The 288,358-nt window shown below is 41.4% G+C and overlaps 1 protein-coding gene across 7 annotated transcripts; it reads right to left on the bottom strand.

Moving 5' to 3' along the window:
- Positions 1-57,596: 57,596 nt before the first annotated feature.
- On the bottom strand, positions 57,597-271,947 carry FSTL4 (follistatin like 4). 7 transcript variants are annotated; one of them, XM_021549484.3, is made up of 16 exons: positions 271,843-271,941; positions 267,431-267,566; positions 257,068-257,101; positions 207,512-207,760; positions 161,381-161,571; positions 157,977-158,097; positions 101,401-101,567; positions 91,359-91,479; positions 85,222-85,383; positions 84,088-84,222; positions 82,551-82,577; positions 77,335-77,453; positions 74,391-74,540; positions 73,688-73,795; positions 70,661-70,770; positions 57,597-67,593 (listed from the first exon to the last, which is right to left on the bottom strand). In XM_021549484.3, the coding sequence occupies exons 2-16, from the start codon at positions 267,557-267,559 to the stop codon at positions 66,891-66,893; spliced, it is 2,526 nt and encodes an 841-aa protein (XP_021405159.2). In that variant the 5' UTR covers positions 267,560-267,566; positions 271,843-271,941; the 3' UTR covers positions 57,597-66,890. The 7 variants fall into 7 exon arrangements, with proteins under 7 accessions (XP_021405159.2, XP_077642820.1, XP_021405161.2 ...); XM_077786694.1 differs by lacking the exon at positions 271,843-271,941 and adding an exon at positions 271,664-271,750; XM_021549486.3 differs by lacking the exon at positions 271,843-271,941 and adding an exon at positions 271,188-271,218.
- Positions 271,948-288,358: the final 16,411 nt, after the last annotated feature.

The raw sequence follows: 288,358 nt of genomic DNA, 5'->3' as shown, positions 1-288,358 counted from the left end.
CAAAGCTCACAACATAATTTTATATCCTCAAACATCTGTTTTAGGATCAGAGCAGAGTGCTACATAACTGGCTCATTTTTATATCTATCAGTTAGGCACCATCAAGTTTATTATAAATTCAAACTTATTTATGTAAACACGAACTTGGGTTGAACAACTCCACAGAGTGATGCTCCTGAGGACAGTGTGTTTGGAGCAGCAGATCTGCAGCTGGCTGTTCAGCAGGATGCTACTACATGGCAAAACTCATGGCTCCAGAGGGAGATGGCCCTTGCAGGAAGCTGACAGTGTTTTACTTAGGAAAAAATCTTCCAGCATGTCAGGGGTTGATGGAGGCTTTCATGACCTGCTCGCCCAGGATTGTGAGCACATCTTGTCTTCACCTCAGTGTACTGTATTTTTGGGTAAATACAGCACTAATGCTTGGCTGCAATGTGATAGATCCTCTCCTTTCTCTCATTTTATTTCCAGTGTTGGTAGTGAAGCTTGTAGAGGGGAAGGTTTTGGGGTAGGCTTCTGCTTGGAGGACCAAAGGAGTGATGAAGGACCTGCTATCAGGAAGGAATTCTTGCCTGCAAGGCTGGTGTGGCACAGGTCTCCCAGAGAAGCTGTGGCTGCTCCATCTCTGGAAGTGTCCAAAGCCAGGCTGGACAGGGCTTGGAGCAACCTGGGATAGTGGAAGGTGTCCCTGCCCATGGCGAGGGGTAGAATAAGATGAATTTTATGAGCTTTATATGGGAGGTGCTGTGCAGGTGCCATCCAGTGTGGGTTTCCCAGGCTGCTCCTGCAGGCAAAAAAGGTTCCAGAGGTTTTGGGGAGCAGCAGCACCCCCAGCTTCTCATGGGTGCTGTTCAGGTGGATTTGCTGTTGGTTTCCCAGCTATTTCATGGTGGGATGCTGTGAGCTCTTCTTGCCTCTGCAGCTTTGTGCTGGGCTGTGGTGCCTGGGCAGGCTTTGTGCTCCCGGCACAGGTTGGCATCTCCTATGGGTTCCTTTCCCTCACCCATATCATCATGTGGCTGCCCTGACTGTGCCTCTTATCAACTAGCCTGGCAGATACCTTGGCCATTGGCCCTCACTGTCTGCAGAGGGAAGTAATTAAATTTAGTAGAAGTCACCATCCATTTTACAGCAAGAGTAATTAAATGTAATTAGAGGTGTGATTTCTAAACAAGGCCGTATGGTTTTTTTTGCAATGAGATGTTTCACATTAAGAAAAACAAATAAGTAACCAAGGACATGCAAATGTGGTGTGTGATGTGAACCTGTGTCCCTACCTGGGCTCCCTTGGTGGTGTCCATTACCAGGGGCACACCTCTGCCCTGGCTTAATTGAACAATGCTGCCACTAAGAGGTGGGAGAAATCTGCTGTTGTTTGAGTACCTTGTTTCGTCAGCAAAGGAAGGTTTTAAAAACTGAAGCAGCAGCAGAAGATAGGGAAGATTCTGGATTCCTGCTGCCTTTTCTCTGGAGGAGTCTGTTCCATTGCAGATCTCCTCACAGTGGGATGAGGAGGATGGTGTTTCATCTCCTGACTTTGCTGTAAAACCTTTGCTATGCTGCAGAGACCTTCCTGACTAAAGCAGTTATTAAAAGTAACTTAATTGTCAGGAAATTATACAGTTTAAAAACCAGGCCTTCGGTGGGGTTCTCAGAAGTGCAGAAACATCGTCAGTTGAAAATTGCCAATTAAAAAGACTCAGTTTGGTCATGGCTCATCTCCTCCAGCCTAGGGAAAATATGAACAGAGATTCAGTAGCTTATGTTTCTGCTACCTGTGCCCTTTCATGCCATGTGGAAACGTCACCTGTGGCCAGAGGGAGTTGCCCTGTGCTGATGAGAGCCCTGGGAAGAGGGATGGCAGCATTGGCACCTGCTCTTGGGTGCCTTGGGTTGTTTGAATTCATGAACGTCACCCTGGAAGGTGTGAGCTGGGCCCTCATGGGGCACTGGGCATGGGCACAGCCCTGGAGCTGTGGGAGATCAGACAGCTACAGAAACTGAGCTCTGAGCTGGGCAGGGCTGCCAACATTTTGGCCCTGGTGCAGTGAAAGTTGAGGGAGAGACTAACTCAAGGCAAGAACAGAAGTGAAGACATCATGTCTGGTGATGCTGACTGCTCTGATGAGAGAAAAGGACATTGCTGGGGAAAGAGTTTAACAAGGACATGATTAGCATAAGAGGGATTATCAAGAAGATTGTGTTTCTAAAGGGGACCGGGACAAGGGGGTCTGAGTGGAAAATTTTTGCACAAATGTAGTTACCTATAAATATTGGTGAACTGATGTTATGAACCAGCTTTGCTTGGCTGGCATAAGCAGAGTTGGTGTGTGTCAATCCCCACAGGGTGTTTTATTTGCGGGATTTTTTACTCCGTGGGAAGGGAATGCTGTGTGGCACCTTGCCAATCCACAAGGGGCAGTGATGCTGCTGGGGAGCCCACTGCTGACCAGCAAAGGACTAGAAATGTGCTGAGTTAAGTTTTAAAAATCTGAATTATTATTTCACAGATGGCTGAACTGGCAGATCAAGTTCAGTGCTGTGGTTTGTGTGCCAGTGGTTTGGCACCAGGTGTTTACAGAAGTTATGTGAACTGGAATGACTTGGAGGCGTCATTATATGTTTCATCTAATCCTGTCAAACAAACAAAGTGACTGCAGGGGACACCCCACGGTGCCTGTTAACCCAGATCTGCCTGTGGTGCTGTCACTGATTCTGGTTTTGGGTTGGTTCTGCCCTGTGAGCAGCCGTGTGCCAGGCAGGGGTTCCACTCTCTCACTGCTGGCTGCTGGGACTGCGTGTGGGGAGTGTCAATAGCCAGCCAGGCTTTTCACTGGGCAAATGATGTGTGGCCAGCTTGAATTCTTCAGATCAATAACTCAGTGACAGGCAGCTTGAGTGCTTGGAAATAGCATTAAGCCCGACACTGCTGTTTTGTGTATTGCAAGGGATCGAAGAACACCAGGGCCTGAATTGCAGAGCTCCATCACTGTGTCAGGCCATAAGTGTGAATATAAAGTGCTGTGGAAGAATGTGGCCTCTCTAAAAGGTGAAAAGGAAATGTTATCTCTTGGACTTGCCAGCTGCTGGGGAATGGACATGGGAGTTGGACGAGTTTCCACCAAAGTGCCATACCTGGTCACATTGCCCATCCACCAGCTGTAGGAAGGACTGGAAGATAGAATGGTTTGGGTTGGAAGGGACCTTACAGATCACCAAGTTCCAACAGCCTGCCATAGGCAGGGACACTCCCAGTCCAATAGGAACTGAGGTTCCTAAACTCCCAGAGGAAGAAACCCTGAATAGAGGATGCAATCCTTGAACATTGCAGTATCTGTTGGGGAATTTGCTTGCCCTTATGGCCAGGATCCACAGGAAACTCCTTTTCCACTTAGGCTATTATTGCTAATATTTGCTATGCAATGGAATACTGTTTAATCTCTATCTGGGTTTTTTTCATGCACTGGAAGAAACACCTTTTTTTGCTCATGTTCCTGAAATCCATATGTGTGGTGAGTCAAGCACAAAGATCCTGTGGCACAAAGCTGATGTAGAGCTTACAGGGGTGTTCTTCATGATTTTATTCCAGGTCTTGCATTTAATCCAGTATAACTGGCTCGTAAACCCTGCCTCTTCTGAAAGATATCTAAAGAAATGAAAATTTTGAACATATTCTCTTCAAAGAACAAATAAAATTGGTGTTCCTGGAATGGTTAAAGTATTGTTGCAGCCTAGGGTTCCTCTCCCTCCTTTTGCATTTTAATTACTCTGATTGCTGTTCTTTTAAAAGCTACCAGTGGTTTTAAAACATCAAATTTTTGGCTTTGGGAAGCAAATGCCTAGGGAGGAATTTTAATATTGTGTCTGCTAATTGCTGGGAAGTGAAAGTTAAGCAAGATAATCAGGCATTGAGTAGAGCTGGCAGATGACAGTCATTACAGACAGAAAACTCTGGTGTCACTTGTGAGAAGGTTTAGTGTACCAGTAGTAAAACCAGCACAATGTCATTAGAGTCTTTATAGGAAAAACATTTCAGAAGCTGACTCTGAATCCCAGTGAAGTCTGTGCAAACACTCCTGCTCACTTTTAAAGCCTGAATAAAATCCGAGATGATTGCTAAGCAACTCATAATGTCTCCAAGGTCAGAGGAAACTCCCTGTATGGGCTTATCTGTGTAAAAGGAAAAAGAAAACACTCAACCAAAAAGCCAAACTAACCCTGATGCCTGAAGAAACAGCATAATAAAAGCCTGCATAAAAAGGGAAGTTTGGGTAGTGAAATGGTGATGGAATGTGTCTATTTTCCCCATGGAATGTGTCTACCAAGCTCAGCAGTTGAAATGACTCTATTGTTGACTTTACACATTGACTTGTGTCCTTGTTGTTTTGTCTTCGAGCTCTATCTAAATGTATACCTCTATAATTCAATACATATGTATTTGTTTGACATGTTGCAGCATTTTAATGGATGTCATTTGCCTCTGTGCAAAGGTTTTCCCCATCCCTACCATCAGCAGCCTTTGCTGAATAATCAAGTTGTAGCTTTGTCCCGCTCTGGTAGCCTGAGGGGGTTTGAGCAGCTCGGTGGGGTTTTGTCATTCATTTGGATGCTTTGCCAGTGTGTTGTGCACCTGTACAATGTCAAATACATATTGCCCACAGCAGCATTTAATAGACTTCCTGATGTCAATGGAAAGTCAATAACTCGAGATCTTAATTGCAGGACATGTCTGGGTCCTGGCTCATGGATGGTATTTTCTGTGTCAAATAACTTCAGATATTTGGTACAAATCTAGAATATTGTTTTCTCTATGGCCCAAGGAAAGAAAAATAACATTTTGAGATGCAGTGGTATAATGTTCATTTTTTTCTGGAGAAAGAGCTGCAAGGTGGGTCCTTTTCTCAGCACAATGAAACATTTACCAAATTGTTCCAGTAACTTAGTTTTGTAGAATAGAAGGAGAAGCATTAGAGAATTCCCATTTGTGAGATCAGAAAGGAAAAGGTGATGTATACACAAAAATACTGATTAAAAGCTACATTCATCCTTATGAGAGGAATGCAAAATATGCTGGTGTGGCACGTTGTGTGGGAAGTGTAACCCTTTTATGTAGTTGATTATTGAGCTAATACTATCCTTAATCAGTCTACAACTAAATGTAAAACTAGCCAAGACTCAAATTCTCTCCCCTGATTTTCAGAGCCCTGCACTAGAATTAATCCTGGCAATTTGTCAAACCAGGGCTGGAAATCAGCAGTTTTAAATCCCCCAAAGCTGTTTCTTTGCATGGAGGAAGGAGGGGCAGGAGTGCTGATGGCATCTGCCTTTTTGGTTTACAGCTGGAATCTCAGGTAAGTGAGACCCCAGGGCAAAACTGTGAGTATAAGGTGTAAGTATGGATGCAGCTGGGCATAGCAGGGACAACAAATAGGAGCCCTGACCTCCAGGGTAAATATTCTTTCCTTTGCATGTATACTAAATCCAGAATTTATTGTGGTTTTAAGAAAAAATAATAATTTCAGAGACAGTAATAACCAGAGGTAACTCCAGCTGTTGATGTGGCCAGTGGTTTTGAGCTCTTGACCCTCAGCCATGATGCTGGCAGAGCTGCTCAGACCAAAAGATGGCACCATTTTTCTATTTCACTGTAAAGGACATTCCTCTCTAAATCAGATTCATTCACTGTTGAACTTCTCTCAAAACCACTATTTTTCTGAGGCTTTACATGCAGCAAAGTCCATTATTTTGAAGGCCAAATTTCTGCCAAAAAAAATCTTCAGCTAAAAAATATATATCCATAAACTAATAACACATCATCCTGATGAATGATAACTCACAGGAAGACTTTTTCTCTATTATTAATGGCCAATGTTTGTTTTATTGTTGTGTTTAGTCCAAGAGGCCTTGATAGAGGCAGCTTTTCAACACGAATGGTACTTCAGCATTTTATAGATTTTACAAAAAAAAAAAAAAAAAAGCTAAAAAGATCCCTGGAATATTTAAGCTCCCATTAAAGAATGGAAGCTGCAGGCTGTGGGAGAGGGATCAGATGTGGGGTCAGATGGCAGTGCTGCCATCCCCAAGGACAGCAGAGCAAAGCTCAGGGTGCATTCAGGGGCTGAGAATCCTCAGCTAAAGCAATTCAGGTATTAGCTGAAACAGACTCTAGGTCTTGCTGCAGGTGAAGGTTCCTGATCCTCAGGTCACTGTGAAAGGTTCCTTCCTCTCAGTGAAAGGCAGGAGTCTGCCAGAGCTGAGCATGAGTCCCAGAGCACCTCACCTCTGGCTACCAGCTGGATGAATTATTTAGGGTCAGGATAGGAGTTAGACACTCGGTCATGGTGTGTTACTTGTCTTTGATGCTGCACTTTGGCTGCCCTTCTTCTTCCCAGGGAAAGCATCAGGACATGGTGTCTGTCTGGAGCTCCTCTGAGTGTCTGGGGGGCACTGGGATACTCTGGTTGCTGCATTTCCTGGAGAAGCAGCTGGGACATGGCATGGCTTTCCTCAGCGTGGCTGGGGTAACCAGTGGCAGTATTTTAGTCTCATATAAAGTGCCTATAACTGCCTGATACAGCCCAAGAAATGAAAATTTAAAGCAGAAGGGAGTTGTAACACTGGGTTGAGTGATCAGAAGAGACTTTTGTTCCCTGGTGGGGTCACTTAGCCCAGCTGCTTAATTGGAGGTGATAATGCAGCATACATTTCATCTGGCAGTGTCTATATTGCAGCTTATCAAATAGGCTGAAAAGCTCAGGAATAGCAGAGCAGCAGACCCCAGCAAAGACAAAGGGATGAGAACAAAGTTCATTTCATTAAGAAAATGCAGGAATAAATGGATAGAGCTTTTCAGAGCAGCCTCATTAAAAGCCTAGACAAATTAGTGACATTATGGTTTATTAAATATTATTAAGCCAAGGACAAAACCCCTCCTACAGAATGCTCGCTACAATAGCAAAAAAAAAAAAAAAAAAAAAAAGGGCACTAGGAAAAACTGTGTTTTCACTTAAATGCTGCCTTGTGATGTAATCCTGAGATCTCTTGGTTTTAGCTTTTAAAACACCAGAACATTTACTAAACATAAATCTGGAATTGAACTGTCCGTGCTGAACCAGAACATTTCAGCCAAACATCTTGGGAGGTCTCATAAGTTCAGAGAAACACCAGCCAGTGAAAATATTTTCCAAGAGTCCATTTGTGGGGAAGAGTGTCACAGATTTTTCTTTTTCCTTTTTTTTTTCTTGAAAGCTAATTTGCAGTGGCACTGTGCGAGTGCATGCATATTGATTTTATTAATTAAAATTAAGAATGTACAAATCTGCCTCTGTGGAGGCTGTGGGGTAGGGAGAGGGAAGGTTAATCACACTTAGCATTTCCAGCTTCCCATGCTCAGGATTCCCTGCACACAGGCGCTGTGTGCCAGCCCTGATTGGGATGCAGAGCTCCTTCTGCCCGCCTCCTGTCTCTAGACTGTGGCACACATTGCGAGGAAGATAAAACAGAAATAAAGATCCCTTGACCAGCTGATTGCAATGCAAACTTGGAGCTCTTTGGCACAGACCTGGACTGGGCACAGACCCACTGTCAGCAATTACAAAAGGGAGAAGGGCTTTGAGTTGCAGATAGACATCTCCTAAGCACAAACCAGGTTTTGTGAGGTTGGTTTTGGGCACAGAGGGCAGGGAACAGATCTGGCATGAAATAAATGAGATTAATACCTGTGAAATATATCTTATTAATACATGTGAAATACATCTCATTGTTTTTAGCTGATTGTGATTGACAATGCTCACTGAAGTGCTGGAGTGGAAGTGCAGTGGAGGATTTATGCTTTGCTGCTACACAGACTGATAAAGGGACCATGAGTAAGTAGTGATTGTTATGTTTGCCACACAAGGACATAACTTCTGCTGCAGATTTGGACAGGCTTTTCTTAGAGCTGACTCACACATGAAGCTGCAGTGGGATTTTCAGGTCTTGCACCCCACTGGAGTCACCTTCTGTATGGCTCAGTTCAAGTGAAGTCTGTGCTGGCTGGCAGCAGTGTGAAGTAGCAGGTCCAGGATGATGGAAAGGAAAGCCAATGTTCTGCTCCATCTTGACGGGCTAAAATCTGTCTGCATGCCTGCAGATGAAGTGAAAGGAGTCCCAGTATTTGGTCAGAGATTAATGTGTCAGCAAACCACAGACATCTGAGCAGCCTGGTCTAGTGGAAGGTGGGTTGGAATGAGGTGGTCTTTAAGGCCCCTTCCAACCAAAACCATCCTGTGATTCTGTGATTCTGTGAGTGAAGCACCTTGTGTAGCTGATGATCTGTGTGTGCAATGTGCATCTTCAAGGGTTTCTATTTTACAGGGGTAGTGGCCTCTCTGGTCACCTCCTGTAGAGCAGGTAAAGCTGGGTGACTCTGCTGGGTATGGGCTCATGTTTTCCCACTGTGTCCCCAAGCCATGTGGTCAGAGGCCCAGCTGGACACACAGACACGAGCACACAGCCAAGGGTAGGGGCTGGAATGTGGCAGAGATGTCACTTGTGCCACTGGCTGTTGCAAAGCCCAAATGAATTCTTACAGAGGTTGACAAAAATAACCTCATTCACATTCATTTCAAATCCCATGAGGTGCCTGTCTTCATTTTTAGGCACCTAAATACTTCTGCAAATCTCCCTCTTAATGCTGCGTGAGCTGGGGCCTGATCTGGCACATCAAACTTCAGCTAAAACAGGAGCTCCTAGATCTGAGCAGTTCCTAAAATGAGAAGCAGAGCTTCTCAAACATATGCTGAGGTCAAAATTGCTCATGTTAGTGAGAAAGTAATTTATGGAGATATGCAGATTTTTTATTTTTTAATGTATTTTTAAGGGTTTTTGTTGCAGTTGTTTTTTCATTTATGCAAAGTCAAGAGGCCTTAGCATAAATGAAAAACAAGACATTTCTATCAGCAGTAACACATTGGGAATTGTTTGGGTCAAATAATTTCACCCTTTTGTTAAACATTGCTTTTGGAATATTATCACATCCATTGGTTATATTAGCAATCTGTTTATCCAGACAACTGAGAGGCAAATACAGCCTGGGAGCTTCTCAGGAAGACAAATACAGAGTGGAGAGCGTTTATATGATCCTGCACAGAAATGACATATTTATTTTGATAAGATATTACAGAAATCCAAAAGAGAGATTGGACATATAGCTGTAAAATACTTGTCACCCTGAAGTAATGCCCACTGTCTGTGCCTGATGGGCTGCTGTTGGTGATGCCAATCCAGATGGGTGCCTTGGCTAGATGGATCACTGTATCCAAGTGGCACCATGCCCAAATGCTGGTACCCTTCTATGCTGGCCCTGGGGTTGTGAGGATGCTTGAGTGGGTGCAAGGGCAGCTCTTCAGGGCCTTGCTACCTCCTTATTCTTGGGGGTGAAAGGGGAGGCTGTTTTTGTCTTGTCTTGACCAGCATTGCAGTGGCTTTGCTCAGAGGTCTGAGCAAGTTGAGTTCTGCTGGACTGGTTGTCCTTGGCCCAGCTCATTCCCACCTTGGCATCTCCACTTTGGTGAATGGAGCAGCAGTGCTGAGAGTGCTTTACTTGTTTCTGGATATTTTGAATGTTGCTGGAAGCAATCTAAAATAAGTTTGTACCCCACCCCCCAAAAAAATCTAAGAATGAAAAATTGCTTAGAATCTCCTGTCAAAACAGCAATGTTACAATGCCAATTATGTAATAACAGGGATCGTGCATGCATGAATGATGAGACTTTTATATACATGAGAAATAAGAGGAAGGTATTTTAAAATACAATTTAGTTTTACTTCATGATTACGTGGAACCAGGATGATGCATCACAGAGATATCCCTATGCTTAAATATGAAATTGTTTGAACATTTATTTTTTTCCAGAAGCAGTACCTCGAGCAATTCTTCAGAATTTTCAGAATTGACTAGAATTATATTGGTCACATTTTTATTACAAAGACAGTAATTTATGCAGGTGATTTAGAAGGTTTTGATTTTCATCTCTGAAGATCCAAAGGGTCAAAACATAAATCAGAGTAGCACATGGCAGTGCCTAACATCCAGGCTATATAAGTACTAATAATTACATTTTAGTAAATCCTTAAACAGTGTTGTGTGGAGTGGAGAGTCTGTAGCCCTGGCAAAAGAGGTCACTGATAGTATGGAAGAATTAATGAATATTAATTAATAAATAATGAAATATTAATTATTTTTAAAATTGTCCTGGAAGCATGTGTCACAATATGACCTCACAAAAGCAGAGTCATATCATAAAAGCAGAGACATCATCACTTTTTGCAGCTTTGTCTGCAGGAGTCAAACCAGCTTTTTACCCCTTGGAAGGTAAAATGTCCCACACATTTTAAGAGTTACTGTTTGCAAAGAACTTAAAATATTGGTTTTTTTTTTTCTGCAAAGAACTTCATATGAAAGGTAGTGAATATGGTAAACAAGATCATTATTCTGCAAACCACTGTGTCAAAGATGCAAACTGCCTTTTGTCTGGAGTGAAACAGGCTGTACTTGCCAGTCACACCTGCTGACTCCTGATACTGAACCTGGAGATCCCTGCCCATAATAAAAATAATAATCCCAGACAAGAGCTGTTACAGGTAAGCCTGCATTTTTTGCACTGTGTGGAATGCCATAAAGATTTGATAGCCTTAAACATTACTTTTTTGGTTTTTCTCCAAGGCACAGGCTTGAAAATAACAGTTTCATAGAATAATGGAATCATAGAATGGTTTGGTGGGGAAGGAACCTTAAAGAGCATCTCATTCCAGCCCCCTGCCAGGGGCAGCAACACCTTCCACTAGCCCAGGTTGCTCCAAGCTGCATCCCAGGAGCCCTTATATTCGTTTGGGTGTCCTCTTCTGGACACCACAGACACAAACATGTGAAGACAAGGACATCTCAAAAGCACAAATTGCTCACTGGCAGTATTGGATTGCTGGGTAACCATTTGCTTAGGGCAATTACCACTAATTATTTAACAGAATTGGGAAAGCAGAAAAATAATCCATAAAAGGTACTAGGGACACATTACTGTGTGATAATGGGATTTTACAAAGATAGACAAAAAGTACTCTGATGTAAATGTCTGTAGATGTACAAAAACAGATACAGATTTTTGTTACTTGTGATATTTAATGAAAAAAACCCTAAATACTGCCTTGTATTGAGCATAAAATTAGGTTTTGGCTGATATTTATTTATGGAGGAAGATCTCGATAATTTAGAAAGTATGTAAAGTGCATCTAATTTTATTCCCCCAGATACACACATGAGATTCTGTCTAAGCTAAAATTAGCTGAGTGTTTTTTTGTCTAGACCATCTGTAGATGAAATTTTATCTTGCAGAGTACATGCACACCCAATTGTAGCATATAATGACTTGAGCCTCTTGTTGCCTCTGAGGGGCAGGAAGGAGAAAATGCTCCACCTCAGATCTATGGGTTGGATTTTTCCTTTCTCTTGGTCAGGGTTTCTGCTTTCTACCCAGCTGCCTTCCTTGCCAAATGACCTGAAGTCAGGCTTATGGGAGTTGTGACTTTCTTTTATTGTCCCTGCCCTTTTCATCTGTAAAAGGAGTCTAACCAAACCCATTTAGATTACACAGCTGCTGGGAGGATTATTGAACTGAAAGTGGTTTTGGACTGTCAGTTGAGAGAATGTCCAAATATCAACAGGTATTAGTTCTGGTCTTTACTCAATTTTTGTAATTAATTAAGATGACAACGGTATCTGGGGCAGTTTGATCATATGGAGCTGCAGGAGCAGGAGTGGCTGAGCTGGCCCAGCAGAGCCCCCCCAGTCAGTGGCTGTGCCCCAGCCCTGAGAGCCCCCAGGAGTGGCTGGGTTGTGACCCCACCCCACACCTCCAGCCCTGCTTGTGCTTTGCCTGGGGGTTCTCCAGGGGGCTGCTGGAGCTGGGGGTCACTCTGGGCTCTGCTGCTCCCCACTTCTCCTCCCAGGGAGGGCTGTGATCTCCTGCTGCCCCACTTCCTCACCCATGGACATCACGAGTCTCACTCTGTAGTTTTTGACAGCTCCTTGCTGCACAGCTGGTGGCATTGCAGAGCCAAGCAAAGTGAGAATGGGATGTTTTGCTATTAGAGCAAGCCATGGGTTACAGATTGCTTTCTTTTATGCCATTCCAGCTACCCTAGAGTCATGGAATGGTTTGGTATTGGAAGGTGCCTTCAAGATCATGCAGCTCCAACCCCTCTGCCATGGGCACTGGCACTTTCCACTAGACCAGACTGCTCAGAGCTCTATCCCCAGAGAAGCAGGAGGCTGTACTAATTATAATATAGTAGTAGTAGTAGTAATAATAATAATAATAATAATGGCGATGACAATGTAATGTTTTCTGCTAAACAGTATCCTAATTGCTTTCAAAAGTTACTTAACAAGCCTTAATTGCGGCTTTTTAAAAGCATGTTTTTATAATTTGAATTGTCATTCCAGCCATTCACTTTGTTGGAGTCTATTAGGAGAGCAAGAAAAATCTCCTGATTTAGTCCTGTTGGTAGTGAATGGAATGAAGCCAGTGGATTGCAGTGTGTGAGGGAAACTGAGGCCTGGAGAATGTTTGTTTTTTTTGCCAGGACAGAACATACTGCTGGTTGAGGTGTCTGCAGCTGCTCCCATATGTACAGGCATTTTGCATGGAGCTGGCCAAATTCTGTTTACTGAGCACCACTATTAAAGCAGTTATAGATCTCAACTGCTGTGCATCAGTGCTGGACAAAACCCTCTAGTAATGATGATGATCTTTTATTTATTACCTGCAAGTCTGCCATTCCTATAGAACCTCATTGTGTTGATTGAAATTTTTTAATCTACAGAATTGCAGCTAACAAGACCTTGTATTGCATTGAAATAATATAATCTGTGAATCATCCTTGCACCTTGTGCTCTGGACAGCTTGAGTTGCAGTGAGGGCACCTGGATTATCTGGAGTGAGACAGTGACACCACCTCAAGGTGGAAACAAAGGAAAAAGGAGCAATGCAATGAGCTGGCCTAAACAAGGGGTATCTCTTCTGTGATTATTAACTAAGTAAGATTGCTGGCTTGATTGAGAAATCCTTGATAGAGGGATTTAACCACATAGATTTGATTTCTTTGTTTGAAAATTGGGGGGTTAAAAATAATGTAATTAGAGATTTAATTCAATCACTTGATATCAGGTGTTTCCTAGGTAGCACAATCAGATGCTATTGCTGCATGTTGTCAGAATGCTGCTATTTCCTTCAGAAGGTTATGCAAAACAGCTATGTTACCAGAATTAAGAAAACTGAAATGTTAAAATGTGGGGATTGGACTCAGCTCCCTGAGAACAAGACTCCGAAATGCTTTTTATAACATCCTGCTTCACTCTCTTCATATTGACTCACATCATTATGCAAATGCCATAAATTGCAATAAAATCAATTAAAGGGCTATTGAGACTCATAAATATATGTACCCATTAGTTTTCTGCTGAGACTGTATTTCTGCTCAGCCTGCTTTTAGCCAAGGCAGAGAGGAGTGCCCAGCACTGGTGCCACCTTCCCACAGTGCCAGAGCCCAGGTGACCAAAGTCATGTTCACATCTTCTGGGATGAGTATGCACAGCTGGGGAGGGGGCTTGTGCTGGGTGCCAGGGAGGCTGGAGAGGGATGTTTAATAAAGACATGGAGTGGCAGGACTAAGGGGAATGGCAGCAAACGGAGAGGTTTATGTTTAGGTTGGATATTAGAAAGAAATTCTTCCCTGTAAGAGTGGTGAGGCCCTGGCACAGGTTGCCCAGAGAAGCTGTGTTTGCCCCATCCCTGGAAAGGTTCAAAGCCATGCTGCAGGGGACTTGGAGAAACCTGGTTTAGTGAAAGTTGCCCCTGTCCATGGCAGGGGGTTGGAACTGGATGAGCTTTAATGTGCCTTCCAACCCCAATCAGTCTGTGACTCTGATTTCCAGCCCTGCTCCAAAATCTGACCATGCAATCTCTTCTAGCCATGAAACTGCACCCCAAAGAAAGGACCTGAAAACTCCTGCCTGCAGGCTGCAAGACAAGCTGTTAGGAGCCATAATTGGATAGAAAATGTGGATTAAGAATTAAGTCTTTAATATTTGCGTTTCCTGGAGAGTTGTATCCTGACTGTGCTTGGGGGTTTGTTCTGTTCCCTTCTCTGTAGTACCTTTGTTGCATAGAGCCTTGATTAATTTCTTAGTTTTTCAGGTTTTGGTTTTTCTTTCATCTTGCTAGGGCAAACTCTACCCAGAAAAAAAGAAGGCTCTGCAGGATACTGTGCAGTGTCTGGATCTTACATTGCTTTGGGGAGAATTCCTGTAGCTAAAAACTTCACTGCCAGGCTGGGAAGGCTAATGCCTTTTCCTGCAGACCACAAGGACTACGTCACAACAACATAAAAGTGATGCAGCAAATCACTGCAGTGCTCTGCAGTGCAGAACTGGTGCCATTTTTCTGTGCAAATAAGGTTTGCATGGATCTAGTTGGTACCTGAGCTCAACAATATCCTCAGGCAAACTCTTCTATTCAGTCTTACTGAAGAAAGAAGAAGAAAGGAAGTCTGCTTTGTCTCATCATTTTGAAAATGTAGAGGTCATGATACACTAGGAAATACCACTCAAAAAAGGCAATAAAAATTAGATGAGGGGAGGTTTATGTAAAAGATTTTTGTGCCTCTAACCCAAGAACCAAATAACCAACCATTCAGAGTGCTACTGTGGAGGAATTTTACTTGAGCATGATTTAATGTAAAACTGGTGTATCTGCATTGTTGTATACACATCATCTTATTTGAATTTAACAAAACAATGTGAGTGTCCAAGGCCTGACCCATCTGAAGGGTAGCTTAGGAGAAAGTGCAATTGCACTATAAATAATTCACTTTGGTGCCTTGGCTACCATCCACTATAGCCCTTTTGATACCCCATAAACTCAAATGTACCATGCTATTTCTCTCCATTTTAAACTGCTCTCCCAGGGAAAGCAAATGGAATAGCACCATCAGACCATATGCTGTGGAAACCAGAGAGGGCAGGAAATTACAGAGGTACTGACACGTGCTGGATTTTTCTGGCTGTTAAGTTCATGTGATAAAACACAGCTCATTCCTCTACCTCTGTGTGACATGCATTGAGAAAGTTTTAATATCACAGCTTCTTTGTGGGATGCAATACCATCTGGAGTGAGGATGGAGGGTTCTCCCTGGGTGTTTTGGTGAGTGTGCTGGTGCTTGTCTTTCCTCATCTGCTGCTGAAACAGGGAGAAAAGGAGCCAGTCCCACCTGATGGGCAGCTGTCCTTGGCTCAGTAACTAAGGCATGATTTTTTCTGAAGTCCTAGGGTTGCAGATCTGGCAGAAGTTTATGAGAATAGTGAGTGCTTCAGACAAAAGATGCAGCTCTCTTTAAAGCATTGTCCCCCATGGTCCTACTCTGATATTCTGGAGATGTTAGACCCAGCTCAGTTACTGTTATGGAAAGAGAAGGGAGAGTTCAAGTCCTGGGCAGGTGTTTGCATCAGAGTCCTTTATCCATCTACATTTGGATTTAGTTAAAAAAAGTGTGTGGGGGGGGTTCATCACAGCCCATCTGCAGAGTCCCAGAGTTATTACCCTGACCTGGTTTCTCCTTGCTCTTTCCCTCCTTCCCTCTCTCCCTCCCCAAAGGTCAGTGATGGATTTTGGGCTTATGCTGGAGTGAGAGGGCTCTGGCTTGTGGGCACCTTGAATTTACTGATAAGGAATCTCAAATCAATTTTCCCCACGTTATGAAGTGCATGGCACCTCTAAGGCTATTGTCCCATCTGGCAGGAGACCTGGAATCCCCACTCTGCCTTGTACAAGCCTCCATTAAGCAGTGTAAAATCGCTCTATTTATAACTCATTTTAGGGTCTAAATCTCAGGATGAAGTTGAAATGACTAGAGCTTCCTGGAAGGCAGCCAGGGTTTGTCTTGCCCTTTTCTTTTTCCTCTGGAAGAATAAAATCCTCAATTAGGACAGAAAAAGTAAGGGTGGGGTGAGGGGGAAGAAACAAGCTAGTGCTGGAGGGGAAGAAAACCTGCTCCTGGACCACAACTACTTTTTGAGGGTTTTACAGATAAGAGGTTGCCCTGGGGCCTGGCGTGGAAGGGACATCTTGAAGGATGATTTTGGAAATTGGTAATCCAAACCCTGGATCAAGCCTGGTGTTCCTACTCCCAACTGTACCTTGGTCTCCCTTCTCTTAGTGTTAAGCTGGTTCTTTTTTCCCCAGTTTCTCAAATTATTAATTATTGCTAAAATGAGTTGTGAGAGTAGAGCTCCATGTGTGTTGTTTGATGGCAAATTCCAGGTTAAGCTGAAAACAATTTCCAGACTCAAGGAGCTTCCAAATACAGCAGTGACTCAATTTCTTGGGTTTGCAGTAATTTCAATTTTGTTTTTCACTGTAGACTGTTTTCCTCAGGTGATTTTCTAAACCAGGTTCTGCCTCCAAACCTTGAAAATCACATATTACACCACAAGACCCCTCCTCTCTCCACTGCAGCACTTACATTTGATAAAATTGTCTCTGGAATTACTAATTTGCCTTGGTTATTACTGAATAAAACCTCTCACCACCAGCTTCTTCTGCTTCATTCTGCCAGCAGTGGCAATGCAATGTTTGTAAGGTAATTGCAGCTTCTGTGACCTGTGATGTGAAAAAGGCAATGGCAGCATTGTGGAATGAAACTGAGAGGATGAACTGGGCACTGAGAAGGGAAAATGTACCTGTTTGCAGACAGTCAAGTAACCAAGAAAAGAGAAAAATGAAAAAAAAAATGGAGGTTTAATAGTCTGGTAGTGTGAGCAGTGTGGGGGTGAGTCTGTCTCCTCTGCTGCAGGTTCAGGCTGGGCTCCACCAGGTCCCTGGCAGCCCCTGGCTGGTGGCATGTCAAAGGCCACCATGGGCATGTCCCCTCTGGGTGGTTGACTCTGTTGATGTCTACACCAGTTAGCTCATCTTTGGAGACTGATGCTGATGATTCTAAAGGAAAGCAGACCTGGGATCACTGGCATCTCTATAAGGGACTTGTGAATTTTGCAAAACACTCCATCTTGCTTGTGACAACAGGATCACTTTTTATTACTTTGCTTGCTTTACTATTGCTTTCCTATAAGTTTTGGGGTCAAATGGGCCCCAAATGTCCCCTGACCCAGAGTGCTTTTCCTCCACTTTGTGTCACGAGCTGCAAATGTCACATCCTCCTGTTGCAAAGTGATAAATCACTGCTGCCTTCAGACCATGGAGATGGTGGAAGGCATGATTAATATCCTGCTGTTCCTGGCTGGCAGCAGCTCTTTGGTATGTTGAAGGAAGCAAGCTTTGTAATGGGTTAATGCCCCCTTGTTCATAAGCTTAACATTAAACACATGCTTAATAACTTTGTTTTCTCAAAGTGGGGCCTGCAGCAAGTGACTGAGAGCTGGACTTTTCTAGGCTCTCTGCTTTCACTGGCTCTTTCTATAATGCTGTGGAAAGTAATTTAAATGTCTCCAGTATGTAAGTTTACCCAACTGTAAAATTTGGTATAATAAGGCTTGCTTACTTTACAGCTGAGGTTTAATTCAACAATGTTTGTTGTGAGTGTCAGATCTCATCTAGGAGGTATAATGGGAAAGGTGTTATAAATGGACAGCACAGAGGGATGTCCATTAGCAAAGTCATTGTTATAAGAAAAATCTCACTGGAACAGAACACAGAAATCAAACAGCAGCTGACAAAATCAGATAATGATCTTGTCTGTAAAACATAACCTTCCAGATAATGAGATGAAGGTGTTAGGATGGGAGTTGGTGTGACAGAATGACAAGTGTCACTAACTGCCTGGAACCAGTCTGTGTGTCAAACACAAACCCATCCCACCACCGTGGCTGTTGGGGTGTTCCTGCATGGCACCTGCCCAGCCCTTTGCTCTCTGCACTTCTCCTGGTCAATGTGGCACAAAGCCTTTCCAGGGTAAAGCAGAAACCCCATGGTGGGTTGGAAAATCTGCCTGCTGCACACTCATCTAGACCCCAGAAACACCAATAAGAGCAATACACTTATTTTAGCTCAGCTGCCCTCTGGCAGCTTTGTTATGCTGAGCAGCCCTGTTGAACAGTGTATGTAGTTTGTTTCAAGTGCACATTTATCACCTTCATGGGTGATTTATAATACGAAGCACATTCAAAGAATAAGGAATGTGGTTTGTCCTGCCATAAAGGTTTTTGTTTGTGTTTGTGCTCTCAGTGCCTGTTCTCTGCAGAGAGAATCACTGGGGGTTTGTGGGAGGTGATGTTTTGCTGAAAGCTGTTGGCTTTTATTAAACTCCTCTGTGTTACGTTGAAGGTTGGAGGACAGCCAAGCTGGGCACTGTCTTGGTTGGCACATGATAAAATTCATTGCATCAAGGTGCCAAAAGTCCAATAAGTGTTAGTAATAGGGTGATGAGGGATAAATTTTTCTGAATATAGGTGACAATAGAAAAAAATCAGCTGGAGGAAGCATGGACTGGGTGAAATCCAGCTGTGCCACACCAAGAATCTGGTTCCATCATGGACAGGCAAATCTTTTGGGAATGGCTGGGGTAGCCACCCTTGCTTTTCTTCATCACTCATGATATTCATTAATCTAAATAATCTAACTAAGGATATGAGAATCCTGTTTTGATTGTACCAGGGATGGTGTGCAAATAATACTGTGCAAGCCAATGTGTCTCCCCAGGCCTGCTTCCTGCAGAAGCAAAAGCTCTTTCCAATGCTTTAACCAAAGAGGTTCCAATTTGGCTATAATTTGGCCAACAATTACTTTGTAACATGGAAACCCTGAGGCCAGATAGGTCTTTCTTATTCTCCAACACTCTGCGGCTTTCCTGCCTTAAGTGTTTTTGTTGTGTATTATTCACAAACAAAATTGTAGTAGTCAAGGTGAGTATTTTAGATTTATTTGTGAACCATGTGGTGTTCAAATCACTTGGTGTGACTTGTAGTAATGTCCAGAAGCTGTAGCTATTTAAATTATAATTATCAGATCAATCAGGCAATCTGGAAAAGGTGCTCCCTGAGAAAAACATCCTTCTGGTTCTGCTTTTCCAATGAACTCCACAGCTACTTGCACTCACTATATATTACAGTCCTTTTTTTTACTTTTGTATTTTATGCTTCCACTCCATAGCTCTTTGTTTTCAGTGTTAGGAATATGTGGCCCACTTCTCAAAAATTAAGGGCTTCCAAGGGCTTCAATTAAATCTGACTTTCTAAAGAATTTCCTCTACTAAGGAACACATCGTCTGCTTCTCTTTCCCAGCCTCTCCTCAGTGCAGACTTCTGCTGGGAAAGAACTGTACCACTGACTTTGATAGTTTCCATGTTCCCCTTACAAGTGTCTCCTCTGTATATTAATGTTCCCCTTGCATGTTGACACAAGCCAGGGACTCAGTGCCTGGGATGGAGGGGGAGTTCCCCTGTGCCTGGCTCTGCACAGGGCTGTGATGGGGACATTGCAGAGACCCCTGAAAGCTCCTGGCCAAGGACATACTGAGGGGCTGGGCTCAAATATGCCTGGCAGATGCTGTAGAAATGCCCTTCAGCCAAGCCTGCCTCTCACACACACGGTGGGTAGGATAAAAGAAAGTCAGTGGATAAGAGAATGACAGGCTAAATAAGCAGACAAAAATAACAAGTTTAAATTCAGCCAGGGCTCAGATTTCAATCTGAGAGCACAATGCATTTCATTGCATTAAGGGGCAAAGGATAAAGCAGATCTCATCTCTTTCACAAGTGTAGCACACTGGACATGGAGATCAGCCAGCAGCTCCTCTGTGTGTGTCAGGAAAGGGCTGGGCCAGCAGGGCCCTCTCGTGACACAGAGCAAGACCCAGAACAAGACCCAGAACTGGACTGTGGCTACAGGGACCTGGCACACGTGAAGCCTGTTCTCCTGGGGTGATGCTGATGGTACCATGAACAAGGAGCTTCAGCTGTGTCTGCAGGCAGAAAGCAAACAGGAATGCCTGGCTGTGCCAGAGGCATGCTGCCCAGCCAGAGTGATTCCCAAGAGATGGCTTAAAACTGCAGATAAATCAATGGTCTTGGACCTCAGGAATGGGCTGAATAATATTGCTGATAAAGGGAACACCACAGAGCTCTGACCAACAATTCCTTACACTGTTTCTCCCTAAACATTGCTTCTACCATGGCAATCTGTTTAAAGGTGCTGCTGCTTCTTGTGCTTTTTCCCTCCTTATTTATTTTGAATGTTGCCTAATGTTTATCTCACTATCCAACTGACCTTTCACTTTTTCTCTAGGTCATAAGACAATCTCTGGATTCACTTTGTCCTTCAAGTGGTGCTGGAGAGCCCATGTGTCCATCCCAGTCTGTCTGTGCTGTTCTTCTTGTTTCATGGGAGCACTGAGGAGCCTCCAGCTGCCAGCCCAGCTCTTTCCTCCTCCCAGCCTGGCAGGGACCAGCAATGCCCATGAGCAGGTTGTCAGAGGTGAAACACAAACTTTTATGCACTCTCTGTAAGTGTTAATGAACCTTGTAAAGCAAAAGCTCAGTGAAGTCTATCAAGCCCCAGCTGTTCTCCCAGGGGAAGATAACCTTGCAGAAATAGCTATTTGCTAAAAGATTCTTCCATTTCTAAGGCTGGTGTGATATATAGGAGGTGCTTGCAGAGGGAGATTCTTGCAAAGGGATTGCTACCCTTGGAGCACGAGGTTCCTTCCAACATGATGATGTTTCCTTTTAAAAATCCCTTCTTTTCTCCCTTTCTCATATTTTTCTTTTAAACTCCTGGTCACTGCCCTCAGTCCCCCTCCAGTATTCTTTCTGATGCCCAGGAGGGGAGCCCAGTTGTATCCACCCCACAGAGGGGTACTGCCAGAAGCAGGCTGGGGGTTGGAGGGGCAGCACAGTGGCTCAGCCTCGCTGCTCAGCAGGGACACACTGCACAGGACTGCAGCCAGGTGTTCTGCAGGAGCTCCAGGGAGGGAGACTCCACCACTGCTCCTCCCACAGCCAGACTTTGGAACCAGTTTGTGAGTCTTTTCTGGGCAGAATCAGGTTTCCAAAAAAGTGCATCTCAGCGTGCTTCTGGAGAAACTCAGAATTTTGTTCCCTCCCTTGGTTGTCTAGAGCTGACATAAACACCACAGCTGACATTTCTGAAGTGATCATAGAGAGCACTTGGAGCTGAGCTGAGCTGAAGGGCAAGGATGAGATAATATCCACTGCAGCAGAGGATGCTGCCAGGTGCACATGGCAAGTCCTAGGACAAAGGCAAAATGAAAGCTAGAGGAATGGAGTGACACTAAAAGGGAAAATCTCTCTATTTTGAAGTCAGTAGCAGGAATGTTAAGGCTAAGCAGCCTCTCTGAGTTAGTTATTAATAACCTACAAATGACAATGAGTTAATACTGCTAGCCTGGCTGCTTGCAGCTCTCTTGGTGAGTATCTGTTGTGTCAGTTAAGATGAACATCTTTATTTGGGTTAAATTACAGGAAAAAGACAGGGGTATGCTCTTACAAGCTACCCACTAATTCAACAGTTCAAACAAAAAATTTTCTTGATTCACTCTAATACTTAAGACAAAAGGAAGCCCTGTAGTTCTTAGAGGAAAAATTGTTCCAGTTTTATATAAAATATATTTAGCATCACAAAAGATCTACAATCATCAGTTATTTCTTTATAGTTATGAATTGTCACTGTTGCAATTTTTACATTGGATATTTCTAGAGAAATAGAAGATATTTCTTTCTGGCTCTGTTTTGTTTTAGTAAATTGCAAGTTATGATTTAAGTTTCTGCATTCATGTTTATTTCTGCCTCCCACTGGGATAATTTAATCAACAATAATTACTATTGCTTTCATTTTTAAGAGAGGATTGATGAACCAGCTCACCTACATATCCTGAATGAAGTTAAATACATATTTTAAATACATATTTTGATAGTTTCTGTTTTTTTTTCTTTAGCAGCAAAAGGATATTATTTAGTACAAGAACCAAAGATGAGAAATCCCAAAGGTGAAATTTCTTGTTGTACAAATTCCCAGGCACTAAATGAATGAATACCTTTTAAGTGAGGATGAGTTATATCTTTCTTTTGCAGATGAAGTGCCCATAGACTAGTCATGAGACTGAAAAAGGCATCCATGTCCTTCATCTTTTGAAATTTTATGTAATATCTGACTGGGGATCACTAGATGGGCTTCAACACATCTTGAATGCGTTTGATGGCCCATATGTTTAAAATTTGTTCATGTAGCCATATGTTGAAAACTTCCCCAAATGCTGCTACTTCTTATTCTGTTTTTAAATTTTAAGAAAATGACAGTCTAATGTTGTGACCCCTGTTGCTTCAGACTGTGCCAAACATATTGTAGTCAGCTACTCCACAGTGACCCCAAAGACATGGAAAGTGTAGGAGTGGATATTAGGCAAGCAGAGAGAAAAGCCTGGCAAGTGACTGCAGCAAGGAAAATGAAGACAAGTGTTTGGAATGTGCTGTGATTATTATCTTTCTCTTTTCTTGGTAATAATAGTGCAAAAATTTTAATTCAGAAAGGGAGGTTATTATAATTGATAACCAAACTGTAATCTCTCTGTATAAAATGTTGCAGATCGTCAGTGTATAACTCTCTCCATATGCACACCACTATAATTTTATATTCTAGTTTTTAGGGCTTGTTCATGCTCATGCATGAATTAAGTCTTTTTCTGTATAAATTATTAGATTATGGACCTCTTTTAAAGCTATCACCTTTCTTTTGAACAAAGCAGATTTGAGTTTAAAACCAGAAATTATCAGTTGTCACTTCCAAGGTGGCACCCACTGGTGAGCCATGCTGGACCAACTGCAAGACAAACAAATAAACAGGTGGTAGGAGCTCCCTCCCACACCTGCATGTGCAATGGCCCCTGAAGCTGAATGAATGCAAAAAATTGTGTCTTTTCTTCTCCATTTCCTGCTCAAGAACACAGTATATGCTCACGTTGGGTAGGAAATGCCATTTTCCCCATCTCTTTGTGCAAGTACTGAGCAGCTGATACTGAAACTGAAAGGCAGCAGCACAAAAGTGTGCAAAGGAAATCACTTTCTGAGCTCAAATATATCAGAATATTAACTATGGCAATATAAAATGTCTAATCCCTCTATCAATGCTGAGTCTTTAGTCTAAATGCTAAGTGGAAATGCCGTGTGCAGAATTAAGACCGAGGACTTGAACCTGATAGGGGATTACTTATCTGATATGACAAAGATAAATAACCAGTGTTACTAGGGTTAACTTTTAGAAAAACTTTCTGGAGGGAGATTTAAAAGCACATGCTTCTGAATATAAATCTGTATTTGTCCTTGTCTGGGGTAAACAAACAGAGTCAGAGAGTGGTTTGGGTTGGAAAGGACTTAAAACGTGTCTAATTCCAACGCCCTGCTGTGGGCAGAGACACCTTCCACTATCCCAGGGTGCTCCAAGCCCCATCCAGCCTGGCCTTGGGTCTTGGACACTTCCAGGGATGGGGCAACCACAGCTTCTCTGGGCAGCCTGTGCCAGGGCCTCACCACCCTTGCAGGGAAGAATTTCTTCCTAATCTCTAATGTAACCCTGCCCCCTGTCACTTTGAAGCCATTCCCCCTTGCCCTGTCACCCCAGGCCCTTGCCAAACAACACAGCACAGGCACAGCCCCTGGCTAATGGTTCAGGTGGGACGTGGCTGCAGGGCTGACTAAAGGAGGGCTAATACTGCAGTTAACAGGCAAGTGAGCTGTGCCCCCTGTGCCCTCTGCATGGCACCAGGGAACCAGCACTCTGCTCTTCTGCTGTCTGACTAAAGCAGTCTGAAGGTAACTTTTCAGGAGTCACCACAGCACAATTAGCACACTGCCCCAACATAGCAAGGCCTCCAATGTGTTAAATATTCTGTAGTTTATCTGCCAGTAACAAAGTTAATGCCAAAATAAATTTTTTTGATGCTTAGGCGTGTTTCAAACACTCGCCATCAGACTGAACAAACAGAGAAAATTAATTTATACAGCTGTTAGCAGAAATAGTTGGAAAACATAAAATGTGATTTATCTGGTACTTCCTATAGCAGAGTGAAGCTCTACATGTTCTCTGCTGTGCTGCTTTGTTCTGGCCATCCCTCATGGCTCCCTGGGGCTTGGCCAGCCCGGGATCTCACTGCCCAGTTCTGACAAAATTGGGAAGAAATTTATTTTTAAATTCAAGTCATAATTTAAAATATCCTTGGGCAATCCTATGAGGCTCTGGGGTTAGCAGCTTTAAAAAACCCAGAATCAAATTCTATTCCATTTAACTCCATTAATATCAGTCAAACTATTTAAAGAACAGGTTTTGTTGTTGGTTTAGATTTTTATGCTGTAAAAACACTGTTCAGACATCTCTAACAAAGAAAGAAAATGGTTTCAACTCCTGCTGCAGGTGAATATCTGTCATTTGAAGATCCATCCTGTGATGAAACTCTGCCCAGTGATGGAGCAGGTCAGTCCAAGAATCACCACTCAACATGTCCAACAACCTAAAATCAGTGCTCTCCCTCAAAGAGCTGGCTAAAGGTCTGTAGGTCTGCAGGTACCTTTGAAAATGAGGGCTCTGACCATAAAGGCAGAGCAAAAGAAAGAAGGGGCTGGGAATTGGAGGTGAGACAGGAACCTGCTTCCTCCTCGCTCTTGTGATGCATGGACCAGCTGGGTGCATTCTATTTTGGGTGAGAATTTTTTGAGACTTGTTCTGTTGACCTGAAGGCAATTTCTCCTCAGTCTCAGACCTGAGGGAAAACCCAGTGAGAGAAGTTGTGCTGAGAATTGTATGTTGGAATAAAGGTGTGTATATGTGTATATATATATACGTATGTATGTATATGCAGCTCCTGAAAATCCTTCTGGCGTCATGCAGAGTTTGAGTTGAGAACAGCCCCCCCAGACAGTAGCTTTGATTTATGCCTTGGAGAGGCACCAGAGTGCAGCAGGAGCTCAGCTGAACCCAGAGGATATTTTGCAGCAACTGCTTGCCATAGGGGCACCTCACATGGGGGTGCTCTGCAGGTCCCCCCTGCTCATGTGCCTGAGGTTTGTCTGGGCTCTGGGAGCTCTGGCCACCATGTGCTTCCCTGCTTGGTTCCTGGAAAGTCTTTTCATGTCTCTGGCTCAGTTTACTCAGCCACAGGACTGTATAGTACCTCTTTGATAAGGTTAATGCAGCATCAGGAGGAGCTTCCCAGTGCCCTGGGATGAGTGGTGCCGCACAAGTGCCAAGCACTTTTATATAATAAAGCACTTAATAGCCAAGTGTGCCTCTCAGAGAAGAAAATCCATGAGGAACTCTGCAGTGGAGAGGGCACTTGGTTTTCTATTGCTGTTAGTGCTCAATGAATACCCTGGAGAACTGTTTGAAATGAGTGTGGTATTTCCAGGGAGATCGGGGTACTTCCAGAGGGGTTTTGCTCAGAAACCTGTGAAGCTTCTGTTCCTGTAGCTTCTGACAGCTTATAGCTTTCTCTATTTCTGTCATAATATTTCATTAGGTTTTGTCAAACTGTTCCAATTGCTATAGCAACTCTAATGAAATCTTGCTCTCTAAATAGCCACGGCAATTTTATCAGGTCAGAATCTGCCCTTTCCAACTAATTCACTACCCTTTGAATGTACTTTTTCCTCAGTAGAGAGTTTGCAGCCAGAAGGAGCAAAAAATTGTTAACCCAAATATTTTTTTCCTCTTTTCAGCTTAAACAAAATGTAGGGATTTTTTTTTTTTTTAAATTCATGTGTGTAGTTCACTAATATTTATGGAAACACAAACCCTCTGGAGAAGTCAGCCTGTCTCTTGTTCCTGTGATGTTCCTGCTGGCTGACCTGAGGATTTGGAGCAAGGCAAAGAAAATTCACCATCATTACAATCCAGCACATGTAAGATTTCTTTGAAATGCCCTGTAAATCCAGGGAGAAGATGTAGTGTGTATTTTATGATAAAATCTCTACTATTTTACTGTAGTAAGCCCTGATCTGGCTTGAATTCAAGGCCCCAACAAGGCAGTATTATATTTGCTGCACCCTGAGGCATTTAGTCACCCCTTTCCCATTGAAATCCAGGACAGAATTTTGCAGTACCTTTGTTGGCATGTGAGCTGGTCTATAATTGAATAGTAAAGGTCTCTTTTTACTACTTTCCTTCTGGAATAATGTCTCCTGTGCAAAAGCAAGATTTTCTTCCAGTTTCTGCCAATGAATGAGCTCTTTAGGGTGTTTAATTTAAAATAATTTGTTTCAGTTTATGGGTTGGAAGGAATAAGATGAAAGTAAAAGATGAGTGGCATGTTCTGCCCTGAGTTTCATCTGCAGCCAAACAGCATCAATAGATATTACCCAGCTGGACAGAGATTAAATTATTCTCTTTGGCTGGACAAAGAGTTTTTTTGCTAAACGAATGACTGAAGCCATACCTATAAATGACAGCACCTTAATAATAAAACCACCATATTTCACAAGTTTTGAACAGAAAGCAGGGAAATGTGGAATGAATTCGGCAGCTGAAATAGTCTGCCTGATGTGTATTAAGGTACTTTGAAAGGGTATTGTGAAACTTCCATTATATCTTCCTACATTTTACATGAGCAGACACCTTCCTCTTGCCTAGCTTGTATATGTTTCTCCACAAAAGGAAATGAAAAAACTTTTTCCTTGCTATTGGAGAAAAATGGTCAAACACCCTCTGAGGCAGCTGCTATGTTCCCAAATCAGAAAACTGCCTAATAAGCACAATGCTCTGAAGTCTGGGTTAAAGTACTGTTTTCATTTTGCTTGCAGATCCTCATCACTTTCAGCACTGGAATTTCATTAGGAATGGAATTTTTGAAGGTATTTAAGGAATGGAGTGGAGGCAGAGACCCAAGTTTTGCTAAGTTTCATGCTTTGCATTTCCCCTGCTGCTCATGTGCTGTGCTGCCCTGTCTGCCTTGCTCCCACAGCTTTGGTGGCACATTGTGTTGACGGTGTCCTCTGACCCCTGTGCTGGCAGAAGACTCAGCACAATCACTTGGGACTGGCAGTTCTGGCTGGATATTAGGAAAAATTTCTATACTGGAAGACTGATCAAGCATTGGAACAAGCTTCCTGGGAAGAAAGCAGAGTCACTATTCCTACAAGTGTCCAAAAAAGGACTAGAGATGACAATTTGTGATATGGTTTAGTGGTAAAAGTGTTATTTCATCAAAGGTTGAACTTGATGTCTTGGAGATCCTTTCCAACCATAATGATTCTATTATTCACCTACCCAGAGGATGACATAACTCAAATGCCATTGCCATCCTCTGCAGAATCTTGCCTTGTGCTCTCAAACAGGTGTGAGGAGTTTGGGAGGCAGGAGCAACACTCACTTTACATTGGTAAAGCATGATCAGAATGCAGCAGGACTCAGTAACAGAAGTAAAGTTGGGCAGGAGAAGCAAGGGGTTGTTGGTAACCTGCTGGAAATGAGGAGTCTCTTGACTGACAGCAAGAACCCCTCCAGCTGATAACCTTGATGAAGCTGCCCTTGGTACAGCACTCACTTGGCTGCAGCTATTTTTAATTGATTTCCACTCTCTGCTGAGATTTCCATCACCCACCCACATCCTGTATTTAAGCAGCACACAGAGCTTTCTGGAGATCAGCAGATCAGAGATCTGCTCTGGGGACACACCATGTAAATACCATCCAGCCAGAGTCTGACTCTACTGGAAGTGGTGCATTTGTAGGAAGATGGTGCAGGTGAACATATGTGTTTTGTAGAAGTCCACAGCTTAAGAACTGCCAGAACCATTATTATTTTACATTGCAGGCTGGTAGCAACCCATCTAATGAAAGGCAAAGGCTGCAGGCAGGAGGGCTCAGATTTCTCTGTGGGAGAAGATGCAGAGAGAAAGGTCTGCAGGGCAAAGTCAGGAGGATCATGTCTGAAATTGAAGCAGTGTCTGATTAAAATGGGAATATTTTGATGCTGGGGAGATTTAACTATAGGAGATAGCAACAAGCCAAAAAAGCTCTCCAGAAGCAATGTACAGATTCAAAGGATGATACTTTAGTGACTGGAAAACACGGCCTGCAGTGAAAGACAGGAATCTGATTCCAGCACCTGCAGGTTGGCAGTGCCACAATGGTTGGAGTGGTTAAGCCAGACTTGAAATTCTTCTCAGAAAACCACACTGCACTAAATTCTTTTTTCTCTACTCATGTGTTCAATCAGAAATTTGTTCACTAAATATTTTATAATAATCTCATGTAATCTCAGAGTCTTAAAGGAATATGTTGGTGCTTGGGAACTTTGCTTGCCTGTGTTACGGAATTTTGATTCCTTTTGTAAATTTCCTGAGCTTATTATACATTTAATAAGCTGCTCTCACTGACTACATAATCTGCAATTTCTGCAGTTAGCAAATGCTTCTCTGCTTTAGCTTCTGCTGATCTTGACAACCAACCTGCTCACATCACTTAAATCACTAATCCCATGAAATAATTCAGTGACAGTCTCTAGAGTACATAAAAAACCCTAAACAAAACCCTCATCTCAAACATAATGTCAATCACAGAGAACAGTTATACATTAAATTTTAGCTATAGGGAAAGAAAAAGCTCAAACCTCTCAATTTCACTCATAAAAATCTTTTTAGTTGTGAGTTTTCAGAAAATGCTGTCTAATTCAATGCATTTATGATGTTAAATTACCATTTACCTGTAACTTTTCTGTTACCCACAGACATTAAATCTTCCTCAGCCTATGACTGCCTCCTCTGGGAAGAAGGTGATAGCATTTCTTCCTTTCCAAGCCAGAAAGCAATAACTTCTTCCCAGCATTTTTTTTTTTTTTCTGAGAAAGGCACTACAGAGGAATCGAGACATCTCCAGTATTGAAGATTACTTGAAAATAAATGCTTTGCTGGCTAAAATAATTCCCTTGGCATTTTCCCTTTGCCAAACCACATTTACATTTCTAGACCTATTTAACTAGATTTTTTTCCCACATCTGTTGCAAGAAATTAAGGGTTCATATTCTGTAAACCGTGTTTCTGGAGATAACTTTTGAAACTAGGAACACCTTCCCAGAAAGGAGGGCGCCCTCCTCTACACCCTCTGTCTCTCCAGGAATATTTTGGGATGTAAAAGCTATCTGGAGGTAAGTTTCTCATCATCAAAGTTTCAAGGAACTTGTGTTTGGCTTCTTTTTTCTTCCTAAGTGTCAGCAGCTGAGCACAGATGTCTGGATTGGCAACAACTCTGAACCCAATTAACCCAGCTAATGGCACGAGAGCCCTTCATGAATTGAGGGATTATTGCAAGCAGATATGGCACCACCACTCACCCCCATCGTGTGCCCTCGTGTCACTGAGAAAGTATGTGGAGGTAGGAGCCACCAAGTGATTAACTCTTATAATATTGTTAATTAAGCACCAGTAGGAACTTTGCCAGGAAAATAGAAGTAATCTCCATCTATTTCTGTATCCCATGTTTGGCAATATGTTACTATATCACATGAAGCAGTCTCACTCCCGTATCTGGGCAGCAAGTGCAGAAGGAGAAGTGACCATGAAGCAAGATGAGAGATTCAAGAGGTGTAACTGTACCATGGGGCATTCACTGAAGTGAATGTGTGGCAAATTCAAATCAAACAGCTCCAAAATTTCACTGGGTCACCCATTTCTTCATCCCTGTGGTGGTGGGTCTTGTGGATTTTAGACCGTGACAGCAAACTAGAGCAGGAGGGAGTTGTAACCTGTCTGGGCCAGACAACTTGAGGTGTGCTGATTTGCAATTTTAAACTTACATCTGCTGTTGCAAATCAGTGAATGGTTTATCAGCTTCACAAGGACTGCACAAAGCAGGTGAAAGCAAATAGCTGAATTTTTAGGTAGGTCTTCCTGCAATCCCCTGTCTCTTCTCTCTGGTTAACAACGGCTGCAGCTTATGTGTGTTACTGATGAATCCCTGCAGTTTTACACAAGTGGTTCATATAATTTTCCCCAAATTAACCAGCTCAGGACTCCTGCCACCCTATTCACTAGTTCAATTCCTCCCTGGAATTAAACTACTTTTTTTTTTTCTCTGTGCTGTACCATGAAGCCCATTTTCCTGAGGGTTAACCTGAGCAGTGGAGTGCTGTGGGAAATGGCACAGGCAGGGAGCAAACTGCTGTTGCAGAAAGAAGTGTTAAAGCCATATTTCAGAGGAGATTTTAAGAAAACTGCAGATAATATCCTGGCCTGGTTTATCCATTCAGATAAAATTGAGTGTAATCCTACCACTATCACTACACCTCTAAACGTATTTAAAGGAAGAGATTTATTTCCCCTCCTATTATCCTTCTCTTCTCTTTTCCTCTTGCACTCCATGCTACTTAGAAGTTCAGAAATGAATATTTTAGCAAGAAACTTTTGGTCTCCCCCTGATCTCTGGGAAATTTCTGGGGTAATATTCATGCATTTCAATGCTTCCTTTCCTCTACTATTATGATTCAGGACTTCAGGGATCTGTTTTGTAGGCAGGCTTTAAAGGTTACTCCCTTTAGTATCTGAATACCTCTTAGTCTAAGGTTATTTTGCCATTTTTTCTCTTAGAAGTCTTCAATTTTTGTTTTAAATGACAAATATATCTTCTAGCCCTTTTGATGAAATCTTGTCATTTCGCCCTGCTTTTCCAGCTCTTTGTGTCACCACATCCCATTTTGATCACAACTAACTGTAATAATTATTACAAATTCTTTAGATGTTCTGGAAATTTACAATCAGCAATGAGTGTCAGCCATGGTCAAGTAGGTCTTTCTGCATCTTCATCAAAATTCAGGCTGGACCCTATTCTTGGTATTTTGAATAAATCTTTTTTTTTGAATAAGTGAGAAATTGAACCTTGCTAGGACAATAATGCTCATTATGTAAATTCTAATCCAGAACAAGCAGCATCATTTGGATTTCGAGTTGACAATTTTCTCTGATTCTCTGCCTTCAGGACAGCATGACCCACGACTTCCTGCTGAATTGAGATCTCTGCAACCCTTATTTCTGTGAAAAGGACAGAATGCAATAATTTTAATGTTTGAATTCATGATTTGTTGCTTAGTTACATATATCATGAAGGAAAAGAAGTAATATTGCATGATTTATGTAACTAATTGACAGTCCAAATATTAAGGCTTGAACATTGACTATTCATGTCATATTTACATGTGCTATTATCTATGGGGGAATATCAAGAATAAATTCAACATCTCTTGAGCATTTCTAAGCACATAAATCATTAGTTAGTCTGAATACTTGTCTGTGTTTTACGATTAAATCTTTAAGTGTTGTTGTACATGGGGTAACTTGGCTTGAAATTTTCTCACCATGGTGATGGACAGATTCTGCTCTCTAAATTCTTCATATTAGAGTGAGAGTCTGTACAGGGACAAAGTGTGCTTGAGGAAGGGAAATGATTAGCTATTGAAATAAAATACCTTCAGTTCCTTAGGGAAGAGTGGAAATGCATTTTTCCTTGCACCCAGTACAAAATATCCCCAGGACAATAGGAGAAAGAAGAGCATATACTTGGGAAGATGAAAAAGAAATACCTTCACCATGACAAATGTACAGCAGCACTTAAAAAGTACTGCCTCCTGAAATAAGGAGATTTGCAGAATAAAGAGCAAATGCATTTTCTCATTTCTTCAGATGAAAAGGTACTAAGATTTTAATTTTCAATTGAATGTGATAAATTCTTCTTTTTAGGAACTAATCTACAAATTGAAAAGATTTATCAATTCCCCTAAAATGTACATTTTCCCATAATAAGCCAGGCAGTCTGTTCTGAGCAGTCATCAGAGACGGCTGAGCTGCTCTTTTGTATCCATTTTTGCACAGTCTTGCTGTAGTCCAAGAGTTTGATGCAACATCTAATGAAGTTATTAAGAACATTTCAATAGAGACTGTATCAGGCCTTTAAACATTAAATATATTTTCTAAGTGCAGCTTTGTACAACCTCCCATTTGTTTTTATTAATTTTAAGCTTGTTCTGTCCTGCATGTTAGGAAAAAGATTTACACTAATTTGACAAGTACTGAATGATTTCGTTTAAATTTCTGGCTACTGCTTTAATGTCTGGAAACAAGACAAATCATGTCAGCTTTGTTATGTGATAGAATTAAAAGACTGGAATTTTAAGTCCCAGCATTTTTCTTGTGATTTTAGTTACTTTACAAAAGCAACTACCCTTCTGTGTCTTCATATATATGTGAGAGAAGTGCAAAAGCCTTCCTTCCTCAGCAATGCCATTCTGACCTGTGTCATTGAAGAGAATCTTTCTCCTTTCTTTCTTTCTTTCTTTCTTTCTTTCTTTCTTTCTTTCTTTCTTTCTTTCTTTCTTTCTTTCTTTCTTTCTTTCTTTCTTTCTTTCTTTCTTTCTTTCTTTCTTTCTTTCTTTCTTTCTTTCTTTCTTTCTTTCTTTCTTTCTTTCTTTCTTTCTTTCTTTCTTTCTTTCTTTCTTTCTTTCTTTCTTTCTTTCTTTCTTTCTTTCTTTCTTTCTTTCTTTCTTTCTTTCTTTCTTTCTTTCTTTCTTTCTTTCTTTCTTTCTTTCTTTCTTTCTTTCTTTCTTTCTTTCTTTCTTTCTTTCTTTCTTTCTTTCTTTCTTTCTTTCTTTCTTTCTTTCTTTCTTTCTTTCTTTCTTTCTTTCTTTCTTTCTTTCTTTCTTTCTCTCTTTCTTTCTTTCTTTTTCTTTCTTTCTTCTTTCTTTCTTTCTTTCTTTCTTTCTTTCTTTCTTTCTTTCTTTCTTTCTTTCTTTCTTTCTCTTTCTTTCTTTCTTTCTTTTTCTTTCTTTCTTTCAACAAGTAAATGGGATACTTGACAGTATGGTTTAGTGGACATGGGAGTGTTAGGTCAAAGGTTGGACTTCATGATCATGGAGGTATTTTCCAACCTTAGTGATTCTGCAGTTTACCTTATTACAAGATGCCACCTTAAGCATTTGTGCATGATCTGGAATATGTTTTTTCAGCCAAATGTAATTTGAACGAAGAGTCATGCAACAAAACTGAGAATAGGGGTGGATAAAGCAATGGTATTTAAGGAATTATACATGGCCTTGAACCAGTGCAGCCTGGAAGCCCCATGAGAGCAGCTCTGCTCATTCATCTGGAATTCGCTTGGAGGCCTGAAGTAACATCAGTGTTTTCCAATGACCGACTCTTGCCTAAAGAGCTGAGTCATTTGACCATGATAATCAGACCTGATACTGACTTCATGATGAACAGAACTCTGTCACATGGATATAAACAATCTGGGAGCTGATTTGAGCAGATGAGCTCCACCATTATTCAGCAACAAGGAGATATACTTCACCTGCCAAAATACACATTCAGACAGTTTCTGAGCTGGCCTCATTCAGTATGATGAAAGATAAACCTGTTAGGGGAGCAGGCTGCCCTCAAAGAGCCGAGGAGGCTGGGGCTGCTCTGCACAGCAGACCTTGAGCATGACCCAGAGTTGGGTTGGAAGGGAACTGGAGGCAGCAGATGGACTCCCCCACCTGGCCTTGTGGAGCAGGGAGTGAAGGAAAGGATGGGTTGCCCTTTGACAGCAGGAGGTAAGAAGGATAAACACATTTTGGACACTATAGCCTAGGGTGGAGAGATATGTTTGGCAAAGAGAATCTGTTCCAAGATACCTATTCTCTCCCTGTCCATCTCAGGGATGTTACTTAAGGTTTGAATCAATGAGGTTTCACTACATGGGACAGATTTCAGCCTCAAGTGTAAAGACATGGAGAAAATTCAAGGTTACTGGACAGTGTGAATTTTTTTATTGGCCCATGTGTTTTTCCTTGGCAATAGGAATACAGTACAGTATTAGGTGTTTTGGAGAAGTTATGGACCAGTTTGGGAGTATAGCATATAGAACTCCTCTGTGAGTGACTTAGGCCGTAGCTTCAGTGCCCTCAACAGCTGTGAATTATGACTTTTTAGTGTACTTCAAGGGCCAGTACTCTGTCCTGGTCTTTATTTCCTTCTTAAGAAAAAAAATGGTCTCTTACCTATCACCAGTGAGGTTTTCCATTCCTGATGCCATATTGCTTCATTCTCTTTGGTCTTCTAATGGATGTCTGTCTGTTCCTTTGTCTCATTTCCCCCCCTTGCTGTTCTCCCTCTTCCAGTGCTTGATTACTAGGGACTAAATTCGTGAAGTGTATTTAAATGCTTGAACCTTTTTTAAGCACCTGACTGACTTTTTTTTCCCCTACTGTGATGAGGATTTAGGCCTAAGTGATTAATCTGTCTTCTGGAATAATGACAAAAACGTTACACCAGCATGAGAGGATCTAACCTTTGAAAAATTCCCCCAGGAGCATCCACTTCTGCTGGGGATTTCACTGCCAGTCAGAGCAGTTAATCAAAAAGGCAAAGCCAATAACGCTGCCAGAAGTTTTTGCCCCGTGGAAGTCAGAGGATCAGTTAGAGACTGTCAAATGTAACATATGGCATTATTAATATGAAGAATTTCAAATCAAAGTGGGGCTTACTGTCCCAGCGACTGGGTCATGTGGAAGTGGCTGAGGAACAGGGGAGTCTTCAAGTGTAATTTTTAGGGGAGAGTGCTTGGGCAGGCTTTGCAAAGTCTTTAATCTAAGTATATCAGGAGAAAGAGAAAGTGAAAGATAGGAGAGGGGATATTCTAGCTGTAATGCTGGGTGTATTTCAGCATTTGGCCTCTGAGTTCCTCAGGATTATGGGAAGCCTTTCCCTTCTGGTGAGCAGTGTGAGCTGCTGGTGCCTGGACAATGCTGAGGAGCAGGGTAGGAGCCCACCCAAGTACCCATCAAGTCATCTCAGCTGCTTGCAGTGCCAAGGCACCAACATCAAGAAAGGCAATCTTCTCAGCTTTGCCCCAGTACTTTTTCTCCTCTTTTTAAAAATGTCACACTCTGAAAACACGGGCTCAAATCATGCAGGAATTTGCAGTGCCTGCTAAGAATTCATTATGCAGTCATCATCTTTTCATAAAGCCACAGAGTGTTTATTTGTTTAAATATTTGTCTTGTTTGTTTCATATAAATGATCCCAATCCTTATTATCTAAACACACTGTGTAATTTAATCTCTCATCTAGTGGGACAATGCTCTAGTACAGCTGCTTGGAAAGCTGGCATCTTAGAGAAATATTCATAAAGCATCCTTAGGAGCCTAAAAATGGCTTGGTAACCTGTGGAGCTTCAGCAGCTTCTGTTGAGTGCACAATTTGTTTGACAAATCCCATCTTACTTATTGCATGTGAATTATCTACCAAGAAAAGTTGCTTTTAAAAGCATTGGTTAGCTTTAAGTAATTTCTCAAATCTGTATAGATTTTCTTGTGGCTGTTTAATGTAAAGATATTTCTTTGAGTGCAGAAGGGACGTGCTGGGCTCCTGGTAGCCCCTTATTCCTTGATTGACCATAACTCTTGGAAGAAAAATTTGCTGCATGTGTTTGGTTTCAGAAATGTCTTTTCATGAATGCTTCCAAGTTTCCTGGGCAGTGCCTGTCCCTGGTACTCTGGGCACCCTAGGCACCCCAGACCTGGATCCATCACCCTGGCGCAACTATGGCACTGTCAGTGGGTGAGGAGGCACAGATCCTCACATGGGTAGGGCTGAGAAGGAAAAGTGCAGAACTTGGTAATAGTTTTGCTTATATAAGCTCAGTACCAGATCTGTATAATCATTTTAAAGCAAAATTGATTCTTATCCTGCTGTGTTAGATGTTTGTATTTAACTTAATTTAATTTTCTTATATTAAAGGCAGCTAACACACAGAAAATGATGATTCAGGTAAGGTTAGCTGCTTCCATGTGACTTTTGCAAGGAACAGTATTGCTGCCCCACTGTAGAGGAGTGAAGGGCAGTTAGCGAAAGTGATTAACATCATAAATCTCCATTCCTTTTTAGCTCTAATAGCTGTTTTTGACAGCAATACCAGTAGGTATTAGGTATTAGCTGGCCATCAGGTTGGTGGGGGGTTTTTTTTTTGTTTGTTTTTTATTGTTTGTTTGATTTTTTTTTATATGGACCAGATTTTATTTCTGTAATAATATCCCTGCCCAAGCAGTATTAACTGGTCAGCCACAACTTTATTTTCTCTCATTATGAGCAGGAAGGAAGGTCTTTGGCAAAATACCCATCTGGAAGAACTGTTTAGTACCAAGACAAGGATTCATCCCATGAGCACTGTGACCTTTCCCTTCCTTTCCCTCTGTTCTTCTTACAATGGTGTCTCTGACCTCTCTCTATAATTGAACTATGACATAAGAGGAGATTTCTCTTTCCAAGTAAAGTGGGATGAAATGTTCCTCCCTAGACTCCAGGGAATTCTTACTTTAATATTTTTTGCTTGATATAGATAATCTCTCAGCAACAGAAGGGCACTGCTACAAGCTGCATGTGTGTCCTGGGCCATCTTCTTTAACTCCCTCATTGTGAGGGATCATTTGTAAGATAACAGGAAAAGACCATTTTCCCACCGGAAGGTTTTCCAGCTCTCAAATTGGTGATTTTTTTTCCTCATTACATGTCATGGGCTGTTCATCAGCTCCTGCCTGAATTGCAAAGTAATTTTGAAACATCTCAGTAGTTCGCAGGCAGTGTGCCCTTGTACCAGGGGAAATCAGAGAGTATTTACTTCTTCAGATACTTTCCCCCATAATGTAATTGTGCAGCTTTTCAACAAGGATTTAAAATACTTGTTGACACAGCAAGAAGATCTGTTCTGCTCTTTGTCCTGGTGATGCATAGTGTCTTTAGGGGCTGCTGTATTCCTCAAGAGTTTAAACTTTCAAGATTTTAAAGCTCTTTGTGCTAATAATATTTGTCTTATAATGCTATATTTAAAAAGGTAAGAGTGAAGTGCAGCTGGGGAAGGTTGTAACTGGAAGATTGCTTCTGCCATGCAGAGCAAAATACCAACTGTTCTTTATGATGTAAGACCACTTAACTAAAATTTGAAGTGGCATGCTGCATTAGATTTTCTCAAGATAAAAATTGTACAGTGTGCTTTTTGTGATGTCTTTATTTTAGTAGCATCAGAGCATCAAAATATTACTGACTGCTGATCATCTGAAAAAAATTATCTAGCATGCCTTGAGTGAGACAAAACTGAGTGCATAGAAATGTTCCTATTTCCAGTGATAGAGGCACTAATTTGGTTACTTTAAACCTTGTTTGATTACAGAAAGACTTTGGCAGCAGACCTGCAAGAACTAATTCAGTATGATGCAGAAGACCCACTCACAGTATTTTTAGTTAAAACCAGTGGGGATCAAGATTTTAACCTTCAAAATGTGATGCACCATATATTATGTGTGGCTCTGGTGTGGGACTGAGCTCACCTTGGGTTTGGTGTCAAAATTATCTGGATGATACATGAACACACTGGGCCAGCTCAGGGCTGTGTGCTGGCACCAGGAGGGGGAAATGAGACCCCACCAGGATCTCAGCACCACCAGGGAACCATGACAGCTTTTTTTTTTTTTTTTTTTTTTTACAAGAACATGTAGTGACAGGACAAGGGGGAATGGCTTTAAAGTGACAGAGGAGAGATTTAAGTTAGATATGGGGAAGAAATACTTCCCTGTGAGGGTGCTGAGGCCCTGGCACAGATTATCCACAGAAGCTGTGGCTGCCCAATCCCTGGAAGTGTCCAAAGCCAAGATGGGCAGGGCTTGGAGCAACCTGGGATAGTGGAAGATGTCCCCGCCCATGGCAGGAGGGGTTGAAACTGGATGAGCTTTAAGGACTCTTCCAATCCAAACTGTTCAATGATTCTAACATTTCCAGGGAAAAAGATATTTCCTGAAGCACGTGGTCTGGGATCAGTTTAAAATACGTCTATTTTCTCACCTCACATTCTGCTAAGAGTGGCTGAAGAGATGTGGAGATCCCTGTCTGAAAGCTGCTCTCCCCTCGTTGCTGTGGACGATTTGTAACAAAGTTTTGCCCAGAAATGACTAACCAGCAATGGTCCAACCATCTGCCTCAAGAATCCCAGATGGAGGGAACTTGTCCCATCTGTTTTGCTATAGTGATGCAAGTGTGAGATGTCAGACTGCACACTGGCCTAGTGACTGCTAAGATCAGTGTTTAAAAAGGGGGATTTAAAACAGGGATTCCTTGAACCCTCAGTTAATATTGGATTCATGGATGGAGCCATGACTGGAAAAATCTGTAGTGTATCTTCATGTATGTGGAGGATAATGCTCAGAAAGTACAGGAGTGGTTTTTTTTTAAAGGCTTCCTGGAAATTATCACCAACATGACCAATATGGAACAATTAAGGTTTCTGAAGCTGATTGTGGTCTACAACCAGAAATAGAATCTGTTTTCACTCTGAAGGTGCAATACCACACTGGGGTAACTGTCTCTCTGCACATGGTGCTGAGGTCTGGATCCATAGGCATGGCACTACCCACAGCTGCAACTGATGGTGAGCATTCTGTTTGTCAGAAGAAGAGACAAATTGTGGGATTTTTTCAAATCCTTCCAATATATCTGTGAGCATGAATGACACTATTGTTATCTCACTGGGTGTTAGAAGAGCTACCTTTTTTATATCTTTTGGTTTTCAGCTGTATCTCTTCATTTGAGCAGAGAAATATTTCTCATGCACCATTGCACAGAGATAAACCCACTGTTTCTGTGTGTGTGTAGGGCTGAGAGGTACCAGTGTTGCTAGGAGCCTTTGTAATACATGATTTCTGTCTTTATGTGAAGAGGTAGCTATTTAAAATACGAATTAAAATATGCCATGCAGGGAATGAACAGAGGAAATGATAGACTGGAAGCTCCTTCTTGGAGGCAACACTTCAAGCATTGGAAAGGGAGAAGAAATTGCATCTGTGGTGGTGGTGGCATCTGGTGTTGTTTGGGGCAGTGATGCCAGGGCTGGCACAGTGAGCAGGGCACAGGAGTGGGCAGCCATTCCCATGGGCAGCTCCAATGCACAGGTTTGTTTACTACTGGCCCTGTGGTCAACCCCAGTGACAAACCAGCAGGATGAAAAGAGGAAGCAGAATTAACACCAAATCAAAATATCAGGCGGAGAATTAATCATGGAAGGAAACTCTCTGGATTTATTACACTGAGAATAAATTTCACCTAGATGGCATTACTGAAACCAGATGAGGAAATGGGTATGACTGGAATGTTAAAGTCATTTTTCTAATGATTTATTTAGCAAGATTTAATTGGGTTGAAGGGGAGGGATAGTGACATGGCAAAGATACTGCTCTTTGTTGGAGCTAGTGACAGCTCGGAAGCAAGTGACATTTTGGCACTAGGGGTTAAAATATAAAAAGATAAAGTACAGTGTTGGGTACTTGTTATAGATGCTACTAATCCCAAATCACACCCTCAGAATAAGCTCAAGTGGCTCAGCTTCCCATCTCCTATAACACAGCCCCTGTCATGCTACAATCACATACAGGCCAGTAAAAATTTGAGTCTGCCAGATTTTAAGTGTTGAATACCAAGAAAACATAATATTTAGACATTTTTTTGACAAATCTGGAGAATATAATCACCAAACAGAAATGTAGCACTGGCTGAATGAACATCATTGTGCTTTTGCCATTTCCAAGCCAGGTCTTGTGTATTTATGAGTACAAATTCCATGGCACGTGTGTGTGCAGGTATCTGCAGAGCACACACACACACACACACACAGAGTGCATTGGCACAGCTAGGGTCAAGAAGCTAGTAAGGACTTAAAAAAAATCAATGTGAAGGAATTTAAACCATTCCAATTACCATTCATGTTTCAAATCTATTAGCAGACACCCGGGAATTAACAATTAAGTGTTCAGAGACTAAAGGATAGGTCAATTTAAGAATAAAGAGGTTGATTTTCCAGTGAAAGATATCAACAGAATCTCATTTAATTCAATTCAAACATTTCATTTTATTAGAGGTAGATTTGCTATGGTACATATCTCTGGTTATCCCCATAAAGGGACATTAAGGCTTTTTGCCATTAACTCTGCAAGGGAGGATGAAATAGAAAATACAGCACAAGAATATCCTCTTGAAATTCTTATATATCTGAAATGTTATATTTACAGATTCCAGGAAGATTAGCTATCCATATGGCAACAAATTATTTTGTGTATATAAAGTATATACATGTACAAAAATTTGAATATATTTGGTGGTGATGATATTCCTGTACTTTTCTGCCCTGTGCCACTTTCCCATGTCCTACTGGTCCCTGGGCAAGCTGGGGGTCAGTGCAGCCCTCACCTTCAGCTCAGCCCTCCCTGGTGCTCACAGTCCTCTGTGGCTGAGCACTGGGGAGTGTTCTCATTCACTAAAAAAATTGCATTTTTGTGTGAAATTTATTTCAGCTGTTTGCTCTTTTTGTCCTTATTTTCATCAATGAGCAGACAGACAGGGGCCTGTGCACCAATACATACTGTGCTGAATCAAAGGTGAAATGGTAACTTGGGAAGAAAAAAGGCTTTCTAATGCTTTATCAATTCTCAGAGTAGCTGTTCCTGGTTCTGTCTTAAGCTTTAAGTACTTGCATTAAGGTCCAGATTGCAAGTAACTGGTCTCAGAAAAACATGTGAAACAGGAATTTTAAATGGAAATGTGGAATGGAAAATGTGGCATTCTGGAGCTGGGCTTATCTGAGCATGCAGCAAAGATGCAGTTGTCTGCTAAAGCAATGACTCTGCTCTAAGGACATTCAGCAGGGCAAGCTGGATGCTTTTTTTCTGCCTGGAAATGCAGGCTGCCTTCCTGCCATCTTCCCTTCATAATGCATTTTAATCAAGTCACAGAATGTGAATTTGCAGTCAATCCAAGCCAGGAATCTATAATCTCATTGAAAATTGTTTTATAAATAGAAACAATTTAATACCTTTTTATAAATCTTCTAACCATAAAGCACTGGCACAATCTTGGAGCACGGGCGAGTTGGGAACTGGAGGTGAATGTGTTTGATAAACTCATTTAAATGATGGTGTGGACCTGTGGGTGTGCTTGCAGCAATCAGTGCTGCTGGAATTGTCTGTCTGAGCAGGGCCCCTTGCACCAGCTGAGACAGGATGCCCTGAGGGGCAGGACTGGACCAAGCCGAGTTCCCCAGCTTGCATTTGCCATTGTGAAGATTTGAATGTTGTCTCTATGACATTCATGTTCCTGAGGCAATGGCAGGAAGCTGGTCAGGGAAGGTTCAGGCTGGAGATTAGGAAAACCTTCTTCCCCCAGAGGGAAGCTGGGAAGCTGGAGCAGCTCCCCAGGGCAGTGGTCACAGCACGGAGCCTGGCAGAGCTCAAGGAGCACTTGGACAATGCTCCCAGGCACAGGGTGGGCTTCTTGTTCTGTGCTGGGCCAGGAGCTTGACTCAACCATCCTTGTGGAATCCTTCCAACTCAGGAGATTCCACGATTCTATGATTTTGTGCATGTCTGGATTTCCAATCTCTCCTTTACACCCTGGGGGTATTTTCCTGCAGTCCTGCAAGGATGACCAGCTGCTCCTATGGATCAGTACTTCTGGTGTATGCAGACATGCTAAAATCAGACTTGACCCAAAGCCCAGGAACTGGGGTGTGAGAGCAGAGGTTCCTGCTGTCACACAGCACCCATGCTGCACAGTAATGGGGATTTCTGGGGACGCTGGAAAGGATAGAATGGAACTGGTGAGTTAAAGGTCAATATTAAGGCTGGGAATAAAGCATATAAAAATCATGGTAAATAAAAGAACTGCTGACAGCAATGAGAAATGAATAATTTCATACAGCAGCTTTTGCTGAAAACTATTCCAAAGGACCAGTGGAATTACTCATTGTGCTAATTCAAAGTTACCATCCAAAGTCCTGGTGACTGCTGATAAGAGGAAGATCAGCACAACCCACTGCTACCTGAAAGCACTCAAAAGAACACGTGGAATAGCAAAGAGATGTAGAACATGTGCTGGGGCAATATCATCTCTGCAGCAGTGGCAGTGTTGGGCCAGGGGCAGTGGTTTGGTTTTAAGGTCCAGGCTGAGTGGGGGCAGGGTGCAGGAGCTCACAGCCTTCACTGCCAGCCAGGGACAGCTTCATAGAGGGATCTTCAGAAAACCAGCTAATGGCCAGTAGCTACAAAATTAACCTTTTTATTTCCCTCCACTAAGTCTTTAAAACTGTCATTAAAACAGCTGGTAATCGCTGCTGTAATTAGGTTATGCTCTATTACCCTTGGAGACATGTAAACCTAAAAGAAATAAAGGGAATTTGTTTTGGGAGACATTTATAATCATGTATTTAATAGAATCACAGAATGGTTTGGGTTGGAAGACTCTTCAAGCTTGCCTTGTTCCAGTCCCCTTGCCATGGATAAGGACACCTTCTGCTAGACCACGTTGCTGGATGAGGGATCTTTCCAGGGATGAGGCATCCTGTGAAATTCCAGCAAAACAACCTTAGTCATAATGATTTTTTTCATATCCCTTGGTTAGTTCTTCCCTGGATTAAGCATCCAAACTGGGAATATCTGTGTTGGTTTTGGTAGTGCAGTTCCCCAGGAGGAATTACCTGTGTCACTGCAAACAGCTCCAGATTGTCACAGAAGGTAATATCTCCAGGTTTTATGCAACTGATTCATTTGTTATGACTTGGAAAAGTTTTCCACTAAAGAGACTGTTGTTAGGATAAATTATTCTTTGTATATAGACAGGTAAACTTGTCATTTACACACACACACACATACACACACACACACACATATGTGTGTGTCTGTATTTGTGTGTGCTTAAACACACACATATACATATACACACATTCACGCATAAATGGCAGTTATTTGAAGGTAATGCCTAATGCATATTTAGTTTTAACATTTTCAATTTAACCATACAAGAATCCCAAGATAAAGAGACAGGACTATGTGTAGAGCAGTTCTTCCCCTTTTTTTTTTGTGTTTATGCACAAATTTATATAATGCAATTAAAGTATGAAAAAGATGCCATAGTATGCAGGTAAAGCAGTATTTTTTTAAAAAAGCACATGCAGTAAATAAAAAAGCAATATTCAGACTAAAAGGAAAACTAGAAGGAATGTTTTTTCTAATCTGAAATGCCATAAAAGTCTGAGGAAATTTTTTTGAGGTTATGTCACCCTCTCCACATATAATCAAGGATTTATGAAATGAAGCAGGATTTGGGGCAGAGCTTTTGTTTCATGTCTTTTTCTTGGCTCTCTTTATCCTTTTTCATGCCTCAGCAACCTATTTTTTATTTAATTTTCCCAGAGTAGTCAAAGACAAAACATGGATTAGAGCCCTGAGAGCAGCTGAAGCCTGCACTTGGGTAATGGCTTTGAGAGTAAAAGTGTCCAGATTGAGGAGATTGCTCAAAGTTTTACTAGACACATGTGAAAAATATGGCTCCAGAGATGATAAATCAACATTATTACTGCTGGTTATTATTAATTTAGGTCTTTGGCCTTTAAAGAGGATGCTGCTGCCTAACAATGGATGTTAGAGGTTGAGGTACAATGCAAAAATGGGATTTGGAATGGTGGTGTAGCACACAGGAATTATTATACATAAAAGTTTTAAAAGAATCCCTAAGGCACACCGATCTTTCCTTTTCTAACCAAAAGTCCTCATTCATGGCTAGACTCTTTCATTACTAGACTGATCTACATTTACCTCCCTTTGTTGTCACCTGCACTGATAATGGAATTGCAGATACTTTCAAAGACAACATTAATTCAAAGATAACTGTTTAATTATTGACAAATAAGCCCAGTGTAGCTCTCTGCAGTGTGGAGCAGCTCAGGTTGGGTAGCCTGGTTTTCCACTGAGAAGAGAATGTGGTGATCTCTCCTGAGTCTGCCCACACTGCCTGTACCCAGCACTGATACCAAGTTTTCTTGTTTAGAAAATAAGTACTGCAAGTTCCTAACCTTTGTATTTTTTTAAGTCGCTCTGTTTATTATGCTCATAACCATCAGACCAACTACATTTGCATTTTGGCCTAAGAGAAAAAATCTGTACATTTATTTTCATTAAGAGGATTATTTTATTCTTGTCCAAAACAATGCAGCAAAACATCATAGTTACTCTGAGTGATCATTGGGAATGGGGCTGCTAATTAGTGGCTGATTTGAGGAACAAAAAATCCACTTGGGAAACATGATAATTACCCACATATTTCTTTGGGTCAGGCAGCCATGTCACATCAAACACTAGATTTATTATTTCATTTAAATCATTTTGAAATAATTAAAGTTGTGTTGTGCATCTAACTGAGCAGATCCAAAGTACAAAATCATACATCTAAATTATGAGCTGGATGGAGCATTGCCCAGAAAGATGAGTAGTAAGTATATTTCTACTTCTGAGGCAAAAAGGAGTAAACATATATTTTCTATGTCACTTTTTTTTCTCAATAGTTGTTGTTTTATTTCTATTTCTTTTCCTGTGTCCTAAAATATAGGTCCAAGCAGTATTGGAAAACTGTCAGTATCTCTACATTGGTGGCTCCCTCCATTTCCAGGTATACTTGGAGACAAGAGCTGGGCCAGGGACAGCCTTGCCTGATGACAGCATTGCAGGGGATTTAGGCTATTAATGCCAATACATAAACATTTATAATAATATCAAAGATGGATTCTTATTGAGTGAGAATTACCAAATGTGTTTAGTCCCAGAGAGAAGTCAGTCATTCTTGTGTCACCTCCTAAGACTTAATTCTTAGGATTAAAGTAATATGTGATCTCATTTCTGTATTTCTAAGGGATGAACTAAAGATGCCTGTGTTAAAGACAAAACAACATTTTGGGAAAAAACATTATTTCTAGATTCTTCGAATCAATCTGATAGCCCACTGCTTTAATCTGACACCAGTAGAATGGCAATAATTTGGAAGGTGTCTCAAGTAGAGCCTTGTGATGAAATCACTAAGGTTGTGGGTTTAATCTCCATATAGGGCACTCACTTAATAGTTGGACTTGATGATCTTTGTGGATCCATGCCAACTCAGAATATTCTTTAGTTCTATGAAATTTTCTTCTCTAATTTGCTCTTCCTCTTCAATATATAGTTAATCCTCTGAAGATGCTTTTATAAAATATGTTTTTTTTCTGGGTACAATTCAATGAGCTGGAAATACTTAAATTTTTTGTTTTCAGTGAAAATGCTATCAGTTTTATTTGCAAGAGAGAGTATGTGCCACATCTACTAATTTTTTGAACATTTCCAGGGATGGTGACAATTTCTGGTGGAGTCTGTTCCAGTGCTTTCTGTGATTAAATTTTTCCTAGTATTCAACTTGAGTAACAGGAAACAAATCAGATGAAACAAATATTATTTAAAATTTGTAAAATAGGTATCTGTTAGTGGTTTTTCAAACATGGTTGTGGGAGACACAAACCAGGCTGGGCATGGCATCACCCACTGTAGCCAACTGTGGTGACAAATCCATCCTGCTTTTGGAAGTGAAGCAGGGCAGAGGGATGGTGTGCAGAGATGGAGACAGCAGAGCATCTCTGGTACTCAAGGCTGGCTATTGTGCATCTCCAGCAGCCACCTTGTGCTCCCTGGGGTGATCCACAGGGAAGGCACAATGGCATTTCTCCCATTTCAGTATTTTGATGTTTTCCCCCCAGTTTCCAGCAGTTCCACTTTTCTGCTTCTTTGCCTCTCCAGAGTTTTTGCTGACAGAACAGAATGCTGGTAGGAAACACATTATTCATTGTGATTGAATGCCTAGTAATTACGTTATATATTTTTTTCATTTCTCAAATTAAATCTCTTTGCTATTAGGAACAGATGTTAAATTTGGGACTGTTGTTGATTGTTAGTGTGACACACACATGAAATATTTTAAATGAGAAGGCTGATTGAATTTTAAACATACTGATAACACTGGTGGAATTGAAAATAATTGAAACTGGGAATAGCTGAAATGTTTCCAAGAAGAGGAGACAGAGGTGGGGTTTGCTTTTCAAATTCCTGATCATACCAATCATGTTAAATTCTGCAGACTAAATACAATCATTTACTGTATATCATAATACCAAACATCAGACTTGCATGGTTTTTACTTCAAAATCACAGTAGAAAAAAAATTTAAAAATAAGGCAAAATCTATTTTCAAATCAAGACTTCAGATATTACTCATGTGGTTGTAGGATCTTGTCTTTTTTTTTTTTTCTTCTCAGCTCATTCAGTAAAATCACATTTCAGGAAATCTGACATTCTGACATTACTACCAAGGAAGTATTGTCCACCACACAGGCTGAGCTGGCTCTTGCAATCCTTTAATCCTTTCACCTGCAGAAAGCCCCAGATCCCTTTCCCAACCTGGAGGAGCTGATGGCTTCACTCTGCAAAGGCTGATGCTGGAAAGAAGGGAGGAAATTACTGCAAAGGACCCAATCACCAATCCACACCACTAGGCTGGATGTAAGCATTACCTTTTTCAGTCACCCTATTGCTCTGACACCTTTCTGCTGGACCAGTGAGAACTCAGGAGTGCTCATTGGGACTGACAGATGGATTCTGCTCCCACACTTGCCCTCATGGCCCCGAGGTCTGGCATGAAGTCTGCAATATCTGTTCCACCAATCTATGACGTGTTTTCCAGCTCTTGGAAGCTGTTGTGTGTCTGTAGGTCACTTTGCTATATTTGAATTAGCAAGATGCATGTGTTACACATGGAGTTCTCTAACCTGACTTTGCAGGATTTATAGCATACAAGGCATGAAAATCTGAGTTTGGAAAGTAATGCAATAACAATTGCAATTAACCTCCAGAATCCTCAGGTACCCTTGGGGTGTAAGGCTTAAAGCACATTGATTTTAATTAAGTTTAGTGACCAAGTACTGCTTTTTCAAAAACATTTTACTGGCATTTCTCCTGCAACAAATTGCTTTAAAGCCTGAATGTTGGTGCCAGCTCTACCCCATGTGACCTAACGCCAAGAGGCAACAACTCGAGGAAAGAAAATCTAGATTGAAAAAGCCATTTCTGAGCAGGGACAACTTTTATTTGTGCCAAACCACTTTTGCATATATGGTTTCCTCTTACGTCTGATATAATTTGCAGATTTATAACACTTGCTGAACTTCTCAAAACAAGAAAACCCCCACTGAGACTGCAAATCGTTGTTGCACGGAGTGATCCTTGTCCCTATATGTGCCACATTAAAGATGCCTGGCACTGGTACTAGGGAAAGTCTTCTGACTCCCAGTGTCTTCTGGGGCTGTCATGCTTTATTATGTTCATGATCCATGGAGGAAAGGTTGCTAATAGCAGACATTGACCCACTGGTGGTAATTGCTGCAAAAACATTATTCAAGCTGATTATGTTAATGACAGAAGGATGAGGCACTGCCTGAAGAGTTAGTACAGCATCACCAGAGATGCTATATTTATTTAACTGATTGATCACTTAAAGGTTTGTAAACTGCCTTCTCTGTATAATAATGCTGCATAATCATGTACATACAAATTAAACAATCCAGAGAGCTAAGGCAGAATGGTTGTTGCAGATCTGATTTTCATGTAAAATCTCAAGACTTTTATGGGCTTATTTACATAACAAGTCATGGTCTAGTCCCCTTTACCAGCATCAGCTTGATGTGGAGTTGGCTTCAGCTGTAAATTTTTATGGTTTGAAGCTAGTGGAATATAAGAGAATGGTTCACATATTTTAGTAATTTGAAATATATTTTTTATTGAAGAAAACAGCATTATTTTCTTCCAGCAGAAGAAAATATGATGTTTGCACACTTTCCCAGGGCAAGGTTATGACTTTTCTCCTTCTCTTTAATGCCTGCAGACTGCTCCTCCAGGTGTATTCTCCTCTTTCTAACCAGAAAATCCACTGCAAACCTCTGGGTCTGAGCATCCCTGATCCCCTGGAGCTGGGGGTAAGTACAGCTCACTCTGCTCTCAGACTGGTGAAATCCAAGTAGATAAAAAGATCTTTACATAGACAAGGTGTAGGATTGACATGCCCTCCAGCCGGAAAAGTGCAGTCAGAATATTTCTCAGTGAAAATGGTTCAGTAAAGAGTGGTTATTATATTAGTGGTTGGACTCAATGATCCTAAATTTCTTTTCCAACCAGGTGATTTTGTGATCTTCAGGGTCTAAGCCAAATTTGCTGACAGTGGTCTCTAAACCAGACATGGCTGAGTTGGTGAAGAAATTGGAGTGGGGAAGCTCTGAGCAAAGCTGGGAGAGTGACACAGAGCTGACCCAAAATGATGGCCAAGGGTTCTCTGCTTCAGGATCAGCTCTCAATGGTCCCTCTAGGCTGAGCCTTCAGGCTCTCAGCTGCCATCATTACACAGTGACTGGACTTGAAATCAAAGGACAGCTACTGCAATCCCATTTGTACCATCTTAAACTCGTTTGATCACGGCCAGAGGGCTGTAGAAATATATTAATAGATTTTCATGTTCAGAAGAAGCCATTCCCCATGCAACCTCTATATATGTTTCTACAGAATTCTACATCCTGTGAATATTATTGTGTTTGACAAATCTGACAAAATGGCTAAAACCAAACTGATCTGAAGAATTTCCCCTCTCTTTCCTCCCTTTCTCATGCAGAAGCATTCCTGTTCCTTCTGCTTTGCAACCCAAGGCAATTTTTGCATTTGCAACCCCTACAGAGCTACACAGAGGATACATAACAATACTACATCATTTGACAAGTTTTCAAATAGCGTGACCAAAACTTACATTTATGTCAGCCTGTATTAAATCTTTTCTGCACCTTTTTTAGCTGCTATGACTTTGAACTTCAACAAGAAACAGAAACATGCATCCTGTACAGATGATGCACATAAATAAAACTTTGCTTAAACATTCTTCAGAAAAATCAGTGTGTTATTGCGGAAAGCCCCTAGCTGCCCTTCTCTTTCATCAGAAAAAAAGACAAACAAGATGTTTGCTGTGTATTCAAAGGCTGACAGAGAAAGCAGGTTACTACCTTACTTTCCATCTTATTTTAGTTATTACAAAGCAGAATGGGGAAAAAGCCCAAAGCAGAAGTTAACGTTTTGCCTCAGTTCTCTCCACCTTCCCAGCATCTGTGTTACTTAATAAAAAAAGCAGTCAGATGGACAGATGAGTTTTCATGGCTCTCTTTGTTCTACAGACTGCAGGGGGCAACATCTGTTTCTCCTGATCCTTTCTCCCACTTGATCAGGAAATTAAATACAAATTACTCAATTAAAGTAACCTGAAGAATTAACTTAATTAAAAATAAGGAAGTTCTCGTCTGTCCTTTGGAAGGTTAATGTGGCTGAGCTGAGCTGGCGGGAGCGCAGCACAGGCTGTGCTGATATCTGATTCTCTGACAGAGCCTGTGCTTGGGTGCACGTCTGCCTTACCAAAGCTATTCCAGTGCTGTCAGCTACTATTGATTTAACTGTATTTGATATTGCTATTGGTGACTGGATGGTGCAAATCAACTTCATTCCTGGCTTTGAAAAGGCTGTGATACTGTTGCAGCTTCCTCGACAGGTCCACTGCCTGAATACTGACAAAGTCCCCTCAGTTCCGAAAAGAGCCATTAAAAGAGTAATTTAAAAGAGTAATTAAAACCTAGTTGAAATGTTGGTAATTTGAGTATTTCTGGGGAGAGTCTGCTTCTCTGAATATCCCTGTGTGAGAACCACATTCTGGTATTCGGAGCACAAATCATCTTTCGTAATAAAAATTCAATAGCTCTCCCCAGAACTACCTGTTAAAACTCAGACAGTAGATTAAATATTTACTTGTTCTTTCTCAGGATCTTCTGGCTCAACAGAAGAATTTAAAGAGGTACTAAATACTGAGGAGCAGCTGGGCAGCAGCAAGAGAGCACGCAGGGCTGGGGCTGTGGGCATGGGGTGGTGACGACTCCCAGACGAGCCCCACAGGACTCAGATACCAAATCCCCTAGTCCCTTCTTTGCACTTAGACATTGTAGATGCTGCATAAACCCTTTCTTGGGATTTGACACTATAGACTGGAAGTCCAGAAGATCTACTAAGAGCTGATTCAGCAAAGTGCTGAAGCCTGTATCTAAATTCCCCTTAAAAATCACTGCAATATGAACAAGTGCTCACCTCATGCAGAATGAATGTGAATAGGTTTAGGTTTGAGCATTATACCTTGGGGTTATATCTTGGGCTGAAGTGATTTGGATCAGAGACTGGTTTCCTACAGTTCCTACAGTAATTTTTATAGGCTTGAGATAGAAGCAATATGTGGGCACCTGAACTAGTAATTTTGCTATTTAAAAATAAAATTAACTGGGATTACAAACTTTCATGCTTCCCCCCATTTTATTCTCGAGTAACATCTATGCAGACATGTAATATTTTGTTCTATTTCAATTCATTCTATACTGATGTGGCCAAAGTAATTCTGCTTTTACTGTTAGTGCCAACTAATGTTTCCTTGTATTTCTTTATTCGTTGCATTCACTTGGCCTGAAATGGATGTTTGATTGTCATGTAAACTGTTTTCAAATACACTTCTGAAGTGCAGTAATATTGGGTAGCTAGTACAATATTTTATAGTACTGTTAGTGCAAATGACAAGATAGAGTGGGTCAGACTCATTGGTAACCCATCTGGGTGGTGCTTTTTTGTGTGCCTTATAAAGATGATTATAAACACACAGCAGCATTAAAAAAGCAATTTAGATACAATAATCTGATTTCAGTCAACCATATAAACTTTATAACTCTCACATATTTTATTCCACTTATAGTTTCCTTCTCTCTTGAAGGGCTTCCTGTAACCATTAAGCAGTGTACAGAGAAGCCTGAGATCTGAACTAGGCAGCTCTCTGAGCTTGTTTTTGCAAATAGATATGAATTTGTTACAGGAGCAGGGGATAACTCTTAGGAGTTTTGCAGGCTTCTTTGGAAATGGCTGGCTGAAGGTCAGTAGATATGTTGAAAGGACTTTGGTGGAGAAGAGAACTGTAAGAGGACTTTGGTGTATTTGCTTTGCAACTGATACTTTTTATGTATTCTATTTCATAAAGAAGAAAACCCAACAGAAAAAGGAACTTCAGTGCAATGTACTTTGGAAGTTAATTGGAGCAGACATTCAAGTCTTAAGTAAATCAGCTCTGTATCATTTGACACACAACATTACTTCGATTAGTATGACTTTCACCATTATCTAGACAGACGAAACGATGTACCATGCTAATCAGAATATTAAAGTGACACTAGCACTTATATATTATGAATATTTACTCAACAAATGAATGCATGATAAATGAGATTGGTCTAGAAATTTTTCTCAGTAGAGAAGATGTGGATTCTTTCCCCCTCAGGAAATTCTTTATTGTGCCTAATCCAGTTATCAAATTTTCAGTGCATCTTAAACTGCCCCTCCTTCCCCCCACAGAGTAGTTTGTGTCACAGCTCAAACAGGGTTTTCTGCATTAACAGGGCTTTTTTTTTTTTTTTTTTCTGCTCAAACAGGGTTTTATGCAGGAATTGTATGGACTGTTCTGAATGGCCCATGAGGCTGAAAGCTGTTTTGAGACAGTTCTTTTGCATGTATTTCTACACCATTTCTACATGTATTCTTTTGCATGTATTTCTACACCACAGATAATGGGGTCAAATCTGGAGTGTGAAGCCCCATATTCAAACCAATTTTCACAGTCAGATCATTGTGATCACAGGGTTATATGTGGACTATCTAAAGCTGGACAAGTTCAAGTGCAATGTCAGTACAGATGGGTTTGTGCTTAGGGCTGTGGATGCACATTTTCTGCCAAAATGACTCAGGCTTCTTCTTGTTGGGGCTCTTCCTGGATCACACAACCAAAGTACAACTCACTATCTGTGCATAAGGCTCAGTAGCAGAGGTGGCTGACAGCCCTCAGAGTGTTTGCAGTTGTAAGCTTCCTGTGAATTTTTCTTGGCTCAGTTTTCTGGGGAAGAGGTGTGTTTTATTCATAGGAGCTGGAAGTGGTCAAGACCAGATTGGATGGGGCTTGGAGCAACCTGGTCTAGTCCCTGTCCCCAGTGGGGATGTTGGAACGAGATGATCTTCAAGGTCCCTTCCAACCCAAACCATTCCATGATTCTAAGAAGAATGAGATTAAAAATAGCCTGATGAGAAAAATGAGATGAAAAAAAGCACATTGACAAATGCTGACCTTGAGCTCCACATCAAGACATGAACTGAATTTTACTTTGAAAACTCATAGTCAGAGTCAAAGTGAATTGTCAAAGTGAATCTTACACATTTCCCCCATCTGCTTCTGTGAGCAGAATATTCTACCTGGAGCAGAATACAGGACACCACAGGCTCTTCCCATCCACCAGGAAAAGGGGAGAAAATACACAGGGATTGGCTTCTTGGTGCTGAAAACCCTAGGAATTTTTACTAATTCTGGTCTAGTATGGAATAATCTTCCAGAAGTAAAAAGAGTCATCTTATAGCTCATTTCTGGGTATAATATTGAAATATTACCATGGGCTCTGGTCCTACATAGCTACAACTTTCAAGGTTTCAGTGCATTATTCCTGGGTTCCTTGCCAATCACAGGCCCTTGTGCTGCATGTTTAAAATGCAGTTGGCTTCCATGTTGGTGCATAGCAATCATAGTGACCTTGTACTGGTATTGTCATGGCCATTTCTTGGCCATCATCATGTCAGGATCTCTGTGTCCTTGCACAGAGCAGGTGACACCTTCCAGCAGCTGAAAAACTTGGATTGCATTATCTAGAGCTCAACTTGGATTGCATTATCTAGAGTTTGACATGAAGGGTAACTCTCTAGAAGTTCTGTACTGAATCAAATGTCTGCTGGATTTTTCCCCCATATACATCTTAGAAGGAAGCTTTGTTGTGTAGCTGGCTGTGAGGTGGCTCCTGTGCTGACTTATTTATCTTTGCTTCACGATGTTCAAGCTCATTCTTCCCAAAGCCTTTAATCTTCTTGGACAGAAGACATTGGCACAAAGTTGAAGATGTTGACACAAAGCATCCATACACTCAGTGACCCTCGCTGGGACTTGCCCCAGAGGCTACAAAGAAGAAAAGGGAGATTTTAAGAGCCCATGATGGCAGTGGAAGCTCAGGCACAGGATTCTTCCCAATTAACCTGCCAAGGACCTTCCAGCAGTTTCACACACAGCAAACACATGGATGATGCAGCCCTGTGCTCCTGCTGGGTGCTGTCCCTCTTTCTCACCATTATTACAAAACTCCTGCCCATTAATCCTATCTTGTTGAGTTCCTCTTAAACAGAAGTCAGCAACTGCAAAATGGAGAAGCAAGTTAGGCTCATTTCATTTTCTTGGTGTGCGTGATGACCATTGACAAGGTTTGCATGTGTGACTGACATGGTAGATTAATTTATAATAAAATTGCAACATTCACATAAATGACATCAAGCGATATCTTTAGTGCTGTGCTCATCTGCCTGAAGGGACAATGTGGTTTTCTATTACTGCTAAAGTGCACAATAGTGTTGCTCGGCTGATTTGGTTTTATTTTTATATTGTGCTGCCAGTTCAGTTAGAAATCTAGGAAAGCTCTGTCAATGGCAATAAGGCATCCATCCACCAAAAACCAGGTTTCTTCCCCATTCAAATCATGAGGGCACCTAAGAAATCACTGGTCACGTCAGGACACAATGAGTTGTCATAGTAACATTGAAAAAGGTGAAATGCGTGGATTGACATGTGCCCTTTAATACATTCTTTTGCCCAAGTGAAAATGTATTAATTGATCTTTCACAGCACGTTTTGGATCTGAAATGGTAATGTCACACTCACAGAAGAGTAGATTCTTTTACAAAGAACATCCCTGTCTGTCATTCATATTTGCCTATTTAATTAAGTTTGCAAATCTCTGGAAAAACTGCAGTTCTCACAAACTCAGTTAAGATATGGAAGAATTTTTAGAAGCCATATTAACAAATGTTTTTGCCTACAGGCCTGGGATGCTGCCTGTAATTGCATGCCTCACAGCAGTGCATATGAGAGGAAGACTAATGAAGAGACTTGACTTTTTAGTGCTTGATTTTGTGACTTCAAGGATGCCCTTTCAGAGCACCCTCTGTTTTGCCATTCCTTTGGATCAGTGTGGAGCTGGAGTTGTATTTCCTTTGCCACATGTAGAAGTGACCTAACTTCCACGCTCAGTCTTACCTTTTTTATTATAGTTATCTTGCCATGGGACAGGGGCTGAATGCAAGACGAGTTAAGCACAGGTTGATTCTCCTGCTATCTCATTGTCTGCAGTACATAAATCTTGAAAAATGTGCTTTGAATAGGAAAGTATACCAACTTAATGATACATTTACTCTAACTATGGCTGGGTGTGCACAGAATCCTAATGTCTGCTGCAGACTCTTCATGGTAACAGATGTTGCTCCCTGCTTATAAAGTAAGTTTATTGCATTAGTTGCCTGTAAGCAGTTTACTCTCTAGAAGATTCATAGAGTAAATTAAAATTATCTAATTATTTGTTATCTAATTTAATAGAGAAATGGTCTTGATCTTCAGATATTACACATATATTATTATATTACAAGGCAGTATGGCAGAGGTCCCTTTCTGAGCTCTGAGCTGCTAGTGAATAAGAAGAGAAACTTGTACTCACACACAGACATATCTAGACATGGGCTGCAACAGCCTTACCAGGGAGAACCCACTGGGCTGTGGCTTTTATTTCTTTATTTACTTTATTTATAGTTATTTTATTTTGCTGCGGATCCCTGTCCCTCTGTCTGGTCCCAGGCAGAGTCCTGCTGCTCCCTGCAGCCCAGCTGGCCCCAGAGAGCCCTTTGCTGTCACCTCTCTGATGTGCCCCTTATCACAAGGTCCATCTCCTGCTGGGTCCCTGCACAGACTGCAGCACAGAGCAAAAGCAATGCTCCAAGATTAGTCCAGCCTTTGTAGGCTTAGGTGATGGCTAAAATTGTGCTTATTTACTAATATCTAACTAATTCTCTTCTTCACACATAACAGATCTTTCTGCTTTCAAGCTGAAAAGTGCTGCCTCTCTTCTGCTCTCAGCTCTTGGCTTTTGAACTGGGGTGAAGGAAGCTGGGTCCATCATTAGGGTTGCTCCACAAACCATGATCAGTGTGGGTTGAGAGGGGGCTTGGTTTGGTGCAGAAAGTCCCACTTAATGGGGAGAGTAAGTGAGCCCTCTCCCTATTGTCATGCTAATATGTACATCTTATCCTGCAATTTTCTGAGTCATTATGACAAATGGCTCACACTGATGTCACTCATTTCCCCAAGGATCTCTCAGCTCTCCAGCCAGCATGTAGCAAGCTGCAAACAGTATTTCAAAATGAAAAATCGCAGGTGTTTTCTGGATGTCATCCAAAGGAAGGAGCATGGATTTCAGGCAGAAATCAAATCAGACCACACAGAAAGATCTCCCTGAACACCCCAGACAGTCAACAGATGGTAGTTGTGACATTACGAGTCAACCTGCACACCTGGGAAACCATGGCCAGGAGCTGCAGAAGTGTACATTTAAATTAAGTCTTCTATAAAATCTTTTAATAAGGAACAGCTGAAACAGCAGAAATGCCTCACCACAGACTTTGGTACTGTAGGAGAAATAAAGAACATTATATAAAGGACATGCCATGTCTTGCCTGCTAAATGTAATGATAATCCATATCATCCTTGGAGACCCACTTATCTATCTATCTATCTATCTATCTATCTATCTATCTATCTATCTATCTATCCATCCATCCATCCATCCATCCATCCATCCATCCATCCATCCATCTACCTATCTATCCTGTTATTAAACTACAGTAATGGCTTTGCTAGAGTCTACTAGAGGAACATCCTGGAATGAATCTTTTGAGGTTATGTTAGCTGTAGTTAACATTTGCATTGTCTTTCCAGTTTATTCCATTCTGTACCTGCTTTGCTCCAGATGTTGGGGAAGACATGTATCTTCTCCTTATCCCTCTCCCCATCTGACAACCACATTAATATATCCTAAGCAAGATTCTTACATCTTTGGTTAAGCCTGCTGGATAAATATAATTTATGTAGCCTTCACTGACACTATTTCTGATGATGGAGAAATGAATAATGCAGTTATGAGAGGAGCTTACTCACGGGTTACCTGTAACTCTGTGTGAGTGTGTAAATGCTATTCTGTGTTGGACCCAGGGCTGACATAAACAAAAATTTCCAAAATTGAATATTTGAGTGTTTGGGTAGATGCTTGCGGATTATCCAGTTTCTTTTCACAACCAAAATGTAGCTGCTCATAAAAACCACATGAAAATCTGAAAATACATATATATAAAATGGCAGATACATGGAAGGTTTTTATTAGGAAAAAAAGAGTAAATATTATATGAGTAAGGATTATATGTTGAGACACAACACTTTCCCTTTGCTGCATCTTTTTCTTTGCAGTAACTATGGTTATTTTCACAAATTAAACTATGTTTAATTTGTGAAAATACTGTCATAAGGTATTTTGGCTTTAATACAGCAAGGAACACAAATCCTACATTTGTAGGAGAATATTTTGTATTTGGCTTGGCAAAAATAGCTGCATGGAAACTGTGGTCCTGGATTTTAATGAACCTTGTTGTTAATGACAACTACTTAATATTTTACTCGTATATTCTTTTGGGTTCATTTAAACAGCAGCTTGCCTAAGCACTGCAGAAAGACATAATATGATAAATTAGGCTAGGTCAAAGAGGAGAAATTATTTTAAATGAATACAAACATCTAATTTGTCTGGGCTTCTAATGAATTGAAATGCCAATATTACTGGAGTTGACAGCAATGTATATTCTATTAAATTCAGTAAATTCTATACTTTCCTTAAACTTTCCTGTCCTGAGGTACCTGTGGACCACCTTTGTGTTCAGTCACACACATACAAACCCCCTTCCTGGTGACTGATGTGCCTTTGGGACCCCCACGTGCCTCATGCAGTGCACAACCCCAGGTTTCCCCCTTGGTGCCAGAGCTCATGTGCTCCTTCAGCTTCCAGCTCCAGACACAGCTCCAGACAGTCATAAGGTTCATTGAGCAAATATTTTTGTTCTGAGGTGCAAACTCCTGAAGATGCCATGTTCACTGTATTGATGATCTGGGAACTGGCAGCCCAGACCCAGGGCTGGGTGACCCACAGCTTTTTGTGACATGTTTTCAGCAAACTCACTGCATTCCCTAGACCCTCCCAGCCTTCCCAAGGAGGTGTGAAAAGAAGTGAAAATCTTTCCATATGTCAATTCCATCCATCAATTGGGAGGTTCTTGGCAATGGTCTGAAGGGTCTCATGAACAAGTGGTGCTACACAACCAGCATTCATTATTTGCCTCTCTCCTGCAACACCACAAATGCATTATTTGCCCCTCATGAGCAATAATGTGCATTTTCTCATGGGCCAGTTTGCATTAACACCATTGCCACTACAGCCCCTGATTTATGTGTCAAGGTGTGCTTTTCAGTGATATTTACAGCCTGGCTTAATAGTGTGTCTGTTTTCTGTTTGCTGCAGATGATAATTCAGGGATTTTCTTGGCTGACTCAAAGAAATACTTGGAAACCAGAGCTGGTGGGTTTGATTTTATTGCTGCAAGGATTTAAATAAACACAAATTCATTCTGTATCATTGCCTGATGTTGTATGATGACTGTATCAGCCTCCCTCTTGCTTTGGTGACATTTTTAAGGGTGTTTGACACAAACCTGGTTATAGTTTCTAAAACCTGTGCTTTATTCAGAGTCACAGAATCACAGAATCATTTAGGTTGAAAAAGACCTCTAAGATCATCCAGTCCAACTATTACCCCAGCACTGGCAAGACCACCACTAAACCATGTCTCCAGGTGCCCCATCTACATGCTTTTTCAGTCCCTCCAGGGATGGTGCATTTCCACCTTCTCTGGGCAGCCTATGCCAGTTCCTTACCACCCTCACAGGTGGTTACTTCTTTCTAATAACTAATCTAACCCAGCTCCCTGTTTGTTGGAAGCAATTCCCCCTGTAGCATGTTGGGAGTCAGCCTGTAGCTGTAACTGCTGTAAAGCCAGCACCTTCCCTGCTGCCCTTTTTCCTCCCACACTTGCCCTGTACTATGTTTGGAAAACTAGTGGATGAGCTGCCAGTGGATGAAGTGTTGTGTTCTTTGCATGACAGCTGTTACTCTCAGACATTTTTTTCTTGCTAATTTACCCGTGCTGTCACAGACTGATGTAAGAGCTATAGCTGTGGGGTGTTTGTTAGAGCATCCCTGAGCCCCCAGGGCCTCAAGCAGGAGAAAAGAAGTGAACTGCGCTCGTTGACCGTTAACACAAATTAACTGCTACTTCTGCTGATGTTTTCAGCATAATTCATTGCAGCTTGAACTTGTTGACTATCTGCATAATTTCTCCTTGAATAATTTTACTGCCATATGGGATGCTGCAGACCTTGAATTGCTGGCTTTGCACACAACCCCTCCGCGCATTAACGAGCCTCACTTGACGAGCTGTGAACAGCAACCTCCACATCCCTGGGATGAAGCCCATGACTTCTGCTGATGTGGTTCAAGCAGGGATGGTTTTTTAACCTCCAACCTGTTACGAGAAGCACTCATGAGTAGTGATGGTCCTGCTGACACAGCCCCTATGCTCCCACATTCACCTTTGTGGGGTTTCAGGTCTCTCCAGACCTTAAGCAGGGCACACAGGGCTGCCTGCATTGGTGAAAGGAGTTTATGGGGTACAGAGAAGATTTTAGCCTCCAAAGATGTCAAATTGAGTGCTTTCATCAACATTGATTTAAGCTTTTGAAGTAAAATACTGTTCAAGAAAATAAACCACCTTAACCTTGTTATACAGGCAAGTTTAGGAAATTTTTCCAAAAGCTTCTGGCCATTACCATTTAGCCTAAATGCAAAACTTAACCTCTAGCAGTATCTGCTGCAGTTAGTAGTGTTGACAAACCACGTTGTCTTTCAGTCCAGATTTCACATCTTAATTAAATGGAATTTGTTTCAGCAAATAGTGCTTCTCAAAAGCAGGATATTTTTGCCTTAGGACTATTACAAAGATCATATTAGACATATTGATAATTAGCAATCTGTGTCTCAGCATTAAAATAGCTCAATGTAAAGACAGACTAATTTTTCCCAAGCCAAAATTATAATTATAAATGACACAGACATGTCCAGCTAATCTTAAATATAAACACATAAAGCAGTAGTACAATGTGCTTGAGAACCCTGGGAGCTCACCTTGTTCAATTCTATTGCTTTTAGAAGAAGTTCTGACACCAGAATGAGCTGTGGAGGGACCAGGTGTGGTGATAGTTGGTGGCACCACAGGAAATTTAAATTGGATGCTAGGGAAAATTTTTCCATGGAAAGCGTTGTCAAGCCCTGGAATAGGCTGCCCAGGGCAGTGATGGAGACATCATCCCAGGAGGGATTTAACAGACATGTAGATATGGCTCTTAGAGACACAGTTTAGTGGTGGGAAGGTGGGGGAAATGTTTGGTTTGATGTTCTATCTGCCCTATCGGTGTTAGAAATTGCTACCAATGGGGTTTTTTGCCAGTGTGGTCCACGTTTGAGGGAAGAAAGGGCAATGTCATGTAAATGCATCCCATTCATCCATTAAAATAGAAATTATGGAAAAATGAAGGTATGAAAAGTAAATTAAAAAAAAATAACATAAAGAGCTTTTAGGCTTGAGAAAATGCCTTGCCTTGAGAGAATAAAATATACTTAACAAATCCTTAAGAAGCCAATGTATCTAGTTGACTGAAATAATTTTACAGAGAGAAAATACTTAGACATTTTGGCTGTGGGACAAAGCTGGCATCCTATGTGCCAATGATGGAACACCAGAACCAGCCAGCTTCAAAGCTGAAGTTGTGTTTTACTCAGAGCTGACTTTGTGCTGAGCAAGCTTGGGAACTGGAAAAGTGCTGAGGGAGCAGGACTGGCTGGCATTTGCTGTCTGAGTCAGCGTGGGGCATCTTCCTGGAGGAATTCAGCTGTGCTGGACACAGCACGCAATGCTGTCTGCACTGGGGCTTGATGTGCTGATGGTCTGGAGAAAGAGATCAAGCTGAAGCTGAGCTGTCTGGCAGGAGATGGACCATTGCACATCAGCCACCAGAAAGAAAGAGGTGGGGAGAGGGTTGCCCAGAGCAGTTTTGGGTGCCCCATCATGGCCAGGCTGGACACGGTTTGGAGCAACCTGGTCTAGTGGAAGGTACTAGGGGTTGGAACAAGATGAGTTTTAAGGTCTCTTCCCACCCAAATCGTACTATAATGATAATTAGCCAGTAGTTAGCCTCTCTTTGTGGTCCATCAACTCTACAGATGTTAACATGTTTGACACTGTATTTAAAAGTAATTATATTGGATTCAGTGTGAAACTAAGAGTGAAACCCAGTGCAACACTCCAAATACAGAGGAACGTAACCCAGCAGCTCATCTGGAACTGTCTGCAAACAGGGCTGGTGTCCAGCTGAGGAAAATTCATTGATAATGCTCAGAACAGTTTTGACAGGCACAGGAGGTACCGGCCTGCAGGAGCAGCTGTGCCAAATAGGATGAGGATTAAAAGCAGGAAATAATACAGCTGTTCAAAACCCCCTACCACCCCAAATTCCTAGCCAATGCCTTAAAGAAAAGTGAGACGCCAGCCTGGTTCTCCTGCCTGACTCAGCTCAGCTCAGGCTTTGCCAGCCCTCAAAGCAAATCCTCTGAAGAAATGATGAACTTTCCTCCAAGGAAACTCCAATTTCTGAAAGCCCATTAACATTGAGTTTACTGTAGCCTTAAATAAAATATTAAAATCTCTCTCTCTGCAATATTCCTTGCAGTGAACTCCTCTCCAGGTAACTCCACACCCTGCTGTGACTACAGGTGGTTGTGGTGGCAGCTGTGGTTACACTCTCTTTTAATTGAAGAGTGACTGAAGAGCACACAGCTCCTGGGCTGGGTATCTGATGGCACAGGAGTGATGTGGCCATCGGGCCATGCCTGGCATCCCCCGTGTGCAACAGTGGCAGAAACCTGTGCTGACCTGGGAACTGGAGCTACGCTTCTGGAAATGCCAGTGCTCTGACCTTCGGAAAATGGGATGCTGCTTGTTTGATTTAGTGCTTGTCTTGTTCATGAGGCACAGCTGGCTCTCTGCTCTCGCTGTGCTCACTGCCTTCATCTGATGGCTTTGGAAAACTGTCAAAGACACCACAGACTGCCAAGGGTTAGTGAAGTGCTGAAGTGCTTAATTAAACAAGCCTCTGGGGTGTGGCAATTTGCTTGGTAGGAGCACCACACCAGGACTTTTTATTTTTCTTTATTTTTGTTTTCTTCTTAAGTTAGTATTGTGAACTGGAAAAAAAGATTTTTTTTTCTTTTTCATGCATTTTGTTTTCAGCTACAACTATTTGGAAAATATGACCCACAATCCCCATATTTCCTAAACTCAGAAGATGAGACATGCAAGAGCCTTTTGTGCCACTCAGATGAGTTTTCACCTTTCTCCATGATTTTCTCGAATAAGGGACAAATAAAATCACAAAGGAAAATCCCCCAAAGGTGGAAAGCTTCTTTAGTAGCCAGTCACGTCTGTGAGGACTGTAAGTCACCTGAGCATGCTGTGCCAAGGCGCCGAGGGTCATTAACAGCAGTGTGAAGGCACCACTACATCTTCCCTCTGGGCTGCATGGGGATGACCTTTTGCTGCCACAGAACTGAGTATTGGGCATTAATTCAGCTGGTGCAGAGAGCAGATTGGGCCAAGAACTTAACAAGTTGCACTGGCCCTGCCCAAACCATCCTGCTCTGCTTGTACAGGTGGTAAATCTCACTGCACTGTACTGGGCAGCCAGAACTGAGGGAATTTTGGCCAATGCATTAAGCTGAGCTGCACAGCCAGCTCACCTTGCTTGGGATAAAAAAAATTAATGAATGTCAGGTATTTGCAGCCCCTTCATCAGATGGCCCCAGCCCAAGCTCAGCTGAACCCTCATCACTCCTGCCATGACTCCAGGTCAGCACCTTTGCATTTTTGGTGCATCCCAATTTTTAGCACACACGAGCAGATGTAAGATTCCTGCCTGCCTGCCATTCTTATTTCAGACTTATTAAAAAAAAAAAATCTTTATAGCTTTGCTATGTTATTCTTTTAGAAACAAATGTTAATAAACCAATCAAACAGACCTCCAACCCTCTTGTTAGAGGTAGGTTAAAAAAGAGTGACATTTCAGGTGTGTTTTTCCTCCACTAGCAGAGAGGAGCAGTCCATTCCTGGGCTTGCAGTGCTTGGCTGGGAATTTGTCTGGTCTTCAACACCACACAACATCACACCATGTTGTGTATAAAAGAAAAACATGAGTCTCCCGGGTCTCCAGATGGAGAGATGTCCCTGTGTTTTATTTCAGTCTACTTCAAAAAGTTAACAAGAATATATATAAAAATCCCTTTCTGTAGAAGTGGCTGGGGGACGTTGGCAGCAGCCAAGTGAGCGGGACACTACAGTGATGTGCAGGAGCTGTGAAACATGGATTGTGGATGCTCCATCCCTGGCAATGTTCAAGGCCAGGTTGGATGTGGCTTGGAGCAACCTCTGGTCTAGTGGAAGGTGTCCCTGCCCATGGTGGGGCTTGGAATGAGATGAGCTTAAAGTCTCCTCCAACCCAAACCAATCTCTGATGATTAACTCTAGAAACAGCAGCTGCTGGTTCCTCTTGTGAAAGCCCATGACTGGCAGGGGGATGCACCTCTGTAGGTTGAAGGGGAGCTTGCCAGGCTGGGGGAAATGAGCTCTAGTGAGAAAATAGCAGCACTGGAAGAGCCAATTGGAAGACTGATCTCTGTTTCCTATAACTTTACTATACAGACTTCAGGCTTTTTTTTGTTTTGTTGTGTTTTTTTTTTTTTTTTAATTTATTTTTTTTTTATTTATTTATTTTGTTGGCCCATGAGAAAATGCACAAAGCAGTGAGTCAGGGGATGGGTGCTGGTTTCAGATGGGAATCCCATACAGAAGGCCAGTGCTGCTGCTTGCCTTGTGTAATGCACTTCCTTTAGAAGAGCAGGATTTACCCCCAGGTTTTCTAAGAAAGCAATTACTGGAGAGTGAGGCAGTGAGTCATAAGGGTACATGGCAGAAAGGGAAATCCCTGGGTCCTGGGGGGTCAGTGAAGGGTGACAGCTATACCTGTAACCTGAGAGATGCTCATAAAGCCTTGTACAGGGAGGGACAAAGGTGGTCTTACAGAAAAAAATACAAAGGCAATATTATGGCATGCCCACATCTTTTATAAATAACCAGGTTAATGCACACCTGTCCCCCCAGCCTCTGTTCCTGTGTTCCCTGTTCATCTTGTTGACCTGCTGTAGGGTCAAACAGGGAATTAGCTATTATCTCCTTACAGAATTGAGATCTTGACCTGTTTTATCTGTTTTACACAGCACCCAGCACACTACCAGGCACTTCAGCAATTAAGACCTAATCATGGTATAAATCAAGTAAATAAGTACCTGTCAGCAGGTCATCAGGACTGGTGTGCCTCTTGGGCAAAGCTGTGCTCCAGGAGGTCAATGCAGCAAAATGGCCCAAGGCCTTCATGCAGAATGTTTTTGAATGGCCCCACATGAACTCTCTTTTGCAGGGGGAGCCAACCCACCCTGCCAGTTCCCATCTCCTACCCATTCTGCAGACAAGCCCACCAAAATATTTTGGTACTTTTGTTTTTTTTTTAGTGGTATAGAAAAATAAAGTATTTAATGGTAAGAATATGTTAACCACCACAGATTCCAAATGAGGGACTTGAGACTTTTGCTTCCAGTTTAAAAGTGGATGGTTTCCGAACAGGCAGGTCCATTCAGAAAGTGAAAATATGGAGGGAAATACTAAGATAAAACAGCATTTCTATCCGACTGCTGTTTAACCTCAATGATGAATGGCAAATGCATCTGATCTTGACATTGTAGTCTTAGTGGGCAACCAAGGATTATTTTTCCCATGATTCTAGTGTCAGAACAACCTACTGACATATGAGTGTATAAGATAATGAAAAGATCATTAATTCAATTTAGATCAATTTTGATTAATCACCATGATTAATTAATAATTTAGTAACTAGGAATTAAATGTGAATTGGAGAACCAAAAGGATACTGAAAAAAATTGCCCGCAAAGAAATGTAGTCTCTTTTGACAGAGTTGAAAGGCAAATATGAGTTTAAACATTTTTTGAGTATATATAAAATTTCTGTGTTGTAAAAAAGAATATCAGAGTAACAAATGTGCAGCACTTTAATGTCAGATTTGACTGTCATTAGAACTGTTCACAAGTAGTGTGGACAATCTAAATTATACTTCATTTTCTAAGTATGATATATAACCATTAGGATACTTTAGAAAAACACATCACTGGAACTTGGGCTGGAGAGGGAACAAAGGGAACATCTTTGGAAGGTCTGAGTGGGATTTTTTCAAGTGAATGTTATTCCAATACTTTGCGACAAACAGGAAAAAGTGAGGTCTGTTACACATCTTTCACAGCCTATATATAAACCAGCCTCAAGAATATTTACCTGAACATATATATACATTTTTTTTGTAATATTCTTAAAAAAGTAATATTTGCTTGATCTATGACACAATGAACATCTCTACAGGGAAAACTTACCATAGGCATAATAAAATACTCAAGAAGTCATAAAAGGTAACACGAGAGCAGTGTTTGGCCTTGGTAAAACACATTTAGGATGGCTGTAATGTATGGATACAGCTTTGTTCAAGAAAGGAGCTGTGCATATTTAAAGGTACTTACAAAGCTGGTCTTCTCCTTTCTTTGACATGGGATATGTTTCCTAATGGAATGAATACAAAATCATGGACACCATGCATTGCTGAAGGAAGGTTATGCCCATCTGTTTCACATGTCTGTGTTGCAATGATGGAAGAGTCTCTTCTAACTCCTATGGCTCATAAGTGAAAGAGATGTAGGATTCAGCACATGGATGTTGAAGGACAATTTCAAGGACTCCATGGTTAATGAATTCATAGGATTCAGCTTCCCTTCTTCGTCTGTCAGAACAGATTTTTATATTCTCTATAGAACTGAAATGGTGTAAAATACCTCAGGTCTACAGCCATGCTAAAATGCTGCTCTTCTGATTAAGTCAAACATTTAAAGCAAAGATTGCCAGTGTTATTCTGTATACTTCTTGCTTAAAATCCCTCTGTGTATGTTGTGGAATGAGTGACTTAAAGCATCTGGAGGGAAATAATTACACCACTACCTATCACTGCACGTGTTCAAGAGCAGCTTTCTACAGACTCTGGGCAACAAGGTCCTTGACAATCCAAGCTGGCTCTGTCCAGAGGCCAATGGGTGGCTCCAATGCAACTGATATTTTACCTACAGAGACGTTTCACACACAAGACCCCATTTTCTAAGCGATGGTTACAAATGCCTGGATGGCACCACTTCTTGCCTGGCTCTGCTGCCACAGCTGCTTTTGCCCTCATTACTTCATAGTGATGGATATAGAAAGTTAGAAAAATGCAAATAGAAAAGTTTTTTATATCTTCCAAGTGTGCAAATAAATGGCTGTATGTTTTTATGGGAAGTCGACTGAAATTTCTCAATGCCAGCTGTTGCATTCTTGGATAATTCAGTTGCTTTTACATGAATGTCTTTGCTCATAACTAAAAGATAATTGACTATAACCAAGTGTACTATAAACAGAAAGGAAAAAAACACAAAGAAAAATTGTTCCCTGGTTGTTCTGAAAAGAAGCAGGCAAATTAAGGCTATGACTAGAAAATGACTGAATTTTCTATTAAAAATAACCTCTGTTATTTTAACTGTTATTTTATGAAGAACCAAGTGATTCCAGTGCTCCTAAATATTTAATGAGGGAAACCAATGATTTCTAGAACTGTTGCTGTCTCCTATGAGAATAACCATGTCTAATTCTCTGCCCCCAAAGAGCAGATTTTGCATATTGTTCCCAAACTGACCACACTCATGAGCCGCTGAAAGACTAATGCCACCTTCTCAACGAAATTGTTTACATAAACTCTGACCCTCCCTGTCAGTATTTTCCCGCTTTTACCCAGGCCTGGATGGGTAATGGCCTGGATACTTCATGGCAAATTTCTCAAATACAATCACACAAATATGCACTGGAAGAGAGGAGACTCATCCCATTGCCTTCAGTAGGACCAAGAGCAAAATGAAGTGCAGAAGCAAGTGAGCTGACAGTTACTATTTCTGTGATGCCTCCTTCTGAAATCACATCAGCGAATCCCCTCAAAGCCATCCTGCAGAGAAAACTGATCAGTTTTCATTAAATCACTCTCCTAGGTTTCTCTGGGTTGAAAACTGCTCTGATGTTTACTTTCCCTCATCATCTAAAGGTGAATATTCAAAGGTGAATAGTCCTCACTGCTGCCATCTCCCTGTGCTGGGGTGGGGTAGTCAGTGCAGCCAATAGGCAAGGGATACAGGGAAGAAAACTGATGCTTGGACATAACATAAAAGCTCCTCAGTATGGGAAGTCAAAATCTGTTTTGTTCTACAGAATTACTAGGTTTTGTGGCTTGTATGGTATCTCAGTGGAGATATTATTCACTTCCCAGCATTTTTCTCATAACCACAAATCATACCCACAAATAAAAAATATCCCTTCAAAACCACTTCCTATTAGCAGAGCATACCTTATATTATAAAACTTGCAAGTAGACCAGTGTTGTACCATGAAGCCTATACAGCGGTTTTTTGTCTTTTTGTTTTCCCAGTGTAAAAATATACAATGCTACTGCTCATTTCCTGCAGTGTAAAGGTCCACCTGGTCCTTGCCTGCTGAAGGCTCCACTGCTACTGCCCTTTCATACCTCCCCAACCCAGACCACTGTGTTACCCCTCCTTATACCTGAAACCTCACAGCGTAATGTATTTTGCCTCCCATTTATAACAAACAAGGAATCTTTAGCTGGTGTAATGAGATACTGTCCAAATAATCCACTGTCTTTCATAATTCTGTTGTAGCTGCTCCAGGGCCAGTCTTTGGATGAGATAGGGTCCTTTAAATTCTTCAGTACATTCATCCTCCCCGTCGACAGCTCTACAAAAAGCACATCTGCTTGCAAATGTGAAGTAGCATATATATAGTACTGATTGCCTTCAGTGAAAGAGGGTTGAAATGTCAGATCAGATACGTGTATGTTTGTTTTTAAGTCATAGATCAACTTGATTTCCCCTCGGACAGTGAGGGCCTGGACGCTGATCCTGCCGCTGCCTCGGTCCGCGCTGACCAGGTAGCGCCCGTCGGGCGACACGCGCGGCGTGCCCGACACGCGGCCGTTGGGGCCGACGACGGCGTCGGTGACGCTGTCGATGACGAGCTGCGGCGGGGCGGCCGCCGAGCGGCTCCTCCTGCACTGCACGAAGTAGTAACCACCCAGGTGAGTGTACGCCATGGCCTGGGGCACGCAGCTGTGGGCTTTGAGGTGGATGGTCTTGATGTGGGTCACAGTCTCCAGGTCAATCTTGTGAACCGCGGGTTTCGACTGGTTAAAAACGAAGCCAAACCTGAAACAGAAAACAGGACACTGAGGTCACCTCAGTGACTTCCTTGAGCAAAGACAAAATCAGCAGAATTGGGAACTTTTATTAATTGGTTTAGAAAAAGTGTGCAATAATGCTGTCTACTTTTGTAAGAAATGTCTTGGTTTAGTGCTTCTGAAACATCCTAGAAGAAGGGATATATTTCAGTTCAAATTAGCAATCTGATCCTGGAAATTTGAATATATGCTTAGCTGTTTGAATCTTTGAGAGCTGAAGTCTTTTATTGGGAGACCAATTTCTTTACACATGATATCAAGGGTTGGGTGTTCAGTAGGCTAACACTGACCAGGTTTGTATTTAATCTGTCTGAGATTACAGTAATGAAATTCAATATATATGCAAGCATTCAATCTCAAAACAGAAAAGCATTCAAAATAAAGCATATTGCTGCCAGGCTGGGGTCAGATATAACCATATGTAATAAATATAGCTGTGTACAATGTAATGTATAAATACTGAATGAAGACCATATCTAATCTCATCACTTAACTGACAGCACCAGAGGGAAGCTGTGGTGTGTGTTTGGTACCTGTTGTGCCTAGGAACCACTGCAGGAGATGGCAAGGCTGTGGTGCAGAGCAGACTCTTAAAAACCATCCTGCCAGTCCAGGAAAGGTGTAAAACATTTATTGAGGAACATAACCAGGGTGCCCTGAAGATAAGGGGCTTTATTTTGTGTCTCAAGACAGGGCAAAAACCAGTGAGCAGAGGATAAATGTCCTGTAAAAGATATATACTGCAGCACATCTGACCTTTGCTGAAGATGAGAAAAGGTCAAGAATAGCCAAGAAAGGTTTCTGCTTAATTTGAGTGGGAGGCTTTAGAAACAGCCTGCTTGTGTTCCATTGGATTCACTGACACTGACTTACAAAAACTGATTTTACATTGACTATCTTTTCATCCATTCAATGCAGACAGAGGGAAATGAAGTGAGCACTTAGTGTTGTATCTTTTCCCCAGAAGATGAAAAATTGCCTTGTGAAATGTGGAGAACAACGTGCTTCTGTGCAGAAAATACATATTTTGCTTGAAACACTAGGTTTATTTCTTTATTCTTAATCCATCTGTCAATGAGACACTCAGCAATGATTTCACTTCTAAAGAATGAGCCAGTGTAGCGTGAGACCCCATGAAAATCACTAGGCTAAGCCTTTCATTTCCCCATTATACTCACATCCATTAGAGACTTCACAAAGTATCAGCAGTGGAGAGTCATAGCACACTGTGTGTGTGTAAATTGGATATGACACTTGTATTTCTCCTGGATGAATGAATTTTTAGTGCGTTTTAAAAAGTGCTTTCCCTTACAGCTTTTTTTTTTCCCCAAGACTTCCTTAATACTTGGCCAAATGTCTGAAGAACTTAAGAAATTATTTTTATCATAAACTTATGTTTAAAGAAGTGGGTCAGGATATATTTTATGTGCCCACAGTTGCAGAAGAGGCTCTGCCCTTGCATAAAATCTGTGATCTGAAATCTCAAAGCAAACCTTGCACTTAAGAATTTTTAATAGACAACAGTCTACCCTTGGAACTAATAAAAATGGATACATTTCTAGATATCCATCTAAAATAAGAGGCAGCTGAAATACATATTCAGGAGTATTTGCATACAATTTGGCTAGTGGAAGAAATTGCTTAAATGTTCACCTTCCTGGGAAATGCTGGTACTGCCATTTATTGTTTCTGAGTGGAGAATTTAGAACATCATCTCAATGAGTCTCATTAGCCTGCAAGCAATTATTTTTTTCTGTGCTGAGGGTGAGCAAGAACAGACAAAGATTTGTCCCTGAACAAATGCAACAGGAAATCAGGAACAGCATCTGCAGATATGGAAAACTATGGATAGTAACCTATATTTATTATTTCAGCCAACTAATCACAGTGAAGCAAAAGGACAATTAAACAAACAAAAATGTGTAACTGTTCCACCTTCCTGTCTTTGAATCCAATTCTTACCTTCTCTGCTCAGGCATTAACATTCAGCAGAGTCATCTACCTCCTAGCAGTACTATTAGCCATAATGAAATTGTGAAAGAAAACTGGAAATATGAAGTAGAGAGAAATTACAAATGACAGCCATGAGGCATGCATCATTATTTTGTGTTTCATCAGGAAAAATTATTTATTTTAGAACAGATTCAACCCATAATCATTTAAGTGTAACCCCTTCTCTCTCGGTGTTTCCTGCAGGAAACCTAAGATGACCGTAAAAAGTTACATTATTTGAGTGTTTAACTTAGTTAAAGTATATAAAGGACAGAAGATGGTTAAACAGTTGGTGTAACATGGAAATAATAGTATAAATTGCTGTGCAGTTACCATCAATTTTGATAATGTTAATGGGAGGCTTCCTGCGCCTGCTGGGAAGCAGCCAGTATTGCTCCAGGTTTATTAGTATGTTAGTTACACAACCTCATTAACCACTACATCACATTAACATTCAGACCTGATTGTTCATGGGGGTTGGTTTTTTCATCTGCAGAGCATACAATTTTTCTGCTCCAGCCATAAAGCTCACATAGAGATCCAATACTTAAACAAGTTGGAAGCACCACAAAGAAAGAACCACATTTTCTACTTCAGGCAGAATGCACGTTTACCACTTCAAGCAATATATCCTTGACACAGATTTCTGCTCAAATTTGTAACAGTTTTGTGGCAAGGAAGGTGATTTTGGGGCCATCAAATTCCTGGCACAAATAAGCCAGGGCAGTGTGCCATAAGCTGCAAGGAGGGATGGCTCACTAAGGTGAGGTTTGAATACCTGTGCATGGTCTAAGGGGAAGTCCAGGATTGTTTTATTGATTAGCTGAAAAACCACTGGCAATTTCCTCAATCATTTCTCCACTTCATGTGTGAAAATGGGGATAAATGTAGTTAAGATTCATCACAAATTCATTTATTCATTCACTCATTCATTCATTCATTCATTCACTCATTCATTTATTCATTCATATCTGTAAAGGGCTTTAAGGTTCTGAGAAGGAGCAGCATGGTCACCATTATTGTTAATTAAAATAATTTCTCACCTAACATGATTAATAATAAGATTTGTAGGTGGTATAAAAAAATCATCCACTCCTTCAAAGGGTGTGTGGATAACATGTGGATCTTCCCCAGTGCTTGCCTCTGGAATTACCTACAATAAATACACACAAGGTTGAGCACAGGATAAACACTGAGTAAGGCAGAAAGGTAAATACAGATTAGAGACAAGCATAGTACCAAGTGGCTTTCTCCAGGCTGTAGTAGACTCAACTGATTAATGACTTGAAAACACTGTTTGGTGTAGTTGTCTTAAAAAGGTGTGCCAGCAAATAGTGACATTGTAAGGTAAGTACACAACTTCATTTTTATAAGTTTACATCTTGAGAAAGAGCAGTCAAGCAGGAGCTGAAGCAGTATAACAGCAGTAGGACCATAATAATTTATCCCTCACTGTCTAAAGTAAACATTTACTTCATGGTCATATTTATTAATCTCACTTTAATGCACAGTGATAATTTACCACCCTGAAGGATCAAACACTAACTCACAGCAGTTAATTATCACTTTGAAGGAGGAAAACTGTTCATCCATTGATATAAAGTCCAGGGAGGAGTGGAGAAGTGCCCTTTGGCTGTCCCCTGGTCCTGTCCTCCAGCACAGCACAGATCTCCATGGACAGGGGAACTCAGCACCTCCACTGCTCCAGTTTCCAAAAATTAAAATGTTGAACCCTCAAATTGTTTGCTGGGTTTAAGATGACTTTAGTCCATTCATTAGGACCTTCTGCTGCTCTAATCTGCAGCAGTTGTTGCTTTGAATTTATAGGTACATAACTCATGAAAGGCATGCTAAATCCCTAAAAGGTTTATTTCAGACAGCTGTTCTGGTCATGCCATTTAGATTTCTTCCAATTACATTGCTCAAGAAGGATGGCCACCCTAGCACAGTGCATTTCAAGAGGCCAGACATCTGCTTCCAACAAGCCAGTAATGGCCAAACATCAGCATCCCATTAGTTGGTTGCACAGGCAGTTTGATAAATGCCTGACTTCCAGAGAAGTGGAAATTTAGATCAACTTCTGCAGCAGCATCTTCATTAAAAAAAAAAAAAACAAACACTGCAGGTTTTAAGAAGGAACTTTGCCCAATTAATCACTGCCCACCTTTTGGGAAAGAAGGTCAGAAAAAAGAAAGGGTCTGCTGATGATGATGCTAATCTCATCTCTGTGTGTGTAACTGCACACCATAAAGATACCAGAAAGAACTATCTGAGGACTGGAACCTTCTAACAAGTTTCCAACTGTGCATTTGGTGTGTTCTCCCTAATAATGACAAGATTGTGGATCTCTTCTTTAATTACAGAAACTTCTCACAGCTGGATAGAAGAAATTAAGTCAGAAAGGGTAAAAAGAGCCCATTTTGTCTCCTTATACCCTGCACAGGAAACTCACATCCTCAGGTGAGACAACCTGGTGCTGCTGCTCTGGAAACCTTCATTTACATGCCTCCATTCTGATTTTGGCATCTTTTTCTGAAATTGCCTGTGATGAGTAGCTGGTCCAGTCTTTACTACTGACAGTCAGCACTTGCTGGAGCATGTGGATGGTGGGGATGGCTCATCCCATCTTCATGGGGCAGTATCTCCAGCAGAAGCTTTGGGTAGCCCCACAATTAATGCAGACACCAATTTGTTGTTTTTTAGATTAGAAAGCAGAACCCCCCTTCTTCTCTACCTGCTGGGGAATGCTTTAATTGTAGACTTAGCAGCAAACACTTCTGGCAGAAGGAGTATTCACATGACACCTGTTTCCAGAAAGGCTGGGCAGCAAGTGCCAGAAAACAACTACCAGAGAATGGGATATCTGGATGGATTAAAGAAGATCCATCAACCGGTGTAAACTCTGTCATGCAACATACAGCAGCAGAAAAGTGCCCCACTAGATGGCTATTCTCCATGTTCTCTGTACTGTCAACAGAAGAGTAAATCTTCCAAGGTGATCTAGAAGTGGAAGCTATTTAGTTGTCCAAACTCATGTGCAGTGCTGTGTCTCAGTGTCACTGTGGGTCTGGTGGTGCTGAGCATGGAGGAGTTCCATGGATATCACTGGCACCCCTGCACTGGAATCACTAACACCCAATAACACTATTTGTCCCCAGGGTTTTACTTCTCCTGGTTTGGCTTTTTTTCCTTCATGCCCTAGAGAACCCCTTTTTGCATTTTACTGTGAGACACTCATAGAATCACAGAATTGTTAAGGATGGAAAAGCCTTCTAAGATCATCAGGTCCAGCTACTTCCCCAGCACTGCCAAGCCCACACTGAACTGTGTCCCCAGATGCCACGTCTACAGGTCCTTTCAATTCTTCCAGGGACAGTGACATTGCCCTTGGCATCCTGTTCCAGGACTCAAGGAAGTTATTAGTGAAGAAATTTTTCCTAATACCAACCTCAACCTCCCCTGGCATAACTTTAAGCCATTTCCTCTTGTCCTATCACTTGCTACATCAGAGAGGATCTAGAGGATCTAGATCCAACCTCCCTTCAGGGAATTGTGGAGGCTGATAAGGTCTCCCCTAAGCTCCCTCAGCTTCTCCTCACCAGACTTGTGCTCCAGACCCTTCTCCAGCTCTTGTTGCCCTTCTCTCCCAGCACCTCAAAGTCTGTCTTGTAGTGAGAGCCCAAAACTGAACCTAGGATGTGAGGTGCCTCACCAGTGTTGCAGAGCACAGCAGTCTTGTCCTGCTCACAGCCAGGTGCCAGCCCTTTGCTATATAACTTTTTGGCACTTGGCTCTGTTACCAGTCTTAAAACAAAACAGACCTTGGCACAAAGCAGCCCTGCTGTCAGCCTGTGGCACAGTCATTGCTCAAAAACAAACTAAACAGCAGGAAAAATATCTGCGGATGGACAGAGGAAGGATGAATAAAACACACTGGATATGCAAATGAAACAGCAGCTTTATATCCAGACCATTAAATGCTGTTAATTACTGGCAACCCACAGCCACCAGTGTTTTACCACTGATTCTGAGCCCAGGAAGAGCAAAGGCTCCAAAGTGTAAGGACTCACCTGCAGTGTAGGTGATGATTTCCTCATGTCCCCCCAGCTGAGCACCCACACTTGGTCATGGGACTTGTCATAATGTAATTTTGTTGGTAAAGGGTCCACATCTAAGGACTTTAAAAAACCCAGAGAGAGTTATTTATACAGTAACTCTAATGAACATGACAAATATTACATCAGTTCAGTGCAGGCATTCTCATGCACCACTGTTCCCTGTGCAGCTTTGCCTTCAAATCAAGTGGGGGATTAACAGCAGTTGAAAAATTTGGCTGTTTGGTGCCATTTTCTGGGTAGACATCACTCCATCTTATGCTGTTACTTATAGCCAGTAGATCAAGGGCCAATTTCTGTCTGAATTTTATCCACACCAGCTTTTTCCATTTCCAGGCATTCTTTCCAAACTGCTTATAACCCAGGTCAGGCAGCTAAGCCAGGAATTCATCCTAGTGTTATTTTACCAGACTCACTGCAAGCTTGGCTGCAGAGGCAGCCCTGAGACTGTGATCTCCAGCCCACAGAGCAGTTTATTCCTGACAGTGAGGTTACAGAACACTGAACTCCATGTGATGCCACTGGTGAAAGCAACATAGGCCAGCTCTTTATTGATCAGCAGATCTTTGCCCAGCAGATCCACTGGGCAAAGATCTGATTTTTTTGTCCTACATCAGGTCTTTTGTCATCAGTGAATAATGTGTTCACTTGTAAGTACCTGTATGGCTTTTTGAGTCTGGATATCAATTATCATTACTCTGTTCTGCTTTGGCTGTGCCACATAAATGTACTTGTCTCTGACATTGACCGCTGAAGCCCAGAGGCAGGACTGAGTGTCTTCACCTTCCATTCTAGGACAGATCTCCTCCTGAGGGGTTAAAAAAAGAGAAAGTTTAATTTTTACAAGGTCAGTGCCTGGAGCAGCAAGAAGCTTAGCTTTGTAAACTGCATGCAAAAATCCCTGGGGATTCCATTAGGATGATAATTCTCCCCTTTCTTTCCTGGTAAATCATGAAATAATTAATTTATCAGGTACCACACTTCATCCTGGCTCTATGCAATGTCATTAAACAGCTGGACCTCCTGCAAACTTATATTGAATTTAAATAACCACAGAGCCTATGGATTGATCTTTTGAAGCATGCTGTGGTTCATCAAGACTTGCAGGGCTGTCAGCATTTATTAGCAACAGAACTATCACTCTGTGCTTTGAAAAAACAGTGATTTACATTAACTGAGTCACTGCTTTATATTTTTCATAACATCTTCATTTTCTGAACAGGAGTTTGAAGTCACTTTTGGTCTCACTAACAACTCTGCATGTTTGCTACTCCTCATCACTCTTCCTTCTCTCAAGATGCTTTATTTGAAAGAGAATATATGTGGGACCAGGCTGTGGGGAGGAAATGGGGTAAAATGAGAATGAACAGATATAAATTTCAGTGAGCACAACTGTTGATTTTAGACCTTATGTTACATAATATTAATTAACAGCCCAACCTACCTAAGGGAAATGTGACTGGGGCTGCATCAGAGCATGTTCAGGGAAGGAGGAGGTACAACAAAAACCAATGCCAGCATTGTGTCTGCACTGGAGGAATAGAAATACAATAGAAAATGGAATGGAATGGAATGGAATGGAATGGAATGGAATGGAATGGAATGGAATGGAATAGAATAGAATAGAATAGAATAGAATAGAATAGAATAGAATAGAATAGAATAGAATAGAATAGAATAGAATAGAATAGAATAGAATATCCTGAGTTGGAAGGGACCTACACCATGTGAAACAATTATGGATAGAAAGCTGTCACTAAGCAGCACAACTCTGCTGACTGAGTGTCTTGGTAGAGACATGAGTAAGAACTGAAGATACAAAACTCAACAACTTGTCTGCATTTTCCTTTCTGCTCCTCCAGCCAGGCTGGGAATCTATGCTACAAGGTAGAAGATGATACAAAAGTTCAGACTTGGGTTTCCAGCAGTCATTCATGTTGTCAGGCACCTGCCAGCCTTCACACTGCCCTCCTCATCCTCAGCAATGCAGCATCCACCCAAGCTAAGGGGAGCAGGGAAAAGTTACCAGTCTTTCTGCTACAGGGTTCAGCTGCAGATGCTCCACCTGCTTTTGTGCCCTCTGTGAGCAAATGAAGCAACTCTTTTTTGTAGATCCACTCCTAAAATTGGGCTGGTGCCACTGTCTATGTAGCAAACATTCAAGATAGCAAAAGGGAAAAGGGAGGAAAAAAATGTCATTTCTCCTTAGGCCAAGGGAAGTGTCCTTGGAGATCTGTAGGAATCCCTCAGAGGGGTCTCTGAAGAGCAGCCAAGTGATGCTAAAAATCCCTCTTATGCACATCAATGTGCTGACATTATTTCCTTAAGTGCCCTCTCTGTTTGTTCTTTTTGATCTGTTTCTCCGGGACCACCTCTTCAATATTTACAGTTCTTCAGAAAAGAAACACAGGATTTCTGTCTTTGTAAAGCTTAGGTGTGGCTTCATAGTATAAAGTCCATGGTAAGGACTAGCCTTGCAGTGAGCATCAGTCTGGAGTTCTTCCAAGGTATATTAAAATCTAGTGGAAAAAAACCCCAGTATTAACCACAAATTTATTGAAATTTAGAAAATACTTACTACAAACTCATAAGAAGATCATGACTCATAGCAGCAGAGTTTGACCCCATTGTAGGGCTCATGACAGTGATTCTAGCCTTTCACTCCTCCCAAAATTGAAATCAAGGCTGAGCCCTTTTTTTCAGAAGAGCCACATTCTTTAACCACATTTTCAACTTCCCCTTTTAAAAATTAGAAAGTAAGTAAAGGAGTGGATAAAAAAAACATTTCTGGATGTATTTCAGCACCTGTGTTTTTTTTTTTTTAAGAACTGACAGTTTCATGAGGATATGCCTGCTGTATGTTCCTGTGCAGGAGTACATAACACAGGTCACTGAGAACACTGACCTCACAGAGCCTCCAGGCACATGTTATCCCACTGGCCATGTTGAGCTCCACTGCCTACAAGCCAGTGCTTGACATTTCTGACACCTGAAAAAATTTTCTTTGTGATTCCTAAAGCAAGGGTTAGGTAAATTCAGTGCAGACAAAAAAGTGCCAAGAGCAAACACAGACAGTGCAGTCTGTCTCAGTGCAGAAGATACAGAAGATCTTCATGGCACAACCATTTTCTGGGCATTCATATTTGCCTCCCTGCTGCAGTTTAACATGGCAAAGCACTTCCAAAGAGCAGAAAGTGGTCCAAAGTAGCTCACTTCTTTGCCTATGAAGCCATCAGTAAAAGGAGCACCAGTGAAGGATGTGCACATCTCTCTGCTATTGACTTTTGTACCTTCCCTAAAGCCCAGTTACAAATTTGGGGCATGGATAAGTAAAGAGATCAAAAGGACAAATGAAAATCTTTGCTTATGTGATAACTAACCAAATTCTCTGCAGCGTGTCAGTAAATCCTCCATGTCAGCCTTAGAACTTATGTGGATCCCCTGATTTTCAAGAGAAGATGCTATACCTCAGGGATGCTGCATGAAGCCCACCAAGCTCCAACATCCCTGTGGCAAACAGGTCCTTTAGCAATAACAACCTTTGAAGAGATTAAGAGAAAGCTTCCCAGCTGTCAGCTGTAGCTGCTGGGTTCAGGACTTACATAACTTGTGAAAATCCTCTCTTCGGGCCTGATATGTCTCCGGATTTCACATTCGTTTGGCTGAAGGACAGTGATCCCATCATCAGAAAAGACATAGAACATATTCCCAACACTCAGGCCTTAAAGGGGGATAAAGAAGAAGGAGTTGGATTCTTTTTTGGTATGTATCCATAGCTGTTAGGACTTTTTTAAAGAACTTGTCCTCCTCTCCCGACAAACAAATTCTGCCTTACATAAAAGTTGGTCATTTGGATGCAGTTGGAGCATTCACAAAATCAAATTTCATGTCACAACAAGGGCTTCAAGGAGTGAAGAGGTACAACAACGTTCAAAAATGCATTGCCTTGGTGGCGGTGGTTGTACCCAAATGATTATGGCTGGGTCTTGTAAATAGGTACCAAAACAGGACTTGATCCCAAGAAGCCTCTCTGTTGCACTGCTACCCCCTCAGATTATGAATTTGTTTTTGTTCCTATGATTTCATTAAAAATAGCTTGACAATAATTTGAGAACTGAAAGACAAGCTTTAGTTAAAATTAAAGTGAAGATCATTCTGTTACAGGAAAATTGACTGCTGGTAACTGTGATGTTAAATGGAAGTGTTTTGAATCTGTACCATGAATGAAAATATATAGTTTTCTCTATTTTCTTAAACAATCTGAAAAAAAAATAACTACAGCCACCAAAATAAATACATTTTTGAAATCTTGCAAACTGTAATTCACAAATGTGGAGTAGTTCAGCATTGCATTAGCACTCATTTATCCAACCGGGGCATTCCAGGAGATTTGGAAAACTGGCTGATTGCCATTGCTTTGCCATTAGGAGATTGTGTTTTACCACTTCTGTCATGCTACATGGAATTGCAGTGACAAGATCTTTTCAGGATCCTTTCAAAAACTCTAATTTCAAAGATCCAATCATTCTATTTTTTTCACACCACCACCAGTAAGTGTTTGCAATGACCACTGTCACCCCTAGCAGTGTTGATAGTGAACTTTATCTGCCAACAATATGGTGATGCTACAATTTATATCTTCTAATTAATTCAATTTTTCCCATGGAGAAATGAAGTCCCCATTCCATGGCTCTAAACAGTGTTCAGTGTTAAAAATTGCCTTTGCTGGTCCTGTGGTGGTAGCTCTAAGTACTGCTCACAGAGACAGAGTATCTCACATTTCTTAACTGTATGCAGGATTAAGATCTAATCACAGAAAATTTGACAGTAAAAATACGGATAATTTGGATAAATGCATTTTTGGAAAATTTTGTAAAACACATTGTATTTAGTAAGGCTAGAAGGGTGTTGTTGTTGCTAAGCCCCCTTCTTTTGATGCCAATTAAGTAGCTTCAGAGAACAATGTGTCAGCATGTGATGTTTGCTGCACTGACATGGTTCAAGTTGAGTCTCTGAACCATAGCACAGAAATCCCCCAGTCAGGGCATCAGGTGTGTACAGGAGCTGTGGTCCTCAAATGTGATTGCACAGGGCAGGATCATGCATTTAAGAAAAAAGCTCCACTGAGAGTTATTTCATGGACTAAGGGCTATTTTTTCCCCAGGTATATTGGTAATACATTTCATTCGGGCACTTTGGACCAAAACCTGCGCTCCCAGCATCCACACAACTCCCACCTGCTTTAGTGGGATTTGATGAACACATCAGAGGGCAGAATTTGACCCTGCCTGGAATGAGTGCTGACATTTCATGGGTAAAGGATTTTAATCCTAAGAAGTGAAAACAGGCAGGCAATTATGACTACTGTGAAGATGCTTATTATTATTTGCATGCACAAGAGTAGCGTGATTTTTGTCTAATGATCCTATTAAAATGAGGGTGTATTTAATTGCTTTAATTACCCACAAAATACTTTGATAAAAAATTTTACCCCAACAGGTTTAGAGTCAGAGACATGGCAAGTTCTACTACTTATTTTACAGTAAAATTAGTCCAAGATTATTTTGCAGACTGATTAAAATATACTACAAATTCCTGAGAGCATTCACTTACTCTCTTTTTAAAAAAGTTTGTCAGTTTAAATTAAACTACTTTTTTTTCCCTAGGGATTCATCTTCATACTGATATTTAGACCAAGCAGGATTTTACTAGATATACTAGGTGTTTTATTATGATTTGTGAAACATTTACCAAATCTTGGCTGGGATACATCCTAAACAATCTCATGGACATCAGTAGAACAGACTCAATTTTTGATTATACTGATGCAACTCCTTGGTGCAGAGAATTGGGAATTATTTCAGTAAAGAGGTGGGCAAGAAAGTATTTTGTGTTTTTTATAGTAGTGCGGCGAGGCAGGTACTAAATTGGGAACTGGGGGACTACTGAGGAGTTTAAAAATTTTTTTTCCTTTTGAATTGAGGACATTTCAGGTTAGATGACACAACTAGTTCAAAACTCAAAGGCATTATAAAAGGCAAAATACTTCATCTGTATAGCAAAATATCCCTATTATAAAAAAAGCCCATTAAGAATGGGGAGTGTTTCGTAAACATAACAGTTCTTATTTGATCCATTCCAGATGAAGCTGGCTCTAACAAAAAAAAGCCCAACAAAACATTGGGAGGACACCCGATATCAACAAGAGCTTATTTGAGAAATACAGTGCCTCCCTCAGTGTACATTTATACATCCCTCCTTTGAGATCAAAGGGCAATTTTTTCACTATGGAATACTCTGATCTGATACTTAAATAGTTTTCCTCAACTTAATCTAAATATTTGGAAATATTTTAGAACTTAAATTTGGTACTGAAAAGGCTTTCAGCTTTTTAAGTGCATGGACTCACATAACTGCCGATTGCCTGCTGGCACAAAATCCTCCTTTTCTCCAGGTATTAGGTAAGCAATGCTCACTACAGAAATGAACACTGTCATGAAAAAAAATCTCTGCTTTACATTTGGGCTACTCATGGTTTTCTCTGGACAAAATTAAAACCTATTTGCACATTGAGTAAATACTGCATGTGCTTCCAGCCCCAGGTTTAATGGCTGGCTGCCCTATGTCTACTCATTTCTTGAGGTGTTGCTTGTGCATGGTCTGAAAGGTTTTGAGAACAAACTGACAGACTGACTTTTAAAATTATCAAATACTTGTGTTAAAAGTTTGACTTGCAGCAAAAGTTTGTTCTACAACATATTTTGTTTAGGCATTTTCCCAAGGTTTTAATTACTCCAGACCTTGTGGAGATGATCTTTAAAGGAGCTCAAATCTACCAATGCATTTGTTAATATTGGTAATTGAACATAGTAAAGAATATTTAAAAATGTAAAACCAAAAATACTATTCCTGTCTTCCAGCTTTCTCTGTGCCAAGATTTCACCTGCTGAAGTATATTCTTGAAAGAATATGCCCATCAAATACTACAGAACAACACAAGCAAGGTAATAAACCTGCTTTACAGATACTGAATTGTTTAGGAACATCAATAACAGATCTGGCCATGTTTTGCCTCAACATTGCTCATACTTTCATTTAAAATGTGCAAGGCTGATAAGCAGTAAGTCCATCTATTTAGCAAAATTATAATAAGACTTTCTGCAACCAACTTCTCAGCTGTCCTTTAAATATTACTCTACTTCTACCTCTGGTAGGATTGTCCAACTGCTTTCTTTAAAAAGGGGCATAAGGGACACTGTATGTAAACAGCCATGGAGCATCGTGCAGGTGATTCTGGGCTGATGAGATGCATGAGAGATTTCATTTCCAAGCAGAAGGGAAATAGCAATTCCTGGTGCCCATAATGCCATTTACAGCAGCGTCAGCACTGAAGACTCCTCACAGCCCTGCACCAGGAACCTGCAGGTGGGTATTTAGAAAGAAGTGCTGGGGAGCTCTCCTAGGTGACTGAGCCACCTCTCTGACCTCCAGAGAGCTGCACTGGACTTGGGTTGGAAGGGATTTCAGAAATAAACTGGTGTATTTGCTGTATGAGTCTGTGGCCAACAGTAGCACTGACAGTGTGCATCAGGTGTTTGCACACCTGGCCCAGGCTGCTGTGCTCACCACGCCCTGGCACCTTGTGCCAAGCCCAAGCTACACAGAAAACTTCCTGCTGAAAGCCCACCTATTGATTTGGAGTACCTGGAGGCACTACTTACAAAGGGGCTTTGCACTCTCCAAAAGCAGAGTGAGCCTGAAGCCCTTCTTGGAGGAGCGGCGTGAGGGAGTTTGGGTGTTTGCAGGGGGCAGGGGGACATGGCCAGGAGCAGTTTGTCACTGCACAGAAACCTTTCCCACACAGCTTCAAGGACACCAAGGTCTCAGCTGCTTCATAGGCAGCTGGCAGCTGTAAGAACTGGTTTACATCTGCACTCAGAACCTTCCTCCAGGGAGTGGATGTCCTGCCCCCAGCCCTCCAGGATCTCCACCCACTTGGGCTCCACGTCTACAGAGTCAGATAGACAACCTGTGTGAGAGTGCCTTGGGCTGTTGCATGATGCTTCTTACTGGGTATTTTGGAAATTATGGCAGCACAAGTCACAATTTGTACAAAATGAGGCAGTTTTAAGGGCCTCCATGATTTCTTTGAGTCAATTAGCTGCTCAGAATAGGGTTTTTTTTACTTTGCTTCCAAGATACACAGTTGTTGACCTTGTGAAGGGCACACTAAGTTTGACCAAACTAAAGCTCTTAACTGCCAATTAAAACAAGGAGAAATGGGGCAACCTTTACCCTGCATTGATTCAAAGGATGGAGGGAAGAAAACCTGTTGTGGTTTGGTTTTTGTTTTGCCTAACAGTCAAGAACACAGTTTTTGTTGTGCACCTACAAACATCAATACATGCTACTGAAAAGGAAGAGTCTAAATTGCTTGCTTAAAAATGCAGTATATTGAATTTATGCCTTACTTGTTCAATTATGGCAATTTTGGGAGCACTTCTGACACTTGTGTGATTGCTAATGCAGCTTGAAAATCTCAGGCTACTCACATTTCTGGCAGTATATATAAAATCCATATTTTTATATATTTTATGGCCATCTATTATTTCATAGTGGGAAAATGCAAGAAGTAATAGGTGCAAGAGTGACATCTCTTATTTGAATAATTTAGCTTTTAAAAGTCTGGTCTGTACTTAATCTGGTGACTGTGAAAGTTGATAGGGTTAGTGGCAAGTCAGTGGAGAATGGCCCATCATGGAATTATTAAAGCAGACAAGCACATTATCACTACGACAAAAGAACTTTACTGCAGTACCTTCCTCTCGCCACAGTATGTTTGCAACTGCAGCATCAGAATATTGGGAAAGCCAGAAAATAATCAGGAAAAGAAAAAAACAACAAAACAATGTCAAAACTTTCATTGTATCAAGTAACTGAATAAATACTCATGTTTACATGAACTGTTTAATTGGTGAAAATTTTGTAACATTCATTGAAATAAAATACCAGGAAAGACAGAGAGTTCTAAACACATTTGCTCCTTCTAGAGACAATTAAGAAACTTTGACATGGGAAAAATCCTTCCTGAAATGAAGGCAGCTGTGCAAAGATCAATGACCTACTAAAGAGAAGCTGTTACCTTCAAATGCAGCTGCAGGTATGGTACAGCCTGTGGTTTTCTGTGCAGGTTCAGTGAGGAAACACAATATGGAATTATAGAATCATTAAGGTTGGAAAAAACCTCTAAGATCATCGAGTCCAACCATTAACCCAGCACTGCCAGGCCCACCAGCATCTTTTAGAAGAAGCCTGAGACTGCAGCTACAGCAGCTGCACCCTTGGCTGTGCTGTCTCTTGGAACTCCATGCAACTGCATTCTTTCAGGATTCACAGAAGCTTTGAAAGTACACCTGCATTTGAATTTCTGTTCCAGATAGATCCAATTATTTCTCAACATACTGTAATTTCCCTTGCTCAAGTATTCAAGGGAAAATGACCAATATTAACAAGAGTACATAAATCTAGTTAATGAGGAATAGGATATATTTTCCTAAGATTTTTCTTGAAAGATCATATTTATGGGTAACTTTGCTTCAATTCTTGCTCTATATTAGCAGCTAGAAAAGCAACAAAAATCCCATTTGCACCTAGACTTTTAGTATCATCATAAAGCCAGGTAATCTCCCAGGCAGTTAAGAAGGCAGAACTAGGAAATAGCAGACCTCGGGAACTTTTCTAGTGAGAAAACTGATCACCTCCTTCAGCAATTATGTTTTTGGGTCAGTGTGGTCAAGATAACACTGCTGCACACCTATGGGAGATATGGGAAGAGGAGCTGGGAGAGTATTTGTCTTTGAGGTGGAAGATAATTTCACACTGAGCAAACCTATTTTGCCAGTCAGTGATGTAAAAACAGGTAAAATGAATATATTAATCAAAATGTTTTTCAGACACCTAAATATTCAAGAATTTTGACTGGCAACTGGCTTCAAAAGAAGTCTTGTACAGAAATCAATGAGATTTATAGAATTCAACAAAATATTACATTTTGGATTCCCTGATATCTGAAACTATTGCCAATTTGTTACTCCAATAAAGCTGTTACCCATCACACACACAGTATACTTGCGGCACATGAAAGACACCGTTTTCCTGGAGAAGACTTTACCTTCTAGGCATGATTCCTACCCCCAAAAATTGTCCAATCCTCTGATAAAAGTGCATTCAGAACTGTCATTACGTTATGTAAGATCCAACTTACTGCATGCAATAGCCTGAACTATTAAATTACATGTATACCATCATATTCCAACACTATTTAAAGAAAGAAATACATGGAAAATTGAGCTTACGGGTCTTTCTTGCTGAATCTTCGATGAAGAGGGAAGAGATGTCCTCATCCACTCCCACCTCATTTTTAGCAATGCAGGTGTAGGCACCAGTGTCTTCATAGCGAACACTGCTGATATGAAGTTCACTTCCATTTGCTGTAAGAGAGACACTCATAACCTCACTGCTGCTCCTCACTGCTGCTAATTGCTGTCCCTGTCTTAATTGTCTTCCAGTTGCCACCCAGTGACGGCTCGACAGGGTGGTTCCACCCCACTGCTTTTCTCCCTGTTTGACTAGAGGTTTTTGGGGATTCTCATGGGAGCTGATGTCTTGCTCCTTTCCATCAGCACATACACGCTCCACACCAGAAAAGAACAAAGAACAATCTCAAGTCAAACGATAAATTACATTTCATTTATTTATTCTTTTTGTTAGAAAAGTGCTTTGGCTTTAGTGAAGAAAAATTAACTTAAATTTTGCAAAGTGTTTTCCATCAGATCACCAAAAAACTTTGGTTTAAATGGGTCTCTCTACAGTTCCTCTTACCATTTTGCATCCTGCAGTGGGACCAATGCCTAAAACCTTTGGAACACTGAGATATTGTATGTGTCATGCAACAATACCAGTGCTACCAACACAAGCTGAAGGGCAAAATCTACCAAAGCAAGACTGGGACATGTGTTGAGGATGGAGTTAATATTTTTACACAGAAAATTGCACAGAAATGTTTTTGCCTTTTGCTATACCTGTTGCATCCTCATTCAAATAGGGATCTAGAGGAGTTAAAAGCCCCATTCCTTCAGCAGGGCCGAGTGGGAGACTGATTCTAAGCTGACTTGCATCCAGTGTGGGTTTAGACTTGAACAAATAATTTAATGCATTTCTTTTCTGCTGTGCTGTACACAAGAAGCAAGGCAGTGAAGAAACAGGCAGGCTGTCTTTGAACAGAATGCAATTACCACTTACATCAATCAATAGTGCATTTCCCAGGAAATTCACAGGAGAAAGAGATAAAAAGAAAGAACAGGGGTTTTATAACACGATTTCCAACAACTGTGGCTTAGCAAAGTACAAGAACTTCTGGTTTAAAGTGCAAAATAATCCTCCTTAATCCCTGTCTACAATACTTTAATTAATCAAAATTCTGTTCTTACCGAGGAGCGATAGTTGTTTGGATAGTTTTGGCATGATATCAATGCCGTTCTTTAGCCAGGTAATTCGGGGATTAGGGATGCCTTCAGCGTGACATTTCAGGCTCGCTGACACGCCCGGCTCCTGCGCCTGCGTTTCGGGGTAGACGCGGATCACCGGAGGCACTGCGGGAAGCAAGAAATTGGGGACTTGATACCTGGGGCTCGAGAGCCACTGCTGTCCTGCAGTGACAGTCTCTGAGCTGAGAACCACCGAGATAAGCTTGGTCTGGCTGTCCGTGCAAGCTGCAAGAATGATTTCTCTACAGCTTGACTTTGGGGGCAGAAAAGAGAAAAAAATACTTTTCCAAGCCCTGGCATAGAGAGAAGCTGAGGATATCCCATCCCTGGAAGTGTTCAAGGCCAGGCTGGAGGGGCCTGGAGCAACCTGGGATAGTGGAAGGTGTCCTTGCCCATGGCAGGGGGTTGGATTGAGATGGTGTCTAAGATCCCTTCCATCCCAAACCAGTCTGTGATCCTATGATTCTTTAACAGAAAAGAGTAAACTAATATACCAATGCCAGGGAGCAACCTTGCAATCCAATTCTGTATTTAAACTGTTCTTGCTTTCATTGAGTGACTAACTGAACTTAATAGTTGGATTAAAACCCTACATGGGTACTCACATATTTAAGTATAAACTCCAGATCTTCACTGAATCTAGGAGGGAATTTGAGTTCTTGTCTATGAAAAATAACTTAATCTTCAGTATTTAATTAAATATCCATCAGGAAGTAGACTGTGTATTTATTACCTCTTATTCTGAACAAATAAAGTGTTTATCAATTACTTCTTTTCACTGAGAGGTTTTCAAAACGTGACTTACCTTGTTCATGAAGGCACTCCTGAACTATTTAATATACTCCATTGGCAGAACTACTAATTATATTACAATTTCAGAGATGTTCATTGATTTTCAATCATCTTTCCTTCACTGCTCAAACCAACAAGGCTTAATAGTACCCATTAACTATTTCTTAACAATTCACTTACAAACTTAAAAAAAAATGCAATATTGCAACATTGGTGAAAGATACCAGTGAGACTTTTTCATCTTGAGGGAAAAATAAAAGGAAATGTGAGGACGACTCATACCATGGCCGATGGTATTTTTGTTTCACAATGAAGCAGTGAACTTTTCTATCAGATTAGGAGATTTTGGGATAAATGATGTAGCTGCTGAAAGCTGTACAGTTTTGTAAAATCACGGCCAGAGTCCAATGTGGATGTGTCCAGCATGGATGGGATGCTACCAGTAACATTTTTTGAATTAAATGATTTAGTAAGCGAGGTCCATTGGAGGCCAACATGATTTATTTAGACTCACAGTTGAAAGACAGTGTGCTTTCTACAATTGCAGAGGAAAAAGATTTACAAGATTCAAGAAGGTCTGATTCTCAAATCCTGGTGAAATCAACTGACTTCGCTGAGATCTCACATGGTCACAGGCACCAGAGAAATTTTACTCCAAGCCAAGTGTCCTCCCACTTGCCAGCTCTCAGAGGCAGAGCCCATCCCAGTCATCACCTATTTAATAATCTCAAAACCATTGTGGGTTGTTATGTTCTTCATATTGTTTGCTTTAGGCTTTCCTGCTCATCTGGGCAGTGGTGTCAGTGCTTCCCAGACTGGCCACAGCCATCAGCTCCCCAGAATCAGTGCATTCCTTCACCAAACTGACTGTACTTTCATCTCTCATATTTTTACTTCACACCTTCATAGTCTGCACATGAATAACCCACTTATTTTACCCGCAGGGCTACAAACACAATAGATTTATATGGCCAAAGAAAGCTCACATATCCTAGACACTGAATCAATGCTCTGCATGAAAATTATCTTAAAATTAAAGCAAGGTATCTTTTCAAGAGTGATTAATAAGGAAATTGTTTGTTTTCACCTACAAAGAATATGTGCTTCACCTCAATTTCTGCTCTCTTATAATTTTCCTTCTCCTTCTATTTTTAAACTTTTTATTTCTTCTTCCTTGTCTTACATAATTCAATGCACAGGTAAATTATTGCATGCAAATGCCTTGTGATAACAGCAAACTGCAGAATATATTTTTATTGTCCTTGCTACAAATTAATACATTCCAGGTAAGCACATTAAACTTGCAAAGATTTCAGTTCCAGACTTTGGGATATATGGATTACCCTTTGCTTTTTCCCTTGGTGAATATATATCATTGCTAACCATTACTGTGTCTGCAGCCAAGAGCAATATAAAAATGCCATTATCTTAAGCAAAGTAGGAAGAAAGAGGCACTGAAACAAGCACGAGATTGGGTAGATTGCCTGCTACTGCATACTGAGCAGCACCTCACTGGTGAGCAGACCAATTCATTACTATAAAACAGCTCAGGTGATAAAGCACACGATGAGCACAGATGGTGGCACCAAGGCCCAAAGACATCCATTGCTGCTGTAGGAGCTCTATACTCCAGGGTGCAGCAGTAATTAACAGATTAATCATTTACTCGAGATGTTTTACTCTTTCCATTTATGATTTGAAAGGAGTTTGCAGCATTTTATGTTTTCTCCTGAAAAGCCACATTAATGAAACATCCGTGTTCTAACATCTCGCTTATGGGAAAATTTGTTCTATTGGACCCTTCTAATCGGGCTGAGGATCAAATTGCTTTTTAAAACTATTTTCAAGGAATAAAATATTCTGATTTATGCTGATGTTTTCCTGAGTGCAAGGTCCAAGGAAAATGATGCCATACACCCAGCAGTCTCTTGATTTGCCAACTATCAATTTTCGTGGTCGATTACTATTTTATGATATTCTTTATCCTCAGGACCTCTTTTTTCCTCTTGAAAGTGCTAAATTGCTTCCTCCCTACAGTTAGTGTATACTGTACACATTTCCCAAGCAATATCCATACATGGGAGAGAACATAATTTTCCTACTGTTCTTGGCTCCTCCTGATCAAAGATACAGAATGCAAGATGAACTTTTCATTCTTAAACCATTTAAGCATTGCCTTTCAGCAATTTCTTTTCCTCCAAAGACCTTAAGGGAAAGCTGTATAAATACACTGACTTAAATTTTACTTGTAACTGTGAATCCTAAGATTTATGAGCTCAACCAAAGCTCTCACATCAAACAGGCTGCATTTCACATGTGCTTCATACTTCATGTCCAGATGTGAGCCAGCAGGTTGGGGCATTCACCTGGTGACCTTCACATTTTCTACTGAAGAGGATTCTCATCTCTGCTTGCCAAAATAAGCATCTGGATCTACCCATGTTATTTGGGATATCCTGAACCATTGGACACAAAGGGAAACAACGCATAGCATTCAGCAGTTGAGCAGTAGTAGAGCACCAAATCTCAAAAACATTTAATGTTGTCAAAATTGGGCTGAAAATTTTCTATTTAAGCTTGTATTCCCTTATTTTCTATATTACCTTATCAATGTAAGAATTCAGTTTAATGTTCTAAAAAGAGGCAAAGAAAAAATAAGTTAAAGAACATCCAATATGTTGGATAAAAGCAGAGGAAGAGAGCACATGTAACTAAGATCAGACTCTTTTGTGAGCTTACTAATGTGTCTTAGTGGAAGCAGTAAGATAGGGCCCAGGTGATATGGAAAAGGACCCGAGGATGCTGGAAGAATTACTGCAGCTTTTGAAACACTGAATTAACTGAAAAACAGTCTAAAAATTAGAACGGGCTTGGGAAGGGTGGGGAATAAACCCTTTTACTTCCAGCTAGATCTTCTTTCTCTATTCTCACCCAAAAGAAAAACTTGGGAGGTGTGAAAATAAAAATTCTGGTAAATTTCACAAAATAAAAAGCACATGTTTTTGATGTTGAAAGTAGATCAGTGCCTCCCTAGAGGAGACAGGAGAGCAGATAAACCCGAGTTCTGGCTGATTTGGTTCTGTCACATTCTCTTACCATTTTAGTACAATACAGGAAAGCAACAAAAACCCTTCCATGCTGAAGATGGAGTTTTCAGTTTGATACAGACAGACAGAGACAAGCCCCAGCACTGAACAGAGCCCATCAACTACACTTAGATTCTCAGCATCTTCACTCAATTCAGTTTGGCTCAGTTTCTTCCCACTACTGTCAAGAAAAATTCCTCCATTTGTCCTTTAAGTTACTAAAAATTGAGGTTTCCCTGTGAAAGGCTCTGCCTTGGGAACCCTCCAATGCATTTGAAGGCAAACAACTCTGTCCTGCCATCAGGGCTGTCACCCTCACATCAGCTGCTGGAGGAAACTGTGGCACAAAAGGAGGGAATGTAGTGATGTGGGTAGCCATATCAAGAATTGCAAAAACCCAGCTTTGCAAAGCCTAATGGCTCACATAGGAATATCAGACGCTGTGAGACAAAGATTTCTAGACCCTGCAGTGTTTTCTAGCAAGCCTTTTTATTCTGTATTTAGTGACTACATAGCATATTAAAAAGCCCACATAGATAGTTTTTTTTGAATAACAGCATTTTTCTTTTGGTAAGAAAGCCCCCATGCAGCTATGGTATGAAATTTCCACTTAAAAAGAAAATGTGATCTTTCAGTGACAAGTAAAATCCAAGTGGCAAGCACGAGTATGGAACAGATCACCCCCTCTCCACACTCCATCCAGCTTTCCTCTCATTCTGGTTTAAGTTTCAAAGCCTTTGGGTCTTCTATTCTCAGTGCTGATAAAGTCTACATTGTTGTCTGCCAACTAAACTCCATTCAGGCCTCATAATACATCACATAATAGACATGGGATTAAGTTGTTAGCTGGCTTTTCTTTCAACTGCCATTCATCACACAAACAGCACTTTGAGGAAGGAAACCTATATTCTCAGCTGCAGCATACACAGCTTAGTTATCCACATGGCTGAGATTTACAGTTTACTTTCTCAAAAGATGACAAATTATTATGTAGAGACATTAAGTCAGCTTTCATTCAGATCAACCAGATACTTTGTGCTCTCCTCCAGGTACTCATGTGGTGGGGGGAGCACTTACACATGTCCAGCAGACCTGAGCTGCAGTCAAAACAAAACCTCATGTCCACCACAGCTCTTCTTAAAATGCTTAAGTAGCCGTCTTTACTGTTTCTCCTCTCACTACTGACCTCTGTAACTACTGCTCATACTAGCTGAAAGCTCTCCTTTTTGCAGGTCAACACACACCTAGAGAAAGGACTAAATAATAGTTTTCCTTATAATATATATACTCTGTAATAAAGTTACTGAATTTTCCTTAAAAATAAATACTTTCCTCCCAGAGTACATCCCATTTCATACAATTTCATGTGGTAGAATGAATTAGTACTACAGTTAGGAATGGGTGACCCTGTCCCCTGTTCTGGAGACACTGCTGGGCATCATCAGCACATGTGAAAAAGGGTCAGAAGTTGGAAAATGCTGGTTGCTGCTGTGGAGGTGGATACTCTGTGGGCTGTTCCCTCGATGAAATGCTGGCTTAATCTAATGTAATTTTAAACTAAATCCAACTGAGTGAGCTTGAGGTCAGGAGATAGATAGTGAGCCCCTGAATAAGTTCCACCAGGCACAAATGCAGTCCAGGAGATGGAGGTGCATGAGAATGCTGGAATATGGACTGTGTGATTCTCTCACCTGTAAAATGATTTGCCCTCATTTTGCAATCCAGTGAGCCAGTGTAAACAGCCCTCAGCAAACCAAGCTCAGCACAGCCAGGTAATAACCTGGATATATATCTGGGAGTTAGCTGTTTTTGGAAACACTACTGTATTTATTTAAATATCCTGGGCTATTTCATGCAACAGAAATGATTTTCTGGAAGAAGAAATTATTGAGGCAACACTTCTGTTGACAAAAGTAGTAATTACTTTCAGAGATGCTTGGAAACACTGCTCTTAACTCTATGGAAATGTCACTGACAGCTTGTTTAACAGTGAAGATACCTCCTGAAGCCTAGGTAATTATACACATTCCCCCTTGATACTTTTGACTGCTTGTGTGACTGAGTGAGACAACCCCCCGCTGCATTTGGCCTCATGCACAGATAATTTGGGCTGTGGCTTTACACATCTCTGTGTGAATGAGGTCAACACACAACTTTTCTTAGGAATGTTTTCATGGAATGTCATACATGCCATTTACTAACCATTCACCTGAAGGATGTGGGTCTGATACAGCTCTTCATAGCCGTAGGCATGACAAGTGTAATTGCCCATGTGAATAGTTGTTACCTTGGTGATGTAGAGGGAATCATCTTCTCCAAAATCCTGAATGGAACAAAAGACAGGAAAGTTGCCTTATTATTTAGTAGCAATATTTTGAGCACTACATGAATGGATACTACCTGTTCAGAGGTTTTGATAGCAATGCAGCCTGGGGACACAGCTTGAATTTTGAACAATAGGCTATAAAATTCATAAATCAACACACAGGGAGAAAATGAACAGCGATTTAAGAGTAAGGTAAAGTAACTCATCTGAGAAGATGAACTTTTGTGCTTGTTGCTAACAAGGTGCTCTTTTGCACATAAAAAAGATGACCATTTCCAGCTGTTTAATTTATGGGGGAATTTAATATCTACCTGTTAACCTCAGATGCATAAAATGCTAACATTTGGGTGGGTTAAAGTTTCCTTTATCTGTGCTGGTTCTCAGAAAATGCACTGCAGCCTTGATGAAAAAGTACTGAAGTTCTTTGTCACTTATCTCAGGCAATATCCTAGGCAGGAGACAAGGAAGAAGACAAAAAACCCTTTCTCAAACATACCTGTTTAATTCTGTAACTGCTTAACAAGTGTATTTCTTCATCCTCTTCATCTTCCCAGACCTGCTCTTGTGTTGTTTCAGTTTTTGATTACAGATGGGAAGGACTGAGTTATTAGACACATTTTTGCCACTTGATACATTGTACAAGCACCCTGCTTAGGAATTTATTTCAATTCACTATTTACTTGTTAATTTCAATGTTTATTTACCAAATTACAGCTAAGAGAACCACAGCACTGATGGCTAAATGAAGCAGCTTGAAAGAGAGTACTAAGAAATAAGGAGTTTACTGGCAGGACACAACCCTTCCCAAAGCACAGACCTTCACCTGAGAGGGTGCAGACATATCCATAATCATAACCTGGTTCTGCTGGCTGTGCTGCTCCAATGGGCAAACGTATGAACAATCATAAAGAATCAGAGTAAATTCATAGATTATCTGAAATCCATTATCTGTAATCAAAAGCATCTCAGATATTATTGGCACCTTGGTGCCAGGCATCTATGTTATGGGATAAGCTGGTTAAGATATCCAATACGCTATTACAAATATCTACTCAAAAATCCCCATTTCAAGTATTTGCCTGTTTTTTGGTCAGTTAGATCTTTCCTGATGGAAAGCAAAGATGCATGAGTAACTGCTAATGGAAAAGATATCAACCCTGTTCAAATGGTATTTGCATGAGATACAGAAAATGCTTGCACTGGAGGGGACTTAATAACAGTTTTTGTAAGTTAAAAGAAATGAAAATTGAGTTTAGATTAATAAAAGCAGAATGGCTCCTTTAATAGAATAATTTAGTCCAAGGAGTTGTGGAAAAATGAGACAATATAATCTTCTCCATTTAAGAATGTTACTTCCTTTAAAATATCACAAAAAATATTCTGAATGCTTGGTTTGTGCTCTGTAATTGTCTTTTTAAGGATGACCTGTTTTTTCCCAATGCAGACAAATGTATTAATATAAACAAAAACCCCTGCAGAACCAAACAGGTGCAACACAATTGTATTAACCTCCTTTCCAAATGTGCTTTTCTTGAAAAGAGGGTTTATATCGGTAAAAGCAAAGTTTGTGACTTTTAAAATCTATTTTCTGACCTCTGGTGTTCAAAGAGTTATCAAAGATGATTTAGGTTAGTACCATATCACCATGTTAGGCATAGAAGGGAATTATCAACCCTGTATTAGAACCTGCAGGCACTATAAGTTCATATATGACTACAACATTATTAATATTTGAAAGTGTTTAGGAGTGGGAAGGAAAAAGAGATTGTGGCATTAAATGTTTAATGCTGAACCTCTTGTTGGTACAAAAAGTAGACTGAATTCCCTAACAAATTAATGACTTTCTGTGTGTTTATTGCAGCTCACGGTTTTCTCCTAGTGTTTCCCTGTGGATACAGTTAGTACATTAGGATTGCACTGTTACATTTTATATCTATGGATGCATTCTTATGCACAAGCACTTTCTTTGTGTATTTCATAAGGGTGTATTTGGAAGTGCTGTAAAAACCCAAGCCCTGGAGCATTAAGAAATGATGAGTCTTTGATTCCTTAATAGCCTCTAACTTCACATCCTGCAGTCGGGAGTGCTGTGTTGCAGTTGGAAGCTGTGAGATGCATTTGGGATGTGTCCCACATCCCCCTCCATGCTGCACTGCCTCTGGGAGCTCTGAGGAGCTGCTCAGCTGCTCCCAGGCCACTGCCCTGTGCTAACAGGGTGTGAGTGAGCCCCGACAGCTGCTGAGCTGCTGCTCTGGTTTGCTGGCATGTGCATGGGGTGGGCAGAGGGAATGGGAATAATTCACCATGCGGAAAAGCAGAGGAAAGAATTTCACATATTTTGACTTAGTTCAGATGGCTTTTGCTTGTTAAGCCAGTTCTCCAAGTCACCACAAGCCTGAAAGCAGACAAAGCAAAACAAAAACACCTATAAAACTGATGCAACATAATTCTTCTCTCCCCAAATGTATCCCAGATTTAAAACTGACTATTTCAGGGCTGTCTGGGAGGCTCAGCGAGTGCTGCACACCCCAGGGAGCTGTTACTGCCCTACTTGACCCCAGTAATGCCTCACAGTGAATTGAAAAGACATTTAAATGTATGATCCCATGAAGAATAGGCAATCAGTAGCAAGGCAAAACCAGCAAGTTCTGAGATTTACTCTGGTTTTCCTCATTTACCATGGAAGGTGAATTATCATGGAATCATGGAAAGGTTTTGGTTGGAAGGGACGTGTAAGCTCACATGGTCCAACCCCCAGTGCCACCTTTCACCAGACCAGGTTGCTCCAAGCCCCATCCAACCTGGCCTTGAACACTTCCTGGGGTGGGGTGTCTCTGGAGAGGATGTGGGTGCTCAGGGATGGGATATCTCACCATTTTCTAGTGAAGAGGAAAAAAGAGAAGGGATGAAACTAGAGGCAGTACCCATTTAACTCCACAGAATCATAAGCCCTGGATCAAAGCAGTCAGATAAGGGCAGGGTGTTCATCACCTCTACCTTATGAATTTCATTATAAATTAATTCTTTGAATAAAAAAAAATTCAGAAAGCTATGCTTATAATTTATCATAATTGATAAAGTCAGCTAGTGACAGCTGATAAATTGACTTCTCCAGCAGTTTGTATCACCTTTTTTCTCCCTTTTTCAAATAAAAAGTTCTCTGTCCTTCATGAGCTCCTTTCATGTCTTGCACTTACCCTTCAACCGAATGATTGATTAAATGACCTCAGAATATGTTTTAACTTTTCAAGTTTTAAAAGAAATGCATCACCTTGCATTTTACATTGGTAACAGCTTGGTAATCTATAAAATATTAAAAAAAAAAAAGTTGCTCTAAAAAAATAACAAAGCAGATCCTAGGATCCTAGAAAATGGATATATAACTTTTTTTTTGGTACAGTATTTCCTTTCCTTTCCATCACTACTGATTACCCAAGGCATTGGTCTTTCCAAACACAAGATTTTTCATATTTATTTATCCCATTCCCATTCTAATGCATTCCCTGGTCATGCACTCTGCCGCGGTTCAGAGACACCGTGCTCAGAGATGTGTAAAACATTGCATATTACTTGTAAATCTTGTTCACATTCTGTCTCAAGTGAATTCCAGCCTGTGATTGTAACACCACAAATCTGCTGCTCTGACACCCAGGAAGGAGCTGGCAGAGAGGAGCCACATTAACCCTGGATGCTGAGCTGGCTGTGATGCCACAGGGTGCAGGGCACTGCCACCCACCTTTTGCCTGTTTCAGATGCATTTTCATGAAGCTTTCTAACATGCCTTAGGGTTGATCTAACATTTTAAACCCTTTACATTTTTGTCAAAGTTTCTTGGTTTTCAGGAAGATTGAAGAGGAATGAACATAGATGTTTCTTATTTTTTAAGTTAACTTCCAGCTGAGAAAAAAACCCAAACTTGGCTTCAAACCATAAACAGGAAGAAGAAACAGAAAAGTTAATCCCACTGACATGAAGGCAGAGATTCCCACATCTCCAGCTCTCAGGAAGGGCACACTGGCACCAGTCATTCCACAGTATGGCACTGTGGGTTACACACTCCCTTGCTCAAGCCATTTGCACCCACACAGTGATTTTAAACCATCCAAGTTAGATATTGAATGCTCCTAACAAATACTGGGCAGGAGAGAAGCCCTAAAATCAGTTGATACCCTCTCACCATGATGGTTTAAAAGTGTTCATAGCAGAAATAATGGCAGAGGGAATTAAGTTCCCTGAGTGGTTCTTCTCTTGGGAGATTTGCTTTCCAAATACTATTATTACTCCTACTACTAATAATTGACTTCTTTTTTAACCTCTTCCATTTCAGCCCTTTCCCAAGCCCAGGAAAGCTGGAGACGTTCTCCACGTGGTTTCAGTGCCTAATGACAACACCAGTCCTGGCAAAGGGGCTTGCTGGTGTCACCAGTTTTCCACTAGAACCCCAGAATGGTTTGGGCTGGAAGGACCTCACAGCTCATCTTGCCCCAGCCCCCTGCCATGGGCAGGGACACCTTCCACTAGACCAGGGTGCTCCAAGTCCTGTCCAGCCTGGCCTTGGACACTTCCAGATGAAGAAAAACACCATCCTAATCTCACAATCACCAGCAAAGCTATTAGATCACACTAAAAAAAGCTTGCCTGATCCTCAGTGTCCTAGAAATCTCTTATAATGTTTATAGGATTTTAAAACAAAATGTACCCAAGCATTTAATGAGATTATTATTATGCAAAATCTACAACAATGGCTATCATTTTGGAAATGATTTCTCCTCACTAATGAAATGTCTCTGATCTTTTTTACAATAGATTTATGAGTGATTCATATAAAAATAATAAAAACTAAATTAATCATGGGTCCTCAAATCACTTTCTTTGATGCTTTTAATAATTCATTTCTAGAGACAAGCTGAAAACTTATGCTTCATTAATATTATTTGTTCTTGGTTTTAGATATCACTTTAGTCATTTACATGGAGGGAAATTCAGCCTTAAGCAAATGCCAGAATACTATTGCAAACACAGCCTGATGGGGCATTAATTTATCTTTCCTTGTTTTCCTGCTCAAAGAATTTAACACAACATGCTGCTGAGTCAAAACATTTTTTGCCTTGAAAATATGGACATGAACTTTTTAGATAGCTGTGTAATTATAAAAAAAAAATTGGTGAGTTTTACATCCTGAGAAACTCAGAGATAACATGACAAGGAAAACGAATAGTACGTACATTCCTCTAAAAGTGCAAGTGGATAAAAAAATTGTATCATAATCTTCATTATGACAAAATGTGAGACTATATATTCAGAATATAATGTCAATAGTAATTTTGCACTTAACCTCTATTTTAGAGCCTGTTAATACATTAAGAAGCTATAAGCAATTTTGTAAACTTTGACTGGAAAAAGAAAAAACTTAGTTCTAAATATCCCAATTTCTGCAACCTGCTCCCATCACTGCATCACTGCAGCATCTAGGATGGCCCAGGGTTTGATCATTTTAATGGCCCAAATTCTATTAGAAGGGAGTTAATGGGGTTATTCATACATGAGCTTTTTATTACTTAACAGTGAATCTACATTAAAAACATCAACATGAATACGTTGTCTTCATACAGACTATTTTAATGAGAAAACTAATCCCAGTGACTTGGCTTTTAAAGGTTGGCTGTTTACTTTGGGTTTCAAATATTACACATGGAAAAGGGACATCTTCATGAACAGACATGAAAAGTGTCTCAAGACAGGTAGGCACAGCTCTTGTAAGGCCATGAGATGTACATGGAGGTGATTTCCCAGGGGGATGGGGAATACCAGCAGCCAAGGCTGTGGTCTGGAGCTCTGTGCTTGTCCCTGGGGGGGGTGTTTTGAGAGAGCAAGGCTGTGCCATCTTACCTGACATCAGCAGAAATGAAGAACTCTTACACAATTGGTTATATAAAGCCTATTTTTGAACTAATGATCCAACTCCAGTGTGAGTTACAGTGTACAAATTAAAATGAAATGAGTAATGAAAGACACTAATGAGTTTAGGCTATAGCTACCTGCATTACACTTGATAATTCAGCAAATTCTTATCTACCCCTACACCATATTTGTTTTCTTATGGTAAACTTCTCTTTCACCATGCTTCTGAAGGAGCAACTTATATTTATAAATTTTATCAATTTACACATGTTTCTCTGGAGATAATGTCAAGTCATGTGAAACAATACCCTATAAATATGAAATGCATTTGACTCCATGAGGAGTTTATTTTATTTTCAAATTGAGGACTGCTTTCATAATCACATACTTGAGAAAACATATAGCTTGTTCCTAGGAGGCAAAAGTATATTATTTTGAATGATGATACATTTTAACCACTTCACTTTTGTAGTCAGAAATCAATTTATAGCTATAACAAATTTATCAGTTTCAGCTACATTATAGTTATTTTCTGCATGAGAAAAGTTGATGTGACTTTATTAAAGTAGAACTGCAAAGGGAGTTCTAATGGATAAATAATATGGATGGGTAATTTATGGAGAAATAATATTTTTATGCTAAAAGAAATCTTAAATGTTTGCAAGAGAAACTATTTAATTACATGTACCATTAGGATGGCTCTTTTGCAATAGCTATATGACAACTCATTAATAGAGCTCCCATAGACGGGATATGACAAATTACTACCAGTTGCTTATGAAAGCTTCTGATTAAGAGAGCAATGAAAATTTATAAATATTTTGTTGCCAATCAAGATATCACATAAAAGTGATTTAACTAATGCAGTTAAACAAATAGGCTTTATAGCAATTTTCAGTCTTTCAGTTCTGTGCAAATTTAGGCTTATCTAGGGTTTTATTGACTTTGTCCCTCCCAGTATTACCCTGGAACACAGGGCACCTTCTCAGATCACATTTGTCATGAGTCTGGAGAGAATAAAGCAACAAAGGACACTTCAGCAATGCCGTTCCTCTGCTGCTCTCACACCTAGTTGGCAGGATTCTGTTTTTTTCAGACTTGAGCTTCTACTTTCATCTGAGTTCTTGAATTAGCATTTAGAAGAGAAAGAGTTCAACTGAAATATAATACCAGGACTTTTCCAAGTGTGTGACTATCCTGTAGGTCTGTATGTGATTAGCAACGTGCCAAGAGCAGGGAGGATTTTCTTGAAGTTAAAAAGGTACAATTAATCTCCTGTTGCACTTCCAATTAGCCAAATTGCCAACCTTATTGTGAAAAGCAGAAATGCAATTGAGTTTCTGCTTGAGGCGTACTAAAGGAAAACCGAAGTAATTTAATTAACTACCTTCAAGTACATTAAGAAGCACACAGCCTTTACTTTCTGCTGTCAGTGCCTTTAAACAGATTATTGTTTAATGTGAGTTTGCGTACCCACGTAAGGCTGAAGCTTTGAACTGTCTGCTGCCACCCCCTGACCTGAGCTGTTAGACTTTAAGAAAAGACCAAGATGAATAGAGGGATGGAGCACCTCTGCTACAAGGAAAGGCTGAGAGAATTTGAATTCTTCAGCCTGGAAAATAGAAGGATTAAGGGTGACCTAATTGTGTCCTTCCAGTACCTTAAGGGAACCTACAAGAAAGGTGGAGAGGGACTTTTAAACAAGGGCATGTAGTGACAGGAGAACAGGGAATGGGTTAAAAGAGAGTAGGATTAGATTAGATATTAGAAAAAAAAATCCTCTCTGCGAGGGTGTTAAGGCACTGACACATTTCCCATAAAAGCTATAGATGCCCCAATCCTGGAAATATCCAAGGATAGGCTGGATGAAGATTTTGCAACCTGGTTGGTTATAGGGGGGTTGGAACAAGATGAGCTTTAAAATCCCTTGTAACCCAAATCATTCTGTGGTTCTAGGATAAATAAAAGGCTGCACTGAGAAGCTGAAGGACCATCCCTGTTGCCACCAAGTGCTTCAGACATGCAGGTGCCCATCCTCAGTAGACAGAGTAGACATGCCTGAGTTCAAGCATCCTACATAATACCCACTGTGGAAGAGGGGAAAAAAAAATGGCAATCCCTAAATTGTGCCTCCTCAAGCAATCAGACCAGAATATAGACAGCAGTGTATATATAGAACATAAAATATTTACACAGTGTAATTAAAGATGAAAAAGTTGTGGAGGTGTTCATTAGACTAGAAAAGTTGATGTGCACTAGTAGCAGGTGTTATATAACAAGGTGATAGGGGTCATAAACTGATATGTAACACATTAAAATTGAGGCATAAATCTTGGTTTTTCTCCTTGTAATAATCTCAGAGTGCTCTTCTGATACAGTTTTTCAGTGATATACTAGTTAAAACAGTTCAAAAAGTGATGGTTTTTCTTGCTGTATTACACTCCATGGGAATGTTGAATCATTCAGGAACCAGTCAGCTCATGTGTAAGGGCATAACTCTGCCTCTTAATATAGAATCACCAATGAGAAAGAGAATTACTTATAAGCAAATCAGAAATCCACTTGGGCCAGTGCTAAATTATGTGAGGAACTGGCATTTAAGTCTGAAAACATATTCAACATTCTGTTTAAAATAGTAGGAGTTGCAAATGAACTCTCAGAACAAGTGCCATCAGTTCTTCAATAATGTGTTTCTACTCAGGTTCTTGGACTGTGATTTTGTGTCCAGTTCACACAGGAACTTTAAGTCCTTAAGATTAATGTCATCATAACCAAAATTTCATAAATGTAAGCTAAATACCTGTAATTTTCATTATTTTTGGCCAACAAATCCCAAGACTGCTCTTGAGCCTTCAGAGGCTCTGCTATATTTCCATATCAAGCTCAAAGCAGTGAAAAAAAAATACAAAATATTTTAAATGGATAATACTTGCTGTGATGAAAAGAAAAATATGTTTAAATGGTTTTAATTGCTAACTTTGTGCGCACAGTAATTACTTATACATTGTGCAAATGATTTTCCTGCTAAGGAAGAGTCAAAAAATAAAGTACTGGGATGCTGTGTGTATTTCTGTCCTATGTGCTGTAATCTTCACATTTTACTGCAGAAGAATAAACCAAAGATTTTTCCCATTTCAGCAATCCTGGATACACAACAATTTAGGGAGCTACATTATTGATTGTAACAACTCTTAACTGAGTGCTTATCAAATTAACAAGAACTGAACAAAAATATAAATCAATTCTTGCTGCAGTGTAATTAAAAGAAAACCTGATTTACCATACACTTTAATGAAAAGAGAAATGAAATACAGACCATATTTTTTGTACACTACTTTCCACTCTCTCCGTAATTAAATGTTATTAAATAAATGAGTAAGTTTATACCATCATTCAGGTATTGTTTTTACTACCAACTATGACTCAGAAATCAGACCAGCACTGTGAATTAAAAGAGATTCATCTTCCTTCCTGCGACGGCATCACCACACCCTGCTGAATAATCTTTTTTTTAAACTGCTCACCAGAAATAACAGCCAAGGAAGGAGAGAGGAGAACTGATTCAAAGGCAAGTGAAACAGGAGGATCAGAGATAAAAACTGATTATTTTGTTTAAAAAGAGAGAAGAGATTCATAGCCACCACAAATGTTTTGTTTCATCTTCTTGATGAACCTTTTTCACTGTACTGGGAAAGACACCCCTGAAGAGTGAGTGGACTGTAGAGCTGTTTTCCCCTGAGTTTTGAGGTCTCTGGAGCACAGGTCCAGAACAATGAAAGAAGCACCAATAAAGGAAGCATAATTTTATATAACTTATTCCAAGTACTCCTGCTCCCCCCTGCACATACGATGCTTTGCTTTTATTCCTGAAACATGTTCACATAAAATCTAAATATCGCACCAGCTTCCGCTTTCCATAAAAATAAGATAAAAGTTGCACCCTTATAACTACCACCTGCTAACTGAGGTCATACTCAAGGTCCTGCTCAGACAATGAGAGGAGAGCTCAGGACGTACGTTGATGTCCTCCAGGTCGAGGAAGTTGAGGACCACGCCGTTGCGTTTCCAGATGATGGGAGGCCGCAGCGCCCCGCGGATGCCGCAGGTCAGCACGGTGCTGAGGCCAACGGTGATGGTGGTCACAGTGACCCTCTGCTCCTCCGGCAGGCTCAGCTGAATCACCTCTGCAGGAGGCAAAAGAACAGGGACAACATCAAATACCACGCAGGGAAGCTGCTCCTCTTCTCCCCTCTCTGACTGCTGTTCTCATTCTGGGAATAACTTTGCAGGATTTTGACAAGGAGGTGGGGTACCTACGCTAAACATAAAAAACTCATCAACAATAAAGCCAAGAAAGAGACAAACTGAATCTGTCTCACTCAAATTCCCTTCACCCCTCTCCTGATGCATCTTGGCTGTGGCATGAGGGATGAGCTGGGCACTAAGGGGAGCCTGGCTGCACTTATACAAAGCAGTCAGCAACAGGAGGACAAGCAAAGGCTCTCTGGCTTGACATCATCTGGACTTGTTTCTCTAGAACACTCTTCTCAAAGTCCTGTGAAAAGGTACAAGAATGAGTCATGTTTGTTCCTTGAGGAAGAATTAAGGTCAGACTGCTGCCACTGAAATATAGATAAACTAAACCTAGTTTCAAACTGACCGAACACTGGAAGTCACCAAGCTTGAAAACTTGTTTACCAAACACAGACACATTTGGCACCTGAGATACAGATGTCCTAAAAAATAAAAGCTTTCTAATATTTTATTTAAATAAAAATCCCAGTTATTCTGACTTACATGTGCCACACAGAAAAAAACTCCTGAGGCAGAGTACCTTACTGAAAACCTCAGCACCAGCTCTCTGAAACCACACTATGTCACACTATTTCCTTCTGGCCACTGCCATGAGATGTGGCTGCATCTTTTGCCATGTGTGGTCACACAAAAAGGTCAGACATGATACCGGAACTACCCTGGGTGCAGATTGCCTTTATGTAGCATTTTGGCAGCAGTGAGACAGTGACTGGGCAGTCAGGCCACATTGTCCAAGCTCCTGTAGCCACAGCTTTGTAATTCACACGATGGCTTTTACCTCCTCTCATTCCCAAGCTCTGCAACAAGAAATCTATATTGCATGTAAATGATGAAAACTGGTCTTTCAAGATAATGGCCCATTGAGAGGAACAGGGAATGTTCACAGCTGGTGTTACTTCACTTTAGCCAACTCCAAACCTGGGCTAGGGAATGAAACAACCTCTCCAGCACCAAAGCTCTTCCTTCCTCATGTCCACTAGCAACAACAGCAGTAAAACACAGAGGAGAGACTGAGACTGCCTCACCCAGGCTATATGCTTTGGGAAAAAGCCCTTCAAACACTGCTGACACTGTAAAATGACATAAAGGTGTCAGGTTACTCCCTCCCATCAACTGGTAAAGTTACTCTGTATCTTGTCCACTTACCTCACAACTCTGTCATTAGATCCCACACAAAATCTGCATGTCACTTGCATGGAAAAAAATTTTAAAAACCCAGTATTGACATTTGCAAGCACAATTTTCCACCTTTTCACATATTATCTAATTGAAAAATTGCTTTAACATCTCTTGAGTAGCAAACCTCTTAAATCTGTCACTAAAATATTCAGCAGCCTTGGGCAGCTTGGGCAGACTCAGTGGTCTCTTATGACAACTGATTGTGAAGAATTAGCACAAAACCTGCTTGTGAAAATACTCCAATAGCTCAGCACCCTTTCTCTTCTACTTCTTCCATCTGAGTGAGAAGCTAACGTGTCACAAAGTGTTCACCACTGTGGATCTGAAGCTGATTTTGGCTGCAGGGTCCATACAGCATTTGGTGTGTCTGCCAGTAGTGGGTATTTCTCCCACTTAAAATTCCCAGTGCTACTTCATGAAGAGTGCAAGCTGTTCTAAATAAAAGGTAACTATCATTTTGATAGATGGTTGACCAAAATTAGGAATGTTTGACCAATGTGGTGCTACTATTCGTGTTGTGGTGGCTCCCAGAGGCATTACATGAGAAGACTGACACAGTCTGACCATCAAACCTTAAAAATCAAAAGGGGAGATGAAGAAATATTGGGAAGGGAACGTTACCCATTCAAGATCACTAGGCAGGTTAGCAACTAAGCTGGGAACACACGACACGTGACTAAATCACACTGCCTTCAGGTACCTGCTGGAAGAAATCAGGGATGTGGCAACTCAGGGGCAGTGGGCCATAGGAATAGAGATGTCCCAGGGAACCACTGAATGGTTTGGGTTGGAAGGGACGTTAATAACCACCTCTGCAACCCCTGCCATGGGCAGGGACACCTTTCACTCAACCAGGCTGCTCCAAGCCCCATCCAACCTGGCCTTGAACGCTTCCAGGGATGGAGAGTCCACCCCACCACCCTCATCCAGCTGCCTGAAAGATGTAAACAGCACACAGGGGCTAATAATGTACTTATTTTCTACATAATGAAGAGCTTCTTTTAATGAATAAAATATTTGGAGTGCACTTGACAGGATAAAGAACTGATAATTACAATAATTTGTAGCATGCAGTAGGGCTAATGAGGACATCTCCTCTTGAGGAGAAATGAAATAGAGGGCCATTCATTTACAAGAGAATTGTTTTTTCATCTTACTGCTGTTTTTCTTAATTCCCTCTGCTGTTTTTCATGGTGCCTAGAGTTCCCTGGCTCATGCTGGGCTTCCATAAGCTCCTTCTTCAGCAATGTTTTTTCAGGGCTGTCTTGCAGTGGAATTTAAGGCTTCCTCCCCATCTTACAAACAATTGCTAAAGAGGCTTTGGCTTTTGCTTTTTAGAAGCACAGTAATGAAAAATACATTAAGGTTTAATTAAGAAGACACCTTGCACAGCTGACATTCTTGGATGGACCATATAAGGCCAAGAGATGAGTTTTTTACATTAAAGCATGTAATTAGCACAGACCATTTCAACAATACAAACACACTCCTTTTTAGAGTATTTCTATGGAGTATATTTGACAGCATCTTATTACCAGTACATTTGAGGGACTCTAATTAACATCTAAAAGCCTTTCTACTAATACAGAATTATTTTGTGTGGTTTCAGTTATTGCTTTTTTGTTTTCAATAGAAAAAGATTTCATTATACAAGCAGGTGTATTGGGGAGGAAACAGGGTTCCCTAAGATGATGCGAGAGCTAAGCTTTTTTTAAAAGACTCAATATTGTATTAAGTTATAGAGCTTAGACACTGCTGCTATTGGTTTATGTGTAAAAATTATTCAAGCCACCATAATGGTTTTGTGTAGAGCCTCTAGATGAAGTATTGACCACTGTTCATTTTATTTTAAAAAACCTTTAGCAGATAAAAGGATTTTTACCATGGGCATAAAACTGAACAGAACAAATAGACAATATTCAAAGGGTGCTCATTTGCAGAAGAACACAAACTGGAATGGAATTTGGTCCTAAAATCAAGCAATGTTATGTTCATCTGGAAATCCTTCAGGATGATGCATGCAAACCATTTTTCTACATTCCATAGGCTCTAATATCAGTCCTTGCTGATCATAGTTATCAAGTTGTGTCAAACCTGATACTCTTCTCTGGGATTGCAGCTGAAGTAGCTCCTCAGCTTACTCCAGCTGGAAATAACTGCCAACTATTCTGCCATCAGAGAGAGATTCTATCATCAGAGAATGGGATGCTATCATTCTTCACTCAATTTTTAATGGTTCCAGACAGGGGTAAAGCCTTTGTAATGATCCCCTTTAAAAAGGAATTGCTGTAAGCATGTGCCTGTGTATCAGAAGACCCTGATCATGGAGACGAAAGGCACCAAATGTGGAACAAAATCAAGGTCAGTGAAAGGCAACCAGGACACCACAAACTCTCCATTGGTGACGGCAGCAGCTCAGTGTCTGAACACTTTGTGGTTCAGGAATTAGGGCAGTGCCATCTTCAGCCCCAAGTGCCTTATTCAGGAGAGTAAGGGATCCCTCTCTGTGTGCTGGGGTTAGTGCCAAGGGGTTATTCAGGGGAGGGGCCACTCTTGTCCATCCTTTCCCACTTTTCCTGCCTGGTATGATATCCAGCCTGAAGCACTGAGCACCTTTGGTGACCCAGCTGTCACCATCTTGATGTTCTTACATTAAATTTAATACCAGGTCCCACTGTGACATATGAGAATGTGAAGTCTTAGTAATTCCTTTCCTTGTAAAAAAGTGTCAGGATATTGCTGAACATTTTCCTCTGTCCCTCCTCCTCTCCAGTGGTATTTAAGGTGCTAAGCTGGAGTTACACTGCACCTCCACAAGCTCTGCATACTAATGCAGCAGGTATTACCTGTTGTGCTGGTTTATCATGGAAATCTTTTTCTCCGCTGTCATTTGCAGCCCACCAAAGGCAATCATAATTTCAAAATGAAGACATGTATAATTGAGGTCATTACAGGGAGCAGCCTGGAACAAACATCTATGGAGAAAACCTCATTGATGTACCATGGCATGGAGATAATTTAGATAGTGATGTTGGGCACCTGCCTTTGCTCATGCTGCACTACCTACAGAAATAGATTTCACACTTCAAATAGTGCTTAATACCATTAATTATATATCTTCCCTTAAATCTAAATAAAATACACATTTTAATACATTGCTGCCACCTTTAATCATTGCTACAGTTGTTCATGCATATCTTGCCTTGCTGAAACAGAATATCATAGAATTCCAGAATGGCTTGGGTTGGAAGATTATGTCACTCCAATCCCTTGTTGTGGTCAGGGACACGTTCCACTAGACCAGGTTGCTCAGTGCCCTCCAGCCTGGTCTGGAACATTTCCAGGGATGGGGTATCCTCACCTCCTCTGGGAATCCGGTGCCAGGTCCTCATGACCCTCACAGAGAAGAATTTCCCCATAATATTTAATCTACTCTTGTTCTATCACTTAGATCCTGCTTACGAGACAAGGCAATACTTTTTAAATCCTGTAACTCATCCTCAGAAGGGAGACAATGAACCAAAACATAGCCTTGTTTGATGTTCAACAGGAGAATGACTTTCAAAGAAAGTTTCCAGCACTGCTTCTTGCCCCCAAATTAATGCAGAGAGACCTGTTGTTTGTGAACTGAAGCATGGGTAACACAGCCCTAAATACGTCGTGTTTCTCCAGCAATGGTTCAAGTCAGGGGTGATTTAATGGGATGGAAACTTTAGTGTCTACTTAATTCCCCAAGTCCTGCAGCTGTGTTTATGCACTGCATTAGTAAAATCTGTTTATTGCCTTGTGGCCATGAAGGTCAGTGGTGATTTTAGCATTTGTTTCAACATATAAAAGAATTCTCTAGCTGAACACATTCTCAGGCGAAGACCTAACTGAATCCAGAAAACAAAAACAATTAATAGAACATAGACAAAAATAGAATATACCTTTTATAATTACTCTTTTCTCCAGTAATTTTTATGAGATATATTTGGCTCTGCATAGAATTTGGAGAAATTTTAGACCCTCTTAAAGCTGAGACAACTGCAACTAATTGGTTTTAAAATGACCGTGTTATTTGTGAGATGCATTTCTAAACGTGCAACTGATGGTGATGTTTGGCCAGTCAAGGAGGGACTCTGGTGATAGTGCTGGGGACACACTGGGATAGGATGTCATCTGGTTAGTCACAGCAGGGAGAGGCTAAAAGCAATGAAGGGCGATTCACACTGAGTCTGAATCTGTAGAACATTGTATAATATGCTTATAAATTGCTCATATTAGGATTTGATTTAGTTTCTACCCTACTCTACAGACCAAATAAATAAATTTGTAACGGTCTCAGTACACAAATTACCCTGGGTTTGCATCCTGTTGCAAACCTCTCCTATTGGCTGCTTTTAGGACTAGCTCCAGAAGAAACACTGCCATGCCATCACATTTTGCTGGTTATTAAGGTTCAACAGGCTGGTCTTACCCAGACACATTTAACATCTCACCTGCCCAGAGTCAGGTGAAAGGATTATCCATCACCCAGTGAAAAAAACAACTTAGAATTAGAGAAAAGCCAATCATGCTACTAGAATTGTTTATGTTAATAATTAAAAACCTTAGAGTTGTTAATGAACATGATTGAAGTAGTTCACAATTAATGAACCCAGAGAATTCCTACAGCTCCCACATCAGTTCAGTGCAGGTGACTGCGATGAGATTTCTGGCTTTATAACCTGTGAAAAACACCACCAGGAGATGGCTCTGCCTCTGGCCACACTTGGTGTGACCCACCACTGCCCAGCTGCCACTGTGGGAAATCTCAGGAGCTTGGTGTCCCTCAAAAAGACATTCCTCTAAGGATTGCAAGCTTAATTAATGTGAACAAGAAGATGATTTCTAAAGCTGAGTAGAAATGTTCATATCTCAGCTTTATTTTGTAACTGCAATAATTCAGGTTCTTAAGGCAATTTATAAATCCTCAGGACTTTTTGTGGGCTACTTCCGAAAACATTTTATTGCAAATTCTCTACTAAATTACTAATGCTGTTTTTAAAGTCATAAAAAGGCATAATTATATATCTAGCAGAATTTACTACCTGAAGCACTCTTCTGTCATTACTCTTGATGGCCATGGGCTATGACTCCCCAAGGTAGGTCCCAACCTTACATTTGAAGCTAAACCCCATTTTGCTGTGGAATTCAAAATAAATGTGTGCAAGTCCCCATGACACTCAGCTCTGGTGTGGTGATAAAGACACTGCCTCTCATCCCTATCTAGCCCATGTCACCATAACTTTGAACAAATGTAAGAAAAAAACAGCTATTAAAATAAATAAATATTATGATATATTTTACTTTTCTTCACCAACTGTGTCCATAAAATGCTATTGATGACATTTCAAAGAATGGTTTGGGTTGGAATAGATCTTCAAAGCTCATCTTGTCAACTCCTTACCACAGGCAGAAACAACTTCCACAAGACCAAGTTGCTCAGAGCAGTTGATTATTTATGTAATGAGAATATGCCACAGAAAATAAAGCATAACTTGAAAAAAATATTTAATGTCAGAGTCAGCTTTTAAGGGGATTAGAACTTCAGAGAGACCACATTGTCCTGCTTCTATGAAATACCTGCATGTTCCCCTCTGGAAGAGTGAAGGAATGCCCCAGGGGAAGTTGAGCATAATTTCCAGCAGTTGGGTTTGAGAGCAACTGAAGATCAATTCAGATCTCCTGAAGCTCAGATTTGGAGGCTGGTTCCATGTCTGAGAGGGTGCCTCAAGCCCCTTCTGAGCCCAGCTGGGACCCTGGGTCACCCTGCCTGGCTTGGTGATCTGCTCCCAAGAACTGACTAGAGAGAATCTTCAGGTGACTAATTCTGAGCCACCTGCACTGGAAATGGCACATCTGGAGAGCCAAACTCTGTTCAAACAGCTGTTTAAACAATTATCTAAATTATACACAAAGTCCTCCCAAAAATGATACATATTTAAGAAAAGAAGACCAGCTCTCTCATATGAATATGTACCAAGCATATTCACATTGCTATTAAATTTGCTAAAAAGTGTTTATATTGATTTTTAACCAAAACCAACTTTTTTATGTACTTTATCCTAATGATCAATTTGTTTTCCTTTTTTTTAAAGGAAAGAAGCAACACACTATCCATCACAAAATCCCATCACTGTCCTCCTGCTACTAATCAGAGGGAGAACATTGAGTTTGTGCAGGAAAGGATAATTAATTCATTCTTGAAAGTACATGAATAAATATAAGTTGTTCAGTGCTTAATTATCTAATCTCCTGAGAGTAGTGATGGATTCATTATGTAAATAGGCATAAGTAGTCTATTTTAGAAAAAAGTTTACATAAAAGCATTTGTTTTTATTTTAAATTCCTATCTCCCACAGATTGAGAGCAATGTTGATATGATTAATTTCTGATAAAATATTCCCCTGTTTTACCAAGAGTGTCCTGCTGAGATTGTAGCAGCCATGCATTTCCCCAGCCACTTTATTAATCTGAAAAGTAAAATACCTAATGGTCTAACTGGCTCTCAGAATTCCTTCAGGGAGGCATAGAATCACAGAGTGGTTTTGGTTGGAAGGGACTTTAAAGTTCATCTTGTTCCACCCTCCCTGCCCTGGGCAGGGACACTTTCCTCCAGACCAGTTTGTTTCAAGCCCTGTCCAACCTGGCCTTGAACACTTCCAGGAATGGGGCAGCCACAGCATCTCTGGGCACCCTGATCACACAAGTTTAACAAGAGACTAAAAAGCCTTGTCTCTTTTTCTTAAAAAAATCACACTACAAGGTCCTCTTCTGCCTTTTTCCAAATAACTGTGGGAGACCAGAATTAAAATCTCTCACTGACCCCATCAAAAAATAAAAAATACTATGAATTTTTGGGGACAGATGTGGAATGTTGCAGCTGCTCTGAGTTTCACATTTTCTATCCTCCTGGAACTCTAAGACACAGTTAGCAGCTGTTGTTTCATTACCATAAAAGCAACATTTGTCTCTTTTAAAAGGTTTATTTTAGCATTTTTAGGAGTTAAAAAGTTACTCCAAATCCAGAAATTCCTTAGCTTTGAGACTGAGAAATCTTTAGCACAGGCAGATTCTGTCAAAACAAGAAGACTTTGAACAGCCACTATCTATATTTAAACTATGGTATTTCAGAGTTTCAGAAGAAAACCCATACAAAACCACTAAACTTACTTTTGTAACTTTTCTAAGTTACAACGGCTGAACTGATTTATACCTGATTTAAGGCAGAAGAAAATAGCTTCTAGTGGAGGATGTGGTATGCCAAGTTTCTCCCTGGAGTGAATTTTTATGGATGCTCTATAAACCCCTAGGGTTTATCATGGAAATACTGTCAGAACATTAAGTTCAACATGACTCGTGGGAACCACTAAGATGTGTACAGAAATTACTTCAAATATGGAGACAAGTCAGGCCATGGGATTTTTGGGGTTCAAGAAAAATTCACATATAATTTAAAACCCCTGAGTAATCAAAAATGGCCTTATCAAACTGCTCTAATCTTTCACTCTCTGTTCATTTTCCTTTGAGTTCCTGGCCAGCATTTTGAAATGAGTGTGATGCACAGAAAAAATGGATGAACCAGGAAACAAGGATCCTAGAAACTAACCTTGCACTTCTTCTAAACCTCAGATTAAGGGTTTGTAAAAAAAAATCCCAAGCGTTTAAAATCTATTATGCATATTTTTTTCACATCCCCACCTTTATTGTGCTCATAAAACAACCAAATCAGGTAGGGCACACCTTTGGAGTTGTAAATAAGCATTAGCAATGTTTTTCATGGAGTTTTCATTGCTTTCTATGGATGACTGCAAATTTAGCTACGGTGATTATATGGATTTTGTATATTTTCTGAATACAGCTATGTTCAGGATGCTTAATAAATGCAAGGATTCTGCTCTCCTGTGCTCATGCCAATTCCAAGACACCACCTGACATACCTCAGGTTGGATGGGGCTTGGAGTAACCTGGTCTAGTGGAAGGCATCCCTGCCCATGGCAATGGGGCTGGAACTGGATGATCTTTGAGAACCCTTCCAACCCAAACCATCTGTGATGCATTTCTTCTCATCCTGAAGTGCTGCTGGTCCTGTCCCAGAAGGTGACCAGTCTAATGTGTGCTGCAATGATATACCAAACTGGAGATGGCACAAACAGAACAAATTTGGCTAGTGGGGGTCCTGCAAGGTTACAGCAAGATTGCTCTGCAGCAACATTCATGCAGCTAACATCTTGCATTTTCAAAACACTTTAGTTGGTAAAAACTTTGGCACCAGCACTCTCACCATGTCCTTCCCTTATTCAGAAGTACCTGGATGAAGTTTAGGAGAAAATCAGGAATGTGCAGAGGAACAGCAAAGAACCAGGTAATTCAATGACATTCCTTTCTGGGGAGGATGATGATGCAGGGAAAGCAGAAAGCAAAGTACAGTTCCTAAAGAAAATCCCTGGTTTACTGCTATCAGCAGGAAACACAGCATTGTCTTTTTTGTGGGCAGGTTTTGTCCTGCTTAAACCCTTCTCTGCAGAAAGCCCTGCAGAAAAGACCCTTTAACTGGGCAGTTCATCAGAACTCCAGTGCAAGGCTGGGCAGGCAGTTGGGACCTTGGGACAAGATTTGGAATCAAAATGGACAACAAAAGGTTTGGAAGAGACCAGTAAGGAATGGGTAAGTACAGCCACCAAAGTGGCTTCTTCAGTAGAGCAGAAATCTCTGCAGGGAGCTCCAGAGAGAGTGTCAAGCTGTTGTCATAGCAGGAGAAGCAGATTTAATCTTTGTCTAGACAGTTAAACCCTACTCTGCCTCAATTTCCCCCATATGAAACCTCTCCAGGACATTCTGGGAATCAGGTGTCTAAAAAGATTTCTTGGAACCATGATAATAGGGGTCACACAAATACCCACAAGCACGTTGGATTTCTTATTAAAGCCCCTCTGAGGTTCACAGATAAAATCCACATATAAAACTGAAATTTAATTACACAAAAATACTTTGAAGCTGTGATTTGAAGCCTCTGCTGCAAGAAACTTGAATTCCAGTAAAAAAAAAAAGATAAACGCTGCATCCTTGAAAGTAACAGGAAAAACAAATCACCTCGACTACCATATTAAAAAGCACATTGAAAAGCAAGATACGCTGGCAAAATGTGGCCAGCTGTACTTTGTGTACCAACCTGACACCAGCATCTTGAAACTTTTACATCTGCAGAGCAAAATGATTTATGGAAGCTGTTCTTTATCATTCAGGCTTATAAGTCTTATGTCACATAAAACCCCTTGGCACTGAAGAACATTCTGATTGTGATGGGAAGCGGCTGCAGGAACAGGGAGCAGTGACAGCCTCCATCACCTGACTTGCCCAGCACCCTTCTCATTCTGCTGGCGTACACCAGGTTTGCACAGAACAGGCAGGGCTTAGCTAGAGAGCAGCTATTCAACAATTTTATTTTTCTTATCTTATATCCTCAACCTTATTTTCAACTATTCAAATGCAGCTCTGAAGGCAGAAATGATTCATTGCTCCCTGGATTTTTCTGTAACACGCTTCACCATTAAATCGTCTTCAGAAATGCTTGCGAGCACCTTTGACATGTTTGCTTTAGCTGAGTTATGTGGCCTCAGAGAGGGATTATTTGCCATAAAGAACTTTTTAGCCCTTCTGCCTCATTTCTGCTCAGCATGCTCCCAGCTCTGACCTGTCCAAAATCTCCCACTCCTGCTGAGCTTCAGTCACTCCACCTCACTGACTGTAACTGTGACTGACAGCCCTCACCAGTCATCCCATGGACAGCTGGGGCCCATCTCCCTTCCCCAGAGCCACAGCAGAGCTCTTGCATCGCCTCTGGATTCGATGCCTCCCAGGTCCAGCAGAGGCTGATGGAACAAAGCATAGTCTGATCCTGCTCCTGCCTCTGCAGGGACAGCCCCCACCACTTCTCACCAAGGGAATTTCTCTACCAAAACCTGAGAAGCTTCTTGCCAAGTCTGTGCAATCTGCACCTTTGCGTTTGCATCTCAGAACTCGGCCCCACTTGTGCTGTGCCAAATCCCCCCAGTGCTCAGCCCACCTCTGCTCTCCAGACCAACAGCCTGCTTTAACATGCGTTTCATCAACTCTTCCAACCATCCAGTATTTAAAATCATAGAACCACTGAATGCTTTGGGTTGGAAGAGACCTCAAAGAGCATCCAGTTCCACCCTCCCTGCACCTTTCACCAGAGCAGCTTGATCTAAGCTCCATCCAACTTGGTCCTGAACATTTCCAGTGACTGGGCAGCTACAGGTTCTCTCTAATGGGCACATTTCCAGTCCTTCTTCCTATTAAAATGGTCTTTTAATTTTTTCCTATATTTTAATTGTTTCGTTCTCAATTCCCATCAATTATATCTCATTATCTCTTTGTGTGTGACATTAAATGGCTCTGTGCTATCCACCAACTTCTCCTGATACAAGTGATTCAAAGACCACAGCACAGAGATTTTTCTTGTACTGAAAGAATAGGATCCTAGATCTCACTATTTTGGTGAGGGCTGCTAATATTGACTTTTTAGGCCAATTGCAGTAGATACATGCCTTGTTTACATTTAATGATCACAAATTAAAATCAGCTCAACGAACTGAACATTTGAGGAATGCATAGTGCACTATATATAATGAATTACTGTTGATTAAGTCTATAAATTAAATATAAACACAATCTTTAAAAATACATTTAATTTAAAACACACCAGAAACCCAGTGGGCCAAATGAAAGACTGTTTAATACTAAATTATTTGCCAGCATAGCCACCATATGCCAAGCACCACAAATAACAGTATTCATCACATCAAGAATCTGGAGACAGTTTCTTTTTAAGATCTTTAGCACAGCACTCATCACAAATATTGTCAGCCAGATGCTCTGTTTTCCCAAGAAATAATGCATGCTTAAAGTGAAGAAGAGCCCAGAAATTCTTTCGGAATGCATGACCATGTGCACATCACAACAACCATACCACAGAAACAGTTAAATGGTGTCCATCCTCAGAGATGGTTCCTGCCTGAACATAAGCCTTCCTCACCTGCTCCAACCAGGTTTCCCCTGGGTTTCTTTTATGAAGAGATACAGAAACAACATCCTCAATATATTTATTTACTCACCTAAGGTCAGATACAAATTAGTACATCATAAAGATCCAAAACATCAGCCCTGATGGCTCAATAGCTTTTGAAATATCTTATTTAAGTCAAACCTTGGTGACAAGAAAACAACTAAAATCAACACTAAAGTGTAGTTACTGCTCACAATGTTAAAAATTTCCAATGCAAACCCCTTAGCCAATACAAGTATTAATAAGATCAGTGGTTGACTTGTAGATGCCAGTATTTATCATCCATTCTGTATATCATGACTTTGCTAATGAAATGATTGTCACAGACACAACAGGAAATTCATTCACTAAGATATAACACATACCTGCAGGGCATGCAGTGAAAAGCCTTCTGCTGTATTTTAATTGATGTATAGTCCTTTGTGGCTTATACCCCTTCAAAGTAATCAAATTCTACATTTTTAATTGGCTCAACTGTGTTATTATTAATTTGGATAAACAATTAATGGTAATTTATGGAGCTATTATTTCATTAGTCCCAATGCTGTTACAGTGCCACACAGGGTTTGGTTTAGATTCTACATTTGAGCCACAGACATCTAAAGGGCCTAACCATGGCCAGGGCTTCACAGGGCAAAGTTGTGTTCAAAAATATATTAAAAATATTTTAGAAATGCAGTTCATGCCCTAGAGAGCCACAATGAAAATATGCAACAAAGACAGAAGACGGAATGGGAGTTAAGGCATAGTTAGGGAGAATGGCTTGTGTTGAGCAGAGCAAACCCTGTCTCCCTGTTCCTGAGCTGTACTGACAAACCTCCAAAAAAGTCACAAACTAGTGTGGGGAAAATTGTGTCTTCTTGCTGAATTCTGATTTTTTGTCTTTTTACTCTGATGACCAACTCAGCTACCAGTATTTGGGATTTCTCTGTCTCTGGCAAGACCCCAGGTGAATGAGTGAATGTTCCTGTCAGTGGAACACATAGAGCGTTCCTGTCAATAATTCTAGATGGAAGGGATTTAATAAGCATTAGCTAGATTATGCTATTTAAATAGGTGACGTGAATATTCTCTCATCTGTCTTATGTTTCATCTTTTGCCAAAACCCTAATTTCTCTGTCTTTTCTGCTATTTTCTCCCTTCCCCTTTTTAAGACTACATTGAGCAAGGCAGCAAAATGCCAACATATGGAATTGAAAAGAATGCCTCTGATCCTACAAAAAGGGCATCCTGTAAGTGAAAATGCCTCCAACTAGTGCCAAAAGCTGAGAGACATTGCTTTTTAGTCCAGGTCAGCTCAAGAAGGGTGTCATTTACCACCCCAATTTCATTACAAGAAGGAGATTCCAGTGCTCCTGCCATGAGTCAGGCAAACCTCACCTCCAGCCATGGGCAAGATGAACTTTTCAGGAAAAATCCCTCAGACATTCTGCAAAGCAGTGCTTGGATTACACAGGCTCACAGTGCAGCAGGGTTGTGGTAATGCTTGATAAATCTCATCAGATAGGTTGGAACAAAAGTTTAGGATGAAGTTTGCACCTATTCCTGAAAATGAAAAGCATCAGTGGTACCTCAAAATGTGCACCAAGGGCTGACTTCCACAAGCATCCTTTTTCTTTGCTCCACCTAAAGCTGTTCCTGTAATTTTAAATCCCCTTGCTGAAGACAGGACTGTCTCACTTGATGCACTGCAAATCAGCAAAACTCAGTGTAAATCAAAACCAGTGTGGATACAGGAAACATCAAGGATGAAGTCAGGGACTTACTCTGAAAAAAGGCTCTTAATGATTCAGAGTAATAGATCTCAGATGTTTAAACAAACAGAAAATTCATAAACTGGAGCAGAACTGCTCCTTTCAGGCTGAATGGGACCTCTATTACCAAGTTATGGAAGATAATGATTGAAGGAAGGAGAAAAGCCAAGGACACTAACACAGAGCCAACAGTGCTCCCCAATATTGTCATGCAGAGAGACACAGAAACACAGAACTTTTGTCATGCTGCCTACTGTGCTGTGGACACTTGGTTAATCTACTTTTTCCTACCTTCTTCTCTTAGCAATACCTGAGGGAGTGAACTGCTCACTGGAATTTGTTGCATGTTTGAGGGTAAATCATCCTTACTTGCTGCAGGATAACAAAGGCTGGTAAAAAGTACAGAGATCCCTTGTTCCTAATCTCCCATTAATGTAAGGCACATCAGCCCTGTACATGCTTGAAGACCACACCGAGGAGAAGTCTGGCTGCCACACGTGCCAGAGCACTATTTGTGCAGACAGGAGAAACCTGCATGGGACAATCTCTTGGGGACACAGTTTTGGGGACCCTTCAGACCTAAAGCAGCCTCACTTCAGGCCTGTGTGGATTCTATCACTGAATCTTATGGTTTGCTGCAATTTGCAGTGGGAGACACAAACCTGCACTTGCTCAAGGCATGAATAGCATCCAATGTCCAAGAACTCAAAAGAGTATTTCATGAGAGAAGAGGATGCTTGGTGATTGACACCGAGTGGGAGAAGTTGGCATTTGCCCAGGATGTCAAGGTTAACAACCTTTCTATTATAAAAAATGTTATGGGTGAATCTTAAATGACTACAGATGGTCAGGTGTTGATTTTGCATGTCCTTTGAAAGACAGTACTGTCAGCAAAACAGTGCCTTCTAACCAAATTTTGAAGTTCAGTACTCTGTCAGCAAGGAAGAGTGTTGGCTCTTTAACTGACTCATCAAAATACTGTTTCTTTAGTTACCTCTAGTGACTTTCCATTTGAGTACTGCTCTGTGGCTGGCTCACCAGGACAAGAATATCTGCACAATTCATAGCTGTTTTTTTTTTTTTTTTCCCCTCCCCAGTAATATTCCTTTATGGAAAGAATGTAAAAATCCTTGCTTTACAGATGGTGAGGTGAAGCAGAGACAGACGCTATTTAGCTGCAGTTACACAGAGTATCTGAACCAGAACCAGACACTTGCCTTATTTCCCAAGGTTATTTTTCCAGCCTCCGCGAGATTACTTTATAATCCCATTATGGGTGGAAGAGCAATGTACACACAGCTGCATCCTTGGATTGCTCCTCTTGAAATGTGAGCAAGGTGTGAGTTCTCAGTGATTGTCATGCCCTGTTTTGGCCATGGCTCCTGTGGGGGTTTGCAGAAGGGCAGAGTGGGGACAGTTACCATCAAACCTGAAAAAACAGCCTCAGAAGAGACTGGGGGCTGGGCTGAAATACACAACCACTGAACTAACAGCCTAACACCACAAGAAATGTCAGCTTAAGCCATTTTTCACCTTCATGCTGTTACATTACACTACAAGTCATCTGAGCTGGTATTGCTGGTGTCTTTTGATCCTTGCTCGGCTTTTCTATGTGCTCTGAAAACAAGTTCCCCCTTCCAAGAGAAAAGAGGATGTGCCACCCCATGGCAATATTGTCTATGGGACAAGAACAGCAAATCACCTTCTTTGCTGTGCTGACACCTTTCCTGCCTGTTTTCTACTTCAGCTAGAAGCTTTTCTTTGTCCCCAGTTCTTATTGAGAAGGTGGCCCTGTGTCCTAGGGGTGGTGGGGTCCTAGCAGCAGTGCTGTGGGGTGCTCTGCTCCTCCTGGGCTCCCTCCCAGCCTCATCATCCCAATATTGCTGTCACATTTATCACTGAGTGATGCACACAAATAGAAAATACAATAGACTAACTCATTTATTTCCACTTGTTATTGATGACCTTTCATGACTTTCACAACTCCGCCTCACTCTAACACTCATGAGTTATGGGGTCATCCGTAACTCAAGGAAATAAATGAAGCTTCCCATCAGCCTTTTGTATATCCCCATTTATGACCTTTTTTATGACCAACCTTTAAAGTTTTATCCCCTAGTATCTTGTTTTACAGTGGTGTAACATTCAGATGCAGGAATGTATATGAATCAGGCCAAAGCATTTTGGTTGGGTTGGGTTTCACTGGAGAAGAACTATGGTCATCCACAGGTACAAGGGCTACTTTTTCCACACCATCAGACCATGTCTGAGCCTCTACAATGAAATTATGCCAATGCTCAGACTCCTTTGTTCCTACTAAATGAGGTACAGTGGTTTTTTATGACTAATTCACCTCAATATAATTTGTGGAACAAGCTTATCCACAGAAATAACAAGATGTATCATATAAATTATTGGTTTAAAGGTTTGGAGACGTTTGAGAGCTACTGCTAGAGGGTATGATGTGTATACAGTGTTGCCTACAAAATGCTGAATAACAATCCTTCAAAAAACTTCAGCTGCAGCATTTCTGAGCAAGTGTGGTGCTGCTTTACAGAATACCTTTTGTCTTTGACCTGTCAGTAAAATGCCAGAATACTTAAATCAGATGGTATAGTAAGTCCCAAGGTAATACTTAAAATTCTTTGTCTGTATTTATCACAGGAGGTCCTGTGCCCTAGGTGTTTCAACGACCAGTTTTGTGGGACAGGGCTGCCTCTCTACACCCTCATGGCTGTGCCAATTTCCACAGAGGTGCTGCAGCTCCCTTAGGACCATGATCATAAATCATGAACTGAGCCATGCATGGCCAGTGCTGTCCTGGGGACAGCCATCCATGAGGTTGTAGGAAGAAACGTGGAGCTGGACTTGCTGGACTTGGGGCAAGTGATGTCCCTTCTCCATGCAACAGAAAACCACTAAGGTCTAGAATCATAGAATTGTTAAGATTGGAAAAGCCCTTTGAGATCATCAAGTCCAAATGTCACCTAGCAACCACTACAATATTTACCACTAAACCATGTCCACCCTATTCACATGTTTTTTGAATCCTTTCAGGAATGGTGACCCCACCACTTTCCTGGGCAGCCTGTTCCAGGGTTTGACAACTCTCTCCATGAATAATCTTCCTCTAATAACTAATCTAAACCTTTCCTGGCACAACTCGAGGTCACTGAGGTCAAGTGGTTTCCTGAAGAGTAGCCATAGATTAAACCATGAAGAAGACTAGAGCTGTCTGCCAGAAGTCTAGTGTGACAAAGAAGCTGCAGGTGCAGAAATCAGGTGCTGCTCAGTGCAGGCAAAGGTGAAATAACCAGCCCCAAGCACAGACCCCATGGCAGGAGCAGCTGCTGACTGAGCCACTTGTGCAATTCTCGGCAGGACGTGAGGGTTAATTTATTCATCTATCTTGAACAGAAACCTGTAAGACCACCAGTTAGTGCACAGCAAGAAAGTCAAAGCAAAGCTCTTATGCCCTAAAAAAACAAACAAAGCCTCGTGACTTTTCTTTTTGATTGCTCTCTATACAAAGTCACAGCAAGAATCGGTGTCACTGCTCTGTCAAACAGATACTACAGTCTCAGAACCAGCCCAAAAACAGAAAGGTTGAGGGTAGGGCATAAATAAAGGACATTTCCTCTTAACTTATGAGGAAAATACTGAAACTGCCCACTGAGGCTTTCAAAAAGTGAAAGAATTGGAGACTTGATAATACTGATATACTGCCACACTTCCAAGGAGTAAGAGAGTGCTATAATAAGGAAATATGGTTAGACTTCAGAACCCAGAGCAGCTTCACAAAATAAAACAAACAGACCTTCAAAAATATTTTTCAGGCAATTAACTGAAGTCAAGAATATGGAAGGAGCACTGCCTTTTCTAAGGGAAAGCTAGAAAATAAACTGAAAAGACATTGTCTCTGAATCAGGATCAAATTCCACAACTCAGGGGACTCCCTTCTACTGACTTTGTGGAAGACAATTTACTCTAGAAATTCAAATGTAATGTCCTTCCTTAGACCCAAATGAAGGACTACAGGGAGCTCCCAAACCCCAGTTTGGAGCTTCAGGGCTTATTCCACACAGATCAGAAGGTGGAGGAAAGAGGAGACAGGGAACTTGTGCCAACCTTGAACCATTCCTGTGACCTGTTTCTAGTAAAATAATGGAAGAACCATAATCCCCTCCCTCAAAGGATGGAAAATTAAAGAATACCATGTGCTTAAATACCCACAGCTCTTGGGAACAAAGACCAGGAATATGACCCTCTTCACATAAGAAGTTCCCATAGCAGATCACATTTGTTTCACTTGTACTGGGAAAAAAGTATTTCCTCAAATACCCTTTCTTTGCAAAACTATTCCTGGCTTTGCAAACCAGCAGCTTCCCAAGTAACATTTCCCTGCAAGTCCAGGCAGTGAGGGTCTGGAGGAGCTGAGCAGGGGAGGACATGGCTTGCTGAAGGCTTTATTGGCAGTAGGGCAGAAGTCTTTTACAATCCTTTACAGGTGAATGGGGAAAACTCAATAACATTCACTATCATTATTGAGTATAGTTATTAGCTTTGAACATTTTCTTAAGTCAGCCTGTCATTAAGACAAATGTCTTGGTAATGGTAGGAATTTCCCAACTGGAGCATTAAAAATCCTGTAATGCCTGCATCATTAGCTGATTTGGAAGGCTCCTCCACCCTCCCCAGCTCCATGTCACAATGATCAGTGCCACCTTCAACTCCATTCATCTGTCCACACCCACCCTGGAGCCTTTCCCATCATGATTCCTACTCTCCACAAAGCCTCTCATGGCCCTGCCTGTGTGGGTCCTTTCTGTCTGCAGACAAAGAGGATCTCTGCATTAATCCAGAGTGCAGAAGAACAACATTTAGAAACACTCTATGACCTCCACAACTGAACTTCCTATGCAAGGAAAAAACAAACAGGAAAAAAACTGGGCAAAACCATGCTCTCCTGAAAATACAGCCCAATCATCAGCCAGATCTTGTCCAAGTCTGTGCCCCTCTGCAGCTCTCACTTCTTCCTCAGCCTGCTCCTGCAGCTCCCCATAAAAATATCCTCAAAACTCCCTTTTCCATATCCCAGCTCACTCTGCCTTCATTTGTACTCATTTATACACCAAAATGACACTATCCAAAACAACTAAGTAGGTGGCTCCTAACAGATGTGATCTACAAGTCATGATGTTGAAACTGGAGGTGTTCTCCATGATGAGCACAGAAAAAGTTGGAGGTACCCGTCTCTGACTTGTGGAGGCAGTGAAAGCCCAAAGACAGCAAGGTGTTAATTTAAGCCCTTCAGTCAGATGCCCTGGATTAGGTGGGATGAAAAACAGGTGCCTCAGGACATACTTACATCACCTTTCTGTAAATAAAACCCTTGTTTTCCATTACAAAATGCAATAAAAGTAAATAAATATTTTATAGCCCTGAGGGGAGCTGACTATTTTTTCTCCCTGCTAGGGTGATGCCAGGTTTGTACTCCCAGTCTCAGTACAACAGAAGTAAATATTTTCAGCATTTGTATATGCTATCCATGGAATTCAGGTTCATATCAAGTGTTTGTCAGCATGTATGATGGAAAGGGTCAGCATTAGGGAAAACTTACAAAGACTTATTGAAAGATTTAACATTTTATACCTGGAAGTCATGATTCCTGTTTTCCACAGCTTGACTTTTAAATTTACCTTAATAATCAAAACTTTAATTTTGACAGAGGTATCACTGAGCCTCTGCTCTGATAATACCACCTGGAGACAGCAAAGACCACCCTGACTTTGAAATGACCTTGGCAAAGTGACTTCTATTGAAATAACTGGGCTTCCCAGGTTCTTCTCAAAATAACAGAAATACATCTTCTGTAATGCAATTTAAGAACTAGCTACTAGGCTGTGGGTAGTTTTGATTTTATTGATATTAGTTTAGTGAACACTGTATATTGTAAAACTGATAGAGTAGGAAAATGACTTCACTAGATTATCAAATTTGATGGAGCTGGTAGCTGACTGCAAACGTAAGTATGGGAACTATCTTAACTACCTAAGAAGGTACTCAGTATTTCATTGTGGATTTTTTAATGTTTCATCCTCAGAACAACCTAAAACAGTGGCCCTGAAAACAATAAAATATGCTTGTGCAATACTGCCATTTATGTGCAGTTACACTTCATTATCCCTGTAATCTAACATGGTGGCTCAAAAGGAGAACGCGAACATTTTCTGAGTGATTTAGCAGGATGCTTTAATGATGTATTGAAAATGAACATTGACCCTATGTAATAGGTGCTAAACTGACACTCTTAAAGCACTCCAACCGTTTCACCCAGACTCACTATCCTCCTTAAATCATCGCTGTGTCATTTTTATGATGCAGATCCATCTACTGAGACTATGGGACTGTGAAATGTCATGAAAAAAGCAATAAGAAAAAAAATAAAATTAAGTTGCAGGTGGCAAGTATTAGCATTTCAAATATGTTCTGTTGCATTACACTATTATTCCATCTCTGTCAAGGGGCAACAAGATTCAATTCTCACCTTGAACAGCCCGTGTTGTTGAATGCATTAGCTCAGGGCATGAGTAGCTCCTGTGCCAGCTGAAGGGCATTTTAAAATAAAGGTAAAATATATTTAGGACTAAATTTGATAGTACACAAGGGTCAGCCTCCTGCACAGAGGACAAAGCCACAATTTCTTCTTTTCTTACCTGTTGTGTTCCTTAGCTCCCAGGCCTTTTACAAATTAAAGCCTTTAAGCTTTTTCTCACCAGAAAAGTTGAAATAAAAGACAGAAGGTCAATGAGTTAATTGTAATCCTAAAGGCCAGGCTCTCCAGCTGGCAGGGCTGGCACTGTTTATGCAGTGCAGACTGAGGACATCAGGACAGCACAAAAGTGCACCCCTTCAGCTCATTTCTAAATCCAGCTTCAAGCTGAAGTGAGAAACCTGACTCCAAGTGCAGCCAAACTGCCAGGTTTAAATCCAGTATTGCAAAGCATCCAGTATTAAACCTTTATACTCTAGTAGTAATATTTTTTTTTTCTGTAGCAGGGACTAAACACTGGACATTTTTCTAATCTTGTTACCAAAAGCTGCTGAGTAATTCTTAATGCAATTTCCAGAAAGCAAATAAAAAAAATTTCAGCATGTTCCTGGCATGGAGTGTTTCAGCACCAATGGATTTGGATTGGCAAAGGCGGGACTGGAAAGAAAGGCTGCCCCTTCCCTGGAAGTGTTCTAAGCCAGGTTGGCCAGGGCTTGGAGCAGCCAGGTCTAGTGGAAGGTGTCCCTGCCCATGGCAAGGGTTTGGAATGAGATGAGCTTTAAGCTCCCCTCCAACCCAAACCATTCTGCAATTCTGTGACCATTGAGGAAGCAGCTGGACCACAGGACCCACTGCTCTCCTCTTGGATCCTACAGCCTCCTGCTGTCCCTGCACCTCCAACAGAGGTAGTTTCAGTGATCTGAACAAGGATTCAAAGTCTGTCAGTGACCAGGGGGTTGTAGCTATTTCCACTGCTCACAATTAAATTTATTCTACTTATTTCTAACTGCAAATCTGGCATATGATGATTTTCAAGTTCTTGAACTGGTACCCTCTGATGTTCCCACTATATGAAAATGTGAATTCCTGTATCTATAGATACACACATTGTTGCACACTCCTAAAGCACACATCAGTTTAGACACTTCCCCCTAAACCTGTTCAATTCCTAGATGGAAATGCACAATAAACACTTTTGCTTTGCCTATTTGTGCAATGACTGAATTGGGAGTGATTCACTCCTATAGTAAGGAATTTGCAAAACACATTCTAACTGTTTACTATATCAAACAGCTTAAATTATGACTGCACTTTATCTTTCTATTCACAGAAGGCTGGCTCTTCCTTCACAGGCTTTCATCTAATGGGATTCTGGGTGTGCTGCTTCTCCCGTGACTGGGAGCAGGAGTCTTCAGTCAGCAATTTCTCTCCTGGAATAGGTTTTATTTCTGAGGGTTCTGGAGTACGAATTACTCAGCAGTAAATAAGCACTAACCAAGTGCTTACTTATGGGATGATTAAAGATCAATTAAAGCACAATAAATTTTATAACAGAGTGTGGCAACAGAAGGTTTTTGTGCTTCTTGGCCTAAGGACTGAATGTCATAGCACTAGGAAAGTCAAATGATTAACAGTTTTTCTTGTTTTCCTGGATGACTCAATGGAAGATGGTTTATCTGGTTACAGTAAGAAGGCAAAATATGAAGAAGGAAGGCGGAGGGTGGGAAGAGACCAGTATTCCCCATGCTGTGCTACTAGCACAGTATATTGTCCTTGAGTTCCCTGAGGAATGCAGTTAAAGTTGTGTCCTTTACTCCTACTGAAGACAAGCAGGAAAGTCCATTTCAGGATTTACATAAATATAAAATATTATGTATCTCACATATAAAATTATTGACATCAAAGGCAGCTGCATTTCTGCTAACAAGAAGCTGACAAGGTACCTAACACAAAGCAGGTTCAATGGCCAGTGTGATATTTTTCCTACCTGAAGCTTTCCCAGCAAATGCTTTACCTGCCAGTAATCAGCACGATGGGTGATTGAATTGTATGAGCTCTACAAAAGCATAGGACAGGGCTGTTTGAGTGAGCCATCAAATCTCCAGGGTGAACAAAGGTAATCTCCATCATGCTGGAGTCAGCCTGCTTGCTAACTACAGCCCCTGCTGCTCAGGTACCTCACCCAGGGAGAGTCACCAGTGCACATAAACAAGTTTAACTAATTCACCAACACCAACACAACCCCCTCACTCACTCCAGAGCATTTTAGCTCTGATGCTGAGTACCCAGTCCTCTCTCAGAGGAAATTGGGATGGAACTAAGGTTTTTCCATGTGAGCATTACCTGAGTATTCTGGTAGACTTACACAAAATATATTATAGTTAATGACTGCACTTAAGGTGGTCCCCAGTACTGCTGTTGTTGGGAAGAAACATTTAAAACTGACAACAAACACTTCAAGCACACATCAGAGAGGAGCTTTATGACACCACAGAGCCAAACAGCAGCAAAACACTTGCCCATTTTTGAGAATCAACAGGACATATATACATTATGGGCCTTTTACCCAGCACCAGATCTTAGTATTTCTGATGACTCAGGTTTTAAATATATTTTATTATCCTAATATTCTTATTATTGTAATATATTAGTGAGATTAGATTGCAATTCAATTAAAAATTTCATCTGGAGATAATTTATTCCATTCTCATTACTAATGGAATATTGTAGCCTTGTTAGCATTTTTATACAGCAATACAACTTTCAGTACTACTCCAGAAAAATATAAATTATATTTCATCCCTTGACCATCATTGGAAGAACTGGATATATCTTGCTTTTCACTTTTTCTGCCTAGTGCTGAGGGAACATTTAAACTGGGAGTTTGTTAATGTATCAGCATCATTGTGTTGGGTGATGCACCCAGGACCAGCATCAGGGTGGAAGCAGAGTGGATGGACATGGTGCCCTCCTAGGCAGCTTACATTCATAAGGACCCCAGGGAACAGCAGGATGTGTAGGCAATAATAAGAATATTAGGATGATAAAGTGGTATTTAAATATTAAATGCTTAAAAGTAGTAATGGATAAAAGGCCTTCAGCAAGTTATTCCAAGATTTTCAAAATCTTCTGGTTATACGGGGGGCTGAGGGACAAAGTGGAAATTGAAGATAGGTGCCTGCTAGGAAAAGGCTGCTGACAGTAGTGCAGCTGTGAAAAGCCACAGCAGCAAATCTGCCTTGTCTGCATGCCATTTATAGGGGCATAAAATGAGCTTTGCTGCTACAGCTTATACCAGCCCTCAATGAAATACCTATCCTGGCAAAACACAAATGTGCTGAGTCCAATGCATCGATGTTGGGGTTATTTCAGGTATAAAAATATTATGAAAACCTTCTATCCTGGGAGGGCAGAACATGTCCTGATCAGTGATCTCTCTCACTGCAATGAAAAATAACCAGAGACAGTTTCTGTGTTGGAATAACTGTGTAAATTAAAGAAGGAAGAAAAGTGCTGTTTTTAGTTCTACATAGCAAGTCAATGGCATTGCACTGTGTCCCTCAAAACTGGCTGGACATCCACGGACATGTGCAGGTTGGACAGAGGGGTGAGTGACATCTTTGGTCCCTGATTTTGAGAACACCAGGTTGCAATCACCTAAAATTTCCACTTAGTCATCGGCAGTGCACATGGCCTCTTCATCCTGAGTGTGACTGACCTATGCAGTGACTTCCTTGTGTGACAGCAACTGCCTCCTGTGACAATGCCTCGTCGTAATACATATTTTCATTCTTCCCTTCCCTCTCCACAATTTTTGTGAATCCTTCTTCCCATCAGGGAGTTAAACAAGATGCTCCTCCCCAGACCAGGGGGTGCAGAGCACCTGACAACTCTCCCAACAGGGAAGCCCAGCTGCATCCCACATCAGGTTTGGAGGGTGAGGATGTTGCACAGCTTGAGCAACAAGATGCACACACTTGCTGTTCTTAACTGATGAAGGGCACTTCATGGTAATTTGCATCAGATATTTAAAAAATGCATGTTAATGAGTTTCTGTAAGCTGGAATCTTGCAGGTGTCAGGAGAGAACCACATGGATAGAGCAGAACAGTGTTATTTCTGCTGCTGGGGTTTAGAACAAGGTTAACCAGACCTCCTCCCATCCCTGCCTGCTGTGGTGACCAGGGCTGAGATATTTCCCTGCTCTTTCCTAATTAGAGGCAGATAATCACTGTGACAGTGATAAATGTTACTGAACACAGTAAATTTAATATTACAAATATTATGGTATGGTTTTCACTGCTGGGTCAGAACCCTCAGTGGCACATTCAGCACTTAGATTATGAAGGAAGGTTTTAAAGATTTTCCTTGTAAAAGGCAACAAACCCCAGAAGAGGTTACTCAAAAGCTCATGGATCTAATTAGCAGACTGCTGCTTAAGCCAAGCACACCTCCAACTTTCTGGTTATAGTTCTTGCATTGTGTTTAAATTCCACCAGTACATGTAAAGCAGCAATTTAGCATTAACACCCTGCTGGATATTACAGACTTACTTTCATTTACTTTGCATGAATACAGAGAAACCCCAAATCCAGGAACAAATACTGCACATTACTTGATAGGTAAATGATAGATATTTGGAGGCTTTTTTTCCTAATTACACAGCCACGAATAAAACAATTTTGTAACAAAAAGGGATGCAAGATCCCATGCATTGGAGTAATGCTGATGGTGTCAGTGTGATGCACAGGTGTTTTGCATCTCACAGGAGGGTTGTGGATGTTTCCTATAGACATACTCAACCCATATCAGAGAAGGATAAACTCTCTCCAGCTTTTTGCACACAGAAAAGCCAAACACTGGCTTGCATAGCCCAAGGAAGACTAGGAAAAGTGCACTCTGAGCAAAAATGGAGTAAAACTCCAAATTACTAGCAGGAAAATAGAACCCAGGGGTAGTGTAGGATGGGAAAGGGAAGTGCAGATAATGGTTCAGTAAGGAAAACATCTCAAAATCCTCTACCATATGAAAACAGGAAAAAAACATGGTGTTACTTTTACAAGCACTATATCAAGACCCACATCAGGAATCAATCATATTTAATTAACTAGCAGCACTAGAATTCTAAAATTATTAAAGGTTTGCCTTAAAATATGGGCAATATCACACTTCCAGGAATACAGTGCCTCTCACTGCTTGATATTCCCAACTTAATAGTCCTAAGTATCCACTTTTCTATCAAAATCCTTGAATCATAGCTAAGCACTGATTAAGGGACCAATTTATATATTTCTCTACATTATAATGCCATGTATTAGACTGTTTGGAACAGAGAGAAAAGGTTACTCAGAACCTTCATATGCTCTGTAGATGTCACATAAAATTTTGATTTCCCAGACCCTAAGCCCCTTATTTCCTCTGACCAGGAATTCCACCTGGGTTAGCAGCAGACCCCTGAAAATGTCTAAAGAAGGATCAATAGGAAAACCACATCAAATCTTAGCAATTATTTCCTTTTTCACTGTAGTTACACTACTAATGTCTCACTCCTTGGAAGGGACTGGACATGCTACTTGAATGGACAATAAGGTAATGCAATTAAATTGACAGCTCTATGTGTGGCTCTTACAGACTAAAATAGTCTAATTTTCAATTATAAAAATTTAATGTAGACATTACCCAAGCAAGCTTCACCTTTTATAGCTATCTCTTCATTTTAAATTACTGCAAGGTAACATACACAGATGTTATCTACATGTTACCTAAAACATGACATTTGAGTAAAAACCCATTGTAGAAAACCTCTGCAATGAAAGTTAGTGCAACTGAGAAAAGAAATTCAGCAGATTGATTAATCACGAGGCCAGGTCCATATCATGTATCTTTTTCACTAAAGTTTTGCATTTTTAACTGTGGTACATCATCACCCACTTTCCCCCACACTGAACTTGTCTTTCTGCCTTTTTACTGTACCTGTTTTTACAACAGCAGTGAAGGTGACCTGCCTATTGCAGTCATTTAAAGTCTCATTTGCCTATTTTCTTAGGAAAAAATAAAGTTTCCTGGTCAGTACAGCTCTCAAGTGAAATCTGCAGCACAGCATGAACCCAGCAATGCCAACAGCAAGAGTGAAGCAACCTCAGGTTGCCAAAGAATGCACATGGTTCCAATATTCAAATTATGGTTTGATTTTCAAGTTTTAACAAATTTCCCAGTTAAGTTATGTGCATACACAAAATACCAAAAGGCACTGTTACGCTTTGGGATGGAAGATAACAGTGCAAACAAATCTACACATCTTTTACTTGGAAACATATTTGCAAAATAGTGACATGGCAAGAAAGTTAATGTAATTAAAAATAATGCAATATAAATGGTTGTGGAAATTTAATATTCTAAGCATATCTTATTTCTTACTCCACTTGATTCAAATCCAGATGGCACAAGGTTTGCAAATAAACCAAAACACACAGCACTGGTATTTCAATAAATAGCATGATACTGAAATAGTACTTTGGGACTATTAATGGTGTTGAAACAAAAAATTAGTGTTGGTATTAAATTAATTTTTTATGGAATGCTTTAATGATTTCCAGGTTGTCTGTGATTTTATCTTGCTCCTTTTTTGTTTAACTACTTCTTTGTACAAGATACATAATAAATGTGTGACCCTCCAATGAAGATCCTGGCTGGCAGAGAAGGATGTTCACTTAGATTTAGTCAACTTAGTTCATTAGAATTGCATTTTCCTTAGACAGCAAAAGAAGCAGGAGGGCACAGCAGCATCCTCTGACTGGTCTATACTATCCAGTTCAGAGTGTAATTTTTTTACCCCATCAGCCCTGCTGGCAAAAGCTCTTTCAAGTTTATACCACCTACACTGGTATAAAAATCACTGATCCTGGAGGAGAGCAGTTGCCTTCGCTCCCCATGAAAGGTTTTTTCTCCAGGCAATTTTTCCCACTCTTTGCAAGAACAGTCTTGCAGTAGTGGCTCTTCCACACCTCAGTGTAGCAATGAAATGTTGGAAAGGTCACCTTGGCTCTTGGCCAACAGTTATTACCAGTAGTAATAACTCTGCCATGTCCTTCAGATGTGCATGCCCCTCCCAGCCTTTGAAGGTTTTTGCATTTTAAATTACTATAAACCAGATTTTATTGAACTGGAGGAATTAGAAGAGATTGCATGAGATTTACAGAGGGACCTCAACCCACTGGAGAAATGGGCCACGAGGAACTACATGAAGTTGAGTGAGGAAAATTGCCAAAGATGGAAAAACGATGTTCATTCTCACAGGATGGAAAGACCTGACTCCCTCAACCCAAAGACTGTGCTCTCTTTGGACAGCTGCAAGACACAGCTTAGGTATGGACTCATGGCAGCTTCTGACAAGCTCTGAGACCTGTGTTACCCTTGCCACAGGAAGCTCTGCCCACATTGAGACTCGCTGCTTCATCAAGAGAGAACAAAGCTTTTGTCCAAGCTCGGAGCAAACTGATCTGGTTAAAAAAAAGGAGGTGTATCCAAAGGTCTCTGCATGCATTTCAGGTGTGCAGTAAATTTCACATCAGCAACTCCATTCATTTCTCCCTTGTCGTAGAGCTGTGTGCATTTTTTACAGATAAATGAGAATGAAATGTAAACTCCTCTCAGATGAGTAAAATATACAGGCTGTCTCACTGGGCATCTGTAGCAAGAATTCATACAAAACAGCCTATGAGTGGATGGAAGAGCAGCTACTTCTATTTTGTGGAGACATTCATCCCTGTCTGATACAGAAATATTATTACAACAGGGCCCAGCTAGAATTGTTCATAAAGTTCAGGCTTTTATTTCAAGCGCACCAGTCTAATTTCACAGATGTACACATAAGTATATGAATTTCTGCAGAGACACGACGTTAGCCCAATGATACTAAAATTTATTAAAGAGGTTCTAATATAACAATTTTACTATTTCTATTCCTGCAGGAATGATATTAAATGTTGTCAGCATGAATCAGGTGGTTGATCTGGAGATTTTTGTTGATGAAGAATGTAGTTGTCTTTCACTGATGAAAGACACCTCATCTACTGAGCACTGTGCTCCACATGCTTAGCACCTACCACCAGATGTAGGGACAAAGATTTGGGCAGCTAGGGACACTCATGGATTTGGGGAGGGAACACTGGAAATGCCTACAGGAGGACTGTTGGGGAGTTCCCATCAGAAAAAGGATGCACATCTTAAATCATTGGCAACTGAGTTGTTCTCAAAACTTCAGAGGAAAGACAAGCAGGGTGCTAAATAACCAAACTGCCACCTCTCCATTCCTCCTGTTGCAAATTGAGAGCTTTCCATGGCAGCCCCATTATTAACACTATAAATCTGTCACAAGTTTTATTCAAACATGCAGACAGGGATCCACAACCCTTGTGACAGGTAATTTACTTTAAGGGACCTTAGAGGAGAAGCCTTGTAAATCAGTTTGCCATTTTAAAAAGGTAAAACTCTCAGCTTGAGATGAAATAACTTAAATTATCTTTCTATGTATCTTAGATTGGTGAAGAATTGTGGGTCTAAGAATTATGTTGAGATTTTTATTAGTGCCTGAGACACTGGGATAGTTTGCTGTACTTGAGTGCTCCCTATGCTTTGAGAAAAGATATCCAAAATAATTTATCATCTGTAATGTTTGCACCAAGCATTTGTTCTCATTGATCCTTTTCATGCACAAATGAAAAATAAAGATATGAATGTATTTTTCTGACAGATGCATTTTTTAATTTCTGATCACTGAACAAAGAAATCTGATTCCTCTCTTTAGTCTGCAGAATAAACCCCTGAACACCAGGCTTTCATATTTGAAGATGGCAAAGCTCTTCATCTTGGGCTGGAATAAAGCCACTCTGAGCATCTTCCTTGCTTGTCCCCAGGTTTGTAACCCTGGAACCTACACTTGATTTGCAAATTTAATCAGTGTACAGTAATCACACACCTACAACTTTGGCTCTGTCTCCAAACGTACCACAGCAGATGACCCATCTATTAAAGCCCTAAACAGGATTTGATGAACTTGCCATAAATTAACAACTAAAAAGATAAGCAGGATTTTGTAGCTTCACTCCATGCAGAATTGTGAATTGGGATAGTCCTTCTATTTCTTTTTTTCTAGATCTGGCTATTTATTCTCATTTGGCTATTTATTAACATTTATTTTTCAACATCACTTGGATTTTTATGAAACTTCATGGATGCCCAAGCAGACCTCCATCTCCCACTGAGAAGACACTTAAAATCTGCTCCCACTTCTGAACACCCATCTGATATTTACATTCTTTTTGAATGTCTAAATGCATGTGACAGCATGATCTGTATCACATGGTGCTGTCCTCTAACTCTCCCCACAGCAAAGAGTGAGGACCAGCAAGACGTTCTGGTTTTGAAACTATATATAAAATTAATTCAGTAATTATATTATGGTAAGGAACTGCTTGGCAGGCAGTGCCAAGCAAGTTGCAAGGAAAAATGCATATAAACCCATGGTCTTGAGAAGAACACAAAGGTTGTTCATGCAGAGTATTCCTGCCTCCAAAACAACTCCCAAATACTCATCACCTAAGGAGAGAACCTGGATAGGCAATTAGGAACCATCTTTTTTTTAACCTTCTACATAAAGCAGTAGGGGTAGGTACACGTTATGGTCTCAGCCTCAGAGTAAACAAGAACAACTTTAATTTCAATAATCATATTTGTGGGTTTAAATGGAAAATAGAGAAGTAAAACCTTCTCCAGCTCAGTGCATGCCTGTGAACAGCTCTGCTCTCTGCAGTGTCATTTCACATTCATGAAATAAATGAAATATGTAATTGGAAGACTTGAAATGAATTTTAAACCCATTAGCAACAGCATAATATTTACCCTAAATGACAGTGTTTCTCATGAGATAAGAAAAAACACGGGGTCCTACAGCAATGGTACTGTCCTGGAATGACTGAGTAGGGAGGAAGCAGCTGTGGGTTACATTGCAGGCTCTCACCACCAGGGCTGGGATCAGGAGGAGAAAACAGCTTGCAATCCATACTTGGCAAAGAATTCCTCACCAAAGAAAAAAGCAATTTATTTCTACAAGTTCTACAGCACTTCATTTATGAAATGACAACGCCACCAGATTGCCAAAGAGTGCTTTGGGTCTGTCTTCAGAGCTCTTGCCTCTACATTAGCAAATGTTTCTAACAGAACATGTGATACAGACACTTGCAAATAGATCCACATTTGTGTAGAAGGTTTAAACAGGCTGACTTGGAATAATATGGAAGACTGCTGTATTAATATTATGAATTCTTTAAGTACCATAAAAAAATGTACATACACAAATATATACACATATACAGACACACTGCTGTGCTGCAGCTGGCTATAGACCATCGTAAGTGTTAACTCAGACATCCAGAAACCCAGAAATCATCACTTCCATTGCTGATCCTCACATAATCAATCTGCTTCCTGATTCAACAAAAGAGGCTTAAACCACTTTTTCCCCCCACCAAGTAACTACTTTTGGTGTCCAACAGAGGCAGAAGGAAAAGTAAGGCTGGGAGAGGGAAAAAAAAGTCTCAGAAGAGCTGAGATCTTACCAGTCACCTCAGAGTAGGAGTCTTTGGTCTCCAGTCTTGTGCCAGAGGGGAATACAGTGCACTACAATCCAGCAAACACCAAAAAACCAAACAACACTATCCAAAAAACCCCAAGGGGGGCACTAGTCTCAGAACACCCTGTCCAATACCAGCCACTATCATTTAACCTCATCTCTTCTGGATTATGTTTTCTCTCTCCCCTACTCAGCCCTGTATTAGCTCTTCCTGTCTAGCACAGACAAAAACTCAACAGTGATAGTTCAGCAAAGGCACGTGACAGACACTGACTCCACTGCTGTCTGCTTGTTTACCAGGTATGGGCTGTAACAGCACCATGTACAAAATCACATCATGCTTCTCTCCAAAACAGAGGGTCCCTGCACACTACCTGTTATTAGATGTCAGAAAACATCTTTCCTAAACTGTTGATCCCCTGTTCAATCTCCTACTGAAAACCACAGGCTGAACTTCTCCAAAAGAAATGTATAACTATCCTCATTTCCAATAAAGAAGTCTCTGCAAATGTCATGTGAGGCACCACCAGGTCCTTTTGCAACTCCCAGCAACACATGCTGAGCCCTTTAACTGATGCACAGAGCATCCAGCTCTGCTCCTTCCCCTCATCCTCATGAATCCCTTTGCAACTGGGGAAGAATATGTTCCTGCTGGGACTTCTACCAACCACCTTCTCTGAATCTTACAAGACTTCTCACACTATGCAAGCTACTGTCACAACATTTATTTCCCACAATTGTTAAAGAATAAAAGAGAATGGTGTCATATTGAATGAGATAGGATTTCAATCTTTATGTAGTTTTCAGTTCAGATATAAGAATGCTCCTAAGCTTCCTTTCCTGCACCTTCACAGTCATTTTCTTTCATGTAAAACATTTGCAAAAGAACCCCACATGTGACTTACTAAATACTATCATCCACTGAATCAAGGCATTACAAACAGCCCAGTGCTGTGTGCAGTGCAGGGGATGTGACCACCCTGTTGGAAATAGTTCACATTCGTGCCATCCACAGAAGGGACTAACAATCCCACTAATTCCATCAGGTAATGAATTTTAAGGTATTTGTAGTTCTGTACTGTGGTGTTTTCTGCAGACCACCTGGGAAGAGAGTGAGCACCTGTGCAGTGATTAAGTGATGTGCCCACGAGTAAATGCACAGCAGCTCACAGGATGGAGGGGACAGCCTCCAGAAAGGCTGTGACAGGAGGAGCCAGAGTACAATGTCAAGTACATGTGAATTCAGCCATTGTGTATCAGAAATAAACCCCACCACACAGGAACACCCTAATGTGGAGCTCAAGGAACCACCAGATTAATCTGACAGAAGTAAGAGGAGGAAAATTAAATCCGTCTCTTCTGAAAAGATCTCTCACCTTTTAGACTGAGAAGAAGTCTGGATGTTTGGGTTGCACACAGAAGCAAGAATACATGAACTGTACATTTGCATAAAGAGGTATGGATATTAGGAGAGAAAGGGGTAAAGGTTAATAAAATACATATTTGTAAAAAAAACCCCTCTTTTTTTGAATAAAAATATATTTTAATATTTTAAAGTAGATCTGGTTTATAGGTGATGGGCAGTTAGTGCTATATACACATAGTAATAAATATTCCACAATAATGTTAAAAGGATAGGATGAAGACACATGCTCCAGGGCTGCATATGAATTTCTAAAATTTAAGACTAAATCAATTCTCTGTTTACAGCAAGCAGTCCATTCCTGGAGGGACAGAAGTGTTCTAGTAAACTACAGCTGACACACACAATGAACAATTCAATTTCTTCAAGATTCAATAAAAGATAATCTGAAGGGTGAAGTTCCCATTGCTGACAGCTGCCAGGTGAGAAGAGGGATTTACTTTTATTAAAGGCAGAGAAAGAACCAGTAGGTTTTTATTCACTGGGATCTAAACAAATACATGCTGATGAGTTTAACATTTTGGATGGTTTTTTGTTGTTAATTTTTCCTTTTTTTCTGTGAGGTTATAAAACAACAAGGACAGGTTGGATGTGGCTTGGAGCAACCTGGGATAGTGGAAGGAGTCCCTGCCCATGGCAGGGGGGTTGGAATGAGATGAACTTCAAAGATCCTTTCCAACCCAAGCAGTTCTGTGGTTCCATGACTTTGCTGCTGACAGTACTGAGTTGCTGAGCACAACAGATCTCATGGCCTTGACTTGTCATGTTTACTCCTGTCTTACAATGAAACTACAGGCATTTCCACACAGGTAATCCTATTCCAGGCCTACACAAAGGGCTACTTTTTTACAATCAGAATAATCAATACTTTTATACAATTCACACAAAACATGAGAGTTTTCAAGAATTTTTTTCCCTCTACTGTCACAATGGAGAGGTCCTCCCTCTTCATCCTGAGCACCCAAACTGACAAGCAAATCCTTGCAGAGCCAGCAAAGGAATAAAATACCATGAAGATGGGCAACTTCACATTAGGCTGTTATTAATGATAAGTCCATGACAAATCCATTAAATCCTGTAAAGCTCCATAAATAGCTTGCCAGGCTGTAAGAACAGAATGGTCCAAATACCTTGTGCAGCAATTTATACTCCTATATAAAAGATCTGTTTTTTGTGTTAAACCTGTGACCAGAATGATTTAAAACTACACTGCAAAATACACGGTATTCTTCCCATTTCACAGCTACTAAAAATATTGTTTATAAGGTATTAATCTCTAAGAAAAAAGGCAGATATTTTTAAAGTTCTCCAGCAAAAACTGTGTAGCAATTAAAAAAAACCCCACAATCCAGCAACAAGCCAAAAGCAAAACCTCACTTTGAAACTAATAATATATAATGCTTGGAAACTGGCACTTCACCATTTTACTCAAAATATTGCTGGACACCTGGAAGTTATTAGATACAGTAATAATTTCTACTTTGCCTCCAGTCTACATTTTTCCTCTGGGTCACTCATGAAACATTTTTAATCCTATAAAATAGAAGCCTAAATCAAAAAGTATAGATAGATTCCAGTCATCTTTTTTTTTTTCTCCCTGACTCACAGCACTCTCTCTGCTGGGCCTGTTCCCTGCACAGCTCCATTGCATACTCAGGTGCACAACATGATCCAGATGTGCAAGACACAGAGGGACAGAATCCTTGGATTGGAAGAGTTCCTAAAGATTATCTCATTCCAACACCCCTACCATGGGCAGGAACAGCTATTTCTGTCCCAGGTTTCTCCAAGCCCTGTCCAACCTACTGTTGAACAAGGAATGGTACAGCCACAGCTTCCCTGGGTAACCTGTGCCAGGGCCATTACCTTTTTACTTTTACCACCCCAAAAAATTAACTTGGCTGAAGTGTTACCCCCTTAAACAAATGTGTAGGTGACATTTCACAGACACAGAAATATTTGAAAGAAAGTAAAGTTTGAAGGTAGGAGGCACAAAGTCCTAAATCAGTCCTACAGTATTAACAGTGAACAAAAGGCAAAATATCATCATCTGGATTAATATGAAACTTGGGTAGTTCTCAACCAACTATAAATATTAAAATCCTCATACATCTTCTCATAGTCCAGGTATAAATTATGACTACTTGGCCAAATTCCAGTTCAGTTAATTACAATCTCACATAAAATAATATCCTGTCTAATTTAATTGGAGTATGACATAATAGGGGATTTATATTAATCAGAAAATTCTAGAATAATAATTCATATAAGGAGCAATTTCATTATAGAATTCTATTAGTGGCAGTTTTCACCAAAAATGTAAGCTGTAACCATCTCATTACATTTTTGCAGTGATCTGTCTTTGGGTTTTATACAATCCGCATTCCTGTAGCACTTGAGTACATTCTATGTGAAATCAATAGCAATATCAAACCCCATAACTGGATAATGAAGTTTCTAAAATGACAACAGAGCCGAGATCTCTTCTCTAGCACCCTTATTCTCTTCTGCTGTCATTTTCATTTCAGGGTTTTGCTTGTGTGGTTTTCTTCATGTTGTTTTTGGTGTTTGTTTTGTTTTGATTTTTTTTTTTTTTTCTTTTACAATCACACAAACACTTGTAAGAGAAGTCTTGCAGAAAAAGAAAAGAATCTGACACCAGATCGGATGCCTGGAAAGCATTGGGATTTTCTGTCATGGAGCTTTTAACAGGTGGATCAAATCCTTAAAAAGCAATGAAATTGCTGCTGAAGCCAAGTGAACAGGATAATGGGGTGAGAGTTTAATGGAAGGAGGAGAACACATGCTGACAACACAAAACTGGAAATCAGTTCACAGCAGCAAAAAGAAGCATGGAAGACACTACCTGACACCACTGCCCATGACAGCTGCATGGTGGCCACGAGTGCTTCTCATCTATTGGTCATGGTGAGATGACAGCCCTGTGAACCCTGGGACCCTGGCTGTACACTAGAAAAACTCCACTGATTCCAACAGCATTGCCAGTCCAGTTATGTTATGTGTCCCCTAGCAATTAAACACCTCAAAATCAAATTATGCTCTCTGGTCCTGGTGCTATGGGGATGGGTTGATTCAGGGCAGCACCTGCCTGAAGAACCCAAGCCCCTGATGTTCACTCTGCTGCTGGGCTGCCTATAATATACCTGGCACACAAAACTGGGGCTCCAAGCTGAAATTGTGATGCACATAAGGCTATCAACCCTTTAAAATATCTAGCCAAGAGGTCCCCAGTGCTTTGGGCAGTTGGTTCTTTTCTGTGCCTGGCTGGGCACACCCATCCAGCCATAAACCACAAGCTGGGTAAAAGAGCCCCAGGATTTGTGTGGCTCAGGTAAATAAATGCAAGCCAGAAGAAGTTGCTGCTATCAAAATTTCACAGCTGAAACAAAAGCTTGGTGACAGCAGGTAGCAGCACAGACCGTGCTGGGAGTGGCATGGCTCCCACCCCAGACACACATATTCCCCTTTTACTTAATGCTGGGAAAATAAACTTTATTATAGGAAGAAGCTTAGATAATTTCTTCCCTGAGGTTAGATGCTTCTTGGACTGCACTGACTGCTACCTCCAGCAATAATGCCTTAAATCCCCTTGGGCAGGGTTTGATGCCACAGTAATAAAAATGTCTGTGCCCTGTTTATACCTCAGGTGCTCCCCCTGCAACAGCAGTGATAAACAACATGCTTTATTTTTTCCTAGTATGGAAACACCCTTGCCTGTCATCCCTATTTGCTCTTGGCTTCTTTCCTTTATTCTCATTGCTGGAAAAGCAGATTTTACAGTTTGCTGGGTGTGGCTGGCACCTCCCAGAGGATTTGCACATAGACATCAGCACTCTGGGTCACTGTTTGTGCAAGGCTCTGTGCATATTTGCCCACCTGAAAGGGAATTCAGACCACATCTCTCCAGTGAAGAACCCTGAACATCATTTCTCCATCTTGACTACACAGCTCAAATGCCCATCTCATTTACATCAAGTAAGACAAGAGGATTCTGGCCCCCAGGGAGTCCAAAGCCCAAATTTCATTTCATTTAGCCTGCAGTCACAAGATTTTTTTTCCCTGTTGAATTGTTACTGTTAGTATTAAGATATATGGCCTGCCAAATATGTTTAAATGACTTTTTCGTCCCCATCATCACCAGGAGAAAGCTAACAGGATCTGTCTAATCTATCTAAATAGAGATGGGAGGAAGCTAAGAGGAGACTGCAGCATTTAATGAAGCAGTAAAGAACCGAGGTTTTCTGAAGAGATGATAGACACTAAATAAGTAAATAAAAAATGGCAACAATGGCCAGAATGCCTAATTACATTGTCACCATAGGCCTATTTAAATCAGTTGTATGTGCTTATTCTCTCTGGTTTCTAGGCAGACACAAGCAATCCTTAAATAATACAGTCCAGTGACTGAAGAACAGTAAAATTTTGCTAGAAATATAAAAATCTACAAAAAAAGCTACACAGGCCCACAGGTTACCTGTTACCTGCCACCAGAGCAGACTGGTGCATCTGAAACATGTGATGAAGGATGTGGTAAAAGATGTCCCACCTCAGCCTCAGGACAAGTCACACCCTGCAGGTTCTCACCATCCCCTTAGCTGGGATGTCCAAGCACAACTGGTAAGTATTTCCTTTTTCTTGTGAAATATATACCTTATGTGATTAACTAAGGCCACCAAACCTTGATGGGAAAGGTGCTATACTATTTCATGAGGTAATGGACAAAGGGAACAAATGAGAGAAGAAACCATCTACTGCTGTTGGAATTGTAGAAGTAAGGTATTTAAGAAAGAATAGGGAAAACATTATTGAATTTCCTTGTTAGACAGTGCTTCGGACAGCCCACACCCTCACTGTGTGCATTCTTTACCAAAACAGGGGCACAGAGCCAATCTTTATGCAAGCATGCATAAAATGGATCCTGAAAAAAATCACAGAAAGTTGTCCTCCCTGAAATCACTCAAAATAACTGGTTTTCACCTAACTTTAAGATACCAGAACATCCCATGCCTGTATTTATGAATCACATTAAACAAAATGAAGTAATGAAATAAGAATAGTTTCATATTTATTTCAATTAGTCCAGCCAGGCTGAATCTATCCAAAAGGTCAATGGAACCAGATTTCCAACTTTCATTATTTTCTGCATGAGATGATGCAAAAATTTTGATTGTATTGTCACTCAACACTTAGCACTGAACAAATTTAGATGACTCAAAAATGTCAATCAACTTCTAAGAACATAGGATCTGATTGCAGTGTATAGTTTAGTTTAATACAACAATACCCAAAGCCAATTGGTTTTTCCAGCTCCCAATTTCTTCTACACCATGTATAGAGAACTCAGGGCACAATTCTTGCCCCGAGGATTCTGTGGTTTGAAAGACTTTGCCATGTCACAACACACACCAATTTAACATAACTGGTCTGTTTTATTTTTCTCTTTGAGGAGAGAAAAATACAAAGAAAAGAATATACTTTGAATTGTATTTTTATGCAAATGCAGTAAAGATAAACTCTGTGTCCTCTCTTAACATATTTCTGCTTGCCCACAGGTGTAATAATGAGCTGACTTACTGAAAGCTTTTCGTGCCTCCAAGAAAAGAACAGACTAAAAAGAGAAATTATTTCTCTAAACAATTCTAAGCAGTCAATTTGTTAAGCAACAATGCAAGTTCCCTCTGCTTGGAGCAACAGAGAAATATCAAAAAGGCTTCAAGCTGCCACATAGGCTGCATCAGGATTAATTATTTTATATTACAACGTCTGGAAGTAGGGAGAGCAAAAGAATTAAATGTGACTTTATGTTTTCAGCCAGCAAGAGTGCTGTTCAGCCTATTGGCTTCTGTAAGTGAAGAGACAACTTAAAGGAAGATGAATTTTCCTCCCTGGCCATATGTAACCTCTTGGAATCTGAATGCTCAGCAAAGCAAAGCAGAGCTGAATGGCTTGAAATACAGCTGTGATGTTTAACCTGGACTGGGTGAACTGCTCAAACCCCTATTTTCAAAGATCTTTCAAGAAATAGCAACAGATAATTAATAAATACCCTACGAGAAAAACATCATGTCCTACCAGGGAAAGTAAAACATGGGTTATCGCAAAGTAATTCTGCTCTTACTGTTATTACAAACTAATACAGTAAGAAGGGAACTTAACAACAAACATGTGAACATCTGATTATGCTTATGAAAGAGCATTTATTTCTCAGCACTGGAACTGAAGCAGTTTGGATTTCTCCAGCAGAAGCCCAGGGTAGGCTGACTTTGGCATCTAAGATGATGTGAGCTCCCAGGGATGTTCTCTACCTGCGGGAGGTTGGGCAGGACCTTCTCATTCTGTTCCCCCATGGGTACCCAGGCAGTGAGCTTACTCTTTACTACTCTCCTCACCTCTGGGACAAAAAATGTAATTTTTGTTTTTTTCAGTTGCTTTTAATGATATTTGGCACATTTTGCCTCTCAAGAAATGTGACTGAAACTAGTACATAGACCCAACAATTCTAGGGGAAGTGGGAAGGAGAGATGAAGCAAATGCATGAAAGTGATCAATACTGAAATACTGTCAGATCCTGGACTGAACCTTTCCAGACAGCCCATCAAGTTGGAGATGAAGAAGGCTCCTTTCTGCCTCCTGTAGGAGAGCTTGCTCAGAAAAAAGTAAAGTCTTTCCATATGTTCTTATTTGCTGTTTCCAGGCAGGTTACATGATGCAAAAAGACCCACTATATTGCCCTGACATGCAGGTGATGCAAAGGAACGTTGTTGCTTTTAAAAAGAATGCCCTACAAGGGAAATGGCAGGTGGTTCACTTCTATAAATTCAGGTTCACTGATTTAAGGACACAGAGCCTTGGAGCTCAAATGCTACTGTGTTTTCTTTCTTACCATATTCTGCAAGAGATGCTATTTTTCTGGGAGATAGGCTGGACAGTTCCATATTGTGCAGGGCAGAGTTACTCCATTCTGCCTTGGAGGTTTTTTCCACAGATCCTTTCTTCATCTGCTCCTGCCACTATTACAGCAGATTTAGCTGCAGAAGAGGGTAATACAGCTGTTCCCAGACACCACAAATATTACCCTGCAACAGTCAGGGGAACCAGGCAATTCCGGAGTGGCTGCAGCCAGCTCCCACAAGCACCCAGTGCAGGTGTGCCACCAGCTCACCTTGTGCTACAGCTCTGGTCCAACAGAGTCTTGCCTAGTTATGAAAACCAGGAACTGCCTCTTTGCCTTCTTCCACACAACCAACCATCCTCTCCTTGCTCCAGCCCTGTCCTGTGAGGCTGTTCCTGTCCTTTCCTGAAGATGCTGCCTGGAGGAGGCAGTCCCCATGTCCTCCTCAATGTTCCCAATCAGAGACATGCCCTTACTCTTGGTGTCCATCCAGGACCCAACACTCCTTTTTCTGCATGCTCTGGAAGATAGTTAAAAACTGAGTCTGTATCCTCCTCCATCAGCAGAGCTGCTTTGCTCCCAACACATTATGAAGTTCATTCTTTTCTATAAAAATGAAACAGTATCTTCTCTTGTAAAAAAATTCCTTCATGGTCCAGGGACCTCTAACTTTTATGATCACAATTAGGTTACTTATTGCAATTAAATGATGGCATTTAAATAATTGGAAAATCTGACTCTGTCCTAGGGTTTCTTTCTGTACCTGGTGAAAGGAGGGGCTTAGAGAAGAACAATCTATAGCAAACATACTGCTTTTAAAAATCCAGAGCATGATCCTTTACCAAGTCTGTAAATCACTCCTCAGCACTACTGTCACCTCAGCTTTAAAGTCACTCCAGTCCCTGTGTGTGGCACACGAGTGTGGCTGTCTCACTTCAGAGAGAGATGAAGAGTGGCTGGTGGCAGCGATTCCCCTGGACCCCCAGCTCTCACAGCAGCTTCAGCTGGAGACAGCAAGGTCAGATTCTGAGGAGAGGTCACTCTGAGGCACACTGAAAATGAAGCATTCTTCAAAAGTTTCATTTGAGCTAGAAGGCAGTTTGGGCTTTAGCCAAGAGGGGGAAAAACTGCAATGCTCAGCATGACAACCCTCTGCAGCAGTGAGTGACAACGCCCTTGTGAGGGATCTGTGTCCACCAGGGCCAGAGCTAGCACTGAGCAGCCCTGGTCACAGTGGCAGCTCCCCGGGCCAGGGCCATCTTCAGGCACCGGCCCTGCTCAACTCCATGGACAGACCCCAAGAGCTGCCTGTTTGGTGCTGGCTGCAGGGAGGGCATCTTTATGGCTTCTAATTCATCACTGGAGGGCAGAAAAGCAAGAAGTCCAATACTATTAAAAACCCACACAACAAAAACTCTTCTGAAAACTGAGAGGCTAAGTCAGACTGACTGGGCACCCAAACCCTTCCCCTTGTCCAGTCCTGCTGTCTTGTGGCACAAAGGAAAGCCTGAATCCCATTTAACAGAGACTGATTACTCTCAATTCTAGGAAAGCATTAGGCTCAGTGGAAATGAGTAAGTAGCCTTGGTAGAGAAGTGGTTAATCCTTCTGCTGCACTGAATAAAAAAAAAAATTGAAAAAGTAATTCACAAAGATGGGAAGACCAAGAAATTTCTCATTTAGTGTAATAAATAATTCCCAGTCATAGTTTGCAATTTTAGAAATTAAATCTTCATAATAGAAATCACAAGGAAGTTACCCATGTAGGTCTTGCTATTTCCAGAAGTCCTTCAAATTCATTTCAATGTGTTTGCTCTACAAACTCAGACTCTAACCGATTTCTTCAGGTGATGGGTAAAGTCCAAGGAAATGTCTTGTCATTTTGGTTTAACTAAAACACTGCAATCTGATGAGATTGTGATGTCGACATTGTACCAGTGCTCAAGCATACAAAATCCTGAAGACTTTATCTAATATATGGATTATTCCCTCCTTCACCTTGTAGAGGACACATATTCCTATATTCCTGCCAGGAAATAACAGTCCACAGCTACAGACTACACAAATCAACACTGACCAAAAAGACCCTGTTTCTTGGCAGGGGCAACCAACCTTCATCATCATGGAACAGGCTACCACTGATGAACAGTTATAAGAAAACTACATAATGTGAAATCTGTGCCAAAGTAATTCAGAGAAAATAAACTCCTGAAGCATTGCTGCAGCAGGGAGGTGCTGTCCATCCACTGGAGCAGGGATATCTCCATAGGAATCCCTCCTTAGAAACCAGCAGAGCTTGCAACATCTAATTCACTTGGACAAAATCCCACCATTATTTCCACATCTAAGGCTGATGTGGATGCATCTAAGAAGTTTGTAGCACAGGAATGAGCAGATGTGTAACCTTTTCATGTGTAGTGCCAATGTATTTCTTTCTGCACTGGAGCACAGGGACATCAGAGACAGCCCACGACCAGAAGAGGAGGACAGAACAAGTCCTGCAATAGATATGTTTAGAAGGATTTAAAATAGTGAAAAACTGTTTCCTTTCTTACTCTGGTTAGAAAGAGATTTGTGAGGTAAGAGACAAAGGTTACCCTTGACTTTTCCAGCTTTTCAGCCCCTGTGAATTGAAGAGAGATGCTATAGCCCCTAACAGCTGAGACCCATCTGCTGTTGACCCAGAATAATTTCTGAGCAACAAAGGAAACATCTCTTGGACATCCATAGTCAACCTTTTCAAGAGTTATACAAATACAAGGCTTAGAAATACAAATATTTGCCAAAATAGGAATTATTCCTGTTCCTCTTGTGCCTTAATTTAAAAACCTTTCCCTTTATTTCCATCAGAGTAGAAAGAGGCAGGTAGGAAAAAATAAGCTAATTGAGAAGAGAAAGCCAGGCATATGAAGATGGGGGGGTGGAGATGCTGATGGCCATGGGCAGTCAACTTCTGTGGCCCTGGGTGGCAGTGAGCAGGCATGGGAAACCAGCAGGCTGCAGGATGGGATGGAATGCCATGTGGGATCCCTGATTCTGCACTCTATTACCTGAAGGTAGGGAGGGAGTAAAAAACAAATAAAAAATTGGCAGCTTCTATTTCTCCCTGGGCTGTTTTTTCTGCATTACTGTCATTGGTTTATTAATTTATTTTTAAGTCAGGCTGCCCTGGTAATTAATGTCTTGTTGATTTTATGCAGTAGGAAGAAGAAATGGGTCAAAAGAGACTGAAGACATGTAAAGACAGGTGAATTGTGACCCAGGAACAATTCCACTTACAAGTAAATGATACAAACCTGATACATAACAGATTTACAAGAAGTAACACACTTCAAAGTCAGACACTGCTGGGTTTGCTGGAGACTGGGCGTGTCAGCTGGGGGCAACCGTGCAGCCCTCGCATAACCTGGGACTCACTCAGGTTCTGACAGCACAACAACCCAGAAGACTAATTACAGAAAAGTTCAGCACAGCAAAATAATCTTGATCACTCTGACTGATTAAGTAATTCTTAAGAATTTTTAAGAAAATGAAAAGAGAAACAGTGAGTCTCACACAGCACTTCCACTGTCTCTACAGGTGGTACAACAACTGCAGCATTTACTGGCTGCTTGCAGAGTCCAGCACAGTTACCCCCAATGCATTGAAACACATCTGTTATTTCAAGCAACTTAAAATGGACTTGATCTGACAGCTTTTGATGCTGGAATTTTAAATTAGCTGGGCCTCACAATCCAGTTCCTATGGGGCATCGTCCACAAAAACTAATAACAAAAGCAATAATAACCATAGGAAGTCAAACATCCCCACAAGTGGTATAACTGCTTCATAAGATATTTCAACCTCTTCTGTGAGCAACTTGTATCTATTCTGCAGAGTAAAATAATCCTGTGGGCTGACATGAGACATGTAATGAAATTGCTTTGCCACTGGCCCTGTTGATTTCTTCAGTTTCTTTCATTATAGGAAATTAGTGGATCACTAACACTTAGTAAAACACTTTCTGTTTCATGGGGTGCTTGCAGAGCCTGATGGAAGATCTGCCCCTCAGAGAGTGACTGCAGAGGAGGATGAAGGTGATGGCTCAGTACAGGGTGGTACCAAGTGCCCCAGCCTTCCTTCTCTCATCCCTCCTGCTTTCTCCTTAAAGGAAATTACACCTGCCAAGTCTTCTCTTGCCTAATGTTTAACAAAAGGAGTGCTGATCAATGATGGCTCAGAGCTGCTGATCCCCTCCCAAGAGCAAGAAGAATGAAGCTAACCTGCCACTCTCTTCTTTTGTTACTTGTAAAGCTCTTGGAGACATGATGTTTGGTGTAGGGGAAATCTTTCATTCCTCAATGTCCACTGTTAAAGAGCTCTCACAGAGCAGGAATCCAACAGTTCATTACTTCTATCTGCTCAACAGACTTTTGACATAATTGTATTAGTGCCTCACTGCAGGGCTTGAAAAGTGAAATCTGAAAAGCAGCTTTTTGTCATTGGTTTACGTGTTTGCTGAAGCCCTGTTTATGTACTGGAATACAAACCACATTATTTGCAGCTCATATAATTTGTTTCATGCATTGCATTCAGAGGCTACCTGTGCTAATGCATCACAGCAGTAAGTGGGTTACTCTCACTATGTTTGAGAAAGGAAAAAAACATATCTTCTGAGCCAAATCATTCCTCAATGCAGTTGTTTTCACTGAATTCAACTCAGCAGGATAAGGGATAGGGGGAAGGGGGAACAAGAAGACACTAGCTGTGCTCACCTAGATGGCAGCAGCCAAGTTTGTTCTTTTATGTCCCAAGCATCCCTCTCATTCATGGATAATGCTGGAGGGATGTGCTGCTCTCCAGAGGAGTTAATGAACTAGCAGCCCCTCCAACAGCCACACTCTGTATTTCTGCCATGTCAGTATGTTTTGCTACTGCCAAGAAACTCCTGCTTGGCAAAGAAAATGCATTTCCATTCTTTTTGAGAGGTCTTTGACTCGGTGGGTGTCCACATAGCACTGCAAGATGAATGTACACTCTGTCCTAAGACTAAGCTGTTTTCATCTTCCATTCAGTTACAGTCACTCACTGCATGTCAATGTATTAATTACAATCCACAGTGCCTGTCCATCCCATTACACTGAGGTATTCAATAAATACTGATTAGCATACTGGAGCCTTTCCATGAGTGCATCTTGGAGTGAATGGGTTCATAAAAATACATCTTAAGCAAAATAAAGAGGATAATAACAATTCTGTAACAAATTTAGCCTCATATATGTCTCATATTTTAGCAGATGATTGCTTAGCAAATTGCATTAGAAGTCATACAACTCTCTAGACCTGCCAGAAGACACACTACACCTCTGGGCTGACTCCAAGCCAGTCTACCTAGGAGACACATTTATATTATTTGTGCTCAATACTGCACTGAATAGATATTAATGTAATTATAATAATAATATAATAATGTAATAATTACTATTTGAATAAGTGGAGATGCATTAAAACAGCCAAAACAGATCTCTATTTTAAGCCTGTAAATTACCATATGGACTGCTCCAAAGGCTGGAGTTGAATTTGGTGGCTAACTATGTTACAGGAACTAAGGATAGACAGGGTAGATAGACTTTTCTGCTGTTTACTGTGGGAGAATCTGGCACAGCTTTTTTTTTTTGTTGCTACAATAAACTGCAGTCCCCTGAAGAGACTGAAGGCAAATTCTTCCACTATCCATAATGACCAATTGCAACCAGATCCTATGACTTGTCCTTAAAGAACTTTGCCTCCAGGTCCTACAGGAATGTAAACCCTATCTAGTGATGCCTGCATATCAGCTACAGATGCCAGGACTGACAAGTTGCTCTTTGGGTATTTAGGGCAGAAAAAAGGAGTTTTGGTTCCAGCTGGTTTAGTCTGTTGATGAATCTGGGTTTTCCTTCTGCAGGAGGATGGGAGACACACACTCTCACCCCAGTCAAGGTGTCCTCAAAGGGAAACCAAAGTGTCTTGCTGCAGAACTAAAAGGTTACAGAAAAATACATCACCATTCTAAGAACAATAAAGAAATAAGACTCCTGTCCTGAAAATTAGATCCTCAACAATGATTATTTTTAAGTCTACTGTTGTAAACTGCAGGAAATTGTAACTTTACATATGGGCTTATACCCACAATAGTCAGTCTCTAGAGGAACCTTTTCCCAGACGTGCAAACTCCAGGCTCTTGGGCAGATGCTGAGTAGCAGGTGATACAGTACATCATTCTGTTTCACCACACAAACATTTACAAATGTTTTTCCTCCAGCTCCCAATTTTGTTACAGGATGTGCTAATGGACAGGTTAAATACCACCAACAACATTCAGCACAGACCAGCACTTGCAAGATGCATTTCCTCTCATCAGCTTGCTAAGGACTCCATGCACAGTTCCTGAATTTTCCTGGCAGAAATAATGTCTTTTCCCCATCCCAGCAATGGGTTCCTTAATCAACAGCCATTCCAGAGTGAGCAGAATAGAAAAGGGAGACATTTGTGCAGCAAAAGTTTTATGAGTTTAACTGTAAGAGCTATCAAATAATAGCTAGGATATATTACATTAAAATACGCACATATGTATATAAAATATATGCATGTATTGCTGTAAAGGCTGGACCTGATGATCTTGAAGGTCTTTTCCAACCTTAATGATTCTATGAAAAAGAAACAATTCAGTGGCAGTGCCTGACCTTGGCTATACAGTGTCATTGACTGGTGACAGCTCTTGGCTTTTCGCAGATCAGGGTCAAACTAACCTGGATTTTTTGTTGCTACATGTGGACAACAGGCAGCACCCGTGGCTGCATGTGGAGCTTCAGCAAAGGTCTGTGATTGATGATTCCACTTGTGCTAGCCCAAAACACTGGAGAAAGATGAATTTTCTCCATTATTACAATGAAACATGAATGACATGAAGAACCAGGTCACAGAGCCAGACAGGAGAACAAAACCACAGGAAGAGTCTGTCTGGGCAGCATCTTTCAGGAAAATCTTCAAAATCAGTCTGTACCTGAAAGCAGTTCCAGCAGCCAATCCAGCAGACCAGAGCCCTGCCCTGACACTACAGGAAATCAGGATATGGGAGAACCCCGTGAAACACAGTTCATGTCAAAATACAGTCTGAAACAGTATTTGAAATATTACCCTGGTCTTTCAAACTCTCATTTATCTCATTTAATTTCATATTTAAAGGGTGTATTTATACCCTATGAAATCCCAAGGTGAGGATACTTTCATTCTCTTTTCACCCCACTCCTTTTTGGTCTTTTGCTGTGTAATCATTGTCACTCCCACTCCCTGTTCCATCACTCTCTGCATTCCTACCCCCCAGCAATTTTTGGGGCTGTGGTATATGATGCTACAACTCAATGTTGGGTTTCAGCTGGCCACAGAGCAGGACACCATTCCTAGTGTCCAGGACAGGACCTGTGGTCTTTACTAATACATTATTCAGATTTGTATGATGAACAGAATGACAAAGTATAAACAGACATATACTTAGCATATTTCCTATTTTTTCTCCCTTCTGTTAAATCATGGCCACAAATTACTTCTCTAAGCAGCAAGTTTCAAATAACACTGCTGGAATATCAGTGTCTGAACTGTGATGAAAGCTACAGGAATCTAAGTGTGACATAAAGCATGAGTTCAGTAGTGCCTGTACTTGTTTGCAAAAAGAGAAACAAAAATTCTGCAGCTGAATTTTATGTATTACAGATGAAAAAGCTAACAGCAGGAACAGAGCTTGAGAGGCACAGCAGGGCTGAGCTTGCCCTTATTTATGTCTATCGATGGCTCCTGATATTCCTTCTGAAGTTTTGATCATCAAGAATCTTGAGAATGAGTTTTTTATCGTGGTGCTAAAGACAGATATTAGCAATAGCTGAGTTTCACCTCAAATTCTAATGCCACTGAAGCACCTCTGCAGCTTTTTACTTTTTTTTTTCTAAAGGCTAGAACCCCTTTTAATTCTTTTTGGAAATATTAAAGCAGAATCAACCTTTGAGTTCAGCTTATTCAATTTTCTACTGCTATTCTTTTTCAAAGTTTCTATCTGGGCATCCTGGATTTGTCAAGGAGATTTTCTCCTGTGAAGAACATGAAATAAAAACATCTCAGCTGTGGCTCTCCATAAATTGTATCACTGCACTGGGAATATGTACTGTACTCAATAATTTTCTGATGGCTGCTCTGGCATTTTGATTACAAAATTAGCACTGCAGCTCTGTACTGCTGTACAGTGTCAATAAAATCTGTCCTAAATGAACTAAGAACTGGCTGATGGACAGATATCTGAAAGTGTTTCTCAGAGGGATTCATTCAAAAAGGGAACCAGATGAGGTCACTAATCCTGGGAAAAGGGTCAGTAAGTGACAAAACACACAACAGCAGCATGACTCCTGCCTGGATGATGAAGAAAGTAAAATGGGAGGGGAAGGGTAATAAAGGAAGTCTTACCCTCTGCACCTAGTCTGGTTGGACTGAGGCTGTGTTAGGTAATTTTTTTTTAAATATATCATGGAACATTTCTGGCCTTAAAAGCTATGAATCTGCTCAACCAGTGGCAGAAAAGATGAAGAACATGAAAATGGAGAAGCAATTCAAAGCATCCATGAGGTGCCTGTAAAGGCAGAGAGACCATTCACAGCATCTCTCCTCAGATGAAGGCAGATTTTGAAAGAAAAATAAAACTTACAATTACACACTTGAAAATACATGGAGTGAAAACCAGAAAGAAGAGGAAAATTGCAGCTAAAATGTTCTGGACTGTATGTAATAAAACATGATCTGGCTCAGGATCCTGCTGTATCATGCCTCTGACTTCATGTAAATTCTTAGATATTGTAACTGTAATTTTGCCCATTTTTAACAAAATGTCATTTTTTTCTTCATTAAACTATTGCATCAGCTTTAAAAATTCCTCAGAAAGACAGAATATGACTAAAAAGTAAAAAAAAAAAAACAAAACAACACAAAGTTTACGTCCAATCATCATTCACAAATGGCCTCTGGTTTTGCAAGACCTCAAGGAAACATAGGACTCCTGCAATTCTTCATTCCCAGCTCACATAAAATGAAAATTAGACCTCTAACTACATTATTTGAAGGTGCACAGAGAAGCACAGAATAATTTAGGTTGGAAAAGCCCCCTAAAATCATTAAGTCCAACTGCTACCCCAGCACTGCCAAGGCCACCACTGAACCATGTCCCCAAGAGCCACAGTTACACATTTGTTTAATGGTTGGTGGCAACTCAACATGTGTCTAGGACTGTCAGCCATTCTACGATTTCACCAATATTTGTATTTGCTCTTCACTGACATAATTTTGTGTTTGTGAGTAACCCAAAATACTATTATTTGTGCATGTGAAATTGCTCCGGTGAACACTGCCAGCGCAGATCAAATAATTTTTGAGTAATGGTATTTGCCTGGTTTATGCGCCAGTGAGTCACTCATAAATACTTATAAATATTTAAATATTCTAGTCCTGCTAGAGTGTGTGTAGACATTTGATATGGTTTGTAGTACATCACCTCTGAAGCACTACTCCACATGACAATTTCTTGCATTTAAAACCAAGATTAACAAATCAATGCACCCTGAAAAACATTTTAAGATTAACAGTACATTGTCTTCTAGTGAGTTTTCTTTGCAATTTGTAGACAATAGATTTCCAATAACAACTTGTAATTAAATTACTTTCTCTTATTCAGTCGTTGCATATTAAGACTGTTGACATTTTACAGACGGTATCTTTGGAAATGAGAGATATGAACAAGGGGGAATAGCTTTAAATGAAAGATCCTGGGTTTAGATTAGATATTAGGAAGAAATTATTTCCTGTGAGGGTGCTGAGGCCCTGGCACAGGTTGCCCAGAGAAGCTGTGGCTCCAAGCCCCATCCCTGGAAATGCTCAAGGTTGGATGGGGCTTGGAGCAACCTGGGACAGTGGAAGAGGTCCCCATAGCAGGGGGTTAGGACCACACAAGGTTAAGGTCCCTCCCAGTCCAAACCATTCCGTGCTTCCCTCCTGGAAAAAACACTGGAGTTTGGCAATTAACACTTGAGTATGTGGGTTCTGACATGGGATCAGCCAAACCAGTGTCAGGCATCTTCCCTGGTATTCCATGAAAAAGTCTGGCCTCTATTCTTGACATGGAAACCATCATTCTAACCACACCTATGTTTACCATTAATTCTGCTAAAATTTTATTTGAGGAGGCTCTCTTAACTGAACTCATAATGCCAAAATATATAAAGCGGGTACAGTAAGTACAAAGCTGAGCAGCAGCCCCGATTAAATGAATTAATGTCTGATCTGAACATGGAAACATTTCTCTTTTTAGCCCAAGGCAAAACCACGTCCCTCTCCCCACTGGCAAGCATGCATCCACATACAACAGAATTATTCTTGATCTGAGCACTTTTAACTTTTTCTCTGGAAACCATATTTTAGCTTTTGAAACCTTTTTGCTTGGATTAAACTTGTCTTTCTTGCTACAAATTAATACTGATTTTTTTCTTCTTCTGAGAAGAACCTTTTGCTTTGTTCAAAATGCAGCAAAACAATTGAGGCTACACAACAAACCTGATTTTGATCACTGTTTTGTGGAACTGCACACAATGCAGGGCACTTTGCTGGAGCCCTGAGAAATATTTTAGACTTGAAGTGCAAAAGGTTTTCACAATGAGAAGAGCTTTAAAAGAGAGACAGAAAAATAAATTAACTTTTTTCCTTTGCAGAATGTGTTTCTTTGATAGCAAGGGAGGAAAATAAGAAGGAAAAAAAGAAAACCAAGCAAAGAAATTTTCAACATTCAAGAAGCAGCTGCCCACTAAAACGCAGTACAGATGAACTCGCTGTGATATCTGCAGCTGAAGCATCCTACCAGACAAAAATTACACTTCCAGGTGCAGCAGAATCATTCCTTGTGCTCAAGCCAAGCATCTTACACTGCATTTATGAGAAAGGCAAGGGGTTAGGTGCTTCTGAAAATGATCTAAAGTCAAAACATATTGAGCAGGGAGATCTCAGAAGCTGATCAAAGGCACCTCCATCCTCAAGCACGTGCCCAGAGCTCAACCCTGCCCACTCATGAGTCTTTGGGCACTCTCCCCTGTGCTGAGCTGCTGTGTCTGCCTCCAACTCACACCAGCTCCATCCTCAAAATGCCTGAAAACCCAGCATGGTGTCATGGCTCATGAGAATGCTGGTGACAAAATGCTGTTGCAGTGACTTGGGTGCTTGTTGGGTTTTTCTGTCATCCCTGTTCAGCCACTTGGTACTTCCTGCAGGAATCAAGCTGAATTGTTTTCAGTTTCTGCTTTTTCCCTTGACTTTTTTATATTTTAGTTTTCCTTCTGCTATAAGATTGCATTATTAAAATAGTATTAATATAGTAATAACAATAATAACAGTTACAATAATACAACAATATTACTACTACTAAATGCCCAGTAAGTTGCCTTTATCCTCAGTAACACATCTGCACACCATTCCTCGAGGCAATCAAGAATGGGCTGCTTTGGCCAACTAAAGGAAACCTCATTTCTTTCCTGAGTAGCTCCTCTAACCCTACATCAAACCAAAAGCAGAGGCTGTTGCTCCCCTGCTTGCCTAGCCGTGTTTGAAGTTGGGATATCACATCGCTCACAGAAGCAATCAATGCTGGTAAGCTAATGAATTATTTCTAAGTTTGTACCAATATCTGCAGCAACATGAAAGAAAAATCACATAACAGGGAGATGACAGCAGGAAAGGCAGAGCCTGGGGCACAAACTGTCAATATTTCAGGACTGTGATTTGATTCTGTAGATAACTGTTGCTACAACATTGCTTAAGAAAACACTGCAAGCAAAACATTTTATCTCACAATATACTTGTCCAGTATAATTATCTGGGCTTGACCAATCCAGCTGGAAGGAAACAGTAACAAATACCTGACTGTAGATGCTGTGCCATCAAGAACAGTTTCATGAATTTGTGAATAAACACTTCATCTGAACGTGGATTTTACAGGTGCAATTGCTACTGGAACAGCTGGTTTGCCACACATGTCTGGAGTGCATACACACACACACACACACAGAGCAAAGAGGGGTCTTTGTTCTCCTCAAACAGCATTTATTCACCATTATCACCTTGTTTATTATGAGAGCATAGAGTTGGATATGCTAGTCTATCAACCAAGAACAGGTACCCTGACACTCAACATCTTCCTCTGCCATTTGACCCCGCAAGCCCCTTTTTATGTTTCATGCCCCGTTTCTCAATGTAGAGCTTTGCTCTTTCCCAGTCTGCACCACCCCCACAATTTTGGGACAATTAAAAGCTCTGCCCTAAAGTAGTTCCTAGTGAACCAAAAACATGCAGAAGTCAAAAATAAATCTGTCTTCTACTCCACACCTCTAATGAGCATCTGGAGGGTGGTGGAGGAACCAGGAATGGGTTGTTCCCTTCTCCACACCACGTGGCTGTGAGGAATACAACTCCTGGAAATTTTAGGATCACTGCAGTAAATCTGAAGCCAGCCCAATGCTGCTTCTCTGCATTGGCAGTGATTTACCTGACACCCATGTCCAGCTCAGGCTCCAAAATTCTTTTTTTCACCCTGTTCATTCAAATTCACTCTGGTGTCCCAGCTCCTGGTGGTGGTGCTGGGAGAGCTCCAGGGCCTGGGGCTGGCACCATCCACACTCCCTGGCTGGTACCTAGCATTTCCCTTGACCTCCTGCTGAAAGTGTGTACACCTCATTTTCATATTTCTCCCTTGTGCTTTTTTCGTTAATATTAAGGACATATTAAAAAAGGAAGACTTGGCCTAAAACAGAATCAGGGAGGAAAGAAAAACATTGTCTTATACTCCTTAGTTGTAATTAAGAGAAGACCACATTAATCCTGCAGCTGCTGCTGCATTCAGTCCTGCATGAAAAATGTCCCTACTTGTGTTCTTTAGATAGCAATATATCCATAGCTGACATGCCTCTCATTTTACAGAAACAGCAATTTTCTGTCTACATATAACTTATATGCAACAGACCATGGCAAATAACAACTGGACTGAAAAATCACAATTCAGTATTTTTCTTCCAAACTTCCTTTGTAGGTTGTTTTGGTCCATCTATGGCATCAGGAAAGTACTTTAATGGGCCATGATCTAGAATTTTAGGGGATTTTATTGTTGGTTTAATAACTCCTTATTAGCTAAACAGTGTTGACAGGATAAAGGCATTTTGATGGAATGCATCTTTTCCCTCTCCCTCAATTACCTGTAGTACAAATTGACCTGTCCATATTGATGATGATGAGGAGGAGGATACAGATCTAGAAGATTACACTGACTTTTTTTCTTAAGTTAGGATTTCTTTCACATCTGCCAATCTGCCACTCGCCCATTAGGAAGACAACAGGAATGCCAGAAGTGTCATGCCTAATTTTAATGACCTCCAGTCAGTGCCAGAAGTTATATCCAAAAACCACCCATCTGAGCATTCTTAAAAGTATGACTCAGCTGGGTGATGTGCTTGCCAACTCACCAGACTATCTATGTGCTGATTAATTAGATGCATGTACTGCTTTAGCTCTTATGACAACTAAGTCTTTCATTTATTAGTCATGTATTAAATCTTTGTGACAACTTAAAGAAAAGACAACAGACAAATAATCTTTCTAGTGCTCTATTTCTGGCGTGTGAAAAATCTCAAGATCATCATATCGAAAATTATTTTTTTTAATTATGGTCCTGAGACTCTTTATCTAATAAAAATTTATTAATGAGGACTTAGAAGACACCTACAAGTGGTTCTTACCAGAGCTGTCAGGGGAGTGTTTCATCTGTCTCATCCACTACTTGTGTATGATTAAGGCAATTTGAAAGTTGACACTTTAATCCTGTGTTAACAGATATTTCTAGTCATCTTCATAGATGCAGAAAAACTCTTAACAGTTCTATTCTTGGGATTAAGGAACAAAAGAACTTTCAGAAAACCAGAAGAAAGATGGTAGGTTTAGAAAGAAGGCCATTATTTCTTCCCATAATCCAAAACTGTGCATTAAAATGCATATGAAAATTATTAGCATGGTTGGAAGTTATGATTAAAAATAGCACCTATTAGATATAGTGTTTGTACTGTCAAAACCACATTTCAGAAAATCTAAGACTCTGTATTTCTCTCATCCATACACTTTTTATTTATTTACAGATGATCAACATGATGGGGAAGAACAATAACCTTTGGGTCCCTGAAGGTCTTAGAGAGAGAGGGTGGGTCAAGGGAAATCAAGAGACACACATGGAGTGAGAGAAAGAGGCTGTTTTGTGGCTCTGTGAATTACAACAAGGCCACAAGAAATGAAATGCAACTCTCTAAAATAAAATGCAACTCTCTGAGAGGAAATGCAACTTCTAATGCAGCACAAGAATGTCAGACTGGGAAGCTCTTCACATTATCAAGGTCATTTTCAAACCTTTGCAACACTGCAACACTCCACCAGAGCACAGACAACAAAACAGATGTGACAGAGTTTTTGAGAGGATAAATCAGATTGGGAGTTTCTGATGTCACTGAATTCTGGTAATTATGTTACTCAGCTTGCTGAGGCAGCTGTGCCCATACCTTGCTGCCAGCCTGTGGCAGCCACAATTCATGGCTTGGGCGAACTTCAAGCAACAAAAAAATCTCTCTAATAGGCAAAAAAACAGGGGACATGTGCAGGATGCTGTACCTTTAAACTACTGCTGCAAGCCAAATTGTGACTCATAACAAAGCAGAAATCTTATAAACAAAATTTTCATAAACTAAAATGTGCCCTTAAGTGTTTAAAATACTTTTGAGATTTTTTTCCTACATCATTTAATAAAGTAAAAGGAAAAAATATACTTCAACCAGGCACTAAATTTGCTTCCAAGTTCCCCAAAATTTCAAACGTTGCAAGCAATTAACTTTGGTTTTAAATCAAAAACTGGTGAGCCACTACCTGCTCTTGATAAATGTCAGGATTCTGGTAAAACTGAAAATGGAGAAGTCAGTCTGGTTTTCAGCTTCAGATGGTGAGCAATTCTGTTCAGATACAAAACTCCTCTGACAAACAGTCATTGTTACACTTTGTGTTTTGTTACGATAATTGTGCAGTTTATCAATGTTATTGCTTGTAATTGGTTAATATTTTGTACTTGTCTTATTTTCATTGTCTACTTAAAATTCCCTGAACCAAAACCCCTAGAAATAATGATTGGAATTTAGGTTTAAGTTGATGTGACTTTGAGAACCCATTGATCTAAACATGCTCCCAAATAACTGCACATCAAGCCTTTATAGCTGGGTTAATACACTTCATGCCTTCTTAATAGATGAGATTTTATGTTTTACTTTACAACTGCTGTGTTGAATTAAATGCATATGTAGTTCAAACAGGTCCATGGTGACAACTGGTGCTAATCTTAAAGTGCTTTAAACACCTTCCAATATTTAGAGGCTGACTACAGGAGAGATGAAGAGGGACTTTTGACAGGGGCATGGTATGATAGGACAAGGGGGAATGGCTTCAAACTGACAGAAGGCAGGGCTAGACTGGATATTTTATAAAAAAAATCCCTCCCTGTGAGGGTGGTAGAGCCCTGGCACAGGCTGCCCAGAGAAGCTGTGGCTGCTCCATCCCTGGAACAGTTCAAAGCCAGGCTGGACAGGGCTTGGAGCAACCTGGTCTAGTCCCAGGTGTCCTTGCCCATGGCAGGGGGATGGAACTTGATAATCTTTAAAGTCCCTTCCCAACCCAAACCATTCTGTGATTATTATCTAATTTGGGTTTTTTAAAATGAAAAGCTGTAAATCAAGAAAACAGACATTACCCTCTTCAGAATAGAATCCTGCTTAAGAGGTAACCAGCTTGTTATTGGCCCTTTCCCTGCACTCAACAGAGTGAATGGTTGAATCCTGCTTCAGTTTTAGCCACAATGTCTTAACCACACCCTCTGTAACCCAAGTCCTCTGTAGCTCACTATCCTGATTTCTGAATAACCCTGCCCATTTTCCTTTTTCTTTAGTATCCCAAAAGAACAGCAACAATACAACTTTCTATCACTCAGATGAAGGAGACAATGGGGGCCCTTCCCAGTGAAGGACTTCAACAAATGCTTAACTCAAAGCAAGAACATAAATTTATGAAGATAAACAGGATAACAGAAGTATTTATTATATCCCACTGTTTAAGTAACTCTGTGATCCCTTGATCCTTGCACAGGATTTGTATCATGATTGCACACTCTAATACGTTCATTAACATGGAAAATAAAATGTAGAAAACATAATTCCCAGGAAAAATATTCAGTAAACACCTTCCCCACAGCAAACTAATTCATATTACCACAGGAACTTTGGACAGGTTTCCACCTTGTTTCTTCAGGATTAATCAAACCATGTACTCAGGTCTACACACCTTGGCCAGGCCACCACCTGTCCCTTGCCATCAACAAGAAGCACAAGACACAGAAGAAAACAGTAAACTTGACACACCCGTACCAACCTCCTGCTCCACACTGTGGAGCACAGACACCTTGGAAACAAGCCTTCCAAAGTATTTTCATGGCATTAAAGACAAAAAAGGGATCATCTTCGCTGACCACACCGAGGAAGACAATACTGCCCTCACAGATATTCCCGTGCTTCCAACAGCCAGGACAGAGCAAAGCAGGGACTCACGGAAGGCTGTGTAGAGCTCCTGCAGGGTCAGGCGCCCGTCGTTATTGTAATCATCAAACTGGAGGAGGTCTTCAAGAGTACAGCCTAGTAAATCATCCTCCAGGCCCTCCTTCTTCATTGGCTGTAGCAAAGAGAACAGGAAACCTTACATGTAATGCAATGCTACACACCTGGCAGATCTTCCATGGAATGACCTTTGGAGACATAGGCAGGCAATAGATAGATTATCATATCTATCATTACATATCTACTGTCTAATAAGATATTTGTATTCCTGCAGCACTTCATTGACCATGGACTGAAGAGCCCCTATTCAACATGGAAAAAGGAAAGTCTGCTTCTTTCTCTTCTGTAAGTAAGGACAAAATTGTATGCCCCGATTTTAGGAATAGAACAGGCAATGGTGAATGGTGTACTCAACACTGATGTGCTTTTCCAACCCCTGAAAGTTTGCTTCTTTTGTTTTTTCAACATTTCATTTGGGTTCTCTGAATTTATTGTAGAACATGAAGAAAACTGCTGAACTGTTGCATCTTCCAGACAGGAAAGCTTTTTCCTGTAGGCCAGGGACCCTTTTATTTACTATTCTAGTCTTAACCCATTATGTTGAAGCAATTTAAAGTAATAATGCTAAAAATATAACCCTTCACCTAGCAAGTAAAAAATATTCAATAAAAGTGAGATCAACCATAACTTCCAAGATCAATTCTCTAAAGAAGGAAATTTCCCTCTGTCTACCCTTTGCATAGAAAATTGATTAACTTCTCATAAGACTGACAACTTTTTACTAGTCCTTTTGATTTAACATCAGGAAAAAAATAACAGTGAAAAACACTTCAGCTGTGACACACTTAGTAGATTTATGAATCTGACTTTAAAATACATTAAAGATTTAAATGGAAATAACATTCCAATTACCACCATTGTTAATAGCCTTATATATCCACGGCTGCAAAACTACATGGCAATTTCACTGCTGGGTCCAGAGGGAAAATATTGGATAAGGTTTGCCAGCAGACAGGAGGCAAACCAGCTCTAAATAGAAGGGGATGGGCTATCTCTTGCCATTGTTTTGCTCAAAGCAATTCTGTTGTGGAGAACACACAAATGGGCACTGAGTCAATGAAGACCATGCCCCCCTGGAGAGGCTCTCCTTTGGGGTGAATCCCTCTGCAATGAGCCTCCTAAAGATCCACTTCCAGGTCTTAAAAATCACTTTTTACTGCAGCAGTGCAAGTTACATGCTTTGAGATTTTGCTTGCAGACAAAGTTATAGTGCTCGAGAGACTATTTTTCTTTTAAATAAAACAAAGCAAAGGCACAGCACCAGCTCATCCAGCAGTCAGAGAGAACAAACTCTCACTGCATCACGTTCAGCTCAGCTTCCTCTGCCCATGGGCAATGAAATTCCCATCTCTGGGGGAAATTTAAAGTTGCAGAGAGCTTCAAAATAGAGCGCTAATGCAAATCAATTACAAAGAGGTAAGAATAGTTCTATTAAGGCAATAACTTGGGTAATTAAAAATTGCTCATTACTTAAAAAAATGTCCCTTAAATGGGATAAACTGGTCTTGTAAGAGCACATAAAAATCATCTTGTTAAACAGAAAAATAAAGAATCAGCATGCTACAGATAAACTGTGAATCCCGCTGCTGTGAGAGCCCAGAGCTGCCACAGATGTGTCCCCAGCCTGGCTGGGACTCAGCCATGCTGCCACCAAGGGGCCCAAGACCAGAGCCACTCAGCTCAGGATGAAAAGCACCCATGGTTTATCTAAATTGTGCATTAATAGGCATTATTTTTGTCTTTTGAGAGGTAATCTCTCTGTCACCTCAGCCCTGCTGGTGGCCAGATTGCATGGAGAATGGCTGGGTGAGAGGGCTCCTGGCTGAGGCTGAACTTATTCTAGTCCATCAAACTGTAGTGAGCTCCAGATGTTCAGGCACATTTACTGATTTTGATCATGAGAATAATTAAAATAAGAGTAGCCCATGTCTGTGCTTGCACCTGGGAGAGAGATCTGGGCTCCAGGCACATCTGAAAACAAAGCCCAGAGGAACTTTGAGGGAGCTGTCTGAGCTCCTTTGCAATAACAATTGCTTGCAGGCTGCCAAACCTTCATTTCCATGAGAGTTTTAAAATTCCAATAAAACAAGTTTAATGTAAAAAGCGAAAAAATATTGGACAGTAGAACGGACACTTAGATGCCACTATGTAAAAGCTGTCTTTGAATTCAGATAGAAGTGTTTTCCTATAATTACCATGTCTTTATGAAAAAATCATTGCCTTCAGAGGAAATATTGCATATATTCATAGCCCTGAGATCTAAGGGAATTTATGCTGACACTTTGCATTGTGTGGAAGGGATCAAGCATCCTGTCAACAGCCTGAGGACTAAAATGCAGCACAAACTGTCAGCTCAGGGAAGAGCAGGCTCGTGCCTGCAACACGCTCTGTGTTCCCTGGGAAGTAAGAGTGCAGTGAGACACTCAAGGGTGAACTTATTCTGAACAACCTGGTCTAGTGGCAGGTGACCCTGCCCATGGCAGGGGGTGGAATGAGATCAGCTTTAGGGCCCCTTCCCACCCAAACCATTCCATAATTCTATAAAGGAACAGCTTTGGAAACTGGAATAGGTACCAGACAGGACTGGCTTCCAAAGGGCTCTCAGAAGGCATTTGCTTCTAATTCTTCTCATGGGTGACATAATGGAATGGCAAAAATATTTTTGCAGGACTGTTTTCCCCGGTCTGCATGTGCAAAGAGAAGTTGAGGACACAGAGCACCCAGACTGAGTGCCCAGGATTGGCTGCTTGGTTCACTTTACCAAAGAGATTAATTCCAACAGCACAGCATGCCTGAAATTAGAAAAATAGTTTCTTCAACTCTTACCTTTTCTATCACTTTCTTCTAATACACACTTCAGCATCTGCCCAGGGATTTTAGGAAAATATACTTGTTGAAAAACATCCCAAATTTGCTGTCACATTACTCTATGCTAATGTACAGTCCAGAAGGCAGGGAGAAGAATTGAGTGATTGTTGCCTAACTTACATAGACCTAAAAAATCTGAATTGATTCTCCCCAAGCTGGCTAACTGGAAATACTTCAGAAGATGTCAGTTAGCAGAGCAAGGATCATTATCTGATTTGAGGAGTATGGACAGGGCTGGAAAACTGCCATACTTTTCGTTTGGAGATGAGCTTCAAATGTTTGAGACAACACTGACTCCTGGGAGATGCAGAGAGAGACCCATTGACTTGTTAGATTTTCCTCCTTTATCTGCTGCTGACTGGACAGGTACAAATGACCATTCTCACCTGAGTGCTGCTGTGTTACATTCAATTCACACTTTGAATGAAAATCCACTTCATAATTCCATTCTCACTGAACAATAAACCTACCTGAGCCAGTTCAGAGCTGCTGAGATGCCCATCACTGTTCAGATCCAAGCGTTTAAACAGCTCTTCAATTAGGAAGCGCTTCTGGGCTCCCCTGTCCTTGGCCAGGCTGCTGGGCGGGCTGTGCCGCCGAGCCTGCAGGTCCAGCAGGATGCTCTTGAGCCGGCTGTAGTCTGCCATTGTGCAGCTGTCCCCTGAGAGACAAAACAGCATTACTGGATGTGCATTTACCTTGATCTTTTCAAAGGACTGAGGTCCTAAAAGGAAAAATTAGGCATATATGCCTGCATATTCAGCTCCACTCAGCTCTGCACTTGAGGAGCTCCTGTTGTCGTTTTGTATTAGCTGGCAGATTTTCTAAATCCTGCTGTCAGGGATACTCTCCAGCATGTTACCTTCCAGATTTTACAGGGCTTCAGTTACACTGCCACACTCAGTTTTGTAACTCCCACAAATATTAAATTGGCTCTGTGCTTTTCTATATGAATAAATTTATCCCATAAAGTAAAAAATAAACCTGGGGAAGCTGATGTTTAGAAAGTTCCACTAATGTAACTGGTACCTCAGACTGCCACCCTATGTCAACTGATGTTAAGGAACCCTTAGAGGCAGCCTGGGGTGGTAGAAGGCCAGAGGAAGGACAGTGAGGAGTGCAGGGCTGTGGGGAGCCCCTGCAGCTGTGGTGTCACTAGTGCCTGCTCTCAGCACCCTGCTGCAATAAACGCTGCCCTGTTCCTGACCAGGGAAAAATGTTATTATCAGGGAAAAGCCCTCAAGCTATTCTCCCTGAAGTGACTTTGGCTTGGCTGAAGAAATCAGATTGAACCCTCCTGACCCTGAAAGCTCATGCTGTGCCTGCAGCATCCAGCTCTCCCACAACTCTTCCCCTCCTCAAGGAAATGCCTCCACATACCCAAAGTGGTACAAGATATTATGACCATTTTCTGCTGATTTGTTGGCTGGCAGAGCTCAGCAGAATGAGAAATGGCAGCTGTCTTTTTGTGCAAATCTGTTTTCTTTAGTGCAGAGCACAGCGGCTGGTGCCTTGCAGGGGCCTTGGAGCAGACCCTGGAGCACCCTCAGGCTCCAGCTGTCCCACACTCTGTGGGTACCAACCATACCCCACCAACAGCATCAACACCTTCAGCTGTTCCCCTCAGATGTCCTTATGTCTATCATGTAACTTCCCTATAATGTAAATAGCCTTACTGTCTGCAATACTGGGTTTAAAACAAGCCTTTTCTTTAAAATCCCATCACTGATCCTGTTGGATTAAATCTAAGATTGAATCTTAAATCTAAGAGAACATGGTCCCACCTTAGTTTAAGGGACAATACCCTTGTAGATCAGCTCCCCAAAGACTCTAAACATTATTCCTCTGAAAAATAACAGAAGACTCTGGCACAGTGACAACTAATGTTCCTGTCCCTTTCTTGCTGAGCTGCAACATTTTGGACTTCTTGGTCCCAGTCCAATTGAAACCCAATTAAAATTCCAGGTGGGAGGCACTTCTCTGATAGCAAACCCATCTACTGTCAAGGGGTTTTTTCACCCTTCATATTTTGTGCTCACAACTTCAAAAGCATTATGACCTGAGAAAGGTGAGAGAGGACACAGAGGCTGAACATGTGCTCACCAGTCAGGTCAGTGCCCTCCTGCTACATAAACAAGAACTGCAAGCAAGGCTTATTTACTACCCTGAACTCAGTCCCATCTAGTTTGGAGGGCTTCAGCTGCTCAGGGATATTAAGCAGCTGATAAATTTTTCCTTCCCTCTAAAACAACCTCCAAAAAGCACTGGGTCCCACTTGGGATCAGTCTTGTTTAACAGAAAAAACAAGGCTATTCAGCTAGTATTAGTTGTGTTTATTATTCTTGACTTCTTTATTTCCAAACATGTCATTTGAAGTTTGTGAAGGCAGTATATATTTTTTTTCATTCCATCAACAGCTTATTTAAGAGAAAACCTGATTACTGTATCCATTCAATCAAGATATTCTGTTGTATATACTCTTTTAGCTACTGCAATATTTTTTTTCTTAGCTGGAATTTTATTTTCAATCACAAGTTAATCCCAGAAACGTATCTAGGGCTAATGAGGATAGGCAAAGTGATTTAATTTTCTTCCACTTCTGTTTCTGCTTTGTGGTTTCCATTAGTGAGCACCAGCAGTGCTACAGGCAATGTACATGGTGACACCTGGGCGGGCTGACCCACTTGCCTTGTGCTCCCCATCCCCACAAGGACAGGCAAAAGCAGTTCTTACTTTACACCCTCCAGGTTTATTCTCAGCAGCTGGGATTTGTTTTTGTAGATACTTGCTGTTACCTGGGCAAGGCTTTCCCAGCCTTCCTCCCTCAGCACTAACCCAAATGTCACATCTGCGTGGGGCTTTTTCACACTTCCAGGGATGGGGACTCCACCACGATCCTGGGCTGGATGGAGTCCATACAAAAGAATTTTTTCCTAATCCTCAACCTCAGACTCCCCTGGTACAACTACAACTTGAAGCCATTTCATCTCATCCTGTCATCTACATTTACATCTTGTCATTGGGAGTAGAGATTGACCCTCTCTTGGCCACAACTTTCTTTCAAGTTTCTTTCACAGGGAGGAAGAAAGTCGCCCTGGGCCTCCTTCCCTCAGGCTGAACCCCCCAGCTCCCTCAAGCATGGTGTGAGCCAGGACACAGTGATCTCCTCTCACTGATTACAGCCCTCCTGGATTCTTCCATGCTCAGGAAACAAAGCCACCACTGTTGCAGCATTTCTGAGAGAGAGAGGGCATGATTTATGTCTGGAATGAGATTTGAGCTACTCCAGCCTAGGCCTCAGATCTGGGCCTTGTGAGACCTTCAAGCCTGCGACGCAGTTAGAAATTAAGAGTTTGTGGCGCAGTTAGAAATTATATTAAGGTGTGATGGGAAGCACTGGGCTGTCTGGGTGTGAAGTGGTATAGGTTTATAGTGTGAAGTTTAGTCCACCTTAAGATAAAGACAAACAATGTTAGCTTGCCAATGATAGTGCCTTTGTAAACTGTAAACTATACTGAAGTGTATATAAACTGCCATCTTCTCACCAATAAACAGAGAACGTTTGGTTGACCATATTGGCCTGATCTACATTTGTCCAGTCCAGCTTTCCTGTCTAGTGAGGTCCCTGGCTTTGCACCACAAAACTGCTTTTCTTGAAAAACTACACACTGATGTAGGCTGCGAGCCAGCCCAAGGTAAATGTGTTCATTTACCTTGAACAGGGGGAGTCACATTACCTTGGGGGTCACAGCCATGCTGCAGCTTCCAAGCAAGTGTGATGGGCACTAAGAGCGAAATAAAGGAAAGCACAGAAGGATGGAGCTGGTGACAGCTGCTGGCAGCAATTCCCAAATCCTGTTATAAACTCCTAATATATTTTCCCCCATCACACTGTTGCTGTGTTCAGTCATGGATCCAGCAGACCACCATCCTGCACAGCAGGGTGAGGCCATGGTGAACGCATCAAGGAAAACCAGTAAGCAGCAGTAAGACAATTATGTCTCTTATTTAAAAAATAAGTCGAGTTTCACATGTTGCTAACATATGCTGCAGGCAGAAAGTCAGAAGGTGCTTGTAGCCCCTGTCAAATCTGGCCCAAAATTTCATCACCTTCACTTCCTTCTGGAGAAAATCACACTCTTCAGCTCTGTTGGAAATGGATCCCAAGCCTCTCTCCACAGTGTGGATGTGACAGACTGCATGGGTCTCACACCTTTGCACATTCTCCCTGACATCCTAGACATCTGAGGGCTGCAGTGACAGAAGCAGTTGGTCAGAGGCCAGCAGTGCTGAGCTGCTTAGCAGCACACAACAAATAAAAGCAATAAAGGGTGTGAGTCTGATAATCTGCTCCTTTGACTGAACTAAAAGATCGATAGAAAAATGCACTAAAACTGTAATATATATATGCATATAAGTATAAATGTATAATTTATATACTTATTCTTACTATAGTAGAAGAACAGAGGGAAAACTTTTCCAGGTCAGCTGAAGTACTTTGACCTGAAACTATAATTTTATATTAAGTCTGGCCAAAGCTCAGAAATTATCTGTGCTTGGGATGTCTGAGCTAATGTGCTGCTGCACAGCCCAGACCTAATGCTATTTATTTCCAACAAAATTAGGCACTTCAGTGACCAGACATGGATGCTGGGAGCATCCTAGAAAAGACACTGCCTACTCAGCCAAGTTATGGAGGAGACATATTCAGGCTACTCAAAACATCTGGAAAGTCAACAGCAAAGACAGAAAGATTCTCCTGCAGCAAAGATCCTTCCCCTCATTTAGTAAGCATTATTATTTCATCTTTCAACCTAAGTTCCTTAGAGACTGCTGGCACTGAGCTGGTTTATAGGTCTTGAAGAGCAAAGCTCTGTATTTCCTCTCCTTCCCTCTTGCTCTCTCCTGCTGTCCTGACATCTGTAATCTTCTTACACTGTGCCAAGCATCTACCAACTTTATCTACTAAATACAGTCTCTTTAGGCTTCTGCCACCTCTTTTTCCGTTCTTCCAGGTATTACAAATCTGACTGTTAAGCAAAAAGAATGTCAGAAAAGCTGCCTGTGTGCCCTCTCACTTATCCCGACTCTCGTCTTTCTCTGCTGACTGCCCCCAGCAGTTTCCTTTGCAACACAAGCTCATCATTAGCAGTTTCTCTCATCTCAGGCCGCTCTCCTCGGTAGGTCTTGCTAATGGATGTCTCTCAGCTTGGTTTCCTTGTTAGAGCTTCCCAGGGACTTGGATTCTGCTCACAATTGCAACCTGTATTGGGAGGTTTAGGTTGGATGCTAGAAAAAGGTTCTTCCCCCAGAGGGTGGCTGCACACAGGAACAGGCTCCCCAGGGAACGGTCACAGCCTGACAGAGCTCAAGGAGCATTTGGACAATGCTCTCAGGCTCATGGTGGGACTTCTGGGATTATCCTGTGCAGGGCCAGGAGATGGACTTGATGATCCTTGTGGCCTCCTTTTAACTCAGGATTTTGTGATTCTATGATTTTAACTGACCACCACTGCTCTTCAGGGATGGGTTTTGAAGTGTTCCCTCCCTGCCCCGTTTCTAAACATCAGAAATGCCACCACATGTGTGCCAGGTGCCTCTGTGGTGCCAGCTGACCCGCTGTGTGTACTCAGGCACCATCCCCACCACACAGCTGGGGAGCCAACACACAGAGAGACACTCACACAAATTCTGGATGAGCTAAAATTGCTATTCTGGCATGCCCTAAAACTGATTCTTCAATTCTAGTCCATTATTTCCCTCTTCATGCTGGGGAAGATCTCCAAAGAAACAAGCCCTTCTTATCAGTTTAGAGCATTTTCAAACCCAATGAAGCCTGGAACTGTTTGAATTAAAAACAAAACAAAACAAAAAAAAAATAGAAAAGAGACAGGGAAAGAAAAACAATAAGACGGAAGAAGAGTAAAAGAAAAATCCAGCATATGAAGGTGTGATTGCTAAAATTTGGCAAATAACTGTCAAATTTCTGCTCACTCCAAGCAATGCTGCTTCTTGCTCTGTTTTGCAGCAGCTATATAATTCATCCTGTTTAGCACTTCTGCATGCTTTGGCAGATAAAATATTGATCAGCCTGCCAAGGAACACAGAATGCCATTATGTTTTTATGTCAGAACTCAGTAATGATCTACATTTATCAAGAGCATCCTCCCTGTGAAAGGTCAGTGGTGAATGTAGCTAAATTGTGATGACAGATCATTAATCCAGCTCCCTCAGTAATCATCCTCTTTAAAAATTTTACTCCTGGTTTCTGTGAATTGCTGCAGGTTTTTACACTTGGATCCCACAGCAATCTTCAACCCAGTTCTGAGTAAAAGCAGATAACAGAGGAACAGCAAGGCTGGAGATGAAAGTGTCCTTCAAAGGAATGCAGGGTACAAAATAAAAATAAACTGAGGAAGTGAAGAGCTTCCTTTGATGGGGAAACTAATCTCCCAGTGAAATATTACCATGCAAGGTGCCTTACAATACAATGATTACTCAAAATGTCAGTACTTCTTTAAATATCAAAAATGATCAGAGAACACCTACAGAGCACCAATCTCTAAGACCTTGGTGTGCAGATCACCTGACAGCAGATGTGAGCCTGAACACACACAGAAGTCTTTAGGGGATTTGAGTCCCACTGACTCCTGAGCTATTTTTCAGCAAAACTACACGAGCTGTAAGAATGGCAGGTGGCACCTGCAGCTCTTCCTAAAATCCGTGAGAGAAGCTGTGCAGCCATTAGCATCCAGGCTAAGTACAAGAGTGTGTGATTATCAAGAAACACACAACACAGCATACAAAGAGATTCAAACTTCTTGTGACCCTTCAAAAACTCTCAAGAAGTTTCCCCTGAGTGGTATCTCCATACAGCTGGAGCTGTACCCAGTCCATATGCTCTCAGGTCTAGGCTCCAGCCCTTGGAAATCTGCAACTGTGCTGCCACTCCAACACAAGATTAGACTCAGTGTGTTATCACTGCAGGTGAGCTAGGACATAACAACCCAGCAGCCCACGCAGAGCTGCCAGCCCCGTTTGGCTCCTGAAATGCACCCACCAGGGCAGGACAGTGCTCCTGCTCGCTGTCCCCGTGGGAGGATGATAACAGCCCAGTACAAATAACCCACCACTGAAGGGGGAACTCCAGTGGCACTAATTTTCTAGGCAACCCTTCAGCACCACCATATGTGGCAATAAAGAGCAGTTTGGAGCAGGCTGAAGAGTGTAATTTCTAAGGCAGGAGGCATTGGGGGTGTCATTTTATTTGACAGATCCTCTCAGATCATGCTGACTATTTTCAGCTGTTCCTATGCCAGTTTTCAAGCTCCAGGAAGAAATTCAGTGCAGGAGATGAGAGCACTAAGATTTGTTTTATCATCCGTATCTATAGGGCAAAAAAGATATAGTTACTGAAAATAACATTTCTAGACAAAATTAAAGGGGTTGGAGAAAAGTTCTGCTTTCAAAACAGTCCTTTCTACAACCCCTTTAATTTTGTCTAGAAATGTTATTTTCAGTAACTATATCTCAGGTTTTATCTGGCATTGTTAGAAGCACCAGAAAATGACTGAACTAAGATGTTACAAATTTATTTCTGAGTGTGCCATTGATGGCAAAATTCCTCATCAGCACCAGCCTGTTTTCCTACATACAAAATGCAAGTGTTGGCTGAACAGTGGAAACGTGCTCCCAAAAGAACAGACTGCTGAACCTGAGTGAGACATCATGTGAACTCTTTACCCCAATGATCTGTTGCATTATGGCCTCTCTGACTCGACAGAACAAGTTTACATGGGGACAGGAAAATTAAAGATGACTTCAGTTCTTCAGGGGTCTCCTTGCAAATCCTCATTCTGCCATGCAAATTTTTTACCTGTCTCTTTCTATCTTCCTCTTCCTTTAATTGCTTGTTTCTGCACATGCATGGAGAGTTTGGCTGGATTTTCCTCCCAATTTTCCTGTGTGGTTGGAAACAGAAAATAACTGCTTTTCTCAACAATTTACATAGACAGACTCCTCTGAGCAAGTGCAGCTGCAGGATGATAACATCAAGAAACCTTTTTGGAATTGGCTATTCCAATTTAGAGATATCTGTCAGTTTTGAATCTTCCCAATTCTGATTTTTATAGGCTGTTAATACTACAGTTTGGATATTAGGAAAAAATCTCCATTGAAAGAGTAGTTAAAACTTGGAAAAGGCTGCTCAGGGAAGAGGCAGAGTCATCATCCTTGAAAGAGTTCAAAAAATGAGCAGATGTAGCACTTTGCAAGGGGATAGTGGTAACGGGGATATTTGGCCGAAGGTTGGACTTTATGATCTTGGAGGTCTTTTTCCAGCCTTAATGATTCCACGATTCTATGCAAGGTCTGAGCAAACCCATTTATGATGAAGAGAAATTAACCCAAATCTTAATATATAAACATCTGTGGTAACAACCATTTAACTTGTGATCATTCAGAGAAAGCTTCCTATAAAACACCAGGCTGTGTTCTGCAGCAATTACACTGCACGTAACCCCACTGCAGAGCTCCTGTAACACCTGATAATAACACAGGGAGCGTTCTGCTGCCTCCAAACATCACTGAAGACCATCTCTGTGCACAGAGGAAGCCACACAGCACAGATGTGACATTTAGGCAATGATGCTAATTACATCCTGTTCCCTCACAGCATTACCTTCCTGCCTCCTTTACACACCACCAAGCTCCTCAAAGGCTGAGTACCTGTTTTATTCCTGAGTTGAATTTACAGGTTAAGTGAAACTCTGTTTCAGTTCCTGCTAAGAGGAGCAGATGTTTAACACTGTGCAAATTCATGAACATCCTACAGTTGCCTCTGCTGAAAAAATTCAATTAACAATAAAAATCCAAACTAACTTGCTTATCTTAGGGATGTGTTTCAGCTAATAAGATGTGCATTTATCAGGCATCCATATATAATTTAGCAGCAACTGGGAGCTCACCAAATTTATCACAGAAATGGAATGGAATATATGCCATGAAGTAGATACTATTAAACAATAGACATTTACAACCTGGAAGAGTTAAAGCTTGCCTCACCGTATATTTGCTTCAATATTTCATTTTATTACAAGAAAAAGCACCCATCTATTACTCTGTGAGTTTTAAAAATATTTTAAAAACTTACAGGATGAGAATATTAATTCCCAGTTCTATAAACAAAAACTCTATTCCTACCTTAAACAATTACTTTCCAAACTGCATAAAGCTAAATGAATTGTATGCCTCAGCCCCAAATGCACAGAAAAAGGTGGACGAATTTGCAGCCTTTCTTGGGAAGCCCAAGAATTACAACTTGGTTTGCCAAGTCCAAAGGCAAGTTCTAGATTTGTGACCTGCCTGGAAGGGAGGAGTAGCCCCAGGGAGGGAGGCAGGAGGAAGCCTGCAGGTGGGAAAACACATGATAAAGGTAATTTATCAAGTGCCTATCACCACCTAGGCAGTGTGCCACAGATTTATAGATTTTTAAAGCCAAGAGGGATTATGTGCACACTCTGACCTCCTGCACCAAGTTCAACAAGATTTTCCCTGCAGCAGCTCCATAATTTGTTTGCTCTATAGCACACCACCCAGGAAGGCTTCCAGCCCTAATTTAAGCATCAAAGAGCAATTTTTCAAATGATTACTTAGTCTCAGTGGGCAAACATATTTTATTTTTAATTTGTTTAGCTTCAATTTCCATCCACTGAATTTTGTTACACATATATCTGGTACATCAAACGTTAAGTCTCATGTTCCACGTCACCTTCCCAGGTCTGCTCTGCTGTTGTGCTCATCTCATGTCACACTTGTCCCTTCCGAGGAGCTGTGGGATACAATGGCTCTCACATTCTGAATGACTGGGTTTTCTCTCTTTTCTGGGAATTTTATTTTTCTGTGGTTGGCAACAAAATGGCTGTGGCCATATTTCCAAGAACATTTGGCTTCTAGTCAGCAGTGGGTGGCTTTTCCAAAACTCAGTGCCCATCCCCTGGGCTGGCTCAGACCCTTCCTGGTACTACAAGGTGATACTGCACTGCCCACAAAGAGCCCAAACACATTCCCAAGCCAGGGATTTCTAGATTATTTGGTGGATGATTGCTATAATTCCACTAGGACATCTCTCCCAAAGATCCACTTGGACAGTATTCCCAAAAACTCTTTAGTATAAAGAAGATGTGACTTAAGAGCAATGCCTGGACTGGGATAGCCCAAAAGCAAACAAGGCTATTCTCATTATATTTGTTGCCTGCTGAGTATTAGCTGTTATTTTTGTGTTAAAAAATTCAAAATTTGTCAAACCAGAGGGAAGAAACAATGTCATGAACATCAATGCAGATGAAGGAACACCACGCAGTCAAGGCAAACAACTCATAACTCCTATATCGCTTGTCTCTACTATTAGGTGAGTGTAAATATAACAGAAATCCTGAGTGAATTATGCATGAGTCCTATGCTGAAAACTGTCTGTTTCCAATGATTAATTTACTCAAAACACAGCCCACTCTGCTGTAAATCTACTACTCTGCACAGAGACGTGATCTTACACACACACTCACACACTCAACTCTCTGTGACTGTTGTGTACTCTCTCTAAATTATATTTTGTCTTCAGATTGTATTGCTCTGGTTTTAAATGCTATTAAGCTAAATTAGTGATGCTGCATCCTAAGCTGCACACAGGGGAGAAGGGGAGCAGGAGAGGAAAACGTCCCTTATGCAGGTCTTTTAACAAAATCAACAAAAATAGCTTAGGACTGTCTAATTACTTAAGATCCTGAAACAAACAGCATAATGAATTGCTTCAGTGATTGAGAAACACTGCATTAAAAGAGTCTGGGAAGACAGTGAGATTTTTTTATAAAGGGTACAAAAGAGAAGAAAATAAGACAAGAGATGTGACTGGGCAGGTACAAGGTGGGTGCTGGGGATTCTCAATCTGACCCATAAGAGATACTGCATAATATTGCTTTCCAATATGGAAAAGAAAACAAAACAACCAACAACAAGGTAAAAAACTCTATTTGTGAAAAGACACATTCCCAGATATTAAGAGCTGAACAGCACTCCTGAAAACAGGGGTGTTCTCTATAAATCCAGGCTTGAATTTCTGTTTCATCACTTCAGCAAATCAAAGGTAGTTAAAGGCAAACCTACTGTGTATGACTATGTATGATACCTCCATTTCTGTGATTTGTACTTCCTAGGGTCAAATAATTCCTCCCAGAGCCCTGATGCTGCATGTGCTGCTCCATGGCAGCACAGTGGTACACTCCAGGAAACTCCACGCTCAGTCTGTACAGAGTGGTAAAAATAAATACTCTGCTTTTGGCAAGAATTAACTAGATGGTATTAATTTTGCATATTTCCTTGTGCTTTTGCTGTAAAGATGGCTAGATTACAGGCTTCTTTCCATGGGCTGAACCTTTGGGCCACCAGCAATGGCAGGAAGGCTCTGATCAGCATGGTTTCATTGTGATGGGCTATGAAGGAGTATTTGGAAGACAGCTGTAGATCAGCAGGGAATTTTGGGGTGTTGGGAGCAGTCTGTACGGATCTAAGGACTTCTTGTCCATGTCTGTCCAATCCATTTAAAGGCTCTGAGATAAGGTTCTCAAAGTGTTTTCAGAGAACCCCTGGCATGGGTTTAAAGACTCGAGCGCTGCCAAAACACAAACAGCAAAATAAACACAGTGCAACAGATCTGCTGGGACCCTTCTATCTGTACACAGAGCAGCATCAGATGCTGTGTCAGTGATGGATTACAGCCTAAATACAGAGGCAGCAAAAGCAGGAGATGGACAAGGAGTTAAGAGCTATCACCCTTGGCTTGATGCACACTGCCACAGACAAGGGAAAACCCAAACCAAATACATCAAGAAGAGGAGTTGTTTGAAAGCCAGTAATGTCTTTTGCAATGTATCTGCAGTAAGCACAGGTTTACACCTGATGCTGTGCTTTAGCTTAATTCTTCACACTTGAGATTGCTATTTTTAAATAAAGGGAATTAACCTGTCAGACTATTAATGTTTGGGGAGTGCTGCTTTGTTAACACTGAAGCCAAAACTTCCTGAGCGATCTGCAGGACAGAAATAAAAAAATAAGGTCTTTCTGGCCACTTGAAGCACCTGAAACCATATACGATAAAACCACCTGTCACTATGGGCTGGAAGAGTTAATTTAATTAATGTACAGTGATGATTAGCTTCACTCACTCTTCACTTCAGCAGTTATGTGAGGAAGAGTCTCGGTCTGAGTGTGCAGGAAGCCAGGCGTGCCTATCTCTGTAGCCAACACTTATTCTTCATTTCTGTATAGAAAATGTCTTCAGTCCTTTAATGCAGACACCCTTTAATTTAAAGTAACTAAACCAAACAGGCTTTTGTTAGATAAACAGGATGTTTGCTCATTGTGCCTGCGTCAGTTGGTGATGCTACACAAGCTTCAGTTTGACATTTTACAAACCTCTACCTTATTCCTCTTAGAGAAAGCAAAATTGTCTGGATTCCTCTGGGAAGCAACCAACCCTCACTTTTTTATGGCTGACTGGTACATCTATCAAATACTTCTAGATAGCAAAAGTGTTATTTGGAAGCTTTAATAAATGTTAAAGTCCTCTGGCACTAATGTAAATTTTGCTGATTCTGTTCTGCTCTGAAACACCTTTCCAAACAATTCACTGGCTCTGCTGTCAGAAGAAACGCTTCACTATCACTCAGTGCTTGAGATTTCATGAATCTGACTCCCTGGTAAAGGTATTTTTCATTTTTACTGTCTGACGGTATCTTATCTATGTGAAATATACACAGGAAAAGTGGTCAGCAATGTGTACTGCAAAGGCTACCGTGCACCATCCTTGGTGATGGATGCAGTCAAGAACATTTTTTCTTTTTCTTGGCTATTTGTGTGCACAGGTTTTGTCTGACACCTTCTTGGAGACACTCTTACTTCTATCACAAGACCACAGGATCTGCCAGAGGACAGCTTAGTCCTCTATCACAGAGTTTTTAAAGCAATTCTGAGCCCATTGCCTATGGTTACTTGTTCTCTCAAGAACATCCCTACTCAGGTGTGTGATGTTTACAACAGGGAGAGCAGAGAGAGTATGTGCACACAGAGAAGCAGTTCTCATGACATTTTCAATCCAAAAACAAGAGGAAAGCACCATAATTCTCCCAAACTGTGTGTCCTTCCACATCCTCAAAGGCATTCCAAGAAATCCTCTGCAAAACCCTGCTGATTTACAGCAGTTCCCACCTTGCACTTGAACTGTGGAATCTCCCATATCCTCTTGCTGAGCACCAAAGGGCAGCACATGTAATTACAGTAAGCAGGAGTATTTATTATTGTTAAGGACGTGTGTAATGGCCTGATAACGATGTGCTGTGCCTGTTGTTCAGATGTCATTAGGAGACCTCTCAGGCATCTCATTAGTAGACCGTAACATACACCCTAAAGGGTGTTACTGCAATTATAAAATGTTAACTTCTGAAGAGGAAAACATGCACAAGGGACAGAGAGTACTTCTAATGGGGAAATAAAGCATTAAAAAGGAGTAAGAAACTTCACACAGAAAACTCTTAAATTAGTCCAGAAACAACAAATTAAAGGGAAACATTTACAACATGCACATGTAGACATGACAGCCTACCTACTCCTCCAGAATTTAATGAGGTCAAAAGTACTCCATTTAGTAGATAGAAAGGTTTGCAAAATACTAGTTGGATTTTTGTTATTATATTCACACATACATAGTGTCATACACACATGGCACTCCAGAAACCAATACAGTCTTCCATAATGGAGAATGAAATCATGCCACTTAATGATACAATGGTGCAGCTACATGAAGTGATAAACCCAGTTCTTTCCATGTGACAAACAGTGCAGATGAGGACTCCAATGCCTATTGCACCAACCTGCCCAATCAACCAGAGCATTCAACTCAACCTCTGAATACACCTTGACCTGTCTATAAAAGCCAGCTGCAGTATTTACAACTCTGAGGGCTCCAACAGAGAGAAAAACACAAATTCATCTACTCTAACTTCCCATTTACACCACAAACCCACATCACTGCTTCCTGTCCTCTCCCTTCAGAACTCAGGCAACACAAACAACAAGATTTGTATTTTTGCTCTAAATCCATGTTATGAACAGCAAATACAGCAGATCAAGCAATAGAATGAATAAATAAAACCTCACCGTTGCTACAGGCTGAATTTTGGGGATGAATTCCTCTCCTCTTTCTTTGTGGGATTTCTTTTTAATATTTCCTCTTAAGCACTATAATGATGGATGATGAATGGGACAGTTATCTGAGCACTGGAAGTGCTTTGCTACTGACAAGTCAAATAACCTTTCTGCAGTTCAGGGTACCAGCTTTGGAGTAGATCTGCTGGAGGCCTGTCAAGATAACAATATCCCCACACCAACTGCTGGCAGTGGGATTTTTCATTATATATGTCACTAAATTACAGAGGGAAGCTTCTTACCACAGAAATAAGGGGATGAAAACATGTTTTTCCTGAAGATTTTCAGCACCGAGAATGCCATATTCCAGGGTAAAGCATGAATGACAAATCACTGTGTTTTGATCCACGAGAGCACTGCACTGAGAGGGAATTAGCACAGTTTAAAAGCTGGCACAAAGGGAGCAATGGCCCCAAGGGAGGTGCCTGTCCAGGCAGAGCACAGCTGGGCTGGCATTTCTGTCCCTGTCTTGCAGGGCTGCAGCTCATGCTCTGCCTCAACAGGCTCCCTCTGGACCTCCCTAAAGAAAGGGGTGCCCCAGATTTCCATCTCTCATATGGATGAGAAATGCCTCCTCCATGGCAACACATCCCCAGAATCAGAGAGAGTTTGAGGATCCGAAAAGAGGGAAGATGAAAGCACATCTCCAGATTCTCCCAGAAGAAGGAGTTTAAGCCATTTACAGGACAGCCTTCAAACCCTTTTCCACCTTAATCCCTTCCTGCCCAAACAGCACTGCAGCAGACCCTCAACTATGAATTTGTTTCACATCCCAGGAAATATTTGCATTTCATTCTCTGCTCCACATTCATACCACTCAATGTGACAGATCCAAACGTTGCATCCTTTGGCTCCCAGGGCTCTGATGAACTGACATGGCTTTGTGCCCTTATGCTCACAGTAAACCTGAAGTGTCACAAGGGTCTGGGCTTATTACCGACTTACAGCCAATTTTCATTGCCACCAGTCCCCACCTAGCTGTGTCCAAAAAGCCCCAGACCTGAATGAAACTCAAACCCTGGAGAGGATAAAACTCTGAGGTTTATTACAGCAGAGATTAAAATTCAATATTGCAGCAGAACAAGCAGTTAAAATGCTGCACAGCTTTAGCTGCTCTTTGCTCAAAGAAGCAGTTAAATAACAGTAACTTGGGTGATACAGCTTTATTGACATAAATTCTACTTGTTGAGGGCTCTGAAGGAAGAACTGATGCTTACACCTTGCACTTCCAGAAACTGGGTACCCGAAGTGATTTCCTTTCTTTTTCAGGAGACTAATGCAGCTGTACATGCAACACGAGGCACAAATCAGTCACTGCATTGCTGGCATTACAATGAGAGCAAAGGTCTGGATACCAAATGCTCTGAGGAAGTATTGCAGTCAGATTTTATGTAAGGAAGCCCTTCCCTCATGGCAGGTTCTGTAAGATAACAAGGCTTGTTGATAACACATTGGTTTTCTCAGTGAAAACTTTTCTTCCCGTATCACCTGGGTCTCCTGCTAACACACCCTGCAAAGCCTCAAAGATAATGAGAATCAAATCAGTTCATACATGCTCTCGCACAAATGCTTTTCTCCTTGTCTTTAGCACAAGGAAATTAGTGAAACCACATCGAAAATGAGTGAAAGTTCCTGCTCTGGAAGGTGAACCAAGAAATTAAATGCTGGCCCAGTCCCTCAGTCATGTCAGGTATTTCTGATACACCAGGTGGTATTGTGATGTACAAATTAAGATGTATCATTCTAGATTTTTTCTGCTAAGCTACTTGAAATGTGACAGAAGTAAAAATAAAAATCAATGTTCAAGCCTTAACTAAAATTTAGCCAAACCACGTGGATTTGATGAAATCGACTTGCACACCATTGCCCCCATCAACTTACAGCCCTGCCCAGCTTTTATGCATCTCAAAACCACAGCAGGCAATCAAAACAGCACCCAAAGTTTCCTATGTCTGTATCACTTTTCCGTTAAAGGAAGTGAAAGTTAACATATTCATGCTGCAATTACAGGGTGATCACATTTTTCTCCCCTTGTTTACCCTTTTTACAGAGGATTGCTCCCACTCTCCTCACCTCAATTTTACCATGAGGGAATATCACTGAGTTTGCTGGACTTAGTCTTCATTTGCAGCACAGAAAAGATGACTGGAATCAAAATCTGTGTTTGTTTATTTATTTCAAGATCTCTTTCCTGCAGCCCATAAAAACTCCCTCCCTCCATCCATTTTCTGTGTTTAATTTCCAACCCATGTAAGATACAAGTTTGGTAATTTCATCTCCCTGGGCTGGAATGACCTCTGTAAGAAAAACAACACAACATTCAGACCAGACCATTATTTGATAGCTTTGTCTGCATCCACATCAACAGAATGAAAACAAATTAACCATTCCCTCTGTTGGCTGATGCCCTCTGATAAGTAGCAGCCAGACACATTAATGGGACAAAGCTCCCAGCTCAAACTTCTCCAAACAACTAAAATAACCTCTTGAGCTTTGTTCTTTTTTATACAGTGGCAGCCCAATATCTGAAAACTTTAAAAACTAATATTCTGAATTTTTATGCTTCATATGCTAGAATTTGTAAAACCACAAAATGTTTTGAACTGCAATCACTGAAGTAGAAAATATATCTATGTCTGTCAGATAAATTTCTTTTCAGCTGTGAAAAAAATATATTGCTATCTCACATAAAGCAGTATCCTGGCATTCCAAATATACCAGCCAATAGCCCCTTGGTCTAATTCGTATTTCAAAGATATTGCAAGTGACCCATACATGAAATGTGATGGTGGTATTTGTGAGCAGATTTGTAGCAGTAGTGTAAACCCATTGACTTTTACAAAAAAGAAATAGAGAGTACACATCTGGATCTCTGCTGAGGGGTGCAGAAGGTCACCAGCAACGCCACCTCTGCAGTCAGAGATGTTTGTACCACAGACACAGTGAGAAACTACAGAAATGCATTCCCACACAGCAGCTCCTCTGCAAATCACTGTGCCCACTTCTCACCTCTCACATCCATGGAAAACAAACACAGATCAAGGCCCTGAGCAAGCCAGCAAATGTCAAAGTAGCAGAATTTTTAATAATACTCTTTAAAATATGATCATTGTTTCCTATGACACACAAAGAACCCAGACTGTTCTCTGGCTGTGCCACTCCACAGGTCACCTTTTCCCCATGTCTTTGAGAATCTTATTTAACCCTTTTGACTTCCAGTTCATTCACTCCTGAAAGAATCTGCTGCTCCCTCCCTACATCCAGACCTGAGGAAACTGTCATAGGAAACCTTGGGCATTTGAAGCTTTAGAAGAAGCCAGTCCCAGAGCCTTCCAAACCCTGCCTTGGGAAGCCATGCATGGTTTCCTGCTAATGAACAGCCTTTCCCTGCAAGGCTTTATCAGGATCTTCTGTGTCGGGAGCTTTGTGGCATATTATGGCATAATTGCTTTCCTATTGATATTCAAATGTAAAAACTTTAATTCATTACATCTTATAAAATAATTTAATTTTCATGTCAGGTAGAAGATCTCCATGGTGTTTCAGGTTCCCTACCCATGGCACAGGGTTGGAATGAGATGATCTGTAAGGTCCCTTCCAACCCAAGCCATTCTGTGATTCTTTAATTCTAGGTTAAAATACATTTAAAGAAAACTAAACCTAAACTTAAAAAAAAACCCAACCCAACCCATTATTAGAAACCAGAGAGACACAAATAAATTTGTTTCTCCAGTTTTAATTTATTAAGTCCTCAAAAGCCATTTAGGAAGGCTTTATGTGAGAAAGGGTCATGCTCCACGAGCACATTTTCCATAAGCCCATATTTGTAACTGAGGGAGGTGTAGTTAACACACATTTGGCTAATGCCTCATTCCATGGTACTTCCCTCCCCACATGCTCCCTTGGCTGCTCCTCTGCGAGGGAGGGATGCAATGAAAACCTCAGGTAAAAACCAAATAGGACTGTTCAAGATGGTAATAATGGCACATTTAAAACAACACCTGGCAGAAGTACCTGCACAGGGGACTGAGTCATAAAAGACTGCAGCTACAGTATTTCCTTCAAGGAGTGGGATGCTGACAAAGTACAATTGCAGGAGCCTTGGCACTAAGAAGGTTGACAAATCAGGACACTCTCTAAGGAAGGATGTCACCAGCAACATCCTCCATCATGTCACCATGATAGCACTGCTGTGAGACAGTGCCAAGCCTTGTTGAGGTTGCATTAGTAAATAAAAAATGGGAGCAGTCCTCAGCATCAAGCATGAAACTAATCCCTTGGCTCCAGTTATCAGCTATTGCTTATCTGCACGTCAGCTTTTCTAATACATTGCCCATAGGCTTGAAAATATCCCAAATCTGTATCAAGAGGTAGGGAGACAAGGAGTTTTTCTTCTCCTGTTAAAGGAGCACCTTTTAACATTGCTTTTTCACAGCCATTAGGGGACTGCCTTGCACTACGAGACTGCAGATGAAGGTTTTGACTATAAAACTTACAAAAATGAAATAATGAGCTGCATCTCTTTGATAGAACCCGGATCATACATTGATCTATATGGCTGGGATTATTTTTATTCCATCCAAGTTTAAATATAAAGCGTAACTAAACATCACTCCACCACGAAGACATTAAAGTCCATTATTCCTCCTATCCACTAAAGCCAGAACTGAGGTTGGAGAGCATAATGACCTAGAAACTCAGGAATTCTTTAATCTAAACTATCCTGACCTTGGTGGCAGCACATGGCCCCAGATTCAACCATCTCAGCAGGGCATGCATATTATGGTAATACCTTTATATACATTTATGTACATAATGCAGCAATAGTAGGGCCCAACTCTCTGTGGGTCTGAGACAGCAGGACACGGGAGCTGCTTGCTGGCAAATTCAGCACTGGCAGCCTTATGGTCAAAAATCGTGCTCTAAACTGTGTCAGTCAGATCCCTATAGGAGTGAAGCTTGGGACACATCTGCTTTTGCAAGTCAGTATCCACTGCATGGGAAAGCTTACACTCTCAGAAAAACCCATTCCATATTAGAAAATAAAAATTCTAAGAATGGAACTGTACTGCTCTTCCTTTAATGCTGTATTACAAGAGAAATATTAGTATTTTCTGCAGGAAAAAAAAGGCCTCTAATGAGTCAGAACCAACAACTTTCAAAACATCCCCAGCACCTGGTTTGGACTTGTTTGCTTCATTATTTTCTTTCCCTTTATAATGTTTAAATGGTGTTCTTTACCAAGGATCCATCCCTTTCAGCTCATTCAAGCATGTAGCTCTCTCTACTCATGCCATGGAGAGATGGTCACATTGTCACCCTTCTAGCCTTAAACTCTCCTAACCTGCATGCTGGCAATACCTGGAAATGGATGACTTGGCAGGAGAACTATTTATGTTTGACACTTGCTTTAAATGCAGAGCCAAAAGAGATTTCCTTTCATTAAAATATATAATTAGAGATTCTTTTTAAACATTGGAAAAAAATCCTGTCTTGTTTTAGATGAAGAGTTTCTGCTTCTTTGACTTGAAACAAAAAGCATCTGTTTTGGCAATCTCCCACCACAATCATACATCAGCTGTTAAAAACATCTTCAAAGGCACAAAATTAAATGAAACACATCTGGAGCCAATTTGGACATGTATTTGTTTTCTAAACAGTATTAAATTCAAATCAGTATCTTGAAATGATAATATAAGCACATCAAAGTCAACAGAAATAATGAGAAATGGCCTTATTCATACCATGATTGCTATCTGTATATTCCTATCAAAATACTAGTGACTGTAACTCCTAAGTAACTTAATAGAGCAAACAGATCACAAAATCAGACTGAAATTAAAACTAAATATAGTCCTTGAGTGCTAAAACTAAGCAAGTCCTTGAGTGATTCTATCCAGCCTACCTGCAAGAGGGGCAATACTTCAACGTCCACCCAAGTCATGGCTACTTGGAGCAGACAGGAAACATCCTTTACTTCTATAAAATCTATATGTTATTGATTCCTCTTTAGTGCAATTATTCAGACACAGCAAACATGCTAACCTGTTAAATGCAGTCTGTAGAGCTGTGTTTGCAATCGCAAGCTATATTCTCTGCATAGTCCCTAAACCATAAAGCAGGTTTTTATTTGATACTGAACACAGCACAAAGGCAGCAGCTCAGCATGTGAAGCCTGTCAGTGTCACCATTCCCACCTCTGACACCCGAGTCAGCAGGTGTGCACATTGCCCCAGATCAATCCCACACCTCCACCACCCTCCCCAACACTGCTCTACAGGCTCACGTGCTGAGGATGAAGAGGATGTGACTGGCACCACAACACGGCACTGGCACCCACCACCACGTTCATGTCCACATACACTGCCCCTGCCACCCCAGCTTGAGCCTTGGGGTATCTTCAAATCATCAGAACCTTCTCGGAGAGCTGCCATTGGTTTTAGATGGTCATGATTTTTTGGAGTGGAAAAACCACACCTCATGGGTTGAGTCAGTCCTGGTGCTTCAGGAGAACGGTGTGATGCTGTCAAGTGCCCTTTCAAGGTGCTGGAGATTTGGAAAGCATAAAACAAATCAAAATATCCCCCAGTAAAAAGCCCTTTCCTGTGATGATGGCTCCTAATGAGGTTCAGAGCCAGCTAGGGTGCCAAGGGAGAAACCTTCTCTCTCACAGCTCCCAGAGATCACACTGGGCTGGCTGAGAAATAAATAGAGATGACACAAGTTCATAATTTGGTCTGAAGAAAACAACATAGATAAAACAACAGGACCATCAAGGAGGACAAAACTGCAGGTAAGGCAACAAAGTTTTGGAAAACATGGAGTACAGAATGAAACACGACAGAAGTAACTAATATTGCCAGCAACACTCTCTAGTGGCTGCATGCTTCTTGCAGTGCTTTTCCCCACTGCTAACAAATAAAACATTAAATTAACAGAAGAAAAAAAAGACACAGTTCAATTAAGTGTCTGTTCACATTAATCCAGGGAGCTAAGACACATAGGGATTCAGATGATTTTTGTGGACCAAGGCAGACATTTCCCAGACCAGTAGCTGCAATAAAATGTATTAAAAAAAAAAAAAAAGGCTCCAGTCTTGCAGGGTAACAAACTTCCAACAGTGTTCCTATAGAGACGTTTTCCTCCCAGTTATTCCCAGGGACATTGGGCTTTCCCTGATGCAGCCAGCCACCATGAAAAGATAGAGTATCCCCCCAACCTGGCCCAGCATCCACCCCCTCTGCTGCTGGCACATTTGTGCTAGAGCAGAGGGTTTTACAGATGCCAGAAATGAAACAAAGCAAGATCAGGAGGATCTAGTCCACACACTAAAAAGTCTTCAGAAAAGTCTGCTGTTCTTCCACCTTTATTTCCAATTCAGGAGCATCTCTTTTATAGGGACAATGAATAAGGAGCCATATAGTAATTCACAGCTGCCCCTCCTGACCTCTGAAACAAATCTGCCATTAGAGGAAATCGGTTGCTGACTTCCAGGACAGCAAGCACGACCTTGTTAGGGGGTAAGTATGAAGGACCCAGAACTTGGCAAGTTTTAAAATGACCCTGATTCACTGCAAGGAGGCTGCTGGCACAGGCAGTGAACACTGAGCCCAAAGTAGAGCTAAGGCCAATGTCACATACGACTTCCTAGTGCCTCCATGGCATCAGAAAAAACACACTCCAGTACAGCACCCAGAGGGCTTGGCATCTCTCTCCTTCCTGGACAGGAAAAGTGTTGAAAATACAGAATATAAAAATATATTTTTAAGATGTATCCATTTTCTAAATAAGTAACCAAAATGCTGTTTCTCTGGGGTTCACAGGAATCAAGCAGCTGATACCCCGAGTACAGGCAGATGATCTCCTCACCAAAAACCCAAGGATAATGTCTGCCTTTTGAGAGGAGACAGAGCAACATCCCCAGCATCTGCCAAGGATGAACTGCCCATGTCACAGGCTGACGAAGCTCTGTGCTGCCAGGGATGATTGAGGTGTTAACACCGGCACAGGTTGCCCAGAGAAGCTGTGGCTGCCCCATCCCTGGAACTGTTTCAGGCCAGGTTGAACAGAGCTTGGAGAAACCTAGTCTAGTGAAAAGTGTCCCTGCCCATGGTAGGGGGTTGAAACTGGATGCTCTTTACAGGTCCCTTCCCATCCAAATAATTTTGTGGTTCGATGAGTAAGAATACAAAAAAAGATTACAAAAAACAAAAAAAAGAGTACAAAAAAAGTAGGACAAAAAAAGATGCTAAAATGAAAAATAAAATGTAGAAGGGAAGCCTGAAAGAAATTCTCAAAAATCTTAATCATTATGAAAATCTTAAAGACACAAACACCATAAATCCAAGCTTTATAGTCATCTGATTAAGGTTTGCTGCATTGTATCCTGCAGAAGAATGGGAACGGTTGTAGTTTGCAAACACATGCAGAACATGATAACATGGTTTTGCTTTCAAAGATAAAGCAGGAAATAATTCAATTTAACAGTCAAATGGGAACTGGGGACCCATGCTGAGGCTGCCACCAGGGACAGAGGTGCCTGGCTCAGACATTGATCTTTTGGGAAAGAGATAAAGTAAAATAATGAAAAAATATCCAAGCCTTCTATGTCCTTAAAAAGAGAGCATATTTCTTCACCTACTGCTGCTGACAAGACAAGTCTCCTCTACAAGGTGCGTCCACCAGATCTAGATCAAAACTATAGAGAGGTGAGAGGGAATGAGGAGCAAAACATCAATAGATCAAGGAGGGCCGGGATGTGTTTTCCATCTGTCCTTCAAACTCCTTGTGTCCCAACACCCATCACTGCTCCTCTCAGGGCTGGAAAACCAAATGCAACCCAACCAAAAGCTGTGCAGCAACAGCTACAGCAGAAACTGGATCTAGGTCCAGTACACAATTAATGCTGTCCTTCCCTGGAGACATCCACGAGAAGCAGAGATGTTCCATCCCTCTTCCAAGTCCTGGCACCTCAGTTGGCTGGCTCCTTCCGTGCAATGGCAGAAGTTGTTGTTCCCAGAGCACTGGGACATAATGAGCTAATCTCCAAATCTTTTCACATATAATGGCTCTCTCTTTTATCAGTTCTCCAGTGTCTTACAAAATTCAGCTCGTCTTGAACTTCCACAGACAACCACAACAGAGGCTCAAATCTCATGAAAACCACATCCAGTTCTGCACCATTGTTGTGTAATTTGGTTGTAATTAGTCAGAAAGTTCGTAAGACATTAGAGAGCACATTGCATTGGTGCCCAGCTATTGAAAACCAGCTGTGAATGATCCACAACACTAGGAAGACATTTTCTTGAACAGTAGTGAGGCACTGGCACCTTACACAGAGAAGCTGTGGATGCCCCATCCCTCAAACTGAACCAGGCCAGGCTGGGTGTGGCTTGGAGCCACCTGGTCCAGTGACAGGTCTTCCTGCCCATGGAAAAGGGGGTGGAACTGGATGCTCTTTGAAGTCCCTTCCAACTCAAACCATCCTAGAATTCTCTGCATCTGGTCATTGAGAACCACAAACCATGGTCACACCACTCTAAGTCGCACCTCCCTGCTCAGAGCAGAGCACAAGTTATTAAGGGACTATTATTTCCAAGCTGTTCCTTGCACTGGTATCTCCCCTGACAAACCAGTGAGATAAAAAGCTGATAAGGATATGGTTTCCATATCAGTGTGTGCATTACCCTGTGCCTGCAAGGAGCCAGCTATTGCTTTGTTTTCCATTTAATCTGGAGCTATTATCAATAACTTCATCTATTTGTGGCACCAGAAAACAAGGGAGGGTCAGCACTGAGCCTCTTCCATTGATTATCTATTCATGGGATCGTAAGGAGAAAGTCACGCAGACGGGAAGGGAGAGCACTTCTCTGGATGTGATTACAAAGATGCTCTTTCCAAAATTACTATAAAACTGAACAGCAAGAGAAGATTGTACCTGATCGAAGAAATAAAAGAAATGCTACTGTGGCCATTCCTTCTGTGTTTCAGAACTCTATTCATAACAACCCACACTTTCTCCAGAGATTATTATGCATTCAGGCCTTACACATGTCCAATTCAGGTAATCTGGAGAGATCTTTCTTAAAAATAAATCCAACCCAAGATTTTTTGAGTTTTCCATTCAGTGAAAGCAGCTGCAGGTTGGCACCACACAAAGCATATGAAAAGCTGCCCCTCTCCTGAAACACAGAGCAAAATTCACAATACTGAGAGTAAAGCTGAGTTAAAAACTGTGTTCCTTTTAAGATGTATTATTCTTATAATGTTATCTATTTTTACCCAGCTTTAGCACTTGCATTCAAAGAATTAAAGTATCCAAATCTCTTCAATAAAACTAGCTTTGCACAAAATGGGTGGGATTTCCTTGAGGGCTGTTTTCCCATTTCCTGAACGCTTATTTTTGTTTGTTTAAAATCACAGGACAGCTCCAAGGCAGAGCACATTGAGGAACAAAGAGTCATTCAGAGCAGACTCTGAATTTTCAATGCAATATTTTAATTAACCCATAATTCTCTTCAGGGTTTTTAAAAATTACAGCTTTTTATGAGCAAAACTACTATTTAGAAAATAAAATACCATCAGAATTCAGACATATGCATGAATTTCAATAAATGAAAACATCTAAAAATTTTTTAAAAAAGCTATCACAAAACACAAAACAAGGTCAAGCGTTCTAAAATGAAAAACATTTTAAATCTTTACTTTGTTTTGCAAACAAAGGTAACATAGTATGAATAGAGATAGTTTCACTATCAGTTAAATCAGGCTAAGTTCTACAATCAAGCCAACATACTTCTTTGCTTTAAAATATAAAATAACAAACACCCCAGGGCTACCTTACTGTTCAGATTCGCAGAGCAACCCATGGCAACCCCACCTTCCCCACATCAGAATACTAAGAAAGGTATTAAACAGTTTGGGTGTTGATAAAAAAAATCAACAGATGAGACAATTAATGCAAACCATCCTATTTATAAAATCATAGAACAGTTTGGGTTGGAAGGTTCTTTTAAAGACCATCTGGATCCAGCACCCCTGCCAGGGCCAGGGACACTTTGCACTAGACCAGGTTGCTCCAAGTCCCATCCAATCTCGACTGGAGCACTCCCAGGTGTGGGAAGTCCACAGCTTCTCTGGGCAACCTGTGCCAGGTTCTCACCACCATCACAGAGTTTCTTTCTAAAACCCAATCTGACCCTGCCCTCTGTCAGTGTGAAACCATTCCCCCTTATCCTGTCACTCCAGACCCTTGTGCAAAGTCCTTCTCCAGCTCTCCTGTGGCCAGTTTAGGCACTGGAGGGTGCTCTAAGATCTCTCCAGAGCCTTCTCTTCTCCATGCTGAGCCACCCCAATTTTCTCAGCCTTTCCTCAGAAGCCAAAAGTAGCCTGGCTGCATATCCAGGTACACTTGAAGGGCTTCAATGCCAGCTGGGAAACCCAGCACTGTGCAGACTCATGGAAGCTTCCCACCTGATCAATTCATCATCAATACACTGCAGCACTCCAGAACAGCCTTCCATTATTTCACTTTTGCCTTATTAGACTTCAAGAACAAATGACAGAACTCTGAAATAAAACAGCCTCTACCCTCTGCCCACAAATATAAATGCATTTAGCTGAAGACAGAGTTGTTCTGATCCTGCAGACATCCCCCCTGACATTACCAAGAGCTCCCTGCACCCATCTCACAGGGACCAGAGCATCAGTGCTGCCCTTTTCATTTCGATAGGCCTCTATTCAATTAGACCTAAGAGCCAGGGAACAACCTTTTTCATTTTGCAATATGCTCAAATTAGTATTTGTCCTGACACAGGCTCTGAACGCTCCCGAGCTGAGCAGGGGGCAGGGATTCTGTGCTAATTGCAGTCACTCTCTCAGACATGTTGCAAGACAAATCTTTGTGACTAAAAGCTTTATTTCTGTTTGGCAGTCTTGAGAGGGTTCATTATAAGTGATCACCAGATGTCACCAATTCTTCATAAAATACAACAGAAAGAACATTTTTTTCCCCAGCAAAAAAACAACTCAGAACCATCAAAGTAACAAGAGCTATAAATACACTGTTCAGGAGTATCTTTAGCCATAGTATAGATTCCATTTTTCTACTATATATCTAAAACAACACCTACTGAAAGAGGAATGAGGCAGTCTAATGATGTCAGTGCTAATTCCAAGCTCTCATGAACAGATACTGACTTTGCCCCCATCTCCAACACGATTAACACAGTTACAGTGGCACACACAGCTCCAGCTCCCAGCACTGAGAATGAGCCCCATTCATAGAAACGGAAAGGACCAGAGGAAACGGCCTTAAGTTGCACAAGGGGAGGTTTAGGTCAGATACTGGGGAAATTTTTTTCATAGGAAGGGTTGTTCAGCCTTGAACAGGGTGCCCAGGGCAGTGGTGGAGTGACCATCCCCAAAGGATTTAACAGACATGTGGCACCTGGGTCATGGTTTAGTGGTGGGCTTGCCAGCGCTGGGTTAATGGCTGGACTTGATGATCTTGGAGGGCTTTTCCAACCTCAGGGACTTTACGAAGTAACACAACATTGCAACCCAAGAGAGCAAAAGGACAGCTGGGAATAGGATGCATCTTCATCCCTCTTTATAGAAAACATGCAAGAGAGGCAAAAAAAAAAAGGTAAACAAGCTTGTCACGCAGATCTGTGTGATTTACCAGGGGAATTCCCCAAGATGAATTTATGTCCCACTGGTACAAATTAAAGGCAAACTGCCCTATAAACATTCACCCTGCAGCCCTGGTCACATCCTGGCATCTCACCTTCCAGGGGGTTAAGCTGAAGACTGGAAGGTGTTTTCTCTTGCTAACTTGGCAATCCAAGCGACGAGGCTTCCTGAGGTGAATGATACACTTCAGCTGCCTTTATCACTTTTCCCATTTTCAGATCTCAAATCAGATTTGGGCACTGTTTTCATTATCAGCACAGAGAAGTGTCTGAGCAACTGCCATCCCAAATCCATCAGGACATGTGTCACTCATCCCTGGCACAGTGACACATGCTGTGGGTATGCAGGCTGCCGCTCCAAGCATTTAATCTATTTCTGCCTCTGGGTTGCTTCAAATGAAAAATATTCTGTGCACAAACGGTGCATTGCTGCGTGCAGAGCTGTCAGTTATATTTATTTCACAAGCAGTTTAAGACATGACGTGAACTGAGTTGCTGGTAAGATTTTACTACAAGCTATCAAAGACTTAAGCAGACACCATCTATATCTACTCGCTTTCATCCTCACCCCCACCGACTCACACTCCCTGTTCCAGCACTGAGCACAGCCACAGCTCCCAAATCCCCATGATTGTCTGCAGAGCCATTATCCCAGCACTGATAGAAACCAAAACTCACCAGGAGAACCCCAAACATGTGATGGTTAGTCAGCAATCCCAGAAGGACTTCTCACTGCACAGAGGACACCAAACCCAAACCTGTGTCCTGCCTCCATGGGGTAACCTTTGGCCACTGGAGGAGTAACAGATACATCACACTGAGCAAGTACTAAAGTGTCCACAAGAATTTGGGAACAGCTACTAGGACTCATCAGGAAAAGTCAAGAGCTACTCCTAGACTTACTCCTGCCAAGTAATTCCATTTGAACAGAGGATGATTTGGGATAAGCCTGCAGAATCAAATGGCAAAGCTCTGCTGTTATACTGAAGCTTACAGAGATATTAGGAATTATCAGTACTCTGAGCTCACTGGGAATTTGGGATTGATTTCCAGAGCAAAATATGACACACACCAGTTACTTTTTTTCAGGCTGCAGGGACTTGGGGTGCAAAACCCAAGGGCTCCTCCATGAGCTTCAGCCCACAGCCCCAGCTTGCTTTGCTGGAGCTGTACTCCTACTCCAAATGTAGGGAAAATGCTTAGCAAGTGTTTTAGCTTAGAGTATGACCCCAGCAATTTCTCAGTTTATCAACAAGTCCTCAGAAGAACCAGGAAAAAATACCTTCAGCTGTGGCTTTCAGCTGGGGGGTACAAGCAATTAAACCAGAATCCATTATAAGGGATTTATTTATTTAATATTAAGGGATTTCTGCAGATGGTGTTTCAAAGCAGCTCCTTAAAAATGTAAATTTGCTTGCAAGATATGAGGACACATTTTACACAAATAAACATATTCACATTTCATTTTCTAAGTTCTAGTTACATTCACTTTTTCACACATTTACTGCAGTGCAATTGTTGAGGGCTTCAACAATTAAGGCTTCATCCAATCATAATAACACTCAAAAGCAAAAAATGAAATCCCAACTTTTGCTAAAGTTGTGTAAGGCCCCAGAAGTCCAAGCGCAACAGAAGACCCACATCCTTACAGTGTGTAAAATTTATTTATTCATATTGCCTCCTTCCCCTCTTACTCTATGATGTCTTTAAAATGTGTGCTCTAACTAAGCAGTTGAGATTCCTATTTATATAACATTTTGGGTGCAGTTTGTGTGTCCAATAGATGATGGGCATTGAAAGGACACACTCCTCTGAAGAAGAATGAAAGCATTATCTGCTATAACCCCACTCTGTCTCCTGCATGAGTGAGAACTCCTTGCTCCCTGAGCATGTGGCTTTTGCAAAAGATGGGCAGACTTTGATGTCAGAGTCAGCACAGGTGATTTCCCAGCACCCTGCAGATGAACCCTGGGTTTCCCTGCACTCTCTGCTCCTGAGGCTCCCCCCAGCCCTGCTGCTTTCAACACCAGCCACACATCTGCTGCTGCTTGCTGAGCACTGACAAATTCAGCTGTGCTGAGCCTGGCTAGGAGCTTTGCTTCCAGCTGAGATGTCTTCAATAGCTCCTCACATCACAGATTTCCTGTTGCTCCACAATCAGCACATGTCTGCTGTTAAGCTTCCCCAGGAAAAACTGCAGCTTTGTGAGTCACAGAAAAAAAATTTAAAAAGAAGGGTGAAAAGATGGGGAAGAGAAGAAGTGAGGAGGGAAGATAAGGGTGAAAAGAAAGGAATCAACCAAGCCACTCCTCCTTCTCCACGCCAAGCATCTTGGATACACCTTGGAGATAATTTCTCTATATCAGGATGTACAAGCCATCTCTAAAGGACACAAAGTGACCGTAGACACTTGCATGTGGTCTGTGGGGACTCTGCCCAGACTATGTGTGGTTTGGAATTAACTGGAATAAGCAGTTGTGCACACATTGTACTAACATGGTATTACCTTACATCCAATCTTTGTATTACTCTGGTTTCCTACCTGGAAACTTTTAGAGAGTAGGTGTAAGTTGGGGCTTTTGGAGGTTGTTTCCAACAGATGGCAGAAAATTGGGAAAAGTGCCAGCGTTTCCATTTCAAAAGCTGGCTGCTGAAGCATCCAAAGACAGCTTTGAGCATCTTCACTTGCAACTGTCACAGCAAGAAATTACACAAAATGTATATAAAGGGGGTTATTGAAGCATGCACGCTTTGGAGCTCACAGAGGAAAATGTACATGCTTTTAAGAACAATAAATAGGATGTTTTTAAGTTGCAAAATTCACACCAGCAACGCTCACCTGCAGCTTTTAGAAGCTTTATCATTGGCATAAAAGGAGAATCTGCCTCCTACTCATCCTCCTCCTCCTCCTTTGTCTTGTAAGGGAATTTTGATTTTTGCCTTAAGAAGAGCTGTACTGCCTCCAAGATCCCAGCTGAGCTGGGGATGCTCCCCCACCAAAGCACAGGGTGGTAAAAAAGCGGCAAAAGGAAAAAAAAAGTGGAGATTGGGAAAAGAGGTCAATAAGACAGGAGGAAAGCACGGGTTTTCCATGGTGAGCAGCAGGCCAGAATCCCACCTGCTGACCAAGCTGCTGAATCCTTGCCACCTGTCTGCTTACATAATGCTTCCTCCAGCTTACATCTAACAGCTTGCAAACTGGTATAGAACATCAAACTCTAAATCAGTGCTTCATGCTGACACACCATATGTCAGCGTGTACTTAGGTAGTCACCAAAAGTGTGAACAGCAATTATTTAAAAATTATTACAGTTTATTCATGCAGAGAATTCCTTCTTGCATTGACTCAAATCCTTCAAGACAAGAATTTTTTTATGAGCTGCAGTTTCCCTCAATTTTCAACCTGATTTTGCAGTCTTTAATTTCATTTTGGTTTAAAACAATGTACTTATTACTGAGGTATTAATTTACAGTGCTGTTTTTAGAAGAGATTACTTAATGAAACTAAAATTAAAAGGTTTTCCTCCAAAGCATGGCACCTTTTCAGTGTTCCTTTGGCTCTGCAGAAGCAAGAAGACTGTCCTGTCTCCTGGTGCTGCTGTTTAGAACATCTGACCTGGGAACAGCATCCACAGAAAACCAATAAAAAAGCCCCTCAGTGCCCTTAGGCCTTTCACCCAAGAGCCAGGTGGAAAAACAGCTGCAAAGGAGAGTTTTTTTCCAGTGAGCAAAGTCTCCACCACTCAGCTTGATGCTTATACATCAACTACTAAGGAAAAAAATTATAGTGCATAAATCCACACAAGGAATTGAAAATTAAAATAAGGGAGCAGAAGAGAGAGCCCATTCCCATGGGCTTTCTCCAGTGGCACAGGCAGACCTGAGAAGCTGCAGACAGTACTGACACAGGCTCTCCCTTGGATGAAGACAGAATACATTAAGAAAAAGTAATTATAGTGATCAAGTAGGGAACTATTTAGCAGCTAAATGAAATATCCAATTAATCATAATTTCTTCAAAACAGTGTGCTTTAAATGGATCTATAACACCCAAGAAGAAAAGAAACAGCCTTTTTTTGTCTTTATTTGTTGCCTTGCACTGCACACCTAATGCCACTGGCCTAACAGAGTATCCACAATCCCTGAACTAGATTCCTGAATGAGATCCTGGGTCCCTCAGACCGAAACTTTAGCCTGGCCTTGCATCAAAACTGCTGAGCCCTCATCACACAGATAATATACAGAAAAGTGTAAATCAACCTAAAACAGGGCATGGCAATTCTCCTCCCTGTTTCACACTAACAAAATCCATTTTTCCATTTGTCTGCACCTTTTGCTGTAAGGATCAGCAGTGCAGGGCTGGAGCAGAATGAGTTTTTATAGAAGCCAGTGGGAGCAGGGAGCCACAGTGCAAAAACCTGTTTGCGTCATCCGTCATCCTTCCAGCTCCTCACTGCTTTTGGAATTTGGGGAGAATTCACAGAACTAAAAGGCTCAGAGGGAAAAATTCTCCCTCCAGTTTCTATCTGTTACAGGTACTAAATTCCTACCAATAGCTGTTACTGACAAAAAGCTCTTTCCATCATTGGGCTCGTGCTTTCCTCATCAAAGATAACTGTAAACTGTAGGTGGAAATACAACAGCAATAAATCAATGGCTGCTGTTTTACTTGCTCTGGGCTTTTTGTTATGAAACATTTCGGGGGGTTGTTTTTTCCTACTCTAACAAGCATCAAGCCAAATGCAATAGTGAAGGAAAAGTAACACCAACACTTAAGTGCTTGGGAGTTTCCTTACATAGAACCACAGAATCATTAAGATTGGAAAAGACCTCCAAAATCACTTCACAGTATTTACCATTAATGTCAGTGTTGGAGATATATATAAATATTTTTTTTGTTTGTTTTAAGCTTTTAAAAAAATATGAACTTGAGTGCTAACACATATCTTAGAAACATGCACAAATTCATGCAGCATAGAAAGGCAGGACTTATCAGAGATCTACTTCATAAAAAAAGTTCCTGTTTACTCAGTATTTTAACTGTCTCGAGAGGGATAAACCTCACCTGGCTTGGCTTTAGACAGCAGCTGCTCACTCAAAAGCTCACACAGACCAAGACTGATAATTAGAACATTATTTCTACAAGACTGTTAAGTATTTTCTTCAGCACACTAAATTAGATTATTTTTTTACCTTTCTTTGAATAAGTTTTTAGAAGGTTTTCCAATGCCATAATTCAAAAGCCACGACAGTCCTGCCAAAGGATACAATGAGCAACAACCACCTGCAGTGCTGGAATATAATTTCCAATGCTCCTAAAAATTCTCTTCCTGCATTTTAATTAAAAATTGGTATTTCTTTTTTGAAAACAGCAAACATTCATAATCCTATTCCCAGCTTCCTTTGAACTTATTGATTGCAGATGCCTGTTGCCATCAGGCACATTTCTAAATTTGGGTAAAGCCACTGTAGGTTTTCTATACTTCAGGATACAGCTGAGGAAGACCCTGAGTGCCCTGATCCTTCCACTACTGATGCCCTCTTCTGCCATGCACTGATTTTTAAAATTCCAGCTTCCATTTGCAGTTCACCTTTCCTGACTGGCGCTCCAGCAGCAATGCTGAGCTCTGTGTCCTGACTGACCAGCCCCTTTACAGAGGCACCTGAAATATGGCTAAAAATATCTGTCAGGATCCCTGCACTTCTCATGGGCTGACTCCAGTTTATGCTTGGTTAGGAAATCCCATCAAAGAGCATGGCAGCAGCCTGACACTGGGAGTATGGAAATGTCTGCTCGGTGACCAAAAGGAGGAGAAAATTAGAATAACAAACAAATGGGGAAAACCACAGAAGCTTAAAAAAAAAATCAAGAAGTATGATATCCTGTTTGATTATCCTATAAATAGCCTATACTTTATCCTATACAATGCTTTCAAATTCCCAGATCAAAACATTTCATGAAGCATTTTGCAAATGTGGCTCCAGGCTCTTTTCTGATCCAATGAACATTATGAGATGATGTGAATGAAATGTCAGTAAACAGGTTAAAGATATCTGGAGATGCAGTAATTCTACCTGATTACTTTGAAATGTCAGAGTTCTCCAGCTCCTTGTTGGGGACAATGGCTTCCTCTGGAGCCTTTCCAAGGAAGAGGAAGATTTGGGGATTCAATACTGCTTCTATTCTAAATACTGTCAGTATTTTACATATGTTAGTGTCAGTAAAAATAAGTTATCTTCATGATACTAAGTAATTGCAAATGAACACTAGCCAATGGGAACCTAACTTCTGAAGGACAGCACTCCCTGAGTTCAGGTCACCAAAGACTTCCACCTCTGTGAACAAGGCAGCAGAGATGAGATGTCACAAACCAGATCCACGTTCATGGGCGTAACAGTGTCAAACAAGATAATGAATCATTCCTTTAACACTTCTCCAATTCTTCATCTTGACTTCAAGGAAGTATTAAGTAGATAAATGCACCAAGATTGAAAAGATGAAAGAGAAGAAAAAAAAAGAGATGTCTGTTCATATAACATTATGAAAGACCCCTCAGCCCAGTGCAGAAAATTAAAAAAAATAATTAAAAAGAGACATTATTTCTGAAAACATAAAAAGAAGCATTTTGAAGAAATTTGATCTATTAGGAAATTTCCATCAATTTAATAAAGTGGTGAAATGTGACTTAAAATAAAAACCTGAAAAAAATCCCATCAGGCCAGAAAGAGGATGGATTTGGGAGAGAATTGCTCAGGATGACAGGGCTCCAATGATTTTCCTGAGCTGGCTGTAGCTGGAGCAGCCCTGTGGGCTGCCTGTGCCATCTCTTGCAAAGGAAAACAAAGCATTTCTGTTTTCAAAGAGCCAGAGGAATTAGCTATAACTGACGAGCCCAAACACCAGCCTGCAACCTGTTCACATTTCTAAAGTGAGCACAGAGTAACTGCACTCCAGTTTTTCCCAACTCATTATGTAAAATAAAAGCTAGCTGAAAAGCCAGTGGGGGGCCACCAAATGCCTTCATTAGCTTTCAATTTTGTTCCAGTAAAAATGCAGCCAAAATCTACTGGGTTCAGAGAGGCTGAAATTTTAGCCTTAACAGCCTTTTACTTCCTCAACACTGTACAGCTTCAGCAAAATTTTCTGCCAGTTAGTTTGGACCTAACAAGCCATTTCCCCATTAACACAAAACACAGCGTGTCCAGGAGTATTAAGCATTTTCCACAAGGCCCTGTTTTACACTCCCTCCAAGAATTACAATGCCAAATTTTGAATCTAAGACAGATGTTTTCCAGATGTGCAGAGCACATCACTTAAATGCTGGATGGAGAGCTCTTCCAAAAGGGTTGTACCAGTTGCATTTAGACAGGCTGACTCCTGAGTTTCTGCTTATGGGAAGCTATTCCTAAGGGAAAAAACTCTCAAGAAAAAGGGCACATCTCACACATGCCTACAGGAGGGTGAAGGATGAAGTCTGATGGCAACTACTGGAGAGAAGAAATGGGGAAGGAATGGGAAGCCATGGATGGAGAGCTGCAGTGCTGTGAGCATGTCTTCACAGAATCATCACAAAATGGTTAAAACCTTAAAGCTCATTTCATCCAGCTCCAACACCCTGACATGAGCAAGAACACCTTCCAATGTCCCAGGTTGCTCCAAGCCCCATGCAACCTGGCCTTGAACTCTTCTAGGGCTGGTGCAACCACAGCAACCTGTGCCTGGACCTCAGCACCCTCACAGGGAGGAATTTCTTCCTGAAATCCAATCTCTGTCCCCACTGATGGCATTGAGGCCACAGGAAAGAGCAGCCCCTCAGCACACAGTGCTGTGATGTGTCTGTACAGCTCAGAGAATGGAGTGATGGAGACAGAGGTGGTGGAGGTCCGAGGGGACCGAGGTCTCTGCCCTCCCTGCCAGCCCCTGAACACGGAACAGCCACCCCAGTCCTGCCCTGCCACAGCCTCTGGCAGCTCACAGCGAGTTCACAACATCACAGCCCTTGAGCTGAGCAGGTCTTCATGCCACTTCACTTTTTTCCTAGTTATTCTAGAATTCAAGTATAGATACTTGTACACTGGCCATATGGAAATAGCACTGCAGCAATTTTCTTTCAAAACTGTTTTACAACTCAAGTCAGAAGAATGCAGCAGAACCCAGAGTACAGTTACCTTTCAAAAACTTACACGTTACATAGGACACACCAAACTAAAATATCTATGTCTAAATCTTGCCCTCAGCACAGCTCTGATCCAAAACCAGACCTAATATCAGAGATTCCTGCAAACCCTCAAGAAATGCTGCTACTGCTTCTAGACTATCTGTAAAGCACCCAGGTGCTGTGCCAAGGGTGAGCTGCACATGGTTGATCCAGCTGTCTGTCTGTCTTTATACAAAGACAGAACTCCTTATATCAGTTTACTCATGGGCAGGTTATGAGAATCACATTTCCAATCAAGATTTGCTTTAATTGGTTATGCTGGTCCTCCCAGAGGAGCGTTAAGATGGGGCTTAGATAATGCTACCATAGCAAGTAACTGCAAACCCAAAGTTAAATCTGCTTTTCTACAAATATTCAGGAACATTTGCTTCCTGGCAACACTCCTGTTAGTAAACCAATTTGCTAAAATATTCATGAATAGCAAACTACAGGGCCATGGATACAGCAAAATGCTTACATATGACAATACAACTAAATATTCACCACAAATATTTTCACAGTATTTGGCTTCCTCTAAAGTAAACGAAAAAAAAACCCAACCTATAACAATGACTAGCATTCAGCACCATGGCTTTCACTAGAAAACCTCTGGTGAGAAGATTGGCTGGTGTTGGACAAGGATGCCCAGGATTGTCCTATGCCCTCAGGGTACATCTCCAAACACTGCAGAAGGACCATAAGACACCAACATCTCCAAACCTGCCACAAAACCTCCTGGTGAGCTGCTGTGCTAGAACAGGTAAATAAGGATTAATAAATAAAATCCTGCTAAAATGTCATATTGAAATGTGAAATAATTTGGAAAATAAAATCCCCTCATTGTTCCTGCAAAACAGCAAAACTCTCAACTAAACTGCCAGTGTGGCAGACTAAAAGCAAGGAGGGAAGAGGAAAACCCTGACAGGAGACTGCAGTCACTTGCAGGAAGAGACAAACCCCACGCACCCCATGGCAAACCTCTTCCAGGTGAGCCTCTGTTCAGCCCATCAGGCTGTTTGTAGTGCAAACAACCCTCATTCAAAAGGTAAATAAAACTGTCTTCCTTTGGACACATCACTCCCATCAACTTTTTTGCTACAAAGGCTACATTTAGATATTGAAATACTTAGATACATTTCAATTGTTAGCTCCCCCTCCATTGCATGGCTCATTCCTTCCCAATTTTTAACTTAAAGAGCAGAAGAGACTGAGCTCTGTTTTACTCCATCACATGGGCTCATTACCATGGGGATATTTTTTTTCACCAAGACCATTATGAGATGAGGAGGCTGCAATTGCACTTGTGTAATTCCTGTATTTCCTTTCCCTTCCAGAGCTGCAAATCCAAACATGGGACATCTCTTCATGGCAGGACAGCAGCCGGATGCTTTCACAGCTTGCTGTGCCAAGGACAGCACAATCCCACACTTCCAGGCACCAGGCTCCTCTTTGGACCACTCATGACCAGTTTCATCCCTGCTTGGGCACAAGGATTCTGTGTTCTGTAGCCCTGGCCCAGCCATACCCCTCCTTGATCCCTGTCAAAACTATAGAAAAAACAGTCAGGGGATTTTACAGGGACAGGGTACTTAGGGTTGGGATCATTTAACACGAGTTCTGATGTCTTTTTCTATGACCTTGAGAAAGTCACTGGCTCTCCTCTAGACTGCAATTCATCCTCTGTAAAGGCTGGATTACTATTTTTCCTGGCATTCAAAGGTGTTGTGGGGTCCAATTCATTAATCTTTGTAAAGCATTCTAGGACATTTTGATGGAAAATTCAAAATATTATGCATTAAGGCCTTCTATCTAAATATCACCTGGAAACCTTCCTCTTACTCCTGAGTTTGTGATTGATCCCCACTCAATTAGAGGTAATGGGATTTCCATGTAGACTCAGCAGCAGAGCAGACCCCATAGGAAGGTGCCAGCAAGAGCAGGGGTGCTAATCCACAGGAAGCAGGCAGACAATTGGTGCCTGCACTGTGTGATCCAGGGCTGAATGCTGCAGCCCTGGGCTGTACCAGGACCCCCTGAACCAGCTTTGGGCAAAGGGATGAGGCATAGACCCCCCACCAGCCATCCCTACACAAACCCCCATCCCTACACCCACACCCAGCAATGACAGGACAGGGGGGAATGGCTTCACACTGTCAGAGGGCAGGGTCAGATTGGATATTTGGAAGAAATTCTTCCCTGTGAGGGTGGGGAGGCCCTGGCACAGGGTGCCCAGAGAAGCCCCATCCCTGGAAGTGTCCAAGGCCAGGCTGGATGGGCCTTGGAATAACCTGGGGTAGTGGAAGGTGTCCCTGCCCATGGCAGGGGCTTGGAACTGGATGAACTAGAAGGTTCCCTCCAACCCAAAGCAGTCAATGATGATTCTGTGATGCTCCTACACACTGCTCCCCCCTCCTCCCCTTCCTACAACTACACTGATAATTAACTATGAACTTTACATTTGACATTAATCTCTATTAATAGGATTTTGAGCAGGAAAACAAAGTTTCTACCCAAAGAGCTTTCAAGCCATGAGCAGACAGAATAAATCTGCAGATCACTCATTACCTCCCCATGTCAAGTTTTATTATTTGTGGGAGCAGTTCTACTTCATGAAGGCAAGAAAAGGCAGATAACCTCACCCCTGATGAGAGAACAGCTTCAATTCTACATGCAAAAAACAACTGGGAAATTACAGTGGGCTTTATCAGTACCCATGCTGTAGAGTGCTCATTTTAACTAGCATTCCCATGACTTCAGGACATCTCTGGTAGGATTCAGCCCTCTCAAGCATATTAACAAGAACTGCCTGTTAAATCCTGGTGGACAGAGGCAGGAAGGGAGTGAAGGCTGGACCAGCTTTTTCCTTGCAGCTACCTAATTGAATCTGCAGCATCCAGCCTGTTGGTATTCTCAGGCACTCAGAATTTCAATTTGCTCCGTGTATTTTTATACTGAGCACCCAGAAAAATTATCATTTGTGCTTAATAGCTTTTAATCAACTATTTTAATCAGCTCTTTTTATCTTTAAAGCACTTTTAAATCTCCCTGCCTCAGTCTCCCCAGCCCTAAAGTTTATTCCATTTGTTTTCCTTCATTCAGCTTCCAGCACCCTTTACCATGATCTAATCATCTTAATCTTTAATGCTTATCTCTACCTTTTAACCTTTTCAGTTTTCATTTAAAACAATCTCTCTATCTCTCTCAGGTGTGGAGCTTTTTTATTTATTCTGAAATTAAGGTTTTCCCTGGCCCTTGTCTCAGCACAGAGCTGGAGATGTCCTGTGGAGAGTCCCCTGGCATCAAGCTGCATGTTGCTTCTCAAAAGGTGACTTGTGGGGACCTTAAGTAAATCAGTAATTTTTCTATTGACAAAATGTATGTCATTTTAGGGAAATAAAGTTGACTTCAAAAATATTACAGTATTTGTTGTCATTAATTTGAAATTACTTGCCATGTGCTAGCCTTTCTTTCCACTGGGAAAACTATGGATGTAGAAACTTCATTGAATAGTTTAGTTTGGAAGACCTTTAAGATAATTGAATTGGGGAAAAAAGCAGATAAACCTTTGAGCATCCAAGTTCTTTTCAAGACTGTGAAAGGTTCAGCAATGCAGAAGCTCAGTAAATGTGTCACTTTTTAACCATGACTTTGTAACATAATGCCCCACTTTGCTGGCATTTCTCCAGTTTTACATCACTTAGAACATTTTGGAAAATTGCTAACGGAATGGTGAGAGCTAATATTAAATTTAACACGCTAAAAAAAGCAAAAACTTTTCCTACATAAGGCTCTTCAATATTTAAATATGTTTTGAGCTCCAAAATTAATGTACAATAAACATGAATGTGACTTGCAAAGAAAAGTGATGTGGACGCAGTGAGTTCAGACTGCCACCAAATCACAACCAGCACGTGTCAGATGCAAAGAGCACCCAAAATAGATAAAAAAGAAAGACAAACACCCCCTGACATAATGAGTGTTGCAGAAAGCAGCACCAAAGTTGGCACAGGAACTTCCACTGGTAAATACAAACCACCTCCCTGCTTCTCTTCCCACACACTTTAATTTGATTCTTCATCCTCCTCCTCTGCTCCGTCCCCCATCACGACTGCTAAGGCTGTGCTTCAAAAAAAGCTTCATTATCACCTCTCAGTTCTCCTGAAAGCACTGCAGTGAAGGTTTAGCAGACCCAGCCTCGGAGCAGATGGCTCCCTAAAGCCACCTGCATCTCATTTCCCTGCCCTCAAGAACACGAAGCTGAAACTTGGGGTGCTTCAAACTGAGACCACCTCATGCCAGTATTGTCTTCCTCCACACCATGGAGATTCAGGCTGAGCTTTTCTATTTTCAACACATAAGCAGTTCCTCTCATACTTTACATTCACGGAGGGCAGGGATTGCTGCACAGTGCTGGGTGCTGGCGTGGTCCTCCAGCTGCCCATTCCATTAACCATGGCCTTCAGCGACTCCAGTTCAACCAGGACATCCTCAGTTATAGGGGGAAACAAATTAGAAAGATTAATTCCCACTTTTCATTTTTAAGATATTAATACTGCTGCTGAAATATCCTCTAATTCCTTTGTTCACTAGCTGATACATAATATGAAGCTTTTTTGTCTTTATGGGAGATATTATGGCCATACACATCAAGACTGGCAACTGGAGAAGATTAACAAACTGGGCCCTAAATAAGATGAGACAGATAACAGTCAAATAAAACTGTTCATGGGGGTCATGGTCATGACCACTGTAAGCAAATGTTACACAATTTCATATTTAAAAAGTAAAAAGTCACATCACAGTTGCTCCTGCACTCCCCAAATGGCTATTGCCTCAAATTGGAGCTATAAAAACACCAAGAATGCTGGATAGGGATCACATCAGATAACACCACTTTTTCCACTAGCTTCATCCATGGTGTGTGTTCCTCCATTTCGGCTTTACTGACTGGAACTAAAATCTGTCACTTGTCTATGCAGAGTCCCAGCACCAGAGATTTATTTTTGGCCAAGCAGAAGCAGGAAATGGCCCTGCTGTGAGGAGTTCCATTGGGAATAATTAATCTTCTGATTGACCAAGTCAAATTCAGCGTCCATTGCAGTATTCAGTCCCAATTTCCCTCCCACCTGTGGGATTGCTATTATGGCCATAAGGTTCCCAGCAAAGGTTTTCTATTACTAATACGTAATTAAAGATCTCTTTGTTAGACTTCTCCAGGATCTCTGCTATTTTTGACTCTTTTTCTTATGCCTAGACTTTCCCCATTCTTGTTATTGGCACTTAATTTCCAGTAAAAGCCCACCTATACCATGAGAGTTTCACAACTGACTGTTAGCCAAGATTTCCCTTTCATGAATTTCAGGAATGTAAGCATTCAATTTTCTCTTAAAATGAAAAATACTTTTCAAGATCTTAAACCTATTCCTAGAAAATTCCTATTACCAAAGCTAGGAGCAGACTAGCAGTCCCTTGTTCATATCCTCACATAAATCAATGGAATTTCCATAATTTACCCCAAAGATTGATGCAGTCTGTTTATTAGGTGTAAAGCTATAAATCACATTTAAAAGCAGTCAGCCTGAAAAGCCAGGTAAAATTGATCCCTCCCCAAAAGACTAAGTGGAGGGAGCTGAAAAGGCAGTGTGGGAATAGAAAGGAATCCCTCTGGAATTCAGTTTATTAAGAACTGCATCAGCTCTACTGACAGCAAACACATTCTTTCATTTTATATAGCACTTACCTCTCCTTATAACACTTTAAACTCCTAATATATTTACACTGGACACTGAAATGATCATTAGAGGCTTGACCTCCATGTCCAAGCCCCCAGCCTCTTCCAACAGGGATTAATTGCCTTCCTCCCAGCCTCCCCTTCCCAGCTCGCTGCCACCGGAGCAGTCTGGCAGCACTGCTGCAAAGTTAAATCGGCAAATATTAATTGCCAGCTGGGAAAAGTGCCATTAGTTCACACTCAGATTTTTTCCAGCTGAAAAGACAGAGAGTGTTAAATGGAGCAAATTTCCTTCCAGTCTGCAAACCAGCAATGGAGCGGGTCTGCCTGTTCTGCAAGCACATAATGAGCAAAACATTCAACACCTTCCCAGAGATGTTTTGAAATGCTATTCCGTAGAACAAATTACTTCTGGAAATAACAAAGCACAGAACTAACACATGAACAACAAATAAAGTACAGAGGAAATAAACCACCACCACCCGAGGCTGAATTCATATGTATTTGAGATTACTGCAGTGATACAAGTTATCAGCCTGCTTGTTTGGGGTTTTTTCCAGGTTTGTAATTTATTCACATTCAAGCATAGAAAATTTTCTGTCAACATGCAGAAGATTATAATTTTCCTTAATTAGAAAAGAACTTTTTGAGAACAGGAAGAAAGATAAGAGTAGTTGAAAATGAAAGATGTCATTACCTAAAGTCATGGAATCATAAGATTATGGGATGATACGGGCTGGAAGAGGCTTCCATTAAAACACTTAGTGCAGGGTCAGACTAGGCTGCTCAGGACTGCTCCCAGCCAGGTTTTGAAAGCTCCCAGAGATGGAGATGGCACCAGGGCAGCCTGTCCCAGCACTCAACCAATCTCCAAGGGAAATTAGTCTCCTTAACATCAACCAGGCTGAACATCTCGTTTCAGCTGTGCCCTTTGCTTCTCATTCTCTCTCCATGCAGATCCAGGTTCCATCCTTCCATCCTCTGCTACACTACCTGTGCATAAATGTCCTGAGAGAACACATTATTCTGGCTCTAGCAGTGTGCAAACACACTCACATGTGTGCACATGCACAGCAACCCAGCACACAAGCCTGCACACTTCAGAAGACTTTATATATAAATTCATGCCATGAAGCATTGCTCTGAGCAACAGTGTAAGGCTCAAAGCAAACAGTGGGATTCTGTGTGTGTGTGTGTAACAGAAAGGAGAAAGGCAGTTGGTTTCTACAGATTTCTTATGAAATTCTGTACAAAATATGTACAAAATTATGATTTACTATGGGAAAAGAAATGACCTTGTATAAGGAGGAAAATTACTGCCAGATACTTGCTTAAAAGAAAAAAAAAAGAAGACATATATTTTAAGCAATGGGACAAAATTACTGAAAAATTAATACTGACATTTCAGCAGAGAAGGAAGGAAGGAAGAAAATGGGACTGGAATACCAGACATGAATGTGTCTTTACAGCACACCACCTCTCTGCATAAAATTCTGTCCGATTTCATAAAGTTAGAGCTTTGCTACAAGCTGAACCGAATGGACAAAAAAAAATATATATATTAAGTAGTCGACACAGGTATAGTGCATTTACATAATGGAAAGTTCAAGATTTTGGTCTCATAAGTTGGACCAAATTCATGCCAGAGCACAAACTCAATCTCACTGGCTGCAGCACAAAGCTGCTCTACAGGCTGGCGAGAAAAGCTGAGCTTTTTGTAAAAGACCCAATCCACCTGGATAAAGAGAGGATGCCAGAACCACAGAAAATAATGAATGAGCTTGAGCAAGCAAACATGGCTGCCTTCCTCTAGCAAGGGCTTGGCTGATGCACAGGAGCTTTGAGATTGCTGATCAAGCATAAAAAAGCAGGAAGAGAAAGAAAGGGAAAAAAATTACTCCTAAATCCTGAAAATGGAAAAGCACAGCTCTAAACAGAATTTATCTAATGTATGCAAACTGCTAGGGAAGTGCATTGCTCTGATGTTTCTGGTGGAAGGAAGAAGGTAAGGGAAGAAAAATTATTGAACGGTGTCTGCACAGCTATTTCTGGCCAAAAACAGTAAGAGAAAAGTGAGGGAAGAGACAGAGTGGGTGTAGACAGCCAAAAGGAAAGAAACATGAAAAGAAGTGCAAAAAAAGGGAACTACGGCTATGAAAAAGCAAAGCATAGTCCAAAATATTGTGTTTAAATTATATAACCTCATTATCCAAGGCATTTATTCAACTAGGAACATTTTCAGGCCAAATGCTCATTCTGGACATTTGTGGGACAATTGTCATTATGAGCACAGCTATCTTCCCGTCTTCATAAGAACTTCTTTCCTCACCAGTTCAACACACAGTAAAAGCACTTTTATACTGAGGTATTTTCTTACCCAGTAAAAATCACCAACACCCCAATCAAATGACTACAGAAACTCACAAAATAATGAAAACATAGAAAATGAAAAAAACCTGCCACATGGTAGAAAAGTCCTAAATAGAACATTTCCCTATGGAAAAACCAAACTGTATTTCACACCAGGAAAGACAACCAGATCAAGGAGAATGTGAACAGCTATGAGTGGGATTGACATTTCTCCTGAGATCTCTGGGTTTAGGGCTTCTGCTTCACAGTATTTCCCTTGTGACTTCAAACTCCCAAGTGAACTTTCCCACCTATTTGCTTTATCAGCTGAGGAAAAAGGACTGCAATTACAGTGTTGTGTAAGGGGAATTGCACTGCATCAGAGGCTGAAGGATAAAGCCTGGGGAGATCACTCCTGCTGAGATCTCTCGTTGCTTCATTCACATTTCCACAAGTTTTTTTAATGTTTTGGACTCTCAAGATTTCAAGGAGCCATTTTTATTCCACGCTGGACAAAGGAGAAATCAGTCCTTTTCCCAGGGACAAATTCTCTTCTGCTCTTCCTAACACTATTGCTGGTACAGAATGCAAATGCTTCTGCTCACCCAGGAGTATCTGCTACCCACTAGTATTTACAAAGCACTTCACATCTGGCAAATATACTGAAAGATCAAAAAATCCTTTCTCAAAATGCACAAAAGAAAACAAATCTCTGTTGTTTGCTTTATTATCAGTTTACTGTGGATAGGCCTAGCTCAGCCAAAGCAGAATCAGGGTGTTTGATCTCTGTCTTACCTTAAGTCCATCCAGTTTGTCACTGATAACTGGGCAAACTGGAAGAGCACACACAAATATCCAGTCTGCAGCGTCCCTCAGCTCCACACAGGAATTTAAATCTTAATTGAACAAATCAATGGGGACAAGAAACCATGAAGCAGCCCACTCACCAGTCTGACTGTACCCAAATAATTAAATTATCTTACTTGATCGAAAGCAAACAGAAAACACATGCTGAGTGCTAGATGTACACCTGAGCAACCTGGTCTAGCAGAAGGTGTCCCTGACCACACCAATGGGGTTGGAACAGGAGGCTCATTAAGGTCTCTTCCAACCCAAACCATTTTGGGATTTTATGGTTTTGCACCTTAAAGGTTTTTCTCCAAAGTCTTACATTTCATGTTACACTTATAATGGTGCTTAAAAACCTGTACCTTAATTGCTGACTGAAAATTTTGGTTTAAGAGAAATCACTATAATTCTTGGTTTAGGAATAGGAGACTAAAGTACCAATAAAAAGAGCAATATACAGAAGGTTACTCAGGAACTGCATGGTAGAAAAAAGGGCTGAAGCCAAGTATTTCTATGGAGTCCCATTCTGTGGGATTATTCCCCACTTAAGGTAAACTTTTTTCTGTATGTTATCTCTGCAGACAGAGGTGTGAAGTACATTTTTATTTATTCACGTGGGAAGAGAAGTGAGCTTGTTTCTTTCTTCCCTTCCATAAAGCTGTTATTCTGCTGAAAAGCAGATTTAAGCTGTGCTCCCTGGCAAGAGTTCGAGGGTTACTTTAAACTGGGACACAAAACTCCTACTTTCTGACATCATTTCATGGTGTGTTCAGGGAAGTATTCAAGCGTGACATTCTATCATTAGGCATAATACAGCCACTGCAGGGGCTGATTACTGCAATGAGAACTCATTTTCTTTAACACTATATATGATAAGGAACAAATAAAAACCCAGGCCAGACGCACTGTCATAAAAAGGTGGGTGATGTCAAGAATGAAAAACCCAAGGACTGTTTTTGGTAGTCAGGGGAAGAAAATCTCATTAATTGAGTGGGGGGATTGCTGAGCATCTCTGAAATCAAGATTTTCCCTTTCTTTGCAAGGTTTCTCATTCTGCAGAGGCCCACCTGCAACTTACTCAGGGATGGACACCATTTCCAGCCTGATCCATACCCTGATCTGACTTGATACACAGAGGCAGAAGCACAGCAGTTGGAGCAAGGTACAAGTATTCTTTTTAGATGTTCCTTTTTAATGTGTCAAGCAGAAATAGCCCTCTTTGCCTTGATATACTCATGAGCTGGAAATATGCCTTTGGGTGACCCCTTCCATGATTTATTTCCTACAAGATCTATTGATCCTAATTAGTTGCTTTGGTAAATTTAGAGGCTGCCTGTGACAAACTAACCCAGGGTGTTCACCAAATCAATGCTCTGATCAGCTCTGCTGTTCTTTCCACAGCCAGATCTTCAAAACAAATGAGACTTTGCAATGCACTGCAAATCAGTGCCTACATACCAACTGGAAAAATTTTGGTCACAAAAAGACACAATGTCTTCTCCAACACAGAAGAATGACAGTGCTTTTCTATCTCCAAAGGGTATCACAAGGACATATTAATAATCCTCTTCAAATGGGCTCCTGTTTCTTAAATAGGGTCCTCAAGCATCATGTTAGCAAAGAAGAACTCACGATGGATAGCTCTGTATACAGCCAATCTCTTTGGGGGCTTAAGTGAGCTGAAGATAAATAAATGATTTTCATATTTGATCACGCAAATGTCACTGGATATATTTGCAACAACCCACTCAAATCTTCCTGTAGGTACACGGAGTCATATTTGACAATGAGCTTTCAAGATATACTCTAGTGAGGCCCTTTATGAGATCTCTCATTAGAAGTAAAATAATTTACAGCTTCTTCCATTCCCTGGCATTTTATCACACGCTCCTACTCCTGCAGTCTCCCTTGATGACAGGATGGTACATGGCATACAAAATACTAATGGGAAAGATACAGACGGGCTTTGGTGCAAAGATGATAATGAAATTTGCTACTGAACCAGTAAAAGAGCTCCAGATGTATGCATCCCACTGGTAACCAGAACTGTCTTTAAAGTTATTTAAAGCCTGTCCCCATTCCTTATTTCATTTAAACAGCTCCTTTCCTTTTCCTGTGTCATTTGCCTAACTGGGTTTCCGTTTCTCATGTTGCAGCAAACTTTTGTTTGTATCATCTTCTTTTTCTTAACATCTTTGTCTTGTTCAAAGCCTTTTCAAATGAATTTGGATTGTAAAAGGTTATTACACTAGCAGCTGAAAGTACTGAGCAGCACAACCACAGTGCACACAATGCATACAGTGATGTTAATTATTTACCAGTTCCCAGTATGATTACATTTTGCATGGCGATGGCACTCAGGGGCTTAATAGCTGCATAAAACATTGTGTATGTTCTCTGCTGATCTGGAATAAATCATCCCTGAAAAATTTAGCTCTTAGAAATAAAACATACCATTCAGCCATTTACCAGGATTACCACGAGTGACGAAAGCCCTACAGAAGTATTCTTTTCAACAACGCCCTACCTTTGAAGAAACAGTCCTTGCTGTGGACAATGTAGATCTTCTTCCTCTGCAGACAGGAGGCTCGATGCAGCTGACAGTGATTTTCGTAGAACCTGCCATCAGATCCACAGACGGGCATGTAGCTGGACGTGCAGTCCTCGACACAGCTGCACTCGGGCTGGCTGGTGTCCCTGTTGAGCACGCACCTGCTGCCCCGGCCGCAGGACCTCCTCCCGCAGGGTGCGCGCAGCCCGTCCTGCCCGGGGAGCGCTGGGGACAGCAAACGACAGCAGAAAACGCCACTGTAAGCCACATTCGCCTCAACAGCACAGCCCTGACAGCAGCAGGAGCAACACAGGTTTTGGAGGTAAAAAATTCCCCCCCTTGAACAGCAGCAGTTTGAAGAGAGCGCTCAGAGCTGCACCCCCAGACCTCCAGCTCTCCCGTATCACAGCACACAGTGAGTGATTAAAGTGCTTTATTGGAAAGTGATGGACGCATAACCCTCTGATCTTTCAGCTCTTCACACAACTAGAGCCTAGAATGAAACCCAGTGAGAGCATTTCTGTGACCATGAGTTACATTCAGAAAGCAATTCTGAAACCCTATGCTGCTCCAGCCACAAAACTCAGCAAAGTGCCCTAAGTGTCAGCACTCAGCTCCTGTGCACATTTAGAGTCCAGCTCTCACCCTGGGAGCCAGAAGCTCCCACCCAGAGGCAGAATATCCTCCAGGCTAAAATTCACACAGGTTTCAAGGAAAGCACACACAAGCAACTGTTGAGAGCTTTTGAAAAAATAACCCCCAAGAAAGACAATTACTGAAAGGAATGTTACTGAATATCACTGAAGGGAATGAAATGGGAAAACACCAGTCATCATAAAAGGGACCATTAGTATCTGTTCCTACACTCGGAGTAATGACATATAGTGAAAAATAACATTCTACTACTTTTAAGAATCCACTGGATATGATATTCTGAATATTACGGTGCTCTTTGATACTATTAAAAGGGTAAGGAAGCTGCCCTTGCGCTATAACATTTTCTGCTTATGGAGTTTCCTCACTTAAATAGAACATTACTAAAATTCACACAGGATGGGGCACTTCCAAACAAGCCACTACTCAGAGCAATAATTAGCCTTACACTCAATGAAGAGACTTTCAGGAAATTAGATCATTCTATGCTAATTGGAGTTCCAATTTGAGCATTAGAAAGGGAAATTGCAAAAGGCACAATTATACCAGGACCAAGCCTTGCCTTGTGCAAAAACCCACTGCCAGCCTTGCAGAGCCTTCCAACATCCAGAGACCCTGGCTGCCCTGGAGCCAGGGACTCGGCCTAGACCAACAAGAAGGTTTGGAAACAAATCCCTTTTCTCTACATTTACCACATGCAGGTTCGGCTCCTGGAAAGGTTTTGTTGTATGCCAGCTCTCAGAGGATGTTCAAGTGCAAGCCCTACTTCAGATATGCTGCAGCACCCAGTGAAACACATCCTACAGCAACTGGGGTGCCACAACATCTTCTAAGGTACACCCAGGGCTTTTCCCTTCAAAGATTTTTTCCAGCAGCCAAACAGCTCAACGTAGGAGCACAGACCAGATCTCATCCAGCTCTTTAGCACGCGTAAAAGAGATGTGAGAAGCATCAGTACCAGCTACTTCAATCTCATTTTATCATCTTAAATTCCCTGCTAACATCAACACAGCCCATGTCTGCCCAGCATTTCATGCCCATGCAAAATGTCCCAATGTTGAAGCTTCAGTTCATCTCCTTGTGGTCAAGGGGTTAAAAGCATGTGCACAGAGACAAGCAAGAGTTTCTAACAAAACCCCGTTTTCCCTGGTCCCCATTAAGCCTTTGTTTTTATCACAGTAAATCTGAAAGGGAAAAAAGTCTGTTATTGGAGGATTAACTATTTGACTCAATAACTCATTAAAATTCCTCCAACTTGGCAAGCTAAGAAATATTGACTTTTCCTGACTTGTAATAAACTAGAAGGTCAAAGCATCTCTGAGCAGTGCAAAAAGTGCATCTCATGGAAGGAGTATCTGACTATTCTTTAGCAATTGTTCCAGAATTTTTGCAAATTATCCTCAGAAATGCAAATTTTGTGACCTTAGGGAGACCTCACTGTAAAGGTCATATTATTTATCAGTGCCTGCTGTAAATCAGAGCAGCCCAAAGGATGAGGACTTGAGGAAGCTCTGATCCAGCATGCTCTTCCTCCTCTCAGCAGCAGGACCTGCATCAGTACAGGCACTTCTATTTTCCATCACAATGTGCTTCAAATGGCATGTTTTGGAGACTATTGCTGATATTAAAGTTATTTTAAAAAATCAAGATTCAGCAGCTATTATTGTCTATATAAATGTAATTCGGGTACAACTAGAGCAAAGACCTTTGGGGGCTGCCTTCATCACTAAAAATTGATCTCTCAGAGCTTGCACCAGCCAAGGACTGTGTTATGCATCTCACTGAAGGTTATTGCTGCCTCCTCATTCAAGGTACTGCTCTGATTTAATGCACCAGGTCACATCTGAGCAGGTGACAGCTGCACCCTGCCCTGAGAGCAGCAAAAATCCTCAAAGACCCTCAAGTATTTTTAGCATTTTGATTTTTAATATAAAATTGGTAAAACTGAAGACAAACATTTTTATTAGAATGGAATTTTAAAGTTTTTCAATGATACAAAGATTTGTTAAATAACCAGCTTATAAAAAATATAAAATACTTAATCTTTCCTCCATCTATCCCAGTTACTATGGAAAAACCCCAGAAACCCTGGCTATATTTATGCCTTATTCATTTTGTTCAGTGTTCAATTTATTCTGTGTTCTCAGACAGACAACTCCTGGTTAAACAGCTCAGTTTGGTAAGGGGAGAAGAAATACACCCTGCAAGCAGCTGGAAAGGAAATATTCAAGTATTCTGGAATCCTGACGTGCTTCTCCTTGTCCAAGTCCACTCTGAAATCCGTGTGCCTGCAGGCAGAGTGCTCACATCAGTTACCTTTGCCAGAACCTCACTATGTTGACAGCAGCTCTTTAATTCAATTACTATTTGCAAAATCCTTTGAGGAAGCTGTACCAATGGACCCCTGCCCAGCAAGGACAGCAGCAGGGGGTGAAACAGAAAAGAGCAAATGGAGAGGAAAGGAAATGTCTGACTGCACAAGCATGGCTGACTTTATCCAAGGAACTAATTCATCTGGAGCAGCACCATGAACCACGGAAAGGGACTTGCCCTGATTGCATCAAGGTGGATTCCACAGGAAGGACACATGCCTTCCACCATTTTTTGGGAACTGTTACAAGCGACTGAATTCCTCACCCAGGAAAGGTAATCAAGTGAACCTACCAACTATCTGCACAAAGTATTTATGAGCCCCACTGTACTGCATGGTAAAGGCATAATTTATTCCATTTATTTGTTGCAAATAAAGTAATTTACATCTCGCAAAACAAGACACTCTTCAACACTAATTAACTATGCTCACCATGGCTAGAGTCTGAGGTGTTACACTGCATTAAGGCCAGAAGGATGGGCAGAGGAAGCTCAGTCTCCTACACCTATGAACACACTTGACTTCTCAGATTAGATCCTGGTTGCCCCTGAGAAATTTGGAATTCCAGTTGAAAACCAACAAGAGTTTGGTGCAGGCAGAAAATAACTGAGCGCAGGAATTTCATAAGGCTGGTTAACAGGCTGCTTGCATCTCAAATCAAGACTTTAATGAGGAAATTAAGATGTTCCTGCCACATTGGAGAATGCACATCCTCTAAGTGCATTAATTCTTAAAGACAGGGACCTCATCTACCTTTGCACACCACTTAATGTGTTAGAGATCAAACTAAGGCACACATGCTGTTTTTTTCTTCTCTCCCAAATACAATCCTATTCCTTACTTCCTCAAACCTCCCAAAGGAAGGTGAGTTGAGGACAAGCAGTGGTTTCACTTAGGACCAACCAGACAAACCCATTACAGAAAGCAAACCCAAAAACCTAACAGCTCTATCATATCACTGCTCATAAAAAGTGGCTTATACACAGCAGAAATGTAAATTATTACATTTATATGTTAAAAGGAAGTTTGCCCTCAAGTAACAGTGAGCTCCAGCAGGCAGCTGGGTATCCAGGTTTATTGCTGAAGGAAGAAGTTTAGATATTACATCAGAACTAGGGCTAAAACTAGGAACTTTAATTATATATTACTGAAACTGGAAGCTTCTATACCACATCCTTCCAAGGAAATGATGCACCTTCCAAATGTTGTATTAATATAAAAATAAAATCCAACCCTCTGTGACAGTGATACACACAGATGTATAGCTCAAGTGTGTATTTACACACATCCATTCACACACAGATTATACACAACCACACACTTCCCATGTACTTCCCCTTGCCACAACTCATTTTTGCTGATGACACAAAGTCAGATGCTGCAGCACAGCTCCCTAAAGCTTCCTTACCCAGCACATCTTTAGTAGATTCTTAAGAAACTCATTGTTGGAAGCAACCAAAGTTGAGCTACATACAGAGCCTGGGTTATGATCTGCACACAAATTATGTGCTGCACCTGTCCTTACTGCCACAATACAATAAGAAAGGAAACAACACAGGAATGTCATAATAGTCTGCTCTAAGAGTTCCTGGGTTTTTCATTGTGTGCCTGACATGAGAGTGGAGAGGCAGAGAAGCCATGGCAAATCACCTGGGCAAGGCAACAGCCATTTCATTGTCCCTGTTACAATCCTAATGTTGCTAAAATTTATTTATTTTTATAAACCAAAAATGGTGACTTGTCCTGGAGAATAGCACTGAAAATAAGAGGTGTTTCAAGCATATGACCTGCTATAGGTACAGACTATTTTCTTTCAAGATCCATGAGACAACTCTGTGTGTTCGTACACATCTTGGAGCAGGATGGAGAGGGACACATCAGCCTTGGAAGAGAAGGCCAGAAAATCAATAATTTTCACCAGTTTAGATTCTCTACATGAAGCAAAAGGCAGAATAATATGGACAGCCACCTCAGAACAAAAGATAGCAGACTTCCCAGATAGTCCTGTTGTTTCAGGAGGATTCACAGAGTTTAAAAAACAAAACTGACCCAAAAGGAAAGGAAAATAGACTCTGGAAAAGGGGGTTGTGACAGTTGCACCAAGGACACCAGAATGAAGGGAACTGCTGAATCTGCACCTGCAGTTTAATACCAAATAAAAACAAATTGTAATTGCTCAACAGAAGCTCAATAACAGCAAGCAGTTACCCTGCAAACAACACCAAGGAAGCACTCAATACTACAGAAAAATGTTCTGTATCAATTTTTACATCTGAAAATGGGAATTAATATTACTTTCTGTACCTGTCAGAACTCTGAAAATCATTGGAGGTCATACCATGAAAAGGCATTTGAAAACCAGAAGTAACTATGCTATTCTTAGTGTGATTAGCCTAATTTTGTCCCATTTCAAATGCATCTAACCACTGTGAGATCAAAAGCTTAATCAAATATTATTTTTGGATGATATTGTGATCTGTGAGGGACTAACAGGAAAAAAGAGACAAAAGACACAGAGATGAAAAGACCCAAACTATGTAAAGCATATACGGAGATTACTGAGGAAGAAACACCAACACAGGTATGAGACCATATATTTTTAGACCCTTGCCATGAAACTTCACTGTGCATAATTTTCCCGATTGTTCTCTTCTCAAAAGAGCTGACAAAAGGCAATTAATAAAATTGCTCTTAAATATTTATCTAAATTTATCTTTGATAGGTACTGCACACTGAAGGCTATTTTATTACAATACTCCTATGCAGCAAGTACAGACACAAAGATAAATTTGTGCAGTTCCCATTGGCATCACTCCTCTCCTTACATTTGTGAGCTGCTTAGCAGGTCCCTACAACCAGCTGGACAAGAGACAGCACAATGTTAGCAGAAGATTAATATATTCCCTGCATTTACCAGAAGGATTAAATGTTTGAGGCCAGGCTGAACACCATCTAGAGCAACCTGGTCTAGTGGAAGGTATATCTGGCCACAGCAGAGGAGTTGGAAAAATATGAGCTTTTAAGTCCCTTCCAACTCGGTCCATTTAATGATTCTGTGATTTAATTCAGTGTTTCCTTGGGCATTCATTTTGCCAGTGCTGTGAGAAACCCAGTGAAGCAGAGTAGCAACGTGCATACGCACGTGCATGTGTACACACACATGTATTTTATTTGATTGTGGCTTTAATTTTCTCAGTATTCCACAGCCAGAAAAAAAAAAAAAGCTGAAAATTTCAGTCTCAGATCTGGAGGGAATAGATCATATTAATACTTTGGCTCCTTTGGCAAAACTCCATATCAGAATAACAGATTCTTCTGAAGGAAGGCAATGAAATTCCTATGGGTCGCTGCTCAAAATCAGTCTTGCTGCCTTTAATCTTGCTCATGAATCTTGTGTCTGTCCTGTTTCTTCACTCTCAGTACAAGCCTGGCTCCCTTTCCTTGTTTTCAGTGGGCTTTTATCCTTTGTGTCATGTATCTTTCTGCTATTCCTTCAGTAAAATCTTTGTGGCAGAGACTAGGGGGGAGGTTACAATCCAATAATAAAATAACTACAGATTACTTGCCTGTTTTCATGTCGACTCCTCCAATTACATTACCAGTGGAGCTCCTGGAGGGAATCTGAACACCCTGGATATTTCCCAGCTTTTAACCCTTAAATCTGTCCATGGATGTTACCTTTGGCTCCCTGCTCCCTTCTCCTCCTGGACACACAACCCAAGGCTCTTCCCTCACAAGGTGCTCACACCTCCCCCTGGTTCCTCCACCATCACCATGAACCCAAAAACCTTTGCACAGCTGCTCCCAAAGCTCCTTGGAACCAGGCAGAAATTTCTGACTTCCACCTATTTTTCAACATCTAATCCTAAAATTTTCACAATTTGGAGGAGGGTGAAATCGATAAACCAAGTGTACTGGGACATGCTGCAGTGGCAGAGAACACACTTGGCCATCACTTACAACACCTATGCAAAAAAATCTTGCAATATTACCAATTGGTCAAAACCAAAAGACACCCTGTTCCCATCTGAGGAGTGTTCAGTCTCACAGAAATCTCTTATTTTTCTATTTTTTGACTCATTGCTTTGCAATAAGACCATTTATCAGAAAATAAATCAATTTGTTTACTGCATGCCTATTTTCCCCTTATATATGCACAAATGCAATGTTATTTCAGAATGGATAGAAAGACTTTTCCAGTTTCCTATTTATTTTCTCATTCAGACATCAGTTTATAAAGCTCATTGAAGCCAAACAACAGAAGCAGAAAGACACATCATCATTGTGGTAACAAAACAAAAACAAAAACAAAAACAAAAACAACATTCTGATTATTTTTAATTGGAAGAGATAAGCTTTTATAATTAATACCCATTCAGTTTCCTTATTATGTTACTCTTGAATTCAGCTCTATGTAAATTTAAAAATCATCTGACTTGCACCAAACTGTTCAAATGCTGCTGCAAGAGGTTTCATCATGACAAGTTAGAATCCTCCATCAGTGTCACCACACTGTCAGCACTTCCAGAAGCATTTCCTTTTCTTTTCTTTAAGAGGTGCATGTCACACAGCTTCAACATTACATTACAAATGAAGTCATGTTCTTGATGAACATCTTTAAAGCTTTGTTTAAACACAACCCAAAGATGTCTAAGAGGTGGAAACAACAGGAAACGATGGAGGGTCAGCAGAAGGTACAATCTAAATATAGAGTAATTAAACCACAGGATCACAGAATGGTTTGGGTTGGAACAGACCTTAAAGCTCATCTCATTCTAACCTCTGGCCATGGCCAGGGAGGGACACCTTCCACTATCCCAGGTTGCTCCAAACCCCATCCAACCTGGCCTTGAACACTTCCAGGGATGAGGCAGACACACCTTCTCTGGGCAACCTGTGCCAGGCCTCAGCACACTCACAAGGAAGAATTTTTTCCTAATATCTAATCTAAATCTGCCCTCCTTGTCTGATCCCCTCACTGGAGATAAGGAAGACCATTCATGCCATGAAGGGGAAAAAATATTTAGGATGATATTATCAAAGAACAACTTAGCTCGATCTATTGAGAAAATATCTTTTCCTGTCCCTTCCTTCTCCTGCCCCTTAGTCCCATGCAGATTAATTTTCAAGGGTAAAAGCTTCCAGATGGAATCAATCAATAGTTGCATCTATGTACAACTTGCAACACTTCTCTCATTTACTACTACACATAAAGGAAGGCAGACGGCTCTGTGTGAAAATTAGGGACTGGATTAATTTTGTGAATCTGAGAACTGATGCTTTTCTATATAAGTTAACATTCCCTGGAAATAAAAGGGGGAAAAATATGAGAGCTATTAAGCTGCAATGGGATTTGTGTTAGTGCAGGTGTTTTGTGTATGGGTGTTTTTTTCTCCTGGGTAAAGCCAAACTTGTATTTGACTCATAGACATTTTTCTTGATTGAGGAGCAGCCCTAGCAACAGGATTAGTGCCCTTCCTGCATCACACCTAAATCAGCATAAACCTCCAGCTTGAAACTGTTGATGCTGCACAGTGTTTTTTCACATTCTTTTCCCCAAGACACTTCATTTATGTTTTCCCAACTGGATGCCTTAGAGCCTCATAGATTATGAGTGCAGGAGTGTTACCACAAAGTACGAGCGTGAAGCAGAAGCCAAACAGGTCCATTATGGGGAGAATTACAATCACACAAACACTGAAGAAAGGTGTGCTATATCTGCAGAAGAAGCAAGGATATCCTCCTATAAAATAGCTTTCCTACAATCATAGAAGGGTTTGGGTTGAAAGGGATCTTAAAGATCATCTTGTTTCAATCCCCCTGGTGTGGGCAGGGACACCTTCCACCAGACCAGGTTGCTCCAAGCCCCTTCCAACCTGGCTTTGAACACTTCCAGGGATATGGAAAGCAGACATGTGAGGGACATTGCTGGCAGCATGTGCAGGACTGCATCCCACCTTGGGATTGCCTTTAAAAATTAGTAAGAGCAGGATGTGTCTTTAAAATGTTCTCTACATACATTATGTAGTGCTCATCTGTTAAGGTTCAGAAAAACTCAGGAACAAAACACATTTAAATGATAGAAAGTCCAAACAAACCAAACATCTTCCAGTGGGACAGTTCTGAAGACAAATGTACATATTGCACTGAGACTGCAGATAACCAACCCTGGGATTAACCCAGCTCTGCTCAATGGTGGCATCTGCTCAGCAGCTCAAAGGTTGGGCTCACGTCATTGCTCAAGCCAAGCCATGGAGCACAAGCTGCACTCAGATGTGTGCATGGCCAGGCAGAGCAAGTTGCTTTTAATTGCCATGTTACCAATATATATCTATAAAAATGCAAGCATCCCCCCAGATTCCTGACTCCAGATGTGCCCCAGCAGCTGCCTTTGCTCTAGCACAAGAGACTGCAATCCAAGCAAGACACAAGCTTTAATTCAGAGCTGGTCAGTGAGGGTGAGCAGGAAATGCTCCAGGAGCTTGAAGCCAGACTGAAACATCCCTACAGCCCAACACCAATCAATAGCAATTTGCAATCCCCTTTCCCATTCTCTGTTATCCTTAATGAACTCCTATTCCAAGACTAAGAAATAAAAAACACTATTTTTAAAAGCAAAAGCATGCAGGTCTTCTGCGTGTAGTGCCAATTTTGTAATTCTCCACTTGTTTAATTTTCTATTTCTTGTCTAAGCCAGGACACCTGTATTTTGTGGACACACCACTTTGTTTATCTCCCTCTGAAGCCAATGTTAATACATGGAAACCTTCATCTCATATAGGATAAAGCCCTTGAGTCTATCAGTAAGTGCCTGCCAGACCTAACAGCCATTGTTAATACCCAGGCTTTTGAGGCTCTGTCCCCAGGGCAAACCTATTTCTCAGCCCCTCCCTGAGGATTTCACTTTTGCATCAATTATGGAAATTACTCTGTCTGTGATTAAAGATTTATCTCCTCTGAATAATGACATTTCAAGATCTCTTCCAACTCTTGAGGTAAATAACCCCAGTACTTTTCCCTGTGCTCTTCTACAAAGGAGGACAGCAGAATTAATGTCATTTCTCCTGCATTACAAACCTTTTACGCTTTCTGTATTTGTTCTGTGCTGAAGGAAGCATTTTAAAGTGCATTTACCTGATGGAAGAGTTATCGGCTACTGAAACTACTGAAAGGATAACATAGCAAGATGAAAAAAAACTACTAAAAAGCTATTTTAAAAGTGAAAAGCCTTTAAACTTCATATAAGGTTAAAACTGGCTCTGAAGGTAGAGTGCAGAAATGGAGCATTAGCACCAAAATGCTAAGATTAGCTGCTTTTCGTTTTTATTGTGAGGAGTAGAATATATCACTGGTTTCTCAGGTTGAGACTCACAATCTAAAGAGAAAAATTCAGAAGAGATAAAAAATAGACAAAAATCCATAACTAATTAAGGGTTTATGCAATGGTGGTATTTTTGTTTTAGATGGTTTTAATTTAATCTGAATTTTCGTAATTTGTAAGGCTGGGCATCTGGTTTGGGAAATTGCCCAGGATAGCAGAGCCCCTTCCCTTCACCCCACAATGAGCTTTTTCCCCTCTCTGGCATCAGTGCTGGTCCACAGCCATGCAAAGAGTCCATCCAGGATTCATCCTGCTGCCAGACAAAGACAGCAGCCTGCATTAAGGGTGTGGGAGCCCTCCTCAGTTACCCACACCAGGAAAGCATGGGGAGAGCTAGATCTGAAAGGGTGGTTATAAAATAAGAGTACATGTATTCACTCCCTTCCCTTTGAAAGTGCTCTGTACACAGAATAAAAACAAGCAACAACTGATAAAATCAACTGAACACTGTTTCCCTCTGAATACAAAGGCACCAAATGAAAACAAGAGGGTCACATTTAATAGCAGAAGAGGAAAAGCTTGAGATAAAAAGCTGGAATAAGCAGCAATCATCAGTCATCAACATCAGAGTATATTGGGCAAAGGCAGCATTATGGGGGCTTTTATTCTTTTAAGAAAGGGAGCAGAACAAAAGGCATTTTGGTGCCGTGCATGTTGTGGGGCTGATCCACACGGATATGGCACAACTGCAGCGAGAGGAGCACAAGGTGAGCACGGACCCAGGGAGCTCAAAGCAGTGGTTACATCTGAACACAGCTGAGATGAATGCCAGAATGCCATGAAAGCCCCAGGAAACCAGGGGCACCAGTTTAAAGCAGAGACTGAGATGCCCAGCACGAGCCAAGAACAGGAAGGCACCATATTTTGGATAGACTGGAAATGGATTTTCTACTACCTTATACTTCTAGCTCATTCCCTGTTGCCTTAGAAAAATGAAGTAAATTTCATTGCAAAATGGGGGACAATTCAAGAAACTCCCTGGTCTGTCACTGCCACTTGTCCTTTGGATCAGCACACAAGAGTTCTTGGGCAGCTTGGAGGGAACAAGGCAATGATGAAACAGATCAAAAGAAAGAGGCAGCATTTACACCGATCTTTTTGGATGATTGACGAAAAAGGAAAAGAAGCAGTGAGAGTCACTCTATTTTACTCTACAGGAGTAAAGGCAATAAATAGATAAATACAAATAGTAAATATGAACATCCTTAGGCAAGGACACAACTCTTTTCCATAAGCACATAGAGCTCAGGTGATGAATTATCAGCAGAGAGGCAGCTGGTACTGCCCTTTGACAAGGCACCCAGGTCCCCCCAGTCTGCAGACCCCATCCAGGACCCACCAATGCCTCCCCACCAGCCTGGCATGCTGGAATATTCTGTAGCTCAGCACAGCAATACAGGAGCCTAAAGCTTGCAAAGGAAATACAGAACAGCACGACAGGGATGACTGGAAATGCCTGGGGGGAAAAAGTTCACTTCCAAAAACATTTGCTTTAGAGGCAGAAATTGTGTTTGATCCCCTCCAGCCTGGCTCTTCCCATCACACCATGACTTGGAAAGGGCTGACAGTCCCTGCCAGTGGCTGGGCAGCGTGTCCCTGTGTGTGGCTCCATCAGATCCACTGCAGCACAAAACTGCATCAACCCATTCACAACAGAACCTCACACCCAGCAGCCAAAACCCAGCTGGCATTTTGTGCTCACAGTAAATAGGATTACTGGCAGCAATGAAAAGTGAAGTCCTCTGCTGAACAACACACTGGGGATGGCAGCTGCTTTCCAGTCTTAGATTGCAAATACCACCTTGCCAAAGCTTTCTGTACTAATGGGGCCTATTTTCTCTACAGGAAAGGAAAAGGCAGGAGAGAACTCAATTTTTATGCTTCTGAGTCTCCTATTGATGTGCATGTGTTCAACTGCTCCTGCTCCCATTAACACCCAGCATGGGAGATTCAAACAACTTTAGAGCTGCTACATCTGGGCTTGTCCATGAGATAGAGCTCATGTTTTTAAAAAAAGCAAAAAAAAAAAAGGCAAAAAAGGTATTATTTGAAAATTTTCTCTACTAAATAACATATCACAGCTTTGACTTTAAAACCTGCATTTTTTCAATGGAAGTATTTGTCTCTAGCTAAAAGACAAACCAGAGCTGCCAACTATTCACGTTCATAATCCTCACTGACACCAATGGGAGCTGCATTTGCAGAGCAGGTCCCCACAGGGATCCTGGAGGGTGATTTACTGCTCCAACACGACCCTCAGGCACTAAGTGGCTGCTTCCAGGTTACTCAGGTGGAAGAACATGCAGAGCGCCCATTTTGGAGGAAAAAAGGTCTGAGACTGTCAATAAATAAAAAAACCCCTCGGGTCTCCCAGTGAAATGGAGTGAATGACCAGCTGGCAAGGAGGGGAAAGGGGAAGAAAAAAGAAAACAAGAAACAGGCAAATTGATCTTTGTGTGATGGCAGGACTGATCCTGAACTGCAATCAAGTTTCTCGAAGTTCACATTTGCCTCAACAATGCCCTCTTTAGTGGCCAAAACATATAGAACAATTAAAATTTGCAGCATCCCTTCCCACGTAAACATCCCTCCGTTAGAAAGAGGGCTCAGATTCTCAGGAATGGAGTTTAGGAATGATAAGAACAACCATTTATCTTGGATTTTTTAATGTGAAAACCCAATGCGTGTCCCTGATCAGTAAGGAAAGGCACAACCTGGGACAGGGGCTCAGTGTCCCCAGGCTGGCACAGGCAGCTTTGTGACTTGAATTCCCTTATAAGAGCAGAGCTGCAGGACTCCAAAAGCTGTCCAAAACTTCTCCCACTGGATTTGTTACACACAGTTGTACTGGCAATTCCAACTGATTTTATATTGAAATATTGCTGTGGGATTGGATACCATTGTGTGAGGTGCAGATGTATTTAATATGACCAGTAGCAAACACAGAGCTATTAAACAGAGGGGTGGGAATATGAAAGAATCATAATATTCTTAAAGCAAATATTGCATTTTGGAAGGAAAACCAAGGATCTTCTTTCTTCTCTTCTTGGGCATCTCTCCTAGCACAGCTATTCCACATGTGCAAACTTAAAAAAAAAAAACAACCTGAAAGTCTTGGAAGGCATATATTGGGATACAAAAAAACAAGAAAAATCTGCTAACACCTTGCTTTGTACCAGAGGGTCCAAAGGGAGTCCACAGCAGGGACATGGTAGAATGCATTAAATCTCAATTAGATCATAGCACACAACAAAGCACGGAACACTCTCATCCTATTTGCTCACCCAAGGATTAAGGGATTTTCCTCTGAGAGTTTTGTGCTAGCAAAGCGTCTTGGGGACCACACAGCTCTTGGCAGGGAAGAACAGGCACCTCTCTCTCCTGTCTTAGTGAACTGCACCCATTCAATGGTCTCATAACAGCATTTTACACACGTGTGTCAGTGAGAGACTGCAGCTGTGAACAGACATGGTTTAATACTTTGGAAGTGCTTCCACAGTACTTTTGGTAAATATATCTTACTGGTGACTGAATATAACCAAAATGTCAAAAATAAAAGTGTGGAAAGAAAGAAAGAAAAAAAAGAAAACAGAAGAATAAGGAAAATATGGAAGGAAATAAAACTTCGATGGCATACTTTAGATTTTAAACATTACTGTAATAAGGTAATGTTCTGGCCACTTTTAAAGCAATGATTTAGGCAACATTATGAAGTCATTATTTGTAAATGTGTTAATTATACAATACTTACTATTAATAAGACCTCATAATTATGCCTGTAAACAGTATTACAGGATTATAAATGCAATATTGGTCATCCAAATGCCCTCAGAAGCCTGATGTGCAGCAATGGGCAGCAGAGCAGGGAGCAGCATCCAGCCCAACTTCCCACTGGCCGATCCTGCTGCACAAGCTTCTACAGCAGCACCTTGTTCTGCAGGAGGATTCATTTGGTCACATTAAATAATTTTACATTCAATCCCCATCTCCTGTGAGCTAAACTAAGATTTGCTTCCATATGGCTTCACAAGCCTAAAGACTTTTCCTATGAAATCACAGAATCATTTAGGTGGGAAAAGCCTGCAAGGCCACTGAGTCCAACTGCTCCCCCAGCACTGCCAAGTCCACCACTCCACATCTCCAAGTGCCACATCCACGTGTTTTAAATCCCTCCAGGGATGGGGACTCCACCACTGGGCAGCCTGTTCCCTGACAGTGCTATGGATTTTCCTGTAGCAAAACATGCCCCAACACCTGACTACACTAATTTCTTCCATTTCCACACCTCTGAGCTCTGCTGCCTCCACTCCAAGCAAGACTCAAGTCTAACATCACCCAGCATTGGGCATTTTGAGTGCTATCAGCAAGGACAGGCTTCACCCAATGCAAACAGTGTGCACTTTCCTCCTAAAGATCAGTTAATGAAGTGCAACACTTCAGAGCTGTTTGATGAAAGTGCTAAGGCTTGTAAAATCAATATACCAGGGAGTGAAGCTTTCTTCATATTTAAGCAAGAAAAAAAAAAGTCTTAAATTTTATGTTGAATCCAGATGCAGCAACGAGAGTGCAGACATCCTGTTTATAGCTGCCTCATATAATTTACAAACACCTGCTGTTAGTACACCTTAAAACACACATTATTCAATAAATGCTGCAGAAATTATCTTAAAAGCAGTAGTTCCTTGACTTGCTTCTACAAAAGTTCTACAATATCCACACACAGCACTGACACCTTTCAAAAAGTTTTTTTTTTGCTGAGGAGCAGTACCAATAGTCAAAACTGCAGCAAGGCCAGCAGCTTGGCAGGTCCCCATCACCTTTGGAGTGTGCTGCTTTAATTTGCTCCAGGCAAACCCATTCCCTACCCACAGAAGAGCATTCAGTCAATGAAGAGAATAGTTTGATGAATGCACTCCACTGCTACACATTTGGGCTGGAAAACTTCAAAGCATGGCAATCATAATATTTTCATTACAGACAGGAGCTATTATCCCTCCCCACAATGAAGCCTGGAAGACAGGCTCTAATCCCCACAACAGAGGGCTCTCTTGAAAGAGAACATCACACTGGCTTTCAAAAACCCACCAGGCACGTGGAGTTCACAGCTCTGAAACCTCCCATCCTTGGCGGGTCAAACCTGGCATCAAAGAACCCACCCTGCCCCAAAATAGCTCCAAGTTTCAGATGGTAAGGGTACAAGCTATGTGGTCATAGCCCAAATTATGTTACACATCCCCTGACTGCACACACTGAGATTATGACTGCTCAGCGCACTCCGCACACACACAGTCACAAGGGAACACTAAAAGCAAATTCTGGCCCTGTCTATCATCCATAATTCAAGAGAAATCAGGGTTAAAAAAAGTGCATGAGCAATTGACATAATTTATATGCTGCAAGTGGGAGAGTTGGCAGTCTCTAGCATCATAAAGTTTAAATAATGGTAGTTTAACATCAGATGTACCCACAGCTGTATTGCCATTAGCTCCATTACGCCATGGAGCAACTGCCTCCTGTGCTGGGTACCCCCACCTTGTCCCACCAACAGCTTGCTTCACACAGGATTTCACCAGGAATGATCAGTCATGCACAAACCACTCGGTACTAACAGCAGGAAAAAGGGAAAAAAAAAATCATCAACAAAACCAACACACCTTGAAAGGTTTAGTGATGCAGTTGGTATTGAAAGGTACCTTTAAAATGAAAGGAGGAAAGAAAGGAAAAAAGTATTCAGCAGTGGCAACAAGTTTTGGAGATGCTGTTGCAAATTTTGATCAATATCATGACATTTATCATTTCAGGATATAATTTCTTCTTATTGTATACTAACAAAAAATATTCTTTACCCAAGGGATTATCAAATTAATTCAGCGTGTGTGCATGCTGACGGGTATGAATTGATCATTCAATCTAAACCAGTTGATATTTATTATGGAAACAATAGAAAGCTGGAACAGTGACTGCTTTGTCCCACCATTCTCAGGTTCACCCATGACATACTGTTTTCAGTGGAAAACTGAACTCACAGAAATGAGGGATCCCATGAGGGTCAGGCATTGGGAATGAGGCTGCCAAAAGTCCCACCTGAAAATTAACTTTTTCAGCCAATCCATTCTCTGTCTCATCAGTCTCTCTGCAATTGGCAGTCTCTATGAAGTGGTATAATATAACTTATATGCTATCCACAAATGTAGAATTGAACTGAGGGAATGCATGACCTGGAAAGTCCAAGCCCAGCCTACAGTCTGGCCACAGTTCCGTTATTCAGAAAAACTCTTTTCAATAGAAGAATTTTGCAGAAATCAAATGAGAATTTGAAGATAGAAATCCCTGAAGTAAAAGGAGTTAATGAAAAATCACCTGATTTCACAGCACCCTGAAATTATCAGGATACCATCACCACTTTAATACCTCTCTTCTGCAGTTAGTGCTGTAATACCAGAGTTTCAGGGAGGTTTTTTGATTCCTTATTGTTGTGCTCAGCTGACAAGTCTGGCTAAGCTGTGCCAAAAAAAGGCATCAGCACAGAGCCTGAATCTTTGGTCCAAAAGTCTTTTTTTTACACCCCAAGTGCAGAGTCAGCACATCCGTGTCCATGGCACAAAGAGGAAGAGACACGTCCCAATTTAATCTTGAAACACAACCTGGTGAGCAGAAAGCAGTAAGAAAATTTGCTCCCTCCTCCTTCCCCTCTGATTCAGCTGACAACATCAGCAACAAAGTGGAGCAGGGTTGATGGCAAGAGGTAACAGCTGCTCCCTTCTGTCTCTCAGAGCACAATATAGAAGTTAGGCAGAAAGCTGAAGCCTCATATAAGAAAAACTCAAAAGACTCAATCTCTCCTTTTTACCTTCAGCAGCACCAGCACTTCTTAATTTCACTGCTTCCCAGGAGATGATTCTCCATCCCCAGGTGTGCTGAGCATGCTCCATATTATCTGAAGGAACAGGAAACCCTGAGTTATGGGGGCTCTTTTACCTATTTTTTTTTTTTTTTTCTTTTCTAGGTCATGATATTCTTATCTGAGCTTGCAGAGCGCATCATCCAGACAAACTGCTGTCTTTCTCCCCCAGTTGCACCCAGGAGCACACTTGCATGAGGAAAATAAAAGGTGCCCAAAATTTGAAATATGGTAGTGAGCATCCCTGTAATGCAGCCATGGGAACTGCCAGTAAAAAGCGCTTCACAGGGGATTTACAACATGGATTTTTCTGCTACATGAGTTGGGGAGAGAAATCTGCAAAGAAGGCAGATCATAATTTAAGTTTATTTATGATTTATTCCAGTAGCTGGAGAAGAATTTAAATAGGCATTTTTGGTGCTCCTTTGAACACCGGAACCACCACACACCCATGAAGCTCAGCAAAAGCCCTGGACTGTGCTACCCCTGACTAACAAAATGCAGTGTATGCAACCCTGCTGCCCCCTTACACTGACAGAGTGTTAAAATGCATAGCACATATGGAACTAGCAAAAATTTCAAGGAAATTAGTAAGATGAGTGACTTGATAAAATCCTTCTCTCTGAGCTAGGCAGCCTAAGGCTGAGTCATGAAAATATAGGGGAAAAAACCACCAAAATCCCATACTCCAACTTGAACATCCAAATAGAGGACTTCTGCAGCCTCCTTTAGGCACTAAAGGTTATGAAAGGCACTAAAGGTATGAAGGCTTTAAAACCTTCTTTAACTTGTTCTCTATTGAAGGATCCCATCAGCTTTTCCCAAGTCCTCTCACAGCCACGTGGAACAGCAGAGCAAAGGATGCTCACTACCCACAGCAGCTGATGGTGCTGCAGTGATCCCAGCAGGCTCTTCAAAGGCTGTGGATGGTACAGTCACCCAAAACCATGCCCAGGAGAGAACAAGGCATCCCTGCAACAGAAGCACTTCTCACTGATCTGGGGAAAGTCCTTCATTACAATTACAAATCCGAATTATTCCACAAAGTATTCTGATGTCACTTGGATGTGCCCCCATCATGAGCCAGGCTCTGCTTCTCCTGGTTGAGGAGTACAAGGGAGCACAGCCCAGGCTACACAGCTGCTCCTCCAACAGCTGGGAGCCTCCAGCCCCAGGCTTATTTGGGGTTTGTATTTAAGGGGGAGCAAGAATTAATGCTTTCCAGCACACACAACCTATTTCTGGCTTTTTGCCACCATAAGGAGCAGGCATTGTCTGTCCCTTGGAGCAGGCAACAAATACACATCTGACCTTCCCATGCCACACATTTTGGGTGAGCACCAGCCCTTGCAGGGGATCCGGGACCCCCATTCACTCTGCACACCTGAAAAAGTCCTGCTGGGTCAAGCCAGCCATGAGACCACACAAATTGTCTCACCAGTGGCACCTCCAGAGCCTGTTCACCTGGCACACCCACCCCTGTCTGGTACATTGCCTCCTGCTCATGATTCCCAATCCTCTTCCATACTGTCTCAATGTGACCATGGAGAGGCACACCAAGGCAGCAACTCAAGGGAACAGAGAATTACCAGCACTGAAGGATCCCCACCTCCCACGAGCACCACCAGGTGTGATGCATCAGCAGGACTCATCCTTCCTTCGCCTCTTCCCACCACACCTGAGCCCCATCACACTCATCTGTCTGATCCAGGTCCCCAGGAGTCACACTGTAGGCAGGTTACATGGCAAAAAGGGGTTTTTTCCTTCAAATGAAGTACAAAAAAAAGGAAATTTTGGAACATTTTTCACTTTTTATTAAAAAAAAATGTATTAAAAAATTGGAGTTTTCAAATCCACAACATTTTAGCAATTCTACTCATGAAATCCTTCTTGCTAACACAGGTTGTCTGAGAACTGCCTTATGAAGGCTTTGCCTTCCTGATCCTTACAGTGCCTTTCCCATTTAGAACACCTGGAGATCACAGCCCTTCCACGAGCCCCAGCACAACTCCCTGCCCAGCAGAGCTCAGTGCTCAGGTACTGGCAGAAAGCAGCACCAGCAGTGCCTTCAAAGAGAGGGCAGAATTCTGGTTATTTATATAAGACTGTATTTAATACCTCTGCTCACCTTCACCTGCATTTTGCCCCACATACAAATCAAAATTTGCAATTTGTAAACTGTGGAATTTAATGACAGTGGAGTTAAAGCATGAATGTGGATAGCAGATTTAACACGTACCATGATGAATTATAGAATATCCTGCATTGAGAGGGACCCATGAGGATCACTGAGACCCAAGGGAAACTACCCCCTACCTATTTTTTTTTTTTTTTCTGGAAGCATTACTGGGGTCCCTTAATAATAATTTCAGAATCCCATGGAAGTAGTGTGGGAGTATCACCATTAAGATCATGGAAACACAACTCCTGGTTGTATGTATTCCCCCCAGACTGCCAAGCTATATTTAAATCCCTTTCCTCAATCGAAAGGAACTTAACCAACCTGGAAAACAACAAATCAATGCTACTTGCCTTGTTTTTCATGTCTGACTCCACATTAATGCTGTGTCAGACACCATCAGCGTCAGAAAAGGCTGCACCAGCCTTTGCCAGAACTGTTGCATTTTCTCAATGAAAAAGGGAAATAGGTAAGAGGGATGAGACAATTATTAATTTCACAGCATCTTTTTTGTGTTATGCCTCCCCTGTGATTCGGGCAGTGCTCCTGCCCCTGGAAACAAGAACTGGGAGAGAAAAGCTGTGGCTGCTCTGCCCCTGGAAGTGTTCAAGGTCAGGTTAGATGTGGCTCAGAGCAACCTGGTCCAGAGGAAGGTGTCCCTGCCTGTGGCAGGGGGTTGGAACAAGAACATCTTTAAGGTTCCTTCCAGCCCAAACCATTCTATGTACCCACACAGAGAATAGGGATTTCCTTACAGCACAACTGGTGGATGAAGAATTAGTTTCCTCATCAGTGAAGATGATCCCAGTGGGAGACTCTGCTTTCTTCATCAGATCACGATGTTTCCAAGCAAATGTTGAGCCAAAACTCATCATTGTGCTGACAAAGAAAATTCTCCTAAGTTCAGCAGCTACTTCCCCATGGTCTTCACAAACCTGATAGCCTGTGGCACCTATTTGCCATTGTTTAATCAGCTCTGGTTAAAGAGTGAGACTTGATTGCAGCATTTTCAGGGTCAAGCTAACTAATTTCAGAAGAATACAACTGCACTTAAAAGGAAACATCAAAAAAAAACCCACCGACAATAAAAACATAGAGGGTTTATGCACATCCTTTCCTGATATGTTTAGTTGCATTTGAAACTGCTTCAATTGCAGATCTATACAGTTATATCAGCTGGTCACTGCTGGGCTCCCTGAGAATCCTGCAAGATGGAAGGACAAGTCAAAGTGTCACAGCCAAGAATTTCTAGACAGAAACAGCAGAAGCCATGTGAGTGGAATGATTTAATCCTTTGCTGCTTAAAACTAATTGGATATAGGAAGGGAGAAGATGCATACAGCTATATGCAAAGGGAGATGAGTATGGAAAGGCTTCAAAACAAGTGCATTTGGTAAGCTAATGTTATTCCAATGAAATTCAGAAAAGTCTGCAAAATTATTTTGTCTTCTCCAATAAACATTCAGTAGCATATAAGGAATAAAATTAATTCCTTCATACAAAAGATTATTTAAATACCTTCTATTACTAAAATTTTGTGCAACTAAGAATTTGTAGCAAAGATTGAGAAGAGTATTCACAGAAGCAGTGAACATTACTTATTTAGTAAAAATACAGTGGAGATTTGCAGACCAAGGTCCTCTATCACACCTAAATTGAAACATAAACCCATGGCAATGTATTCTCCCTGTTAGCTCTCCTAAAGCCCCAACCAGAGTACATTGCAGTAGTCTGTGGAGAGAGAAAGGAATGTCTCTTCAAATACAACAGAAACAGCTTTGCTGAAGGACAGGAGAGCTTATGGCTGTTTCCTGTGCATCACGGACATAAAGGATACTGATATTTAATAAATCTTAAGGACCAATAAAGAACAAAAATGATTATTTAAAAAACCCCTATGAGGCCTTTCAGAAAGCATAAATAAAATTCCAAGAGATTTTCAGAGATGTACAGCACATCAGCTTGGCTGTGCACTAAGGGGCCAGAAGCCAGAACCTCATCCCTGGGGCCCAGCACCCGAGCAAGGCTCAGGTCCTGCTCCTGCTGGACTCCCTCGCAGCACAGCCCCGGAGGAGCTGAGCCCTGCAGCAGCAGCTTCAGTGGTGCCACAGCAGCACACGCAGGGTCCCCGGCCTGGAAACGGTGCCAGGCTGAGCGAGGTCCCTGCAGGAGCACAGCCACGCTGGCAGCAGCTCTGCCAGGACCTCCTAACGCCCAGCTAACTCAGCTGGGAATGCAACCTGCACACGTGAAGCTTTAATCCTCTCCTTGAAGCTCTGCAGCCTAGTCAAATTACAACAATTTGCAGACTATCAAAGCCCTGCATCAGAGATGGATTATTAGAGGGATGAGACCAGCCATTTTAACAATTAATTTTGTGTGGCATTCTTTACTTCTGAATATTTGAGCAGTGCTATTTTTTCACCAGATATGCTTTTGCAGCCAAAAAAGTACTTGAGTGCATTACAGCATCTTTGTTCCTACGCAGTGCTGAACTTCTTTGAAATATTCAAAGTTCAACAGATTGATTTTGCTTCTGGCAAGAATCCCTGCATGTAGTTTTGCTGAGTGTGTAGACCTATGCTCTCAAAGAGCTACTTATCACCTACATGATCTATTTATGGAAGAATGGACAAATATCCATTAATATAGAGTTTAAGTCTAGAAGACAGAGCATAGTCAATATGGAGAAAAGAAATCAGAGTAAAGAGCAAGAAACTTTCTTTGATGTAGAATCCCAACTTCCACCGTCTTTGCTTTGCAATACTGCAGGAGCAAGAAGGATAAATGACAGAAGGGACAGGGGCACAAAATGCTAATATCCATTCACTTTGTTTTGTTTGTGGCTCGTTGTTTATTCATGGATTTCACATTAAGTTTACTTCTGGAAAATCATATAGGAATTTATCATCATTCCCGTCCAAAATGCCATGTAAATATTAACTACCCTTAATTGTGTGGCTGGTGTTAATGAACACTTTTGTTGATGCAAAGAAGTTTTTATATGCAGCCAAAGTGAACAAATCCTTCTAAATCCTTCACATTTTTATGTCCTATCATAAAAACTGTTAATTTGGGCTGTTGCAGAAGAAGATGGAGGAGCAAGACTCAGACAATAGCAAGGAGAGCTGATTTGATTTTTTGAGACAACAGACTTAACCTCCCAGCCTTGTGCATAAACATCTCATCAAAATTCAGTGCTTAATAGTAACTGGGTTCTTGGCACAGTGATGAGATTGGAAGTCATGATTTAAAACATTACAGGTGGACTGCTTCTCTCATCCTGAACTATTCTGGTGCCCAGACTTTGGGATTTTTTTCCATGTTGAAGCAAGAGAAAAACATTAATGACCAGAAGTAAACAGAAGCACTGCCCTTGCCAGCTGAGAGAACAGGTTTCCTCCATACCACATTTTCTACTAATGCTGTAAGACTCAGCTGTCTCTGAGGATGTGTTTTTTGCTTTCCAGTTCCACTATGCCCAGTGACAGTGGATGGCAGATGTCACATAATTGACACTGCTGGATCCTGACACTGCAAAGCAAGGGGGACACATTAAACCTTCTGCAGAAGGTGTGCACAGTTTCCCTGCTGGTTTTCTGGGAGAGATTCCCAAGGCTGAGCCCTCCCCACTCCCGAGGCTCAGTGCACAGCCAGACCTCCTGCAGCACAGGTCTCACTGGTCAGGTTCGTGTCAGCAACCTTGGTGCAAGGAAAGCACAGAGAGTGAGACCACAGCACTGAGTGCATTAACTTCCAGAAAGCAAAGAGTATCACAAAATAAACCTAACATCCTAATCATTCTTTTTAGTAAGATCTTTACAAGATAAATGATTGCTCTGGTTTTTCTCCTTAATAAAAATAGTGACATGAAGAGACATCAGTATTCATATTTATGATGCCTTAAACAGACCCTAAAGGTTTCCTGTCTTCAATTCAACTCAGCCTCTAATAACCTATTAGCATGAAAATGACAGCTGAGCCAATATAAGCTTAGGTGACTTTTCAAGATACAATTTCCTTCAAGTTGCAGAGAGACTCTTCACATCAAACCAAGCTATGAAAAAAACCAAGCTACCCCTTGAAGTGCTCCAGAACTTATCAAAATATTTGAATACTTTTCAAAACACATCTTGGCACTTTTCTCTGAATGTAATTAATACCTTTCTCTTTCAATTATACACATGGATGCACATACTGAAGTATTAAAAAAAAGGCTTTGGATGGGTTGTCCTTTTCAGAACTTGACGAACTTTACAGAACTCTCTTTGCTCTGTTCCTCTGTCCTATCTTGGCACCTCAGCCTTGTGTTTCTGTTGGTGGGACTTTTCCCTCTAGACAGCAGGAATGAATTGCAGCATAAGCACCTCTCCATCCTGGACTGGTCCTGGTGGCTCCTGATCACACCATGCCTTGGGTCCAGTTTCCAGCACAAATTCCTCAATTTCCTTGGGTCACATTTCCAGTTGGGTACTGCAGGTCCTCCCATCACAGCTTCATCTGCTCATCTCAGCTCACCTGATGCCGCTGCTCTTCATGAGGCAGGAGTGTTGGAAGCTGCCTGCATAGCTTTTTACTACGCTAGCATGTCTCCTTTATTAATTCTCACAATTTTGATGTAGTTGGTGTCAAAAAGAAGTTTTTCACAGCCCTATAGAAAGGTTCACAGTAGCAATAATTTGTGTATCTCCTGAAAGCTTTCTAAATAAACGACCCTGAAATGCTGATAGGTATGAAAGCTTCTCATTCCTGGCAGGCCTTGGTATTACTTCAGCAGTTGAACTAAAGACTTACAGAGCAGAACAGGTAACAGGTGACAAGACCAGAGAAAATAGCATCAAGCTGCACCAGGAGAAGTTTAGACTAGGCATTAGGAAAAATTTCTTCATGGAAAAGATTGTCAAGCATTGAAACAGATTGCACAGGGAAGTGGTAGAGTCACCATCTCCAGAAGTGTTCAGAAACATGTGGATATGGCACCTGGGGACATAGTTGAGTGGCGACCATGGTGGTGGTGCTGGGCTGATAATGGGACTTGATGATCTTAAAGGTCTTTTCCAATCTTCCAAGCTCATTCTATGAAAGCGATATAAACTTTTTCCACAACAATTAATTAGCACCATTGTGATTTACCATCCCTTTATTCCCCTGAACAGATGCATCAGATACATTCCTGAAGGAGTCATTTAAGCTACACAGGGCAGAGCCTGGCTTTGTTGCAGGGATTTTGGCAACTGCAGTCCCAGACCAGGAAGCTGAAGCTGCCTGAGCTGCAGCTCTGTGCCAGCACCATGAGCAGCACCTCAGCCAGACTTCCTGCCCTTTCATCCACCTTTCCCTGTCAAGGACATTAGCATTTTAATGCTAAACCAATATGTAGGTTAAGCCCCCAACTCATCATCAATCTCGGGCACCCCTAGGACAGCCACAGAGGAATCCACACCCTGGGCATGTTACTCGTCACCACCACAGCATTTCCTACAACACACACCCAAACATCCTCTGCACATGTTGCAGTTTGCTTTATCAATATCTTGATTATATGCTTGACTCTATTAATGCCCTAGAAAATGTCTATGTGCCAGCATCCTTACTTACTTGGAGAGATATTGCCATCTCTCAGGGAGAAGGAAGAGACTGTATGCATCACCAAACAGAACAAATGATACACTTTCAAGCCTGACACAATTCCTTCCAGCTCTTTGAATGCATTGCTAAATTAATTGCAATTTATTCTGTGATTTTCCATTTTGAATTTATAGTTAGATCCTCTGGGCCTACAAGGAATGATGCTATGTAGTTACCCAGTGAGAATGTTGGAATTCATGTCCTGAAGTTGCTTCATTAGTTTACTTCATGCTTTCCAAATGATCAAAGCAGATCTAAATTTTTCATTAAGAGGAAAATTGCACCTTTTGCATGGTAGAACAACTGGGTTAATTGCCAACATTAATATTATATTTGTTTCTCAAGAAGCCACCAAGAATTTTTATCATAACTTAATAAATATGAATCAAGTCATAGTCAACTGAGAGAAAGGAAAGCTGGGTACTTATACATATTACCAGTACTTTGGACCCGCTATTTCTGTTTTACATTTTGGGATGATTAACCACCTACCTCCAATAGCTCATTTTTGCACAGAATGGGAAATCTTAGAGCACTGCAAATACAGAAGATTTTATTGGTAAGAGGCTGTTACCCAGTTTACCATGTTCAGCTTTATGTTTTAGGGAAAAGAAACTACATCTTCCCTTGCAGCTATAAACATGTAGCATATCCTGAAGCCTTTAATGAAGCCTGAATATCTTCCTAGAATTTTCCTTATTAGTTCAGTAGCCTATGGGACACCACATTAATGTTTAGATTAGAAAAGACACTATAGCAAGCATCTGGCAAAGTTTCACAGACTGGATTTAAGCAGCATTCATTAAGAACATGACTCTAAACAAACCTTCCACTACAAACATGTACTGAATTTGAAATCTGGCCTTGGTGAGGTGATATCCATGGCTGCTTTCTGGCAAGTCAAAAGGAAGATGTGGATAGGGAAGAGAAGGATGCTTTGGCTCCACAAAACCCACAGTTTCAAGCTCAGATGGTTGGTACCAGTCAAAATTTGAGGGGTCTTAACCTGTGGAGTTTTAATCTGAACATGAATCAGCTCGGAAATGGGAGGGGAGCATCAGACAATGTGCTGATATAGCCCATTTCTTTGTGAACCGAGAACATCAAAATGATGCAGCAATCCCACTCCTACAGACACCCTCCTTCTCCCTTGGGCAGAAGTGACACATTACATCTAAAAAGGGAACTTTAATGAACAGAAGTGAACTTCTAATGAAGGCAGTATTGATAAAATGTCAAGAGCAACGTTGGGAGCAAGAGCTCTGCTCCCAACTCATTTAAATACACAAGGAGAGAGAAACAAGCAGTTACGCTTCTCAGCTTCCCCAGGGCTGTGGTACATCTTCCTCAGCCCAGGTCCAGGGGAATGGCAGGAAGGGAGTGCAGAAACAGGAATTAATAGCTGGGCACAAGATCTATCTGTGCTGCAGAGTATGCAAGGCTGCATGGGACAGTGCAGTGACCCTACACCCACATCGACGCCATCCCGGCAGCATCCTGCACTTTCTGTCTGAAACAAGAGAAAGAACAGAAAAGATGAGTCTGGTTCCCACAGAACAAGTAGAAATAATGGGAAAAGGGTGATAAAACCATGGGACTGCAGCAGCGCCACACTGCGTTATTCAAAGCTCCATTTACACCATTATAGATGAGGAAGTGCAGCAAGGGATCTTCACGCACTTCTATCAGAAAGTACACTGCAAGAGACAGGGCTTTTACTGGTCTCTGGCTTCATCTGTCTGTGCAGGGTACTTGGTGTTCCAACCTCAACTCCTTTCAACCTTGTTTTATGGAGAAAGTCCTCCAAAAGCACAAAGTCAGTACTTGCCAGCTTGGTATGCTGGTGGTTCTGACACCTCTCCCATGAAACCTAACTCACAGCATCTATTTTGTATGCAATAAGGAATTTTGACATGTTTGATGTACACAGCTCTGTAGATGGCATATGGGTTTCCTATTAATTGGGAACTGGTCTGGTTGGAAAAGGAGAAAAGAAACTTAAGCTTTGTTCCCACTGCGAAAGGCAGAGGTATTTGAGAGTCAGACTCATCAGCGTGCCCTGTGGTGATTCTGCAAAGCCACCATGACTGACTAGATCAACCTCAAAAACATAAAAAGACACAAAAAAGGAGGCGGGACTTACATAAAGGCAATGGAGTAGTTTTGCATTGTGGATGCAAGTATCAAACTCTACTGCAGCAAGGCAGAAGACTTGGGGCTTCCATCAGCCATTCCAAGTTAACGCCTCTAGCAGGAACTGCATCGTAAAACAAGGTTTCCTCTCTTGGAATAAGATCCTCATTTCTGGATCCAGCAGTTTCAAAACAAAACAGAAAAATGGAGCAGAACCATATTAGCAAATACTGGATCAATTAAAATGTATTTTGATGTTCTTACAGAAAATATCAAAAAGAGAAAAGCAGCAATCCTCAGAAAAAGATTTACTGGCATCATAACCATTTCACATCTGTGACAATAGACTCATTAATCCTTCCAATGCAAGCTGTATTTTCATTTTATGTAGTTGTGGGCATTAGCCAGGTTTCCTTATGGAAAACATTCTTCACTTGCTATGTTTTAACTGAAAGTAAGAAGGACAACAGTCCTGACAGAGGCTGAGCAAGGTACTATGGCACTTGGACATCCTTGAATCAGTCTGAAGGCATTTACAGAGGTATTGAAACATTTATTAAAAGGACATAGTTATAAATGTGTTTTGGAGTCTTAACTGTGTGGTCTGCCAACATATTAATTTTCTGTTTTCATTGCAATGTGATGTTTACAACACTCCTTCATTCAGTTTAATTAAATGTCTCCCATCATATTTACTCCAATCACATTTTATTTAGAGATCAGTAAATAAATAGATTTTTTTATTGATGATGATGTTTGGTTTTACTGTAACCTCATTACAGGATGTATTTTACAGCCTTCTGTCTCTCAAATGATTGAACATAACTGCTGCAATATTACAGACCAAGTAAAATTAACACCCCCTTTTACTTCTGATCTTTTTTATTAACCATCATGTTTTAAAGTAATATCCAAGCCACTGTACAATCACAAAACTTCACCTAGCTTTAATCACCTGTATTGTGTTAAGAGAAAGAAAACCTTTAAAAATTACCTTTATCAAGAGGAGTACAACTTGGTGTGCAATGTCACAAGGGGCACTGTCTCACCTGGTGTATTTTAAAGTCTACTTTCCTGCCACGCACAGGGACTGCAGTGACTGACAGATGTACTCATTTCATGTTGCTATTGGTTTCCAAAGTCATTATTTAAATTTTCAGCAATATCCCCAGTCCTTCCTTGAGACGTGGATGCCCAGAGGAGTTTGAAGTAGTTGATTTAAAATTCTCTTAATGGAACTGCTTTAAAAGTAAAGTAAGAGACATAACAGGAATTCCTCTGTTTTAAATCATTGAATTGCTTCACATATTGTATATGCTCCTAAGTTTATGACTTCGACAAGATGTGAAATGGTTTTTCTAGAGGAATGAATAACTCCATGTGGAGCCACAGAGATGTGCTCAGTGGAATCAGGTTTGGTAATTACACTGCCCCATTGAAAAGTAAGAAATGCATCTTAAGCACTCTTACCTCCAAGGAAAAGTGTAGATTTGGGATTTGGAATTGATGTTGCAATTAAATCCCAGAATCATTTATGTTGGAAAAGCCCTCCAAGATCATTAAGTCCAAACTTTGAGTTCTTACAGAAGAAACCTTGGCTTCCACATGGCTGAACAAAGTTAGGGATGCTATAGCAGACTGCGCAACAGTATCAATTAGTAGAGGTTAAATATTTGAGGAAAGAGAATGTATTAGCCAGTTCAGCTGCAGGTATCAACTGATTCTATTAATTAAGTTTACCTTTGTAAAATAATTAAGTTTTAAAACTCTGCAAAAAGACTCCATTTTATTCACAATCTTCTTTGTGGAAAGATCATTAAGATTTAAGACACCAAGACCTGAGACTGGCTGAGACCTTTCAGTAAAGCCTTAAGGTGTCTTTCAAGTGTGGACAAGAAGTTATGAGAGGTCATATGCTCAAATTCTATTATATGCTAGTATTGCTCAAATTATTTACAAGTTTCTCTTTTCTCTGCCACTCTTTATGCTTGTAATGTACTGTTTCTATGTAAGAAGAGCAGGGAGAAACCTTCCATTGAACTTTTACTCCTTGAGACTCTCTGGAGTATCCTTATTCCCAAGCAACCTTGCTTTGCCTGCTCCCCCATCAGTATCTCCCCTCTTACGTCTGGAAGCAGGAAAGCAACATCTCAAGAAAGACTTGTAATACTCTTAAAACATCCTTTGAAAGGATGTGATTTAAGAGCCTTATGCACTGATCAAATTTAGACATGCTTGGCTGTCCAGAAGTAGATTATTTTTGGAAAAAATTATAAGCCTACCATGGTCCTTTCTCTGGTAGGAATTTGAACATTTTCCATTACAAGACATTTCCACCACTTTTACACTTGCCTGGTCCCACACTCCCAAAAAGCTGTTATCTCTTCAACACACCAACTTGATATCCCAGCCGAGTGTAGAAATTGCACCATCTCCAAGTACCCCCTCTCCCTTCCCAGTCTCACACTGTTCACCTCTTTGTCTCCTCTTCTGCATCTCCTTTCTAGTAAAGTTTCTGAAAATGAGGAGCAACAACCAGGCAGCTAAATTGATGAAATGAATGAAGTCTTCACTCATTTTAAATTTAAATGCCTTTGTTTTGCCTTTATTGGGTTTTATTCTAACAGAAAAGTCTAAGATCAGTTTTGGTCACAATAACAAATAGCCTTGTAGCTTGAAAATCCATACTGGGATAAGCTGTCCTTATCAGATAGAAGCACATTCTCATAGTGAATTTTGACTGTCTGTACTACATCTCTTAAAATCCAACTGAGAAAGCACTTTCTTCATATGCAAAATTTTCAATCACCAGGACCAAAGACCTCTGCAAATGTACAGTCAGAGCTGCTGGCTGGAGAGTGGGACCTGCTGTCAGGGGTTTAGAAGGGAATTCACAACCCTTCAGTGAAAGTGTCAGTGCATAGCTGCTATTGCATTTCATACTGAAAATATCATTCATATAAATCACTTTATCAGGTGATTTTTCTGAGGCAGTATGGTTATTCCCAAACTGATTGCACAAGAAAGTACTTTGCCACATCAGTAAACTCCTGCACATATTGTCAGATCATTTTTCAAACTGATCATGGGAAAAGCTTCTCCTTATTTTCCCTGCCATCTGAAGGGAACCATCCCAGCACATCACTGGGGCAGGCCTTGCAAAACCCCCCAAGAAGGATGCAGAGTGAACTAGAGATGCACATAATTATACAAACATTTGCAGGAATACACACAGCAAACAGCAGCAACTAATCCCACAAAATCCTTCGAGAGAGCGGGAACATTTTTCACTCTCTAAAACCTGATAATGAAAAAACAATTCCCAGATGCTCCACCAGATGAAATCATCTTGTTTCAAAGTTTATAATCATACATGTTAAATGCATAGGTCCACTTTCAAGATTAATGATAATGACTGTACATTTTTAATAGAGCCCTTCATCCATGGAGATTTGATGTGAGCTTACCCTGGCACTCCAGGACTGCTGCAGTTACCTCTGCCTTGAGATGCAGCAGCAGCTGTTTAATATCACTGCATATGCTGTAAACAACACACTGGTGTATAGAATAACTAAAGGATACTGTGCTGGTTTTGCACAGACTGGTTTTTGGTAGCAGGGATCTACAGAGGTGGCTTCTGTGAGAAGCTGCTGGAAGCTCCCACCAAGCCTGGCTGAGCCAGTCCCTGATGGCTCTGAGGATGGACCTGCTGCTGGCCAAGGCTGGGCAATGAGAGAGGTTGGTGCTCCTGTGTGATAACATATTTGAGCAGAAAATGAAAATTAAGTGAGATATACACAGTTTTTCTTCTAGTCAGAGAAGAGGAGGGGGTGAGAACATGTGAGGGAACAACAAGGCAACACAGAGTTTGGTGGAGAGGGAAGGGCAGGAGGTGCTCCTGGTGCCAGAGCTGAGATTCCTCTGCAGCCCTGGTGAGACCAGGCTGGGGCAGCTGAGCCCCTGCAGCCCCTGGGGATCCACGCCATGTTTGAACACTCTGGTGGAGGTACAAAAGTGGGAGATGTATTGCAGTTATTCACTTCTGTATTCTTTATTCTCTTTATATTATAAAGATAAGCTCAAGCCACAGAAATTGTTGAAAGGCTTTGACTTTCCTTACACACCTGCAAGTCTTCATACACTTTCCAAAGAAATACTCCCAGAAACATAAGTGCAGCTTGCTGTTAATATTCTGGGCTGAAGGCTTAGCATGGCACACAGCCACTCTCCTCATCACACAGTTTGAGGCCAAACTAATCAATAACAGGTTCTTAATGCCAATGAATTCAAACCAGCAGCTTGTTTTTAAAATGAAGTTACTGAAACAGAACTAAATATTGCCTAAATCAAATTAGCTGCAGTAGCAATAAATAATTAAAGTAATAAACTAGTTCATAAATAGAGAACATAATTTCATTAATTTTACCACCATGTATAGCAACATCAATACTGCAGTGAGATGGAGTGCAGGGAGCTAAGGCAGTTTTGCATCCACACACAGGCAGCACAATAGCAAAATGATTGTATATACATAAAAATCAAATCCAAGCAGTAATAGAGTACTTTGGAAGAATAAGTAGATGTTGAGAGGCAGATAACTGGCTCAAGCAGGGAGGCACTGTGTATGTGAAATACATTTTGCAAGGCTGAGGGAGAGATAAGAAGGACAGAGCAGGATGAGTTATTTGTGGTAAAATCTTCACTAGCTCTAGATAAAGCACTGTGCTCATGATCTATTCCTGCTGATGCCACCAGGTGCCCTTTTATGTGCTCCCCATGACCATGGACAAATCTGTAAAGGCTTCAGTCTTCCCTCACCTCCTACAGGTAAGCAACCAGGAGCAAAATCCAGCAGAGCCAGTACTGAAAATGGGATGAGCTGGTGGGTGGCTGCCATGCCTTCCTGTTCAAGCACTACTGCCTTTACACTAAATGCATGCATAGGCCCCCTGGTTCCTGCCCTCCCAGGATTTGGGGTCCCTTGGTTTAACTGAATGGAGGACCACAAATGGCCTATATGAATGAAATAAAGACCCTTTTCTTTCCTGTCTGAATCTCCTATTTGTAAGAAAAAAACAAGGGTGCATACCCATATTCTTTCATAACTCTGGATCACATGTCCACACATCTGCTTTTCCTTTACTAAAACCTTTAGGGTTGAGTAATATCTGTTCAAATAATGAAATATAAAACTGAAGAGATTTTGGAAATGTCAGCTGCAGAGTACTGCTCCAGTACTGCAGTATTAACAAAGCCTCGCTCTATTCAATGAAAGTAGTTACAAAATACCAGGATGACACTTAGTTATCTCATGCCGTTGAAATGTTTATTTGTTTTTAAGGGAGGTAAGTGCAGCCCTTGCAATCTCACTCATCTCTCAGTGGAAAGCACTGCCTTCCCCAGAGACAGCTCTGAGGCGCTGTTTTGCAGAGCTGTGTATTACAGAGTCATTGGAGGCTGGTCATACCAGAGAAATAACTATCCAAAATAATTCAGCACAGCTAAACAGAGCAGTCATACCCACTCTGACAGCAGAGCTCTCCTCTAAAGATAATTCACCTCCAGCATCCTTAGTGCTACTTGTTAAAGGTAGGGAGGATTTCTGGAAGGAGCACAGCGATGTCTCACAGCCAGAGGGGTGCTTCTCCGGGATGTGAAATTTGGACACTTCTTCTTTCCTTTTAAGCTTGCCCTTGCTTCAAGAGAAGCTCTGAACACAAACACCACGAGGTTTCTCTTTAAACCATGCTCAAGCAGCAACACAACCATTGTTATTCAGTGCACACAGCCACGTCCCTCTGTATGTTCTGTATGATCTCTCCAGCCGTCAACAAAACGGGAGAGCAAGCAGCTAAAGGCCAAATTTGCAAACACAGCCAAGCACACAACTCCACTGCTGCCACCAGAGACACGCAGTGAGCAGCACGGGCTGAGGGCAGGGAAGGCAGCTCAGCAAGCAGACCTGGCCCACAGCAATGCTGCAGGGTCATGGCAAGGAGGCCATGGCTTCCAGGGAAATCTGGGGCAGAAGGACAGTATTCCATGCAGAAGTGAGGCCAGCAATACCCTGTGCACCAGAGCACATAGCAAGCTTCCAGCATTGAAAGGATGCCAGTATCTGTCATGGCATGCCATGCTAAAACACCCTGTGTTTCCCTTTAGAGCAAATCTAAGGATGTCAAACTTTATTCTTTTGAGTTCTTCAACAGGAAAACCACTGGCTCCAAATAGGCACACAGGGAAAGCACTGGAAAGTACACCAGAGGCACCAGCAACTGCCTGGCAAATAATTTTTGCAGGAAGCAAATCCATCTCCTAGCATCCTGTAAGTCACTGCCTCACCTCCATGAATAACTCAATCAGGTTTTAGGCTGGTAAAGCAGACTAGACTTAGGGCTTTTGCCTTCCCAAGTACTTGCTTCCTTCTCACCCTTTCTAATTGTAACAGGATAGAAATTGAGCTCTCCCTCACCTTCCTGCACTTCCCTCCTAGTTTTCCTCCCTGCAGCAAGCAGAGTCCCTGGCAGCCTTTTCATTTTGCTGCGGTTTTCACGGGTGATCCCACCAACTTTCCTTTAGCCACTAAGTTTCCTTCCAGCGAAGAGTTTTGAAGCTCGCTCTTAAGAGACTTGAATTCATTCCCTGCCCACCTGCACGTGATGCAGAATTGCAGAGGAAGCGCAGTGAGAACCAGAGACATTTCACTGAGGTTCCCAAAGATGTCACGTCCCCATATAATTTGATATTTAACATCTGACAGCATCAGGCACACTTTAGTCTGAACTGTGTTGCAGAAAGGAGCCCTAGTGGATAAGAGGCCAGGGAAGCACAGCAGATGATGTCCTCACCAAGCACAGAGGGCCCCATCCTAGGCTTCTGATGGGCAAATCGTGGTCCTGCCACATGCCTTTCCTTCTACACATCCATCAGTGGGGGACAACAGTCCGAGGGACAGCCTACCCACCCCTCCTGTCTCAGCAACTCCAGTAAGAGAGAGATGTCCTGCAGACTTTGCAGGGGATGCTGCAGATATTGATGGGGTTCTAATATACCCCACACATCAATACCAGGCAAGCTCTGACCCAACTATCACACTTGGGCCCCCAACCCATCAGTAATTTTAGCAGCTTTGTGAATCAGTGACAGAGCCAGGTACAGAAAGTGCCATCAACTGAACCTGGGCAGAAAGCAAAGTACATTGCTGGCACACACGCACACAGCTTTATTTTAAAGAGACCAAAATACTTCAACCACCCCACGCAAAATTTCTAAGTTTACCCAGTGTTATCCCCATTTCACACACGAGAAAGGTTACTTGCTATGATTAAGATTACACAGTGACTTTTAGGGTAAAAACCCAACAGCCAATAAAATTCAATATAAAATGCTGAAATCCATCTGAGAACATACATATAGTCAATATAAATATACAAAGAATCCTGTTATTTTCAAAATTGTGTGATTAGGAGTTAAATTATTGCTGCATCCAAGTCACTCAGTTATTAGATTCAAGACAGTCAAGATACATCTTAGGGTGCCCAAACCCATTGAGACCAAACAACAGGTTTATCAGTTACACCCTGATTTGACAAAGTAAAGCAACTTATTGCTGAAATAACACACACAAACCCAGTAAATCCATACACTCAGCACAAGCAGGGCTGGTACAGGATAAAGCATTGGAGCAGCAGCATCCCAGAGGAGCCAGCATCTCTTTGTTGCTCTTCCCAATGCTATGCCTGCTTTTCCACTTGCAGCTTGTATTTAGGTCAATTGATATTACCTTTCCTTTACACCTCCCTCACTGAAATCACGACAAAGGCAGAAAATAGCAACTGAACGAGGTTTGTGTGGAGAAATCACTGAGACTAACTAAGCTCCAGGAATCAATAGGACTATTTTTAGTCACTCTTATAAAATTTCTTCTTTGCTTCTGCTACTGGAAGTACCAGAATAGAGAATGGAGCCTCTCAGGCACCAAGAGAGTATAGTTCACAGTGTTTTGGTTTGCTTCCTCAAAAGCTTTAGTAAGACATGACATGTCAGGGATGGGGTCTTGGCTCATGGCCTTCAGTGATCAGCCACTTTGCTATGCTCCTAATCTTAAAAACAGAATGCAAACAGCAAGAAACAGCAGCAGAAGCTCCTTCCTGTGCATTTTCCTCCTCCAGGTGATACACTAAAAAGATAAAAACATGTTCCACATTAGTCCCACCTAGAAAGGAAAGCTTTCTTCTCACCATGTCGAAAACCTCTACTTTTCCAGACAAATAATTATGTAATTACAAAATTACTGTGGGATTGCATATCTCACTATGGGACTCATCTCGCTCAGAGGGTCACATCTTTCTTGCAAATTAAGAGAGAGCAATTAATGAAGGAAATGCTAAAAGCCATACTCCAGCGTTGCAGGATATTCTGCTACTGAAAGTTTCTTTTCTTTTTTTCCCAATATAAGCACACAATTTTAATTATTTAGAGCTCAGAGTCAATAGAGCTGGATCAGCAACAATGACAGACTGCCACTGTCAGGCAGCGAGACCTAAAGGATTCACTGACACTCTGTAAGGAAAAAGGCACATCATGACTATCAGTTTAGAGGATATTGACACTTGTGATAGTATTAGAAGGCTAAATATTATGATAATTAGTTTTCAGTGATTTTATCTCTGAAACCACACCAGCTTTGGTGATGTTTGCACTCCAGTGAACTCTGTTTTCATGTGTCTTTTCCTATCAGAGAAGAAGAACGAAGTCCTAAGGGGAAAAATGCATCACTGAAGAAGTGATCATTATTTTTTAACTTCTTCTATCAGACTTAATTCCTGTTAAATCCTGACTGAGGTGTCAGTGCAAGAAGTAGAGAATTGCAGCTAAGCCCCTCAGCTCTCTGTGCCAGCTGGCAGCCTGGCCAGCCCGGCTGCACCCACAGGCAGAGAGCTGGGATTGGGAATGCAGCATCACACCCCGACAAATGTCATCTGATCTCAGTATCTGCTCCATGAATTTTAATTTCTAACAACCTAGCTCCCAAATAAGGTCTAGCTCTGGGCAAAATAACATCCCAGACAGCTAATGCAGAGATTGTGCCATAGACTGGGCATTCAGCTGCAACCCCCTTGCTGCCATCCACACATGAAGCAAAGAAACAGAGAAATGTTTTGGATGGAAAACATCTCTAAGATCACTGAGTCCAACCACTGACCCAGCACTGCCAAACCCATCACTAACCATGTCCCCAAGTGCCACATCCACACGCCTTTAAATCTCTCCATGAGAATGTGGGCTCCACTACTGCCCTGGCCAGCCTGTGCCAGGGCTTGACAACCCTTTTCAGTGAAGAATTTTTTCCTAACATACAATCTAAACCATTTCATATAACAGCATGAAGACAGCAGCACTCCTTATGGCACACCTCTACATAGATGGAAACCTTGGCCCCACTCTCAAGAGGACAGAATGAACTCAAAGCAGGACTGTAGGGGAGACTCACAGCAGGGTCACCCCATCCAGGCCACCACCACCAAGAAAATTCCAAAATATCAAATATAAATTGTAAGCTAGGACGTAAAGAAAAAGGGAATATGAAGACTCAAACCCCACTGTCATCCCCCCATTACAGTGTGCCTCCAACGCTTTTGCTGCCAAATCACACTCTTATCTAAGTCCTACAGTCAGTTGGCATCACAGGACACACTCTTCAAAGTTATCTTTATTTTTTCCTTCAAAAAGAAAAGACAAACAAACAAACAAAAAAAAAAAAAACAAGAAAACCACAAACCCCAAAGAAAGTAAGAACAAGAGACCTGAAAGCCATTTTCACCTTAATAGCTGGCAAACAAACATCAATAGATTCCAATAGCAAGTAAAAAGACTGTCTTTACATGAACCTTAAAACCAGCAAATTCTGTTTAAGTATAAAGGGAGTGAATTCACTATCTGACAGTTGTCATTAACATTCTAGATCTGATGAGCAGTTCCTTTGCTCAACAGCTTCCCACACTTCCTTCTCTCTCAGCTGGCCTAGTAAAAGATACTTCTCCCTACAAACCATGACCTTCATATTCTAGTGCCTGATAAATTAGCACAGGAAACAGATTTTTATCTGACCTTAAAAAGGAAAGCTTGTGTGTTCTCTCAAGGACTAAATGAATCTTGTTAAACAAAACCCAACCCTTTTGGCTCTAGAAAACTTTGCCTATAGCTCATGCATTTGTTCCTAGAAACGCCCGACTTTTTTTTGTCATATGGCATTGCCTGCAGGAAACAGGGGTAGTACCAGCAATTTTTCCAGTAGTTAAAGAGAAATATTAATATAGGTGGTATTTGTGGGAAATAAATGTTACTTTTACTGCAGCATGTGCTGCATCAAGTAGCACAAATCCCAGTTTTAATAAATATTAACTCATTTTGTTCTTGCTCAAATACACTTCACCTATAAGTAATGCTAGAGGGTGCCTGTTCACACATGGGAGATGGGATTTTGCAAGTGAGCTAAAAGCATCTAATTTCGGGTTGAGTTTCTGCCTGTTTAATTAAACTGCAAACCCAGCAGAGCAGTTCTGACCAACTACCTCTAACTACTTAATGACCTAAAGCCCTTGGAGCCACCAAAGACATGCAGACCCCTCACCCCAGAAGTCCCCAGCCAGCATGGGTCAGCTCAGAGCTTGGGAGAGCTCCCAGGAACATGGCAGTGCCAGGTTAATGCCTGGATTCAATGATCCTAGAGGCTTTCCCAACCTCAACAATTCCATATAATCTGTGACCACATCCCCCTCCAAACCCTTTGCAAAAGTGCACACTTGCAGACAAAAGCTCCATTCGCACAGCAGCCGAGGAGAATTTTAAGCCAGCAAAGGAGTGTTTGTTTGTGCTAAGAAAGAGATTTAATGTCTAAATTAAATAAGTGCACTGTGCTTAGCTCCCACTGCCAGAACGGCTGGATATTAATGGCTCTCCCGCTGGAGCTGGCTGTCCCTGGAGAGCCCTGCTCACAGCAGCCGTGTGCTGAGCAGCACATCAGCAACAGGGGCACGCACGCAGCCAGCCGCGCGCCCCCTCCCCGCTCCTCCCTGCTCCCCGTTAGCTCCCTGAAAGGAATTGTTCTGCTGTTTTGACAGAAATCCTCTCGTCCCCCGGGAGCACACTGAGAGAATGAACAACAGGTTTGGTCCAAGGAAAGTCTGAAAATTATTGCTGCGAAATCAGGAAAGTGGAATGGAAACTCCACTGGGTAGAGGACCGAGTCAAAATTAGCTCATGGATACAACGGAAAATAAGTTGGATACTTTTAATGATTTTCAACATCATTACTGTTGTTAAATGAGTATAATAAAACATGTTTCAGTTATATAATTCCAAATACTAATTGCTGTGACATTTGAAACTAAAAATAATCCCACAGGTTTCCCAGAGAGAGATCCACGTGTTGTGCAGACGTGTTCAGCCGGGCCAGCAGCACCATTCTCATGACAAGAACAGCCTCTCACCCTCCAGTGAGCAAACAGCATCCTGAGAAATAATCACAGTAGAGCCTCTGTCTCCTCAAAAGGCAGAGGGGTGAAAGGAAAGAGAGAGGGCTGTAATTATTATTTCTGTTTTAGAATACTAGGAGGTACTCAGTTAAAGATGTGTGAATGGTGATGGGATCATCTAATCAGAGGGAACACTGCCCAGATGTGATAAACAAGGCCTGATGAACAGGCTTCCTTTGAGGAGGGAATTGCAATGCCCAACACACAGATCAGGCAGGACTTGTCCTGGTGAGGTTATTTATATTGGGTGAACATTAAAAGGGTGAAAGAGTCATTCTCAGCATTCTCTCACAGTCAATCAATAAATCATTCTGAAGTTCACTCAGAACCCAATTACTTCACCAGCACCTCCACACTTCCCAGGACATGTTAGGATGATCCAGTGATAATATAAACTCTGTGACTCACCAAAAGTGGTCACTTAGCACTCTCTCTAATCCAGCTGACCTGGTTGGAATATACTTACAGGTGTCATCCAAATGCAAACCTCCCCATGCAGGAAGCATTTATTATATATCCAAAAGAAAAAGAGTTGTCTCTGCTCCTTTACTGCTACCTTTATGTGAAGACTTAGCTCTAATTGGGACACCTTGTAGTACTGAGGAGCAGTCAGGGCTTTCTGGATAATTTAATGTACTGGTAAGGGCTTTGACTTAATTCATGTGCTCTGCCTTACAGTAAAGAGTTGCTCCTTAATGGTTTTGAGACTCCCAGTCCACAGTCCTTTATCCAGCACACACACTGCAGCCCTGCCTGGCCAGCTCATCATCATGATGGCAAAACCCAGCTTGGTTTTACAAGCCTGTAAAAACCTGTAGTTCTCTCCAACTTTCCTGCTGCTCATTCCAAAATCAGCTTCAGGAACAGGCACACTAACCCTGAGCAGTGAGACCACGAGCCCCTCTCTGACAGACCCACTCAGGGTCTCATGCTGTCTGCTGCTGAGGGTCACTGCTTAAAGTATTATGCCAGAGTTAGAAGAATGGACTTCCCCATTTATCAGAATTTTCTGTAGGTCACACAGTTATTTATTTCATCATTGCACAGTGCTCAGATGTAGCCTAGATCCCAACTTCTGCTGAGGGAAATCCCATCAGCATCTTGGAGTGCACACACAGGCACCTCACAGGCTGGGACATCTGCTCAAACCACAGCCACCCTGCTCTTGCCACAAAGTGGTGTTTTCCCATAAAAATGTCTCTGGCAGTGGATCAGCCCTCACTGCCATTGCTGCCAACAGAGTTGGACGTGCTGTTAACAGCAGAGAAGCTGCATAGGGCTGCTTCCAATTTCTGGCTTCACTGATTCTATTTCCCAGGGAATAAGGGTTGCCACAATGTTGATTCTGTTAAAAGCAGCTGATGAAGTTCTGTATTTAACAGGCAATAGGAGTTCAAACCTAAATATGGCTATTATATAACCTAGGGAAAACTAGTAATTTTTGAAAAACAATTATGGGTAAAGAAGAAATAAAAACCAGGATAATAAAAAGCCCTAACTTCAGTAACTGAGAGAAAAATCCTTCTTTAAAGTATTCAGATATGAAAAGTAAAGAAAAAAGATCCTTTTATAGGCAATTTACATCATAGAATTTCAATGGGAAAAGCAAAACAACTAGAAGCAGGGGCACTGCATGCCACTGTCACCTACTTTGCAGTTGCAATGAGAAACTAAATTGAAATCTTGTAAGAAGTGACATTTTGAAAAATTTCCAAATCTGCAGATGGAAAGCACAACACTTTTTTTTCTTGTATTTTTTATTTTCCAAGCTAGAGCATAATTTGATGCTATTATCTGCTGGCTGTGCAAGATAGATTTCAGCCTTTGCAACAACTATTGTGCACACAAACCCCAGGAACAGATATATTAATAACAGATATGGTCCCCTGTGCTAAACAAATTTAAAAGCCAAAATCCAACTTATGTCTTTGGAAGGAACCAGCTTTGAAGTCTACAGGTCCAGAATCACTTTTGACATATGTTAGTTTCATCCTGGTAAAAACATGTTACTAGATGAGTTTCATGATACCTGAAATGTGTAGAATAGTTTTACACTCAATTAGAAGAAGCATCTGGGCTGATATTCAGCCCTAATGACTGTCACATCATTGGAGACACTTCATCAGACAGAACTTAGAAATTCAGTAGAAAGAAGGCACATCTTAACCTCACTAAAACTGAGAGAGTAAAAAGAATGACAAAAAGGCATACCACCTCTGAGGGAGAGGCACGGATAATAATGAGGAGGAGAAGGGGACAAAAATACGAGGATCACTCTCTCATGTCACTTCATGAACACACAGTGCCCATTATGCTATGTGCAAAACAACAAACCTGCCTAATATTCAAATAGTTCTCATCAAACACAAGTAAGCAGCATGGCATGGATAAATAACTCCTGTATCATGACAAACAAGGAAATATTTATGGAAGTCTATTAAACTTGGACTACTGAGACCTTGGAGCAGTCGTGGAGTGGCCAATCAGCTCTGCTGACTAAATACATTTCTATAAATGCTTTACCTCTTTTATTTACCCAATGGACTAAAATGGCTTATTCAGTCTGTTCTGGTTTTATTTGGGTCTATCAAGTACAGTAAATGTGCAGTTAGATGCATAATAAAAACTCCTTTAGAAAGGTAATTACATTACCTTACACAGAGCAGATTTTTCTTTCCCAAGCATCATGAACCACTGGATCATTTCAGAGGCTCCTAAGTTCTTATAAAAAATATACTGACACATGCTAATTACTGAAATGAAATCTTGCTTAGAAATGTAAAGTCCAAAAGAACCATTTACACACAAAGCAGGGCCCCTGAAAACCCCTAACTTAAGCGGAGTACTTGTTGCAACAGCAGCCAGGGACAAGACTGTGGCCCCAAACACCTGAACAGCTCATTCTTCACATCCTATTAGTAAAAAAGTGAAGGTGGTGAGGCCCTGGCACAGGTTGCCCAGAGGAGCTGTGGCTGCCCCATCCCTGGCAAGACCAGCCTGAACATGGCTTGAAGCAACCTGGCATGGTTGAAGTGTCCCTGCCCATGGCAGGGGGCTGTAATGAGATAACCTTTCAACTCCCTTCCAACCCAAACCCTTCTGGGATTCTGTGATTCTGCTGGGTTTGGCTGGAGCAGGATATGGTGCAGGAATGTAACAGCCCCACAGTTAAGCACTGCGAGGATCACTGCTGGCCTCAGCCCCTGCCCATGTCAGCTCCAGGAGAAGCCACCAGAGCTCCCCTAGAGCCTCCCTGCCATAAACCCCAGCTGGGCTAACCAGTGACAGGCTCAGCACCTCCACCTTCCACCGAGGCCGTGACCACGGGGGAGTAAGTACCTGAACTAAGAGAGCACAAAGAGGGTTATTCCTCTCTTATTTTTAGCTCATATTTGAGCAGTGAGCTGAAGCTCCAGTAATATTAACCTAATTGCTCTGCCTTACAGTTAAAGCTCAGTTCAGGAAGAAATGGCATGTTGAAACCTATTAAGTCTGAAATTGAAAATGCACCATGCTCTTACACATATTAAGCAGACTAGCAGCATGTTCAAAAACCATGACTCAAAAATCTGACTGGACCCAGAAGCAATCCTGGACTTTGGGCCTTTTTTCTGAAAGTCCGAGTTTACTCATTTTTCTAATAGCTAAGACATGCTGGATAAACTGATTTGTTGGATAGTGCTTGCTCATTACATTATATTGCCATTACCAGAAACATCTACTGCCAGTTTTTTATTCAACCCTTACAAATGAGTTTATGTTATAGCTGCTGAAAATTCTGGATTTACAGTGCATTTGCAACTTTCAGTATCATATACAATTATGTACATCACACTTCTGCTCCATATGAGAGTGGCTTCCACATTATGCAATGCACTCTGCAACAACAGCATTTCACCAGAGTTATGTGGGTGGACACAAAAAGTAGAATTTCATAGAAAGAACAATGCACCATTGAGAACAACAACAAAAAATGAAATCTAACATGACTTCAAACCTCACTGTGTATTTCAACCTGGCTGCTGCTGCTAATGATACTTAAGAAAAGCCCTTTTGTATGAAAATATGTCCTCTTATTCTTAAAGACAGGTTATCTTAGAAGACCAGTGCAAACTAGCCCTGCTTTACAGCTCCAGGTCAGCTGGAGAAAAGTGCTATGGAGAGGCTGAAGATGCAGCCAAAACAAGGTTTGTAGGACAAAGCAGCATCTTCCAAAAGACTTCCCAGTTTAGATGGAAAAAGTAGAAAAGTTTGTGAGGTCGAGGGCTGACAGAAGCCAACAGCACAAGCACCTTTTTCAGCTGCCAAATCAGCAGAGTTTGTTCTGATTTCAGATGGAAAAAGAGAGATGCCTTCAGGCACATCCAACTCCAGCACTCCGCACTGGGGATATTTATTTATGATGTACAGCGGTATGGAATACATATATATGTTATTTTGTATCTCCCTGTAAATCCTCACAGGGTCTCATAGATCTCTGGCTCATCTCCATCTTCTCTCTCTTCCCGCACTGGGAACTGAAGTTGTCCACTTCCTAAGCCTGTCCACAATCTCCTTAATCCGACCTGCTGCTGGGAAAGTTTCCCCATTTCCTGCCACTCAAGAAGTTTTCACTTCAGCTCCTTCAGGTCCATCAATCTGCTGCTCTAGCAAAGCCACACTCTATTATATTTACTTACTAAACAGTCATGCCCATTCTGCCATGAAGAGAATTCATTCTTCCTCCTGCCCCAAAGTAGTCAACTACAGAAACTGATAGATGCATTTACAGGAACTTTAACTCTGCAAAACCACTGTTTCCACCAGTCAGAGAGCTGGGCACGCAAGGGGTTTGCTATTCTTATGGCAAAGCTGGGCTAAGCCATGGCTGCATTCACATTTTCAGAAGTATTCCACCTCTGTGAACAGTCATTTGTCAACCTAATGTGACCACCAGGACCAGCCCTGCTTGGTTCAGGAGCTGCTCAGACACTCCCTGGCTAAGCTGCAATTCTCTGCTCCTCCTCCCAGACATATGTGCAATACAAAAACAATAGCAAGACTGCCCAGGAGCACTCACATTCCTGTTTAATTTACTACTGTGCCCAGCACTGGCTAATGTGTTGATTATTTGAGGTTCTTCCCCCTCCACATGGTTTTACTCCCTATTTAATTCCTGTCACTTTAGAGCATGAAATATGCCAAGTTGTAATTAAACACCACTGCTAATAGGTGTGTGGGAGCAAATAGCTTTGCCCCTTCCTGACTAGGGCTAGGCTGTTCAAGTGGGATGAAGTACAAAAAAAGCTGAGAAACTGTGGTTTCATAACCTTGGAAACACAGGCTCTAAACATCAGACTAATATCTTGACCCAAAAAACCCTCCCTGAGTAACAGACTTCAAAGCATATGTTGTCAGTGAATGGCAAAGCCAGAGATAATAAAACTTTCTATGAAAATAAAGCAGCTGAGATGGGCAGAGACAAAAAACTTTGTTTGAAGTAAAGACTGAGTAATTGTTAAAACTAGTATAACAATCATGGAAAATATTCCATCTTGTGAATCAACAAAACAGGATGACTGTTTTAATGTAAAAGTTGTTCCTCAGACTTTGGAGGAATGTCCTGAAATACAGCGAGTGTGTTTCTGAACACCCAACTGTGTGCAGAACATATACATACAAATATTTACTTTCATATTATATCATCTGGATGTAACAGGGATAGCCAGACAACTAAGACCCTGGGGGTACAGTTTCTTCTAAAAAGCAACATAGGCACAGCTACTGATTTTTGGTGGGTTTTGACCAAGTCGTAGGGAAAAAAACACAGATTTTTTTTTTATTCCAGTAATAGGAAAAAAACAACATAATGGGAAATTAATAGTTTATTTACTACAAAAGTAATTACAGCTGACCACTTTGTGCTCCTGAAGGATTTCAGGAGAGCAACTTATCATTCCTGCCAATTTTGGAGTGCCTGTCATCTTCCATGGAGAGGCAAGCATTTGAAGTGGGCGAAAATAAAGGACAAAGTAAATAGAATTTCTGAAGGGCATTACTATTTTATAAGCATGAGTCAGTTTTTCACGTAGGACATAAAAATTGATGTCAAGTGGAGAATAATGAAATATTTCTTAAGCTGTTGGCTGGATCCTCTACCACTGCTAATTGATGCAGAGATTTTTCAATAAAACTCTGGTGACTTGAGAAGGCTCAGGGTGTACTACATTCTATTGCTCCACATTGTGATTAGGAACCACAGTGTGACAATGAGGATTGTGTATCTGTAATAAATATATACAATTAGGACATCCACAACACAGAGCTTGTGAAAACTTCAGAGAAGTGTCAATTCAAAGAAGTTTTAATTCAAGCCAGATATTTAAAGTTTGTATCTTTATGGCAGTATGATGTCATCTGTCTGAATAAATCTAGAGTTGCATCTCATTTAATAAGATTATATGGTCACAGCAGAAGCAATTTGCTTGAACATTTCTTGGCTGAATGGTTTCAAAAGCATCTTTTGACACTAATTTGTTGAACGGATGATTGTGAACAACATAAAAACAAATTAAAAGTTTTAAGTGCTTGGGTTAAATTCTCAGCTGGTAAAAAGCAAAGGTGGTCCATTAATTCAGCAGAGCTTTGCTTATTTCTATCTACTGAAGACCTGGCTCTTTATGCTTAATGTGACTATACATATGCTTGGGCATAGCTGTACTCAGCAGACAATTTGTTCTAGTACTCAGCATCCTTCAGCCCCACAGTGCCAACAGAAATGGGAACATTTGTTAGCTCCAGAAGTTGCAGAATTAGTTCCTGTGTCCTTGCCATTAAAATAATTGGGGAAACCACTGGAGGCTCTGTTCTGCCAGACATGGGGATTTTGATAGGCAAAAAAATATGTGGCTTTTACATGTACAAGTTGTATGGTGTAATTCACAGCAACAGGTGTATTAGGAATTCATGTACACTCATTACACAGGGAAAAGTCACCAATCTTTAAAATTAAACCTTGCCACTGTCCAGCCCAATGTCTGCAGGTGCTCTCTACAAGCTTGGTCCTGTTTCTTGCAATCTAACACACACCCTTCAGTCTCAGAGGCTCCTGCACAGGCACTTCTCCTCAGACTATGTAGATTTTAGGAAGAAATTCTCCCCTGTGAAGGTGGTGAGACACTGGCACTTGTTGCCCAGAGAAGCTGTGGCTGCCCCATGCCTGGAAGTGTTCAAGGCCAGGCTGGACAGGGCTTGGAGCAGGCAGGGATAGCAGAAGGTGTCCCAGCCCGTGGCAGGAGGTGGAATGGGATGGGCTTTGAGGTCCCTTCCAAGCCCAACCATTCTGACACTTCACCCTTTTCACTGTTCTCTTTGTCCTTTTCACTAAATGCCTGCTGTGTCCACATGATCTGCACAAACTGCTGCTTTTCCCAGCTCCTGTTCTGCTCTTCCCCATCTGCTCCCCTGCAGTCTTACACTGCCCTGGACAGCAGCAAGGAGAGTGCAGGTATTCCCCTTGTGGCTCCTTTCCCCTTTCCTCAGCACTAAGGGCAGGAAAAATTATGAAAAATTAATACAAAAATGAGAAAAGATAAAAGATTCAGATAGTGAAAAAATATCAACGTGCCCAAACTTGCCCTATGATTTTGTTCAACAGAGCAACATAGAGTGATGGTATTCAAATCCTACCCTTGTTTATCGCATGCTGGGGTTTCTTGAGCTTGTGTTTAGAGGTTTTTTGGCTGGTTGGGAGTTTTTTGATGGTTTTCAAAGCACAACACAAAACCTGGCACCCTACTCATATTCTGGTTACCATTGCATGGGCATAACATGGATAGATACCACAGTGGGTAAAATGTGTGACCAACTCAGAGCCAAATTTCAAGTGAATTTAGAAAAATATTCCTGCATCTTCTTATCAAATCCCAGATTGACTTTTTTTTTGATTAAAAAATTATTTTTAGCCAAAAAGGGTAATATTTGCACACCAGTTAGGCATTCCAGGAACAAAACAGTTCTGCAGCCATTTCCATTTCAGTTGAGAAGAAAACCAGTCTCCAAACATCACTGAGAGTTGGCTGCCAGCTGCAGTCAGGGAAGCATCACTCCTCCATACCACAGCAATTAAAAGATCATGTAATTACTGCTGATCTCATGCCACGAAAGTCAAAGGAAAACCATTCATTGACTGTAATGGGCTTTGGAGCAGGTTCAAAATTTTCCCAGCATATGTAATCCTGACACTTTGGAAACCAAAACCTCACAGTTTAACTACACTCATCCACAACTAAAAAAGAAAAAAGTGTTTTCATGCTCAACAACAATCAAGGCTTTGTTCCCTTTGAAAGAAAAGTGTCTGCTTTAAATCTAAAGGATTCAAACCTTTCATCCCAAAATAAAGAAAAATTCTGAAAAGTCTAAACTAGGATTGCCCCTCCTTTCACCAAAAGCTCTTCCTTTAAATCATCTTGGATCATCCATAAGCTTGGGATAATAAAAGCAGATACAGAGTAAGTCTGCTGAGCTCTCACATTTGTAGGTATTTCTACGAGCTGTTTTTTAGTTTTTCAGTTTTTTAAGAGAAAGCCAAAATTTCTACCAAGGGAACAGAATAGGGATAAACCTCCAACTCCCAATCTCTTCCAACCATCTCATTTCCTCAGATAAAAACCATTATCTGCAAAAATTACCATTTTTAGGAGGAAAAAGGCCTCATCAAAATCACCTCATACCATATCAGAGGATCAAGAAGAAACCCTTTTGTGTGCATAATAAACATTCTGACCCTCTTGTTATTTTTTTTCCTGACACCAAATGATATCTGCTCTGTGCACATTTTAATACTGAACGGGTTTCTGAAGGAGACTTTAGTTGAATTATTTTATAGGCACTATTGAGGAATAATTCCAGAGAGGAAGATACTTAAACATTGCTGAAAATCCCGAGGTAGCTCTGCAAATCCACAGGCTTTTGTTATCAAGAGGTTACCATTTTCTTGACTTCTGAGTTTGCAGTTCTTCACACAGACTTGATAATCCACATATTGCCTCGCTGGGCATAAGCCAAATTTATCTATACATCTTAACTCCCTCAGTTGCCATCGCCTTCACATCCCCTTCATGGGTCTATGAAGCTTCTAACAGAAGTCCATTATATTGAATTCACTTCTGAAAATATATTACGGTTTTACTCCGCAAAATAAAAGTTAAGTCTTACCCATCCTCTGAAAGCAATGAGAAATGAGCCTTACTTAGCCTGGAAATTTGGTGTCTTCAGGCACTGACTTCCAAATTCAGTTATTGCTCTGAAGTTACATTCTCCAAGCACAAGATCTGTAAACTCAATCAAATTTCAAGAATTGCTATCTTTAAGCTCTCATATGTGTTGGGTACTTTCACTGTGAAGTTTTGGAAATAGAACTCATATCTGAAAAAGGACTACAGGTACATCCACAAGACTGGGTTCAGGCTCTGTGCCTGTGATGAACTGCACCACAAACTACAGCCAGAGCGTGGCTGAAATGCATCCACACCCACACCACCAAGAGGCTTTCCTGCATCCCAAAGCAGCCCGACCCTCCCAAGAGCCCTCCTCAGTTTGAGACCAAGGGAAGTACAACAGAACTGCATTTCTTCATTAAGAGTGGCAGAAGTTTGATAAAACATACACATGCAGTGGGCAGCTAAATAGATTTCACCTTTAGTAACAGCTGTATTTTTGATTAATTCAGGCCTCTCTGCTGCCTCAGCCTCACAGAAGAATAAAAAACCACAAAAACACAAACACACACACAAAAAAAGGAAATTACTTGCCCAAATGACAAGTTACCCTTGGACCTGACCTTCTTTGCTTATGCATAAAACTTTGGTAGTTACAACCTCTTCCCAACATACAGGATGCCTGAAACAATTCAAGAAGCTGCTGGAAGGGAACAGGGAATGCATTAATCCATTGAACAGCAGAGTGCCACCTGCTTCACATTCTACCAAGACAGATGAGGAAAGCAACTACCTGATCCAGAAAACATCTGCTGAACAAAATCAAAATTAATGATAACCAGAATGAGCTCTTTGATGGCCAATTCTCCCCCAGCTGCCAGGAGCCATCAAAGAGCCACTCCTGGCAGAAGCAAGTTAGTTTCTGAGGCAGCAGAGTCCCCAGGAGCAGAGCCCAGGGCACCAATGCCCCTTTGGGTGGAGCTGTGGTGTGCCAAGGCATGGAAAGCCTTGTCTGCACTTCCTTTTCCCTGAAATTATCCAGCTTTTGAGTTTATCACAGAATGCTTTGGGTTGGTAAAGATCTTTAAATTCATCCAGTTCCAATGCCCTGCCATGCCTTCCACTATCTCAGGGTCCTCCAAGCCCCCTCCAACCTGGCCTTGGACACTTCCAGGATGGAGCAGCCACAGCTGCTCTGGGCAGCCTGTGCCAGGGTCCCACCACCCTCACAGGGAGGAATTTCTCCCTAATATCTGATCTAAATTATCTTCCTTCAGCTTAAAGCCATTTAAATGTCCTGCCAGCACCCAAACTTTGACATGCACACCCAACATCATCATGCAATTCTGTGCTAAAAGAGCAGCTTTTAATTGGAAAAAAAATTCTCCAATTTGCAACACTAAGAACTGTCAGACAAGCACCAGGCACAGACTGTTGGAAAAGGCACAGCACCACAACCTTTCAAGTGTGTGAACTCATGCTTGTTTTAAAAAGTTACTACAAGAATACTCAACACCAACACACACACTGAAAGAAAACCAGTTTTCCTACCTTTTCTTCTTGTAACTTCAAACCTTCTGGAGTCCTATAAGGAAAAAGAGAATTTTTTGTGGTGTTTTTTATTAAATGCAAGAATTTTTCAAAGGCAGGATGAACAACCCCCCCTAAAAACTTCAGTCACTGACCCAGGGAAGCATCTATGAAGCTCAATACAATAACTGAGGAGCAAATACAAGCACACATTTCAGTTTGTCCACAGATATTTAATGGATAAATATAACACCTAAAATGACTTGCCACCGTGTGATAAATTACATTGTAAAGCACAACATTTGTCTTGAAAATGGATTTTTTTCCCTCTACTATGTTAAAAGGGAGCAGTTAGGAGGGTTATTATTACTACACCAAAGACTTGGGGTTGAGGAAGGAGGAGCCATTACAGATATTTTTAGCAGAGACTTCTTCAAATATCTTAATAATTTCAAAGCCACTGGACTAATCATGCTGAAAGCTGAGTTCTCATTTCTATCCACGCACACCTACATATTTCTGCATATCACGTTTTTGCAAATCATCACAACCATATCTAATATAGAATCTTGTTTAAAACAACACTGTTTCAAAAGGTATTGCATTCCCAGGCAACACTATCTGCTTATATTAATGGTGAGACTTCAGAGGAATAAATATTTAATTCCACGCAGTAACACTATTTGTGGGTTAATTACAAATATTTTCATTGTTGAGTTACTTCTTGCAGCCAATATTAGAGCTAGTGGGATTGTGAAGACCATCTGGAGTGCCCCTGTTGTGGAGACAGGCAGGGAGAGGTGAGGGTGTTCAGCCTGGAGAAGAGAAGGCTCTGCAGTGCTGTATGACCCCACTGACCCCTACACAAATGCCTTTTTCTGCCTCCTGCCCCCTCCCAGAACATCCCAGGGCAGGACAGAGCCACAGCTGAGGTTTCCTCCAGCCCAGGAGCCACTTCACATGGCCCGTGTCCTGCCCAAACACGGTGACAGTTTGTCCTGTCCTTTGCCATCACTCGTGCAGCAGATGCTGCTTCTCCTTCCTCCACACAGCCAAAGCTGCCTTCCTCAAAACAAAGCTTCCACCACATCAGAGAAGCATCAGAATACCAGAAATGCTCTCCTTGGCACCCTTCAAGTAAGCTGAATGGGATAACAAAAAAAAAAATATATATTTGCTTATAAAAATACTGTCATTATTCCCTGTAGGATACCACCTCAGTGATCTTGAGCAATATATAAAATGGCATTCAAGATTAATACAGACTTCAAAGCATTTATCCTCTTTATGTAGCAGAGCTCTGAGCTGTGCAGGCAGTTATACTCCAGGGACCTCTCTGAGCTTTTCAAAATATTAGTTTGAGAGGTGGGGCATGGGATAAAAAAACTCAGCTACAGCTACTATCATTAGGCCTGTGTACATGCAATATATGCAAAAGGGAAGAATACTTTTAAAGTTCCCCAGAGTCCCTCAGACTAACAAGCTGTTTGAATTTTCTGCAGTTCAAAAGCTTAGAAATACTAAAACTAATTACAACTATTATATTGATCAAAAGGAAATAGACTATCAAGGCTCTATTAAACAAACATCCAAGTTTCATCTCACTTTTATAAAATGCCCTTTTGTTATTTCCATGTCTGCACAGACATCATGAAAGACAAAGGATGGTCTTCAAAGTTTCCCTTCTTTTATTCTGTTCCCTTTATAATTGTAAGCTCTGATGAATATAAACTATCCAAAAAACCAGATGCTGGGTTCAGAAGAAAAGCTTGTTGGAACTGCAGTGGGAGAACACCAGGTCAAGCTGCAAGCCATCACTTCTTGTTCCTGGGACAACAGCAGCACTTGGTGTGTCCCCAAATCATCCCTTCCCTGGAGAAACCTCCAAAAACACTGAGAATGCTCAAAATTTCTGGAGGGTAGACAAAAAAATGGAAAAAATGCCTGGCAGCCACAGCAGGGCTTGAAGTACAGTACAAAAAGATAGCACCTCCAGGTAGACTTCTCTTGAAGATGATACTGATCTCAAGTTAAAAAAAAAAAATCACATAGAGATTTCAAAGATTTTAATAGTGTTACCAGTAGAGAACCAAACTATTTTGATAAAAATGACACCAAAGTTCTTGAATGCATTGCCTGAGGAATACTTTTCTGCAGAAGCCATAAAGCAGATGGTTATAAATGAGACTTATTTCATGAGCACCATTTAATGACTGCAAATTCCTTTAACTAAAAATCTAATTTTATCAGAGCATAAATCATCTGCTTTGAAGGGAAAAAACTGTTTTGGATTTTCCATTCCTTCTAAAAAGCTTCTTCATGTACTGCTTTAAATAGCATTTCATTAGTGCAATACAACAGTTTTATTTGTCAAGGTTCACTTTTAGCACCTATTTCCTACTTTTTAATGTTGTTCAATTGAGAACAGAATCAAAGGTCCTTCTGTTGTGTATCTGAAGTACCTAATCACTATGTGGAAATCAATGTAGTATGTTTGCTTCTGGATTGCCTTTCACCAGACATATAGCTAAAGTAAATCTGCATCTACAGACGACTGAGCACCCCAGAGTATGATAAATATTTCTACCTGGATTAGGAGGGGTGAAAATCAAAATCAAATGGAGTTCAGTACCTGCTGTCACACTGCTTCACTCCCCTGTAGCTGCAGTGTGTTGTACCAACACCTGTGTGAACCTGATGCCATTTAACAACTGGCTTGCACAAAGCCTTTTCTGCTCTTACAGAAGGAATGCCAAGGCATAAGAGCGAGTTTATATCTCCTGATTAACAATCAGTCATGGGTCCATGGATGAGCAGAGCACTCGTGATAAATCAGATTTCATTCATAACGAACACAGAGCATTGGGGACGTCATTGTTCAGAGTTAAAACACAACAACACAGAGGGAATACAAACACAAAACAGTTGCCAGCATGCCACAAACAGGTTTTCCAGTGGTCATTAGCAATGGATGCAAGCAGCAAAACCACTTTGGGGTTGTTTTGTATAGAATCACAGAATGGTTTGGGCTGGGAGGAACAATAAAGATCATCTTGTTCCAAACCCCCTGCCACAGGCAGGAACACCTTCCACTAGGTCTGGGTTCAACCTGGCCTTGAAAACTTTCTGGGATGAATTCAGTATTAAGAAACTTTCACATAGCTGTGCATTTCCCATCCCTGCTTGTTGCTGCCTCTGATCCCAGCAGGTAATGATGCTGAGCACAGATCACCAAAGCAGATAGCAAAGGGATGGCAACTGCCCTGAAGCACAATAATCCATCGGATAACCTTGCAATGATTTCGGTCTCTCGCCCTTTAATACTGATTTAGATTTTGTAAAAAGGCATCCCTTTTTATAACCAAAATTCAATATAGGGGACTTGGCAAAAAAACCCCAAAACTTAAAAAAAGCCAAAACCCACAACCAGCAGCAAAAACCAATAAAACAGTGCAGCAGAAGAAGAGATGCAGAAGAACAGGTAACACTCCAGATCCACAAGTTCCCTGCATTGCTGGCCTTACCAGACCCTTTGTGGGAGACAAGGCAGCACAAGCAGATAAATCAAAGCCAGTCACTGCAGCTGGGCTCATGCTGGGTCTCACAATAAATCAGATGTTACCTCTGCACATTCCAGGTCTCCAGGGACCTGCTCTCAGGATCAGCCTAACTGCTGTACAATTTCTAAATATACAGTCCTAACTCATTTAGCAAATTAATAAAGAAGTGGCTGATCCTATTAATAGATTACCATGCCATGGATTTTTTTACTCCCTTCAGAGCCTTCTCCTTATCTCCAGTGAGGGGTCATGCAAAGAAGATAGATTCAGATACTTAGGGAAAAATTCCTCCCTGTGAGGGTGGGGAGGCCCTGGCACAGGCTGCCCAGAGAAGCTGTGGCTGCCCCATCCCTGGAAGTGTCCAAGACCAGGCTAAAAGGGGCTTGGAGCAACCTGGATAGTGGAAGGTGTCCCTGCCTATAACAGGGGGGTAGAATTAGATGAGTTTTGACCCAAACCATTCTGTGAAATGACACTCAGTGCAGGGCTGGTGGGATGCTCTGCCTGGGGACTGGAGTATCTGCACAGTATATGACTAATACACAGCTTAGTTTGACAATCAGGATTTTCTCCCTTTTTTTATGTGATCAGACATGAAGAAAAAATAGATCACATGCTCCTGTTTGGAGAAAGCTTGCTATCAGTACGGACACTGGCAGTTTGGATTTGTACTGTCTGGTATGAACACAGAGGAACTCTGATGTCTCACATCACACAGCATCATCTGCTCATCCATACGGTAACTAATTGAGATAATTACTGCATCTCTGATTTTACTCACTATTAGTTCTGGACTTCAGATGAGAAACCAAGGTATAGCTCCATAAATTTCCACCTTGTGATGGGGAAGCGCATGGGATAGCTGTTTTTAGAAATCCTGTATTTGTGGGTATACTCCTTCTGATCTAAAAACTGAGAGTTCCCCTTCTTGGTGGTCAAAAGTACTTCAAGTAAAACTGTCTTCCATTAAAAACTAATGCTACAACCTTTGTTTCAAAGGGAGAGTATGCTACAATTGGGGAAAAAAATTACTCAACATTCAGTCTTTTAAGGCTGAGTGGCTTCTGAATAGAGTATCAGAAAATTTAACCCTCTGTCATATCATAACCAAGTTAAGACTGCCTTGATTCCTTTTATTTTTGCAACATGATTTACTCTGGTCTTATTTTCTTCTTCAGCATCATACCAGCATTTTCCCATCTCAGTATGATTTTTCACAGCTGCTCAACTGTGATATGAGAAAAACTTCCTGAAATTTGATTCCTGCAGTCAGTGAGTGCCACAGCTCAGAACAGAGCCAGGCAGCATGAGCCCACCTCCCTCTGCTCCCAGAGACAGCATCCAAATACCCAAAATTCAAGGTCATTAACATCCAATGCACCACAAACTGCTCCATGCAGCAGCAGGGGCTTGTTCTCTTGACTGGAAAGCTCCCAGGAAACTGGGCAGTGCAGGACCACCCCGAGCTATCACACACTGCATCCTACCAGAAGCTTAAAAAAACATAAAGGAAGCAGGATTTCTGTTCTGCAGGAGACTGCAAACAAGTGGGTTTCATCTTCAGATCATGCTTTAGATGCATCTTGACAATCCCTGACACTCACTATTGAGCTATAACCACTCATGTAAGCCAAAATTCTTCCAATTTTCTGCTGTTATTCATGTGTACAGCACCTGCCTTGTTCCAAATTTCACATCTTCTAGTAGTCAAGTACAAAAGCATCCCGTAAGATACAGCATTTATTAAGATACAGAACTTATTAAGCCCTCTGAGTACACAGAAGAAAGCAGAGAGGGAGGTTGGGGATGTAGAGGAAGGACCTCAACATGCCTATTATAAATATTATCAAAACATTTCACAGCACCTTGAGCTGCAGATGCTCAGGTAACCAGCACTCAGAGCAAAAGCTTCTCATCTCCACAGGGATAAGATACCTGTTAAGATTTAGGATGCTCTACAAAAAAGCAATTACTGCTTGTTAGAGATACCACATAAATGTAGGTAACAAGGAGTGAATTATCACTATACACCAAAGTGATAGAAAAATAAACTTAAGTCTTGTCTCCCTGTACTTTCATTAAGGCTTGAAGCAACAGCAGGCTGTAGCACAGTATAGATTTAAATTCAAATCTGATTCTTTTCTTCCTTTCTCCAAACTGAAAAGCAGGAAGAACACTCAAATAGTAGATAATACATTAATATTATTAACAGTTAAAATAAATACCAGGATATTAGATCTTCAGCTGAAAATTTATACACTGTGTCTGGTTTATTCCAAGCTGATCCTCTGAAATTGTGTCTATATTTGAATTAGAAGCAAAAAGCTTTTATCAAAAAAGAACCTTTGCAATTTTTTACCTTGCTTCAGAAAAAAAATCCCTTCCTAGTCTGTCAGATTAGCAAACATGACTTTTCTGGGGGAAGGAGCCCAAAATCATCCCTATGAATCCCTTGTTGCCCAGAATAACCTACTGTCATCTTCAGATGCAGCAGTAGGTGATGCAACATTTAAGAATCTGAATATAACTAGAAATATCAACAATAATTGATTCTCTTAGACAAGCACAGTTGAGGCTTGTGAGTGGACTCCATAGAAAGGCTTTATTCTAGGCATGAGGGCATTGAAGGGCTGGTCTGATCCAGCTGTTTGCTGTACATTTATACTTGGAGATTTTTGAGTAGTTCAGGTGCCATAGAATCAAAGAATAGTTTGAATTCAAAAGGAACTTAAAGATCATTCAATTCCAACCCCCTGCCAGGGGCAGGAACACTTTCCACTAGACCAGGCTGCACAGAGCCCCATCCCACCTGGCCTTGGGCACTTCCAGGGATGGGAATCTATGTTCTTCTTCAAGTAATAATTAATGAACAAAAACAATGGATAGCCAATACCTGCCAAATGCCAGCAAGAAGAAGGTTATAGTGCCTTGAAAAATGAGCACATGGAGCATCACCTGGGAGCTCCCCCAGGGACACAGCTCTTCTCCCCACGGGAGCGTGGGGGACTGTGCATGGGTTCCTGAGACTCCTGAAGTAGGAGGATGGGTGGCAAAAATAGCACAGCATGAAAGGCAAATTAAAGCAATTAAGTATTTCTAGAAACCACAGATATGGTTCTGTAGCCCTAAACAGACCACAGAACACCTGCCAGCCTTCACTGTTACTGCTCAGGAGCTTGGTGACATCCAAATACTTAAAAATGCAGCACAAAACTACTCTTCATGTACCACAACACAGGATTATTCTCCACTTTCACACTATCAAGCTAGGACAATATTATTCAAGCTACCCACCAGCAGTGCCCTAGAAAACATAACACAAAATTTGAATTTCCAAAAAGCAGCTCTGTGATAACTTGTGTTAGAGGAGCTCTGCTCCTGGAAGGGCTGGTGAAGACCTGCAGCACTGCTCTGCTCATTTTAGGTTCACCAAAGGAGATGCAAGGTCTGCCCCAAGAACCATGGCAAAACCAGCTTGGCTTCAGCATGCACAGGAAATCAGCCTCTCACAGAGAAAGCAGGGAATGGGAGAAGCTGGCTTTCAAATTTCAGTATTTAATAAGATGCTTTGCAAAATACCCCAGGAAGCAGAAAAAAACCAGCCTGAGCTAATAGTGTGGATTACCTAGTAGAGACTGAGCAGAACAGCATTGCTGGCTTTCCATCAGAACCTCCTGGCCAAGTTCTCCTCCAAACCCAAACTCCAGGGTTATTTCAGATCCAATTGTTTGTCTCTTTTCTGCTCATACTGGAAACTCTCTTCACTACCACTTACACTGACACAGAAATCTCCATTTTTTGAGACTTTCTAGAAGGAAGAGGTGACCCCAGATCACATCACCTGGTGTATCATGGACCACCCAAAGCCCTTCTGAGCCAGCACAGAGCTGCCTGTGAATTGTAGTCACCTCTAGAACATCCAACTTGAACAGCAATCAGACTTGCTGAAGGCAGAGGCAAAAACTTGTCCAAAAACAACACCCCAGAGCAGTGAGCACTACATGGCTGATATTTTGGCATATATTCCACTCAATAGGATTTAGTCCCACCATAGTTCAACCCTGAGAAGCTTCACTCAAGTCCATATGCAATGCTCAGAAGCTTCAAGAACTTTCCAGCAACCCCTGGAACCAGGCTATGAGACATTTCACACAGCACAGCAATAGTCTCCAAAATTAATACAAACCAGGAATGTTGCAGCTTTCCAGTGAAACACTAATGATGTCCCTTTTTTTAATTAGGTTTTCTATTTTAGCTCTTTCTGTAAAACTGGAATTTCATACTGCATATACATATTTATTATCTAATCAGGACTAAAAATATTCCAGTAAAAGAAACCTCTTCTCAGGAACACCCCAAAAACTTGAGGGGTGAAAGGCTGCACATCAAGAAAAACACACACCACTGTTAGAGGACTGGTTTCTGATCAGAAAGCCTTGTAGTCTTATTTTCGTTAATAAATTCAAAGCACAGCTGCAATAATTCTACCACATACCATGAAGAAATTGATTTAGCAATCTGAACATAAATTAAGCAATGTTTTTGATTCAGTAAACTTGTTCCTATGTAGATCAGAACAAGTATTAGTGAAGGTCAGTGACCCATACCCACGTATTTGCTTTGATGAGGTTCACAGGAATTTTCCATCAGAGCAGACTTCAAAATTATTTGACCTGTAAATTAACATTTTACTCATTTTTAAAGCAGTATTAGTGACTTGCAAGGAGTATTTCTAGTTGTGATTCAATGTATTTTAAATGCATGTTAATGGATCTATGAATTAATCAAACCATAAAATTTGGAACCTGACAAACTTCTCATGGGTAAGGAGCTCAAAATTGAACAAAGCCCTATAATGCTAGAAAAGGATTTCAGGTGACTTTTATTATTAGATGTATTAACTATTTTCTGCAAGAGACAGTAACTTCTATTTATCTCAAAAGGTGATTATCTCAGTTTCACCTGAAAGTTATGCTCAGAGTTTTCAGATTAATTTTGTTGTTTGGTGCGACATTGTATAAACACTATTTCTTGTGGAAATGAGTTTTCTGTACAGATACTTTTCTCAAAAATCTGATTTATAACTTACATTTCTTGAATCTATTTTAACAGCATTCTTTGTGCATTCATAATTTTAATAGTCACACTTGTTAAATTCTGTGCAAACCTGAGCAAATACATTTTTAGCTGAGATACTTCCACCTCAAGCAAGATCAAGTAATTGGTACAATAACATTATGGTCTTTAGAGAAAGATCAAATGAATTAGTGTCTTTCAAGTAATATAATAATTTTATGATTTATGTTAAAGTAAATTGAGTAACGAATTTAATTCCTCAGAGCAACTTTCTTAAAAAAATCAAAACTAATGTGAATTAGTAAAGAATGAGACTTTTTAAATTGCACAAGTATGCAAAATATTTAATAATTTTTAATAAAAAAGCAACACTGATGAGAGATTCTGCAAGAACAGGTTTAACAAAGTGCCAGTGTACTACCTGAGCCTACACAGCAGCAAAATAACAGTGGAGATGTGGAAGGGAGCTGTTCTTCACTTTTACAGAACAGGTTGGATACATCAAGGACAAAATACACCTGAAACACCCCTCACAGCTGTAGAGCCTCCAACACCATTGAAATTACTTTTGAGCCCTGCTAAGCAGCACTTTTTTAATTGGCTTAAACGATAATGCAGATAACTGGGTATTTTAGACAGAATGTGACTGGGAGAAATGGGATCCTCCAACTACAACCAAATCCCGAGGCTTAAACAGATCCATTTGCAACATGAATCCATCAAGGGCTTATCATTAGCCAGGCACTGACTGATGTGTCTGCCAGCACGTAAGTGTTCAAGGCAATGGCAGCTAAAAAATAGCCAAGTGTCCTTTTCCTGTCCTTCTGCACCATCTCCCACTTTCAGACATTTGAGCAACCATTTAGGGAGCATACAGGAACTAATTAAATAGCTAAAATTGTTCCAGCATTCATTCATCATTTACAGCTCAAAGTCACAGTGCTAGATTTTTGTGGCTTTATTCACACATCTCAGCCTCACACTTGTGAAAATCTGAGTGTACATCTGTGCGACAAGCAGTGCTGAGCTCTGGCTCAGAAATCCAGCATCCCACTGGGATAGGGACTGCTCCATCCACACCCCTGTGACAGCAGCCAGCACTGTCACCTTCAGCACTGGAAACAGGCTCAGCTGCTCCTGCACTCCCTGAGCCCAGGACTGAGCACTGAGCAGGCACTGCTGCCCTGCCCCAGTGTCAGTGCCCCAGCAAGACGGGCACTGGGGAGGAAGGAGATCACTGCTCACTACAGTCACTGTTCCCTGCTCCCTTTTTTATTCCTCTGTGCTTCAGAAAGGTGTCACATCAGTAGATCTGGAGGGAAACACTGTGGGCAGTAATTTTGCTGATTCTCTCAGAACCACCTATGGCTCAATTTTCCTTCAAAAGAGCTTTTTTTAAGTTTCACCTAAATGTCCACTGACCCAAGTGAAGAGACAGGACAGTTTGCTTGCTAAATTTAGCTTCATTGTTCTCAGCAGCTCCAGGACATGACACACTGTAAAGTCTTTGGGGCAAAGACAGCATCTCCACAACAGCCAGATGCATAATTTGACTTCCAAATGATGTACCAAATGAGTGTAAGAGTTTCTGTTTCACTGCTTTTCACTGACCTCCTCAGGAGGTGTTTAATACAAATATACATGGATAAGCCTACAATTGTTTTCTGTGTGCAATATGGGGAGCCTGACCACAGCCCCAGAACAGAAACCCAGGAGCTGTGGCTGCAGCAGCAGCAGGTGTACAGTACCTCTTGATGCAACCTCCCCACATCCGAATACAGGCTTCTGCTCTGGTCCACATCCATCCATCCCCTGGTGACCAGTGGGAGAACCCCCAGCAGTACAAGAGAGCACCAAAAGCTCCTTGATGTCATCATTTCAAGTCTGTTAAAAAAAAAAAAAAAGAGAACAGTTATAGAACATTCATCTTGCAACAAAACCCAGCTCAGGTTTGGTAACACAGAGGCTTCAGCTGACAGTGTCTGTCCACACTCGGTCCCTACAGAGCTCTACAGTCTCCAGTGTTTTAGCAATGAATTCCCATATTGCAGTAGTTTTACCCCAAAACTATCTTCCTCTGGACATGCTGTTCCCAGCCTGCTGCCACACAGCACCTGCAGAACCAGAGTCCTGTGGTTTCTGTAACTCCCGTGGCCAGACACAAACCATATCTGAACATGGTCTTGTGGTACTGCAGAAGCCAAAGGGTGAATTTTATTCTTCTCCAGAGCCCTCAGTAGCACAGGGTCACTCACAGCCAGGGACTCACACCTGCACCCTCAGCAGATTTTCAGGAAAATGCCAGACACACACCTTTGCTTCTCTGTCTGCTGGAGGCTCCCAGCAATGTAACAGAAAATAATATTATCATTCCTCTCTGACTTAGAGGGGGACTTTGCCTTGAGCAGATACAGCCACTGGCACCCCCTTGGCTATGATCAGGTGTGTAGGGTGAGCCAGTGCTGACAGCAGACACAGGGACAGTCATTCATCCTCCCGATGAGGATACCTGCCCAAATGGTCACCGAACACCCAAATCTGAAAGACACAAAACAAATCCTGTGCTGAAGAGGGCTGACGTGCTTCTCCAACCATGACAGAGGTGAGTCCCACCTGGGTCCGATTTCTGCACTCCTATTCCTCTGTCCCAGGCAGAGACATTTCCAAACCCTCCCACACTCACTCCACTCAAGAGCAGCACCATTTCCCTGGCAAAAGCCTACCATAGCCCCACATCATGTGTGGGGAACTGGAGGAATTCCCACTAAATCTCCATGCACTTTGAGCACTGGTTCTTGTCTCGTGTAGTTTTTTAATGAATTTGGAAAGAACACCGGTGCAGTTACTCAAAGTGGTGTCAGATGGAACTCCTGTGTTTAACACACCACAACCCTGCACTGGTGCCCTGGAAGCTCAGCCAGGAGCTGTTCTTCCTCTATAACAATAACACAACACAAGACTGTGTCATTACTTTCTACAATTAAAATACCAAAGGAATATTCAGGCCTGGAGCCGTTTCTGAGATGGCTGAGGAAGGCCAAGATGGACCTGTTAATGAAGCACAGTGACCCTTAATGAAGTGATGGCATTTCTGCAGGATGAGGGACAGGCTGCTGCCTGGTTTGAGCCATACACATCAGGAAGCAGGTTACCTGCCAATGGCAAAATTCAGCCAAGCTGAATTAACTCACCATGACATACCTTGTCTTGACAAGACTCATTTTGCAGTTTTTTCATCCCAGGCATTTGCCACAGGGTATATCCAAGCCTTGGTGCATCATTCCTAATTTCGGAGCCACAACCATGTACACCAGCAGTGACAGTCTCAGGTATTTTGTTTGCTCAAAGACACCCCATTACTAGACTGAGCACAGCATACAGCACCCACAGAGCTCAGGCAATGCCTTTTCTTGGCACTAATGTAAACACACTGAATGGAGAGCACTCAGGATGAAATCAAAATTTATTAGTCTTTCTAAATTCCAATTATGAGCATCAGATGTAATGTTACTGGGGCTACAAATAAATATTTGATAAACCAAAGTCACTACATCAATAAGAGACAAGCACATTGTTACTTTATGAATTGCTCTTGCACAGCAACATTGTTTCTCGCAGGGTTTTGGGTTTTTTTTTTTCCTGTCATAGAAGTATTTTGTACACACAGTTGATGCCATCACAACAAATAACATAGCAGTTCTAGAGACCTCTGAATCATATCCTGCTTGAAATAACAATCCTGGAGCAAAACAGGGAAATCACTAGTTTAATGTCTATTTAGTAAACAACTGACAGAGAGCATGAAGGATCTGTAGAACCAAAGAAACTGAATGGGCAGACTCTACCTGATAGAAACCCCAGTTGCTTTATAAACAGCATTTCTAGAACACCTTCAGTCAGTTTAGAAATTGCTTATTTTTATTGCATGCTGACAGCACACTAATTGCTCTCAGTCACAGTAAGAGGAGGACACATTAATACACATTATATATCTTAATAGCCTCAATCAAGCAACAAATATGTACCATAAATATCAACCAAGAGCTTACTCTGGAGTCACACAGCATTTTCATGTCACTTGGCATCCTAAACCAGAGCTCAGCACTGCCTTACCCTGAACTAAAGGGAAGGCTCCTTGCAGAACCTGGTCTGCAGCTACACCATACAATACAGCTATCAGATTGCAGATTCAGAGTTCCCTGAAGTCAACAGAAAAACTCAAATTGACTGAATAGATCCAGACCACCACTGTAAGCTCAGGCAAGTTTTACTATCCATTTCCTATCCTCGCTCAAGGGAGGGACAGATTTGCTGGATTTGAGCTTGTATGGAGATCATTGTCCAGAGAAATCAAAGCTTGCCTATGGAAATATCTGCATAAAAAAAAGCAGTTGTACTTAAAGAACGATAAAGAATATACTTGTGATAAAGAATATACTATGCAAAGCCATAAAGTTTTACCTGAAGGTTGTGGTTTCCTCCTCTGAGCTAGAGCACCCTTCCAGCTTTCCTCGCAGCTGGCACTGCTCTAGCAAGAATCACGCCACAAGTACAGCAGCACCAGGCTATGCACTGTCATCTGAAGCAGCTCAAACACAAAGGCAACAGCAAAACACCCAGCCCAAGGCCAGATGGGTCTGGGCAGGCACCAACACACAGGGAGAGCCTCGAATTTAAAGCAAATGGCTGCAAAGTCTCCAGTGGAAGAGCAGCAAGCAGATGCCAGCCAAAGACAAGCACAGGTCTTTAGGTACAGGCTTGGGTGCTACTCAAGCAAAAAGGGTCACCTTGAAAAACAACAGGGACTAAGCATCTTGGCCTTTTGACTCGAGAACAGCACAAACTGTTTGAAGCATTTCTGTGACATACATCAAACAAGCCTGCAGTGATGACACAACTTTTTTCCTCTGCAACACAAAAGTGTTACAAATTCAATTACTGTGACCACAATGAGATTAAAATATTTGCCAAAAGCAGTTATTGGTTTTGTTTCAGGGCTATTTAAATTACAGCTTATTTGAAAAATTACTGCAATAGTTTGCAACGGTTTTCAATAATTTCCAATAAGCTTCATATCAAAAAGAGGCTGAACTTAATTACCTGAAATTCTGACTGCTGCTATAGCAAAAAGAAAGCATTTGGACATAACTATTAACTCTATTCAAACTGACGCTATTAAAACCAGATAAGAATCTGGTCGTTAGTTCCTGCTATCAACCTTTCCAATTGCTCCAGCCTTATCTAAGCAGCGTTTCCATTGCTGGAAAAATAATTTTGACGCCCATAATTTCTTGTTAAGTGCTACAGAACTAAGCTACAAAATTAAGCAGAAAAGCCAATAGTTTTGGCAAGACATAATGAAACTGAGTAATTACTCGGTCAGCTGTCCGCAGTTAAATACTTAAAGTTTGAGTACATTAGGAACTCATTGGGATCAGCTGTGATGTTTAAGTACAAACTAGACTTTTTATTTGAGCAAAAGGTATTTGAAAATATTTCATTTACTAAATTCGATTAGATTTCATTTCATTGAAATTCTCCAAGATACTTCAATGCCCCAGAATAAATCTGGGGAGCATCAATCCAACAAGGACGCAGGACTACCAACAAACTCCTGAACCTCGCAGAGATTCCGCCGCAGCTTTCAAGGCTGCCCGCAGGAAAGGTTTCCAAGCAGGTTTTCTCCGAGGCGGCGGACGGAGCAGCCGCGGGGCACGGTTCCGTGCGCCGCGGCGGCAGCGGGGCCGGCCCGGCCGGGCAGCCGCCGCCGCCGGCCCGCGCCGCCACCCCGCGGCCGCGCCGGGAACCGCCGCCCCACGCGCGACCGCGCCGGGACCCGCAGCGCGACCCGCGCCCGCCCGCGGGGCGAGCGCTGCGGCACCGCGGCCCAGGGCCGGCAGCCGCGCCCGCCCCGTCCCACCCCACGGGCGGCACGGGGGAGGAGGTCCCCGCTCGCTGCCCGTCCCGCCCCACGCACACACCTGTTACCCCGCCCGGCCCCGGGCGCGGAGCGGGCGCTCGGCGGGGCGCGGCGGCACCGAGAGAGCGCCCGCGGAGCGGACCGCGCAGGGAAGCGGCGCGGTGCGGGAGCGGGCGGCGATGGGCACGGGATGGGTACGGGATGGGGACGCAGGGCGCAGAAAACCCACGGGGCGCTCACCTGGGGAGGAGCCGGGGCGGAGCGCGGCGGGGCCGGTGCGGGCAGTGCGCGGCGCGGCCCGGGCCGGCCCTATTTCTGCTCTCCGGGCCGGAGCCGCCTGACGTCAGCGCGGGTTTTGCATATTCCGCCCAATCCCGGCACCTGTGCGGGCGGCGGGACCGCCCCGGGCCGGGGGGAGCGGGGACGCCCCTCGGGCGCTGCGGGCACGGCGGGCACGGGGCCGGGCTGGAGCTTGGCTGGAGCTTCCCGGCGCGCTGCCGCGGGCGCGGGGCCGTCGGGGGTCGGGAGCACCGGGGGATGCTCGCGGGGCCGGTGGTACCCGGGCTGCGGCTGCTGAGCCGCTCCTCGTTCCGACCGCCCCCGGCAGCTCCGTGCTCGGGAGAGCTGCTTCGGGGCGATGGTTTCTCGCGCTGCCCGGAGCTGCCGGGACCGCTGGCCCCTCGCCTTGTGGCCGTCAAACATCGTGGGACACCGGATTGTCTGCGGCGGGACGCCGTGACTTGCCGCAGCAGGTGCTGCACGGCTTTGGGCTGTTCTGGAGGTGTTCCTTCTATTGCCACATAACCATGTTTATAAAGAGAGGCGAATGTTAAAATTAATTCACTCTCTTCTCCATCTCGTTTCCAAATTAAAAACCCAATATAATAATTTCTTATCTAGTTTTTAACAGGGATGTTTGCACGAGCAGGAGGCATAGCAGGACTACAGAACCAGAATATGTGGGGTATCAAGGTGATGGAGCACTCAGAATTAGCAACAGGAGAGGAGCAGTCTAAAAGACCTGATAAAACATGTCAAATTCTGTGTTTCTTCCTGTAAAGAATCTTACAGCTTGCAGAATTAGTTTGGATGTGCTATTGGCTTCAGCATGAAAAGGACAGGACGCCCCTGATGGCTAAAGAGACATGGGCTACTCTAGGAAACTGGGTCTAAGACCAGGAGAAAATGTGCTTAGTAAAAAATCATTCCACAAAATTCAGCACGAAGTTGCAGAAGTGACTCTTTCATTACTAATTTAGGGGATTTTATTTTTTATTTTCTGTTATTTTCTCTGCAGGAAATAAGTGACCAGACTGGTTGGTTTTCCAGAACCTTTCATTCTGTCCTGTTAAATCCAATACCACTAAAATATTTTCAGTGTTTGCAAATAAATGGAGCTTTTTCTCCCAAACCGTGCACAAAGGCTCATAGGGATTTGTTATTTTGTGGTTTCCTTCTTTAGGACGATATGAAATTGCAGATTTAAGGTTTGGATTTTAAAAAGAAATCAGAAATGCAATTTAAAAAATGGAGTATCCACTGTGGGTTGTGCACAGGCAACATAAGAGAAGTCTTTGCAGAATGTCCTGGAAGAAATGAGTGTGTATTTCATAGGTGCCCTATAGGTTTAAGAGACCTGAGGTTTTAAAAAATAACACTGAAATCTAATCGGCAACAAATATGATATCTCCAGTGAGATTTTTTTTTTTCTTTCCTGAGCGAAAAAAAATTGGACATAAGATCAGTGGAGACAATTGTTCCCCATTTCCTGAAGGGAAGGAAGAAAAGTCTCTCCACTTAGCAGCATCATTTATTCTATGAAAATATGTCTGTGCTGTCAATTTGAAGTATTTACTAATCTCTCTGTATCTCTTCAAGTTGGACATAAATACAAGATGCATTAGTAGACATCTGAAGTATCTGCACAGCCTGTGTTTATTTATATCCACACATGCTGGAGGATACAGAGTTCCTTCCCTACCAACAGCTTGCCTGGGTGATATTTGCCACCTCACTTTTGTAGCAGGAGGGATTTTGCTCATTTTACATCATCTGATGCAGTCTTCAATGCACAGGCTGGGGCTGCTGTGTTTCTTCAAGAAGCTGGCAGCCAAGGCAGGTGGGAGAGTGTGGTGTGGGCAGTGCCACGAGCCTGCCAGGACCTCCCGTGCCATCAGCTCTGTGCCCCCAGTGAGGGGCTGGGGGTCCCTCCCTGGAGCTCTTGGGGCTCACCCACCTCCTGCACCAGCACTGCTGGTCCTGCTTTCCCACTTGGCTGTGAACCTCTAAATAAATACCCTGAGCATCTCAACAGCTAAGTAAGGAATAAGTTTGCCCTGTACAGTGTAAGTGTTGGACAACTTGGCCCAAAAAAGTAAAGTCTGGTCTTCCATCAGCTCTCAGGTGCTGAGGGTGTCCATGTTCCCAAGCCAGAGGTCCCTTTGACAGAAGCAGGTACCTACAAGCATTTTTAGTGCCTTCTCTCACACATTGAGTCTTGTGCATCTCTCTAGTATTCTGGTTCAAAATCTTTCGATGTTTCCAACCTTTTTCAAATCTTGTTTATAAAAAGCAGATGGAGGCACCCCTCATCACACCCTCAACTCTAGCTCCATACCCCACTTCTGCAAACACTTTCTGTCTGTCTTGAGACCTTTAAAAGCCCTGTGGAAGTGTGTCTGCATCCCAAGAGGTGTTTTTGAACAGATGCTGTGGGAGATTTTCAGGGAGGGAGTCGGCCATCTCCCCACTCTGGTTCACCCACCTTTGTGAAGCTGAGCAAAGCAAAAAGCTTTCTTAGAGAACTGGAGAAATAAACTGAGCAGGCTGGAAATGAAAAGGTGATAAATTCCTCATCTTCAGGGCTGGATGAGTTTGATGCAAAATAATTGTTGCTTTCTTTTGAACTGGGAATTGAAGAGACCCAAAAAAACAATGATTGTAGAAGAGAAGAAGAGAAAAATTAATGGCTTTAAACTCAGACTTGAGCACCTAAAAAATCTCAGGCAGAGAAAGTGGAGAAATAAGCTTTTTATTTTCATTGAAACACAGGATAACCTGTTCACTGTAATGAGATTTAAAGCATCATCCAATTCCTTCTGTTTAAAAAAAAAAAATAGATATTAGAACTAAAAAACTCTGAAAGTTTAGAGGAATTGAAGCTGCAAGAGACAATAGATTAATATGATGTGGGCAAATTTGAGGACTGTGAAGAAGGAGGGGCTTGTGCCAGTCCCAGCCTTGTGTACTTCAGGGAGAGGACCTGGAAAAGTGCAACCTCTTGTTAGCTTTGCCTGGTGGGATGTCAGGAATTTGATGAGAAATTTTAAACAGATTGGCAAGGCACAGCTCTGTGTCACTGAAGATATGATCCCATTTCAGGGTGGCCATGACAGTTGGTTTAAGGAAAATAGTTTGCTTTTCTTTCCTGATTTACAAAAAACCAGCACAACAGAGCAATGCAAACAGCCAAGACTCCCTGAGCTCTACCAGCAAAGGAATTAACTGGTAACCATGTCAGCCATTTGAAGTACTTCCAAAATCTAGCAAGTGATGTTCAGGAGAAGAAGAGAAGAAGGCTTCCTCTTTGAAAATTCAAACCTTTAACATCAGCATATCATCCACCTACCTCACTTGTCCAGCCCTGCTAGCTAAATGCAGCAACTAATAAAGAGATTTCAAAAGAACATTGTATTCACTGGGAACAAGAAGCTGAGGAGGTAATAGGACAGCAAGATTCATGCTCATCACTTTGAGTTATTTGAACCAAGAGCCTAAATCAGACCTGATTAAGATCAGAACTCAAAAAAAGATTCAATCAAAACTAGAGATATTAAACAAATACAAATGTGACAAGAGTCATGATTCAATTATTAGAAGTCCATCTTTTAATTACTCATTAAGATGACAGTGTGTATCTTTGCCTACGTACATTTAGCAAAGCCTTTTCACTTTGACAGCGCATAAAATTATCCCTGCCAACTGTATGTCTCTTATTTTTTATGTCAGCTTTGGAGTTACCAGTTTTTCATTATCCTCTTCCTCACAAATTAACAGGGAGAACAAATTTAAAAGCAGCCTCAAACCTTTAGAGACTATGTCAGCCTTGTGTATCTGTGTCAGTTAAATCACCATTTATTTCTGCTTAAATTTAATGTGGTCATCTTCATACAAACACACATATATTCATAGCCTGCTCTCGGGGTACAGAAAGCACACAACATGGAGCTGCTCTGAAAAGCTGACATGGAGCTTGGGCTTGAACTTTTCTAATCACATCACCCCGTTTAAGATGCAGCAAATGGAGAGGACCAAGGTCAAGAGTTTCAAGCCTGCGAGAGAATTCTTTGGGTGCTGCTCTCCCACATCATTACAAGCTGGAATACCTATGGACGAATGTCTGCAGCAGTGGAATGTTCTTTGGGGGGTCAAAACGGGTTGAAGCACAGATCTAGGCAAGGTGCTGGCTTTGGTGACCCATCCTCTGTCTTTGTTGTGTTTTAGTAAATGATTTTCTGTTTGGTGGGTGCTGGGTTGCAGGGCTTCATCCCTGTCTTCATAGCTGTAAGTCCAAAATACAAAATATTGTATTTTTTGGTTATAAAATAAGTTTTATACTGAAAGAAATACGAAGGGTAGAAACATTGGTTTGATTCATTTCACAGCTGTAGTCTTTTTTGATTTGTTTGTAATTTTCTACGCTACTGCTTCCAATTTGATAGTGCCTGGGCATCGGATGACAATGGGAATGGGATAACAGATGATGAGCTCAAAATACTGAACACTATCACACTTACCCTTACGTGTACCCACAATCAATATGTCTCTTTGAGGAAGGAACCATCAGCCACTGGGCAAAGTTTGGAATATAAAATGTCACAGGAACCCAAGGCATATTTCTTATTTCTTGGGAGTTGTCAGAGCAGCTGGCTTGTTGCTGTGTAGGGAACATGTGTAGTGCTCAATAAATAGCCCCAGAGACCTGAATTCAAATTGATGGGGCAATTTTGAGCAGCTCCTTCCTTCTTCATTGTCCTGAGAGCCACAGGCACATGGCCAAATATGGGGCTAACGTAGGGACCAGTGGGAACAGGTCCTGTGGCCATAGATCCAGCTTGTGGCTTTGGGAATGGCACCAATTTTCCTCATTTTTATCTCTGAATATTTTTTTGGTCTCTTCTCCCAGACACTATCAAAAGCAGCAGGCAGCATTCATCTGAAAACAAGAAGGGACTTTGATCCATGAACATCGATAATAACAAGGTGTTTAGATTTTCCCAAGCTTGTTGGCTATTTGTAAATACAGTCCAGTCATAGGCAAGTCTTGGTGCATATTCTAGAGCATCTGGTGATGTTTCTTTCAAACTTGTTTTCAAGAGGAAGTTTAAAGCAAGGAGTTTAGCAGAGATAGAGAGAGACACGGGACTCCTAATCCGTGTCATCATAACTCCCTTTGTCAGAGAGAAAGAGGCAGATGGATGAAACAAGTGAAGATAAAAGAATAAGCAGAAGTAAAAAACAGCAAGAAATGTGAGCCTGCTTTATCTGAAACATTGGGAAAAGCTTTCTAAAGCATCTTTACATTTTATCTCATTTAATAGGTTTTACTTTATGCCTGTGCATATCTGTGCTGTGTGGCAGGTTCTAGAAATGCATATGAGCAAGGGTGAATTGTTTGCAGATTCCTAAAATTGCCTTTGCAGACAGATGGCCAGCAAGCAGCTGGGAGGGAGAGTACAAGCAAGGGGGTTGTCGTTCTTCAAGAAGAATTAAGAAATTAAGCTGCACCATCAGTGCTAAGAAAGACAAACCCCTGCAAAGCATGAGCCAGGCTCGGTTAAAACAGCAATTAAATGATTTAGAACAAGTCTATGATCATTTACAAATTTTAAAGGTGAAAGGTGTGATTTTGGTAATGCCTTAAAATTAAAAGGCCAGCCAGTCTATCTTTGGAAAACGATGGTTTCTCTCCTGGAAGACTTATCTCATTGTCAGTCCATTAGCAGCCAGCCAGAACCCATCCTTACAAAAATAATTGGCTATTGATATATGGTAATACTGAAAAGTTACTCTTATTTTTGTTCATTGCTATGGAAAGATGTCCTCTCTAGCCTACACTTTCAATCATTATAAATGCTACTGTGAAAGAGTAAAAACACTGTTCTGAGATAGATTAGGATCCACTTCACAAATAAATATATTTTACCACTGAGAGAAGAAGCAAATGTTACTGGTACTGAGTTTTTTATACACAGTAGAGACCACTTAGGCTGAAATATTCCCCTCATGTTAAATTAGTGTTGCTGGCCATGCAGAGTCTCCTCTACATGACAGGCTCCTGTGTAGAGTTTATACTTGCTGTGCTCAGGTGAACAATTGGCTCTGAAGCACAACAGTAGCCCCTCTGCTTCCCATGAAGTGGGATGAAAAAGATGGTTTACCTTTAAAAAGGATTGTTTACCTCAAAAAAGGATGGTTTCCCAGAGACAGGCAGGGTCCACTGTTCTCTACAGCGAGCAAGGTACCAAGTTCCCCTTGGCCCAAGGAAGGGTTGCATCCTGTGCACTGCTGCAGTGCCTGGATCCTGGAGGAACTGGAATGCTGGGAACAGCAAAACACCTCCAGCAGCACCCACTGTGCCCTGTAACATTTGTGCCCAGGCTGGGAAGTTGGCACTGAGGCTGTAAAAGCTGCAAGGAGCTGGTGGCAGATGCTGCACTTGCCAGCTAAGCACCCCTCTAGAAGAGCTAATAAAACCAGAGGACATTAGGCTTCAGAATGCCATATTTTAAAGATAAAACATTTCTGGTTGGAATTGTACTAAGATTTTTACTTTCTTGTGGACAGCTATTTGGCTGCTCTGAAGCTCAGTCTCGAGCTGAAGTGAGACAATGGGTTATAAATCTCTGGCTGGCTGGAATGCAAGGGAGAAGAGAGAAAGTGGGGAAATAATCAAGCATGACAGGGAATATTTGGGATCATAGTTTGAGCCAGTAGTCAAAATTCCTCATGCTTAAGGCTCAAGCACACACCAATGAGAAAGTAACAGTTTCAACAAATCTGTCTTGGGACCTTGTATAGATAATTGATTTTTGGTTGTTTTTCCTTGTATATAGCGACTCATTTGTGTCCGTTTTTGATAAAATGTTTTAAGGGGTAAAAAATTAGTTTTAGATCTGTTTAGGCTGCTTACAGAATTATTTTTTCCCTATATATTTTTCATGTTTGGCCAAAATTTTACTGTAGCTCTTCCAATACAAACATACCACTTTTAGTAGTTACTACACTGAGTCTCTGTTATCCATTTAGCAACAGCCTCTGCTGCAATAAAAGAAAATGTATTTTTCTCTTGTCTCCTATTGTTCAGAATTACACTTGGATATTACATTGTCAATGTTTAGTATTATATCATTTCTCTGACAATTCATTGTAATCAAATCTTCTACAAAGTCAATAGCAATGACAGTTTTATAAGGCATTGTCTCCCTCAACCTATTAGGTGATTTCAGATCTTTGACTTTTCTGTTCTGAGAATAATAGAGACCTGGAAGAAAGCATAAAATCTGGGAAAGTCACTCAAGGAGCCACGTCATTGCTCAGCAATCAAACCTATGGGTCAGAGCTCTCACTAGTTCAGACAGGTCACTTAGTCATATGAATTACTTTTATTTTCTCTAGGAAACAATGCAAAATAAATAAACACGCTAGCAGGCCTACTGGAACTAGTAACTATTTCTACTACACTTAATGGAGCAAATGCTGTCTTTGCAGAGGTATATGTGATGTTACACTGGGTACATCTGTGCTGCAATGCAAATATGGCACTCCAAGTCACAGGGAGGTACTTACGATAGTTTAAAGGAGGCACTAACAGCTGCAGCACTGCAGAACAGAGAGAAGGCCTGGAAACCCCAGCCCAGCCCCAAGGATTTGTTTGCACCATGAACTGGTGCATTGCTGTGTGCTGTCACAGCCACTGTGTCATGAGACTGAGACCTCTTCCTTCAGCATCCTTTCAGCTGAACACAGCTTTCACCACCTGCCTCTTACTCAGCTCCTCAGGATAAATTTCAGTTTCATGTTCTTCTACCTTTACAAATGGCAGGGTCACACTGCTGGGGTGTGGAATGGAAGGAACCAAAATGGGAACAACGTCAAAATTTTGAATTAATTAATTACAAGTGTGCAGTTTCACAGGGCCAAAAGAAGTTTTGTGTGAAAGGAAATGGAACAAGTATAGCTTCCTACCTTGGCTATTTGCTAATACAGATTGAAAAAATATTACTGTGAATTAAAATAAACCAAAATTCTTTATAGTTATGCTTGCTACACTGGAATATCATAAAAAAAAGAATAAAGACATCTCTAAATAAATTCAGCCTTTAGAGGAAAAGACTCAGGAGGAACATCACTGCACTTGCAACTAGAGAGAGAGGGCAGCAAGGTGAACTGGGCGTGTCCCATGGGCACACAGTGAATGTACATGGACAAGGGTGTAAGATGCATGATCAGGTAGATAAAGGGAGGGAAAAGTAGCCCCAAGGGCAGTTAAAGATACGAATAAGGACTCAAAGAGGTTGTAGGATCTTTCCTTCAAGATATTTAAAATTTTAATTGATGAGTCTTTAAACAACCTGCTCTAACAGACCCTGCCTTTTGCAGGAAGTTGGGCTGAATGACCTCCACGGATGCCATCCACATTATTTTGTCTACAGTTCTGTTATTTTCCAAGTAATTTGTCATTTTGGCCTCTAGAAAAAGAAGCAGCACTTAGTGAATATAACCAGCTAAATCTATGACCACTTTCAGGCAATCAGATTGGGATATGCATATTTTGATGCTATTGAAAGTAACGAGTCTCCAGCTGACTTCCAACTAAAAGAACCAAGCAGAGGCTTGGATTCTAAATCAATAGTGAAAACTGATCTACAAAGTCTTTTTTCATGCCTGGAAGCAGAAGTTCTGATGAAAAACACATATAGGATATTATGATGAACAGTTTCTGCTGTGGTATTAAATAAGATTAATACAGGTAAAAAGTCTCTTATTTCATTCTAACCCTCATAACAGCTCCTGATGCAGTCTGAAATGAGATATTTCACCTACACTGTGTCTGCTGTCGTGGTTGTGGATGTTCTGGGTGATGCTGCCCCATGTGGCTGCCCATGCTTCAGCAGAGATTTCCAACATACAGAGTCATCATCTTCAAGAATTTTCTCACAAAGCTCTCTTCAGCCTGAGGTTTCTTGACTTGGCTTTAAATAAAGCTAGTGTTGCTGTTGAATTCTTGAATCACTTCCACAACTTATTTGTAAAAACTTGGTACATACATCCCTCTTCTGTGTATTTTAATGTTACTGGAGGATCTCTCAAATCATGAGGCAGCAGCCCAAGAGATGACTTAGTTATTCTTTCAGTCACAATAAAAATCCTACAGTCAGTGAACTCTCTACATCTGGCAGCTGATAAATAATGTACTAACCTAACTAAAAATCAGGGTGTACCAGACACAACACAGGCTGTGAAGTAGCTCTGCTTTCTCAGTTTGATTTGAGCTTTGAGAGAGTGCAGTAACCTCAGTGTCACCAAGACATCAGCAGCACAACCCTCAATTAACTTATTGTTTCCGTAGCAAGAAACAAAAGCAATGCTGTTTTTGAAGATATTTCAAGTTCTCTAATGTCGCTGTTGAGGCAGGATGGGAATAGAGAAGATTCCAAGTCAGAGGGCTAAAAGAACTGAACTCAACTCCTTTATTTCAAGTACATTGCTCTTTTTATAGAGAACATCTGCAGACCAATTTCATTGGTCTTAAAGTAAAAACATCTCAAACCATTGGTGCGCTGTGAATGACACATGGTGGCAGAACATATCCATAAACAATGTGAACAACAAGAGTGATAGTGAATTATTTACATTCCTTTGAAACTCTTTTCCAGGCCCAGCCTGGTAGAAACCTCTCCTTTTCTCTCTGACTGAGCTGAGAATATCCATACTCTAACCCAGCAGTACTACAAAGCAGAGCAATGCTCTGAAAGGGACCAGATGCTGATGAGGCTTTCTCCCAAGAGTGGTTTAAACGTGGTCCAAGGATGAAGTGTGGAAGTACTTTGCAAGCACTTATCACTTGTGTATGGGTGATAGAGCTACATCTGTGTAAACCACAGGCATGAGTTTCATTGATTTGGATGGGTAATTTATTTTTGACTCCGCAAGGCAAACCCATGGGGACCAGCAGTCAATACCAGTAGAAGTGGATTAGCACAAGAACACGTATCTTTTGGGTCAGTGGGCAGAAAAAATAGTTATTATTCCTATTAGTTCAGATGCTGGTGGAAAAAGGAAGGAAAAAGTGTCAGCTGCAGGCTCTATATATCGTATTTCTACTTTTTCTTTGATGAATTACAAAATCTGCCACTATTCTGTTTGGTGGGGTTTTTTGTTCTTTATTTTTTTTTTTTTTTATTATGTTGATGCATTTTAAACAAGAAGAAATAAGAGAATAGGGACAGAGCTAGTCCCTGTTCTCATCTCATCTTCATGCATTGTGTAACTCCCTAATGGCTGAGATCCTGTTCAAGACTCCTCATTGTCAGTGTGTTCAGGTCTCGAGGGACAAGACCCACAGCTTATATTCACGACAATATATTCCTGTCTATGAATAACATGAAGAAATTAATCCTTTTTTTTTCTTTTGCCTCTCACGTGGCCTTAATGAAGATTTTCCAACCCTGTCTCCCCAGGGCAATGGGTATCACCTAATATCTTCATTTAAATATTCTCTCCCTGCCTCAAGCTCCAGACTGAAATCTGAAAACCAGGAAAATTGTTCACTCCAGAGTACCAAGCAACCTACAAACAAGTTTCTGCAAATAACTAGAGCTTTAAACTAAAAGCCCCACAGCATAAAGAGGAAATATGGCCAAGCTTAGAGGCCTTTACCTTTATAGGGATGCTGAAGGCAAGGCATGAACCTGATGAAACTTGATATAAAATACTTTTAAAACCAGGACAAAACCTATTTTTACAGCAATGTTCCCATGTGAAGTAGATAAAACTTTCCACTTTCCTCCTGCCCCACTCTCTGTGCTCCCAAATGTCTTTCCTTCTCACACAAGAGATAATTTACCCCTCAGGAAAATGTGAGCATTGTGGGGAGCTTTTAGCTCCATGTGGGGAGCTTCTCCCCTGGGAAGGAAGGAAGAGCTCCTGATTAGCTCCTCCATTTTGCTCTCATTCACTTACAGATATGGCAAGATTTCCAGAAGTATAACTGACCTTGAAATTTTGAAGGTCCATGAACTTCTGTGCTCCAAGACCTCTGTTGGATGTAGTTTTGGAAATCCTGCTGGAGACTACATGTAGCCCTTCTCCAGCAGCACTTGATTGCTCCATCTCAGGTGACTAAATTTCCTCCAAATTATTTCTAGACACTCATAATGTTTCTGCATTGCCAAGAAAGCACAGAAACAGCCTGTCCAGGAAATCTGTGCGGGTGAGGCTTCATTTCAGGCACTCTTGCCAAGAGCAGGGATGTGAATGCTTCTCCTCACATGAGCAGAAACCTCCAAGTCATTGTACTTTTTATGGTGAAAATAGTAACATGCTTCAAGCACACATGGACATCTTGGTTCAAGCTCCAACTGACATTTTTGCTTTGTTAGGTGATAGGTTTGAGCCCAAAGTTCTTATTCATAAAAACCTCCCAGTAGCTGTGGGAGTGGAAATGGATATCTAGACCAAGATTTGGCCCTCAGTTTAACTGTCTAACTGGAGTATTTCTGTGATTCAACAATAAGAAGCAAATGTAGCCAAATGTAATAGAGTTAGAAGTGGGCAAGAATTAGGAAAACACACATGAATAAATTACTCCTTATCTCCAATTCTTTCAAAGATTACAAATATTTAGAGTGCACAAATGTCACATCATCAAAAAGCTCAAACTCAGCAGGTATTCAAGTTACCCTCCCACTGGAAATGTAACAGTCATCCAGGTAGAAATGATGCTGTGTGGCCTCACAAACCAGTCACTGATTCTGGTAGACAATCAAAATAGGAAGACCATGAAAAAACTGGTGTGCTGGTTGAAATTATTTATCCAAGCAACTTGATGAATACCTATAAATAAGAAATACAATAGCAGTGACTGGACTTGGCTCAAAAATTATCCACAATTAATAAATCGACCTATCCTATGTACTGTGTTATTTTCCCTGACATTTTCACAAGCTACAAATCTGATAATACAATTAAATGACAAGTTCAATCACTTCTTTATTTCATGTATATGTATAATATAATATTTTATAGCTGTATTACAGAAATGACTGTTTACTCACGTTGTATCTTCCCTAGCATAATTCAGAGCTTTGCTTGCCTAAGAAATTACTTGTCTGCATTTTGATTAAAAAAGCAAAACCTCATTGTTCCCGTGGCAAATGAATTCTGTCTTTAAATGAAACTCATTGTCACATCCTTTTCTATGAAGCAAAGGCATTCAGCTTCTGGAATGGCTTTAACCTCCAGCACAGCACTTTTGTGTCTGTATCTGATCCACCCATAATTCATCCCTCTTCCAAAGCTTCGTCAGTGTTTGTGCTCTGTACTTAGTTCCCAATGAACTGGCTATAACGCAGTAGTTACAGCTCCCTGGAAAATGACACACAGTAACTCTGTCAAGTTTTTTATTAGCTTGGATAGGTCTTTTATTTTAGCAATGTCTTTTATTACCTCAGATAGCTTTGAACTGGTTCTGAAGTGGATGAGTGAAGACCTGAAGATCCAATTTTATATTGAGAGCCATTAATTTTTTTTAACCACAACCCCTTGATTATTGATAGGCTTTTGTTCTTTACAGTCATTGCACAACACATTGTTTGAAGTGAATCAGAGCACACAAACTTCCACAGGCACCTGCTGGATTTTGGACAGGACATAGCAATTAGCCAGCATAAGTCCTTTAACTTTCAGGATGCAGGAGCCATCTGCTCTTGACCAGAAGCTGTTCTGATCCTTTCTGTTCCATATTATTTCTCAAAAACAATCCACAAAATGTTATATAGAAAGGAAGAACTTGTAAATCTTGACTTGTGGTTACCCTTTTGCCCATTAATTCCCAGGCACACACAGACCCAGCTCATTTGGAATAGTTTAGCATTCCACCTCCAGAACTCTGTGAATCAAGACGTACTCCACCAAAATAAATTAACAGGAATGAGGGAGCACAATGAGGATCAAGCCCTGGAAATGCGTAAATTAGGAAAGAAATTAAAATAAACAGAATTTAATTGAAAAGTCAGTGTCAAAAATGGTGTAAATCCTTGCCAAAATCACATGTACATCACCCTAATCCCAATTCCTTGAACCCAGTAACTTTTCTCTTCATTTATATGCCTTCAGTTACACTATTAGGACTTCAACACTTGTTAAATTTGAATTGACCTCATAATCTGGATTCCTTGACCAGCATAAAGTAAGAAAATGTGTCTTGGAAGAAATTTTGGAAAATGACCAAGAAATTAATTTTCTCCCTTTTTCTAACAGAGATTTCTTTACCTTATCAAAGTACTTAAGTAATCTAAAGCTTTAAAATTAAAACAGATTGCAAAATTTTTGATAGCCTTTTTTCATTACAAAATAGTGCTGAGAATGCAAAATTTCTCTAATGAGCTACAACAAAATTTCCTTGCAAGTTCAGTTGTTCAAAGAGAGTTTATTTTTAAATTCAAAATTAAAAGGCAACACGATTTAAAGTTTAATTTCAAACTTTTAGGTCTCTGAAATCAGCATATGACTATTAGTTGATAAAGCCAAATCCTTTTGTATGAATCAGTCTTATTTATGAATCAAACAAAACTCTATTAATCAAAATCTTCTTTTGTATTTAGGTTCTTTTGCGTTAGAATTCTCTTGACATTGGGCTATGGTATGTAATGTTTTCCTGCATTTTTCCTTGGATTGTTTGCATCGTTGTGGCTTCTAGACACCCACATCACAGGATAAACATTCTTGCTACTGTTAATATGACAATCAATTGCAACGATCCCCAAATTTGTCAAGCAGCTGAATAAATGGAAATCCATGTCTCCCCATGTCCTGCTTGGAAGGGGTTTAGCTGTAAATTTGGCAATACAACAAGAAGAAGTCGTCTCACTTTGACTTGAGTGCTAAGGACCCTTTTCTGTTTCTTGCTCCTGGTGTCCATATTGCAGCTGTGACTTACAAGGTATGCAGTGAAAGAACAAGGGAATGGCTTTAAACAGAGACAGGAGGTTTAGATTCAATCTTAGAAATTCTTCCCTGTGAGGGTGCTGAGGCCCTGGCACAGGCTGCCCAGGGAAGCCCCATCCCTGCAAGTGTCCAAGACTGGGTTGGATGGACTTGGAGCAGCCTGGTCTATGGAAGGTGTCCCTGCCCATGGCAGGGGACTGGGGCTAGATGATCATTAAGGTTCCTTCCAACCCAAACCATTCCATGCTTCTGTGACAGAGCAGCAGGGCCAGGAGCTGGACAGAGCACCTGCAGAAGGCCCCCAAGGAGCAGCTGTGGTGAGGTCCAGATGATGCCAAACATTTTCCTTTCTCAGGAGAAAAAGTCAGTGGTGCTTGGCAGGATTTGGACTTCTCTGCAAGCCACCTCTGATCACAACACATCCTCATGGGTTTGCATTTAATTCTTCAGATTGAGAAGTTTCCACTGCTCTTATGAACTCTGTTGTCAAGATCTCCCAGACAGATTACATTTTCCTGCTAAAATATTCATACTGTAGGGATCAGCTAAAGTTAAATATAAGGGAAACAATACATTACCCTGGGATTGGACACATCTTTCAAATAGGCTGTTGGATAAGATTTCACAGGGTGATTAAGGGACACATAGTAAGGACTAAATGGGCTGGAGAGGGCATGAGGAGCATCCTAGGAGCTGCATGTGGCATGTGGGATAGGGTCAAGGCACTCCAGGGATGCCTTTTCCTCTGCTGCACCTTAAGGGAGAGAGGGGCCGACTGCTTTAGAAATGTTACTGGTTTTAACCAAATATCCTTTAAAAATGTCTGGAAGCAAATGATAAAGTATGGAGAAAAGGCCATAGATGGGAAAGTTTCCATAGTTTTTTTTGAAAAGGCACACTATATATGAGTTGCAATGTGAAGGAAAAAGCCAGCATCCTTGATGAATCCATGGCTGTTCTCCTGGGTTCGGAGGAGAAGATCTCAGAGCTCATGAAGGTCACTCACTGCTGCTTCTACCCCTGCCCACAAACTTGTTTCTTGATCTTTTCATGGAAATAGAGCCTAGAGGGGTTCAGCCAGCTCCCCAAGATGGCAGGAAGGGTAGAACACAGCAGCCAGCTGGTGCTGAGCCCCAAGAATGTCCATCTCCACCCTGTCCTCCTGTGGTTTGAAAAATTCATCCAAGAACCTGCAATGTCACAAACAGGAGCTGGAGCTAAACATGTCTGGGAAGACAAATTCCTTAACTGTTCAGTGCTGAAGGACATGGTAGGTAACATTAACTTGGCTAATTGTTTACTTGCTTAGCTAATCTAACATAATCTGCATTGATTAGATTTTGATTTCATGCTGGATGAGTATACTGCTTCTCTGTGCCTTTCAGTTAATTTGTGAACCGTACCAAAAAGACATTTTTATAACACGTTTAACGCTCCAAAGCTGCGAGGGAACAGCAGCGAGAGTGAAGGAGGACAGCTCTGCTGGTATTAAAAGGGTCATTAAACTCAGCATTAGGTAAAGGTCTTGTTTTGGGTTGCTTCAACGTGCCTGATTAAAAATGAAGTGTAAGCAAAAGGCATTGAAGAGAAATATTCAAATGCAAAGTACAGTGTTGGTCCTTGTGTGTGTAATGATATAGAGTTTATGGGTGCTCACTCTCCTATTCAAGCTCCTTCCATAGTCTTTAAAGATCTCAAAACCTCAGTTCATGGGCTCAGTACTCCAATGGTTTAAGGGTGAAATGTTATAACAAGCATAACAAGACTGCCATGTACTTAATAAATCCTAAACATTCACAGAGAAGAACAGAGGTACTTTTCAGTCCAATGAAATCTATAAATATATATGTTTTTGATCACTTTTCTGAATTTTGCTGCCATGGGGCCAGAAAGCTCCCCAAGAGTTTATTTAAAGCATTTATTGCTTTCAACAGAAAAAGGAAGAAAGCACAGAATTTGGCCTAAAGAAATTAAGTCAACTTTGATGGAGGTAATCAGCAGAAATATAGATTTATTGCATTTATGCTACAGAATTTTGACATATAAACAATACTTTCTTCAGCATAGGAGTTCAAAAGTCCTGTTCTAGCTAAAAATGGAAAATCTTGGCTGTTTCATGGGCCTTTAATGGGTGACGAAGTTCACAGCCATCACCTTGAAGCCTCCAGTTGAAATTTAGACTGATTGTGACTAAAAGTAATTTCTGTCTGACAGCTCATGTGAAGAGAGTTACTTCATTTCATAACAAATATGTGACCAACAGCCTAAAAATTATTATCACAATTTAGCAAGTCAATTGGCAGTTCCAGGAGCACCATGGATAGAAGGAAGTCAATCCTGCCTGTCCGAGGTAGAGTGAAGTCAGGGTGGGGTAGGGAAAAAAAATCAGAAGGAAGTATATGAATGTTGTAATTCTTCTGTGGAAGAGCTCACAAATTTAATTGCTTGAGCCTCTCTGTAGGAGTAAAATTTACCTATTTCCACAGACACATCTGCTGGCTGGCTAACCTACAATTTTTGCTCCCCA

The sequence above is a fragment of the Lonchura striata genome, chromosome 15 (genome assembly GCF_046129695.1).
Source record: "Lonchura striata isolate bLonStr1 chromosome 15, bLonStr1.mat, whole genome shotgun sequence".
Lineage (NCBI taxonomy): Eukaryota > Metazoa > Chordata > Aves > Passeriformes > Estrildidae > Lonchura > Lonchura striata.
Note: the sequence above shows the minus strand (reverse complement) of the source record. Positions and strands in the feature narration are given on the sequence as shown.

Bases quoted from the DNA above. Each gene is read 5' to 3' on its own strand.
- FSTL4 (XM_021549484.3), bottom strand. From the start codon at position 267,559: ATGATGACATCAAGGAGCTTTTGGTGCTCTCTTGTACTGCTGGGGGTT. The intron at 85,384-91,358 runs GTTAGTAAATGG...TGCTTCCCGCAG, and splicing joins CCACATCCTTCAGGTGAATG to TGCCTCCGGTGATCCGCGTC. The intron at 77,454-82,550 runs GTACTGCAGTAA...TCCCCCTTTAAG, and splicing joins CATACTGTGGCGAGAGGAAG to GCCTGAGTGTTGGGAATATG.